General features: G+C 36.1%; 8 protein-coding genes and 2 long non-coding RNA genes across 15 annotated transcripts; 4 read left to right on the plus strand and 6 right to left on the minus strand.

Moving 5' to 3' along the window:
* Nucleotides 1–9,669: 9,669 nt before the first annotated feature.
* Nucleotides 9,670–12,491, minus strand: LOC128547118 (uncharacterized). Its single transcript, XR_008366323.1, has 2 exons — nucleotides 12,192–12,491; nucleotides 9,670–10,112 (listed from the first exon to the last, which is right to left on the minus strand). It is a non-coding gene; the product is annotated as an uncharacterized LOC128547118 (long non-coding RNA).
* A 15,039-nt stretch (nucleotides 12,492–27,530) lies between these two features.
* On the minus strand, nucleotides 27,531–41,949 carry LOC123533662 (uncharacterized). The gene is made up of 4 exons (XM_045315412.2): nucleotides 41,908–41,949; nucleotides 30,500–30,604; nucleotides 29,317–29,999; nucleotides 27,531–28,282 (listed from the first exon to the last, which is right to left on the minus strand). Exons 2-4 carry the CDS (start codon nucleotides 30,585–30,587, stop codon nucleotides 27,911–27,913), a joined length of 1,143 nt encoding a protein of 380 aa, XP_045171347.2. The 5' UTR covers nucleotides 30,588–30,604; nucleotides 41,908–41,949; the 3' UTR covers nucleotides 27,531–27,910.
* On the plus strand, nucleotides 41,820–57,125 carry LOC123533663 (ubiquitin-conjugating enzyme E2 L3-like). Its single transcript, XM_045315413.2, has 4 exons — nucleotides 41,820–41,999; nucleotides 46,746–46,841; nucleotides 49,166–49,352; nucleotides 50,503–57,125. The coding sequence occupies exons 1-4, from the start codon at nucleotides 41,973–41,975 to the stop codon at nucleotides 50,655–50,657; spliced, it is 465 nt and encodes a 154-aa protein (XP_045171348.1). The 5' UTR covers nucleotides 41,820–41,972; the 3' UTR covers nucleotides 50,658–57,125.
* A 5,085-nt stretch (nucleotides 57,126–62,210) lies between these two features.
* On the minus strand, nucleotides 62,211–107,682 carry LOC123533894 (cytochrome c oxidase subunit 6A1, mitochondrial-like). Of its 2 annotated transcripts, none has more exons than XM_045315856.2 (3): nucleotides 107,516–107,682; nucleotides 67,360–67,508; nucleotides 62,211–62,537 (listed from the first exon to the last, which is right to left on the minus strand). In XM_045315856.2, exons 1-3 carry the CDS (start codon nucleotides 107,604–107,606, stop codon nucleotides 62,430–62,432), a joined length of 348 nt encoding a protein of 115 aa, XP_045171791.1. In that variant the 5' UTR covers nucleotides 107,607–107,682; the 3' UTR covers nucleotides 62,211–62,429. The 2 variants fall into 2 exon arrangements, with proteins under 2 accessions (XP_045171791.1, XP_045171790.1); XM_045315855.2 differs by lacking the exons at nucleotides 62,211–62,537; nucleotides 67,360–67,508 and adding exons at nucleotides 80,305–80,623; nucleotides 87,952–88,100 and having other exon boundaries at nucleotides 107,516–107,676.
* A 9,610-nt stretch (nucleotides 107,683–117,292) lies between these two features.
* Nucleotides 117,293–121,171, minus strand: LOC123533232 (uncharacterized protein K02A2.6-like). The gene has a single exon (XM_045314870.2). It carries the CDS (start codon nucleotides 121,169–121,171, stop codon nucleotides 117,293–117,295), a length of 3,879 nt encoding a protein of 1,292 aa, XP_045170805.2.
* Nucleotides 121,172–122,838: 1,667 nt separating this feature from the next.
* On the plus strand, nucleotides 122,839–177,582 carry LOC123535011 (microprocessor complex subunit DGCR8-like). Of its 2 annotated transcripts, XM_053519708.1 has the most exons (17): nucleotides 122,918–122,938; nucleotides 129,188–129,298; nucleotides 130,159–131,796; nucleotides 132,308–132,450; nucleotides 134,436–134,586; nucleotides 140,086–140,151; nucleotides 143,834–143,903; nucleotides 148,456–148,525; nucleotides 150,182–150,251; nucleotides 150,714–150,815; nucleotides 154,998–155,096; nucleotides 155,690–155,790; nucleotides 160,895–160,995; nucleotides 161,558–161,657; nucleotides 164,704–164,841; nucleotides 169,772–169,873; nucleotides 173,745–177,582. In XM_053519708.1, exons 3-17 carry the CDS (start codon nucleotides 130,296–130,298, stop codon nucleotides 173,808–173,810), a joined length of 2,880 nt encoding a protein of 959 aa, XP_053375683.1. In that variant the 5' UTR covers nucleotides 122,918–122,938; nucleotides 129,188–129,298; nucleotides 130,159–130,295; the 3' UTR covers nucleotides 173,811–177,582. The 2 variants fall into 2 exon arrangements, with proteins under 2 accessions (XP_053375684.1, XP_053375683.1); XM_053519709.1 differs by lacking the exon at nucleotides 129,188–129,298 and having other exon boundaries at nucleotides 122,839–122,938.
* A 2,466-nt stretch (nucleotides 177,583–180,048) lies between these two features.
* LOC123535012 (uncharacterized) lies at nucleotides 180,049–192,165 on the minus strand. 3 transcript variants are annotated; one of them, XM_053519710.1, is made up of 2 exons: nucleotides 192,000–192,165; nucleotides 180,049–182,521 (listed from the first exon to the last, which is right to left on the minus strand). In XM_053519710.1, exon 2 carries the CDS (start codon nucleotides 182,475–182,477, stop codon nucleotides 180,870–180,872), a length of 1,608 nt encoding a protein of 535 aa, XP_053375685.1. In that variant the 5' UTR covers nucleotides 182,478–182,521; nucleotides 192,000–192,165; the 3' UTR covers nucleotides 180,049–180,869. The 3 variants fall into 3 exon arrangements, with proteins under 3 accessions (XP_053375685.1, XP_045173458.2, XP_045173459.2); XM_045317523.2 differs by lacking the exon at nucleotides 192,000–192,165 and adding an exon at nucleotides 183,369–184,482; XM_045317524.2 differs by lacking the exon at nucleotides 192,000–192,165 and adding an exon at nucleotides 183,369–184,482 and having other exon boundaries at nucleotides 180,049–183,072.
* Nucleotides 188,162–190,859, plus strand: LOC128547333 (uncharacterized). The gene is made up of 3 exons (XR_008366457.1): nucleotides 188,162–188,304; nucleotides 189,342–189,454; nucleotides 190,008–190,859. It is a non-coding gene; the product is annotated as an uncharacterized LOC128547333 (long non-coding RNA).
* Nucleotides 192,166–203,069: 10,904 nt separating the features above from the next.
* On the plus strand, nucleotides 203,070–213,356 carry LOC123535013 (uncharacterized). The gene is made up of 3 exons (XM_053519711.1): nucleotides 203,070–203,219; nucleotides 207,900–208,411; nucleotides 211,805–213,356. The coding sequence occupies exons 1-3, from the start codon at nucleotides 203,114–203,116 to the stop codon at nucleotides 212,801–212,803; spliced, it is 1,617 nt and encodes a 538-aa protein (XP_053375686.1). The 5' UTR covers nucleotides 203,070–203,113; the 3' UTR covers nucleotides 212,804–213,356.
* An 8,477-nt stretch (nucleotides 213,357–221,833) lies between these two features.
* Nucleotides 221,834–257,030, minus strand: LOC123533991 (uncharacterized). 2 transcript variants are annotated; one of them, XM_053519712.1, is made up of 8 exons: nucleotides 256,769–257,030; nucleotides 244,063–244,243; nucleotides 238,918–238,978; nucleotides 238,645–238,705; nucleotides 236,435–236,512; nucleotides 232,620–232,706; nucleotides 232,209–232,325; nucleotides 221,834–227,623 (listed from the first exon to the last, which is right to left on the minus strand). In XM_053519712.1, the coding sequence occupies exons 2-8, from the start codon at nucleotides 244,178–244,180 to the stop codon at nucleotides 225,197–225,199; spliced, it is 2,949 nt and encodes a 982-aa protein (XP_053375687.1). In that variant the 5' UTR covers nucleotides 244,181–244,243; nucleotides 256,769–257,030; the 3' UTR covers nucleotides 221,834–225,196. The 2 variants fall into 2 exon arrangements, with proteins under 2 accessions (XP_053375687.1, XP_053375688.1); XM_053519713.1 differs by lacking the exons at nucleotides 238,645–238,705; nucleotides 256,769–257,030 and having other exon boundaries at nucleotides 244,063–244,127.
* Between the last annotated feature and the right edge of the window lie 5,707 nt (nucleotides 257,031–262,737).

The following is a 262,737-nucleotide window of genomic DNA, read 5'->3' on the forward strand; positions in this document are numbered from 1 at the left end:
AAGATAAGTATTATTCGCTGAAAATATTTCCAATTATTCTTTTTAAAGTTCTATTGAATCTTTCCCCCCCCTTTCTCGCTTTGCCCTTTATTAAATGTATGATACTATTAATCTTTTTTTTTTCAAAAAAAATTCAAACTTTTTTTTTTTTAAAATTCTTTTCCTCATCCACCCATAATTTGTTGGAATCCCTTCAGTTTGGGGACTTTCGTCCCTGAATTCTACTTTAGAAATTATTTTTTCAAAAGCTTCAGTACGATTCTCCCGTTTTTTATTCTTTAATGGAATAACCCGCATATTTATAAATATATCAATAACGGTTAAAAGTTTTATCCTTTTTATATTTTAAAAGGGTTTGCTATAAAAATAAATAGCTGACCAAGTTCCAATTCATTAACAAACACTCTTCGTTTTTCCCAAATTTCCTTTTAAATTTGGGTTTTTGTATTTTTTTTTGTATTTTTCACTCCAAGTGATTCCGGGGGTATTCTACCCCCCTTTTCCCCTTTTTTTTTTTCGTTTTTTTTTGTCCAACCCCAAATTTGTTTTCGTTTTGATAGCGGTTTTACAAAAATAAAGTTTTGCAATCTTTTTCCAAAAGTTTTTATTTGTGTTTTTAAATTGGAAAGCATTTGCTTTCACATGTACTCTTTTTTACACCCCTGTCATAGCAAAAAACATTTGGGCCATACTACTGTCCCGTTCGTTGAAGGGGGTCAGTTATCTAAAAGGGTTCTGGTCCACAAAAGTTAATCCGGAAGTGTTAAACCCTTTTTTTGGTAATAAAAGGGAACTTTTTTTATGAATATCTAAATTTCCTGCTTTGATAGTACTTTTAACAAATTTTGCTTTCATTTTCCCACAAGACGAACAGGTAGCTTTTATCATTTTTCTCCAATTTTTTGTTATAACATAATGGGGGTTTATATTATCAGTAAATCTTCTTTCTTTCAAACAATATATTTTATTTTGTAAACTCATCTATATCATATGTATTTAAAACTTCTTAGTTGGTTTAAAACCTGTGGATTTTAAATTGTCCGGCATTAGTTGGTTCGGACCGAGGATTAAAGGTCAAATGGGGTTATACGGTCTTCGCACAAACAATTACTTTACTACTTATGCGTTAGTGAAATATATGCTGTATTTCAAATCGTAAGTATAAAATTATAATAAAATATAGAGACGCTACTGGACAAAAGTAATGTGTAGCCTGTTTGTTGTACTGGTGATTGTCGATACGACCATGACAAAATAATCATTGTTGCGCGAAGATGATCTCTGTCAGTTACATGCATGGCTATCCTAATTGTTTCAACTGCAGTTAATTTACCTCTGACTGTAGCATTCACGTAAGCATCATCTACTTTAACTGTGACCATTTTCCCGTCATACGTCATTGCTACGTTCTTCCCAACAGGCAGAATGAGAGATAAAATGACATCATGTTCGGCTGTTCTGATTGGGTTTACGTTAAAAAATTACTAAAACGTGAGCTACAATTCGAGTTAATTATTATATTTAAATGTACTTGACATCACTTTAAAGGTTATGAACTATGTTTAACAATTTCTAAAAGTACTCTATAAAAGCATTATTTTAATTGAAAGGTGCACACTCGTTAACTCTGTAACAAAATTCCAGTAATCCTTGTGATATATAGAGGATATAACATGTCTTTTCATACTGAATTTATTAAACGAGTTGAATAAAATAATAAAATGCGAGGCTCTACCGAGCATTTTATCAATTTTATTCAACGAGTTTAATAAATTCAATACGTAATATTCTTTTTATCAGATGTTAGCCTTTCCTGTCGAGACATCAAAAATTCAACTTTCTTTTACTATATAAGTCACCAAGTGACCAACGTCTCCTATACTATAAACGACGTCGACGTCAAAGCTTTATAATACTAGTTTCTTGCATACCAGACTGGGATTTCTGGTGATTTCACCGGTGTTGGAAAACTCCATCTTACACCGCTTGATAGTTTCTCTTTGTTCCTTATAACATATTTCTCGATTCAAAAAACGTCATTTTACGGAAATAACATAAGGTTTCAATGCAGATGATAAAACAAAACCGGAACTATTACGTTGTTTTCGACTATGTAACGTCATGACGTACTTCCTGTTTACGGACGTCAAGTTCCAGCGCTTTGTTAGTATGCTACTATAAGAAAAAAAGTGCTATAAGAAAATCATTTGTTTGAATTTACTTTTACTGTTATTTGTTGAATATGACATGCAAGAAAAAGATTCAATTACTGGCTGTAGGCGCAGATGGGAATATCTGGCTCTCGGGTAACTGTTAACGTGGTAACTCGGCAGGAGCCTCGTTACCGCTTAAACAATCACCCTCGAGCCAGATATTCCCATCTGCAACTTCAACTAGTGAAAGACTCTTACAGTATTATCATTTTTATTTAATGGCTTTATTACACTCCCGCGACGTCAAACGTGATAAACATCTTTATTGCGTTCGGGACACAAACCCAAATCCCTCGGGATCGCACGCGAAATCCCCGCAGACAAAGAGATGGTCAACTGATATTACATTACACATGTAACATTTAACCAGCTGTACTACATTGTACGTAAATTATGCAAGTTGTGCCACTTACTGTATATGGCTATCGAAACTCAATACTTCTTGGGAAATTTCCTACACCTGCTTCTACTCTGAATATAATTTCTTTGGTCTCTTGATCGAGGACAATTTCTACTGATCCTGACTTGTCGCCTTTACAATTTGATATTAATACCTACAATAAAGTATGTACAACACTAAAACTTAAAATGATTATCTTTTATTTTATAAAGCTAAGCTCTTGTCATGTAAATGAGTGTAAACAAAAACTAATTAGAAAAATACTGAAAGGATTATTTTCCGAAAAAGCGTTCTGAGCAGATATTAAACAATGACCCTGGTTGGAATATTTCGGAAAAAGAGACAACACCCGCTACAAAATTTTCTGTAAGCTCAGGTAACTAGGCACTTTTCAGCTCCATCAAACTATGTAGACACGGAAAAATAAGCATAATAACTTCAGATGGATGTGAGTATAGATTTAATTCGTAAGTGATCAGCGATCTTAAAAGAGGAATATGTAAAGATCAAATTAACCCTTATCATGCTGGATAAAATGAAGAAAAATAACAGTTAGATGAATAACTGAGTTATCCTGTTTTGCATGACACATAGATGTCTTTTCTATTGCATTGAAATAACTTTTTACAAAACTGTGCACACTCATCAGTTTACATTCTATAAAAAGTTGTTCCTTTGAATAAAGAGGGTTTAGTGTAAGTTTCTAAAATATTACCACTTTAATGTTACACACCATAAAAAGATTGACGATCGTCAAGTCTAGTGAAGTAAGATGTATTTAATGTTGACAGGATGTGACAAAATATAAAAGCATATACTCTGTTGAGCTTTTATTAACAAACATCTACTGAATCATATATAACATATAAAGGTAGCTGTAATAGGAGGACAATAGCATATAATAAAAAATTTAAAACACTTGTAGATCTACTTGAAAGTTAACATACCTGCTCACCAGAAACTCCCCAGGATGCTCATTAAATCAAAATTCTATTGATAACTGGGTTCCAAGATCTTTGTTCGCGTACTGGTGCCAGAACCGTCAAATCGACCCGTGCCATTAACCTTTTTCACTATGCCACTTTTACCAATTGAAACCCGGAACCCGGACGAGTCCTCAATCTCTATTCCGTTAAGATTGATCGACAAATCGGGTAGACACACTGAAAGATATGTGTTTAAGGTAACCATAATATTTTAACGTAACTTAACCGGTGTACAAACGCATTTTTGTGTTATTTAACATTTTTCGTTTCTTCCATTTCTGTCGTGAAAAAGTAATTGCAGTATAAGGTCTCCGTTTTATCCATAGAAAAAATACTACTTATTATATCTTTTTCCACATTTCACATTCAGTATAAGTTACCTGATAGAGTTACAATGATCCTTTTAGTAGAAGTCTGCATTTGGTAAACATTAAATTCTTATACCATGTATGATTACAATAAAACGGGTAGAATCTGATTAAAAAAAGCAGAGATTAAACAGTCAAAGATATTTGCAAAAATGGCCAAATATGAATTACTTTAACACCGAGATACTCTAGAAACGAGGGTGATGACCCATTCCCCAGACTACTTGCGGATCAATGTCATGACAGGCGCACGTTTCGTTGTTGAACAGCGTTCCCGTTGGACAGCTAAGAAGTAGTCCAACCCGTTGCGTAATTATCACTTTCATTTCATTTCAGTTTGTGGACGGACCGTCAGGGGAGGTAACTAGAGTCACGGATTGGGACTAGCTAAGAAGTATCCGACCAGCTCCTGGAATGTGCTGTTTGTACATGTGCTTGTCTGAATGTGACTGAAGAGTACATGCTAAATGTAAAAACAATGAAGTATTTGCATAATATTCTAACGGGAAGTTTTTGTTCTAATTGGTTACATGAGTTTGTTGTGTTTTGGTGTTCTAATGAAGCCACTGCTAACATAATTATCTCTCAGGCACGAGTATCGGACCTGGGACAAAAAAAAAATACCAGACTGACAAAACCCCTGGTTTTCATCCTAAATGTGTTCAAAATGAAAAATATATAATGAAATATGAGCCCTCTTCAAAGATACATATATCTACTGAAGGCCAAAATCTCGAGATTCGATCCTGCGGGCAATGTGTTCACTTCCCAGGCCGTTGTGAAATAAATTCTCCAGAAAATGACACAAAATATCTATCACTATTTTACGTTTGTACTTAGTTACAAAATGAGACCGTCGGACCCTAAGTCTCTAGCCATTCCCGTTCATGAAATATCTATCGAAAACGAGTGCATTTCTAGTCATATTTAAAGCTAGAGAGACACCGAATAAGACCATATTTTCAGAAATGGATTTAAGATTCAGAAAGGAAGCATAATCAGTTTATTAGATTGTCCACTATGTTCTATTGTATGAAATCCATGTTCAAAAATATTTCAGGACTTAGGGGCTTAAACTTACATAGGTTAATGATGTCGCCGGACCTTCCACAGCTGCGCTGGTTGGCTTCAAAATATTTTTCCCAGATATTCTAACTGTCGATTTCCCTACGAATACCATCTACTGCTATGATTAGATATATTTTCTACATCTTGTTTACTAATGACTCCCAGAATATCGAATTCTTTTGTATATTGAACACATAATCAAGGCCTTTCAGTGGTTTGTCGCTTATTTTATCACGGTACTGAGTTCAAATGCGCAGGAATTGAACAACGAGGTCGTTAGCATCCTAACAATGAACCATGGTACTACAAGACCTTGACTGTTTTCATCTAAATATTTGGATAAAAGTTATGCCGGGCTTCAGTTTTCCAAGATGTAATGTACCGTACGTCATGCGGCAATTTTGCATCAGAATTTGACGTCAACATGCTCTCTTACCGTTTCGTTCGTCAACCGTTATTTTTTCACAGAATATACAGAGCTTGACCTTCCTCTTTGTGTAACTGGCATCAAAACGGAGCCATGTTAGAGATATCTACTAAATATTTGATGAAAGATACTATGGTGGAATATTTCTGCATACGATAACCAGATAAGTTTCGCGAAAAGGCATCGAGTTTTCACGAAAAACAGAAAACTTTTCGTGAAAATACAAAAGCTTTTCACGAAAAGAACTGGAAAAAATGCGTTAATGCACACTTCTACATAAGAAAACCAGATAAGCTCCGCGAAAATAGACCAAATTTTCATGAAAACCAGTTTTCGCGAATATAAAATGTTTTCGCGGAAATAACATTTTATTTTTAGGAAAACTTCACCGTTTTTCATGAAAGTTTAGTCAATTTTAGCGAAACTAATCTGGTTTTCTTATGCAGAAGTGGGCACTAACAAAATTTTCCACTTAATATTTGCAGTTCTTTTCGTGAAAAGCTTATATGTTTTCGCGAAAAGCTTAAATGATATTGCGAAAACTTTTGTTTTTTCTTGAAAACTCGATACATTTTCGCGAAACTTATCTGGTTATCGTATGCAGAAATATGCCACCATAAGATACCATGTCCATCTACTGGAAAGTCAATAAAATATACCACCTTTTTCTTCTCCTGAAAAATCGATAAAGACAGGACTTTTGTTTACCATTAGATCGATGAAAGATCCTGTGCGTTTCCGATGGGAAGTATATGAAAGATTAGTTTCGTATCTACCTAAAATTATCAGAAGTTCTATTCCTTCATACATACTAAAATGTCAATGTCGTTTTGAACTTCTAAAACCAAATCTAATTTAGAAACCATTGATATACACTAAAATCACTGCAATTTCCTTTTACTAAAAAGTCAATGAAAGATTCAACTCTTATTTACTGCAAATCGAAGAAAGATATCATTTGTATGTATTGAGAAAGTCTCTGAAATATACCATCACTGAAAAATCGACGAAATAAACTTTTCATGTCTGACGGAAAAACTCGATGAATTCATACGTGGGCAGCTTAAATCAGTGGTGTTTTAGTCTCTAATATCAGATAAATGTTAAAACGGAGCCGTTATCATGCAGAATTTGATGACAAAATTGAAGACGAATAAATTTATTATTTGTGAATGTTAAGGACATAAAATTGTCACTGAAATGATAGGTATTGAAACTGGCAATGACTTTTTATGAAATTAACTGTTGATTCTGAAATAAGAAATTCAATGAGTAAAAAAAAATATGTAATTTATATGTTAAAATGTTGTGCACTGCTTCTGAATAGATAGAATTATTTGATACTAGCAACCGCAAAACTGATAATGAACAGCGATTAATTGTAAAAGTCGTATTACGCGTTGCATAATGCTATAAAGAGACACGATTTAGATTAAAGTTTGTGGGTGTGTTAAGCCCGCTTGTCAAAAGTTTCAGTATTATGAACGTAAAAGCAGTCCCTTGAACGTAAAATTGTCATCTTATTAAAATGAACATTAATGATTTATTTAAGCTGCCATACAGGTAAAAATAAGTGTATGTGCCTCCCAAATTATGTCACGTATACATATAACGTATTCGAAAATATTTTTTGGTACTTAAAACACATTTCTGGTACTTAAAACACAATGTGGAATTTAAGATTTTAGACACACCTTATCTCTGAAAAAAACACAGTTCTAGAAATGAATTTGCGGGGTTAAGAGTCACACCGACACAATTAAGGTCATCTGGCGACTTTGCCAGTTTCTGATGGTGGAAGAAGACCCCAAGAAGATTTCCAGGCATTGTTTTAGATACGGGTGAGCACCGCCTTGGTAGAATCATGCATTTTTTAAACTTTTAACATAGGTTCCACAGCTTTTCTTCGTACCGTTTTGCAGTTTTAATGTGAAATAATTGTTTCTATAACGAAACAGTTTGTTTAAATGTTAAATTCTGAAGTCAATGAGTCAATCTCATCCGTCTCATATATACACTGATCGCCTTTCAGGAAGTATCTTTTTGGTAAACACTCCCTTTAACAGTTAATGGCACTGTCCAAATTGAAAGATGGACAAGCAATTTAGCAGGGTAAGGGTTAATATTTTGTATAAGTGTGATGAGACGTAAATAAAATATTTGCTTTGACTTGACTATGAATCAGAGGTTGAGGACGAATGGTTTCAGAAACATTCTTTTTTTATCAAATCGTCACGGAGAACATATGCCTCGCCCGGAAATTGAATTCAGGACATCGCGATCCGTAGATCAGCATTCAGTAAGTCAGTCTGTGGCCAATCATTTTATATCAATGTAATAATAAGCTCTCAAGATGATTATGACAAAACCTTTCTGTTACTCTGAACTAAACAGAAATAAAGGTAAAGCAAACTATTAAAACATTCTCCCCACGTAAGACCGAGTACATTTGAAATAATTTATAAAAGTGTGCTAATTACTGACTCATTAAATAATTCATCAACTTAATAGGTTATTTTATTTCTAGCACGAGACTATTTAAAACATAGCAAAAGAAATAAATTTGGGAGTATTAACATTAAATTAGCCTAACTAATTACCAAAAAAGAGAACAATTTGCTTTATATGAACTTTGCTCGCCGATTATGTCTGAAAGCTCTGACAAGCTGTCCTAAGCAGATCTAAAACTGTCTGATTGCCGCTGTGTTAACAAGATTAATGGATGCAAAATTAATACATTGTACTAAAACTGTAAACGGGCAGTGTTTGAAAATTACTTCTTGAGAAATAAAATTTTAGTTAGTGCTAGTATTTGTTGCCGACGATAACTTTGCGTCACACACAAAAAAGAAGTTTTCCTATTGTATCATCCCAAATTTAAATATCATCCTTAGTTCAAAGGTGCTTCGCACGCACCGTAGCCGCTAAAGGATGCAAACTGCATCCAATGCCAGTGCAAATATACATTGATCTGACCAGAGCGACAAAGCTAGAGAAAGTATGGCAAATATTTCTAAATTTATACAGATCTATCATATCCTCTTGGCGGAGGGATACAAACAGGAATTCCAACATGGTATAAACAAAAGATAACATTGCTTTCTCTTTTAAAACATGTTTGTCAATAATTATGATTCAACTATATATGATGATCCATATGAAATGCTATCTTCTTTAACTGTTTAAAGGTTTAGTAATACTGATGTAATTCACAGATGATTGACCCTTTCTATAAAATTGCCTCCTACATGATAGTTCGTTGTGAATTAGGTTAACATTTTTTCCAATCACATGAAGAAAGTATTATTGATTTATAATTGATTAAAGTTCTATGACCTCATATACAAATTGATTTCTACCAGATTAACATATCAAATTTATAGGGAAATGATCTGGAAGCAACCTAGCTGCAAAATAATTGACTGATTTTGTTCACGAGAGGTTACAAAATGTGCAACAATCCTGACGCCCTATCACATCGACTCAGGTGGAACTCTCAATTACATTTAATCAACATCATGATGGGAATTAGGACCAAAGAACAACTGTTGCCTGTTCCGGGTCAAAGTATGGGGCGTCTTTTGCGGACGTCTCAAGGCTCCCTGAGACCGCTTTTGTGCAGAATCGTTTAAATAATAGCAGACTCGGTTTGATTTAGCGTTTTCGTTATAGGTACTGAAATGTGCCTGGGTGAACGAACTAATAAAATCAAATCTAAGAGAATGATATTTGAATTTCTCTCTAATGGTCATGTGATTTTCATGGTCACGTGGTATTTGTGATTTAGTGCTAGGGGAGATAATCACTGCTGGGTGTTTGCAAAAAGTATGTGTTCCACATCTTCACCAATACCTGACATATGACACAAGATCCGTAGTTCTGACACCAATATTTCATGAGAGATATTCACTCGCACATCAACATCCCGAAAATGAATAAAGATTTGATGACTTAACAGAGCGATAGCCAACAGAAGATGTCAACGTTAACTGTTCAAGATATGATTAGAACATAATTCTTGATAAAGAAATTAATTCATTTACATTTTACTCAAACGGTATCATACGAAATGAACGGGATCTGAAACTGAAAACAAGTTTGCTCTCGAACAGGACCCTTAAAATCGATAATCATTCAGAACTCTGTCTTATATTCTAATCAAGTTCTGGAAGAACGATTTATCATTTAATAATAAAACGAACACACCTGATATATAAATACGATTTATTGTTTTACATATGAATGAAAAATAATGACATCACAATTTCTGTCCATCAGTCGCAAGAACTGATCAAAACAATTCCACAGAGGTAAAGAGTTGAATGCGCAAAAGCAATGTTTTTTCTTAAGGCTTTCATCTCCAGCAGCCTAATATTGTTTTTAAAATGTCTTCAGGAGCCTTAGAAAAATAAATGTCTTCAAATGCTTATTTACAATGCATTACAGCCTAATAAATCTCATCATTTCATGACGGGCAATATTTGCGTCCCTTTGCATTCAAAAGCCCCTGCTGTAAACAATCTCAACATTTGACTGTCCAAGAATTTATGGCATATTAAGGGCTGTGCCCGCTGCATCCATCCCTCCGTTCCCTAGCGCATTGTAGTTACTCTTTCCGGCTCCTTCAACTAAACATCTGTACAGACGGAACTGAAATTAAAGAACTGAAATGTAACTTCTGCTCATAAAGTTAAATATTTGAACAGTAATGAAACAAAATCATTGTGTATTTGACAGTAGTAAAATCTCTCATGACATATTTGACGACTGTAAAACATCTGTATAACGTCGTTATAACGTATTAGACTGTAAAAGGTGTCTGTTTCTTTTCAACTGTAAAAATATGTATTTAACGTAAACAAATGTGACAATTGTCTATAACATATTTAATTGTTAACGTAAATTGTCTTTAAGAATACATATGTATGTCTATACAACGTACTTGTACCACAGTGTCTAAAACATAATCTGATTGTGCAAAATTGACTACAAAACGTATTTAACTGTGTAAAAAATTATATAAACGTGCAAAATGTCTGTAACACATTTAGCTGTGCAAAAACTTTCATAAAGTGTACAGAAGTTTCTATAATATAACTGATTGTGCAAAACTGACATAAGTAAAACTGCTTTAGCTTTCATCCACATTCGTGTTGGTTTCTTTTATATGCTGAAAATTTTATTCTCTACTTTACACGAATATAAATCAAAACTTAAATGGATTCTATACTCGTTACGTATAAGTTAGACAATACATAAAAGTGTGTTACCGGCTGGTATCATCATGCGCGGGGGAATCTCAGGGAACGTAATTTGGGTAGCAAACGAGCCTCGTAGAGGCGAGTTTGCTATCAAATTACGTTCCCTGATATTCTCCCAAGCATGATGATACTCGCCGGTAACACACGCGTATGTATTGTCTAACTGATTTATTGCATGATTAAAAACAGTGAACAGAACACATTTTTTAAATCTCTTAAATTTAAAATATTTAAAGATATTTCCCCTCTTGAGCCTCCCTTAGAAACATTTCATGAGAAACTCCCAACTGCCATATAAAAGCCAGAAGTTGGCGCTGGGCAGGTTATATAAATTATGCATGCTTCAATCAGAGATGCCTTTTTCAAAAATTTTAATAAACTACTGAAAAAAAGTTATAAAAAGTGCATAAATATACACTGAAACATTTTTTATCAATTGGTGCAATTATTTTTTAAAACAAAAAGTTGTGACATAAAGTTTAAAAAAAAAACTTAAACTAACTGCTAAAAATTTGAGTTTGTCGGGAGGCGCTAACGAGGTCATGAACCCTGGAGAAATAGAGAATGTGTGGCGAATTCTATCAACAAACATGATAAGCAGCAATGGAATTAACACCTAGAGCATATTGTAAAGCTTTGCCAGAAACGTAATTTGAATTTTTAAACTGATTAGAATATCATAATCATTTTTGCAGTTATATTTTTATATTACTTAAAAATCAAGTTTTAAATCAAGATGTAGAGAACTAAACTACAGAAATAAAGTAATAAATTATTTCAAATAGCTTGTCATTTTCAATACCATTAATATCACAGCAACACTTGCTAATTTGTGTGTATTGTAACGTTCTATATCCCAGACAGAGAAAACTGTGAGTGATACCTGTGTGCAACGGAATTTAGAGCACGGCTAACCGTGGCGATACCAGAATTTAGAAAACACAAAACTTCAAAGGAAAATGCCGCAGTCATGCAATAAGGAATGTAAACAAACCCCACGTGGCTGATTTTATCAACAAGCTTTTCATGTATCAATGAAATTAACACCTAGAGCATATTGTAAAGCTTTGCCAGAAACGTAATTTGAATTTTTAAACTGAACAGAATATCATAATCATTTTTGCAGTTATGTTTTATGTTATTTAAAAAATCAAGTTTTAAATCAAGATGTAGAGAACTAAACTACAGAAATACAGTAATAAATTATTTCAAATAGCTTATCATTTTCAATACCTTATCACAGCAACACTTGCTAATTTGTGTGTATTGTTCTACATCCCAGACAGAGAAAACTGTGAGCGATACCTGTGTGCAACGGAATTTAGAGCACGGCTAACCGTGGCGATACCAGAATTTAGAAAACACAAAACTTCAAAGGAAAATGCCGCAGTCATGCAATAAAGGTATAAATAAATGATAGCACGCTGTCTGTAGAAATATACTGTATTGAATACGCAAAATTACTTACGTCATCAATGTATCCGACGTAACCACGCCCATTACAACTGCCAATCAACAAACCATTGTAACGCGTTGTAACATGACCTGAAAATAGTACTACTTTATTATAGAGAGGATGCTGTAGGACATATATAGGACTTTTAGGGAAGTTCATAAGTTTTATAGAAACCGAATTATTTATTATCACAAGTTAAAGGATAGCAAAAGTTCCTTCTAGGGCACATCTTAATAAAATTTGCAATGTCTGTTTTAAATATTAGTCATCAGTGTGTGGAACAAAAGAATTGGAAGCAAGGACAAAACTATTCTACTACTGGTTGCTGATTTGAACAAGAGTTTTAATTTTTTGCTACCCTACCCTGGTTTCACAGTATTTTATCTTCTTTCTTCTCCGTTTTTCTTCAATCACGGACGAACTACTGGAGTTATAGTAATGTTTTTACCACCAAAATGTAGCATTTTTAAATACCAACAAAACCATGTATAGGAATATATCATATTGTGAAATTCTGTTGGCGGAAATTCGGCGGATTCTATGGCGGGAGCGCGGATTTTACGATTTTCGGCCGCCGACCACAATTTTGCGAGATGATAATGGACGAAGTTTTCAAGTTACATATATGAATTTATACAGGTAAGACACTTATGCTAATATGCATTATCGAAATTAAAATCAGTAAAATCGGATGAGTACTTTTCGCTCAAGGACGATATGCGGAGAAGTCGCCTGTATGCCACCTTTCGGAAATCGTTGATATTTCCGTCGGCGGTGACACTTTAAATATTCCATTTTTTTATCTCTGGAATTGTCGGTCAAACCCTGAAACATACAAAAGAGTAAAAATAAATATTCCGAAAAACTAAAAGTTTGCGAGAAGAGCGGATGTGCAAAGTCGGAACAGGCTGTTGAGTTTGTCTTGTTTCGTTCCGTTTCGCAAAGTACCAATACCCACACAGGTATTGGTACTTTGCGAAACGGAACGAAACGAGAAAAATTTAATTTATTTACATGAAATATTTCAGGAATTCATGTCTAATAACCGTTTATGTTTGCGTGTACAATAATGGTCAAGCCTGGATCTGCAAGTCATTATTTTCAAGTAATTGGCGACTTCTTAACAAAGCCATATCCGGAAATCACTGGTACCATGGAACCAACTATAGCTATGTACATAACCTATGTACCTTCATAGATACATGTACCATTTAAAGATACATTGACATGCAATAGAGCCGGACATATGAAATACTCACTTATGGTTGTATGCATGTATAATTGCCGAGCCTGGATCTGCAAGTCGCCTTTTTATGTTTAGAGATAATAGGACAGTTTGTATGTTTGTAAAGGAAATACTTTTTGCATATTTCCTTGCACGTAACTGCGTGTTATAAAATCTGATTCTCCTTCAAACTTTTTTTTTTTATTTGTAGTTGTCAGCATCTTTAATTACATAATACATATATATAACCAAATTAGCCTTTCCTCTCTCGTTTCGTTCCGTTTCGCAAAGTACCAATACCCACACAGGTATTGGTACTTTGCGAAACGGAACGAAACAAGAAAACATAAAGAAATGAAATAGAGTTTGTCTTGTTTCGTTCCGTTTCGCAAAGTACCAATACCTACACAGGTATTGGTACTTTGCGAAACGGAACGAAACGAGAAAAATTTGATTTATTTACATGAAATATTTCAGGAATTCATGTCTAATAACCGAATTTTAAGATCTGTGTGCTTAAGTGTGATTTCATGAAATTGAAATTATACTTCAGCAAACATCGTATAATTTATCAATTATAGGAGAATTTTGAATTTTTTTTTCATATTTCCTTGCATGTAACTGCGTGTAATAAGATTTAATAATTTTAATTATAATTTTCTCTTTCGTTTCGTTCCGTTTCGCAAAGTACCAATACCCACACAGGTATTGGTACTTTGCGAAACGGAACGGAACGAGAGAGAAAAAGATCATTATAAATCAATTAAATTTTAACTGAAAGAGAAATTTTAATATATTTTCATGAAATATTTCAGGAATTCATATCTAATAATCGTTTATGCTTGCATGTACAATAATGGTCGAGCTTGGATCTGCAATCATTATTTTTCAGGAATTGGCGACAGCTTAACAACACCATACAGGAAATTACTGGTCTATAAAAACACACTATACCTATGCACAAACCTACGTACCTTTATATATACATACCTCTACAAACAATAGAGCCGGACATATCGAATAATCATTTATGGTTGTATGTATGTATAATTGACGAGCCTTGATCTGCAAGTCGCCTTTTCATGTTTTGAGATTATAGGAGAATTTGGGAATATTTTTTGCATATTTCCTTGCATGTAACTGCGTGTAATAAAATTTAATTATTTTAATTATAATTTTCTCTTTCGTTTCGTTCCGTTTCGCAAAGTACCAATACCCACACAGGTATTGGTACTTTGCGAAACGGAACGAAACGAGAGAAAAAATGATACATTACCAACTTTTAGTAACATCGATCTATTGGAAAATCGATAAATTTGCCTATATAAACAAAGAAGGAAAAATACTTAAACTTAAATAGAAAAAGTTCTATTTGGAAATCAAAAAGTCGATACCCCACAAATTAAAGTTTAATTTATTCGGAATATTATGAATATTTTTTCAAAAAAAATATTTTAATATTTGGTTGGTCCTTTTTGACTTTAAATAGACCCACTTCAGTTCATATAGACTCTGTAGGAAACGTGTAAAAAAAAACTGACTTTTTCAAATATAACAGATAAAATGAGATATTTTCCGCAAAAAATCAAAAATTCGATACCCCTAAAAATGTAGAAAAATTATTCAATTTTCGTTATGTGTAATTTGTTTTAAATTTTATAATGATTTGTTTGGTCCTTTTGCATTTTAGTGAGTACAGTGAACATTTCTTAAAAAATTCCGGCTTCTTCCGCCGTTATCCGTAAGTACTCGGAAACTGTTACGGAAAATATTGTCGTCTGCTAGTCTGACTTTGTCGGTACAAATTGTTATAGCTCAGAGCCTATAAATTGTAGGCAACTTCACATTGACAGAAAAAAATAATAATAATAATAATAATTGTTGAACTCAAATACGCTGAAACCTAGATCCTATGTCGTATAAAATAACGCTATGGAGAATTTAGAGTTCAATTTGCATTAAACATGCAAATGCTTTTAATTTTCTTCGCAAAATATACTTAAAACAACTATTTCCCATGTATTTCCGTGACTATATAAAATATAGTCGGTCAGTAATTAAGTTTCAAAGCATTCTTAAGAAATAAAACGATGATTAATTTATTAATTTTCAGATACCTATATTATTTTTTTTTGTCGAACGATCTAGAGACCTTTTTATTGCCGCGGCGGTCCGGGTCAGATCTCCGACGCAGTCATCGTTTTTTCTACATATGGGATTTTAAAAATAATTTTTAAACAACAAAAACAAAGAAAAATCATTTTGTATTATTCAGAATATGACCAAACTTTAATTTGAAAGATAACCTTCATGAACTGATAATTATGCTTCTTTCCGAACCTCCTTTATATATATTATTTTGTATTCTTAAATTAACGCATGTTTTGGTACATTCTTTAATCATTCGTTTAAAAAAATTGCGATATCTATTATTTGATTTAACTGTAACAAATATCTTGAAATTGCCCTTGACTTTCATTGTGTATTACAATATTGCCTAGGGGTAAACAAGATCCGGTCAGTGTTGTTTCAAGGCGGGTCATAAAAGATAGGTTACCCCACTTACTATAAGTGAAAGGTATTTTTATGGTTTTATGGTTTTTGCATTGTAATATATGTCTTTCACTTTCTTCTGTCTTTATATAGTCTTTTCCCTTTCTTTCATGAAATTTGTTTTTACGATTTTTACCCTTATTTCATGAATCGTATGACAGTAGGAAGAATCAGTACAAATTTAAAATTCACATCGTTAACAGACTGTTGTTCCGTAAATATTTACTGAGTAAAGTGACGTTCATGGTCAGTCTGCAAGGATGTGCAGGTGATCATGATCTACACTGATTGCAAAGGAAGAACCAATCGTGTCCAGCATGGAAAGGGTTAAGCATTTCCTTTTAAAAGTATATGTCTTATTTCTATACTTCTTCTTCTTTAAAGCGACTGACCTCCAGATCGTTTGACAACAAAAATACTTTTTAGATATCTTGAAAAAAAATGCTATATTTATTATGAAGTCTTCAAACTTAATTACTGACAAACTTTATGTTATGGAAATACATGAGAATTTGCTGCTTTTATTACCTTTTATGGTGAAAATCGACTGAAACGTTAATGGTTTAGAATTTTGAAAATATTTTAGAATCAAAAGCTCATATTCTAATGTTCATAATAATAAATATGTGAAAGAAAGCGCGTATAAAGGATGTATATACGATTTCTAAATATTTTAGATAACATATTCATATTCTTGAATATTTGTTTTATTTACAGACAGTTTCTTGTGCGTAAATATTTCTTTTCTGTACATAGATATACGTTAGCATGATGTTTCGTGTATTAAAAAGAAAGTAAAGGTTACATTCTACCAATTCAATTCCTTATTTATTTCATATTAATAACAAAACATTCAGACCTCATCTTCAGCACTTTAGAGCATTTCAATGATATGAAAACCATATATGGTCATTTAGTATAACATGTCTTCTTATCAAAAATAGAAAAATATTGACATGTTATGTTGTATATAAGAAAAATAATCTGTTCTGAGAAACATCACCCTCTAAAAATGCCCCCATGAAAACAGCCGTTTAGCAGTTACGCGTAGGTAGACATTTTTCGCAAAGAATAAAACTTATTCCAAGAAATTTACAATGAAAATGGTCTAGATCTATTCTCAATACTATAAGCAATACATATAAGCCAAAAATTTAACTGTCATCTCCTCATGTCACTCATTATACCAGATTTCATCCATAGCATGGAACTACATTTTGGACTACTTCACATGTAACACTGAGTAGTCACTTCCGGTTTGGTGTAATCCGTCCTAAATCTATGTGTTTTATGTATGAAATGTAACGATTTCTAAATATTTTAAATAACATATTCATATTCTTAAATATTACTTTTATTTGACAATTAATAAAGTATTATATAAATTTTCGACTTGTTCCGATTTTCACTTTAATAATTATCAAAACTTCATTCAATTCAAATATATCGTTTAGCAAACTGCCCGCTTATAAATGCATCAGATAATGTCCAAAACTGCATAAGATGTTAAATATTGATTTTCCCCCGTGTTACTACAACAACAACAATTCGTACGGAAATCAACGAATCCGTCCGGTAGCGAGGATATTGGATTATTGGTTTTATTGATTTTTATGATAGGTAGATCTGTCTCGCTTTATTGGTTTCGAGATGTTACTAATAGTTGGTAATGATTACGGAATGAGAAATTTTAATATATTTTCATGATATATTTCAGGAATTCGTATCTAATAATCGTTTATGCTTGCATGTACAAGAATGGTCGAGCTTTTAACAACACCGTACAGGATATTACTGGTACCCCAAAACACACTATAACTGCACAAACCTACGTACCTTCATAGATACATGTACCTTTATAAGATACTTCGACATGCTATAGAGCCGGACATATCGGCTAATCATTTATGGTTGTATGTATGTATAATTGCCGAGCCTGGATCTGCACGTCGCTTTTTTAGCTCGACTATTCAAAGAATAGTAGAGCTATTGGACTCGCCCGTGCGTCGGCGTCCGTTCCGATTTGGTTAAGTTCTTTTTTCTTGTATATAAGCTGGTATCTCAGTAACCACTTGTGGGAATGGATTTAAACTTCACACACGTATTCACTGTGATAAAATGACTTACACTGCACAGGTTCCATAACTCTATTTTGCTTTTTTACAAAATTATGCCCCTTTTTCGACTTAGAAATTTTTGGTTAAGGTTTGGTATGTAAACTGGTATCTCAGTACCCACTAATGGGAATGGATTGAAACTTCACACACTTGTTCACTGTCATCATCTGACATGCAATAAGCAGGTCCCATAACTCTACTTTGCGTTTTTTCAAAATAATGCCCCTTTTTCACATAGCAGTTTTTGGTTAAGTTTTTGTATGTAAACTGGTATCTCAGTATCCACTAATGGGAATGGATTGAAACTTTACACACTTGTTCACTATCTGTCATGATCTGACATGCACTGTGCAGATCCCATAACTCTACTTTGCATTTTTTTTAAATTATGCCCCTTTTTCGACTTAGCAGTTTTTGCTTAAATTCTTATAATGAAGCTGGTATCTCAATACCCACTGATGGGAATGGATTGAAACTTCACACACATATCCCCTGTCATGAGATGATAAGCACTGTGCAGGTTTCATAACTGTGTTTCCCATTTTTACAATATTATGCCCCTTTTCTGACTTTTGTATTCATTCAATTGGTAAGGCTGTTGAATAGTCGAGCGTTGATGTCCTCCGACAGCTCTTGTTATGCCGGTTTTAGAATTATAGGAGAATTTGTATGTTTGTGAAGTAATGAAGTAGATAAAGACCAAACACGCTGTCAATTTCAAAATTTACTATAGTTTCAACGTTTCAGCCACATGCCTTCTTCAAGGAATAATGATAATAATGTTTGCGAAGGGAATACTTTTTGCATATTTCCTTGCATGTAAGTTCTGCGTGTAATAAAATTTGATTCTCCTATTTTCTTTTAATTTGTAGTTGTCAGCATCTTTAATTATATTATACATTTATGTTTAACCAATTAACATTTTATCTCTGGTTTCGTTCCGTTTCGCAAAGTACCAATACCTGTGTGGGTATTGGTACTTTGCGAAACGGAACGAAACCGGAGAGGAAAGGCTAAGTTTGTTATAGGCATGTATAATTTATGTATTGAAAGATGCTTACAACTACTGTAAAAACTAAAAAGATAAAAGGAGAAACAAATTTTATTACACGCAGTTACATGCAAGACAATATGCAAAAAGTATTTCCTTCACAAACATACAAATTCTCGTATATCAAATCTCAAAACATAAAAAGGCGACTTGCAGATCCAGACTCGGTAATTATACATACATACAAATATGAATAATTATTCGGTATGTCCGGCTATATTGCATGTCCATGTATTTTATGAAGGTATATGTGTAGGTATGTACATAGTGTGTTGCATGAAACCAGTAATTTCAGATTATAGCTTTGTTAAGTCGTCGCCAATTATTTAAAAAACAACGACCTACAAATCCAGGCTCAACCATTATTGTACATGCAAGCAATAAACGATATATAGATATGACTTCCTGAAATATTTCATGTAAATATATCAAAAATTTCTCGTTCCGTTTCGTTTCGCAAAGTACCAATACCTGTGTGGGTATTGGTTTTTTGCGAAACGGAACGAAACGAGATCGGAAAAGCTAATTTGGTTATATATGCATTATGTAATTCAAGATGCTGACAATTAAGAATTAAAACATAAATAGAAGGAGAACCAAATTTCATTACAAGCAGTTACATGCAAGGAAATGTGCAAAAGGTATTCCCTTCACGAACAAATTCTGTAATGTTTACATGTAAAAGGATAATTTGCAGATCAAGGCTGGACAGTTAAACATACATACACACATAAATGATTATCCGATATTTTAGTCTGTTTCACTGATCTGTCTTATCGAATACCAGTCGTTAATATGTAGTATCTGACGCGTGGAAGAGTCTACCGATACTTCTGAAATACTTCATGAAAATGAATTAAAATTTTCTCGCTTCGTTCCGTTTCGCAAAGTACCAATACCTGTGTGGGAATTGGTACTTTGCGAAACGGAACGAAACGAGAGAGGAAATGCTAAGTTTGTTATAGACATGTATAATCTATGTAATTAAAGATGCTGACAACTACTGTAACAAATAAAAAGATAAAAAGAAAATCCAATTTTATTACACGCAGTTACATGCAAGACAATATGCAAAAAATATTTCCTTCAAAAACATAAAAATTCTCGTATAATCTCAAAACATAAAAAGGCGACTTGCAGATCCAGACTCGGCAATTATACATACATACAAATATGAATAATTATTCGGTATGTCCGGCTATATTGCATGTCCATGTATTTTATGAAGGTATATGTGTAGGTATGTACATAGTTACAGTGTGTTGCATGAAACCAGTAATTTCAGATTATAGCTTTGTTAAGTCGTCGCCAATTATTTGAAAAACAACGACCTACAAATCCAGGCTCAACCATTATTGTACATGCAAGCAATAAACGATATATAGATATGAATTCCTGAAATATTTCATGTAAATAAATCAAAAATGTCTCGTTCCGTTTCGTTTCGCAAAGTACCAATACCTGTGTGGGTATTGGTACTTTGTGAAACGGAACGAAACGAGATCGGAAAAGTTTATTTGGTTATATATGCATTATGTAATTCAAGATGCGGACAAGTAAGAATTGAAAAGATAAATAGGAGAACCAAATTTCATTACAAGCAGTTACATGCATGGATCGAATGTACAAAAGGTATTCCCTTCACAAACAAACAAATCCTGTAATTTTTCATAAGTAAAAGGCTAATTTGCAAATCAAGGCCGGACAGTTCAACATACATACACACATAAATGATTATCCTTGGAAGAGTCTACCGATATTTTTGAAATACTTAATGTAAATGAATTAAATTTTTCTCGTTTCGTTTCGTTTCGCAAAGTACCAATACCTGTGTGGGTATTGGTACTTTGCGAAACGGAACGAAACGAGGGAGGAAAGGCTAAGTTTGTTATAGACATGTATATTTTATGTAATTAAAGATGCTGACAACTACTGTTACAAATAAAAAGATAAAGTTTGTTATAACTTATATAATGTATTTTATAAAGATGTTGACAACTACAACTAAAAGATAAAAGGAGAATCAAATTTTATTACACGCAGTTACATGCAAGACAATATGCAAAAAGTATTTCCTTCACAAACATACAAATACTCGTACAATCTCAAAACATAAAAAGGCGACTTGCAGATCCAGACTCGGCAATTATATAAACATACAAACATAAATGATTATTCGGTATGTCCGGCTATATTGCATGCCTATGTACTTCACGAAATTTCATATATATATGTGTGTGTAGGTGTACATAGTTACGTTGTGATGCAGTAATTTCCGATTATTGCTTTGTTAAGTTGTCGCTAATGGGAACCAAATTTCATTACAAGCAGTTACTTGCAAGACAATATGCAAAAAAATATTCTCTTCTCGAACATACAAATTCTCCTGCAATCTTCATACTTAAAAGGATAACCTGCAGATCCAGGATCGACATTTATACATGCATACACAAATAAACGATTATTAGATATGAATTCCTGAAATATTTCATGCAAGTAGATTAAAATTTTCTCGTTTCGTTCCGTTTCGCAAAGTACCAATACCTGTGTGGGTAATGGTACTTTGCGTAACGGAACGAAACAAGACAAAACCTGTTTAATACTTAATGTTTTGCGTTTCAGGAGTTTCATTTGATATTATACATCATTCCACAACTGATGTTTATACAAGGTTCATGTAATTAAATATTATATATTGATTTTTATTATTTAAATTTGATTTCCCCCATATAGTGCCCCTCGTTCCGTTCCGTTTCGTTTCGTTTCGTTTCGCAAAGTACCAATAGCCATGAAGGCTAGATGATGACAGGTTCATCATGACCAGTACATTAAGGGTGTAATGATATATCACAATTCACTGTATCGCGATACCTTAATCTGGCGATACGCATATCGTGTCATAGACTTGTTTCACGATACAGAAAATAATGTAAAAAAAAAATTGTATGAAAACTTTCATAAAATCATTGTTAAGGATAGTAACTAAACAAATGTATCATTTATAACAGTTTCTTTAACTTTAGGTAAAACAAAATTTCAAGTACTTTCCAAGTGTAGGAACTTTGTTTTTTCTTTTTCATGCTCAATGCGTATCGCAATGTAACGTACCATATCATTGCATCTGTATCACGATATGCATTGTATTGTGAGACTAGCGTATCGTTACACCCCTACAGTAGATGACCCCTATAGATTTTGATACCTTGAGAATGCTTGGTAAAATGAAACGATTCATTAAGCGGCTTGGCACCGTCTAATTCATTAAGCGGCTTGGCACCGTCTAAAGGACAAATTTTAAGATATTCTTATGTAAAACTGATCCAGAATCTATAAATATAATAGGTCAAACTTATGAACTGATAGTTTTATTAACCCTTTACAATGCACGTACTCGTCTTTCGTTAAACGGCTTCACATTTGGCTGCATGGCATCAAATTTTGATACGCCGCTCCAAATCACACAACACGGTTTCAGTATGCATTAGACGGTGCCAAGCTTTAATGAATCGTTTCATTTTACACTGCACGAACTCATGTTGCGTTAAACGTCTTCACATTGCACTGCATGGCATCAGGTTTTAATACACCGCTCTTAATTACACAAAGCGGTTTCAATATACATTAGACGGCGTCAAGTTGTAATAAATCATTTCATTTTACACTGCACGTACTCATGTTGTGTTAAATGGCTTCACATTGAGCTGCATGGTGTCATGTTTTGTTGGATGATTTCATATTATTGCATCGCAAAAAGTTTTTCAATGCATCGTTCCATGTTTAGATGGATGGAATGAAGTTTTGTATTAAATGGTTTCAAAATACAATGCATTGAATGCAAAGTTATTGGACGGGATGGAGTTTTAGACTAGACGGCGTTGAAATGCTATGCACTGACTGACTTGTTTATGAATGGATTGTATATTTACTAATTTTGGCGGTAACCGCCGCCCATAGTTAACCCCTATTGATTTTGAGGTCAGTATGTCAAAGATCACAGTTACCCAAAACAGTTTAAAGGTTTAAGAATAATAACTCAAGAACACTAAGTCTTGGGCCTAGGATCATGAAAGTTGATAGAGAGGTTAGTCATGACCAGCAGATGACCCTATTGATATATAATATATTTAGGTCAAAGGTCAAGGTCACAGTGACCCGAGAGAGTTAAACAGTTTCTGGACGATCTTGAGAATGCTTGGGCCTAGGATCGCGAAACCTTAAATCATGATCAGCAGACGACCCCTATAGCCTTTGAGGTCAATACGTCAAAGGTCACATTGACTCAGAACAGTAGAACAGTGTCAAAATCATTTCTCTTCCTTGTGCAATTTATGAATGCATCAAGGGGGGCATTTCATGTTCTACGAGCTCTTGTTCTGCTTACAGATCAGTATGCTATAATGTTGTATTTTCCAGTTTTGCAACATTTAGTTTTTATGCCCTAACACTTATGTTATAATTTTCTTGTTATTTCTTTGGCGTTATAAGCGATTAATCCTGCTATTTTGAAATTACAAAAGTCACCAGTGAAATACTGTCCTCATGCGAAAATGCGCCAAAATGGGAAAAAAACATCAATTTATTAAAGGACGGAAGCATATTTGAGCAGTGCCATGAGAAAACCAACATAGTGGCTTTGAGACCAGCATGGATCCTGACCAGCCTGCACGGATTACAGATCAGTATGCTATAATGTTGTATTTTCCAGTTTTGCAACATTTAGTTTCTCTCTCCATAGTTCAATGTAAGAATGCTTCTTACAGCATGTGGGAAGAGGTCTGGGTTCAAGTCCCAGTGGAGAGTATCTTTCTACAAAAAGTTGTTGACTGGACAAAAAACACACTACCTAAACAAAAAAAGTTCTTAAAAAGAAATGTGAGCCAGATTACCTAAAGCTTGTCACTGAAATAGATTTACAGAAGTTAATAAACAAATTAAATAATTCAATATACCTTTGGATTTTTGACTGCAACTGTGGTGATGTGTAAATACAAATGTAGAGTTAAGAATTTGTTCAACATTTTCACTTTTCAACTGATCAGAAACCACAAGCCAGTATCGCATTAAACTTGGTTTGTTTGTAGAATCCCTATACCATTACTGATTAGAGATTCAGAAGTTCACCAAAAAGTACAGTGTACACTTAATGATTTATTCATTAAATTGGAAATACACTTAGTCTTTATACAGAAATAATGTTGTGCATTACAAATTGCTGTTAATTTACCAGAAAAATACAGCAGTTCTGAAGGTTATGCATAGGCATCTTCCATCATAATTGAACCTGTTCTGTTATTTATGTTTCCCTACCACAAGGGGATACCTTTTGTTTTTGCTCTGTCCACATGTAGTTTCCGATCAATAACTGTAGAACTATTTGACCTAGAACTTTCAAGCTTCATAGGTTGACAGGGTTAATGGTGTAAACAACCCCTATTGTTTTTGGAGTCACTCCGTCAAAGGTCAAGGTCACAGGGGCCTGAACATTGTAAACCACTTTCAATCAACAGCTTGAGAACAACTTGACCCAGAATGTGAAAATTTCATAGGGTGATTGGACATGTAGAGTAGATGATCTCTATTGATTTCGGGGTTCATTCTAAGGTCAAGGTCACAGTGATGATCATGGAAAACCGTTTCCAATCCATAACTTGAGAACCACTAGGTCCAGAATGTTGAAACATCGTGTGATGATTAGACATGTCGAGTAGATGATCCCCATTGCAGCCAACTATCAGTGTCTGTTTGACCCTCACCCATGTCTACTGTTGACATCTTGCCTATTACTACTATGCATTGTGGGGAAAATGCGGATTTCAACAAAAGCATCTTCTAGTTGTTATCGTATCAGAGGTGGTTTTTGAAGAGAATTGCTGATGACACCAGAGTGAGTTCATTAGATGATAGTAAAATTATCTACTGTCTGTAACAGCTGTTTTTACTGTATTGTTTTCGAGTACGGCAAGCTGTCAGTGTTATATTCTGTCAGTGGTATATTCGGAGAAAACTGTTTAGTCAATATTTATTGCTGCATATTTGTTCATACACTGTTCTCCTTTGGAGGAGGTGAAGAAAACAACAACAACAAATCCCTCTAAGTAAATTCAGAAACGTAATCATCAACATAACACTTAAGTTATAATTTTCTTGTTATTTCTTTAGCGTTATAAGCGATTAATCCTGCTATTTTGAAATTACAAAAGTCACCAGTGAAATATTGTCCTCATGCGAAAATGCGCCAAAATGGAAAAAAAGATCAATTTATTAAAGGACGGAAGCATATTTGAGCCGTGACATGAGAAAACCAACATAGTGGCTTTGTGACCAGCATGGATCCAGACCAGCCTGCGCAGTCTGGTCAGGATCCATGCTGTTCGCTAACAGTTTCTCTAATTGCAATAGACTTTGAAAGCGGACAGCATGGATCCTGACCAGACTGCGCAGCCTAGTCTGGATCCATGCTGGTCGCAAAGCCACTATGTTGGTTTTCTCATGGCACGGCTCATTTTTGAAAATGAATAGCCGAGTAATCTGTACTCGCCGTTTTGGGAAAACGGACCAACGATACTCGCTCGAGCCCAAGATAGCACATTTCGCCACCAATCTAGCAGTAGTAACAAAAAAAAATGGAATTCGATTTAATTTCTTTCTTATTCAAATTTCAGCTTGTTTGGTTGGTTTGGTTTAACGTCGCACTGAGCCCAGGTACCCCTCCGTGCATTATTTTATCACGGGAGGGTTCCATGGATAGAACCATCGGCCTTCCGCAAGCCAACTTCAGTCTGTTGCGAAAATTAAGCGAATATAAACATCGACTATATGTTTTGTATCTTATTACACTGATTAGATAAACCTTTTCTTTTTAGATGTGTGTCTTTTCATATTGAATTCTAACGAGTTGAATAAAATAAATTTATTCGACAATTTAAAAATAAAACATGATGGGAAGGCGAAAATGTGAGCATTTGTTCTGAAACTTCGAAACTATTTCCTTTGTTTAGCTATTATTAAAGTCGCTTCGACCAAAGTATTCTATACTTGAAACTTTGTCAACGGCAAGATGTTATTGCCCTAACAAAAACAGAGGATATTACAGAAGTGTATTTTCATTCTGAATTTACTGGACAAGTTGAATAAAATATAGAGAATATTAGGTTACTGTCTTTCTTAACTTAAGTTTATCCACCGAGTTGGAGAAAGGTTTATCCACCCGAGGCTTGCCGAGGGGGATAAATCTTTCGGAGACGAGGTGGATAAACTTAAGTTAAGAAAGACAGTAACTAATATTCTATTTATCCTGCAGTCAATAAAATCTGTGTATAACATATATTTACTTTCAAAATGAAGCCCTCTAGACTCTGACTGTACATAAACTGGGAAGTAAACAGAGTGTTGTAAAGTTGGATTTTTTAAACATAATGTTACATAATACATAGTTCCAGTATTGCATAATATTATCTAACAGTCTAATATTATATCATAAATGTTTGTATTTACAAATAGTATGGTATTTTAAGATTTGAAAGCATAGACATTTAGCTAGTCTGTTAAGGGCATTCAGCTAGTCTATTAAAGACTGCTGATTTATCTATGTAGATCATTCTTCATGCACATTCACACAGTTCAGTATATTCATTTGATACTTCATTATTGCTTATATACTTCATAGTCATCAGTACTTCCAGTTTATCTTTACTGTAACAAACTGCATTTAATATCATTACATATTTTCATTTTGTATTTACATCAGCTATTTTGAGTAAGACCAGTTATGAAAGAACTCTGGGCTATTTTTAGATTAAAGACAAAGAGTTTACATAAGCATTGTCAAGGTCATAGCTGATATGTAAGATAAATGTTGAATGGCTTATCAGAAAAATGCTGACCAATCAGAATGTACTTTACATCCTTCATGGTTGACTGCATTCTGGAAGAGTTTACCTCAGTAGAATTTCAGAGCCATTTCTTCACTCTGTTAGGAATTTTTGGACTGACAACATCTAAAGAACTCTCTTAGGGTTTAGTAATTAATAATTTATTAATTTTGTATTTATTTTTGGCTATTTATTTAACCTAAGAGTTTTACTAAATTTATTGTAACTTTTCTCTAAATTAGTAAGTAATTTTCTTTAATTAAGTAACTTAATTTCTATTGTTTTAACAGCAATTATTTCAGATTTTCATCTTTAAATGCTTAAGTAATTATTGGTAATTAATTTATATTGCTGTTATTTTTAGGCACAGAGTCATATAAGTACAGAGTCACAAAATACATTAGGATACTTTAATAATAACATTTATTTTTAGATTATTATTTACTTTTTGGCAGAACTTAAAACTTTATTCTTTTTATTCAATAAGCTGATTTGTCATCTTTATCGGTATTTTTGGCATTTTTCTAACTTGTATATTTGGATCGCTTTGTAAAATATTAGTTTAGAAAGATAAGTAAAAATTTGGTTGGTTTTCAAATTTATTCAGTATTTGTGTTTTTATTTTCCCTTTCTAAGTAAAGGGTGGTGTCATCCTGACGTGTCAGTTATTCTGATGTAACAATTTACTACTAGTAATCTACTAGACCACTGCTTCCAAGCAAACTATTAAACGAACGTATAAATAGGCTGTTCAAAAAGACAGCGGTTATACTAAAAAAATTTATTCCCCACAACAAGAGTATAAATGAAGCTTTACACAAAAGGAACATCAAATTTACTGGCTAAAATTTAAATCTTTATATATATATATTTATATAGTTTTCCAACGTTAGCGTAAGATATTTTGTTACTCTTTACAGGAATGGTAACGTCAGGCATGGAACACGTGCGATTTTAGGGTTAGATCGATATACATGTAGCAATCTTTCATTGATAGCGAAAATCGCAGTTGCCACCGTTTTCACATCCGGTGCAATATGAGAAGCACAAGGCAAACGATAGATCGGTTCTACGTCGTCCTTTGTATCACCAAGAATAGCTTCGACGTCATCGACAGTTTTTGGTTCTGACATTTCGTTGGCTCTCTCGTTACGAAGCCTGGATCCAGTGCAAGGTCCAGTTTCTTTGGCCATAATATGCTTATAATAATTTTGATGAAAAAAGTAGCAAAGTTCATCCGAACCTCCTTCGTATGGAATGTATTTGATCTTGACTTCACAAGTTTCCTAAAAGCACATGTACACAATGTTATCCAACATCTTATCTTGTACTAACATAGAAGTTAACCAAACCTCCACCAAATGGGGCAATATACGCCCGAAGGGTTATATCAGAGGAGGAGTAAAGCAAAATTCAAAGAAAAAGCATAATTAAAGACTTTTTGGTGGGGCATTATATGAGGGGGAGGGAGAGGAGGGAGAGAAGGTGCTTGGGGACAGGAGACAGGATACTAAAGGGCAAGAAAGTAAATAAAAAGATAATTTTGTTGCTCGGGGGATGGGGCGGGGGCAGGTTGCAGTCTGCATCAACACCTGCCTAGTTTCTAGTCAATACCTTTAATAGTTTTTAAGATATGCTATGGAAATGAATATATTGAGTAGATTTTACCTTGCTGTGACCTTGACCTTTGACCTACGACCCTGGTTCATGCACTCTGCACATCGTCTCATCAACACCTACATAAAACCCTAAGTTTGATGACAATATCTTGAATGGTTAATAAGTTATTGCTCCGGACAAATTTGATCTTTGAGCTCAATTTGTGACTTGACCTTTGACCTACAGACCCGGTTCATGTGCTCTGCGCATCGTCTCATCACCATCTACCTACAAGCCAAGTCTGAAGTCAATACCTTGCACGGCTATTTAGTTATGTTCCAGACATGAAATATGATGGCCAATTTTGACATTTTTGCTCAATTTGTGACCTTGGCCTTTGACCTACAGAGCTGGTTCAGTGTTCTGCACATTGTCTCATTGCCATCTATCTATATCCCAAGTTTAAAGTCAATACCTTTAATGGTTATAAAATTATTCACCGTACACGAATTACTGATGACGGACAGACAGACGCACGCGCCATCACGTAATATGTCCCATTTTCAAAACGGGCGTATATAAAATGAATTATGTTATAAGTAGCATAAGGACTACCAGAGCAACAAAAATCAAACAAGGCTAAGCTCTTTCATCATCATAATAATCATTATCATTATCAGTGTCAGTATTATTATTATTATTATTATAAATTTATTATTACCTGCAATGGATATACTTCCATCGAGCACATATCTGTTCCATTAATAGCTGCAATATTTATACCCTGCCCGTAAGCACATCCATACGGTTTACTTTCCATGGCAGAAGAACATTCTTCAATGGTATTACACGCGAGTAGTGAACGCAGCAGTATTGCCAAGGGAACTCCTGTCCTATTTGCTTTCTTTGGTGATAATGAGTTCAGGCTTATTACCAGAGACTTATTCATGCCAAAACAAAATCCTGTTAAATAGCCCGGGTAACTGAAAGATACAAACTGCTCAATCACGCGCTCTTTCTCGTCTGCTATAGTCACGTGTACAATATATACGCGGGAATACACGTCTTCAGTCCAATCGTCGTTATGCCCGATTATTCTGCATTGTTTTCTGTTTACCAGAACATCCGTGCACCCTTTTCCGTCATGTTCAGTACCAGTTCCCTCTATAAACACTTCATTCATGTGACAAAACTCTATTTCTGATGAAATCTGCAACAGGAAGAGCTCTTCAAACTTCACTTCTGCTCCATCTGCCATGCCCTGAATTTCTGACATAATATTCGGATGGGACTTGCGACCGGTAGACATGTACTGTTCGATTAACTTCCGTCCTTCACTGTTGTTGTAAAACCGTTTATACTGTTTAACATCGTTTGAGGTGTTCATGTAATCTCTTATCCATCCTATAAAAATTGATGCAAATGTAGCAGAAGATTATTTTTAGTACACTTTGGATTTGTGAATAAACATAGAAAAATTAATCATTAAACAAGTAGATTTTCTCCCTATTGCTTTTTAATACTTCAAACGTAAATGTAGGCCTTTCTGTAGAAGTGTACGGCTTTAACCGTCGCAGTCTGTCGCTCACTGTAGCATAACATTGCTATTTATTAAAAGGCAAATGCCTAATACATGTATAAGTTTTCAACCTATACACCCGACATTTTGTAATTGAAACAATAGAGAGGTTGCGATTTCATACTTGCACGAGAGGGTAGGTTACATACGTGTCTGCATGGTTGGGATGTCAGGGCTTCAGAACATTACTATTTAGCACAATACGTTCGACATGTTCAAAGTCTATATCCAAGGTTAAAATTAGTTCAGCCGTAAAAGCAGGAAGTCCATACCCGTCTTCGCTAAAATACCGTAACTAAAATAAATACAAAACGTAAGAACGCACCTTTGAAAGTACTGCCAATAGTAAAGCCCACATCGTAGTGATTCCTGGCTCGAACATATAGTACCGGAAGACTCTCACTTTTTTCCATTTCCGGATAATTCCAGTCTGAAATTTAGATTTATTGAGTCTTTGTCAGGTTATACTATAAGCGATTGTTTAATACACGTTTGTACAAATTTACGATATTTATACACAAACACAATGACATAAACTTTACAGCAATGTATGTGTAATTGAACGCGTTTGTTATATAATTTTCGCGAGTTGAGAGCAAAAGAGGTTTAAGTGCGTATAAATCATGCATTGGGAGAGCAAAAAGGGTCTAAGTGCATATAAATCGCGGGGTAAGAGCAAAAAGGGTCTAAGTGCATATAAATCGCGGGGTAAGAGCAAAAGGGGTCTAAGGGCATATAAATCGCGGGGTAACAGCAAAAAGGGTCTAAGTGCATACAGAAGCAGATGCCTGGAACAGGAAAAAGTGTATACAGATTTTATTAAAAATAAGCAATGAACACGATATATTACTGTACCACCAAATAAATTTTGATTTGATTTGATTTATCCGACAGTAGGCCTACCGTTTCTTCAGGTCTCACAGGACCAGGGGCAAATTCCAAGCGAACTGAAAGAGGCATATATGTATGCTTTGCCAATGTTCAAGGTGTATAATAAAATCAAGGCTGCAAATTACCACCCAGACTCACTATTATAACCTCCATGTTTACAAGGTCGTGCTCATCCACAATCACATCCTTATCAGCAGACGCGTAATGTACAGTTGCACAGATAGTTGAATATGCTAGTCAGCAACAAGATCGTTTCATCAATTTGGGCAACAATATCCGGGGTGTGGAGTAGGCGGGGTGGAATGGGGGATAAACACTATGATCGGCACCGCAATATCAGTATCGATCGACGGTCTTTATAATAATGTTGTCTCCCCTATTATCAATCAATTCCTCATGCCTGACTGACTAACAGCATGGCTTCAGGTAGAAGAGATCCTGTGAGATCCAACTCATCCACATAGCCCATGATCATGATCTTGGGTACAGACAAGATATCAATGGTATATTCCTTTTAAGTCAGGCATGTGTTAGGTCTTTAACAGACTCTTCCACGCTTTTATACAACATATTAACTAGACTATACTACATATTAACTAGACAGATCAGTGTAACAGACTAATGTCTTTAACACCAACGCTTAGGAACGACGCTGTATCACTGTAACAGGACTGACCAACGTACCAACGAGTGTGGGTGCTCTACCTGACTGATCAATATGCCCACTGTATGTTCATTCCCGCTATAGGACCAGATCAAGGAGCCCTTCGGCAAAAGCTTGCCCGTATACATATACACCATATTGTACGCTACGGATCTGGATCTCTTGTCCACATTTATATAGTGGAATATCAGTGCCATTTGATGATCAACTAATGCTTTAAAGGCCTGCAGGGTTGTCACCTATAAGTGATATATATTGTGCTACCTCTTCAAGTTCACCACATTGAGTTTCTTAAATTAAGAAACTATGCACATAAATTACAAATGTCCAATTTGTTGTAACTTTCTTCTTAGATCATTTATTTTGCTGTATTTATTATACTAACATCTTGCAATGGACAAACTCCACGTTGATTGGCAATTAAGACTTAATTGCCAATCAACGTGGAGTTTGTCCAAAGACTTAATTGCCAATCAACGTGGAGTTTGTCCACTTGCAAGATGTTAGTATAATTAATACAGCAAAATAAATGTTCTAAAAAGAAAGTTACAACAAACTGGACATTTGTAATTTATGTGCATGTCTAAAAAATTCTCTTTCCTTCAAATGAAGATCTATAAGGCGTAAAAATTGTTTGTTTCCGGTATCCCGACCTACCCTAATATTTTGGCCCGACCCTAAATGTTTTATGGCCTTGGGGAATATTTTTTTCAACTTTTTAATAGAAAGTCGCAAAACTGCACTTTTTATGCTTTAAAGATGCATGGTCAGTGATGATAGAAATTAACTTGAAAATCTACTGATGCTCTAAAGGCATAACCCCCTTATTTTGTATTCATTGTTTTTTTGGACACAAAAATAACTTCGAAAAAGTTTCACTTAGACCTAATAAAAAATCCAAAAAGAAAAAAATCCGACCTAGCTAGACCTACCTACCCTATTTTTTCGAGCATGTTACCCACGGTGTATACCCATTTCGGATCCCTATCTGTAGAAAATGAGAAAACGGATCCCTCTCTGTTCGCATACTGGACACTCTCTGTGCTAAACAATGAACTCCAACGTCAGTCAGCTCGGAAAATCAAATTTTTCGTCCTAAACACATTTTTGTGCATAACAACATATGGCCCACGGAATGGCGTAGCTATATACCATTGCTTTTTATGCCCCCCCCCCCCCCTTCGAAGAAGGAGGGGTATATTGTTTTGCAGATGTCGGTCGGTCTGTCGGTATGTAGACCAATCCGTTTCCGGATGATAACTCAAGAACGCTTGGGCTTAGGATCATGAAAGTTGTTAGGGAGGTTGGTCATCACCAGCAGATGACCCCTATTGATTTTGAGGTTAGTATGTGAAAGGTCAAGGTCACAGTGACCCTGAACATTTAAACGATTTCCGGATGATAACTCAAGAATGCTTGGGCCTAGGATCATGAAAGTTGATAGGGAGGTTGGTCATCACCAGCAGATGACCCCTATTGATTTTGAGGTGAGTATGCTAAAGGTCAAGGTCACACTGACCCTGAACAGTAAAACGGTTTCCGGATGATAACTCCAGAACGCTGGGGCCTAGGATCATGAATATTTATAGGGAGGTTGGTCATGACAGCAGATGACCACTATTGATTTTGAGGTCAGTATGTCAAAGGTCAAAGTCACAGTGACCAGGAACAGTAAAATGGTTTCCGGGCAATAACTTGAGAACGCTTAGGCTTATTGTCAAGAAAATTGATAGTGAGGTTGGTCATGACCAGTAGATGATTCCTATTGATTTTGAGGTCATTAGGTCAAAGGTCAAAGTCACATTTGCCAGGAACAGTTAAACGGTTTCTGATCTTCTTGTCCAAAACCACAGTTCCTAGGGCTTTGATATTTGGTATGTAGCAAAATCTTGTGGTCCTCTAGCAAAATTGTTAAGATCATTTCGCTGGGGTCGAATATAGCCCCACCCCGGGGGTCACATGGTTTATACAGACTTTTATAGGAAACAACTTTGAAAAACCTCTTGTCCAAAACCACAGGTCCTAGGGCTTTGATATTTTGTATATGACATCACCTAGTGGTCCTCTACTTAGATTGTCCAAATTATTCCCCTAGGGTCAAATATGCCCCCGCCCCGGGGGTCACATGGTTTACATAGACTCATGTAGGGAAAAACTTTGAAAATTTTCTTGTCCAAACCACAAAGATTAGGGCTTTGATATTTGTAATGTACGTAGCATCATCTAGTTGTTATACCCCCTCGAAGAAGGAGGGGTATATTGTTTTGCAGATGTCGGTCGGTCGGAATGTAAACCAATCCGTTTCCGGATGATAACTCAAGAACACTTGGTCCTAGGATCATCATGAAAGTTGATAGGGAGGTTGGTCATCACCAAAAGATGACCCCCATTGGTTTTGAGGTATGTATGTTAAAGGTCAAGGTCACAGTGACCCTGAATATTAAAACGGTTTCCGGATGATAACTCAAGAACACTTGGGCCTAGGATCATGAAAGTTGATAGGGAGGTTGGTCCTGACCAGCAGATGACCCCTATTGATTTTGAGGTCAGTATGTTAAAGGTCAAGGTCATTGTGACCCTGAACAGTTAAACGGTTTCCGGATGATAACTCAAGAACGCTTAGGCATAGGATCTCGAAAGCTGACAGAGAGGTTGTACCTGACCAGCAGATGACCCCTATTGATTTTGAGGTCAGTATGTCAGAGGTCAAGGTCACAGTGACCAGGAACAGTAAAATGGTTTCCGGGCAATAACTCAAGAACGCTTGGGCCTAGTGTCAGAAAAATTGATAGGTAGGTTGGCCATGACCAGCAGATGATCCCTATTGATTTTGAGGTCATTAGGTCAAAGGTCAAGGTCACATTGGCCAGGAACAGTTAAATGGTTTCTGATCTTCTTGTCCAAAACCATAGGGCCTAGGGCTTTGATATTTGGTATGTAGCAAAATCTAGTGGTCCTCTACCAAGATTGTTAAGATTATTTCCCTGGGGTCAAATATGGCCCCACCCCGGGTGTCACATGGTTTATATAGACTTATATAGGAAAAAAACTTTGAAAAACCTCTTGTCCAAAACCACAGGGCCTAGGGCTTTGATATTTTGTATATGACATCATCTAGTGGTCCTCTACTAAGATTGTTCACATGGTTCATATAGACTTACATAGGGAATCTTCATGTCCATAACATACATCATTCAAATTTGGACCACATTATAGTTTTGAGTGGCAAGATGAACCTTGACATGAGTTGACCTTGATCTTGACCTAGTGACCTACTTTAACATTTCTGTAGCTACAGCCTTAAAAGTTGGACCACATGCATAGGTTTGTGTACCGAAAAAAAACTTCGACCTTGTTATTGACCTAGTGACCTACTTTCATATTTTTGAAGGTACAGGCTTCAAATTTGGACCACATGCATAGTTTTTTGTTCCAAAATAAAATTTGATCTTGATTTTGACCTAGTGACCTACTTTCACATTTCTCAAGCTACAGCCTTCAAACTTGAACCACAAGCATAGTTTTGTGTACTGAAATGAACTCTGATCTTGAGATTGACCTAGTGACCTACTTTCACATTTCTGAAGGTACAGGCTTCAGATTTGGACCACTTGCATAGTTTTGTGTTCCAAAATAAAATTTGACCTTGGTTTTGACCTAGTGACCTACTTTCACATTTCTCAAGCTACAGCCTTCAAATTTGAACCACATGCATAATTTTGTGTACCGAAATGAACTTTGATCTTGAGATTGACCTAATGACCTACTTTCACATTTCTGAAGCTACAGGCTTCAAATTTGGACCACATGCATAATTTTGTGTTCTGAATTGAAATTTGGCATTGATTTTTACCTATTGTCTACTTTCACATTTCTCAAGCTACAGCCTCCAAATTTGAAGCACATGTATAGTTCTGTCTACCAAAATGAACTTTGACCTTGAAATTGATCTAGTGACCTACTTTCACATTTCTCAAGCCACAGCTTTCAAATTTGGACCACATACATATTGTTTTGTACCGAAATGAAATTTGACCTTGAGCTAGTCTTGAAATTTGGGACATTCAAAAATGGCTCAGTGGATGGCGCCAAGATCACTCTGTAATCTCTTGTTAGGTTAATAGGTTAAAGGTCAAGGTCAGATTAAACCAGAATGGTAGAACTTTTGTTTACAGTGAGCATATAATTTCTGTCCCTTGTGCAATTACTGAATGCATCAAGGGGGGCATTTCGTGTTCGACGAGCTCTTGTTTATTGTAACATTTGATTTATCAGTTGACAGAAGTCCAAACGAAGATGGAATATAGCCGGAGGTACTGGCTTGGATGAACATCGTTTTATGTTTATGAAACTTATACGACTTTCCTTGAATATAGCAAATATCTAGTTCCTTAGAAGTGAAGCCGTTGATCCTATCTTATTTGTAAATACACAATATGTGGATATTTTCATCATATTTCCTTAAAAACGCTCTACTTTCGATTTCGTTAATGCACGGGATCCCTCTCAGTCGGCTCAATTTTGCCTCACAGGATCCCTCTTGACTCTCTACACACGGCACGGGAACCCTCGATCGGTCACAATTATTTTTCTATCGGCAAAGATGCCTTCTCAATTTAACTTCAATGTCAGAGTTATGAAATGGTGTTCGTATTTAAAAGCAAAACAGTAATTATAGGTAATTACCTATGCACAAGTTTTGCAGCGGAAATAGCTAGTACGTCATTCTTCCGCTAAAGAACGATCGAGTGCATATTTACCGATGCAAAGATGATAACCTTTTTATTACATACGAATACAATGGTAATTGTGTAATGTAACTGCACTATATATTTTTTTTCAATAGTCTGAATAAGATTGACAATACTGAGCTAAATAAAAAAGTAATGCCACGACACACATTTAATTACGCCACGCATCTAATATGAAAGTCCACGTCAATGTATGTACCGATGTTTTCGGTACATACTTGTGTGCCCAGGCAGACGGGGGTTTGTTATGGTACAGATGTGTCTGAACCTTTTCAGACTAGCTATGCATGAATAGCCCCTCTTTGTATCAAATAAAATTGTACAAATTCGCGTTTAAAAGTTATTTGTGTATCACTAAGATATCTACGCAAGAGCATTAGTGCCAGGTGCTTTTTTTTCATTAACTCGAAATTTCGAGTTACTATCTTGCCCTTTTGTTAGAAAAATTTGAACGTCCGTCCGTCAGTCAAAAGCCAAAAATGTAATGGACGACTTTTGACTCTTCAAAGTGGAAGTATATACACATCCATATATTGTACCGAACATGTAGGGACTTGAACATATACTACAATACATCAAAGTATGACCTACTATAGCATCTAAAGCTACTCCAGATTTCAAACTGTATCCAGGATATATACCCTCATTTACATTATAATAATATATTCATGTGTTAGGGGCTCGAACTAGGCCGAAAACCTTCAAGACATGGTCAAAATAGTGAAATATTCTAAGTTTGAATACTTCCCGGTCACCTTCTATGACCTCTCCTCAAAATCAAGGTTTGTCAAGGTATCCAATCTTGGTTAGACTTATAATTACTCTTTCATTTAGGTATGTCTATATTTCATTGACATATGGGCTCAAACTAGGTCGGAAACCTTCCAGACTTGAGCATGGTTTAGGCACCTGAGGTCTTCCTCCAACATAAAAGCTGAGAAGTTGCATGTGTCGTTGCGGCGTTACACCCAACAATCAGTAAATAAAGAAACATTGTTTAAATAGAGATATTTTCTAGGAGCAAACGCTGCCATGGATATGACCCTGTAGGGCTACCCAATGACTACACCAGGTACCTAATCTTGGCCAGGACCTATACATCAACGTAAACAATTGTAGTTAGTGACTCGAAATTTCAAGATAAGTAACTCGAAATTTCGAGACAGTAACTCGAAATTTCGACTTAGTAACTCGAAATCTCAACATAGGTACTCGAAGTTTCGACTTCATAACTCGAAATTTCGAGATAAGTAACTCGAAATTTCGACTTAGTAACTCGAAATTTCGACTTAGTAACTCGAAATTTCAACTTGAATGTTATGTGAAATTGCTGATTTATTTTCAGTTTAAAAGCATATTAAGGGAAGTAAAACACCATGATCTATACCCTTAGAAACAGATATTGTTTTTAATAAGAATACCATCTCAAAATGCTAAAACTGAAGTTGAGGGTGCCGGTGCAGATAGAAAAAGTTGACGAAGAGGGTTCCCGTGCCGGGGGCAGAGTCAAGATGGATCCTGTGAGGCAAAATTGCACCGACTGAGAGGGATTCCGTGCATCAACGAAATCGAGAGTAGTGCGTTTTTAAGGAAACATGCTGAAAATATCCACATAAAGTGTGTTTACAAGTAAGATGGGATCAACGACTTCACATCTAAGGTACCAGATATTTGCTATATTTAGGAAAGTCGTATTTAAGTTTCATAAACATCGCACGATGTTCATCCTAGCCAGTACCCTCTGTCTACATTACATCTTCGTTTGGACTTGTGTGAACTGATAAAACAAATGTAACGATAAAAAAGCATTGGTGTAAAGCTACGTCATTCCGAGGGCCATATGTTTTTATGCACAAAAATGTGTTTAGGACGAAAAATTTGATTTTCCGAGTTGACTGGCGTTGGAGTTCATTGTATAGCACAGAGAGTGTCCTGTGCGCGAACAGAGAGGGGTCCGTTTTATCAATTTCCACAGAGAGGGACCCGATATGGGTATACACCGTGTTACCGGAAACAAAGATTGTTTAGGCCTAATGATTCACCATGTGCCGTGCGAGTTTTCTTGTAAGTGGCTACGAATCTTGGACGTTTCGATCCCAAGACATTTCGACCCAAAGACGTTTCAACCCCAAAATTTAATTTTCTTGGACAATTCGACCCCAAAGACATTTCGACACCAAGACATTTCGACCCCTCAGAAATAGTTGTATGTTTTCATTTTATATTTCTTCCATTTTGCATATTTTAGAAAATATGAATATATAGATCTATATAAATATTCTATTTTTAAATGAATCATACACAAAATACATGTCAGTGAATAAACCGCGCTGACCGTAAAGGACCGGCCGTATGTTTATTATTGAAACTAATTGAATTATTTCTTCATGTTTAATTTGATAATTTAAGAAGAAAATATATTATGAAAAATAAGTTTTTAAAAGAATTATATCATGTTTATATATGAATATAAAAACGTTTACTGCATTTATTGCCAAAGCACAATTAATGTCCTTTGAATATATGCGGCCTAACAAACAAGTGCCTCTGATTAGTCCTGATAGAGTTTGATTGGATTATCTCGCCTATTGATTATATCAATTAATCAGTATATTTGTAAGCACACACAAGTGACATGTGTCAAATATTAAATGTCTAACAAGGTAAGTGCAGTTAAATATGATAAGCTTTTATTTAATTTAAAAGCTAACAAAATTATGGCGATTGTGGTTCATCCACGAGTGCGCAGATTTCCCGTGCGCTCAACAAATCTTCAACTTCGTATAAAAACGTTTTGCGCATTTTATTTTCCTTTTGCAAATTAATTATTTATTTGAGATATGATTGAATTCTATCATAAACCCTAAAAATACGATTTATTAAAGAAATACCTGTGTACATTAGAGAATTTTAGGACATGGAAATTCCGAATGCACAAATTTCCAGTGCGCACGCCGATTTTCAATCATGTACAAGGTTATAACACACTAAATAGTTGTTGTTCTTTATTCTATATAAAATTGACCTATTTCCAATGGCCGCAGCACACATCAGGACCCATTTTAAATGTCTGTAACCTACATTTTCTTGAAGAGTATTTTTAATGCTAAATAAAAATCAAAAGAAAAGTGGGGGTCATTATTGATGCAAGAAAAATAATTTCAGTCAAACACACAAACTGCAAAATCAGCTAAAAAATGAGACCCCAAATTACACTGGTGGCGTATGATCTAAGTTTCCATGAAAATTTTTGCCATGTTGTTATTTCATTATGAAAATGCTACCTACATGTCAAGCATAGGTCTGTCATGTGATTTTAGCAAAAAGTTGCAAAGAAAATAAGGAAAATAGCTCTACAGAGCAAAAAAACTGAGAACCATTTGTATCCGACACTTTTTTCGCGCCATTTTTCTATTTAGTGTCTGTATGCCACAAGACGTAACGCGCAAAAGTATTTATTTTTCCTTTTGAAAAATAATAATTTATGATATATATGTTTGAATTCAGTCATAAATCACTTCAAAAATACCATTTGTTGAAGAAATACGGGTGTATTTCGGTTATGGCAATTTCCCGCGTGATCGCCGAATTTCAATCTCTTATAAAATCGTTTTGCGTTAAAGAATTTTACTTATCATTCTGAAACTTATTATTTGTATTATACACGAATGATTTCTGCAATAAACCTTACAAAAATACCATTTATTAATAAAATAAGGGCGCATTTCGGTAATGGAAATTTCCCGCGCAGTCGCCGAATTTCAGTCTCGTATAAAGTTATTTTGCGTGAACGTATTTTATTTTCCTTTTGTATTTTATTCATTTATGATATACATGATTGAATTATTTAAAAAAAAAAAACTTCAAAAATACCTTTAACTTACAAAATACAGATGTATACCGGTTATGGAAAATGTATTCCGGTGTATCCTGGTTTTTTAGGTGGATTCCGGTTTAATGTGTGACCGAAATCGCTTGAAGTTGTTAAAATAATACTTTTAAAATCATACTTTAAATCACGTGTATTTGCTAAAATATTAAATATAGAAAAAAAGTAATACGGCTGCCACATTTTCCTTACAGATATGAAATATGATAATATTTTTGTCCCCCGTTTTTAACAGAACAGTACATTTTGCAGTAACGGGGATTTCGTGTTTGATATTTTACAACTGGAAGGAATGTCGTTCATAGAAAAGAGCAGTTTGTAAATAACAAAAATCATAGTCTGTATTCTGTAAAGCAAATACTTTATGTGTGCGTCAAAATCGCTTACGAAAATAACATTAAATGCGAAAATAAGCAATATATTGTTTAATTTCCTATTGTTCTCTTTACATTTTCGCCCAAATTAAAGATAATGTTTACGCATGTTTATAAATATCCGATGTCACCACAATCGCTTAATTGATTGTTAATTGCAATGGCACTGCAGATAAATATACACGTGCTGTATAGCAACAAACAATAAATCAAGGTGTGATAATCCAATCAAAAGATCGCGTTTTTCTGATTATGATTTTAAATATCAATAGAACGAAGATGGTGTCATCTTAAACTTCTTTGAGTTAAATTATAATTATTTATATTTGGTCGAATCCCATAGAAATGAGATGCATATATCTTTCACAAAAAAAAAAAAAAAAAAGAGGTATTAAAGATGTGACTTTATTAAAGTTATTTTCATAATTAAAATCAGCTAAATCGGCCCATGATTTAAAAATCTTTTTTTTTTATTATAGCCGTGTACTAAAATAGTCTTTAGGATGATTTGAAAATATAAATAAACACCAAGTATGAAAATATGTTATATGAAGGTTATTTTAAGAAGATAATCAGAACGATTTGTTCATAAATTATTTACGTAATAAACGCGGCTGATTCATTAATAAATGGTTTTTTTTATAAATGATGATTATTTCATTATTGTGAGATAAAAATCACTCATTTTTCATATGAAGGCATGTAGTAATATAGTCTTTAAGAAATTAAAAAAAAAAAGAATTTTAGAAAATAAAGAAATTTAGACAAATTTGGCTCATTTTCGTAAAAAAGACCGTAACCGTATTTTAACATTTTAATTGGTAATTAAGCGTTACTACATTTTGAAATTGCTCAATTATCTACAGATTAAAGCTTAATTATAATAATGACGGCATTCTTAGATGTTTTCAGGCATATCATTGAATGGGGTCGAAATGTCCAAGGAGTTGGGGTTGAAATGTCTTGGGGTCGAATTGTCTCTTGGGGTTGAAATGTCTTGAGGTCGAAATGTCTTGCTAGCGTGGCGACATGGCACGTAAAGATAGCTCGGCATAATTTTCTGCTTAATAAATATTCTATGAAGAAAGAATTATGACAAACTGAATATATCTAGATCTAGTAATTTGGAATTATAACAAAGGTCCTGGTAGTAGATATATTTACCGTATCTATAGTATAGCAGTACTCTCCCTTATTTTGGTGGCGTTTGGTCACGTGACAACTTCAAGATGGCAGCGACCAGAAGACTAGGGAAGGTTGTGGAAATTGTTGAATTATTGAATATTTTCATATATTGACTATATTTGGTGGTCGTATTTATTAAATTGAAGTAAATAGTATTCAAATAATTGCCAAAATGATATTTATATAAAGAACTTGCGTTACCGCGTTTCATTCTAATTAAATGTGTTACTGGTTTACTGGGCCTGCTAATTTTTATATCCCAATGATTTCGTGGCAACTACATAATTAAGGAAGTGTCTAGCCTGCGTTCTAACCGATCAGTTACCGGCTGGCTTTCCTAATTTCCTGATAAATAAGTAATGGTTTTATCAAATAGCTATAGCGTTTCTCCACTAATAAATGTCAATAATTAATGGTTTAATTACTTATTGAAAGTGTTTCCTTCAGCTGAACTATGTAGTTCGCTCTTGTAGAAATACTTGTTGATTTACACTCCGTTAGCGTAAAAATCCAAAGCGGTTTTTGATTAACGCAGTAAAGAGTTTTCAGTTGAAAGACCTGAAAAAAATACTCTTTGGATTTTTAAGGCGACCCGAACATATACTGACTAAAGGTTATCTAGAGTTTCTTTGGACACCTCTTTGGACACTTTCCTTGAAAAACTCTGGATTTTTAAGCCGACCTTTACACTCACACCAATGTGTGGTATCCCAGAATGCCCTTCTCCCCACTATCTACATGTACATCGGCTATTTTGGTGGATATTCAGGGCTTTTCATCAGGAAATTGGGAAGAGGCCTTGGCCTTTCTATTTGGGAAATTTATGCACAATAATTGTCCATTTTGGGAAAAATAATCAACCGGAAGTAAACACTGAAAAACAAATAAAATTTATCTCCCCTGAAACACAGACTAAAATCCAGGCCATGGAACATGCTGGATTTAACTGGTAATGCGTCACACATGGTTCTGTGTGCTGTTAGGCAATAGTGAGACAAAAAATTGATACCAGACAAACGCTTCCTCTGGTAATACTGAAATATAAACAAAACGTTAACCATCTATTGCATGATTTTGGTAAATCTTGCCTTTCATTTTGGGAAATATCTCTGTCACAGTTGGGAAAAAATAGTATATTTTTGGATTGGGAAGAGGCCTTTTATAGGCCTCTGTTATATAAGGATGAAAAGCCCTGATATTGTAGGTTACTGAACATCTGTCACAGGTCAGTGAACCACAGTCAATACAGAGCTATAAAAATAAATAGATCAGTAACTAAAAGGCACATAGAGCAAATCTTGCCAACTTCACGTGGCAACTGAATATAATCTCGTTTTACAGGTATATGAGAAAGACATTTTTACAGAAGGATCAATTTGTATCATGAACACTTCCGACCAATTTTTATTAATGATATGGTGTTTTTATGCCCGAAGGGAGCATAATTTTGACCGTCTGTCTGTGTCGTCGCGGGCTGTCAGTCTGTCAGGTCCGTCGCAAATTCGTGTCGTCCATATCTTTGTCATCGATGGATGGATTTTTAAATAACTTGACATGAATGTGTACCACAGTAAGACGACGTGCAGTGCGCAAGACCCAGGTCCGTAGTATTAGTATTTTCTACATGGGGAAGGAATGAATTTATGATTGGAACTGTGAGAAATCAACAGTTGGGCCCAGTTCGGTTTATAACGCGCTGGCCATATTGCCAGTGTAATACTTTTATAAGTACCTGTTGATTTGATCAAGATAGATCAATTTGGCAAACGCTTCAATAAATTAAAGCACCTACACTTGTAAGCTTGTACGAGATTATCTCTTGTTGCCATTCTGTGTATTTTATACTTCTTTGGTTTTATATAGTTTTAACTCTTATTTACAATTATACTTATCTGTAAACAAAATATTACGTGAATACATAGAGCAGATGTGGGTATTTCCGAACAGTTAAGCAATAATGTTGAATGTTCGTAAATGCCCGCTTATATTGCCATTTTAAAACAATTTGTTTAAAAAGTGATTCCAGTTGATTTAATGTGTATAATTAACTGTATAAGTATATCTATATATAGATATGTTGTCGGTATAGTGTAAGAATAGTTTTCATCGTCTCAAATAGATTACTGTCAGATTTTTCAGTCGATAAAACGAATGAGATTGTGTTTGTAAACAAATTGTTGATACTCTATTTTTAGAAGTCGCAGAACTCCATGTTATTTTGTAAAAGTGATGTTTATTAAACAGCCTAAACTTTTTTGATGAATAGCAAGCTTATAAAACAAGCAGTTAACTTATTAATTTTGACTATTATTTCGAAATGAAATGGAATAATTATAAACGTTTAACTACTGTTTTTCTATAAGTTTTGAGCATCACACTGCTGCTATTGAAATTAAATGTCATTTAAAACAGATATTAATCTTTAAAAAATACATGAATGCTAAATATGACACTTTTAAATATTTCAAAACTGTTTTCATTTTGAAAATCCAGTGAAAAAGTTGTTAAATTTAAAAATTCTGATCCCATAAGAAAATTGGTTTGCCTGCCATCAGATGAACACATTTTAAATAATGAGTGACAACACGGCGATCTCGCTATTACTGATTTTGGCAAGCTTTTGTTTTATCGGCTGAATACATGTGCACATCGCCTTTTTCGAGACGATTAAAGGTAAATCTTTAGTATGTATTCACACAAAATTTCGTTTGCAGATAAGAATTGATATATTTAGTAAATGACAGGTATCAATACTTTCGTATTCATTATGTCTCCCACCACACAGTGGTGTGGGAGACATATTGATTTACTCCAGTCTGTGTGTCTGTCTGTCTGTCACAAAGCTTGTCCGCACTCTAAGACGAATATTTCTCATCCGATCTTCACCAAACTTAAATAAAATGTGTTTGACCATAAGACTGCGGCCAAGTTCGATAAATTGCCAAATCGCAAAGGTCTTCGATTATGGCCCTTGACATATTAATGATCATACTCATAAAATGTGAGTTATTCTTCAGCTGAAGCACAAAATCATTATTTGTTTAATCAAATCGAACTTTCTTATCGATCTTCCATAACTGACTAAAATGTTTGCCAATAAGACCTTGGCCAGTTCGATAATGCCAAATCGCTGGTCTTTTAATTTTGCCCTTGACAATAATAATGAATCACTTAGACTCTAAATATTGCTGAAGTATTTTCCAAACATGCAACAAAAACCACATCTTGTTACACTCAAGTCATAACATTCTCAATGCATCTCACCAAAATGAACAAAATGTGTTTGCCATAAGTTTGCAAGTTAATAATAGCCAAATCAACTCGCACTTGGGAATTATGTGCTTGAATTACCAAAATCATCTTTTACACCTGTCTGCACTCTTAGTCGAATATTTCTATTGGTCTTACCAGACTTGAACAAAATTTTGACAGAATCCCTCCGGTCGATACTACAAATTATTGGCATGATTTCAGAATTATGGCCCATGAATTATGAAATCGACATTACTCTCAAAGGTATATTTGCTGTGCTAAACAGTAATAAAAATACTGACTTAGTGTAAGATGATTAGGCAGTTGTGGGAGACATGTGCTTTTCTCAAAAGCAGCTCTAGTTAGGAAATCTATTACCGGACGCCAACGGACGGCTAGAAAATCCCATGGAGATTTTCTAGCCATCTAGTAATCCTTACAAACGCTTTCAGTTTTAAATGAAAAATAGAAAAAATATTCTATGTTTTCTTACTTTCTTTAGTTTATAAACTCATATTGATTCATGGATCATGTTAATATAGATTTTTTTAACTTCTTTTACTTTAAATGTTAAGAAAGGATCGATGTAAAGGGATTCTCAAATGATTCGCAATTGATGCTATGTTATTGATGATTTTAGTCATTGATAATTTTTATGCAAAGCTCTAAGTCAATCGTGAAAAATTGAGCTTGCTGTCTTACGAACAGCGCTTGTTAAGTTTAAATTACATGTTGCAAATTCCATGGACAGTAATGTGTCTTTTCATATATATTTTCGCATAATTGTTCATTATTTTTCTGTTGTGAAAAATACAGATTTAGATATATCTTAATTAAATGGCATAAGTAACTGAATGTGACTGAACAATTTTGATTTCAGAAATATAAAGAACCATTAAAAATGATTTGCAAATTTTTGGCACTTTAGACTGAAAGATTCAGCCCATTCCATTCAAAAGTATGTTTTCCCATTTAGACGAAATTACCTCATTTACAGAACAAAACTCTTAGTACAAGTTACTATTTGTTCATTACAATTTGTGTAGAAATTATTTTAAAACCAATGTGACAAAATATGATTTAATTAAGTTTCAGCAATACACAACACCCATTACTTATCATTTACTGTTGACAAAAACTACCCCTGTTATACATATCTTCCTAGCTTTCATAAAAAACATTGCAACATTTAATCAACCATCACTGGCATTGAAATATTTCTACTGCTTGGTTTGATTTCGTGAATAAAGAGAAACTCAAATCTGTATTGCTTATCAACACAGACCGTAAGAGGTTGAATCGATACATACTCTCGCGTAAATGAAGTCTCATATATTTATATAAAATAAATGAGATGTCAGAATGAAAACATCAAGCCTCTGAGATTTTCGTCTGATTTACCCGTCACGTCAATGTGCTCAGTATTTAACGCCCGTGTCAATTCTAGCATCTGAACTAACCTTAACATACATAAACCACTCAGAGGCCTTGATTATTTGTTAATTAATATATAACATATATATGAAATTACCCATTTACGCAAATTGCTATTGCTTTGTTTTCAGGAACTGGCTGACTTGAAGAAATCTCCTATAAAAACTTTCAAGATTCTAGAAGTGGATGAATCCAATATACTGCAATGGCAGGCACTAGTTGTACCTGTAAGATTCTTGTTATTTGAGAAATGTCAATTCCTTGCCTGGTTTTGCCTGAATTATTAGCTCACCTGTGCCTTTGTGATATCTGTACTAGTTTTTAAGATAAAGTGCAAAATGTAACTTGAATGCAAAACTTTAACCAGAAGCTTTAAAGTTATATTTTCCACCAAGGCCTTCAGAAAGTGTTTATAAGTGTACCTCACCATTTGTCTAATTTAATGAACTTGTAAACATGCCTGATTTTATAATGAATTGGTATTGTAAATTTGCCTGAATGCATCATTGGTTTGTAAGTTTTTATGCCCCCGGCATCTACTGATGCGGGAGGCATATAGTGATTGTCCTGTCCGTCCGTTCGTTCTTCCATCCGTACGAGGTTAACCAAATGTGACCGTTTCGTCTAGCATCAATACCCCTTACTAGAATGACTTGATACTAATGCAGATGTAACCTGTGACCATTCCTCATCTTCAGACATCACCTGACCTCAGTTTGACCTCATTTTGGACTTAGGTTGCTTTATAAGGGCATCTCTTGGTTAACCAAATGGGACAGTTTCGTCTAGCATCAATACCGCTTACAAGAATGAATTGATACTAATACAGAAGTAACCTGTGACAATTCCTCATCTTCAAACATCACCTGACCTCAGTTTGACCTTGACCTCATTTTGGACTTAGGTTGCTTTATATGGGCCATCTCTAGGTTAACCAAATGGGACCGTTTCGTCTAGCATCAGTACGTCAATACCGCTTACAAGAATGAATTGGTACTAATACAGATGTAACCTGTAACCATTCCTCATCTTCAAACATCACCTGACCTCAGTTTGACCTTGACCTCGTTTTGGACTTAGGTTGCTTTGTATCGACAAGGATGCCACCTGGAGCATCAAGCGTTTATTGAACACAGCTCCTTGTTTTTAGCTTACCTGAGCCAAAGGCTGAGCTTTTGTGACTGCTCAGTGTCCGTCGTGTGTCGTCAACATTTTCTAAAAAAATCTTCTTGAAAACCACTAAGCAGAATTACACCAAACTTCACAGGAATGATCCTTAGGTAGCCGCCTTTCAAATTTGTTCAAAGAATTGAATTCCATGCAGAACTCTGGTTGCCATGGCAACCGAAAGGAAAAACTTTAAAAATCTTCTTGTCCAAAACCACAGGGCCTAGGGCTTTGATATCTGGTGTGTAGCATCATCTAGTGGTCCTCTACCAAAATTGTTCAAATTATCCCCCTAGGGTCAAATATGGCCCCGCCCTGGGGGTCACATGGTTTATATAGACTTATATAGGGAAAACTTTGAAAATCTTCTTGTACAAAACCACATGGCCTAGCTTTGATATTTGGCATGTATCATCATCTAGTGGTCCTCTACCAAGACTGTTCAAATTATCCCCTTAGGGTCAAATATGGCCCGCCCCGGGGGTCCCAAGGTTTACATAGACTTGTATAGGAAAAAAAGTTTAAAAATCTTCTTGTCTGAAACCACAACACTTAGACCTTTGATATTTGGTTTGTAGCATTGTCTTATGGTCCTCAACCAAAATTGTTCAAATTGTACCCCTTGGGTGAAAAGAAGCCCTGCCCTGGTCCGGGGTCCTAAGTTTTATATAGACTTATATAGGAAAAAGCTTTAAAAATCTTCTTGTCTGAAACCATATGACCTAGGCTTTTGATATTTGGTATGATGCATTGTCTAGTAGTCCTCTACCAAAATTGTTCAATTATTATGCCCTGGGGTTAAAAGAGGCCCCACCCGCCGCTTAGCTCATAGTGACGTTGTCTATGGATCGCGGATCTGATTTGATCCTCGGCGTGTATGTTCCGTGATATTTATAACGAATTGCTGAATCATATCCCCACTCTGATTAATGTGGGAAGTGCATTACTTGGAGAACAGTTGTACTGGTACAGACCAGAACACTGGTTAGGTTATGCCCGTTACATGACTGAAATATGTTGAAACACGCGTTAATCAACAAAAAGAGCCCCACCTGGGGTCATTAGTTATTATGTGACTTATATTACTTAAAAATATCATCTGATCTATTTCCAAGACTGTTAATTATAATTACCATGACCAAGTAATACGATTCATTGACTGTGACCTTGACTACTTCTTGTTTTAATATCAGCTCTTGAAATTTGATGACATGCACAGTTTTGACACAATCGTTAACTGAATTTCTGTCCATGAATGACCTACTGATTCTAATTTATCATAAGTTTGACATTGAAACATGTAGCTGAAACCAGGTGAGCGTCCCGGTCACATGACCTTCTTGTTTATGATGATTAATTGGTAAATTTGCTGATCTTTTTACAGGAAGGCGAACCATATAAACAGGGAGCTTTTAGAATAAAAATAGACTTTCCAGCGGAATATCCGTTCAAGCCGCCTAAGATCACATTTATGACAAAGATTTATCATCCTAATATAGATGAAAAGGGACAAGTATGTTTGCCTATCATTAGTGCGGAGAACTGGAAGCCTGCCACAAAAACAGATCAAGGTGCGTGCCTCTTTGATTCAAAGAAAATATTCTGGTCTCCCCAAGTGCTTCCCTTTAAGGCAGATATTAGGGTATCCCCATCTCCCATTTAAAAGAAAACATGGGGTACTAAGTATATTGTTCAGTGTTTTGCTCAGTGTCTTTGTCCATTTATTTGCTATTTGATAGGTAATTTGATTTATATTTTGCAACTAGAAATGCTTTGGCCTACAGTGACTAAACTTCATATGAGGATTTCCTGTGCTGAGTAGACAGCTATTGTTCTGGGAGTCAGTAAATGAAACGTTAAGGTCACAATGACCTTGGGACAGAAAACTGGTTTCCATACAATAATTGGAGAACACTTGGGCATATAGTGGCCAAACTTTATAGGTTCAGTAGATAACACCTATTGTTTTGAAATCAGTAAATCAGAGTTCAAGGTCAAACCTACCTCAAAGCGAAAAACAATTTCTGATCAAAAAGGGAAGAATGCATTGGCCTAGGACTCACAAATTTGTCTTTGTAATAGAAAACACAGCAATTTTGATGCCATAGGGTCTTAGTCAAGGTCACAGTTACTAAAAATGGACTTTTTCTTTTTGCTAGGATCATCAAATTTGTGGTTTCTACTTTATAAACAAGTAGTTCAACTTGCTGACTTCGAATCACTTGCCATGGCTTCACTGTTGTTTGTATGAAACCTTATTAAGGGTATAGAATTCTTTCCTGTAATATCCAGCTTTTTTAACCTTTAGCATGCTAGATAAATTGTCGTCTGCTGGAAATGTCGTCTGCTAAAGCTGTAAAGTCACTCAGTTGCTCAAATTGGAAGAAATTGTCAGATAGCAAACAGCTTGGAACCTGACAACCCGATTTAATGGGTACTGATTGGTCAGCTGTGCAAAGGTGTAAATTCGCCATGCACAGGCTAAGGTGTTAAGAAAGGTTAGTGGTTAAAACCATATGTTCGCTGCTGCCGGAAGTAGTGCCCAATAGGGCACCTTGTGTCTTTCCTCAAATATTGAAACGGAAATAAACAGCATAATATGACCGAAAAACACTAATATTTGCTGGACTGAAGTCAAAATTTTTGAAAAAAAAACTGAAAATTTATTTTTGATTACCGAATATAGCGTTGATGTGACAAAGAGTGATCTTTTTTTTACAGTTCTACAGTCCTTAGTGGCCTTAGTGCAAGATCCTGAGCCAGAACATCCTCTAAGAGCAGATCTAGCAGAAGAGTATTCTAAAGATCGTAAAAAGTTCAACAAAAACGCCCAGGAATTTACAAAGAAACATGGCGAAAAACGCCCCTCAGACTAAACACACTGTGATGTTTTCTTTTTTTTATAGAAAGCCAATTTTTTTCTTTGTTTCACATGATCTTTGTGTCATATAGGCATACAAATGACACCGAAGGGGTTGTTTGAAAAGTAATGGTAGCCATTTGAATACATGAAAATTCGCTTATCAAAAGCTAGCCTTATAAGTATATCTTTCTTTTATAGGGTAGTCAAAGCCCTAGTATAGAAGTGGTTAAATAAGACAAAGATATTATTATCAGGGGTCACTGCATTTGCCATCTGAGGCATTCGTTGCAATTTCATCAAAGTGGCTCAAACTTCCTTCATGCGTTTCTTAAAAATTTATTTGTATATGATGGCCAGCAGTTTTGGTCAAGTTTACTGGACTGTTTTTTTCATCGGGCAAATTCTTGCGGTCCTGTGTACTTTTTCTTTGCATTGTGGATTAAAAAAAAACAACACTTCTTCTCAATGTGTACAGAGAACAAACTTTTAGCATATTTGTGAAATATTTCTACAATAGAACTGGATAAAAAAATTAATACTTGACCATTACTTTTTGAGGAATTCATTGTATTGAGTGGTATGAAAAGTTTGTAATCACAAATTGTTGCAATATGTCTTAATCAGCTGTTTGATCCAGTAAATCTTTAACAAGTTTTTTTTTTCTGTTGTGATTCTTTTTTTGCTAAATCCAGATGCAATATATACAGTCACCCCTGCCTTAGCAGTCACCTGCATTAAGGGGCCAGTCAGCTAAATTCCGGCATTGACATTTTGTTCCAATTTCCACCTGTCTTAAGCAGTTACCTCCCTTATGCAGCCACATTGTGTCCCTCCTTTGACTGCTTAATACAGGTTTGACTGTATAAATATTATTCTATAGGTCTATACAAGTAGTTTGAAATTTGAAGATCTCTTTACTAATGTCAATTTTCTGGCAAAAAAATATTTTTCTCAATTCTGGCCCAAGAAGGATTTTGAAAATTGAAAATAATGTATATATAAAAAATTGTGATAAGTTCAGAATTTTGAAAAATCTAAAAAGTTCATATTACCACCTTCAGAGTTCTGAACCCTTATCTTGCTAAACACTATTAATTATGCCTTTGCGACCAGTGTAGATCATGATCTGTCTGCACATTCATGTAGTCTGATCATGATCTGCACTGTTTACCATTCAGCCAGTATGTTTTTGGTATGCACCCCTTTTAACAGTTAATGGTACAGTCTGAATTGTAAGGTGGACAAGTTCATTAAAGAAATTTAGCAGGATAAGGGTTAAGAATGGTCATGTCTTGCATTTAAAAAGCAGTCAAGAAAAAAACCTTGTTACTGAAAAGATGGATTAAACAGACTCTGTCACTTAGTGCAAAAGGGTTATGTAGCAATTTGCTGTTAGATATAGCGCTGATTGATTTTCTTCTGACCACATGTTTGATCCATATTTTTCATAACTGCATTTTTCTTTGTTTGTTCCATAATTGAATAAGAACCATTGAATGATTATGCCACCCTATGCCACCACATTTTAAACAGTGGTGGTGTTAATTTTAAAAAATCTGCAGATGCGTTTTGTTGGAAATTTTTTTTTTTTAGCATTTAAGATGTTGTTTTACTTTAAGACTTGTAAAAATATAATCCACAGTGGTTTTATATATAATTTAGATGAATTGGAAAATGGAAAACTACTGTTATGAAAAATGTGAATGAAACAATAGTCTCATTACATAATTTTTACTCATTAAAGGATGATGTAATCACACTAAATTTTGTTTTAATGTATTGTTGAATGAATGGCTGAACAAGAATTCAGGGTGTCTGAAATATTGATATAGGTGTACATGTTTCAGGGGCATGTCACAGGATGCATACAGTGTATCGATATTTTTGAAATTTGATATTCTTTGAAATATTAGAATTATAAATGGAAATGTAGGCTTAACCCTTTTCATGCTGGACACGACTGATTCTGTCTTTGCGGCCAGTGAAGATCATGATCAGCCTGCACATCCATGCACTCCTTTTCTGTCTTCAACACCCTTTATCGTATAAAAATCTGTCAAGTAACAAGAAAAATATAGGCAAGATTCTACCTGAATCGGGACATTTTCTCAATGTGTACGATATCCAAAAGTCACATAGGTTGGTCTACCTGTTGTAGTAATTTCGAAAAATATAAATTCAAAATTAATCTGGTGGCATGCCCCTTTAAATATACATTTCCATAAGTATTTCCTTTATCTAGTTGTATATTCTAATATTATGCTGTTGATTTTTTATATAGATTATGTATGACAAATGTATACATGTATTCTGTAGGTGGGTGATCTTGTTCCGTGTAAGGAACTATTTTGGATCTTGTTATTTCATAATTTGGTGGTCTGAAGCCATTGACATTTATCATAGCAATTATTATCCCACCAAATCATCTTTCTGTAGAAAATCAACATAATTATATATCTAGTGTTGGGCTAAAAATGGTAAAGACTGGACTGTAAAGAAAAATTTCAACAGACATCCTTGAGCATTTTTATTGGAAATGGTAAAATAATGTCGATCAAAACATGATGTTAGAATAGAGTTAACTCCCTATGGTTTCAGACCACCCAGTTTGTAAGTGTATTTCATCACAGTGCATTAGACTTTATATAACCTTAAATGGAAGTGGATTACTTTTTTCTTTGTTACCCTTTTTAGCTCGACTATTCATAGAATAGTGAGCTATTGCACTCGCCCATGCGTCGGCGTCGGCGTCCGCGTCCGCGTCCCGATTTTGGTTAAGGTTTTGTATGTAAGCTGGTATCTCAGTAACCACTTGTGGGAATGGATTGAAACTTCACACACTTATTGACTGTGACAAACTGACTTACATTGCACAGGTTCCATAACTCTATTTTGCTTTTTTACAAAATTATGCCCCTTTTTCGACTTAGAAATTTTTGGTTAAGGTTTTGTATGTAAGCTGGTAACTCAGTAACCACTTGTGGGAATGGATTGAAACTTCACACACTTATTCACTGTGATGAACTGATCTACATTGCACAGGTTCCATAACTCTATTTTGCTTTTTTACAAAATTAAGCCCCTTTTTCGACTTAGAAATTTTTGGTTAAGGTTTTGTATGTAAGCTGGTATCTCAGTAGTTACTAATGGGAATGGATTGAAACTTCACATACTTGTTCACTATCATGATTTGACTTGCACTAAGCAAGTCCCATAACTCTACTCTCTTTTTTTTTCAAAATTATGCCCCTTTTTCGACTTAGCAGTTTTTGGTTAAATATTTGTATGTAATCTGATATCTCAGTATCCACTAATTGGAATGGATTGAAACTTCACACACTTGTTCACTGTCATGATCTAACATGCACTGTGAAGGTCCCATAACTCTACTTGGCATTTTTACAAAATTATGCCCCTTTGACTTAGCACTTTTTTGTTAAGTTTTTGTATGTAAGCTGGTATCTCACTATCCACAAATTGGAAAGGATTGAAACTTCACACACTTGTTCACTGTCATGATATGACATGCTGTACAGAGGTTCAATACCTCTACTTTGCATTTTACAAAATTATGCCCCTTTTTCAACTTGTATTCATTCAATTGACAAGGCTGTTGAATAGTCGAGCGTTGCTGTCCTCCGACAGCTCTTGTTTTTTTTTGGAGTAGAAACTATATTACCAGAAGTACTAAAATTCTTCTGTTTATGTTTTCAGAGCTTTGATTTCGATAAAAAAAAAAATCATGCAGTATGTTCAGTGAGCGTTAGTTTATGTGTGCAGTGGTATTTATTGTATGTTATTTAGTGATAAAGACGATCAAAATGGTAACTGATAGATGTTCTCTTAGCAGAAAGAAAGTAAAGTGTTCCACAGAACAAATTTCTTTAAAAAACATTGTATGTATGCAAGTAATTTTAAATATTGAAACAAAAATTTGGCTGTTTAGTAAATATTACATTTTGCTGAACATTGTCTTTCAAAGTTGAAATTCCTTTTAGATATTGTTACAGAGGTTTCGTTATATTCTTACGGAGGTTCCTTTTTAAAAAATTGTAATAGAGGAGCTATAATACTATCATTAGCTCGACTATTCGAAGAATAGGGGAGCTATCCTACTCGCCCTGGCGTGAGCGTTAGTGTCACACAAATGTTAAAGTTTGCGTACCACCCCAAATATTTTCTAAGTCCATTGAGATATTGCTTTCATATTTTGCATACTTGTTTACCATCATGACCCCAGTCTGTAAAAAGGAGGAGGCAACTCTATCAAGCATTTTGACTGAATTATGGCCCCTTCTCGACAGAATAAATGTTAAAGTTTGCGTACCACCCCAAATATTTTATAAGTCCATTGAGATATTGCTTTTATATTTTGCATACTTATTTACTATCATGACCCCAGTCTGTAAAAAGGAGGAGGCAACTCTATCAAGCATTTTGACTGAATTATGCCCTTTTTTGACTTAGAATAAATGTTAAAGTTTGCGTACCACCCCAAATATTTTCAAAGACAATTGAGATATTGCTTTCATATTTTGCATACTTGTTTACCATCATGACCCCAGTCTGTAAAAAGGAGGAGGCAACTCTATCAAGCATTTTGACTGAATTATGGCCCCTTTTCGACTTAGAATAAATGTTAAAGTTTGCGTACCACCCCAAATATTTTCAAAGTCCATTGAGATATTGCTTTCATATTTTGCATACTTGTTTACCATCATGACCTCAGTCTGTAAAAAGGAGGAGGCAACTCTATCAAGCATTTTGACTGAATTATGGCCCCTTTTCAACTTAGAATAAATGTTAAAGTTTGCGTACCACCCCGAATATTTTCTAAGTCCATTGAGATATTGCTTTTATATTTTGCATACTTATTTAACATCATGACCCCAGTCTGTAAAAAGGAGGAGGCAACTCTATCAAGCATTTTGACTGAATTATGGCCCCTTTACGACTTAGAATATGCTTATTGTAATGTTAAAGTTTTACTTATAGCTTATATTATACTATCAAGCACTGAGATAAGTCGAGCGAGCTGTCAACTGACAGCTCTTGTGTTATTTTGTTCTTGTTTTTTTTGGTCAAAAATGCAATAAACATTCAAACTTTGATGTAGTTTTAACATTAATGAAAAACTGTCTGGTTAGTTTTGCAACTTAGTCTATGATAGTGTTACTTAAGCAGTTAGATGTGGTTAAATGATTATTTTAAGTTTCATTTGTGGAAGATCAATAAGGTTCTATATACTGTTGTGATAAATATGTATGTATCGTTTATAGAAATTTATGCAGTAACTCTTTCTAGCAGCTTTTTTACTTAAAAACAAGTGTTCATTACTGCGTTCAAAGTTTAAAGTTCTTTGCACCAAATGAATGATATAAAGTATGTGTTTGAAACTGAGAAACATGAAAAAAGGGAAAATCTGTTGTCATCAAATATAAAAAAAAAGTCAGTAGAAAGTTTCGACAAATTATCAAATAAAGGCAGCATGTCTAATATCCATTCTACATTAAGGCAGATTTTTGTCCCAGGTCACTAGTTATAAAGCTAAGTTTGAAGACCAGTCCAGGCAATGACGACCAGTCTAGGCATTGGCGACCAGTCCAGGCATTCTGGCATCTGATTGGTTGTTTCAGAGTATAGACATGAAATTGTCCAATCAGGTGCGTGGTCACATTAACAAAAGATAATCAGCTATGGAAATATTTTGTTCGGTAGTATAGCATTTAGTCAAATGTGTAACTGATATTTTTTGTCAAATTTTGTAGAAAGAATTAAAGATTTACTTGTCATACTGGAGATTAATGTTTGTTCACATTATTTTTCTTTGTGTAGTAGACATACTGTTTATATTTCAGTGTATTTATGTATGAATAAAGTGTATGTATGTTAAGGTAACATAATTATGTTTGTTTTTCACTGTTTTGTGTATGAATAAAAGAGTTTGAATCTTAGGTCATATTGGAACTGTCTTCTCACCGTAATATACGCTCATGAAAAATATTAAAATTGGAGTTTGCAACATATTCCATAAATATTCTTGTTATTGTGGTGTCAATCGTTGGAATAAAGTTGAAGATGGGCATTTATTTGTAATTTGCCAGTCTCTTTTACAAAATAAATGAAATGGAGTTGGACATGACTGAGGAAATTGCTCATAACTTGACCATTCATTTCTAATGTCAGAAATTTGGATAAAAATTACTTATTTCGGTCATGGTTACTAGCAGAAACTGTCAGAATTTCTATAAAGGTTGAGACATTTTCATCAATTGATAACAAGTGATTGTACTCAGTAAAGTAAATAGGCGGGAAATTCCGTTTTGTGATGTTGAACTCGAGGATTTTTGACAGGGTTTTTAGATGCACATTATAAGGAAATCGGAATGCAAGATCTGTTGAATTTGAAACATGTAGTCTGTTGGATCTGTATTGAATGTCTCTGTAATGAAAAAATAAAATTGATCTGAAAGTTGCAAAATTTCTTATTTTTAGCTCACCCAAAGCGCAGGTTGCTAGGGGTGACTGCTGTATTTATGAACTCCACTGAACTGTATTAACCTTTAAGCCTGCCGGCAGCAAGTGTTTCTGCTTTTACGACCAGTGCAGACCAAGATCCGCCTGCACGGATATGCAGGCTGATCATGGTCTGCACTGTTCGCTGTTCAGTCAGTAAATTTTCAGTCAATACCCCTTCAAATAATAAATGGTACTGCCTATATTGAATGATGGACCAGTCCATTTTAGAAAGTTAGCAGGGTAAAGGTTATGTATGTTTATTCACATTCCGTAAACAACTCTGACATCTCACAGCCCGCTGGCTTAGCTTGTAAAAGAAAGCACAGATAGATATCGATAGCATGGTCATGAGTTTGATCCCTGAGTAAGGTGTATGTTTCTCTATGATAGTTTTATAGTATAGACTGTGATAGGAGTTGTTATCCCCTTCATCTCTGAATTGTGTGGAGAAGTTGGTAGTTACTTACGGAGAACAAGTAAATACTTGTTCAGAATCCAGGAACTCTGGTTAATCTGCCTACCATTACATAACTGAAATACTATTGGAAAACCTCGCTTAACCCAACACAAAAATACAAGAGGGTCATTGACCCTAAAGCGCTCACCTGTGTACAAGGTTTCAAGTGTGTTTAAGTACAAAGTTAGGTTTCTTCTACATGTATGTTAGCCTATATTATATACATGTCACACACTTTTGAACCTAGGGCAATAATTTGAACAATTATGGTACACATTTCAAATCTGATATCACACTGCAAATATCGAGGTTCTAGCTATTATTGATTCAGAGAAGAAAAGTGACCACAACCCCTGGCAGCCATGTTTTTAGGCAAATCGGAAAAAAATGAACTATCTTGGTAGTGGGTCACACAAGAACCATTTGTGCAAAATTATTTTAAAATCGGACCAGCAGTTTCACACAAAGATTTTTAAAATTTCCACTATTCATATAGGGAAAAGTGACCACGCCCTCTTGCGGCCATGTTTTTTGAAGAATCAAAATAATTTATACAATCTTGGTAGAGGGTCACACAAGGACCATTTGTGTAAAATTATTTTAAAATCGGGCCAGCAGTTTCACAGAAGTTTCAACTATATATACATATAGGGAAAAGTGACCACGCCCTTTGGCAGCCATATTTTGACGAATCAGAAAAATTTGAACAATCTTTGTAGAGGGTCACACAAGGACCATTTGTGTAAAATTATTCCAAAATCGGACAAGTAGTTTCATACAAGAAGATTTTTAAAGTTTCCACTATGACCACGCCCTCTGGCGGCCATGTTTTTTGACGAATCAGTATAATTTGAACAATCTTGGTAGAGGACCATTTGTGTAAAATTATTCTAAAATCGGGCCAGCAGTTTCACACAAGATTTTTAAAGTTTCCACTATATACATATAGGTAGAAGTAACCACGCCCTCTGGCGGCCATGTTTTTTTACGAATCGGTATAATTTGAACAATCTTGGTAGAGGATAGCATAAGGACCATTTGTGTGAAATTATTTCAAAATCGGACCATCGGTTTAGGAGAAGATGTCGTTTGAAGTTTTTTTTCTATTTTTAGCTCTGGTAGCCCCTATGTGCAACCAAGCGGAACCGTTCGAACAACTTTGGTAGAGGACCACCCAAGGAACATCATGGTCAAGTTTCATCAAAATCCATTCAGTGGTTTTGGAGGAGATGTCATTTAAACACAAATGTTGAGGATAGACGACTTGACGCACGGACGACGGACACAGCGTGATCACAATACCTCGCTAAAAACATACAATGTCATATCTTTGATGGAAGTTTGTAACTTAGCAAAGATTTTTCTTGTTTGGTCCACTTTATAAGTTGTTCAAACAGTTCCACTCAAGATTCCATACTTGAGGAGCCAGAGCTCCTCAATAATTTGGTTATATTCTTTTGTTGATCTGGCATAGAGATTTAATATTCAAATTTGTCAGAAACATGACTGCTAGTGGGCATTGTCTCTTTAAGTAAATAGTAGGAAAAGTCTTCCTTGTTTGAGACGCGCTGCGGCCACGTTTATTTCAATGCAGAAACATGACGTCAACGTCGAGTGTATTATGACATCATTTCAACACAAACACGACGTTTCCCGTGTTTTGATCAGCAAAATAAGCGGACAAAACTCAAGAGGAAGGTACACAATATGGTGTGGATGGGCATTGTGTATATAAGGTTGCTATGTATACTATAACTACAGTGAAACACCGCTCGCTCAAGCATCGATGACTCGAGCACCCGGGCTCGCTCGAGCAATTCATGTGGTCCCGGCCGATTTCCTTCTATTTTCTATGTGAAATTACCATGGCTGAGTCGAGCATCGATAACTCGATCGCTCGAGCATGACACCTGGTCCCTGTGTGTTAGTTTACTCTTTGTTGCTTTTGGCAAACTCGAGCAGAGGTGTCAAAAATTTTCACACCTTCGGCGGTCAGAATGTATCGGTTAATTTAAAATTTTCGCACGTCGTGAGAATTGCGTGGTCTATTCCCCGACTATCTTAAATGTTTGTTTGTCGGTATACATGATCTAATAATGAGATTAATTATTGATGAAAGGTTGAAGAAAAGTTTTTTTTTCGATCAAATATTGATCAATTGCTGTTTGTTTGAAATTAAAGCAAGTATGTTATTACTTATTACATCTTTTCTGCGGGATCGAAAAGATAATTATGAGATCTTAATATTTTAATCAGCAGTTGATTGCATGTAAATAAAGGAAATAATGCACTTGTTGATAAATTGCAAAAATAAAATAAAAAATCTTAGTTGTTTCTTCACAAGTGCCATTTACAAATTGCATATTGAAACGTCTATCATAGATAACGTTTGTAGTATGTTTTTATGAAAATGTCACGAGTGTGCTATTATTACGCATCACCGTTTCCTATGCGAATGGTCCCGATGACAATTGGTAAAACAAACTTCAATTTTCTTCGTATGTTGGTCAATGTTTGGGTCGCTCGAAACCATGGATAACTCGAGCATTTTGCTCATCCCCTTCCGACCTCGAGCGAGCGGTGTTTCACTGTATTCAGTGCATCAATAGAGAAGAGTTTGAAATAATATTAACAAGACTTTTGTCTGTAATCGAGTCTTGGAACTATCCAAACACACCTCGAATGATGGGCATTTTTGACCTTTTAGCTCAATTTGTGACCTTTGACCTTCTGAGCCAGTTCAAATGCTCTGCACATCGTCTTATTGCCCTATCTGCCAAGTTTAAAGTCAATACCTTTAATGATTAAAAAGATGTGCTCCGGACATGAATTATGATGGACAGACGCACGCGCCGCGCCATCATTAATACGTCCCTCCCATTTTTCCAAAACGGACGTATATAAAAATGGGAAAACCTAGGTTATGGTTCCTTGTCACTGCACTTCCTCTCAATGAGCTGTATCACTGTATAAGTTACAACTTGGTACCTTCAATACTTTTTGAGTTATCCTCCGGACAAGAAGTGTGACGGACGGACAAGGTGGCGACTGTATGCTCCCTCCTTTGCAGAGAGCAGAAAAATTAGGAGAAAATCTTACAAGGATGCTACAGACCAGGTTTGATTATTTCAAACAAGAGTGCCAGAATGTCACATACGCCCGTCATAACAAAGGGAAGTTAATCTAAGTTCACATAAAAATCCTTACCAGGTAGAGATAGGTCAATATACATCTAAAATTGGATGTAACATGCATGTTGTACAACAGAAAAGTAGACAGTAAATTCTCGATTTTTCCCTATGGCCAGCAATGAAAAAGTTACAATATAAGCTTTTTATAGTAACAAAAAAATGGAAGTAATTCTAAAACTAGAGCTGCTTGCTTTTGAGAAAAGTGCAGGTCTCCCACAACTGCCTAATCATCTAGATTGGCATTCTCCATTATGTATCCGAGTCAACCATGCACCAAGACCTGTATCACTGGCATCAGTATTTTTGGTAATTCAAGGGCCATAATTCCGAAGTGTCTGGGCCGATTTGGCTAGTTATCGGACCTGGCCAATGACTTATTGTCAAACATATTTTGTTCAAGTTTGGTGAAAATCGGATGAGAACTGTTCGACTTACGAGCGTGGACAAGATTTGTGACAGACAGACACACAGACAGGAGTAAATCAATATGTCTCCCAACACAGTGGTGTGGGAGACATAACTAGGGGCCTGGTTCTTGCGCATGACACTCAGTTTCATGGTGGAGAACATTTGAGCCAAGATATATCAAAATCCCTCCATGAATGACGAAGATATGCTCCGGACATAGTTTGTGGATGCCGAACACCCTCCCGCCCGCCAGGGACGTTCCCGTAATCTTGTCTTTCAGACGGGTGTATAACAAGAGCCGTCACAGGAGACAACGCGCTCGACTATTTTGATGCTGGATAGTGAAACTGGGCACATCTGAGGAAGCTGGATCTGTCACTGTAGTGTTTAATGGCTCCAATGTGGATGAAGATATTGGACAATAGCTCAAGTCTGTGTCAAAAGTATTAAGTAATAAGAGAGATAAAGTGTATCAATACATTAAGTATAATTCTAAGCAAAAAGGGGCATAATTCATGAATATTGGTGCAAGAGTGATGCACCTTGTGTCACATGATGTGGGTGATGATATAGAACAACTATTTTAAGTTTGAAACAAATCCATCAGGTAATTACAGAGATAAAAGAAAGTGCAAAAAAACTTTAACCAAGGTGTGGACGCGGATAGAATGGTCCCAGATCAATAGCAGTCATCTACTCTGTAAGCCCTATCGCCCTATTAAGTTTGAAGGTTCTATGTAAAATGGTTTTCTAGTTATTGATCGGAAATGAAGTGTGATGGACGAACAGACAGGGCAAAAACAATATGTCTCCATTGGGGGGAGACATTATAAAATTCTTTGAACAACTTTGGTACAAGACAGCCAAGTTTAATCAAGTTAAACCAAATGGTTTCAGAGACGTCATCTGAAGAAAAGTGTGGACGGACAGACGGTATCACAATAGTTTACACAGAGTATTTTGTGTTCATGTTAACAACAGAATATATCTCTGACATTTACATGATTATATTTTATTATTCAGTTTAATAACACAAAACTGAATGCTTTCATCATCTAAGATTGTGATACAGCAGATATTTCAAAATTTATGTTTACTTTTACTGAACTTCTTTTCAAACTGTTAAAATTTCATCAAGAAAATGTCTTTGCTTTCATAAAAAAAATTGTATCATCACATTTTCAACTAATGTCTATGTTATTTCAATCAATTAGTGTTCTCCGTGGATGTATTCTTTTTCGTAACCGTCTCCGTTTCTTGGAGCATTGAAGTAGGGATTATGCAGCAAGCTATGGTCACCATCTCTCCATGGGAAAGGCTGAAAAAGATAAACAGCGAGAACTAACAATGACTTATTTTTGTTGTCCCAAAAATATTGTATCCGAGTACAGCAAGCTTTTCTAGAAATATAAGATAGTCAGCATTGCCTGGTTAAGTTTTATGTTTAGGTCAGCTTTTCTCCTAAACTATCAAAGCTATTGCTTTCAAACTTGCAACATTTGTTCATCATCATTAGCTGACTCTATACAGCAAGAAATATAATCCTGCTTTTTGCAAGAATTATGGCCCCTTTTGGACTTAGAAAATCAGATTTTTTGGTTAAGTTTTGTGTTTAGGTCAGCTTTTTTCCTTAACTATCAAAGCTATTGCTTTAAAACTTGCAATACTTGTTCACCATCAAAAGCTGACTTTTTTACAGCAAGAAACATAACTCCAGCTTGCTTTTTGCAAGAATTATAGCCCCTTTTAGACTTAGAAAATCAGATTTTTTGGTTAAGTTTTGTGTTTAGGTCAGCTTTTTTCCTTAACTATCAAAGCTATTGCTTTAAACCTTGCAAAACTTGCTCATCATCAAAAGCTGACACTGTACTGCAAGAAACATAACTCCATTCTGCTTTTGCAAGAATTAAATGTGGGTACAATAAAATCATTTTATTTATTTTGTATTTGGTGATTATGGCCAAAACCGCTATTTCATGGGGATATGAATTCAAGGATTTCAACTTTTGAGCATAAAATGAAAGGGAGTTTTACTTGTTAGTTCACTAAGTATTTAATTTTGTGCATTGACTACACCACACAATGCATGCAAATTAGTCCCTGATGAATATTAACTAAATTTTTATAATGAACTTGTCCATCTTTCAATTGGACAGTACCATTTTAACTGTTACAAGGGGTGATTACCAAAAAGAAACTGACTGAATGGGGAACAGTGCAGATCTTGATCAAACTGCACAGATGTGCAGCTGATCATGATCTACACTGGTCGAAAAGGTAGAATCAATCATGTCCAGCATGATATTGGGCAAATGATTTTACAGAATATAAAAGTAACAAGAGCTGTCACAGTGACAAATGTCATCCCCCCTCCCACCCGAGCATGTATTCCAAGTAACTTTAAAATCCCTTCATCAATGGTAGAGTTACGGACCAGACAAGAAACAGATCATGTTAACCTTTAACATCTAAGTGTGACCTTGACTTTAGAACTAGGGGTCCGGATCTTGTGAATGAGACATTGTCTCATTATAGTTAACATTTACGCAAAGCTATTTTTTAAAATCCCTTGATGAATGGCAGAGTTATAAACCAGGCATGAAACAGACCGTTAACCATTGACCTCTGAGACCTTGACCTTGGAGCGAAGGGTCTGGCTTTTGCGCATGACACATCGTCTCATTATGGTAAAAATTTATGCCAAGTTATTTCAAAATCCCTTCATGGATGGCAGAAATGGACAGGACATGAAACAGACCATGTTAACCATTGACCTTTAAATGTGATCTTGACCTTGGAGCTAGGGCTCTGGGCCTTGCGCATATCACATCGTCTCATTATAGGGAACATTTATGCCAAGTTATTTCAAATTTCCTTCATGGATGGACCAGACACAAAACAGACCCAGTTTTAACCTTTGACGTCTAAGTGTGACCATGACCTTGGAGCTAGTGGTCAGAGTCTTGCGCATGACACGTCATCTCATTATGTTGAACATTTATGATCAGTTATTTCAAAATCCCTTTATGGATGGCATAATTACATTCAATGTCTTGAATGCGGCTCAAACCCACATCGTTGAGGGGAAAGTGATTCGGAGTCAGAAACCTTACCACAGAGGCCCCGTGTTTGGGCTTTGGAGGAAAAATATATTAAATACCTAGACTTGTGTTCTCATGACTGTTCAAAATTAAGTAAGCTGAAACTAGTAGTTGCTTTTGTAGAAAAGCGCATGTCTCCTCCAGCGCATAGTAATAGGAAAGAAGTCAATAGGGTACAGCAGCGAAAGTCAAAGAGACTCTGATGGTTGGCTGCAGATTGGGAACATCTACTTGGCATGTGCAATCTTAAGTTTAACATTCTTGGCCTAGTGCTTATCAAGTTATAGATTGGAAACGGTTTTCTATGTTGTGGTCCGTGACCTTGACCTTTGACTTAGTGACCCAAAATTCAATAGGGGTCATCTACTCTGCAAGTTCAACATCCTATGAAGTTCCAACATTCTAGATCAAGTGGTTCTCAAGTCACTGATCAGAAAGCGTTATTAATGTTTAGGCCTGTGACCTTGACCTTTACACAAGTGACCCCGCAAAAAGATAAGGATCATCTACCCTGTAAGTCCTATCATCCTATGACGTTTGAAAGTTCTAGTGGTTCTCAATTTATTTATCGGAAACCGTTTTCAATGTTTGAGTCCCTGTGACCTTGGACCCAAAAGTTGAAATAAGGGTCATCTACTCTACATGTCCAATCATCTTATGAAGTTTCAACATTCCGGGCCTAATGGTTCTCAAGTTATTGATCAGAAACTGTTTCCCATGTTCAATCCCCAGTGACCTTGACCTTTGATCTATTAGCCCCAAAAATTATCTGGGTCATCTACTCTGTAAGCCCTACCATCCTATGAAGTTTGAAGGTCTAGGTCAAATGGTTCTCCAGTTATTTCAAAAATGAAGTGTGATAGAAGGATGGCACCTGTGACCTTGACCTTTGATCAAGTGACCCCAGAATCAACAGGGGTCATCTACTCTGCATGGCCAATCATCCTATGACGTTTCAACATTCTGGGTATTAAAGTTGTTCTCAAGTAATTGATCGGAAATTTATTTATTTATTTGGGTTTTACGGCGCACCAACACAGTATAGGTTATATGGCCCCAAACAGGACTACAAATTTTGGTTTTACATCTCATTTACATTGAAATAAAAACATGAGTTATGTAATCAAAATTTGCATACCTGCTGGAATCACAGTTACAGCAAAACAAAGTGTTAAGACCCTATTAGTTGGCTCTTATGATCATGCAAGGGTAAGGCAGTGGTTCCAATTCTTTTCATACATAGATCGTCCCAGAACCACATGGGACTTGATCGGAAATGGTTTTCCATGTTCAGGCCCCCGTGACCTTGACCTTTAAAATCCCAAAATCAACAAGAGCTAGTAGAACACGAAATGCCCCCTTGATGCATTCAGTAATTGCACAAGGAACAGAATTTATTTGCTAACTGTAAACAAAGATTTTACTGTTCTGGTTCAATGTGACCTTGACCTTTGACCTACTGACCTCAAAATCAAAAGGGGTCATCTGCTGGTCATGATCAACCTCCCTATTAAGTTTTGGGATCCTATGCCCAAGCGTTCTCAAGTTATCGTCCGGAAAGGGCTTAACTGTACCATGTCAATGTGACCTTGACCTTTGGTCTACTGACCTAAAAATCTATAGGGGTCATCTACTTGTCATGACCAATCTCCCTATCAAGTGTTGTGATCCTAGGCCCAAACGTTCTCAAGTAATCGTCTGGAAACGGTTTAACTGTTCCGGGCCACTGTAACCTTGATATTTGTCCTAATGACTTCAAAATCAATAGGGGTCATGTAATGACCAAGCTCCCTATCAACTTTCATGATCCTAGGCCCAAGCATTCTCGAGTTGTCATCCAGAACAGCTTAACTGTTCCGGATCACTGTGACCTTGATCTTTGACCTATTTACCTCAAAATCAATAGGGGTCATCAGCTGGTCATGACCAACCTCCCTAATAACTTTCACGACCTTAAACCCAAGCGTTCTTGAGTTATCACCCGGAAACCATTTAACTGTTCCGGGTCACTATGACATTGACCTTTGACATACAGATCTCAAAATCAATAGGGGTCATCAGCTGGTGATGACCGACCTCCCTATTAACTTTCTTGATCCTAGGCCCAAGCGTTCTTATCATCTGGAAACTGTTTAACTGTTCAGGGTCACTGTAACCTTGACCTTTGACATACTGAACTCAAAATCAATAGGATCATCTGCTGGTGAAGACCAACCTCCCTATCAACTTTCATGATCCTAAACCCAGGTGTTCTTGAGTTATCGTCCGGAAACCGTTTTACTATTCAGGGTCACTGTGACCTTGACCTTGACATACTGATCTCAAAATCAATACAGATCATCTGCTTGTGATGACCAACCTCCCTATCAACTTTCATGATCCCAGGTCCAAGCATTCTTTTGTTATCATCCGGATACGGATTGGTCTACATTCTTACCGATCAAATGACATCTGCAAAACAATATACCTCTCCTTCTTCGAAGTTTCAACATTCTGGGTCAAGTGGTTCTCAAGTAATTGATTGGGAAAGGTTTTCTATGTTCAGACCCCTGTGACCTTCACCTTTAACAGAGTGACCCCCAAAATCAGTAAAAATCATCTACCCTGCATGACCAATCATCCTATGAAGTTTCAACATTCTGGGTCGAGTTGTTCTCAAGTTACTATTGGAAATGGTTTTCCATGTTCAGGCCCCTGTGACCTTGAGCTTTAACAGAGTGACCCCAAAATCAATAGGGGTCATCTACCCTGCATGTCCAGTCATCCTATGAAGCTTCAACATTCTGGGTCAAGTGGTACTCAAGTTATTTATCGGAAATGGTTTTCAATGATCAGGCTCCTGTGACCTTGACCTTTGAGGAGTGACCCCAAAAAACAATAGGGGTTGTCTACTCCAACAGCCCTGCCACCCTATGAAGTTTGAAGGTTCTAGGTCAAATGGTTCTCCAGATATTGATCGGAAATGAAGTGTGACAGACGGACAGAAGAACAGACAAGGCAAAAACAATATGTCTCCCCTAGTATTTTTTTGCTAATAACCTTGGTTCTGATGCGAACATGATCATATGGTTTGTATTCTGGAGGGGTGTGGTCTTCTGGTTCCAGTAGGAAAGCATTTACGTAGCCGATTATTACACTTGGCCCTCCTATGAATATAGAGGCAAACATCCATCGTTTCGTTGAAGCAACTGAAATAGAGGAATTAATGACATCAAACAATAATATAATATTATTCTTAAACTACAAAATACCTGTCACTGGCATGAAGAAGTTATGCCGTAATATACTGTGAAAATCACTTTTATTTGTGGAGCAGTAATTTCCAAAGATTTAAGGCTTCGTCAATCCATGAACAAGAGTGGCAGACTGTCACATAATACGCCCATCATCGAATTTGGCCAAATTCAAAGGCCATAATCCAAGAGTGCCTGGGGCGATTTGGCTGGTTATCAAACTTGGCCAAGATATTTTTCCCACAAACATTGTAAGCAAGTTTGATGAAAATCGGATGAAAACTGTTTGACTTAGAAAGGCTAAATTTGCAGATTTTGAGTAATTCAAGGGCAATAACTAACAAGTGCCTAAAGCGAGTTTGCTGGTTATTTAACTTGGCCGAGATATTATGCCCACATACATTGTCACTAAGTTAAGTGAAGACTGGATGAGAAGTGTTTGACTTAGAGAGCAGACATGCTTTTGGACGCCGCCTGCCCGCCCGCCAAGAGTGTTCACATAATACGCCCCACTCTTCCAGAGACGGGCATATAAAAATAAATAATAGTAACTGAAAACAATAAAAAAAATTTTTTTTCAATCCACAAAATCTGCAAATTTATCTTTTTATGAAATTGTTGTTTTGAAGATCATGAAAATGTATGCATGCAAAACAAAGTTAAAAAATTTACATGGATGCCCCAACATACTGCGAAATTTCATATCAAAGTTCTTCACCCATGCAACTTTAAAACAATTCCTTCAAAGAGTGTGAGGAGTTGAACACATAAAATTTCTTCTCCATACACTGTATAGTGAAATTAACAAATGGCCATAATACTGATCAAAATGGTAACAGCCCAGTTTTTTTTTTGGTCATATTCAGGAAAGGTTGTATTTCTGAGCAACTTTGAATCCATTCGTTAACATGAGCTGTCCGTAAGACAGTGCGCTCCACTATTCGACAATTTGACAGTAAAATGAAAATATGTCTTAATAAGAGACCTATACATTAGAAGGAAGATACACCAAGGGGCATAATTCTGTCAAGAACACAAAATAGAGTTATTGGGATTGTTACAACCCATGCAGATGCCCATGCATAAAAATTTTAACCAAGGTGTGGACGCGGTAAGACATCTCCATACTTCGTAAACAATGACGCAGTTTCTGACAAGATTTTTTTTTAAAAGTTCAAATCAAGTACATTTAGGGAAAAGTGATGTCTTCTGTGAAATTCTTTTAAAATCTGGCATATGGTTTCTGAGAAGACTTTAAAGTTTTTTCGTTTTTTCGTGGCAACCAGATTTTTGTCTGAAACTGCTTTAGCAGACAAGAGGGCCAAGATGGGCCTAGGTTGCTCCCCTATGAAACAAAGCATAACACAACATAACAGTGTAAACTAAACATGTTTTACCTAGTGATTTCATGGAAAAACAAGAGCTCGTCGAACACGAAATGCCCCCCTTGATGCATTCAGTAATTGCACAAGGAACAGAAATTATATGCTCACTGTAAACAAAAGTTCTACCATTCTGGTTTAATCTGACCTTGACCTATTAACCTAACAAGAGATTACAGAGTGATCCTGGCGCCATCCACTGAGCCATTTTTGAATGTTCCAAATTTCAAGACTAGCTCAAGGTCAAAATCGAGGTCAAATTTCATTTTGGTACAAAACAATGTGTATGTGGTCCAAATTTGAAAGCTGTGGCTTGAGAAATGTGAAAGCAGGTCACTAGATCAATTTCAAGGTCAAAGTTCATTTCGGTAGGCAGAATTATGCATTTGCTTCAAATTTGGAGGCTGTAGCTTGAGAAATGTGAAAGTAGGTAATAGGTAAAAATCAATGTCAAATTTCAATTCAGAACAAAACAATGTGTATGTGGTCCAAATTTGAAAGCTGTGGCTTGAGAAATGTGAAAGCAGGTCACTAGATCAATATCAAGGTCAAAGTTCATTTCGGTAGGCAGAACTATGCATTTGCTTCAAATTTGGAGGCTGTAGCTTGAGAAATGTGAAAGAAGGTAATAGGTAAAAATCATTTTGGTACAAAACAATGTGTATGTGGTCCAAATTTGAAAGCTGTGGCTTGAGAAATGTGAAAGCAGGTCACTAGATCAATATCAAGGTCAAAGTTCATTTCGGTAGGCAGAATTATGCATTTGCTTCAAATTTGGAGGCTGTAGCTTGAGAAATGAGGAGGTAGGTAATAGGTAAAAATCATTGTCAAATTTCAATTCAGAACACAAAAATACGCATGCGGTCCAAATTTGAAGCCTGTAGCTTCAGAAATGTGAAAGTAGGTCACTAGGTCAATCTCAAGATCAAAGTTCATTTTGGTACACAAAACTATGCTTGTGGTTCAAATTTGAAGGCTGTAGCTTGAGAAATGTGAAAGTAGGTCACTAGGTCAAAATCAAGGTCAAATTTTATTTTGGGAGAAAAAACTATGCATGTGGTCCAAATTTGAAGCAGGGGTCACGCTGTCGACCGCCACTTGAGCCATTTGCGACAAAAAAATTAAATGTGACTCCGAAATTTTCTAATTGGCGAAAATGGCCTGAAGCTATGTTTGTCTGCAAAACTACGAATATTGCCATAGCATGCAGCTTTACGAACCAAAAGGTGTGAAAAATCGATCTGTGTAGACACAACATCCGTTATTGAAAGGGAGGGAGCCAATTTGCAAATTTTTTATTTGATCAGGCAGTTAACTGGCGATAATTAGATTATTGAATAACAAACTGGATAATTATAATCAACATTTTGTGCACTTGATACGATTTTATGAGCAGCCGGTCGTTAGACAAATTTTCTATGATTGCCGAGGGTTAGTTTGGGCAAAAACAAAAAAAAAATGCTTTAGACAAGCAGAAATTGTAAGTATTGAATAGCTATGATGATAGAAAAGCAATAAAACATAGGTATTTTATTAAATATTTAATTCTAACTTACGTTTTCTGAATTTGTCACCCGTTTTCGCGACCATGATTTTCGGATATTTCTGACAAGATTTTTTAGCGCAATCTTTATAAAAAGCCAATAAAAAGTCTACATTTAAGAAAAATATGACAACTGTTGCAAAAGGAGCTCTTATTTTGAAGTATTTTTCGAGAATACAACATGCAAAGGCATCGAACCCCACCCACTTATAGGCAATGTGCAAAATAAGACACTGTTTTTTTAAACATTTTTTTTCTTTTTCGACATCTTTATTTTCAATGTTATTTTCAGAATTTTTTATTAAATGGCAAAATGATGCTAATAAAAATGCTAATTTTAGAAATTAACACAAATTTATTTTCTAAATAGCTTTTTAAAGGGTTGCTAAGAAATATCATGTAATAATTACATTAATTTCTTGAGTAGTACGAGTACTTTGGTACATATAATGTAGTCCTACAAGAACGTCAATGCTATGCTTTCGCCGTTGTTGGCCTCATAATTTTATCTTCGGAAAAAGCAGTGGCTCAGAGAAAAAATTCCCAGTGTGACCCCTGTTGAAGCCTGTACCTTCAAAAATGTGAAATTAGGTCACTAGGTCAATAACAAGTTCAAAGATTTTTTCGGTACACAAACCTATGCATGTGGTCCAAATTTGAAGGCTGTAGCTACAGAAATGTGAAAGTAGGTCACTAGGTCAAGATTAAGGTCAACTCATGTCAAGGTTCATCTTGCCATTCAAAACTATACATGTGGTCCAAATTTGAATGATGTAAGTCATGGACATGAAGATTCTAAGTTTTTCCCTATATAAGTCTATATGAACCATATAACCCCTGGGGCGGAGCCATATTTGACCCTAGAGGGATAATTTGAACAAACTTGGTAGAGAACCACTAAATAATGCTACATTACAAAATATCAAAGCCTTTCTGGTCTGGACAAGAAGATTTTCAAAGTTTTTCCCTATATAAGTTTATGTAAACCATGTGACCCCCAGGGTGGGGCCATATTTGACCCCAAGGAAATAATCTGAACAATCTTAGTAGAAGACCACTAGATTTTGCTACATACCAAATATCAAAGCCCTAGGCCCTATGATTTTGGACAAGAAGATCAGAAACCGTTTAACTGTTCCTGGCCAATGTGACCTTGACCTTTGACCTAATGACCTCAAAATCAATAGGGATCATCTGCTGGTCATGGCCAACCTAACTATCAATTTTCCTGACACTAGACCCAAGTGCTCTTGAGGTATTGCCTGGAAACCATTTTACTGTTCCTGGTCGCTGTGACCTTGACCTTTGACATACTGACCTCAAATTCAATAGGGGTCATCTGCTGGTCATGACCAACCTCCCTATCAACTTTCATGACCCTAGGCCTAAGCGTTCTAGAATAATCATCCGTTTACTGTTCAGGGTCACTGTGACCTTGAACTTTGACATACTGACCTCAAAATCAATAGGGGTCATCTGTTGGTCATTACCAACCTCCCTATCAACTTTCATGATCCTAGGCCCAAGTGTTCTTGAGTTATCATCCGGAAACCGTTTTACTATTCAGGGTCACTGTGACCTTGACCTTCGACATACAGACCTCAAAATCAATAGGGGTCATCTGCTGGTGATGACCAACCTCCATATCAACTTTCATGATCCTAGGCCCAAGCGTTCTTGAGTTATCATCCGGAAACGGACTGGACTACATTCCGACCGACCGACCTACCGACAGACAGATATCTGCAAAACAATATACCCCTCCTTCATCGAAGGGGGGCATAAAAATATTCTCACCAATTATCATTAAAATTGGAGCAAAATTCTTGTGTTTAACCCTTACCCTGCTGCAGGCGAATTTAACAGCCTTTGCAAACAGCTTGGAACCAGATCAGACGCCGATTAAATCGGCGTCTGATCAGGTTCCAAGCTGTTTGCTACTCTGACAATATTTCTTCCAATTTTGGAGCAAATTGAATGAACTTTACAATTTTAGCAGACGACATTTCCAGCAGACGACAATTTATCTAGCATGCTAAAGGTTAAGTAGTTTCTTTGATTTGACCTAGTTTTTGACCCCAGATGTTCGAACTTGACCTAGATTTCATCAAGGCTATCATTCTGACCAAATTTCATGATCAATTGAAAAATAAAGCCTCTATCGCATACACAAGGTTTTTCTTTAATTTGACCTAGTGACCTAGTTTTTGACCCCAGACTACCCATATTGGAACCTAGATTTCATCAAGGCAACCATTCTGACCAGATTTTATGAAAATCAAGTGTAAAATGCAGCCCCTATTGCATACACAAGGTTTTACCTTGTTTTGACCTAGTGACCTAGTTTTTAAACCCAGATGACCCATATTCGAACTTGACCTAAATTTCATCAAGGCTATCATTCTGACAAAATTTCATAGAGATCAGTTGAAAAAAAAATTAGCCTCTATCGCATACACAAGGTTTTTCATTGATTTAACCTAGTGAACTACCTTTTGACCCAGATGACCCATATTCGAACTTGACCTAGATTTCAATAAGGCAATCATTCTGACCAAATTTCCTGAAGATCAATTGAAAAATACAGCCTCTATTGCATACAGAAGGGTTTTCTTTGATTTGACCTAGCGACCTACTTTTTGACCCAAGGTGACCCATAATCGAACTTAACGTAGATTTCATCAAGGCAATCATTTTGACCAAATTTCATGAAGATCAGTTGAAAAGTACAGCCTCTATCGCGTACACAAGGTTTTTCTTTGATTTAACCTAGTGACCTACTGTTTGACCCATATTCAAACTTGACCTAGATTTCATCAAGACAATCATTCTGACTTAATTTCAGGAAGATCAATTGAACAAGAGCTCGTCGAACACGAAATGCCCCCCCCCCCCCTCTTGATGCATTCAGTAACTGCACAAGGAACAGAAAATATGCTCACTGTAAACAATAGTTCTTCCATTCTGGTTAAATCTGACCTTGACCTTTAACCTATTAACCTAACAAGAGATTACAGATTGATCTTGGCGCCATCCACTGAGCCATTTTTGAATGTTCCAAATTTCAAGACTAGCTCAAGGTCAAAATCAAGGTCAAATTTCATTTAGGTATAAAACAATGTGTATGTGGTCCAAAATTGAAAGCGGTGGCTTGAGAAATGTGAAAGCAGGTCACTAGATCAATTTCAAGGTAAAGTTCATTTCGGTAGACAGAACTTCAAAATCAAGGTCAAATTTTATTTTGGAACAAAAAACTATGCATGTGGTTCAAATTTGAAGCCTGTACCTTCAAAAATGTGAAAATAGGTCACTAGGTCAATAACAAGGTCAAAGTTTTTTTAGTACACAAACCTATGCATGTGATCCAAATTTGAAGGCTGTAGGTACAGAAATGTGAAAGTAGGTCACTAGGTCAAGATCAAGGTCAACTCATGTCAAGGTTCATCTTGCCACACAAAACTATACATGTGGTCCAAATTTGAATGATGTAAGTTATGGACATGAAGATTCTAAGTTTTTCCCTGTATAAGTCTATATGAACCATATGACCTCTGGGGCGGGGTTATATTTGACCCGAGAGGGATAACTTGAACAAACTTGGTAGAGAACCACTAAATGATGCTACATTACAAATTACCAAAGCCATAGTCTTTGTGGTTTGGACAAGAAGATTTTCAAAGTTTTTCCCTATATAAGTATATGTAAACCATGTGACCCCCAGGGCGGAACCATATTTGACCCTAGGGGAATAATTTGAATAATCTTAGTAGAGGACCACTAGATGATGTCATATACAAAATATCAAAGGCCTAGGCCCTGTGGTTTTGGACAAGAGGTTTTTCAAAGTTTTTTCCTATATAAGTCTATATAAACCATGTGACTCTAGGTGTGGGGCCATATTTGACCCCAGGGAAATATTCTGAACAATCTTAGTAGAGGACCACTAGATTTTGCTACATACCAAATATCAAAGCCCTAGGCCCTATGGTTTTGGACAAGAAGATCAGAAACCATTTAACTGTTCCTGGCCAATGTAACCTTGACCTTTGACCTAATGACCTCAAAATCAATAGGGGTCATCTGCTGGTCATGGCCAACCTAACTATCAATTTTCCTGACACTAGGCCCAAGCGTTCTTGAGTTATTGCCTGGAAACCATTTTACTGTTCCTGGTCACTGTGACCTTGACCTTTGACATACTGACCTCAAAATAAATAGGGGTCATCTGTTGGTCATTACCAACCTCCCTATCAACTTTCATGATCCTAGGCCCAAGTGTTAATGAGTTATCATCCGGAAACCGTTTTACTGTTCAGGGTCACTGTGACCTTGACCTTTAACATACTGACCTCAAAATCAATTGGGGTCATCTGCTGGTCATTACCAACCTCCCTATCAACTTTCATGATCCTAGGCCCAAGCGTTCTTGAGTTATCATCCGGATACCGTTTTACTGTTCAGGATCACTGTGACCTTGACCTTTAACATACTGACCTCAAAATCAATAAGGGTCATCTGCTGGTCATTACCAACCTCCCTATCAACTTTCATGATCCTAGGTCCAAGTGTTCTTGAGTTATTATCCGGAAACTGTTTTACTATTCAGGGTCACTGTGACCTTGACCTTTAACATACTGACCTCAAAATCAATAGGGGTCATCTGCTGGTGATGACCAACCTCCCTATCAACTTTCATGATCCTAGACCCAAGCGTTCTTGAGTTATCATCCGGAAACGGATTGGTCTACATTCCGACCGACTGACCGACCGACAGACCGACATCTGCAAAACAATATACCCCTCCTTTTACAAAGGGGGGCATAAAAATATAGCCTCTATCGCATACACAATGTTTTTCTTTGGTTTGACCTAATTTTTGATCCCAGGTGACCCATATTCTAACTTGACCTAGATTCAATGCAATCATTCTGACTAATTTCATGATGATCAATTGAAAAAAAACAGCCTCTATCGCATACACATGGTTTCTCTTTGATTTGACCTAGTGACCTAGTTTTTGACCCAAGATGACTCATTTTCAAATTCGGCCTAGATTTCATTAATGTTATCATTTTGACTTAATTTCAGGGAGATCAACTGAAAAATATAGCCTCTATCGCAAACACAATGTTTTTCTTTGATTTGTTTTAGTGACCTAATTTTTGATCCCAGGTGACCCATATTCTAACTTGACCTAGATTTCATCAATGCAATCATTCTGACTAAATTTCATGAAGATCAATTGAAAAAAAAACGGCCTCTATCGCATACAGATGGTTTTTCTTTGATTTGACCTAGTGACCTAGTTTTTGACCCAAGATGACCCATTTTCAAATTCGGCCTAAATTTCATTAATGTTATCATTTTGACTTAATTTCGGGAAGATCATCTGAAAAATACAGCCTCTATCGCATACACAAGGTTTTTCTTTGATTTGACCTAGTGACCTAAGTTTTGATCCCAGGTGACCCATATTCGAACTTGACCTAGATTTCATCAATGCAATCATTCTGACCAAATTTCATGAAGATCAATTGAAAAAAAAAAACAGCCTCTATCGCATACACATGGTTTTACTTTGATTTGACATAGTGACCTAGTTTTTGACCCATTTTCAAATTCGGCCTAGATTTTATTAATGTTATCATTTTGACTTAATTTCAGGAAGATCAACTGAAAAATACAGCCTCTATCGCATATACAAGCTTTTCCTTTGATTTAACTAAATGACATACTTTTTGATCCCAGATGACCCATATTCGAATCTGACGCAGTTTTCATCAAGGCAATCATTCTGACCAAAATGCATGAAGATTAATTGAAAAATACAGCCTCTATCGCATACAAAATGCTTTTCTTTGATTTGACCTAGTGACCTAGTTTTCGACCCCAGATGATTCATTTTCGAACTCGGCCTAGATTTTATCAAGGTAATCATTCTGACCAAATTTCATAGAGATCAGTTGAAAAAAATAGCCTCTATCGCATACACAAGGTTTTTCTTTGATTTGACGTAGTGACCTAGTTTTCGACCCCAGATGACCCATTTTCGAACTCGGCCTAGATTTTATCAAGGTAATCATTCTGACCAAATTTCATAGAGATCAGTTGAAAAAAATAGCCTCTATCGCATACACAAGGTTTTTCTTTGATTTAACCTAGTGACCTTATTTTTGACCCAGATGACCCATATTCGAACTTGACCTAGATTTCAATAAGGCAATCATTCTGACCAAATTTCCTGAAGATCAATTGAAAAATACAGCCTCTATTGCATACAGAAGGGTTTTCTTTGACCTGACCTACTTTTTACCCAAGATGACCCATAATCGAACTTCACGTAGATTTCATCAAGGCAATCATGTTGACCAAATTTCATGAAGATCAATTGAAAAATACAGCCTCTATCGCATACACAAGGTATTTCTTTGATTTGACCTAGTGACCTACTGTTTGACCAAAGTTGACCCATATTCAAATTTGACCTAGATTTCATCAAGACAATCATTCTGACTTAATTTCAGGAAGATCATTTGAAAAATATAACCTCTATCGCATACACAATGTCTTTCTTTGATTTGACCTAGTGACCTAATTTTTGATCCCAGGTGACCCATATTCGAACTTGACCAAGATTTCATCAATGCAATCATTCTGACTAAATTTCATGAAGATCAATTGAGAAAAAAACAGCCTCTATCGCATACACATGGTTTTTCTTTGATTTGACCTAGTGACCTAGTTTTTGACCCAAGATGACCCATTTTCAAATTCGGCCTAGATTTCATTAATGTTCTCATTTTGACTTAATTTCAGGAAGATCAATTGAAAAATACAGCCTCTATCACATATACAAGCTTTTCCTTTGATTTGACCTAGTGACTTACTTTTTGATCCAAGATGACCCATATTCGAACTTTACCTAGATTTCAATAAGGCAATCATTCTGACAAAATTTCATGAAGATTAATTGAACAAGAGCTCGCCGAACACGAAATGCTCCCCTTGATGCATTCAGTAATTGCACAAGGAACAGAAATTATATGCTCACTGTAAATAAAAGTTCTACCATTCTGGTTTAATCTGACCTTGACCTTTAACCTATTAACCTACAAGAGATTACAGAGTGATCTTGGCACCATCCACTGAGCCATTTTCGAATGTTCCAAATTTCAAGACTAGCTCAAGGTCAAAATCAATGTCAAATTTCATTTCGGTACAAAACAATGTGTATGTGGTCCAAATTTGAAAGTTGTGGCTTGATAATTTGAAAGCAGGCCACTAGATCAATTTCAGGGTCAAAGTTCATTTCGGTAGACAGAACTATGCATGTGCTTCAAATTTGAAGGCTGTAGCTTGAGAAATGTAAAAGTAGGTAATAGGTAAAACTCATTGTCAAATTTCAATTTAGAACACAAAAATACGCAAGCGGTCCAAATTTGAAGCCTGTAGCTTCAGAAATGTGAAAGTAGGTCACTATGTCAATCTCAAGATCAAAGTTCATTTCGGTACACAAAACTATGCATGTGGTCCAAATTTGAAGCCTGTACCTTCAAAAATGTGAAAGGAGGTCATTAGGTCAATAACAAGGTCGACGTTTTTTTCGGAACACAAACCTATGCATGTGGTCCAAATTTGAAGGCTGTAGCTACAGAAATGTGAAAGTAGGTCACTAGGTCAAGATCAAGGTCATGTCAAGGTTCATCTTGCCACACAAAACTATACATGTGGTCCAAATTTGAATGATGTAAGTTACGGTCATGAAGGTTCTAAGTTTTTCCTATATAAGTCTATATTAACCATATGACCCCTGGGGCGGGGCCATATTTGACCCTAGAGGGATCATTTGAACAAATTTGGTAGAGAACCACTAAATGATGCTACATTACAAAATATCAAAGCCATAGTCTTTGTGGTTTGGACAAGAAGATTTTCAAAGTTTTTCCCTATATAAGTCTATGTAAACCATGTGACCCCAAGGGCGGAGCCATATTTGACCCTAGGGGAATAATTTGAACAAACTTAGTAGAGGACCACTAGATGATGTCATACACAAAATATCAAAGCCCTAGGCCTTGTGGTTTTGGACAAGAGGTTTTTCACCTTTGACATATTGACCTCAAAATCAATAGGGGTCATCTGCTGGTCATGATCAACCTCCCTATCAACTTTCGTGACCGTAGGCCTAAGCATTCTTGAGTTATCATCCGGAAACCGTTTTACTGTTCAGGGTCACTGTGACCTTGACCTTTAACATACTGACCTCAAAATCAATAGGGGTCATCTGCGGGTGATTACCAACCTCCCTATCAACTTTCATGATCCTAGGCCCAAGTGTTCTTGAGTTATCATCCGGAAACCGTTTTACTATTCAGGGTCACTGTGACCTTGACCTTTGACATACAAACCTCAAAATCAATAGGGGTCATCTGCTGGTGATGACCAACCTCCCTATTAACTTTCATGATCCTAGGTCCAAGCGTTCTTGAGTTATCATACGGAAACGGATTGGTCTACATTCCGACCGACCGACTGACATCTGCAAAACAATATACCCCTCCTTCTTCGAAGGAGGGCATAAAAATACAGCCTCTATCGCATACACAATGTGTTTCTTTGATTTGACCTAGTGACCTAGTTTTTGACCCAAGATGACCCATCTTCGAACTCGGCCTAGATTTCAATAAGGCAATCATTCTGACTAAATTTCATGAAGATCAATTGAAAAATACAGCCTCTATTGCATAAACAAGGTTTTTCTTTGATTTGACCTAGTTTTTGACCCCAGATGAACCATTTTCGAACTCGGCCTAGATTTCATCAAGGTAATCATTCTGACCAAATTTCATGAAGATCAGTTGAAAAATACAACCTCTATCTCATACACAAGCTAAATGTTGACAGGCGACAGACAGACGCCGGACATCGAGCGATCAGAAGGTCACCCTAGCATTGCTCAATGCTCAGGTGAGCTAAAAAGCACAGGTCTCCTCCAAAGCATAGTAATAGGCAAGAGGTCATTAGGGGACAGGAGTGAAAGTCAAAGAGACACTGATGGTTGGCTTAGTGACTTAAATGCAACAGGGATCATTTACTTGGCCTGTCCTATCATTCCATGAAGTTTCAACCTTCTCAGTCAAGTGGTTTTCAAGTTATGGATCGGAAACAGCTCCTGTGACCTTGACCTCTGATAGAATGGTCCCAAGATCAATAGGAGTCATCTACTCTGCATGTCCAATCATCCTATGAAGTTTCAACGTTCTAGGTCAAGTGGTTCTCAAGTTATGGATCGGAAACAGCTCCTGTGACCTTGACCTCTAAAAGAATGGTCCCAAGATCAATAGCAGTAATCTACTCTGCATGTCCAATCATCCCATAAAGTTTCAACATTCTGGGTAAAGTGGTTCTCTAGTTATTGATTGTAAACGGTTTATCATGTCAGGTCCCTGTGACCTTGCCCTTCGATTGAGCGACCCCAAAAAACAGTAGAGGTCACCTTTCTGTAAGCCCTATCATCCTATTAAGTTTGAAGGTTCTATGTCAAATGGTTTTCTAGTTATTGACCGGAAATGCAGTGTGGCGGACGGACAGACAGGGCAAAAACAACAATGTCTCCACCAGTGGGAGGAGACATTATAAAATTCTTTGAAGAACTTTGGTACAAGATATCCTAGCCAACTTTCATCCAGTTGAACCAAATGTTTCAGAGACATCGTTTGAAGAAAAGTGTGGACAGACAGACGGTATCAAAATGGCTAACACATGAGTATTTTGTGCTCATGTGAGCTATCAGATAAAATATCATGTTAGCAACAGAAAATATCACTGACATTTACATATATTTTATTATTCAATGTATTAACACAAAACTGAATGCTTTCATCATCTAAGATTGTGACACAGCAGATATTTCAAAATTTAAGTTTACTTTAACTGAACTTATTCTTTCCAAACTGTTAAAGTTTCATCCAGAAAATGTTGCTTTCATTAAAAAAATTGTATCATCACATTTTCAACTAATGTCTATGTTATTTCAATCAGTGTTCCCCGTGGATGTATTCTTTTTCGTAACCGTCTCCGTTTCTTGGAGCATTTAGGTAGGGATTATGCAGCAAGCTATGGTCACCATCTCTCCATGGGAAAGGCTGAAAAAGATAAACAGAGAGACTTACAATGACTTATTTTTGTTGTCCCAAAGATATTGTATTTCTAAATATGTGTTCCTCCGAGAATAGCAAGCTTTTCTAGAAATATAAGATAATACTAGAGATGCTTTTGAGAAAAGCGCATGTCTCCCACAACTGCCCCTATGAAAATGTTAGTTTCTATAGATGTTTTAGATGAGTGGATCCAATTAGATGGTCTGGATGAGTTGATCCAATCAGTAATTCAAGGGCCATAAATCAAAAGTGCCTGGGCAGAATTGGCTAGTTATCAAACTTGGGTAAGGTCTTATGGTCAAACACATTTTGTTCAAGTTTGGTGAAGATCGGATGAGAAATGTTCGACTTAGAGAGCGGACAAGAGTAAACAGACGGATTTTTTTCGGTAATTCAAGGGCCGTAACTCTAAAATGCCTGGACCGATTTGGCTAGTTATCGAACTTGGCCGAGGTCTCATGGACAAACACATTTTGTTTAAGTTTGGTGAAGATCGGATGAGAAATGTTCGACTTAGAGTGTGGACAAGAGTAAAAAGGCAGATTTTTCGATAATTCAAGGGCCGTAACTCCAAAATGCCTGGACCGATTTGGCTAGTTATCGAACTTGGCCGAGGTCTTATGGTCAAACACATTTTGTTCAAGTTTGGTGAAGATCGGATGAGAAATGTTTGATTAAGAGTGCGGACATGAGTAAAAAGGCCAATTTTTCGATAATTCAAGGGCCGTTACTCCAAAATGCCTGGACCGATTTAGCTAGTTATCGAACTTGGCCGAGGTCTCATGGTCAAACACATTTTGTTTAAGTTTGGTGAAGATTGGATGAGAAATATTCGAATTAGAGTGCTAACAAGAGTAAAAAGACCGATTTTTGGTAATTCAAGGGCCATAACTCAAGACGCCTGGACCGATTTGGCTAGTTATCAAACCTGGCTGAGGTCTTATGGTCAAACACATTTTGTTCAAGTTTGGTGAAAATCTGATGAGAAATGTTCCACTTATCTGGACAAGCTTTGTTTCAGACACACACACAGACTGAGTAAATCAATATGTCTCCCACACCACTGTGTGGTGGGAGACATAATAAACTTGTTAGCTCATCTGATTTTTTTTGAAAACAAGAGCTGTCACTAATGGTGACAAATGCCCCCGCAGCGCCTTGACCTTTGATCTGGTGACCTTGACCTTTGACCTGGTGACCCCAAAGTCAGTAGGGGTCGTGTACTCAATAAGTACTGTCAGCATACATGTTTGAAGGTCCTAGGTGCAGTGGTTCGTGAGTAAAGTGCCTTCATGCAAAAAGTGAACGTTTGACCTGGTGACCTTGACCTTTGACCTACTGACTGGTCATGTACTAAATAAGTACTATCAGCATGTGAAGTTTGAAGGTCCTGGGTGCAGTGATTCGCCAGTAAAGTGCCTTCATGCAAAAAGTTAACGCTTGACCTGGTGACCTTGACCTTTGACCTGGTGACCCAAAGTCAGTAGGAGTAGTGTACTCATAAGTAATATCAGCATGTGAAGTTTGAAGGTCCTGGGTGCAGTCATTCGCGAGTAAAGTGCCTTCATGCAAAAAATTAACATTTGACCTGGTGACCTTGACCTTTGACCTACTGACTGGTTGTGTACTAAATAAGTACTATCAGCATGTGAAGTTTGAAGGTCCTGGGTGCAGTGGTTCCCGAGTAAAGTGCCTTCATGCAAAAAGTTAACGCTTGACCTGGTGACCTTGACCTTTGACCTGGTGACCCCAAAGTCAGTAGGGGTCACGTACTCATAAGTAATATCAGCATGTGAAGTTTGAAGGTCCTGGGTGCAGTCATTCGTGAGTAAAGTGCCTTCATGCAAAAAATTAACGTTTGACCTTGTTACCTTGACCTTTGACCTACTGACTGGTCATGTACTAAATAAGTACTATCAGCATGTGAAGTTTGAAGGTCCAGGGTGCAGTGGTTCGCGAGTAAAGTGCCTTCATGCAAAAAGTTAACGCTTGACCTGGTGACCTTGACCTTTGACCTGGTGACCCCAAAGTCAGTAGGGGTCACATACTCAATAAGTACTATCAGCCTGTGAAGTTTGAAGGTCCTTGGTGCAGTGGTTCGCGAGTAAAGTGCCTTCATGCAAAAAGTTAACGTTGTGACGAACGAACGAACAAACAAACAAACTAACGGACAGTTTAAAACTAATATGCCTCCCTTTCGGGGCATAAAAAAAGGATGAGTTATTGTCATCACTTGATCGGCATCGGCGTCAGCATTGCCTGGTTAAGTTTTATGTTTAGGTCAGCTTTTCTCCTAAACTATCAAAGCTATTGCTTTCAAACTTGCAACATTTGTTCTTCATCATTAGCTGACTCTATACAGCAAGAAATATAACTTCATCCTGCTTTTTGCAAGCTTTATGGCCCCTTTTGGACTTAGAAGGTATCAGATTTCTTGGTTAAGTTTTATGTTTAGGTCAACTTTTCTCCTAAACTATTAAAGCTATTGCTTTGAAACTTGCAACACTTGTTCACCATCAAAAGCCAACTTTGTACAGCAAGAAACATAACTCCATCTTCCTTTCTGCAAAAATTATAGCCCCTTTTGGACTTAGAAAATCAGATTTTTGGTTAAGTTTTATGTTTAGGTCAGCTTTTCTCCTAAACTATCAAAGCTATTGCTTTAAAACTTGCAACATCTGTTCCTCATCATTAGTTGACTCTATACAGCAAGAAATATAACTTCATCCTGCTTTTTGCAAGAATTATGGCCCCTTTTGGACTTAGAAAATCAGATATTTTTGGTTAAGTTTTGTGTTTAGGTCAGCTTTTTTCCTAAGCTATCAAAGCTATTGCTTTACAGTGATTTTTTTTTTGCACCGATTTGACTCCGAAATTCGGCGTCTTCCCAACTGACAAAAATGGTCAAATTCCCCAAAAAATGCTTAAAAATTCCCAAAAACGAGATGATTTTTCCCAATAAGATTGATTTCTTGTGAAAGTTGAACTAAAACGATGCAAATAATCATAAAAATTCTGACTCTAATTATGGTTTATTCGCAGAATTTTGTTGCCAACTCGAAGCGCGTTGTTTACATAAAGCAGGTCACGGCATAGTACGGCATTTAGTATGACTTTCATCACAGTCGCTAACTGTTTTTTCATGCGTCAAAATGAGTCGGAAAAAAATTGTTAGAAACTTACGTAAATTATCGAAAAATGTCGCATAATTCCAAGTATTATAATAAGAAAATTAAACTTAAACACGCCATCGGTACTCCGGACATTCGAACATCTTTTGGTAAAGTTAAAGAGAAATTAAATTCAAATCAAACGTCAGAAAATCAAAGTGATCTGTCCAAGAAATCTGAGTCCCCACAAAATGACCCTCAGAAATCAACAGAAGCTATCTGAGCCATCAGATCCTGTGACATTAGAAAATAACCTGTCTGTCCTGTCTGTTCAACCTCAGTGTACCTCAGTGTACATTTGAATGAAATAAATTTACCTTAAAATAAAACTTTTCAAAATTATTTCTTTATTAAGGTTTGTTAATTCTTCCCAATTTTGAAGTTTATCGCGCTAAAAATTCCTAACTGAAAAGGCATGGGCTGTTGCCAAAAAAAGTAAAAAAATCACTGCTTTAAAACTTGCAACACTTGCTCATCATTAAAAGCTGACACTGTACTGCAAGAAATATAACTCCATCCTGCTTTTTGTAAGAATTATGGCCCCTTTTGAACTTAGAAAATATCAGATTTTTTGGTTAAGTTTTGTGTGTAAGTCAACTTTTCTCCTTTACAGTCAAAGCTATTGCTTTAAAACTTGGAGCATTTAGGTGCTAACACTGCACAGCAAGTACCATAACTCTGCACAGTTTTTGCAAGAATTATGGCCCCTTTTGGACTTAGAAAATCATGGGTAGGTCAATATTTCTATTATACAGAGACAAAAAAAAATCAGATGAGCGTCTGCACCCACAAGACGGTGCTCTTGTTTTTGTGTGAAGCACCTAAACCTTTAGCTTGCGGGCAGCAGGTGGTTTTGCCTTTGCAACCATTGCAGACCAAGATCAGTCTGCATATCCTTTCGCTATTCATCCACTAATTTTTCAGTGAACACCCCTTTAAATAATAAGTGGTACTATTCAAATTGAATTATGGACCACTCCATTCTAGAAATTTAGAAGGGAAAACGGTTAATAAATGTGGGTACAATAAAATCATTTTATTTATTTTGTATTTGGTGATTATGGCCAAAACAGCTATTTCATGGGGATATGAATTCAAGGATTTCACTTTTGAGCATAAAATGAAAGGGAGTTTTACTTGTTAGTTCACTAATTATTTAAGTTTGTGCATTGACTAAACCACAAAATGCACGCAAATTAGTCCCTGATGAATATTAACCCTTACCCTGCTAAATTTTTATAATGAACTGTTAAAAGGGGTGATTACCAAAAAGATACTGACTGAATGGGGAACATTGCAGATCTTGATCAAACTGCACACACTGGTCGAAAAGGTAGAATCAATCATGTTCAGCATGTAATTGGCAAATGATTTTACAGAATATAAAAGTAACAAGAGCTGTCACAGTGACAAATATCCCCCCCAACGCACACCCTTGACCTTGGAGCGAAGGGTCTGGGTTTTGCGCATGACACAACGTCTTATTATGGTAAACATTTATGCCAAATTATTTCAAAATCCTTCACGGATGGCAGAAACGGACAGGACATGAAACAGACCAAGTTAACCATTGACCTCTAAATGTGATCTTGACCTTGGAGCTAGGGGTCTGGGTCTTATGCAAAACACATCGTCTCATTATAGGGAACATTTATTCCAAGTTATTTCAAATTTCCTTCATGGATGGACCAGACACAAAACAGACCCAGTTTTAACCTTTGACATCTAAGTGTGACCTTGACCTTGGAGCTAGTGGTCAGAGTCTTGCGCATGACACGTCATCTCATTATGTTGAACATTTATGATCAGTTATTTCAAAATCCCTTTATGGATGGCATAGTTATGGACCAGACACAAAACAGACCCAGTTTTAACCTTTGACGTCTAAGTGTGACCTTGACCTTAGAGCTAGTGGTCAGAGTCTTGCGCATGACATGTCATCTCATTATGTTGAACATTTATGCAAAGTTATTTCAAAATCCGTTTATGGATGGCATAGTTACATTCAATGTCTTGAATGCAGCTCAAACCCATATCGTTGAGGGGCAAGTGATTCGAAGTCAGAAACCTTACCACGTGTTTGGGCTTTGGAGGAAAAATATATTAAATAACTAGACTTGTGTTCTCATGACTGTACAAAATTAAATAAAGCTGAAACTAGTAGTTGCTTTTGTAGAAAGCCCTAACCCAGCACATAGTAATAGGAAAGAAGTCAGTAGGGGACAGGAGTGAAAGTCAAAGAGACACTGATGGTTGGCTGCTATGTTCTGGCCCATGACCTTGACCTTTGACTAAGTGACCCAAAATTCAATAGAACATTCAACATTCTAGATCAAGTGGTTCTCAAGTCACTGATTGGGAAGTGTTTTTAATGTTAAGGCCTGTGACCTTGACCTTTACAGAAATGACCCCCAAAAAGATAAGGATCATCCACTCTGTAAGTCCTATCATCCCATGACGTTTGAAAGTTCTTGAAAGGTCTCAATTTATTTATCGGAAACCGTTTTCAATGTTTGGGTCCCTGTGACCTTGGACCCAAAAGACAATAAGGGTTATCTACTCTACATGCCCAATCATCCTATGAAATTTCAACATTCTGGGTCAAATGATTCTCAAGTTATTGATCAGAAACTGTTTTCCATGTTCAGGCCCCTGTGACCTTGACCTTTGATCTATTAGCCCTAAAAATTATCTGGGTCATCTACTCTGTAAGCCCTACCATCCTAAGAAGTTTGAAGGTCTAGGTCAAATGGTTCTCGTTATTTCAAAAATGAAGTGTGATGGATGGCCCCTGTGACCTTGACCTTTGATCAAGTGACCCAAAAATCAACAGGGGTCATCTACTCTGCATGGCCAATCATCCTATGAAGTTTCAACATTCTGGGTATTAAAGTTGTAAAACACGAAATGCACCCCTTGATGCATTCAGTAATTGCACAAGGAACAGAAATTATTTGCTCTCTGTACACAAAGTTTCTACTGTTCTGGTTCAATGTGACCTTGACCTTTGACCTACTGACCTCAAAATCAGGAGGGGTCATCTGCTTGTCATGATCAACCTCCCTATTTAGTTTTGTGATCCTATGCCCAAGCGTTCTCAAGTTATCGTATGGAAACGGTTTAACTGTTCCAGGTCAATGTGACCTTGACCTTTGGTCCACTGAACTAAAAATCTATAGGGGTCATCTACTGGCAATGACCACTCTCCCTATCAAGTGTTGTGATCCTAGGCCCAAGCATTCTCAAGTAATCGTCTGGAAACGGTTTAACTGTTCCGGGTCACTGTAACCTTGACCTTTGTCCTAATGACTTCAAAATCGTTAGGGGTCATCTGCTGGTCATGACTAACCTCCCTATCAATTTTCATGATCCTAGGTCCAAGCTTTCTTGAGTTATCCTCCTGAAACTGTTTAACTGTTCCAGGTCACTGTGACCTTAACCTTTGACATACTGATCTCAAAATCAATAGGGGTCATCTGCTTGTGATGATCAACCTCCCTATCAACTGTCATAATCCTAGGTCCAAGCATTCTTGAGTTATTGGTCTATGAAGGGGGGCATAATAAGGGTCATCTACTCTGCATATACAATCATCCTATGAAATTTCAACATTCTGGGTCAAGTGGTTCTCAAGTAATTGATTGGGAAAGGTTTTCAATGTTCAGACCCCTGTGACCTTGACCTTTAACAGAGTGACCCCAAAATTAGCAAGGGTCATCTTCTCTGCATGACCAATCATCCTATTAAGTTTCAACATTCTGGGTCAAGTTGTTCTCAAGTTATTATCGGAAATGGTTTTCCATGTTCACGCCCCTGTGACCTTGACCTTTGACAGAGCGACCCCAAAATCAATAGGGGTCATCTACCCTGCATGTTCAATTATCCTATGAAGTTTCAACATTCTGGGTCAAGTGGTACTCAAGTTATTGATCGAAAATTGTTTTCAATGATCAGACCCCTGTGACCTTGATCTCTGAAGGAGTGGCCCCGAAAAACAATAGGGGTCGTCTACTCCAACAGCCCTGCCACCCTATGAAGTTTGAAGGTTCTAGGTCAAATGGTTCTCCAAATATTGATGGGAAATGAAGTGTGATGGGCGGACAGGACAAAAACAATATGTCTTTTTTTTGCTAATATATATACCTTGGTCCTGATGCGAACATGATCATATGGTTTGTATTCTGGAGGGGTGTGGTCTTCTGGTTCCAGTAGGAAAGAATTTACGTAGCCGATTACTACACTTGGCCCTCCTATAAATATAGAGGCATACATCCATCGTTTCGTTGAAGCAACTGAAATAGAGGAATTACTGACATCAAACAATTATTCTAAAATTACAAAATACCTGTCACTGGCATGAAGAAGTTATGCCGTAATATACTGTGAAAATCATTTTTATTTGTGGAGTAGTAATTTCCAAAGATTTAAGGCTTCGTCAATCCATGAACAAGAGTGGCAGACTGTCAAAAAATACGCCCGTCATCGAGTCTGGCCTAATTCAAGGGCCATAATCCAAAAGTGCCTGGGGCGATTTGGGCAGTTATCAAACTTGGCCGAGATATTTTGCCCACAAACATTGTCAGCAAGTTTGGTTAAGATCGGATGGAAACTCTTTGACTTAGAGGGCGGACAAGTCTAAATTTGCAGATTTTGAGTAATTCAAGGGCAGTAACTCAAGAGTGCCTAAAGCGATTTTGTTGGTTATTTAAATTGGCCGAGATATTATGCCCACAAATATTCTCACTAAAATAAGTGAAGATCGGATGAAAACTGTTTGACTTAGAGAGCGGACATGCTTTTGGATGCCGCTCACCCGCCCGCCAAGGGTGTTCAAATAATACGCCCCACTCTTCCAGAAATGGGTGTATAAAAATAAATCACAGTAACAGAAACATAAGAAATTATTTTTTTCAATTCACAAAATCTGCAAATTTATCTTTTTCATTAAGATATGGTCACAAATGTGGCCTCTAAAGTGTTAACTAGCTATTCCTTTGATTTGACCCTGTGACCTAGTTTTTGACCAGACATGACCAAGATTCGAACTTGACCTAAAGATCATCAAGTTTAACAGTCTGACTAAGTTTCATGAAGATACAGTCATAAATGTGGCCTCTAGAGTGTTAACAAGCTTTTCCTTTGATTTGACATAGTGACCTAGTTTTTGACCCCACCTGACCCAGATTTAAACTTGAACTAAACATCATCAAGATTAACATTCTGCCCAAGGTTCATTAAGATATGGTCATAAATGTGGCCTCTAAAGTGTTAACTAGCTTTTCCTTTGATTTGACAAGGTGACCTAGTTTTTGACCCGACATGACCCAGATTCAAACTTGTCCTAAAGATCATCAAGTTTAACATTCTGACTAAGTTTCATGAAGATAAATATGGCCTCTAGTGTTAACAAACTTTTCCTTTTTGATTTGACCTGGTGACCTAGTTTCTGATCCCACCTAACCAAGATTTGAACCTGAGCTCATCAAGATTAACATTTTGACCAAGTTTCATTAAGATATGGTCATAAATGTGGCCTCTACAGTGTAAACTAGCTTTTCCTTTGATTTGACCGGGTGACCTAGTTTTTGATCCTACATGACCCAGATTCAAACTGGACCTTAAGATAATCAATATTAACATTCTGACTAAGTTTCATGAAGATACAGTCATAAATGCGGCCTCTACGGTGTTAACAAGCTTTTCCTTTGATTAGCATTCTGACCAAGTTTCATTAAGATTGGGCCAAAAATGTGACCTCTAGTGTTAACAAGCTTTTCCGTTGACACCCATACACATTTAACCCTTTGTCATGAATTTGCAGAATATATTTTAAATAAAGTATTTGTTTTCTCAGAAACTATATTCGAAGTGATTGCAAAGTATTTGCATCAGACTTTTGCAAACAGTCTGCAAAATGTATCACACTGATTGTGTGTGTCAGTGTTTGCGTTTATTTACCCTCGCCACCGGGTATTCCCATATGGGCGAGCATATATATATATCACACTGAAGCAAAGGGTTTGCAAATAAACACTTAGATAAATTACAGACTGCAAAGGTTTTGCAAACAAATACTTTATTAAATTAGCAGACAGCAAAAGCATCTGCAAACAAACATTTAGCTCATTTAGTTAGCAAAGGTATTGCAAATAAACACTTTGTACACAAATCAAAAAGCAAAGCATTTGCAAATAGTTAACATAGATGAAGCTTTCCTGGTAGACTCTAGGTACAGGAAGTAATTAACCATCTGTTTTCTGATTGGTCTATATTCAAATGGCAGGAATTTTGAAAACGTTGTGAGGAAATGTTTACACATCAGTTAGTAGAAATATTTTGGTGACGCAAACTTGTGTTAAACGGATCATTATATTCTAATTATTTTTTCTGGATATAAACTTTGTTGAATAAGGATAATGCAATACCAAGTTATTAAGCAATAAGACTTCCAAGAACCAGAGAATATTGCAGCATGTGGAAAGGTAATTGATGTTAATCAATGATAGTTATTATAAAACACTTTTTACAGAAGCAATTCTTGAAACTTACATTATTACATGATTTTAGTTATTGTTACTGAATGATCACTGCAATGATTGACTTTTAATAGTTATTTAAACTGCAAATGGTTTTGTGACTTTACATGTTTTTCAGATATTATACAAAGTCCTTTTCTTTGAACCTCAGAAATTCATTTTTGCTATTTGTAACGTATTTGCAAATACTTTGCATATTATTTGCATATAAGTTGCAAATACTTTGCTATCACTTTGTGATGTGTTTGCCAAAGTTTCAGCTGCGAATTGTAAATTGTTTGCGAAGTATTTGCATTCTGTGTGCGTAGTGTATATTTGCAAAAGCTTTGCAGAATAGTTGCACGTTTCGTTCCATTTCTACTCGTCTGTGGAATATATTCAGCAATCATGTGCTGCAACTGTTCTGCAAAGGTTATGGCAAATAATTGGCAAAGATAAAAAGTATAATTCTACAAAGGCCCTGTTTTTGCATGGGATTTGACCTGGTGACCTACTTTTTGACCCCAGATGACCCAATATATAACTCGTCCAAGATTTTATTGAGGGTAACACTCTGACAAGTTTCATTAAGATCGGGCCAAAATTGTGACCTCTAGAGTGTTAACAAGCTTTTCCTTTGATTTGACCTGGTGGCCTAGTTTTTGACCCCAGATGACCCAATATCGAACTCGTCCAAGATTTTATTGAGGGTAACATTCTGACCAAGTTTCATTAAGACTGGGCCAAAAATGTGACCTCTAGAGTGTTAACAGTCAAATTGTTGACAACAGACTGACGGACAGACGAAGGACACAGGGCGATCACAAAAGCTCACCTTTGAGCACTTTGTGTATTGACATGGATACCCCAACATGCTGCGCAATTCATATATCAAGGTTCTTCACCCATGATATTTTAAAACCATTCCTTCAAAGAGTGTGAGGAGTTTAACACATAAAATTTCTTCTCCATACCCTGTATAGTGAAATTAACAAATGGCCATAATACTGATCAAAATGGTAACAGCCTACAGTTTTTTGGTCATATTCAGATAAGGTTATATTTCTGAGCAACTTTAAATCCATTCCTTAAAAAAGTGTATTTCAGGGGTTGAACACTACAAATTTCTTTACTATGGCCTATTTGTGAAATTAAGAAAGGGCAATAATTCTAGAAAACAAAATGGCCGAGATGGCCCTAGGTCGCTCACAAGAGTAAGACGCCATAACAGTGTAAACATGTTTGGCCTACTGTAGTGACCATGTTTTTGACATCACATGACCCAGTTTTAACTTCATCCACGTTTTCAAGGAGATAAACATTCTGACCAAGTTTCAGGAAGATTGGAGCAAAAATGTCGCCTCTAAGAACTACACGTGTAAACAAGATTTTTCTTCGATTTGGCCTAGTGACCTAGTTTTTAACCCATCCGGAACAAATTTTTAACCTGTTCAAAGTTTCGTAAAGATTGGAGCAAAAAAGTGGCCTCTAGAGTATAAACAAGCTTTTCCTTTGATTTTACCAAATGACCTAGTTTTTCACCCTTCATGAACTAGATTTGAAATCATATAAGATTTCATGATACAAAACATTCTGACCAAGTTTTATGAACATTAAATCTAAAATGTGGTTCCTAGAGTGTAAACAAGCGTTTTCTTTGATTTGACCTGGTGACCTAGTTTTTGACCCTACATGACCCAGATAAAAACTCATCCGGGAGTTCATGGAGCTGAACATTCTCAAAATTTCTGACTAAGTTTCATGCACATCAGGTGAAAAATGCAGCCCCTATTGCATACACATTGCGACAATGTTTTTCTTTGATTTGACGGGTGACCTAGTTTTTTGAACCAAGATGACCCATATTCAAACTTTACCTAGATTTAATCAGGACAAACATTCTGATCAATTCTCATGAGTTTCAAACTTAAAATGTGGTTTCTTAGAGTGTTAACAAGAATTAAGATTTTCCTTTGATCTGGCCTAGAGACCTAGTTTTTGACCCCACATGACCAAGATTCGAACTGGCCTAAAGATCATCAAAATAAACATTTTGACCAAATTTCATGAAGACAGGGTCATAAATGTGGCCTCTAGAGTGGTAAAAAACTTTCCCTTTAATTTGACTGGTCAACCTAGTTTTTGACCTATCATGACCCAGATATGAACTTGGCCTATAGGTCATCAAGATGAGCATTCTGACCAAGATTCAGGAAGATGGGGCCATAAATGTGGCCTCTAGAGTGTTAACAGGTTTTAACTTTGATTTGACCATGCGACCTAGTTTGTGACCCCACATGACCTTGATTCAAATACGCCTGAAGATCATCAAGATAAACATTCTGACCAAGTCTCATGAAGATAGGGTCATAAATGTGGCCTCTAGTCCTTTGATCTGGCCTACAGACCAAGTACTTGACCACACATGACCCAGTTTCAAAATTGACCTGGAGATCATCAAGACAAACATTCTGAGCAAGCTTCATAAAGATTGGGTTGTAACTGTGGTCTCTAGAGTGTACCGGTATACAAGGCAAATGTTGAAAAACGTGGCACAACAGCAGACACCAGACAACAAGAGATCACAGAGTGATCTTGGTGCCCACCACTGAGTCATTTTTGAATGTTCCAAATTTCAAGACTACATGTAGCTCAAAATCCTAAAAGCAGAAGTAGGTAACTATTAAAGTCAGAATCCAGGTCATCACAGTCCTTGGATCCAGTGACCTCTAATACCAATTGGTAATTCTGGCTACATACAAGGTACTTACATACCAAATATCAAAGAGATTGGTCAATATATGAATGTGCTATGAGCAAAGCACAAATATGTCACTAGGTCAAAATCAAGGTCAAAGTTCATTTCGGTACAGAAACCTGTGCATGTGGTCCAAATTTGAAATCTGTAGCTTGAGAAATGTGGAAGTAGGTCACTATATCAATTTCAAGGTCAAAGTTCATTTCGGTACACAAAACTATATGCATATGCTTCAAATTTGAAGGCTGAAGCTTGAGAAATGTGAAAGTAGGTACTAGGTAAAAATCAAGGTCAAATTTTAATTCACAACACAAAACTATGCATGTGGTCCAAATTTCAAGCCTGTACCTTGTGAAATGTGAAAGTAGGTCATTAGGTCATTCTCAAGGTCAAAGTTCATTTCGGAACATAAAACTGTGCATGTGGTCCAAATTTGAAGGCTGTAGCATGAGAAATGTAGGTCACTAGGTAAAAAGCAAGGTAAAATTTTATTTCGGAACATAAAACTATGCATGTAGTCCAAACTTGAAGCCTGTACCTTCAAAAATGTGAATGTAGGCCACTAGGTAATGTCAAGATCAATGTTTATTTTGGTACACAAACCTACATGTATGCATGTGGTCAAATTTGAAGGCTGTAGCTACAGAAATATGAAAGTAGGTCACTAGGTCAAGATCAAGGTCAACTCATGTCAAGGTTCATCTAGCCACTCAAAACTATATATGTGGTCCAAACTCGAATGTTGTAGGTTAAAAACAAAAAAGTATGTCACTAGATCAAAATAAGTGACCTTGACCCTAAACAAGAGCGATGACACCATTCGTCACCTAGCAACGCAACAAAGTCGTAACTTATATTAAATTTATAATTAGTTACGACTTTGTTGCGTTGAGGTGATGCATTAATGAGTTATATGCATTTTTTTTCTTTTTACAGAAACAGAGAATGCACATATATAATTACTTATATTATAACTAATAATTAAACCCATACCCTAAACAAGAGAGATGACACCATTAATGAGTTACTGTATATGCAATTATTATTTTTTTCTTATAATGGGAACAAAGAACGCACATATAATTACTTATATTATAACTAACTAGAGATGCTTTTGAGAAAAGCCCATGTCTCCCATAACTGCCTAATCATCTAAATAATAAGTCAGTCTTTATATACTGTTTACTGAATCCACATGTGCATGCGCTTTCTTGACACCAATAAGACCGCTATACTACTAGTAGTATGGGGTCGGTTTGGAGGTAAAACTACACAAGAAATCTGTGTGGTTTTGGTAATTCAAGGGCCATAATTCCGAAGTGCCTAGGCCGATTTGGCTCGTTATCGAACCTGGCCAAGCACTTATTGGCAGACATATTTTGTTGAAGTTTGGTGAAGATCGGATGAGAAATGTTCGACTTAGAGTGTGGACAAGCTTTGTGACAGATAGACAGACAGACAGACAGACTGGAGTAAATCAATATGTGTCCCACACCACTGTGTGGTGGGAGACATAATAATTAAACCCAGAAATTTGAGTACTAAACAAATTAATCAATCTACTAGGGTAGTCTATTCCCTACTGAGGTGTACGGCAATAGGAAAATAATGAACAACTTGAATCATTATCTCATTAGTTGTCTGCAGACTTTATGACCCTTCTAGAGGTAAGGCCATAAAAAACCAATTAACTACTTAGAGGGCCACTGGATATAAAATTATATTAGAAATAAACAAGAGCTGTCAGTGGACAGTGCTCTCGACTATTCTCAGTGCTTGATAGTATAATATAAGCTATGAGTAAACTATAACATTACAATAAGCATATTCTAAGTGGAAAAGGGGCCATAATTCAGTCAAAATGCTTGATAGAGTTCCCTCCTCCTTTTTACAGACTAGGGTCATGATGGTAAACAAGTATGCAAAATATGAAAGCAATATCTCAATGGACTTTGAAAATATTTGGGGTGGTACGCAAACTTTAACATTTATTCTAAGTCGAAAAGGGGCCATAATTCAGTCAAAATGCTTGATAGAGTTCCCTCCTCCTTTCTACAGACAGGGGTCATGATGGTAAACAAGTATGCAAAATATGAAAGCAATATCTCAATGGACTTTGAAAATATTTGGGGTGGTACGCAATCAAGGTCCTTCATCTATGAAAATTAATGTGCTCCTTACATCCTGTAGAAATAGTACCTAAGTTTTTCTAATCATAGGTTTGGAGATAAAAAGCTTTGAAATGAAGGCAAGTGACCATATATTTCTCAAAAATAGATATATATACAATATTTTAACCAGAAGTGTAGAGTTATGAGCATTTAATATTTCCATGTAAAAGTAAATTTTGTGATCAAGGAAATGTAACTCTTCTTGAACATGGAGAGCAGAAACATCAAAGGGACATAATAGTATTACAGTGAATATCTTTTAATTGGGTGCATTTGATTTAACATTCATTTGTGATCAGGATTGCTAAATTATGATCTGTGATACTGTGTGCTAAAAATTTAGAACATCTGTAACAGTCTGTAAACAGCAAAAATATGCTGTAGCAGAATGCAACTATTTTTAAAGCTCTAACCGGGACTCGAACATAGGACCTCTCATACCTAATGCAGACACTCTACCACTTCCCTATGACAGCAGTAGCTAATAGCTACGCAATTTAGGGGCACCTATTACATTATGTGAACTGGAACAATTTTGTGAACAATAACATCATAATCCGTGAACTCCGGATTATTGGAGTATTCGCTTTGTTACCTAACAGCAATTTCCTTTTAAAGAGAAAATATAATCTAATGCTGCCAACGTTTAAATAGGTCAAAACTGCCCAAATTTCTTTGTGTTGTTCAGAGTATGAACTTACTAACTGGTAGTACCAGTGAAATATAACTTACACTGAATCTTTTATATTTGCCCTTTTAGCAGCTGGTGAACGGCAAAGACGGTGAGCTTTGTCCAAATATAAGCAATTAGTTTACCAGTTTTGAGAAGATTTCAACTGATAGGAAATTACAGTTACAAACTAAACACCTTTCTGCAACACATGGAGTCATTAGCATTCTATGTCAATCAGTATTACGACTAAGATCGACTGCTAATTCACGCATTCCAAAGATTCATAGACAGAGTCCATTGTTTACCTTTTTAATCGAAACCGGTGCACTTGTAAAAACCACTTTATTTTGAAAAATCAGAGTATGCGAGGGCTATGGTACGGTTTTTACATCCTGAGTTAGCTATATATCAACATAACAAATGACTTCCTTATAAATGTCTGATATATGTATACTGAAAAAAAGGAATACATCAAACAAGAATTATCAAGTCAGTAGTTGTAGTTTTATATTTCCCCTCCATATCTGTTTTTTATTTATGAGCAAGTAACTGAACACAGTGACTGTCTTAATTATATTAAAAAGGTGTGCAACCCGGAAACTGCACCCTGCCCCTTTTTAGCAGCACCCTGACCTTTTTAGAGGTCTAGAAAAGTGCATATATAGGCACGAAACTTAAAGTACTATGCTGAATGTTCTCCTTAAATTCCTTGATTTCTTCTTAAAATCTGTGGAGAAGTAGTCACTTCTCCCTAAAATTTTGACCTAGGAACATCCCTTTTTACTGCAGTTATGGTTCTTTGATAGTTTTGCTTTAGAGAAAATAGAGAATAATTTTGCGTGTCCAACTTGTCACACAATATTGAAAGGATATGCTTGAAATTTTGAAAGGTCCCCAAGGAGTTCGTAATAAGCAGAGTCTACTGTACATATTTTCAGCTCATTTCAATTTCATTGTCTTTAAATTTTACGTATGCCACAGCCTTTGATTTACTTTTACTTTCTTTGCTAAATGATTTCTTTTTCCGTGTTAACTTTGTTAATTTCAGTTTAAATACCTAATACTCCTTTCTGGCTTTGAAAACACACCATTAATTCAGCAGCTGTCATTAAAGCCAAAAAAGTGTCCCAACCCTAACAGTACTGACTGTAAAGCTGAAAGTGACTTACTAAAGGCTATATTCTTAAATAAATTAATTGAAATGCACTGTTTTGACAAGTTACAGTTAGGATTACACTTTCCTTATTTTTGTCATTCCATGCACTTGACTTTTCCTTTCCTGAAATTTTCAGCTTATATGATACGAAAAAGTAGAAGGACTTGTACAAGAACATTGAGGTGAAATTTTATATGAAAAAGCTTGAATAATTTGTTGTAAATGATGTCTCTAAAACACTTTATTATTAATCCTGTTACAGTAAAGAAGTTAAAAAAAGCATGTTAGGGTTGGGACAAAAAAGCGTTAGGGTTGGGACAAAATTAAGGATGTCCTCGTAGTGGGTTTAGTAGAATCACAGCCATAACTGAAATATTAGTGCAAACAATAAGCTTTAAGGAACATGATGAGAAAAGACAGGTATGCAAGACTCATTAAAACAACATTCTCCATGCAAAGGAACAAGCTAACTGTTAAACCGTAAGGGTTGGGACAAAAAGCAAGCATAAAAGGATGCTTAATGTGCGATGACATGCAAATGTATGTAAAAACTGAAATGTTTGTATTAAAGTATATTGTATTAGCTATCAAAGTTCAAACAGAACATTTTATTTTCTAATATGTTAACTTACTTTGTTTTAACATATAAATATATGAGAAAGGTATAAATTAAGGTGTTTGGCTTCATTTTGGGTACTTTTCAAAACATGTTCAAAAAATTTTTTGAAACTAAATCTGAATATTTCAGTAGTTAACATTTATAGGTTTATGGTCAGCACATTGTATAAACATGGTAAATGTGTAAAACAGTTGATACAAAATATTTTCTAAATAAAATATTAAAACAAACAAAATTATGTCACACGAAAATAGCTATTTTTGGAGAAATTCTGTAACTTCAAATGTTCATAAATTTTTAACCGATTAACCAATTTGCCTGAAATTTGAAACATAGATGGTTTAAGACTGCCTTATCACAAAGGTCAACTGTTAATCTATATTTGAGCAAAGATTGTTCTTTCATAGGGGTGGGCGATATACCGCGGTAGACCGGTTATTGCGATGTTTTTTCCGACGATACGATATTGCGATATGATTTTCGAATACCGGTTATTTTATAACATTAAGTAACACTAGTTAACGTAAACCAAGAAGATTCACAAAAAAAAAATTGTTTTCTTGCCAGCACGATTCAACTTTGTTTTCATTTTTCTCCTTTCATTTCCGGTGCAGGTAGCAGACTGGTTTACAGGTATTTTACGGACCCAATTCCACATAATAAAACCAATAAGAAAATTTAGATAAATATAGTTTTGTATTTGTCAGCGACTCATTAGTAATTTTTCTATCAACTAGAATTTATTGTTCATACAGCAGCTATACCACTTTCCTCGTTTATAATCGGTGAATTGAGCAACCTGTGTTATATGATTGTATCCGTAAACCGAATGTAGTGCCGCACAATAAACTAAATAATATTTTGACGCAGTCTACTTTCGCTTTTGAATATCCGGTAATCTAGTCAAAACTTTTATTTTTTTGTTTACTGGTATTTTTATTTATTGAGAAGGTCGAGCAAACACTCGTGTTGTTGATACTAGTCATTTTACTCATTTTTAATTGAATAAATTTGAAAAAAAAAACAGTATGATTCGTCATGTTTTTGTTCATTAAATAACTGGTACAATATATCGCAGTATATTGCAATATCCACATACAATATTGCAATATATCGCAATACCAATTTTCGTGGCAATACCCACCCCTATTCTTTCATACCAACTTTTATTTTTTGCTTCACTAAAATGTACCCTTATTTGCTTTAGGCCTTATGTTGATTGCCAAATTTATACAGGGATCGAATTTAGCAGTCGCTAACTCGCAAATTCGAGTAAGAATAAAAAAATGCGAGTAGAATATCATGGCACTCGAACATTTTCGCGATCACTTTTGAAAATCGGGGAATTCGCTCAAACTGTCCTTTTCTCTTTAAAAACTCCTTTGGGGCAGTTAATTTACTGATAATCATGTGACTGCTTCTAGACGCTTGTCGCTTTATACAAAAGTAATTATTGGATATATAAGTAAACGTCAAAGCAATATTTGTTTTCATTTTGGTCTATAATTTGCAAAGTTCTGTGAAAATGGAGAGGAAAATAACGTGTTTCTTGGTGCAAAAAGGCCTGCGGAGACCGAAAATTCTAACAACACTACCAGTATGGGCAGTGACTTCAATGTCCAGCCAAATGTCCAAAGAATCATTGAGTACTTTGGTTCATATCATACTTTCAAAACCAGAAAGTCCCAAGCCTGTCCGGACCGTGAACTTTTATATGAAACCAAACAACAACAAAACAAACTTAATAAATTTAGCACGTAAACAGCTTTTAAATAATTGCTAGCGGAACCCATCATTTTGCTAGTGGAAAAAAATGGCACTAGCAAAAGTGGGAAAAAAAAGTTAAATTCGATCCCTGTTATATTAAAAATTGTATTAAGGCATACCTTGTAGCATTGCATATTCTGCACGCTGTGTCGATAATTGTTCCCTTGGAAAGCCTGGAACTATTTTTGGTTGTTAGGATGGTCTTAAGAACTGACAAGATTTCTCGAACTTAGTATACTTTTTGACAACGGTGGCAGCAGCCCAAAAACACTATTATCATTATAAACAAATGATCTTATAGAAAGTATTTCACGACAAACATTATTATCGTCGCGGGTCCTGTTTTGACGATGACCTATTTCCACGCCATCTTTGTTTTCCTTCCCAATCGCACAAGCAACATCGATAACATCACTTACTATATACACACTACTACAGTACACACGTATTTCTATCGCTTCTGAAAATTATGTGGAAAGTGAGGGATGCAAAGGTAAGAATTATCATACAGGGCACTCGTTTGGCCATTTTTGGGGCCGAATATGGGTACCATTCCCCTCCTAAAATAATCTGTTTTTTTTCCCCTTTCTCAGAAGAAAATTCCCCTGATGATAGGTTGTTTGACACAAATAGATTTGATTCTTTCTTTTAATATTATATAGTGCCTCTAAGGAAGATTACTGTTGCAATATAGTCACATCAGTTAGGAATAACTGAAAACAGTATTAATAAGTGTGAAAAATAGTTACATATACATGGCTTAAACTACCTTTTCGTCTTAAAATGTCAAAAAAATTCCCCTTCCTGAGGGTATGGGTACCTGTCCCCAAAAGTTGTCTAGTGCCCTGTCATATTTGATTATTATCCATTAGATTTTTACCTGTTTTAGCTAATGCAAAAAATTCTTAAAACTTCTAAAGCTATTTTCTTTGCAAAAATGAGCGTGGGAAAATCCATGACTTCCGTCTGCTACGCTCACTGTTTTGTTTATTTGGTCATGTGACAGTCATGTGATCAGCTAGTCTATTTTTGTATTTTTTTTTCACCATTGAGTATATGGTACGCATTATATCTGTTTAGTGCGTTGTATGTGAAATACTGTTAACTGAAATTTAATTGGATGTTTATGCCTGGTAGTTGCATGGTTAATGGTTGGGGATGAATTAGTTTAACTATCATTCTTTTATTTCAGGTTCCACAGAGGAAGTACAGATGTTATTCTCCAACCTCTAAGGTAACAGCCTTGGAGAAGGTCAGGCAGACAGGTGCTCCTATCAAAACCACAGCTAGGGAGTTTGGCATACCTGAGGCCTCTCTCAGACACATGCTCAGTGGCAGAGTTGATCCTGAAGCTACACATTCTGGACCACCACCAATGTTTTCCCAAGAGGAAGAGTGCCATTTTGTGGACCATCTGAAATTCATGTCAGAGTGTGGATATGGCTATAGCAGAGCAGAAGTTGTGGACATGGCAAGTGAATATGCTATATGCCTGGGCAAACGCGACAGTTAGCATCCGCTTTCCTTGAAGTGGTTCTGTTGGTTTATGTCACGTTGGCCAGAACTCAAAAGTATTGAAACCACGTGGTCTGGAAATTCAGAGGAATAAGGCAACCGCTGAAGACTGTGTGACAAAGTATTATAATATAGAACTTGGATCAATCTTGGACAAGTACAGCTATAAGAACCGACCTGAACGGATTTACAATGTCGATGAGAAGGGGTTGTCTACTTCCCACACCCCACCAGCAGTGGTTACAGGTCTTAATTTCAAACCTCAAGCTGTCACCTCTGCTTCTAGTATGATTGTGACTGTGACAGGCTGCGGTAATGCCCTGGGCTATAGTGTGCCACCTTTCTTCATATTTCCTGGTGCAAGGATGAGGCCGGATCTGTTGGACGGTGGAAGTGCAGGGACTGATGGGACTGTCACAGAATCTGGCTGGAGTAACAGCACAGTATTTAGAAGGTACACTGAACATCATTTGATGAAAATTAAAATACTTACCTGAACATTCTGTTGAAGACCCTGTTCTTGTACTCTATGATGGATACAAGTCTCACATTAATTTGAACCTGAATGACTGGGCCAAGACACAAAATTTGATACTGTTTATCCTCCCTGCACACACAAGTCGTGTTTTGCAGCCACTTGATGTTGGGTGTTTTGGACCATTTGAAAGAGTGTACAGTGCTGTGTATCACAAGTTCATGCGTGATCACTGTGGGTAGAGCATTACACGATACAATGTCTGTTCACTTGGATGCTCTGCTTATTCAAAGGCTCTGTTGGCTAGTAATTTACAGGCTTCATTCCGCAAAACTGGTATCTACCCTTACAACCCCAATGCTGTTGATCTATCCAACTTCAAGCCGTCTGAGGCCTTACAGCAGGAAACAACTCCAGAGATCTCAGACAGCCAGCATACTACATCAAAAGACCCTTCACAGTTTTTTTGTTCTAAGGCTGCTAAGATCACTTCAAAGAAACCTCCCACTAAGAAACGGCAGTATCTTAGTTCTGTTGTTAGTGGTAAGGCCATCACAGAAGAACCAATGATAGAACAGATTAAGGAGCACGAGAAAGCCAAAGCCAAGAAGCCCAAGTAACAAAAGTCAGAAAAGTAAATCTGAACCTCAGCCTGGACCATCTGGTACTGCAAGGCCAGTAACAACATCTGCTGACAGTGATGTCTCACTAGATGAGGAATCTGACACCAATCTGTGCTGTGTGTGTAACTTGTTTACCCCACAGGAGATCCGCCAGAGTACTTCACTTATATTTGTTAAGTGGTACAGTGCACAAAGTGTGGTCATTAGGTGCATTTAAGGTTCCCAGTGAGAGTTGTTAGAAGGGGGGATGAATTTTTATGTAAACACTGTACTACAGAAGAGTAAATGAACAGTAAATCAAGTTAACATAGTTAATCTACGTGTTTGTATAATTATGTTTTGGCTATGAGGTAAACAGAAATAAAATTTCGAAAACCCATTTATTTATGTGTTTACAAATTGCAGAGGCAGGTTGCAGATACTGGTGGATAAAGTAAGTATCCTTGTTCCAACACTGTGTTATAAAGATATAATTAGGCAGCCAATCAGAGGCGTCGTTTCAGGTCACTCTCCTGGGGGTTTTTTTGGCCGTTTTTATAGCCGTTATTCGGCTATATTTCCCAATGGCAAAAAGTATGTATTTTTCCCTAAGTGAGTGCAAAAATTCCCAATCTACATTCTGAAAAAAATTTCATCAAAATTGCACAAACATTGACCAAATTATGGACAATTTTGTAATGGCAGTATGTTAAAGAGGTTGTACAATGTGAAACAAGTGTATGAGAAAGTGCTTAAACACATCTTTACTATATCCTATGGGACTAAACATTTCCCAATTTGGAACATTTATGCGTCAAAATTCCCGATTTTGGGGGTATAGGCTATGTTCCCAAATTAGCTAGAAAAAACCCTGCTCTCAACAAATATGGCTGCTCTCATGCATGGTTGGATATGACAGCTCAATGAAAAATAAAAAGAAAATTTGGCTCGGTTGTACCATCTTTCTTTAGTTCAAGGTTTGTTAAATCTGAATAAGACATTTATTAATTGAAATTAGGTATTAGCATTGTAAGGTGACAAATAATTCCTTAAGGGCGTGGAAACTGGTCACTCGAGGATATCCTTCTGCGAATGTGTCACTTTATGTACCAGCACTTTATGTACCGCTTCGGACACCTTATGTACCACATATATATTATATAGTGGATGATCATTTTTGTTTTGATTTGATGAAAATGTTTTATTTTATGTTACTTGAACTGTTTTTTTACTAAATTCAAATGTTAATTGTCAGAATTAATAAGGTAAAATTATATGCACATAGAAATGTTAACAACATTCTAATTTCTATGGACTTAAGCTGATTAAATCAAAGTTGTTTTCATTATCACATACTGACAGCGCTACACAATGAGATATAATTACTATATATATATATATATATATAAGGTGGTACACTAAGTGTCAAAGTGGTACATAAAGTGACTGGTATATTTATAGGAAGTGTCTAGGGGTACGGATCCGTACCTCTAGAATCTGATTCTAGAGGTATGGATCCGTACCTCTAGACAAGCCTGTTAGGGGTTTTCTAGGGGTACGGACCTCCCTTTTCTAGAGATTTATAGTTATTTACATCTTAAATTTTGTTGAAAATGAAATAACAAATAAGTCTTTACCAGTCTTCACTTAAAACTTGGATCTAATTGGTTTACAGATACCAGCGTTCACCCGATTGTTTAACTTTTCTTTCAAAACCTAAATAACCGAGGAACTCCAAATGAATACACACAGTTCCTATCGATTAGATTGTTGTCAAATAAACTGTTGATAAAAGCTAGATTAATGAATGAATCTATTCCTTAAATGAATTCTATTTGAAATTCAGCAAAAATAAATAAATAAATTTGGCATGATAATATGCACCAATTTATGTTGTTATTTAACAAGGTATAATGACAATCGGCACGGAACTGATTGCTTAGTAATCAATTAAGCGAAAAGAAACTGTTTGTGAAAATGTCCCATGTATCTCGTCACGGCTACCAAATGTGTGAAAAACATACACTAAGGGTTAATTATCAATTTAAAATATTTTTCCCAACATAATTTATTTAACATTATTTTGTTTAATCTTTATATTTTTTCTGCCAGTTCGAATCCTCGTGATTTATTTGGTGTTCCTCGGTTATTTACGTTCCGAAAGAAAATGTAACAAATCGGATGAGCGTTGTTATCTGTAAACCATTTAGATCCAAGTTTAAGGTGAATTCTGATGAAATGTTATTTGTTCTTCCATTTAAAACAAAATTTGAAATGTAAATGACCCTTAATCTCTAGAAAAACGGAGGTCCGTACCCCTAGAATCAGATTCTAGAGGTACGGATCCGTACCCATTGACACTTCCATATTTATAAGGTGTCGCACCCTCCTTCTGCTGTCTGTTTCACACGGCTACTAAACGCTAGCGCCACCACCAAATTGTGGTGATAAGGAAAAGAGCTATCAACATTTCCGTGGTGCAGCTATCGCCCGTTTCTACTTGTAAACACGTGAGTAAAATTTATATTTTATCTTATATTTTTATTGATAGAACCTTTTTTCGAAAATCGGAGAATGTAGTTCCGTGTAATAACACTTTTACTACAGGTTGGCTGTAATTTCATTAAAATAATATGCAAATTGTGGTGTCAGGAGCTTTTCTTCCGAATCTGACAGTGGCACATTTTCATATCGGCCAGTATTCGAACACCATTCCGATAAATAGACACACTGTAAGAACATATCTGCGCATGCAAATGGTGTAGAAATGATAAATAATTATATACGCACACACCATGAATAATAGAATTAGAGTTAGAAGAAATATACCAGGATTTTTGAAAGTGGTGGCGCTATAACTCTAGTGGTGGCGCTATACAGTAGTGGTGGCGCTGTTACGGCATTCAATAATACGAACTGCTGACGCATCCGGACCAGAACAAACACTAATATTCTCTAATTGATAATTTTCTTGCAAGGAATTATGTCATTAATGAAAGAAAAACACGATCATAGTTTATTTACCTTTATGAAACATTCTCTATCCAAGAAAAAAAAGAACAAAATACTCAGACCCTTGGGACTCTTGTAGTAGAAGTAAATATTTTCCTTTGTTTAAAGTGTTAATGTAGAATTATTTCTAACCTTTAAATATTGTACTTAAATACAAACAGAAGTAAATTCAGGTCAAGAAAAATAGTAGCAAAAAAAAACAAAGACAAATATCAAACAGGGAACGCCACGTACCAAAATCGCAGCCTCCCCAAAACGAAACCTACAGCACGCAGACGTGCACACCACAAACACACACACACCCATACACGCGCACACACACAAAGCCAACACATGAGGACAAAACAAACAAACAAAGGAACACAGTGGGGCACCGCCTTGGAACGGTCAGTGGCAAAAACACCACTGGGGAGCTTAAACCGGTTTATGGTGCGCACCCAACCTCACTCTTACCCCCACCATGTTCCAAAGATACGGGACAGTGTAAATAAAAGTAATCCCCTCCAGGTGAATCTCTAACACACGTAATGGAAACAAAAAGGCATGGCATGTAAAACACAAAAATGCTCGTGTATAAATATATAAAAAGCAAACCTTTAGAACCAAAAACGTATGTACTCAATGCCTTTTCAGAAGACAGAGCAACAAGCAATACCTTTATTTCAAACAAAGATTTGTGTCCAGGAAATAAGTTGAAGTTAGTCAGTCAGGGGTGTAACTGATTTAAGTTATGTAACCTATTTCAGTTATTTTTTCAAGCATTTTATAAATAATACCAAGCATTTTATAACCAGTATTAGTTATAAAATATAAGATAACTCAGGCAAGTTATTCAAAAAAAGTCTTTTTGCTGTTCTCACAAAGTGACCTATACAGTGAAATAATTAGCAATCTGTGGTTAATCAAATTCTCTTTTAGTCTGATCATGACCTGATAAGCATAATGGGATGATAAGAGATTTACAGCTTTAAACCTTTTGCGTAAAACTTTATCAGCCTTGCGTAAAAAATTTTACTGCATAGATATAAAGATAAGAGTTGAAGGATTCAGGAAATAATCACATTAGTCACATTCAAAATGAGGAATTGGCCCAGGAGGGCTTTGTAATATTTTATGATAACTGAAACAAGTTATGAAAATATAAGCAATAACTCAAATGGGTTATAAACTGCGATAACTTGAAACAGTTACACCCCTGACTGTTAGTGTAGAATTTATTTTTTATATTAAGATTCTGAAAGTTACTTCCCTTTGTTTTTATACGTCGTTTGCATGTCATTGTAAACAAAAGACCTTACTTTCACAATTCTCTCAGAAAAGTGAGTACAGTACATTTTCAATTCCAATAGATTAAATATGATTAATCAGTAGAGCTTAGATGTACAATCTGAATCCATATACATGTAGATTATTTTGCGATCATGTAGAGGTTACTACATGTAGTTTGTTGAGTAACGTAATTTGGGTATAGTGTGGGATAGGTTGATAAAATCGATTATTGTAAAACTTTCCGTGGCTTGCAGACAAACATTTTCATATATCAAAATTAGATATATAAAAGCCACTAATCATATACAACAGCGCCACCACTACTGTATAGCGCCACCACTTTCTAAAATAGTCGTGTTTTAACTTTTTACTGTGTTTTTCGTAATTCTTTGTGTATGGGAATAAGTGCAATTCATTTCTACACCATTTGCATGCGCAGGTATGTTCTTACAGTGTGTCAATTCATTGGAATGGTGTTCGAATACTGGCCGATATGAAAATATGCCATTGTCAGATTCGGGAGAAATGCTCCTGACACCACAATTTGCATATTATTTTAATGAAATTACAGCCAACCTGTAGTAAAAGTGTTATTACACGGAACTACATTCTCCGATTTTCGAAAAAAGGTTCTATCAATAAAAATATAAGATAAAATATAAATTTTACTCACGTGTTTACAAGTAGAAACGGGCGATAGCTGCACCACGGAAATGTTGATAGCTCTTTTCCTTATCACCACAATTTGGTGGTGGCGCTAGCGTTTAGTAGCCGTGTTTCATACACAGATGAAACGAGATCTCGTTCAGTTCCAACATGATGTTGGCAAGATTTGCTCTATATGCCTTTCAAGTTGCTGATCTATTTATTTTTATAGCTCTTTGCTTTGCAAGAGTTATCTTTCCTGTGGTTATTGGCAATATTGCTAGTCAAAACAGATGATCGAACGATAAAAAGTAATACCATGATGGCTCAATGCCACTGGGTAAAAAAAATGGCATTGTTTTCCTAAAAAAAAAATTAATGTTGTAATATATTTAAGAATATACGGCTCATTTAATACCAATACCGTACCCTTGGCACGTACAATGTTTGTACCCCACCCACTAAATCATAGTGAAGGTCACACAAACATGACATTTCTTTAAAGAATTTCAGTAGTTAGAGACTCATACCTTCTTCTTCTACAGTGGCGGACATATTTCTTCGTAATGGCAGAGCTGCGTTTCTCCGAAGAATTGGTCTCAATGCACGCTGAAGTAACATTTTTTTGCTGTACGAGACAATTCGGCAATTTCGGTTTTCCCTTGCACTAGTTACTTCCCTTGTCTCTGAGTCTAAAATCCGTATTGTACCAGTCCATAAATTTAATTTCTTAGGATCACCACTCACTGTCTTGGGGTGAAAAGACCGTCCCCTCAACTAACTCTACAATAATAAGAAAGAAAAAAAAAACACCAGCAACTTTAAATTATGTCATTTAATGTCAAAAAATAAGAGCTAGTAGTCTAGCTATTAGGCCTAAAAAAAATTCTTTGTTTCCGGTAACATGCTGAAAAAAATTAGGGTAGGTAGGTCGGATTTTTTTTTTGGAATTTTTTTTTTTGTTTAAGGGGGACTTTTCGGAAATTATTTTTTTGTCAAAAAATGATTACAAATAAGGGGGTTATGCCTTTAGAGCATCAGTAAGTTGATTTCTAGCATCACTGGCTATGTTTAAAGCATAAAAAGTGCAGTTTTGCATCTTTTTGTTAAAAAGTTGAAATCAATATTCTCCAAGGCCATAAAAACATTTAGGGTCGGGCCAAAAATTTAGGGTAGGTCGGGATACCGGAAACAAACAATTTTTTTACGCCTTAGTGAACTCTTTGAAAATACAGATATTATATTATTATTTTATTTTCCAAATGATCTTTTAAATGAGACCAATAAAAAGTTCAGTAGGGAAAGGAGTAGATATCTTTAACTTTGCTTCCTGCACAGATCCAACGTGGATCCGGTGGAGTCAGAATACCCTGCAGAAGTCGCTTGAAATTTGCCACAAACACTCTAAACCATTCCTGATATGTAGTATCTACGTGCCTACTACAGGTAATAAAGACAGTACCAGTAAATTTAATGAAACTGTTGATGAAATCAGGACCCGATGAAATGTATGAAATTGTACAGAAATATCAAACAACCCATGATACATTTTTGTGGGGTGGGTAACGGGAGGGGACGACATCGATAAATGAGATACAAGACACAAGAAACTTTATTTAACGTCGGATATGAATTTAACAATTAACACTAGCTTAAAGCTATTTCCCGACAAACAAATGATATAGTAATAACAAAATAAAATGAAAAAACAAAACAGCTGTAAAAAAGCACAGTCATAAAAGAGCAAGGGAAGTAACTCTGTAACAGTACATATACATTACTGCATTACTGACTTTGCTACTCCTAAATGAAAACTTTAAGCAAACTGAAAGGATCAATTTCATTAAAGATATGATGAACGAATCTAATCTCACGTATGACTGTGTCGAGACAACCTTCATTTATCATTGAAGTGACTGTAGTGGAACTGACTAACATCGACTTTTATATGTTTCAGATCACTATCCTATCAGTACAACTTTTGTAATCTTCATAGAAAAGAAAAGTGATGGCAAGTCCGTGATGTCTGATGTGAACATTTATTCCATAGTTAAATGGTATATGGTAGACAAGGATTTATATAGAGCAATGGTTAATACTGGTATTGCACGATAAAATACTTGCTGTGATAAAATTGAACTAAATACTGAAGAACTGTCAAATTCTCAATGAAGCTGCCGTAAAAAGTGCGCAAAAAAGATCTTTTTCTGCAAAATAAAAACTTAAAGTACTGCATCGGCTATATAAGAAGTATGGAAGGCTAATAAAGATTTGAAAATGAATGGACAAACTAACGATTCATAACATCCTCTTATCATAAAAGTAAGAGACCACAAACTTACTGGGAATGAGGCAATTGAGTATACATGGGAATAAGGTAACATCTATACGTTCTGATTGGTCAGTCATGTAAACAAATCCAAGAAGTGATTATTGTTTTCAAAATTGAGATTTTGTACTGCATTTACAGTATATTTTATTATACATTCTAGCATAAAACTGCTGTTATTGTCACTTTTCGGGGGTGTTTTAACAGGAGAGAAAACGTGTGTTAACAGAGAGATTCTCGCGCTCACGTGCTGTTATAACACCTTTTTACATATGCGCGTTCCGTGGCAAAGCGTAAACGTCATTCGGCCCCAAAACGGATAAATTAAAACAAAATGACGTCAACGTAAAAAACAACTCAGACATTCCCGCGCATTTCATGGAAATTTAATGACGTTGAGGTAGGATGTATTCATTTATTAGTATTTTTTCCGCGTTTTATGCTAGAATAGCGTTAGCGCATGTTCATTTCGTGTTATAACATCTGCAGAATCCCTCGGGATACGTTGGTACCCTCGCCCTACGGGCTCGGGCACCAACCAATCCCTCGGGATTCTGCAGACGTTATAACACGAAAAAAACATGCGTTATCCCTACATTTTGCCAAAATTTGCTACAGTTTCTGTATATTGAAAAAAAGTTTTATCAAACGAATTTCTCCCGCCAGTATCACAGTTCGTATATTTTTCGTCCAATATTTTGGTAGAACTAAAATAATTCTTGAAAAAAACATGTAATTAAATTTATGATTTATGTAAGGCCGTACACGACATAATTAATGTTATAATGTAAGTCTATGGGAAAACAATTGGTGATCTCAAACCTATACAGAAAAGGACAGTAAAAAGAAATCGAGATACAAAATAAGAACTGAAATAGCTTTACGTCAAAAAGTGGATCAACAATAAAATCTGAAAAGTAAAACATATAACCCCAAGTTATTTCACAAACTGATCAGAAAAAAAAGAGAAAAAAAAAAGAAAGAAAAAAAAACGGTAGCAGGATTATCACCGACTTAAATGTATGTGGGAAAAATCATTCTGGAAAAGATATTGTATTAGGTTTTCAAAATCATTTCGAAACATTAGCAGCTATAAAAGATGACCCAGAGTATGACCCTTATACCTTCATGAAACAATTGCGTAAGAATATATGCAAATTAAGCAGCTAGTAAAAGACAAGAATATACCAACTGTTTCTAGAGTAATTGAAAAGATATACATGGGGGAGAAAGTTTACTTCACTTTTTAGAAACAGTCATAAAAGTACAATATTTATTGTGGGCGATTTGCCAGACATTCTCAAACCTGGGCGGCTTGCTACTATATTTGAAAATAAAGGTACTAGAAACGATTCTCAGTGTTATGTAAAACCATTGAGAGTTTATTGAAACAAAGAATGCAACCAAACATTGAAAATATCCAAAGCCATCTACAAATAGGGTTTACTTCGGGTACTTCTCCTTTGAACGCTGCACTGATTCTGGAGAAATGTTACCGTGAATGTAAGATCGATGAGAATGTTATGTAGTCAATTGTGTGTTGACACAGTGAATTACAATCTTATGAGCCGGCTATACAACACTGGCATAGAAGATCGTCACTGGACACTCATTGATAGAATGCACACCAATGCAAAAACATCTGTGAAATGGAAGGACACTACATCCGACCCATTTAGGATACAACAAGGTATACGACAAGGAGGCATAATGAGTGCAGATCTCTATAAAATCTATATCGATTTTCTGTTATATATACTGAACAGCAAAAGAAACTATCCAGTTTTATAACTGGGGTATTTTTTATTTAAAAACTTTAATTTATAAATCACTTGTGTTTTTCATATCACATTACACTTGAAGAACATCACGTGTAAAATTTTGAAAAAATCAATCAACCGTGAAGTCAGTAGTCCCACAATAGTCGTTTTGCACGAAATTCAAGTGCGCATGTAATTAACAATTTTCTTTGTGAAATTCTATTGTCATTGGAAATATTGATAATTGGCTAACTCGAAAAACAGCATAAAGTTTAAAAAATATTGTTGGTTGCACCGCATGATTTAATCAAATTTAGCGCGAGCACTCAATTGGGATGTTACAATGCAACTGGCGCGCAGAAGATATAGCCTTTCAAACGGCTATTGTGGGACTACTGACTGTACGGTTAATTGATTTTTAAAAACATTATTACGTGAATATCTTCAAGTGTAATTTTGGTATGAAGAAACAATTCAAATTTGATTTTTTTTTATTTCAAAATATACCAGTTATACATCTGGATAGTTTCTTTTGCTGTTCAGTATAGAATTGAAGATTACAATACGGGTAGGAAAATCGGTAATATAAGATGTCCAACTACTGCATGCGCAGAGGATGTTATTACCAACTGTGTTAAATAAGACGAAGCACAACTCCGTATCAATACAGCACTTGATTTCAGGAAAAGCAAAGATATAAACTACAAAGATAAGAATGTTATTATTGACTCAAACAAGCAAAAATATAACTATCTAATGAACAATATCAATATACAAACAGTATCAATGCACCTGGGAGTAGGAAGATATATGAATTCAACAATGACAAAATCATAGAAAACAATGTGTAAAAAGCGCACAGAACTTCATATCAGCAGGACTACGTGGCGAAACCGGTTTAGATCCAAAAACATCACTACATATTACAATAAATATTTACGTCATTTCAGTGCTCATATACGGTCTTGAAGCAATCTTACCTACACAAATGTACATCAGTAAGCTGGAAATATACCAGAAACAACTACTGAAGCAAGTATTATCATTACCACAAACAACAGTTGATCCTGCACCCTACATATTATCTGAGTTTCTACCTGTAGAAGGGCACATTCGCTGTAAAGTCTTTTTTTATGAAATGTATACATGGTATTGGAGATATAAATGAAGCCTTAGATTCTCCTATATCAAAATATGCATGGAAAAGACTGATAAGTAACAAAATATCAGAAAAAATACGTTTCGAGTATAACTTAATATATGAGTAATAAATACACTCCAGGAATACCACATCCAATGATATATTCTAGCAACTTCTGTGAGAGAAAATACAAGAATACCAGTGAAAATGAAAATTATATTCTACAAACCACAAGAGTTGAATTCAGTCAAAACGATATTGATCCCGAAAATAAAATTTGAAACTCTGAACCACTTCTTATTGAAGGGTAGATTAACGAAAGGTATCAGGAATGGCATACTGTCTGATATTATATCTGTTATGTTTTTGTGACCTGCTCTTCAAGAAAATAAAACATTGACTTTAGAACTTTATATACAAAGTTTTAACTGTTCAAGTTTCATGGATATTATTCAGAAACATTGATTATTATTGTCGTCTGCAGATGTCTCTAAATTGCTTTTGTGTACTTTTAGCATGTGTAAATGTTGAGTTCTGCTCAACCCGGGGCTAGAGGGCGTGGACGGTAGCATGCATTTCCACTACCGTCCATGAACAGGCTCAATCAAACCGAGCCTGCAACATTTTCGTTTTTGTTGTGTTGATCGACCTGTGGAGTTTCCACTTTTTCTATTTTCTCATCTACACATTGCATGTTGCGTGACATAAGTTACTTGCAAATGTACGTAGACGAAATGAATAAGCATTGGCACGGTTCTCAGTACTGGTGCTGTTAGCATAATCCTCTAGCTGTTTTTTTTTTTCGATAAAAGTGTTAGTGCAATTAATTGAATATAAGCTATTGTGGTTTGATAACTGTAGAAATGACGGCTTGACTGTACAGTAATTGTTGTGAAGGAATTTTTTTGTGTAAATACAAAACTACAAGAGTTACTACTCAAAATACTGGAGATTGGCCGCCAGGAGGCTTTAAAGATCAACAGAACAGAACAGTGGCAAGGCACCCTAAAATTAAAAGGTTATCTTTTTTGTAAAGGCCAGTCAGCGACCCATTTATTATGCTTGTGTTCATCATAATTGAGAATCAAAAATCTGTCAAGTACATAAACTAACTATAAACAAGTTACGCAAGCAGGAACCTACTTTCCTTTAACAAGAGGGTCATGATGACCCTGGATTGCTCACCTGAGTAATATGAGCTACATGTTACAAAAACCAAAATGATGCTAAAATATTAAGAAAGTAGGTCAGTGGGTCACATTTATGGTCACTGAAAGTCAGTTTTAAGATCGTAGTGCAAAATTGTACAGGTCATCCAAGTTTCAAGGCTGTATCTTAAAAAACAAGAAAGTAGGTCACTAGGTCAAGGTCATAGTTAGGTGACCCTTATTACTTCAGGTCATCAGGTAATAAGCTCACCTGAGCACAAAGTGCTCGGGGTGAGTTATTGTGATCGCTCACCATCCGGCGTCCATCTACATTTTCCTTTAAACAACATCTCGTCCTAAGCCACAAGGCCAATTTTGATGAAACTTCGAAACTTCACAGGGATTTTCCTTGGATGATCTTCTTTAAAAATTATTCAAAGAATTGAATTCCATAAAGAACTCTGGTTGCAATGGCAACCGAAAGGAAAAGCTTTAAAAATCGTCTTGTCCAAAACCACAGTTCATAGAGCTTTTATATTTGGTATGTAGCATTATCTAGTGGTCCTCTACCAAGATTGTTCCAATTATTCCCCTAGGGTCATATATGGCCCCACCCTGGGGGTCACATGGTTTACATAGACTTATATAGGTAAAATTTTGAAAATCTTCTTGTCTAAAACCACAGGTCCTAGGGCTTTGATATTTGGTGTGTAGCATCATCTAGTGGTCCTCTACTAAGATTGTACAAATTATCATCTAGGGTCAAATATGGCCCCACCCTGGGGGGTCTTATGGTTTACATAGACTTATATAGGGAAAACTTTGAAAATCTTCTTGTCCAAACCACAAGGCCCAGGGCTTTGATATTTGGTATGTGAAATCATCTAGTGGTCCTCTACCAAGACTGTTCAAGTTATGCCCCTGAATTGAAATGAGGCCCCGCCCTGGGGGTCCCAAATTTTACATAGACTTGCATAGGAAAAAAGCTTTAAAAATTTTCGTGTCTTAAACCACAAGACCCAGGCCTTTGATATTTGGTATGTTGCATTGCCTTATGGTCCTCTACCAAGATTGTTCAAATTATTACCCTGAGGTGAATAGAGGCCCCACCCCGGGGGTCCTAATTTTTATATAGACTTATATAGGAATTTTGTTTAACAATCTTCTTGTCTGAAAGTTCAAGACCTAGGCCTTTGATACTTGGTATGTAGCATGGTCTAGTGGTTCTCTAACAAGAATGTTCAAATTATGCCCTGGCTTGAAAAGAGGCCCTGGCCCGGGGGTCACTTGTGATATGAGTTATATAGGAAAATACTTAAACAAAATTCTGATCATATTCCTAGACTGTTTTATTATAATTACTTGATGACCCCAAGTAATTAGGTGTCACTTGACTTTGACCTTGACCTACAGGCCTACTTTGTGAGAAAAAAAAAAGATGTGAAAAAAACATATGAAGTGTCTAATTTGGGGCTGGGACAACCCGGACCAAACAGTCCGGATCATATTCGGTAACACCAATTCAAAAAAGTACAGAATGAGGTAAGTGTATACCTGGGAATAAGGTAATATTTGTCCGTTCTGATTGATTAATGATTAGTCATGTAAACAAATCCAAGAAGTGATTTCTTTTGAAAAAATAAATGAAATTGTTTATAGCATTTACAGTATTTCATTATACATTTTGACAAAATTTGCTACATTTTATGTGTATTAGAAGAAAGTTTTATCAAAAGAACATCTCCCAGCATGCAAACGATGTAAAGAAGGGTGGCAGGGGAGTCATCTCAATCACACGAAAATTACTTAATAAAGTATCACTGTTCTATGGTGGCATATTTCTGCCAGTAGATAGCTAGATAGCTATTGCGATAAAAATGTAAAATTTCTAGGAAATGTGTGTGTATTTCTGGAAAAAAAATCCGCAATAAATAACATTTTGTGAAAAAAATGCGTTTATGCTCGAAACTGCCACGAGATGCTTTGTAGCTACCATGATAATATTCTAAACTTTCCAGGAAAGTTGTGCAATTTTCTGAAAATATTATCGCAATAATTTTTTTTTCAGATATTTTTATTGTTTTCTGAAAACCTTTAAGCATAAGATTCCGTTCCTGCAACGTCATAGCTAGATAGCTATAAATAAAACATTATGATATCAATAAGTTATTGGCGTTCGCATGCAGTCTACAGCATGATGGTGGTAAGTTCAATGTTCTAACACGATCCGATTCATTTTCCTATTAAACAAAGAAGGCTGGAGACAGTGATTTATTAAACAACAATTCACTGTTCTGACGTCACAACTATTACGTCATAGCGTCAAGCGGCGTAACGGCGCGCTGGAAAAGAACCCAGTTGAAAACGGGCAAATATCTAATGCATGCCGACAAGGTGTACTTTAAAGTCCTTGATAACGTGTTAGAATCGAAATAATATATCTCATTTAGTGATTTGCTCTTGAATAAATCACTGTTTGTCGTTCAGATGCGTAGCATTATATCACTCGGGCTACGCCCTCGTGATATAATTCCTTCGCATCTGAACTCCAAACAGTGATTTATTCAGCGACAAATCACCGATGAGATATATTATTTCTTAATTAAATTACAGGGGTTCAACAGTGTTCCATCGATTCAGTAGGGTGCTATTTATAAATATCATAATGGCAGCTCTGGGCACTAAATGCAAAAAAGACATCCAGATAATATGGTCAAAATAATTATTTCCAGGAAACTTTTCACAAAAGTTTGAAAATCAGTATTTGTTTTTCTAGCTAATAAATGGCAGTTATGGGCACTTACGCAAGAAGTATCGAGATAATAATTGTAATGTTCTGATTATATATATGAACATTTCGGACCCTTAAAGGGATTTGTATTCTAAATGACTGACCCAAGACGGGATTGTTTAACACTACGTTTATTCACTACAGCTAATACAAGATAACTGATTTAACAGTATAACACAAACATGTATACGTTCTTAGAACCGGCACGCTATACGCTAGTGCGGTGCAGGAGGGAGGAGCTACATTTCATGAATGAGTGACCATTACATCCCTCCTATCTTCAGATTTAAAATCTTATAATAATCGTATTTTCTAAGAACAAAATATAATGTGAAGCTTATAACACAAACAAAAGAAAGGCATCAAACTTTAAAAAAAATAAATATCAACAGTATCCGATCAATTCCCTATTTACTCATTTGTCATGCATAATGATGTATTCCTTCTCATGAGGTTAGAGTCGTTTTCCCAGAACGAAATAAATGTCAGTGTCAAATCATTAAGCTCCATATATTCAGATTTACGATTCATTTATAAGTTCGTAGTTGTTCTTGAGAATGTCATTATTACCTGAATACAAGAAATAATGTCTGTAAAATTAAGGGATTATCATCTAATGTTCATCATGACACCAGAATAGTCTGTGAAAACACCATGAAATTTTGTTTTAAATGCTTGTAAAGTTAATGTCCATTTTGTCCGACGCTCATTAATCTTTCCCCGTGATAGCGTTCGCTGATATTTTATTATCCACAGCTGTGCAAATTAAAGAGCTAGTTTGTGGAACTAGATATTTAGATTATAAACAAGAAAAAAAAACACTAGACATTAAATGACCACCAGCAGTGGTTATGCTCATTTGTTTCGCAATAGAATATGTACTTTGCAGGTTTTATTATGACCTGGCTATAACACTTCGCAGTATAATTGCACTTTTTGCACTTTACAGGTGTTATTATGACCTGGCTATTTAAAACACGCCACAAATAGAATCGCACTTTTTTTTTTGTACTTCCAAGTTTTATTATGATCTGAACATTAGAACACTTCCAACTAAATTAATCCATAAGTGTAAGAATTTTTTCTTTTGCAATTGAGACACATTTTTTTAGGCAATTTATACACACTGTATTTACTATTATTCGTCTATAAACCTTCTAGGGGGTCTTCGTTTCCTTCCTGATTTTCGCAGTGAGGTACCGTCGGCGTCGGAAGAGGATTTATGCTGGTCGCTGTCGTTAAATGAGTTTACAGGTTTGAAATGGGATATGTCACGGGTAATTGTACGATCATTGTGTTGAACTGTGACCATAGAACCTTTTCTCGAGATTACCTTACCGACTGAAGAGCTGAATGGTGTGTCAAGTTTATTCCTTATATTTTGTTTCACAAGTACCTTGTCTCCAGGTTTTATTGTTGAATACTTCGTTTTCCGTCGGATGTCGGCATAACGTTTATTTTTCATCTTTGCTTTAGTGTCTCTTTCTCTGACATACTTATCCTTTCTGAAAACTGAAAACTGGGGAAGTTTTGTTTTCATTTTTCTGTTAAACATGAGTTCATACGGAGAAAGCCCAGTGCTTGGATGTGGGGTACTCCTATAGTTCATGAGCAAACTACTGATTTCAGTTTTAAAGTTCTTTCCTGATGCTGATGCGGTTTTCATGGTTTTAACTAAAGGCTTCATAAATGCTTCTGCTGTACCGTTTGCCATCGGATGGAGTGGTGTTATTTTTCTATGTTTAAAACCAAAACGATCTGCAAAGTCCGAGAAGATTTGACTGTTGAATGGAGATCCATTGTCAGTTTTCACGACACTTGGGATAGAAAACAAACTGAATAATTTCTCAAGATGTGGAATAACTGTTTGCGCAGAAAGGCTATGGAGTTTTTCTACAACAGGATATCTGCTATAGTCACATATGACTACCATGAAATATTCGCCTGACGGGAAAGGTCCACAAAAATCCACGGATACTTCGTCCCAAGGTTGTTTTGGTAACGGACTGGGTTTTATAGGCTCTTGTGTTGTTGAGGGAGAAGCGGACATGCACGGTATGCAGTTTTTACACATTTCATCTACACGTGTATCCATGTATGGAAACCAACATGTTTCTCTCAAAAGTGCTTTGCAGCGAACACGACCCTGATGACCTTCGTGTGCTAGCTTAACGACCTTTTGTTGCAGCGAATCAAGAATGCACAGTCGCGTGCCGCGCAATAAAACATTTCCTTCATCGAGTGACACGACAGTTAGCTCTTCGCTCACAGTTTGATAACTCCTGAAGCTGTCATCTTGGTAACATAATTGTTTCGACCAACTGTTATTCGGTAACGCGTCCATTACGCACTTAATAACACAATCTTTCTGAGTGGCAGTTGCGATGTCAGACATAGTTAATGAACTTGGCACTGACGTGTGAGCAATAAACCTGACGTAATCTTCAGCAAAGCTTTCAATTGGCTGCTCTTTTACTGGATGTCTGGAGCAGTAGTCTGAGATCATTTGGCTTCCGGCGCGATATTTCACTTTGAAATTGTAAGTTGTCAATTTTAACCTCCATCTTTCAAGGCGCGCTGACTGAATTTGCTTGGTGTTATTGAATATTGATTCTAAACAACGATGATCACTGATTAATGTAAACTCTTTTCCAAACAAATAAAGGTGGAAATGCTGGCAACCAAAAACACAAGCCAATGCCTCACGCTCTGTTTGGCTGTAGCGTTGCTCTACGGGTGTAAGTGACCTACTTCCATATGACACGATTCGATTTTCTTGAACCAAGATCGCAGAAACACCAACAGGACTTCCATCAACCCACAGTTCTGTTTGTTTTGACGGGTCAAAGTATGCCATGACCTTGTCACTGACTAATGCATTTTTCAGTTGATGAAACGCGTTTTCCTGCTGTGTTGTCCATTCAAATGGCTGATTTTGCTGTGTTAAGCGTCTGAGGGGTTCTGCGATTGTAGAGTAGTTTTCAATAAATCTTGACACGTAATTTGTCATTCCAAGGAAAGATCGAACCTCGCCCTGATTTTTCGGCTTTTCAACGTTCTTGATAGCAGTGATTTTCTCAGGATCTGGTGATATTCCCGATTCAGAAAAGACATATCCGAAGAATTTTATTTTGCTTTTTCCAAATTCACATTTTTCTTTGTTGAGTGTCAGATTTCTATCTTGTAGCCGTTGCAGAAGTGCTTCTAAGTTCGAGTCATGATCTGTTTGCGTTTTCCCATGAATGATTATGTCATCTGAAATGTTCAGCACACCATTTAATCCATTTATCACTTGCCGTATTTCATTTTGGAAAATTTCTGGGGCTACACTTACACCGAAATTTAGCCGTTTGTACCTCCAAAGTCCAACATGGCTTGCGAACACGGTCATGTTTCTTGATTCCTCGGAAAGTTCGAGCTGATGGAACCCTTTGTAAAGGTCCACCTTTGAAAACACGGTGGAGCCATTTAGTTCCATTATTATGTCATCCACTGTAGGCACGACATGTCTTTCACGCTTTAATGCTAGATTCGCTTTTCTCATATCTACACAAATTCTGACATCATTCGGAGACTTGGGTTTCGGAGCAACGACCAAGTTCGAGACCCAGGGTGCACCTGTGGCTTTTTCAATTACATCAAGTTTTTCAAGTTTCTCGAGCTCTTGTGCAACTTTATCACGGACGTGAAACGGAATGCGTCTAGCTGGCTGGGCAGTAGGTATTACACTTTCGTCTATATGGAATTTGATTTGCTTATCCTTTAATTTTCCTAGCACATTGAACACTGGTTTGTATTTGTCATATAAGTCTGAATACTTCTCATTTTTACTAGATATAGTCTGTATGACTGGTACAATTTCAAGCTCCACGGCGGTTTCATAACTTATCAAATTTTCCGATGCACCGTTCACGACATGAAAATCCGTTGTTGCGAATTTAGGACCCGATTCTATGACACATACGTATTTCCCTTTTATAGACAATGGTTTGTTTTGACCGAATGCATATGCTTTTGTTTTTGTTTTCTGGATTTTCGGCTTCGGTCTCATTTTGTCGATTAAAGACTCGTCGAGAATATTCAAGCTACTTCCTGTGTCAACAAGAAAAGTCACATCAACACCATTTACTTTTAAGTTTACTTTTGGCACTTTTTTGTTTGAAATTTTCTTTACAACACTAAGTCCAAAAGCCACATCCGTTTCAGAACAAGATTCGTCTTCACTGTTGGTTTCATAGCCATTGTTATTTTCGGATATTTCGTGTAGTTGTCCTTTTGAATTCAGCCGTTTACGACATACCCCAATGAAATGGTTTCTTTTATGGCAGTAATTGCATTTTGCGCCAAGGGCTGGGCATTTTCGCGCATGTGGATAAGTTCCTCCGCAGTTTCTACACTTCTGTATTTCTTTCTGATAAGCAGGATTTTCAGACTTTCGTCGCTGGGAAGGATGTTTCTTAATTTTGTTTACCGGAAGACTGTCATGTCTGTCCATTGCGTGTGCTTGTTTTTCCGCCATTTCCATACTTCTTGCTAAAATTAGGATGTCTTTCAATTCCTTTTCTTCTTCTAAGCACTTAATTCTTAATTTCTTTGATACGCATCCTTGTATTATCTGACTTTTAATTTCACCATCCTTATCACTGTATTCACAATGTTCCGCTTTCTGACGTAATTTCGTTACATACATATCTATTGTTTCGCCTTGATTTTGCTTCAGATTTCTAAACTCAAATCTTTCGAATTCTTTATTCTTTTTTGGCATGAAGTAGTCATGAAGCGCAGATTTTGTTTCTGTATAATTGTCGTCGGTAGTTCCAAGGTGGAGCGTCTCGTATATTTCAAATACTTCATCTCCGGAGTAGTGTAATAACAATGCCTTTTTTCTTTTATTTTTGTCTATGTTCATTCCCACAAATAAATTCTCTAATTTCGCGACATATTTGTTCCATCTTACACCTGCAGACTGTTCATCACTGTAAACTTCAAATTTCGGAAATTCCGGAATGCTAGCCATAGTTCAATTGTTCATAAATATCCACTGTTTTATTGCACTGATTAAATTGATAAATTGTATTCCATAATTCTTCGAAAAGCACGCTTTATCCTCGTCGCCAATGTAATGTTCTGATTATATATATGAACATTTCGGACCCTTAAAGGGATTTGTATTCTAAATGACTGACCCAAGACGGGATTGTTTAACACTACGTTTATTCACTACAGCTAATACAAGATAACTGATTTAACAGTATAATACAAACATGTATACGTTCTTAGAACCGGCACGCTATACGCTAGTGCGGTGCAGGAGGGAGGAGCTACATTTCATGAATGAGTGACCATTACAATAATGTAAATTATCTCAATAATATTTACAGTCGACTATTGAGATAATCTTTTCAGAAAACTTCTCTTTATAACGATAATTCTTTTAATTATCGCGATCTCGTGGCAGAAATATGTCACCATACTATTCATATGTTTTTCGTCCGATATTTTTTGTGGAACTATACTGGTTCGAGTCGTAAATTCGGCCAGGTCTTAAATATTCGGCCACCCACTTTAAAGCTTTTTTTCGAGCCAGATGCTTGAGAACGCATCTGTGTCATCACAAGCACTTGTGTTAGCAACAAAGTCGGCAAAAAACAACAAGTTGAGGTGAGTAGAAAAAAGTTGTCCTTCCCTAAAGTTGTGTACTCTAAATAGCAAATATTTTGTCTCGCGGATCGCGTGACGTCATCGCACGCGCTTGTTTATGCTGAGGCCCGGCAAGGGTTAATTCAAATCTAAACTTTATAACACGAAAAGAATATGCGCTAATTAGCATAAAACGCATTTAAAACAAAGTAAATGAATATATAGTCCCTCAACGTCATTGAATTTCCACGTCTACGTTGTTTTTTTTACGTTGGCGTCATTTCCTTTTGAATTATCCGTTTCGGGGCCGTAATACATTTATGCTTTGCCAAGGAACGCGCATGTATAAAAAAAGTGTTATAACAGCACTTGAGCGCGAGAATCTCGTTACTCTCCTGTTAAAACACCCCTGAAAAGTGACAAGAACAGCAGTTAAATGCCAGAATTTGTGATAAACAGTGACGTAAAAATTAAACTACGTCATGCTGATGTGAGAAGGATGACAGGCGCTTTTTAAATCTCTGATAGCAAATATTTCCCACGAGGTATGCTATTGCAAATTGATTTCAGTTTGTTGAAAAAAGAACGATTTGGGCTGTAGCATCGATTTATTTCCAAGACAATGTTGAAAATATAACCAACTTTATGTTTAAAAAGTGGCCGAATATTTACAACCTCTAGAAGGTAAAATATGGAGGCCAAACCTGTCCGTTAGTTTAAGCGCGGGTTTATTGTTTACAATACTGTAAACAGCCGTTAATGATAACAATCAATGTTGCTTGTATTTAAGCGCATATGGTAGGAATTTTGTACAAATCAATTGTATAAAGAAAGAAATATTAATGAAAAACGCAGAAAGTGGCCGAATTTACGACTCGAACAAGTAATCATATATAGTTCTTGAAAAACACATTATATTTTCATTTATGGAAGGCCATACACGCATACTTGTAATGGAAGTTCCTTATGGGAAAACAATTGGTGGTCTCTAACCATCACGATGGAATTAAATTGTACGGTATGATACGGTTTATTTCGTTTATGGATTTGTGTGGCAAGTTCAGTTCGCTGGCTAGGAAAAATGAAAACCCACATTAAACCTTATTTTAATAATCATGATTTCCCATTGGGCTTAAACATAAAGGTATCCAATCCTGTGAACTGTCCTTATTATCGCTTATGCTGTACACGTTGATTCCTGTTCATATTTCTTATAATATTTGGCGTTGGCCTATCGTCAACCAATCCTTGCCACAGATCTCGACACTGGGGGTGACTGGGATTCAGGACCTCCCGCCCACCGCACTCTCCGATGCCCCTGGTTAAGTTTAGCGAATATTTTTTAGCATTTTAACATGCATTGGGCATAGGTGACAATCATAAAACGCATTTTATAACAATTTAGAACTGTGTATTTTAAAATTGAATTTTTACCATCAAAATTTAATTATCAACAGGTCTACTGTTTGGCGACCCAGATTCGGACAATTTTTCAACCTTTTCAGCTGTCGTATTTTCATTTTTAATGAAAGATCCATGAAATGCTACCTGAATCGAGTTCATTTCTTCGGTGTCACAAAACGCGAATTTGTTTATATCTAAAAATAAACTGAACACGTCACTGAGGCCCGAAAGAGGGTATGTAAATCTAAGGTTTTTAGCGTGTTGCAGGACCCAGAAATCGGACAGTAGGAAAATGCTAATCATCATCATTTCTATCTCGCAGAATCACCTCAGTGTTTTTTGGCTTGAAACTGCGAGTTTTCTCCCTTTGATTGATGTTTTTGACGTGACCCTTCTTATTAAACTCATCTTTTACATTTTTGTGAAATAGCTTAAGAAATAAATAATGGCCATTATCTTCTGGAAAATTTTATTTAGGCCTGGCACTATCTACCTATTTTGATCATTTTAAAACATGCAATTTTCTCGTCTGCATTTAGCAGATTGTAGACGAGTACCTCTTGAATAATGTTGGGGCCTGAAAACAAGTATGCGCACTGGAAGCACATGCAACTTCCCCAAGGGAGAGCTGTCACAAAATTTTGTGAACAAATGTATAAATATTCCAATTTTGTAAGTTTTACTTACCGATTTTCAATTGTTGCAGTGGATGTTGCACATAAAGCAAACGTCTGTGTACTTGGCAACAAATGATAAAAAAGAACGCTGAAATAAGCGTTTACGCGACTGTCCGATTTTCTGGGTCGTCCGAAATTCTGGGTCGCCAACCAGTAGGAAAGTGGTATATTTACAGATTATCTGTAAATTTACAGATACTCATTACTCTATAAATTTACAGATTTTTCAGTCTATAAATTTACAGATCAAGTATTTGAAAACTGCTAAAATTATATTTAGACACAAAATCGCTGCTTAAAATTAATTGATGTACTTATGGTATGCATAAATAAAGGTCAATTGTAATTTTCAGTCATTTCTGTTGATTTTGATTTTTCAGAAAATGCCAAAAACTCAGTCAACAAAAATGGCTGAAACTCACAAATGACCTTAATTTATGCATACTGTGAATAAACCAATTAATTCCAAGCTGCGCGGTTATGAGAATAAATGTAATTTAATCAGTTTTTATACATACAATCTGTAAATTTACAGATCGAAAAATCTGTAAATTTATAGATTATCTGTAAATTTAAAGATAATCTGTAAATATACCACTTTCCTAGACCTGATCAATGCTCTTAAAATAAGAACTTAAAGAAGACATGCAGCAGTGAAAATGATACTAGAAAACAATAGTCAATTTCACTTTTAAATTAGCACCTAGATATATAATTCCATGGTATCAATTGATGATTCTGTAACCATTAAGTCAAATGACACCTGTCCTAACAACTGATTTGCGGGTTTGATGAGAATTCAGTTATTATCATAAATCAATCAATCTCACTTGTATCATATATAACACAATTCCCTGCGAATTAATCCCTGCTTTGCACTGCGCATATAGTACCAGACTTGGATTTTTAATATAGGAAGTGATGATCCGGTATAATAAAGTTGTAAGCAGGGCTCCAGATAAGATGCATATTAGTGTAAATCACGCTTTGAAATAATGCATATACGCATGTCTGATAATTTTTAAGCGTATAAAAACATATATTTAATTACAGAAACGCACGCAATGACTTTTTACTAGCGTTAACAAAATCTGAATCGTCTGGATGCTTTATGTAACAGAGCACGGTCGGCATTAATTCTCCCACATTGAACGTACACACGCATTGAATGGTACTCTAAAAACCAAGGTTAACTATATCATACAACCAACGCGTGTGTAAATCAAAAGATTGGAATTAATATTGATGGCACGGTAGTGTATTTTAAAGCGGTGCCAATTTAAAATACCAACATTCGGTGCAGAGTGAACAACAAAAATGTCTCTTTCTAAGAATGTGAAAGTGAACAAACACTCTGTGCATTCTTTAAATCAACAAAAATGATCCTTAAAACATACCTGAAGGTATATTGAATATTCTATTGGATTCGGTAGCGAGTGTGAAGCCAAAGCAAGCCATTGAAGGGAGAAAAAAGAAGCAAAAACTTGAATGCTGAATTGAAACTGAACTGCAAACAAATTCATGGGTTTGTTACACCCAATAAATAAGTTATAAAACTGATCTGGTTTTTTTCTTCAAATTTTCAGGAGTAAAGTTACTCCTGGTCAGTTTCAGATTTTACTATTTTACTCATTCACAAAAATTATGATGAGTGAATACTCATAGGCCAAAAAAATTATCTGGAGCCCTTTATAAGTGTATTAATTTTTGTACCCGGTTTATGGATATGATACACTCAGTACAAATTGGGGTTTCAAGCGGCAAGCAAGTGTTCCCAGCATCGGTTTCCACTGTTAAAAGTCTTCTTGATGGTAAAAATTGCATTTTTAAAACATGCTGAATTTGTTACAAAATGCGTTTTATGACCGTCACCTATGCTCAGCACATTAAAATGCTAAAAAATATATATGCTAAACTTAACCAGGGACGAGGAGAGTCGGGCGGGTGGGGGTATTGGCCCCAATGGCAATGCATCATTCATGTCATTGGTTGGGCTAGTTCAAGTAATTGGGTGCTTCAGGACAGTGTGATAACTTTTGACTGCCCCTGTCCCGTCATGCATACATCACAGACACGGGTCCAATGTATATTTTTTTGTTTGATATAAAAATATGTTTTTATCACAAAATTATACTTTATATATGTTAGTCAAATGAAAAAAAAATCGGTGACAAAAAATCCGGTCAGAGTATCATATATATGGAAAAGGTGAACTATGCGAGCGTAACGGTATGGAAAGCTACTCGGCAAACTTATAGAACAACTCAAAATTGGAGTTTAAACACTTGCAGCCGTTACCTGCATGATTGCACCTTCGAAACATTTAAAGCCTTCCATAAATACTAAACTGACCACATAAATTGCTTTGAAATACACAGTACAAGTCCCTAGGAGCGAAATATTTCAAATATCCCCGGCGATTTCAGCTGCCAAACGAAGTGATAAAAACCAGGAACACGTCCGCTATCCGGAATGAAATCACCGGGGATAACTGAAATATTTCACTCGTAGATACTTGTACTGTGTTTTTCAAAGCAATTTATAGGGTCAGTTTAGTATTTATGGAAGGCTTTAAATGTTTCGAAGGTGCAGTCATGCAGGTAACGGCTGCAAGTGTATAAACTCCGATTTTGAAATGTTCTACAAGTTTGCCGAGTAGCTTCCCATAGCGTTATGCTCGCGTAGTTCACCTTTTCAATGTATATGATACTGTGACCGGATTTTTTTGTCATAAATTTTTTTTTATGCCCCCAAAGGGAGGCATATAGTTTTTGAACTGTCTGTCAGTCTGTCTGCAATTTTCGTGTCCGGTCCATATTTTTGTCATCGATGGATGGATTTTCAAATAACTTGGCATGAATGTGTACCACAGTAAGACGACGTGTCGCGCGCAAGACCCAGGTCCGTAGCTCATAGGTCAAGGTCACACTTAGACATTAAAGGATAGTGCATTGATGGGCGTGTCCGGTCCATATCTTTGTCATCGATGGATGGATTTTCAAATAACTTGGCATGAATGTGTACCACAGTAAGACGACGTGTCGCGCGCAAGACCCAGGTCCGTAGCTCAAAGGTCAAGGTCACACTTAGACGTTAAAGGATAGTGCATTGATGGGTGTGTCCGACCCATATCTTTGTCATCGATGGATGGATTTTCAAATAACTTGGCATGAATGTGTACCGCAGTAAGATGACGTGTCATGCGCAAGACCCAGGTCCGTAGCTCAAAGGTCAAGGTCACACTTAGACGTTAAAGGATAGTGCATTGATGGGCGTGTCCGGTCCATATCTTTGTCATCGCTGGATGGATTTTCAAATAACTTGGCATGAATGTGTACCACAGTAAGACGACGTGTCACATGCAAGACCCAGGTCCGTAGCTCAAAGGTCAAGGTCACACTTAGACGTTAAAGGTCATTTTTCATGATAGTGCATTGATGGGCATGTCAGGTCCATATCTTTGTCATTCATGCATGGATTTTAAAATAACTATGCATGAATGTGTGACACAGTAAGACGACGTGTCGCGTGCAAGACCCAGCTCCGTAGGTCAAAGGTCCTAAACTCTAACATTGGCCATAACTATTCATTCAAAGTGCAATCGGGGGCATGTCATCCTATGGAGACAGCTCTTGTTTCATTTGACTAACATATAAAAGGTTAATTGTGTGAAATAAGGGATTTTTTATATTAAACAAAAAAAAAACAAAAAAAAAAATAAACACTGGACCCGTGCCTGTGCTCATGTCCAAACTTATATTCTGTATATTTCTGTCAGAAAATCCCCAATGAAATCCATTGGAAACGTTTTCTGATTCAGGCCTTTTTCATCATTTTGGGAATGCCACCAACACCAGTGGAATTGGGAAAGAATTGGGAAAAAGCCCACAAATATTTTTTAATTGGGAAAATTTGCAAGTTATCAAAATCTGTGTAAAGATATTTTTTGTGTAAAATATTAATGGTTTGTATTTCAGTATTAAATTGTTCAACAGTATGACTTGTTTTAATTGATAACCAAAATATACATACAAATTACTTAATTATTAGCAAAACTAATAGTCTATTTCAAAACTGCAAAAACCCTAAAAAAAAAAAAAAGGTAACGCTCACTTGGGAATTTAAATTTAGAATTTGGGAAAAAAACTACATACTTTATTTGCTTTGGGATTACCTCCTTTTACCGGCAGTAGATTTATAGGAGGAAAAGCCCTGGTATTTGTAATGATTTCATGTCTTATTTTTATAATGAATTTATGTTGACATCAAAAAATCAAATTTCCTCACTTATATTTTTTGAATGTGTATTTTGTGTTTTGTTTCTGCAACTCACATGTAGTGTCATCAGCAGTCCGCTGTGTATTGAAACTGGTGTCTTTGTAGATGTATATCATCTTGCACTGTTCACATCATATATTCAAAATTATGAGTTAAATTCAACCCTTTTGAAGTTTCTACTTAGATATTAATATATTAATGTTTAATTTATTTGAATTTCCAAACAGTAAAATGCTGATACGGGTATGTTTTAGAGGGATGACAGCTATAAAATATCAGATAATAAAATAAGTCATCCTGATAAGCCAAATGAGTAAGACTGTGATCAGTCAGGGGTGTAACTGTTTCAAGTTATCGCAGTTTATAACCCATTTGAGTTATTGCCTATATTTTCATAACTTGTTTCAGTTATCAGAAAATATAACAAAGCCCTCTTGTGCCAATTCTTCATTTTGAATGTGAGTAATGCAATTATTTCCTGAATCCTTGAACTCATCTTTCCACCTATGCAGTAAATTATTTTACCCAAGGCTGATAATGTTTTACGCAAAAGGTTTAAAGCTTTAAAACTCTTAGCATCCCATTATGCTTATCAGGTCACGATCAGACTAAAAGAGAATTTGATTAACCACAGATTGCTACTTATTTCACTGTATAGGTCACTTTGTGAGAACAGCAAAAAGACTTTTTTTTGAATAACTTACCCGAGTTAACTTATACTTTATAACTAATACAGGTTATAAAATGCTTGAAAAAGTAACTGAAATAGGTTACATAATTTAAAACAGTTACACCCCTGACTGATGATTGGGCATAATCCTGGCAAAGATTGAAATTGGCATTATGAGGTCTTAAGAAAGTGATATCCCCAAATTATATGTTTTAAAAGGATGTATAATTTCGAAGATGCCATGTATTTAAATTGGCATATTTGTCGGTGATCACTTGATGTTTTTACAGGCCTGCGCTAAAGTGTAACTAAATTTTTGTTTTAAGTTCTATAGACATATATGTGTTTAAGCATTATTATATAGGACTGTAGAAGATAAAAAATGATTTAGTTAGTTACTAGCACCTAGCCTATGGACATTTTTGTAAACTACACAAACTTCTAAACTGTGCAAAGTATAGGAGGTGGGATTAGGGTAGGTAATCTTAATTTGACTTCTTGAGGAATTTGTAGTTTATTGAATTACTGCTATGTAGTAATTTTGATGCCTTGTCAAATTCATGAAAACTTGGTTATAATATATATCTTGTCATTCCATCCTGCAAATTGACCAAATCTGTAAGAAGATCTATTACAAGCAACCAATCAAAATGAATGCAGACTCTGTTAGAACGAGTCTGTTTGCTGGAGGTAATGAAATTTGCTACACCTGTCAAGCCCCTAGCACTGATCGAAGCAGAATTGAAATCTATTGTAGTAAAATTGAATGAACTCACTCATGATCTTACATTTTAAAAAGGTTTATTTTGGTTGTGCAATCATCCTAGAAAATACCATGTCAAGTGCTTGGCGAATATGAATAAGTATTAATAATCTGATGTAAGACGTCGACATGTTGACTACCTTTTAATCAATTTTAATAACATTTTATTAAATTTCTGTCTTGTCATCCAAAATGACAATTTATCCAAAAAGTAAATTTTGAGAACCCAGGTGATGCCTTGATATACTTTATATTGTATACATGTCCATAAGTTCATTTTTTCTGTGCCATAACACTCATACTGTTTTTGTTACACTTCATGTTCATTTTATCACCAGTTGATCATTTTGTAATTCTTCAGAGTTCATGTTTAAGTGTTTTGAATTAACTGAACTTTTTTTCCCACAATTAGGTTCAAGTCTGCCATGATGCTGAAATGTACGCTACATTGCTGAAATGTACGTTACAATTCATTGTTACTTGCACTAGCCTGAAAGTGTAACATAACTTGAGATTACGCTTTCTTGCGTAGTCTTTTGACAATGGATGAAAATCTACTTTCTGTTTTCCAGGCGTCGCATTCTTTTGGAACGGAAGTTTTGAACATTTATTCCTAGTCTCTGTTTTATCAGTTAAAACATTTGACATTTTATCATTCATCAAATCTGGCTCAGGTTATTGTGGATTCACCTGGCTTGCTCTTAAGACCATGGAAAATGACACTAGTGAGCTATTCAACACAGAAGCTCTCAGCTTTGACAGTACCCTGGATAGTTTAATGGATGTGGATTATGTGGTAGATGAGAAAGCATTGCCATTCAATCCACCATCATTTAATCCTCCATCTGAAGTCCTCATGTCTGCCCAGAATAGTTTTAGGGCTGACATAGGGCATAATGATGGAGGTAGTATGGAGACTGCTGACACTGGAAAGACTTCAGAACTTGTGCTAGAAAAAGAAGTATCGGAACCTGTATTGGAAAAAGAAGTATCTGAACCTGTGTTGGAAAAGGAAGTGCTGGAAGCTGTATCAGAAAAGGAAGAAGGCGAAAACAGAACTGATTCTAGTGAAAAGTCAAAGGAGTGCATAGCAATTAAAGGAAATGCTATTGATACAGTAAATAAAGAATTAGGTATTGAAGAATTAGAGAAGGGAAATGATCAAACAGTCCAGATTAATATTGAGATTAAAGAAAGGGTAGCAAATGTTTTACGAGAGCCTAGTCCTAACTTTGATCAAATTAAAGCAAAACGGAAAAAGAATCTTGCAAAAAAGAAACCAACAACCAAAGATAATGCCACCAAAAAGGAAAAGGCTGTTGCTAAAGGTGCTAAAGGTAGTAATGCAACTAAATGTCCCATTAAACATGCAACAACTTCAGCTGAATCTAATATAGTATTGAACAATATTGAAGAAAATGTCAAAGAGCCTCCTCTTAAGAAAATGCGAATTTCTTCAGAAGGACGAAATGAAAATGAAATAACCAAAACAGAGCAAAAGGGTAAAAGTGTTAATGATTCCAATGGATTTGGAAAAGTCACTTCAAATGAAACTGAAGATACTACTCCAGATACAAATAAGATCAGACAAGTAAGTATATCAGAACATGAAACTCTTGAATCTAAACAGGAAACAGTGAATTTTGATGTTGTTTCTGAGGTTGGGAAAAGGGTCGAAAGTGAATCAGATAAAAATGCAGACTTCAGTAAGGAAAAAGAACCTTTTAAAGGCAGTGCACCAGAAGACGTAAAAAAGATTAGTAATGAACCAGAACTGCATAATGAAACAGAGAAACAAAGCATATTAGCCCAGCCAAACGAACAAAAACTAGGTGATCAAACAGCAGATAATGTAACAGAAGAAACTGTTGACAAAACTGAGGAAGTTTTATCAATCAAAGATAAAATGGAATCTGAGAATGAAACAGAAGATGACAGAGAAACTGATTATGTCAACCCTGATCAAGAAGATATCAGAGAAAGTGACATGGACAATGGAAATGAGGATGATGAAGAAGAAGAAATTGAAGATGAAAAGGCAGAATATGAAGGAGATGATGATGATGAGTTTGATGATGAGGATGATGTAGATGATGATGAAATTCATAACTGGTTGGAAGAAGGTCTTACTAAAGAAGAAATAAGGGAGAAAACTCAAGAAGGATTGAAAGATGGGGAGTTTATCAGCAATGAAAAGTATATCCTGCAAGGTAATATTTTTGTTCAATTTAAATTAGAATTAAGGTCTTGTGGTGAGATATTATGGTTTAGTGTTATCACAGATCTAGCCCAGTCTGTTCACCTTTAATCTCACAATATTCAATAGCTATATTATAAATTGTTTTTCACTGAAATCTGGGGTCTGTGGGTCAAAAGGCCAAGGTCACTGACACCTTGAAACTGAGAAAGGTTTCCGCTTGAATCTGTAGCTGTCAAGCTTCATGGGGCGATTAGCTGTGACGGCTATATTGCTTTTGGGGTTAGCAGGCCAAAGGTCAAAATTACAGTAACCTTCAGACTGGAAATGATTTCATATAAAAAAAATTAGAACACTTTGGCCTTGGACTGTTTAACTTTTTTGTTCAGTAGATGATCCAAACTACAAATTTTGTAGATTTCAAATACATGTAGCTTTGAAGCTGGGTATTTTGCCTGCTTTCCAATTGATAATACCATTAGAAAATGTTGTAGTAATGTCTTTAATTCCTAAAATATATGTAGAGAAGGGAGTGAACCCATTTGAGATGTTACCTGCTGGATGGATAGCGCTCTCACATAATTGTGGCATGCCCGTGTATCTACACAAGGAGTCTAGAGTGTGCACGTTCTCTCGTCCGTACTACATCGGGTCTGGAAGTTCAAGGGTAAGACAGTTTGTTCATCATTGAGTTGGCTGTTTATTTCATAAAAATACAAGATTGTTTACTGCAGAGTAAATGGAACACTTCACTTTTCTGATTTTCTGAAATTGGAGGATTTTATGGGTTACATTGTAAAAGACATGCATTTACACAGAATCAAGAAAATGGATAAACTTTCAACCGCAAAATATAATTGTTTTAGTTTTGTTCCAGTAAGTATGTCTTTCACATGTAGTTGGGGAGATATTGTGATTTTAGTGCTGTCCATCCGTCAGTCAGTCAGTCTGTCACAAAGTTTAATCGTGCAGCTTCTTCCACACCACCTGACAAATTTACACCTAAGTTCACAAGAGTGATCATGTGCATATCATCGGCATTTTCTGGTTTGGTGATTTTCAGCAGAGTTACAGCTCTTGATTTGTAAAATTTTATCATGTTTTAGCCACTTCTCTTGTACTGCTTGGTAGATTTCCACCAAATGTTTCAGGCGTGATCAGTACCAAGCCTCATTACATGCATATTTTTGGCATGTTTAGAGTAGATTTATGGCACTTGATTTGTCGTATTATACTTTGTCTGCGCAATTGCTCTAATACCACCAGGAAGAATTCACCAAACTTCATAAAAGTGATCATTGCCAAGCCTAGTTGTGCATGTGGTCGGCATGTCCCTGTTTGGTGATTTCAGCAGAGTTATGGCCTATTGTTTGTCAAATTTTATGATGTTTTGGCCACTTCTTTTATTTCGTACATTTCCATTAAACCTTATAGGAGTAATCATTGCCGGGCCTTATTGTGCATATCATTGGCATGTTCCTCTTAATGATTTTCAGCATAGTTATGGCCCTTGACTTGTCACATTCTATCATGTCTCTGCTATTTCTCCTATTCTGCTGGTTGGAATATCACCAAGATTGATAAGTGCCAAGTCTAGTGCTGTGTATCTTAGAATGTTATGGTTCAGTAGTTCTCACTGAAGTTATTAGAATTAACATGCTTAAAGGCACTGATCGTACAACAACAATTTTTTTTTTAGTTATTTAGGAAATTAATGCTATATTTCTTAAGAGAGCACAATCAAGTAAGAAATCTGGAATGTGGGCAGTGACCGGGGGTGGGGGAGGGTGAGGTTTACAACTTCACAAGTTGATATTTATGGAAGGTTTGAAAAAATTAAAAAAAAATAACAATGAAAAATGTTCTTTTCTGGGGATGGGGTGGGGAGGGCAGGGGGTTGGTGGGGGGGGGGGGCAAGGGGAATGTGGTGGCCAGGTGAGGGGATAAAAAACTTCACATGTTGATAATGAATATTGATGGAAAATGGAAAAAAAATTGTTGAGTGGGGAGGGGGGAAGGGCGGGTGGAGGGGTGCATAATCGGCATGTTGAGGGTGACTGGGTGTTGTAGCGAGGTGGGGGAAGGCATATTGATAAATATTCATGGAAGGTTTACGGTTAAAATAGAAACCCAAACAATGGACAACGCCAAAACTATATCCCTCCGCCTTTGGCAAGGGATAACAACTAATTCTCATGAAAATTGAAAAGCAGTTGTAACTCTTTACTCAAGGTATACTGCCTTAATAAATATCCACATTTAACCATCTGTCTTTACATATTCTTCTGTGGCGGTATTGTTAAAGACAGTGGAAATTTTTTTATTGCTGCATTGGCCCAAGTTTCGATTTATGACGCGGGCATCTTCTTTTTCTTGATTTTGGCATTTTTAAGATAGTTTAGAGACAAAAACTCAAGTTATATGTTCATAATATGACCAAACTTCAGTTTTTAAGAAAAATCATTTTTAGCCAAAATCTGGAGGTCAGTGCCTTTAATTTGTGGCATTTTACAATGTGTGCTGTTAAGTGATGGGAGACCTTTAATTAAAAACAAGCTCTAGTGTTATACTTAATTTTCATGGATTTGATGAACAGTATATGTCTGAAATTAGTGAAATAACTGGAAATGTTCTAAATGGGAAATTTTTCAGAGCCATGAGGTACCAATCAGCTCCATTCCTTGTTTGCAATATCGCCGTGAATTAGAAAAGGAGAAAATGCAAGAACAGGAGACGGCTGAAAATACAACAAATAAGGAAAATGAAGAGGCTGATGCTGATGAAAATCCAGCAGTGTCTTTAGGTATGCCAGTGGCGATGATTTTATATGGGTAAACCCATTCCAGGTGGGCGGTCTCCACAAAACTGTCAGAACTGTTATCTGAGCAGTTCTTATTCAAATTGCTCTGAACTTGATCAGAATGTTTATGGTATAAGTGTATTAGTCAGCTAGAAGAAGCAGAACTCAGAGCTAAATCTAAATCATTTTTAGCTTGACTATTCGACGAATAAAGAGAACTGTCCTACTCACCACTGCATCGGCATCACACCTTGGTTACGTATTTTGTACGAGTTCACATTTTGATAAAACCTTTTGAAATATAGTTTTGAAACTTTCATCACTTGTGTACCATCGTCATGCCCAGTATTAGGTAAGAGTATATAACTCCATCAAGGATTTTGTCTGAATTATGACCCCTTTTTACTTGCAAATCTTTGTTAAGTTTTCATTCCAGTACAATTCCATATTTTGTGTAAACTGTGACATAGGGCTTTGAAACTTTTTGTCATTTGTTTATTATAATAGTGTCTATCTTTAGGCAAGAGTACATAGCTCTCTCCGTTAATTTGGCTGAATTATGGCCCTTTTTATGCCCCCGAAGGGAGGCATATAGTTTTTGAACCGTCTGTCGGTCTGTCCGCAATTTTTGTGTCCGGTCCATATCTTTGTCATCGATGGATGGATTTTCAAATAACTTGGCATGAATGTGTACCACAGTAAGACGACGTGTCGCGTGCAAGACCCAGGTCCGTAGCTCAAAGGTCAAGGTCACACTTAGACATTAAAGGATAGTGCATTGATGGGCGTGTCCGGTCCATATCTTTGTCATCGATGGATGGATTTTCAAATAACTTGGCATGAATGTGAACCACATTAAGACGACGTGTCGCGCGCAAGACCCAGGTCCGTAGCTCAAAGGTCAAGGTCACACTTAGACATTAAAGGATAGTGCATTGATGGGCGTGTCCGGTCCATATCTTTGTCATCAATGGATGGATTTTCAAATAACTTGGCATGAATGTGTACCACAGTAAGACGACATGTCGCGTGCAAGACCCAGGTCCGTAGCTCACAGGTCAAGGTCACACTTAGACATTAAAGGATAGTGCATTGATGGGCGTGTCCGGTCCATATCTTTGTCATCGATGGATGGATTTTCAAATAACTTGGCATGAATGTGAACCACATTAAGACGACGTGTCGCGCGCAAGACCCAGGTCCGTAGCTCAAAGGTCAAGGTCACACTTAGACATTAAAGGATAGTGCATTGATGGGCGTGTCCGGTCCATATCTTTGTCATCGATGGATGGATTTTCAAATAACTTGGCATGAATGTGTACCACAGTAAGACGACATGTCGCGCGCAAGACCCAGGTCCGTAGCTCACAGGTCAAGGTCACACTTAGACATTAAAGGATAGTGCATTGATGGGCGTGTCCGGTCCATATCTTTGTCATCGATGGATGGATTTTCAAATAACTTGGCATGAATGTGTACCACAGTAAGACGACGTGTCGCGCGCAAAACCCAGGTCCATAGCTCAAAGGTTAAGGTCACACTTGGACATTAAAGGATAGTGCATTGATGGGCGTGTCCGGTCCATATCTTTGTCATTGATGAATGGATTTTCAAATAACTTGGCATAAATGTGTACCACAGTAAGACGACATGTTGCGCACAAGACCCAGGTCCGTAGCTCAAAGGTCAAGGTCACACTTAGACGTTAAAGGATAGTGCATTGATGGGCGTGTCTGGCCCATATCTTTGTCATCGATGGATGGATTTTCAAATAACTTAGCATGAATATGTACCACAGTAAGACGACGTGTCGTGCGCAAGACCCAGGTTCGTGGCTCAAAGGCCAAGGTCACACTTAGACGTTAAAGGATAGTGCATTGATGGGCGTGTCCGGTCCATATCTTTGTCATCGATGGATGGATTTTCAAATAACTTGGCATGAATGTGAACCACAGTAAGACGACGTGTTGCACCCAAGACCCAGGTCCGTAGCTCAAAGGTCAAGGTCACACTTAGATGTTAAAGGTCATTTTTCATGATAGTGCATTGATGGGCATGTCCGGTCCATATCTTTGTCATTCATGCATGGATTTTAAAATAACTATGCATGAATGTGTGACACAGTAAGACGACGTGTCGCGCACAAGACCCAGCTCCGTAGGTCAAAGGTCCTAAACTCTAACATCGGCCATAACTATTCATTCAAAGTGCCATCGGGAGCATGTGTCATCCTATGGAGACAGCTCTTGTTGGAGTTGGAAATTGGTTCAGTTTTCATACAAGTCCATGTTTTGTCAAAACTATTTGACTGACTTTGAAACTTTGAACACCTGTTCATCGTGATGGTCTCCATCTGCTTTCAAGGGTATGTAACTATATCAAAGATATTTTGCTGAATTTTGGCCCTTTTTGGACTCTGAAATCAGTTGAGTTTTTCATACCAGTCCATATTTTGTCTAAACTGTTTGACATATGGCTTTGAAACTTTGACCACTTGCTTACCATCATAATCACCATATGTAGGCAACACTACATAACTAGGACAAGGATTTTGGCGCAGTTATGGCCCTTTTTATATGCCCGAAGGGACGTACTATGTTATGGTACTGGTGTCCATCTGTCCGTCCGTCCTTTAGCAATTTCATGTCCGCTCTGTAACTCTTGAACCCCTTGAAGGATTTTAAAGAAACTTGACACAAATGTTCACCACACCAAGACGACGTGCAGAGCTCATGTTTTGGATGTCTCATTTCAAGGTCAAGGTAACATTTAGGGGTCAAAGGTCATATGAGTGTGTTTCGTGTCCGCTCTATAACTCTGAAACACTTGAAGGATTTCAAAGAAACTTGCCACAAATGTTCACCACACTGAGACGACGTGCAGAGCGCTTGTTTCGGATGACTAGCTTCAAGGCCAAGGTCACACTTAGGAGTGAAAGGTCATATATGACTTTGCTGTGTTGCCGCTCTGTAACTCTTGAACTGCTTGAGGATTTCAAAGAAACTTGGCACAAATGTTCACCACACTGAGGCGACGTGCAGAGTGCATGTTTTGGATGACTCACTTCAAGGTCAAGGTCACACTTAGGGGTCAAATGTCATATATGACTTTGCTTTGTGTATGTTGCTATGCATTGCAGTGCTCTTGTTTTTATTTGGCAGATCGCTTTTTGTTCTCTTACAATAATTTTTTTTTTAATTACTTCCCTTTTTGGTTACTATAAAAAGCTTATTTTAAAACTTTTTTATTATTGGCAATAGGGAAAAACCGAGACCACTTTTCTGTGGTACAACATGGATGGTACATCCAATTTTTAGAAGTATTTTGACATAACTTTACCTGGTAAGAATTTTTTTGTGGACTTAGAAATTATTTTTTTGGAATTTCTTCTTTTTGTTGTGACTGTCCTTTGGGTTTCAACTGTCAAGTTCTTTAAATTCTGCTCCCATCCTCTGATGTAACCCTTTGGGCGTATATTGCCCCGCTTGGTGGCGCTCTTGTTTGTTATAACATTAGTTAAGTTTCGCATACCATTCCATATTTTGTCTAAAAAGTTTGATATATGGCTTTACATTTACATAATATCATTACACATTGCCATATAGTGCAAGACTTATCCAGTTCCACAAATACAGGTACATTGTTTGTCTTTGCTTTTTTTTCCATCTTCTGTCTCAAAATCTCTGGTAATATTTTGAACCCATAATTACATCAATTCTTCGAATAGTGGAGCGCATTGTCAACAGACAGCTCTTGCTAATTACCAACCAGTTTGAATTGGTATGAGCAGTAGCAACCTGTGATTTAGTCAGTATCAAAAAGATTTGGATGTCTGCTCAATTAGTAACTGGACTGCTGTAAAATCGTATAATTGCGTAGGCTTAAAATTTCATGGTTTGGCAAAATGACGAAATTATGGAAACGAGGGTTCATGGTGAGCTATTAGTATAAGGTGATCTTAAGTAAGGTGCATGGTCCGTCATCTGGTGTCTGTTGTCAACATTTTTAATTAAGCATCTTCTCATTTGAAACTACTGGTCAGAAAAACCTTTAAACACCTTCTTCTCATAAGGGGCCGCTAAAGCTTAAAGTAGACATACATTTAAATGACTTATTTTTATGAACTGGTTGATTGATCCTCGTCAGTCTTGGTCTGTAGCATCATTATTAGGTCCGCTCTCAGGTTCTTCAAATGGGTGCACTTGGCTCCTCTTAGAGGCTGTTAGAGCTAAATATAGAAATTCCTTTAAAAGACTTCTTTAAACTTGGTCTGTAGCATTATTGTAAGGCCCTGTCTCAATTTTGTTCTGATGGGGGAATTTAAGCCTTTTGTAGTGGCCACGAGAGCTAAAAATAGAAATATCTTCAATCAATTTCATACAGGGCTCCAGATAAGATGCGTATTAGCGTAAATTACGCTTTGAAATAATGCATATACGCATGTCTGCTAATTTTTTAGCGTATAAAAACGTACATGAAATTACAGAAATGCATGCAGTGACTTTGTACTAGCGTAAACAAAATCTGAATCATCTGGATGCTTTACATAACAGAGCACGATCGGCATTCATTCTGCCACATTGAAAGTACACAGACATTGAATGGTACTCTATAAACCTAGGTTAAACTATATTATTCACTCAATGCGTGCGTAAATCAAATTGATGGTAAGGTAGTGTATTTTAAAGCGGTGTCGATTTAAAATATCAACTTCCGGTGTAGAGTAAACAACAACATGACTCTTTCTAAGAATGTATGAAGTGAACAAATGTGCTACGCATTCTTTAAACCAACAAAAAAATTATTCCCAAAACATGGTTAAAGGTATATTGAATAATCTATTGGATTTGGCAGTGAGTGTGAAGCCAAAGCTAGTCAATTGAGAAAAAGAAGCAAAAACTTGAATGTTGAATTGAAACTGAACTGCAAACAAAGTCATGGGTGTTACACCCAATAGATATGTTATAAAACTGATTTCTATTTTTTTTTCTAATTTACAAATTTTCAGGAGTAAAATTACTCCTAAGCAATTTCAGATTTTACCATTTTACTCTTTCGCAAGAATTATGATGAGTAAATACTCTTAGGCCAAAAAAATTATCTGGAGCCCTGTTCATATAAACCACATGATGGATCTTCATCAAACTTGGTTTGTAGCATCATTGTTAGGTGTTCAGAGGAAGGTACTTGGGCTAAAAATGGTAATACCTTTACACGACCTCCTTTTGAACTTCTTGATGTATCTTCTTCAAACTTAGTCTGCATTGTAAGGCCGGCCCTCTCTTAAATTTGTTCTTATAGGGGCACTTAGCCTCTTTTAACAAAAACCTTGTTCAAATTGGGGGCATTTGACCTGTTGTATGTTTTTGTATGCTGAACACAGATATTGCCATTCATGATTCAGTGTGTATTATGTGTATTCAAGGTCAAATATTCAAGGTCATATGAGCGACTTTTGGCCCTCTTGTTAAACATATCTATTTATATTGATTTATATTGCAGGAAAAGAGATTCTACCAAAACCAGTTATAAAGAGCGCAGATGTTACAGACAAAACCTTCAACATAGGTAAAATCTTGTAAAAATGTCCAACAGTATTTAACATAGGTAAAAGCTCGTAAAAATGTCCAACAGTATTTAACATCTATATAGGTAAAAGCTCGTAAAAATGTCCAACAGTATTTAACATAGGTAAAAGCTCGTAAAAATGTCCAACAGTATTTAACATCTATATAGGTAAAAGCTCGTAAAAATGTCCAACAGTATTTAACATAGGTAAAAGCTCGTAAAAATGTCCAACAGTATTTAACATAGGTAAAAGCTCGTAAAAATGTCCAACAGTATTTAACATCTATATAGGTAAAAGCTCGTAAAAATGTCCAACAGTATTTAACATAGGTAAAAGCTCGTGATATTGTCCCAACAGTACAGTCGAGACTGTTTTAAGAGACCGACTTTGGGAAGCAGCGAAAAAGGTCACATATGACAGGGAGTCTCTTAAAACAGTCTCACTTAACAGGATGACGCTGGTTTCATATATTTTTCCAATTAAAGTACATGAATATCGGATACTTATATACTGGCCTCTTTTAAGGTAGGAGTGGAAAATGATTAAATACTATTTCTTTTATTGCATATTGATAAAATATAAATTTCAAATAATTTGCATCATTCGTATAATGTTGATAAAACAAATTTAAGCTAAGGATCTGGCAAGAAAATAAAGGAGAGCAGTAAAATAAAAATGTTCCATTGTGTACTAATTGTTCATTGACATTTATTCGATTATTGACGGCATCTTTAATCTGTGTTTACTTCGTCGTTTCCTGTTAAATACTGCCATATTTTTGTTTCACCAGGAATAAAGTTAAATTATGCACTGACTCCGAATTCTTCAGTGACTTTATACGCTGGTTTTCCCTAATCGAGCAATTCAAATGCCTTAACACGCTGTTCTAATGTCAAAACAGTTCTTTTTTATGTTTTTCATCAGCCATTTTTTGTAAACAAATAAGTTCTCGTCTCAAACAACTTCACGCGAGATAAAGAACGGTAACTCTATCGTGTAAAATCTTGCGAGGGAGCGTCTCAAAGTCGCTGAAAACGGTCTAAATATCGATTCGGGAGCCTGATTTCACAGTCGCTTGTCGCGTAAGGCAGGGGGTTGCTTAATTCAGACTCTTTTAATAGTAAATTGCGTCCGGAGCATAAAATATGGTCGCATATGACAGGGAGTCGCTAAATTCAGGGTGTCGTTAAGGCAGTCTCGACTGTATTTGGTGAGTGTGAGAAGCATGGGAAATAAAGCTAAAAGTGCGTTGTTTTAAAGCATACAGAAAAAGCAGGAATATTATCAAATTGCAACTTAATACACTTAAAAGGTGAGGAAAATAAAGCTAAAACTATAATTATAGTTTTTTCATGCAAAGGAAAAGTGAGGAAATTATAACTAAAAGACAATTGTTTTAAAGCTGGTATCATTCAGACTTACTAATTTATTTTTTTTGGTCAAAATTAAGAAAATTCTTCCATTAGTAAGTTAACTGACCAGTCGCTACCCAGGGATCATCCTAGGTCAAAATTTTAGGGAGAAGTGACTTCTCATCCGCAGAATTTAGGGAGAAATCAAGGAATTTAAGGATAAGAATCGGCATAGTATTCAGTTTCCAGCCTATAATTATATATTTCCACTTTCTGTGGGTTTTGCTATAACTTATAAACAGTAATTATTTAAGGAAATTGATTATTGCATTATTATTTTCATGAATTTATAAATAAAGTATTAACTTAGCTATGAAAAAGTCGCCTTAAAATTTTTATCCGAAATTTACATGTCTGAAACTCATAAGTTTATCAGCTGCACCATCGAAACGCCGTGAAAATTTTCATTCATGTTTCGATTCTCGTGCTTTAATAATGCCCGATTCTTGCATCAAATTGTTCAGATTTATACATTTAATTGATATATTTATTAATCTTTTTGAAAATAGTACCAAACTCGTAGTTATTGGCGATCTTTTTACAATAATTTTGTACGGCAGTTCAGACGTCCGCGGAATCGTATTTTTTTTATCCACAAGCCCCGGACAATTAATTTATAGAAATTGGCCGTATTTGAAAATATTTTTTTAAGTAAGTTTTAATAAAATCAATAAATAATATACTATTGATGCATAAGATCATGCACTTGCTAAGTTTATCGGCTTTTTACATGCCGACTGAAAATTTTCAAAATGGCGGCGGCTTACAGTATTATTGATTAACACTGTGGGATATTAACGATACGATTGGCTGAAGTTTGACAGGTGAGTAGGTGGGGTTGACTATGGATTTATTGGTAATTTAATCTATAATATGCATCAAGTTTTACAACTTTAAGTAAACAGATTACAACACTCAGAGAAACTTGGCGATTCGGATTTCGCCCGGAGGCGATAATTAGGTGAAATGGCCGACTTTACAGCGATGATATCATTCAAATCGCCTTGTAGGATGATCCCTGGCTACCTGTGAATCAATCTAATAGGTGATACATTCAGATGTCAAATTTTTTACATGCATACACGGCAGTCAGTGCCATTTCTGATAAACAAGCTTATTGTCAAGATTAAAAGTATTTGACTTTATATTCTTGTAGAAGAAAGCACTACATTTTATTGGTTAATTGGTTAAAGTGAGGCCTGTATAGCTGAGTGAGAGTTGTGCAGTTTATTCCTGTCCCTGAAGCCTAGAGAGAAATGTAGACTTTTGTCTTTCTAGCGCACCTGAGCATCTGTCTTTCTTAAACATATTTTGTATTAGGTTAAGATCAGTACTGTAGCTGCCCCATGTGGTTCTGGGACGATCTGTGTATGAAAGAATTGGAACCACTGCCTTACCCTTGCGTGATTGTAAGAGGCGACTAATAGAGTCTTAACACTTGGTTTTGCTGTAACTGTGATTCCAGCAGGTGTACAAATTTTGATTCCATACCTAATGTTTTTATTTCGATGTAAATGAGATGTGAAATCAAAATTTGTAGTCCTGTTTGGCGCCATATAACCTATACTGTGTTGGTGCACTGTAAAACCCAAATAAATAAATAAATAAACAGTACTGTAGCCGCCATATATTCCCTAATTAATGCCCTCCCGTTGATTTTTCACAAAAAGTAGTTTTTGGTTAATTTAGGTCATAACCAGCAATATGGATAAGAAGATGGATTTAAAGTCAATATTTACTAAAAACTTGTTAAAAACCTAATAATTGCCCCCCCCCCCCCCACCCCACCACACACACACACACTTCGAAAATGAAACATCCTATGGGCATTAATAAGGTAATAAATGTATAGCTTACCACTGTACGAATTTTTAGTAAATGACTGTTATAGTTTTATTTGAAGTCAAATACATTTTAAGAGGATTTTCAACAAAAATAAAATAAACTAAAATATTTTACTGAAAGATATGCACAGTATTATATTCAAACAGTACATCTAGCTTATCATTTTCGGTTATAAAATGTGAAACTTGGATGCCCGTCTGCAGGCAAAAAGCACAGAAAGCATTAGAAAAATATTAAATTTTATAACTGTACCTTAGTTTTAAGGCTTTCAGAAGAAGTTTGAAAGTTAAATGTTGAAATTTCTTATATCTCTTTAGTGTGTTTCTAAGACATGAAGGGTACGTGCATTCCTCTTGTATATTATCTATGTTTTTATCATTTATTGACAAATAATGAGAAGTTTTATCACATTCTGTTGTTTCAGCTCCTAAAGAATTGAATAAATACTGCCGTGGATTGTTCAGCTTTAGAGTTGTTACTGTGAAAAAATTCAAGTAAGTTAAGATCAAAAATCAAAATACAGTCAAACCTTTCTGTAAAGAGCACCTGTAATGGTTTTTGTTGACAGGTGGTCTTTTAACACAGGTGAATTTATACTATTTATAATGAAATGGGAAATGAATAATTGAGCCGCGCCATGAGAAAACCAACATAGTGGGTTTGCGACCAGCATGGATCCAGACCAGCCTGCGCATCCACGCAGTCTGGTCAGGATCCATGCTGTTCGCTAACAGTTTCTCTAATTGCTATAGGCTCTGAAAGTGAACAGCATGGATCCTGACAGACTGCGCGGATGCAAAGCCACTGTGTTGGTTTTCTCATGGCACGGCTCATATAGTGACCTTTATAAAGAGGTTTTATAGTAGTGGCAGTTAGCTTGCTGGTGGTGAGTGATTCTGTCTCTGCAACCAGTGCAGACCAATACCAGCCTGCACCGCCCTGCAGGCTGATCATGGTCTGCACTCTTTGCTATTAAGCCAGTAAATGTTTAGTAAGCGCCCCTTGGAATAAAAAGTGGTACTGCCCAAATTGAGTGATGGACTAGTCGATTATAAAAATTTCGTAGGATAAAGGTTAATTGGAGATTTGCCTGTACATCAGAAATGAAATTACTGTTTTATCAACCTTTTCTTTAACAAGGTTTTTCCTTGATTTCTCTTTATGCCGTATCCCACTTAATTTCTGTAATGAACTTATCCATCTTTTTATTTGGACTGTACCATTAATGGCAATCAGTGCAGGTCATGATCAGACTGCACAGATGTGCGGGCTGATCATGATCTACACTGGTTGCAAAGGCAGAATCAGTTGTGTCCAGCATGATAATGGTATAAATATAGGATAGTACTATCTGTGCTATACATCATTCTATTAATGAACTCTGAGGATGTTTTTAGAATTCTTTTAAGCTCCCCTGTCACATAGTGACAAGGTGAGCTTTTGTGATCACGCAGTGTCCGTCGTCCGTGCCTGCGTCTGTGCGTCCGTGCGTAAACTTTTGCTTGTGACCACTCTAGAGGTCACATTTTTTGTGGGATCTTTATGAAAGTTGGTCAGAATGTTCATCTTGATGATATCTAGGTCAAGTTCGAAACTGGGTCACTTGCCATCAAAAACTAGGTCAGTAGGTCTAAAAATAGAAAAACCTTGTGACATCTCTAGAGGCCATATATTTCACAAGATCTTCATGAAAATTGGTCAGAATGTTCACCTTGATGATATCTAGGTCAGGTTCGAAACTGGGTCACGTGCCATCAAAAACTAGGTCAGTAGGTCTAAAAATAGAAAAACCTTGTGACCTCTCTAGAAGCCATATATTTCACAAGATCTTCATGAAAATTAGTCAGAATGTTCACCTTGATGATATCTAGGTCAAGTTCGAAACTGGGTCACGTGCCATCAAAAACTAGGTCAGTAGGTCAAATAATAGAAAAACCTTGTGACCTCTCTAAAGGCCATATTTTTCATGGGATCTGTATGAAAGTTGGTCTGAATGTTCATCTTGATGATATCTAGGTAAAGTTTGAAACTGGGTCACGTGCGGTCAAAAACTAGGTCAGTAGGTCTAAAAATAGAAAAACCTTGTGACCTCTCTAGAGGCCATATATTTCATGAGATCTTCATGAAAATTGGTCAAAATGTTCACCTCGATGATATCTAGGTCAAGTTCGAAAGTGGGTCACATGCCTTCAAAAACTAGGTCAATAGGTCAAATAATAGAAAAACCTTGTGACCTCTCTAGAGGCCATATTTTTCATGGGATCTGTATGAAAGTTGGTCTGAATGTTCATCTTGATGATATCTAGGTCAGTTTCGAAACTGGGCCATGTGCGGTCAAAAACTAGGTCAGTAGGTCTAAAAATAGAAAAACTTTGTGACCTTTCTAGAGGCCATACTTGTGAATGGATCTCCATTAAAATTGGTCAGAATGTTCATCTTGATGATATCTAGGTCAAGTTCGAAAGTGGGTCACGTGCCTTCAAAAAGTAGGTCAGTAGGTCAAATAATGAAAAAACGTGACCTCTCTAGAGGCCATATTTTTCGTGGGATCTGTATGAAAGTTGGTCTGAATGTATATCTTGATGATATATAGGTCAAGTTTGAAACTGGGTCAACTGCAATCAAAAACTAGGTCAGTAGGTCTTGAAATAGAAAAACCTTGTGACCTCTCTAGAGGCCATACCCTTGAATGGATCTTCATGAAAATTGGTCAGATTGTTTACCTTGATGATATCTAGGTCAAGTTTGAAACTGGGTCACGTGCCTTAAAAAACTAGGTCAGTAGGTCAGATAATAGAAAAACCTTGTGACCTTTCTAGAGGCCATACTTTTCATGGGATCTGTATGAAAGTTGGTCTGAATGTTCATCTTGATGACATGTAGGTCAAGTTTGAAACTGGGTCAACTGCGGTCAAAAACTAGGTCAGTAGGTCTAAAATTATTAAAATCTTTTGACCTCTCTAGAGGCCATATTTTTCAATGGATCCTCATGAAAATTGATCTGAATGTTCACCTTGATGATATCTAGGTCAGTTTCGAAACTGGGTCACGTGCGGTAAAAAACTAGGCCAGTAGGTATAAAAATAGGAAAACCTTGTGACCTCTCTAGAGGCCATATTTTTCATGAGATCTTCATGAAAATTAGTGAGAATGTTCACCTTGATGATATCTAGATGAAGTTTAAAACAGGGTCACGTACCTTCGAAAACTAGGTCAATAGGTCAAATAATAGAAAAACCTTGTGACCTCTCTAGAGACCATATTTTTCAATGGATCTTCATGAAAATTGATCAGAATTTTTATCTTGATAATATCTAAATCAGTTTCAAAACTGGGTCACATGAGCTCAAAAACTAGGTCACTATGTCAAATAATAGAAAAAACGACGTCATACTCAAAACTGGGTCATGTGGGAAGAGGTGAGCGATTCAGGACCATCCTCTTGTTAATTCTCGAATATCTTGATTAGTTTGGAATTATCAAATCAGAAACATGGGTGATATGGGTATTTTCCTTATACGCCCGTCTCGTAGATGGGACGTATTATAGGAACGCCTTGGTGAGAGGGCAGGTGGCGTCCGCCAACTTTGTCGGGAGCATTTCTTCTTCATGCATGGAGGGATTTTGATGTAATTTGGCACAGTTGTTCTCCATCATGAGACAGAGTGTTATGCGCAAAAACTAGATCCCTAGGTCTAAGGTCAAAGTCACACTTAAGGGTCAAAGGTCAGACACAGGAATAATAACATTGTCCGATGCATTTCTTCTTCATGCATGGGGGGATTTTGATGTACTTGGCAAAAATGCTCACCATCATGAGACGGAGTGTCATGCTTTTTGTCACGCTTAACAACCAGGTCCGTAGGTCTAAGGTTAAGGGCACACTTAGAGGCCAAAGATACTGGGAGCCACTAGAGCTGAAGAAAGAAATACCATATTATGACTTCTTATGAACAGCTGGATGGATCTCCATCAGACTTGATCTGTAACATCATATTAAGGTCCTCTTCCAGATATTTCAAATGAGGGCTCTTTTCCCCTTTTTGGGGTCCTTAGTCTAAGAACTAAAAATAGAAATACCTTTTAAAGACTTCTCTTGAAATGCTTGATGGATCTTCATCAAACTTGGTCTTTAACATCATTCTAAGGTCCTCTGTCAGACTTGTATTGATGTGGGCAGTCAGCCCCCTTTTAGGTGCCATTAGAGCTAGATATAGAAAGACTTTAAACACTTTGTCATGAACTGCTGCATCTTGATCAAACTAGGTCTCAAACATCATTATAAAGTCCTCTGTCAATTTTATTCAAATAGTGCCACTCGGCCCCTTTTAGGGGCTGCTAGAGGTAAAAATATTACCGGTAACTTTATAAAGAGACCTTCCAAAATACCCTCAGTCTGCTCCAGTTGTGTACGTTATTTTTTTCCACACAATTTGAAAACCTCGGAATCATATAGTATTTGAACTGTTTGTCATCAACTTGTACTGCCTGTGGAATTTTTGTCTCCTGGCGCATATTATGTTCCTCTCTCAAAGTTGCACACACATTAGCCTGTTAAAGCTCTGAAATTCAGTTGTGCAATCTTGGGCCATCATGGCCCTCCTGTTGAGAAGCATACAACTGTAGCAAAAACTTACCTTAATTTAGTGTACTGGTGCTGATGATCAGCAGTTTTATCATGCTGGGCACGTTTGATTCTGCCTTTGCGACCAGTGTAGATCTTGATCAGCCTACACATCTGTGCAGTCTGATCAAGATCTGCACTGTTTGCAATTCAGACAGTTTCATTTTGGTAAGCACCCCTTTAAACAGTTAATGGTACTGTCCAAACTGAAAGATGGATAAGTTCATTTTAGAAAGGTAAGGATTAATCTGATTGTGTGAATTTTCTATATGAATTTTCGGCATACCCTAGCAGGGACAGAAAGCCATATGATCCTTTGAAATACTTAACTGTTGAAGAGTGCCGAAATGAGAAAATTTATCACATTAAAATTGTTGATTGTAAGTAGGTGTCCTAAAGGATATATATTTCTTATAATAAAGGACGTGGAGAGAAAAGAGGGCTCATATGGTAGAAGAGAAAAAGAGAAAGGCAGCAGAGGTACCAAGACTGGTAAGACAATTAATATATATTCCTTATCTAAATAAAAAAAAACCTAACTTGATTAATTATAAAGCTATATTGGTCAAATTCATATTATCCAACCAGGTAAGAGAGTTGTAAGAAAAAAGAATGATGCCAGCTTTTCAATAAATGATTGCTCTGGTATACGCCAGTCAAGTGAGAGGCAAGGAAATCAATTTGGTTTCAAATTTAGTATGATTATTTAATGTGCCTTGTTCAAAATAAGATCGTGATATTTACCACAAATTTCCAAAAAGGTGATCTAAAGTCGTATCACAAAAATATATGATTTGCCATTTCACATAATTTGTGAGACAGGCCAAGAATGGCCGGGCAGTATTGAAAAGTGAAACCAGTTACCTAGCTTGTTGCCTTTGGCAAAACAACATTCAGCAAAGCTGAAAAGAATTGGCCTAGAAATTTCAGGAATAGTGTCGTAACTGAACTGTTGAAAAATGGCATTGAACCAAAAACAAACAAAAATGAGAAGTTGTCAGTTACTTAGGAACTGTCTCAGTTTCAAATAATGATCGTTTTTGTCAAGCCTGCTTGCGGAAGCGAAGACATAGTTGTCCAAATGGCTGTTCAGTGTATGTGCGTCTGTGCGTGCATCCGTCAAGATTTGTTTGTCCGGACCATAACTTTGACGTGCATGGAGCAATCTCGTTTATATTTGGCATGAATGTTAACCTCAGTGAGACTGAGTGTCATGCGCAAACCGCATGTTCCTATCTCAAAGGTCAAGGTCACACTTGGAGGTCAAAGGTTAAATTCAATAATGACTTTGTCTGGAGCATTTCTTCATGCATGGAGGGTTTTTGATGTAACTTGGCACAAATGTTCACAACCATGTGACGGAGTGTCATGCGCAAGAACCAGGACCCTAGATCTAAGGTCAAGGTCACACTTGGAGGTCAAAGGTCAGATACAAGATTGAAGAATGACTTTGTCCGGAGCATTTCTTTTTCATGTGTGGAGGGATTTTGATGTAACTTGGCACAATTGTTTACCATCATGAGACGGAGTGCCATGTGCAAGAACCTAGAATTACTTCCCTTTGTTGTTACTATAAATAGCTTATATTGTAACTTTTTATGCCCCCGAAGGGAGGCATATTAGTTTTCAACTGTCCGTCCGTTCGTTCGTCATAACGTTAACTTTTTTGCATGAAGGCACTTTACTCGCGAACCACTGCACCCAGGACCTTCAAACTTCACATGCTGATAGTACTTATTGAGTACACGACCCCTACTGACTTTGGGGTCACCAGGTCAAAGGTCAAGGCGCTGCGGGGGGCATTTGTAACCATTAGTGACAGCTCTTGTTTATCACTGGTCGTAGGGAAAAATCAAGACCACTTTTCTGTAGTACAATATGCATGTTACATCCAATTTTGAGGTGTATTTTGACCTATCTCTACTTGTAAGGATTTTTGTATGGACTTAGATATTTTTAAAGATTTACTTCCCTTTGTTGTTACTATAAATGACTTATATTGTAACTTTTGCAGTCATATTTCATTTGGCATAAATGTTTGCCTCAATGAGACAGGGTGTCATGTGCAACTCCTAGTCCTTTGGACAGCTGGCAGGCTCGACATGTTGCCTGTGGGCATCTAGTTTAAAATTAATACTTTTTTTATAGGCCCCAGAAACAAAGTTGCTCACTTGTCCTATTCCAGCAGAATTCACCAGCAAGAAATCCAGAAAGAAAGGTAAGTGTAGAAAAATATTGGGAAGCAAGAGGTAAATTGGCTGAAATTTGTGCAGCCTGCTTAACTCAATAAGGGGAGCACATGGTTGTCCTGTATAATTTAATGGAAGACATGTTTGAAAACATTTCTCCTCTGCCTCTTATTCATGTGGAGAAGTTAGCAGATACTTGCAGAAAACAGATACAGATATCAGGATTGTTAGGTTAAATGCCCACTGTTACTTAACAGGAATACTGTTGAAAAAAAAGGCACGAAACCCAAGAACAAAAAATTTTACCAGGAAGATGCATGATATTGTTACTGTAATAAAATAAATTGAGGGCTGAGGGGGAATCTGCTGTAAGTGTATATGAATAAAGAACAAGATACCATAGTTTTGCAAAATCCTAAAATCCCACTACAGAAGACATGAGTTCTGTTGTGTTCATTATTTGCATTAAAAAAATCTTCTTTTTTTTTTAGAATTTGTATTGAATCCTGAAGGCAAAACTGCAGTGAGCATTTTACATGAATATACACAGAATGTACTAAGGGTCCAGCCTACATATGAATTCAAGGAAATGTGTAAGTAAATATTCTACATTTATATGTGATGGCAAGTACATCTGTCCGTTAAAACCATTAAATGTATTGACTTTAAACTTGGCATATAGGTAGATGGCGATGAGACAATGTACAGAGCACTTGAACCAGCTCTGTAGATGAAAGGTCAAGGTAAAAATATTAGCTAAAAGGTCAAAGCTGTCAGTCATATTTTGTGTCCAGAGCATAACCAAGGCTTAGACACTAACCATTTTGGGCCACTGGTCCAAAGAGCATTTTCCACTAAATTTTTAAATGAAACAGTTAATGGTCCTCAAAATATTTCACTGGTCCTTGTTGCTTTTCATTGGCCTCTGACCAGCGGACCAGTGTTAGTGTCGAGCCCTGATAACTACATAACCATGCAAGGTATTGACTTCAAACTTGGTATATAGGTAGGTGGCAATGGGACGATACGCAGAGCACATGAACTGGGTCTATAGGCCAAAGGTCAAGGCCACAAATTGAACACGAAGGTCAAATTTGTCTGTTTTATTTAGTGTCCGGAGCATAACTTATTGACCATTCAAGGTATTTACTTCAAACCTGACATTAGGTAGGTAGTGATGAGATGATGTACATTGTGCATAACAGCCTGCCCGCTTAGCTCAATAGGTAAGAGCGTTGGTCTACGGATCTCGGGGTCGCGAGTTCGATCCTCGGGCGGGGCGTACGTTCTCCGTGACTATTTGATAAACAACATTGTGTCTGATATCATTAGTCCTCCACCTCTGATTCATGTGGGGAAGTTGGCAGTTACTTGCGGAGAACAGGTTTGTACTGGTACAGAATCCAGGAACACTGGTTAGGTTAACTGCCCGCCGTTACATGACTGAAATACTGTTGAAAAACGGCGTTAAACCCAAAACAAACAAACATTGTGCATAAATCAGGGTGGTAAGTCAAAGGTCAAGGTCAAATCTGCCCATCATGTTTCTTGTCCAGAGCATAACTTCAAAAATATTAAAGGTATTGACTTGAAACTTGGAATATAGGCAGGTGGTGATTAGATGATGTGCAGATTGCAACAATCTACATTATAACCCACATCCCCTTGGTGGAGCTCTTGTTTCGAACATGATATGTAAGTAAGACAAGATGAGACAAAGAAATGCATAAGCTGGATCAGTAGGTCAAAGGTTAAGGTTAACAATTTGAGAACAAATCTGACATCATATTTCATGTGTGGCTATGTACATAACCTAAAAAGTGTTTGAGGTACTGACTTAAAACTTTGGATGTAGGTAGATGGGGATGAGACAATGTAGAAACCAAACATCAAGTCAGTAGGTCAAAGGTTAAGGTCACAGATTGAGTTCCAAAGTCAAATCTGTCAGTTATATTTTGTACCCAGAGTATAACTTAAAAACTATTGACTTGAAACTTGGAATACCTATAGGTAGGTTGTGATGAGACACTGTGCAGAGTGCTAAACCAAAATATTGACTTGAAATTTGGAATACCTATAGGTAGGTTGTGATGAGACACTGTGCAGAGTGCTAAACCAAAATATTGACTTGAAACTTGGAATACCTATAGGTAGGTTGTGATGAGACACTGTGCAGAGTGCTAAACCAAAATATTGACTTGAAACTTGGAATACCTATAGGTAGGTTGTGATGAGACACTGTGCAGAGTGCTAAACCAAAATATTGACTTGAAACTTGGAATACCTATAGGTAGGTTGTGATGAGACACTGTGCAGAGTGCTAAACCAAAATATTGACTTGAAACTTGGAATACCTATAGGTAGGTTGTGATGAGACACTGTGCAGAGTGCTAAACCAAAATATTGACTTGAAACTTGGAATACCTATAGGTAGGTTGTGATGAGACACTGTGCAGAGTGCTAAACCAACACTACTCCTGCCATATTATGTACCGGTACTCAACTTCTTCTACAGTTTCCATCCAGTTGAAATTAAACTTGGTACATATCATAAACATTAAGTGAACACACACACATTATTTGGATTTTCATTTATTTTTATATGCCCGAAGGGACGTATTGTGTAATGAACAGGTGTCTGTCTGTCCATATGTCCATCCAACCGTCCGTCCGTCCATTAGCAATTTCGTGTACGCTCTGTAACTCTTTAGTCCCTTGAAGGATTTTTAAGAAACTTTGCACAAATATTCACCACATCGAGACAACGTGCAGAGCACATGTTTCAGATGGCTTGCTTCAAGGTCAACGTCACAAGGGTCAAATGTCATACCTTCGGGCGTATTTTGCTCCACATTGCAGTGCTCTTGTTTTTAGCTCACCCATCAGAAAGTGACAAGGTGAGCTTTTGTGATCATGCGGTGTCCGTCTTGCGTCCGTGCGTGCGTCCGTCCGTAAACTTTTTGCTTGTGACCACTCTAGAGGTCACATTTTTCATGGGATCTTTATGAAAGTTGGTCAGAATGTTCATCTTGATGATATCTAGGTCAAGTTCGAAACTGGGTCACGTGCCATCAAAAACTAGGTCAGTAGGTCTAAAAATAGAAAAACCTTGTGATCTCTCTAGAGGCCATATATTTCACAAGATCTTCATGAAAATTGGTCGGAATGTTCACCTTGATGATATCTAGGTCAAGACCGAATCTGGGTCATGTGCCATCAAAAACTAGGTCAGTAGATCTAAAATTAGAAAAACCTTGTGACCTCTCTAGAAGCCATATATTTCATAAGATCTTCATGAAAGTTGGTCAGAACGTCCACCTTGATGATATCTAGGCCAAGTTCGAATATGGGTCACGTGCCTTCAAAAACTAGGTCAGTAGGTCAAATAATAGAAAAACCTTGTGACCTCTCTAAAGGCCATATTTTCCATGGGATCTGTATGAAAGTTGGTCTGAATGTTCATCTTGATGATATCTAGATAAAGTTCGAAACTGGGTCACGTGTGGTAAAAAACTAGGTCAGTAGGTCTAAAAATAGAAAAACCTTGTGACCTCTCTAAAGGCCATATATTTCATGAGATCTTCATGAAAATTGGTCAGAATGTTCACCTTGATGATATCTAGGTCAAGTTTGAAAGTGGGTCACGTGCCTTCAAAAACTAGGTCAGTAGGTCAAATAATAGAAAAACCTTGTGACCTCTCTAGAGGCCATATTTTGCATGGGATCTGTATGAAAGTTGGTCTGAATGTTCATCTTTATGATATCTAGGACAAGTTTGAAAGTGGGTCATGTGCCTTCAAAAAGTAGGTCAGTAGGTCAAATAATGAAAAAACGTTATGACCTCTCGAGAGGCCATATTTTTCATGGGATCTGTATGAAAGTTGGTCTGAATGTTTTTCTTGATGATATATAGGTCAAGTTTGAAACTGGGTCGCGTGCCTTAAAAAACTAGGTCAGTAGGTCAAATAATAAAAAACCTTGTGACCTCTCTAGAGGCCATATTTTTCATGGGATCTGTATGAAAATTGGTCTGAATGTTCATCTTGATGCTATCTAGGTCAAGTTTGAAACTGGGTCAACTGCGGTCAAAAACTAGGTCAGTAGGTCTAAAATAATTAAAATCTTTTGACCTCTCTAGAGGCCATATTTTTCAATGGATCTTCATGAAAATTGATCTGAATGTTCACCTTGATGATATCTAGGTCAGTTTCGAAACTGGGTCACGTGTGATCAAAAACTAGGTCAGTAGGTATAAAAAAAGAAAAACCTTGTGACCTCTCTAGAGGCCATATTTTTCATGAGATCTTCATGAAAATTAGTGTGAATGTTCACCTTGATGATATCTAGATCAAGTTCAAAACAGGGTCACGTACCTTCGAAAACTAGGTCCATAAGTCAAATAATAGAAAAACCTTGTGACCTCTCTAGAGACCATATTTTTCAATGGATCTTCATGAAAATTGGTCAGAATTTTTATCTTGATAATATCTAGGTCAAGTTCAAAACTGGGTCACATGAGCTCAAAAACTAGGTCACTATGTCAGATAATAGAAAAAACGACGTCATACTCAAAACTGGGTCATGTGGGAAGAGGTAAGCGATTCAGGACCATCATGGTCCTCTTGTTTTCTGGAGTTATGACCTTTTCTTTTACATTATTTTTCTGTGAAGCATTTTCTAAAGGCATGTGTCATATAGTGTTGACATCATTCTTGTTGTTCTCTTAAAATTTTCCATTCAGTAGAATTAAGAGTAGAATTATTTTTCTATTACAGCTAATGCAGATTTACCTTTCCAAGCCACAGTTCTTCTAAATGGTATGAAGTATGGCAGCGGGACTGCTACTGGTAAAAGACAGGCCAAAAATGAAGGAGGTATGTTTTACTGTCAGACTTTTAAGTAAGCAGCTGGAGGAGCGACACAGTTTGGCTGCTTACGACAAGTTTGTATTAGACCAAATAGTCACTTTTGGAATTTAGATCTGCTGCAGACTGGCTGCTTAGGAAAGTGCTTGTTATATTAGTTTATACTAATTTGTTTTAGCTCGATTGTGATGAAAGCTTCAAGCTTATTTGAACCACTCTTGAGTCCGCTTTGGAAAAACCAGTACTGGTGTATATGAGAAGTCAGGGTCGTGATCCAGTGGGGCTCGAAACCACAACCCCTGGATTGAGTGGCCGACACCTTATCAACTAGACCACCGCTCCTCTTGTTGTAATATAAGTGTTATAAATAGTTCAACAAGTTTCAGTAGCTTGTCATACATGTATATTTGGAGTAATCTACCGCATACACCTATTGCAGTAATTGTATCAGTATCCATATAAATTCAAAATATCTTAACCTCTGTAATGTGTGACTGTCTAAACTTTTATAGGAGAAGTAATACAAATAAGAAATTCATGTCATCTAAATAGATAACTTAAGCTTATGTCATGTGGTTTTAGCATAAAACTCTTCATTTCAGCCAAAGCCACTTTAGAGATACTTGTGCCAGAGTTAGCCGAGTTGTGGAATGAAAAGAACCCTGCAAATAAGCAAAAAAATGAATTGAACTCGGACCTTAAGGTAAGTTTGATGTAAAAAAAATAGAAAAAAGGGAAACTCCTGGTCGCTCAACACGACAAAAATGAAAATGTTGCAGGCTCAATTTGATTGAGCAAGTTCATGGACAGTAGTGGAAGTGCATGCTACCGTCCACGCCCTCTAGCCCCGGTATGAGCAGAACTCAACATTTACACAGCTACAAGTACAAAAAACAATTAATAGACATCCACAGATGTGTTTTATTACGGCGGTGCACATGGAACCTTTAATGATACACTGGTGTGTAATTCTGTGAAAAATGGCGTATGGTCCCCAGTTAAAATAATGGGTTTGCCCTAAACGAGAAAACAATGGGCAGAACTAAACAACTAGAATTTAGAAAGGGGATCTGAGGCTATGGAGCCTGCATATCACAGGAACTGCCAAAAGACAAAATTAAGAATTTTCTTGTTTGATATTCAATAATTTCCTTACAAATGACTCTTGGGTTACATTCTACCAGGATTGTTCAAATTATTCTACTTTGTCAAAATTCATTGCCACTAGAGGGTTTGGGCCCTTTTTAGCTCACCTGTCACAAAGTGAAAAGGTGAGCTTTTGTGATCGCGCCGTTGTCCCCTCCGGTCCGTCCCCTGCGTAAAGTGCGTCCGTGCGTCCGTAAACTTTTGCTGTGACCACTCTAGAGGTCACATTTTTCATGGGATCTTTATGAAAGTTGGTCAGAATGTTCATCTTGATGAATCTAGGTCAAGTTCGAAACTGGGTCACCCTGCCATCAAAACAGGTCCGTAGGTCCCAAAATAAAAAACCTTTGACCTCTCTAAGCCATATATTTCAAAGATCTTCATGAAATTTGGCAGAATGTTCACCTTGATGATTATCAGTCAAGTTCGAAACTGGGTCACGTGGGTACAAAAACAGGTCAGTAGTCTAAAAATAGAAAAACCTTGTGACCTCTCTAGAGCCATTTTTCATGAGATCTTCATGAATATTGTCAGAATGTTTAAAATCTTTATAACTAGGTCAAGTTAAATGGTCACTGGTCAAAAACTAGGTCATTAGGTCTAAAATAGAAAAACCTTGTGACCTCTCAGAGCCATATTTTCAATGATCTTTATGAAAATTGTCAGAATGTTCCATCTTATATATTAGTGAAGTTCGAAACTGGGTCCACGTGGTTAAAAACTAGGTCAGTAACTTTAAAAATAGAAAAACCTTGTGAACCTCTCAGGGCCAAATTTTTCATGAATCTTATGAATATTTGGTCAGAATGTTCACCCTTGAGATATCTAGGTCAGGTTCGAAACTGGGTAGTGGGGTCAAAACTAGGTCAGTAGATCTAAAAATAGAAAACCTTGTGACCATCTAGAGGCCATATTTCTCAATGGAATTTTAAAAATTGTGAGAATGTTTACCTTGATGATTATCTAGGGCAAGTTTGAAACTGGGGGCACGTGCGGTCAAAAACTAGGTCAGTAGGTCTAAAAATAGGAAAAACCCTTTTGACCTCTCTAGAGGCCATATGTTTCAATGGATCTTCATGAAATTGGTCAGAATGTTTACCTTGAAGATATCTAGGTCAAGTTCGAAACTGGGTCACGTGGGTTTTAAAAACCCAGGTCAGTAGATTCAAAAATAGAAAACCTTGTGACCTCTCTAGAGGCATATTTTTCATGAGATCTTTCTGAATATTGGTCAGAAATGTTCATCTTGATGATTTCTAAGTCAGATTCGAAACTGGGTTTTTTCCCGGGGGGCAAAACTAGGGCAGTAGGTCTAAAAATAGAAAAAACCTTGTGACCTCTCTAGTGGCCATATTTCTCAATGGTTTTTCATGAAATTGGGGGAGAATGTTCATCTTGATGATATCTAGGTGAAGTTCGAAACGGGTCACGTGGGTTAAAAAAAATAGGTCAGTAGAAACTAAAAAAGAGAAAAACCTTGTGACCTCTCTAGAGGTCATATTTTTCATGGGATCTTCATGAAAATTGGTCAGAATGTTCACCTTGATGATATCTAGGTCAAGTTTGAAACTGGGTCATTTGTGGTCAAAAACTAGGTCAGTAGGTCTGAAAATAGAAAAACTTTGTGACCTGTCTAGAGGCCATATTTTTCATGGGATCTTTATGAAAATTGGTCAGAATGTTCACCTTGATGATTTCTAGGTCAAGTTCGAAACTGGGTCACGTGGGGTCAAAAACTAGGGCAGTAGATCTAAAAAAATAGAAAAACATTGTGACCTCTTAGAGGCCATATTTTTTCAAGAGATCTTCATGAAAAATTTGGGCAGAAGTTCATCTTGATGATATCTAGGTCAAGTTCGAAACTTGGTCTCGTTTTGGGCAAAACTAGGTCATAGGTCTAAAAATAAAAAAACCTTGTGATGTCTCTAGAGGCCATATTTTTGAATGGATCTTCATGAAAACTGGTGAGAATGTTCAGCTTGATGATATCTAGGTAAAGTTCGTAACTGGGTCATGTGCGGTCAAAAACTAGGTCAGTAGGTCGAAAAATAGAAAAACCTTTTTGACCTCTCTAGAGGCCATATTTTCATGTGATCTTCATGAAAATGGTGAGAATGTTCACCTTGATGTATCTAGGTCAAGTTTAAAAGTGGGTCACGTGCCTTCAAAAACTAGGTCATTAGGTCAAATAATAGAAAAACCTTATGACCTCTCTAGAGGCCATATTTTTCAATGGATCTTCATGAAAATTGGTCAGAATTTTTTATCTTGATGATATCTAGGTCACATGTGCTCAAAAACTAGGTCACTATGTCAAATAATAGAAATAACGACGTCATACTCAGTTGAACACTGGGTCATTTGGGGATAGGTGAGCGATTCAGGACCATCATGGTCCTCTTGTTTCTCTTTGTATAGAGTGGAAACTTAAAAAAAATTCCTTGGATGAGCCTTTACGAAGATTGTACAGAAATATTCATCAGAAATACATGCACACCAGAGCTAAAAGTAGAAATACCTTCAGACAACATCTCCTGGACAGCTAGTCAAAGTCAAAATAGTTTCAAATGTGAAAAAAATTCAAAGAAACTTTATGTTCTTTGGGTGATCCTTTACAAAGAGTGTTCAAATTGATGAACTTTGTCTGAAAAATCACGGCCGTCTGAGGGTGTCAAATACATGCAGTGGAAACTTTACATATATTCTTGTCAAAAACTGCCTCCTGGGTTATGAAATAATTTTACACAAATGTTTCTTAGGTGAGCCTTTACCAAGATTGTTTCAATTTTTCTGATTCTAAAAAAAGGAAAATTCATGGCCACCAGTCTAGCTAAAACAGTAATCTTGCAATGCAACCTCATACAAAACCTCCAGGTAGATTTTAGAATAATTTTACAGCCATTATTTTCAAGGGTATCATGATTTAAAAAACATGGCTGCCCAGAGGACATGGTCTTGTAAGAAACTGCTAGCCTGATTATGAAATAATTTTACAGAAATGTTTCTTGGGTTACCCTTTATGAAGATTGTGCAGATTTATTCCCTTCAGACATGGCCACCAGGGTGTGTGTCACTTTTCCCCTCTCCTGCCCATTCTTATTATATGCCTGTTTGAAAAACGGGACGTATTATGGGAACGCCCCTGGCGGGCGGGCGGGCAGTGTCCACAGACTTTGTCCGGAGCATATCTTCTTCATGCATGGAGGGATTTTGATGAAACTTGGCACAGTTGTTCACCATCATGAGACGGAGTGTCATGCGCAAGAACCAGGTCCCTAGGTCTAAGGTCAAGGTCACACTTTGAGGTCAAATTCAAGAATGACTTTGTCCGGAGCATATCTTCTTCATGCATGGAGGGATTTTGATGAAACTTGGCACAATTGTTCACCATCATGAGACGGAGTGTCGTGCGCAAGAACCAGGTCCCTAGGTCTAAGATCAAGGTCACACTTAGAGGTCAAAGGATACAAGAATGAAAACTTTGTCCGGAGCATTTCTTCTTCATGCATGGAGGGATTTTGATATAACTTGGCACAAATGTTCACCACCACGAGATTGAGTGTCTTGCGCAAGAACCAGGTCCCTAGGTCTAAGGTCAAGGTCACACTTAGAGGCCAAAGGTCAGATACAAGAATGACTTTGTCCGAAGCATTTCTTGTTAATGCATGGAGGGATTTTGATGTAACTTGGCACAATTGTACACCATCATGAGAGGAAGTGTCATGTGCAGGTCCCTTCTTTAGAATTACTTCCCTTTGTTGTTACTGTAAATAGCTTGTATTGTAACTTTTTCATTACTGGTCGTAGGGAAAAATCGAGACCACTTTTCTGTAGTACAACATGCATGTTACACCCGATTCTGAAGTGTATTTTGACCTATCTCTACCTTGATTTTTGTGTGGACTTAAAAATTTTTTGGGGGGATTTTTTTTTGTTTTTGTTTTTTTTTTTTTAAGATTAACTTCCCTTAGTTGTTACTATAAATAACTTATATTGTATTTTTTTTATAAGACCGTAGGGAAAAACCAAGACCACTTTTCTGTGGTACAACATATATGCTACTTTCAAAATTTTAGGTGTATTTAAAGGTATCTCTACCTGGTAAGGAGTTTTTATGTGGATTTAGAAAAGCAAAAGAATTACAATAATTACTACCACAAAAGTAAAATTCCATTTGCAAATATAGGTGCTAGTGTAAAGAAATTTGCTGTGACGGGCATATATTGTGACATTCTGGCACTCTTGTATTTAAAATATTCTTGTCAGGAAACACTGGCACTTATTCAAAATAATTTCACAGACATTTTCCTTGCATAACCATCTACCATACTGTTTTGGCAAGCGATGTATTTCAGGTGAGCAGTCTATGGCCATCATGGCCATCATGGCCCTCTTGTCTCTATATATGTTCAGCGGAAAACTTTGAATATCTTCTGAATCTCAAGCCAGTTTTGGAGCTGATTATGTTTCTGTTATATCTATTTGAGCTGTTGAATCCTGGAGAGTGATATAGGGACATCGTGGCCCTCTTGTTGTTTTATGTATTGCAGATTTAAATAAAACTTTATCTTACGTTATTAGACTAGTATTTAAAAACTACTGCCATATATTAGAATTTTCTTGTTAATTCACATTTATAAAGAATCTCTTTTATATTTTAGTTTTTTGAAACAGTTGCCATAGAAGATCCTCGTGTTCCAGAGTTGTGCGTTAAATCATCCCTTCCTCAGCCATACCAGGTGCTACACACGTGTTTACAGAGGTTTGATATACAAGAATATTTTTTGTTTTAGCTCGATTGACCCAAAGGTTTAGTATCAGATTTTAGTATATATGGGTGTTCCATTATCATTCTTTATCATTTTACTTGAAGATTTTCTCCTTGTCAGAATTCCATGAAACTTGATCTGTAACATCCTGGCATAGTGTTCTTTATTTACGGTTACGGTATAATCAATGCATATGAGACCATATTGAATTAATTATGTACTTTGGTAACAAATTGTAGTGCCTGTTATGAAATGGAAAAAACAACAACAGTTAACTGAACACTTTCGTGTGAGTTAATTTTAGTGCTTTTACTCAAAAAAAGTTTGAGTAGTCTCAGAATATACATGTACTTTCAACTATTGGACAATTTTACCTAGTTTGACTTGCTTTGAAGTTAAAACATTCCACACGGGATAATGTTATTTCTTACATTTTACAAGAGATGATTTGATATGTGTACATTTTTTGATGGGTACAACTTGAGGGTTACAGCAAAAAACTAAGTGCTAGTTTACCTGTCTGCACTTGCACCATTTTTGCTCTCACCATTTCAGAAACTACGGACTTGGTGATACCTCATTTAAAGTAGATAAGAAAATGATATCCAATCAAAAGACGGAGTTTACGTTAACTGTCGGGAAACGTACCTGCACGGTAAGTATTCAACATGTAAACAGATTCATTTGTAGTTTTATTTAATTGTTTAAAGTCAGTATTTAATTTGTAAAAAGTTTTCTGGAGTGTTTTATTTTGGTTTGGCTGATGCAGTGTTTTTTAGCCCACCATCATCAGATGGTGGGCTATTAAAATCACTCTGCGTCCGTGGTCCGTCCGTCCGTCATTCCGTCCGTCCGTTAACAATTTCTCGTTATCGCATCTCCTCAGAAACTACTGGGGGGATTTTGACCAAACTTGTCAGAATGATGTATTGGTACCCTAGTTGTGTCCCCCTGAAAATCAGACTGGTTCAACAATTTATGAGTGAGTTATGGCCCTTTGTTTATTTCTATATTTTACATAGATTTATATAGGGAAAAACTTTGAAAACCTTCTTATCCAAAACCACAGAGCCTAGGGCTTTGATATTTGGTTTGAAGCATCATCTAGTGGTCCTCTACCAAGATGATTCAAATTATTTCTATGGGGTCAAATATGGCCCCGCCCTGGGGGTCACATAGTTTATAATGACTTATATAGGGAAAAACTTTGAATAACCCCTTGTCCAAAACCACAGGGCCTAGGGCTTTGATATTTTGTATGTGACATCATCTAGTGGTCTTCAACTAAGATTATTCATATTATACCCCTAGGGACAAATATGGCCCCGCCCTGGGGGTCATATGGTTAACATAGACTTATATAAGGAAAAACTTTGAAAATCTTCTTGTCCAAACCACAAAGCCTAAGGCTTTGATACTTGTAATGTAGCATCATCTAGTGGTTCTCTACCAAGTTTGTTCAAATTATCGCCCTAGGGTCAAAAATGGCCCCGCCCCAGGGGTCACATGGTTCATATAGACTTATATAGGGAAAAGCTTTTAAATGTTCTTGTCAATAACTACAACATTCAAATTTGGACCACATGTATATTTTTGAGTGGCAAGATGAACCTTGACAGGAGTTGGCCTTGATTTTGACCTAGTGACCTACTTTCACATTTCTGTAGCTACAGCCTTCAAATTTGGACCACATGTATATTTTTGAGTGGCAAGATGAACCTTGACATGAGTTGACCTTGATTTTGACCTAGTGACCTACTTTCACATTTCTCAAGCTACAGCCTTCAAATTTGGACCACATGCATAGTTTTGTGCACTGGAAAAAACTTTGACCTTGATTTTGACCTAGTGACCTACTTTCACATTTTTAAAGGTACAGGCTTCAAATTTGGACCATATGCATAGTTCCGTGTTTCAAAATGAAATTTGACATTGATTTTGACCTAGTGACCTACTTTCACATTTCTCAAGCTACAGCCTTCAAATTTGGACCACATGCATAGTTTTGTGTACCGAAAAAAACCTTGACCTTCACATTGACCTAGTGACCTACTTTCACATTTTTAAGGTACAGGCTTCAAATTTGGACCACATGCATAGTTTTGTATTCCGAGATAAAATTTGACCTTGATTTTGACCTAGTGACCTACTTTTACATTTCTCAAGCTATAGCCTTCAAATTTGGACCACGTGCATAGTTTTGTATACCGAAATGAACTTTGACCTTTACATTGACCTAGTGACCTACTTTCACATTTCTCAAGCTACAGCCTTCAAATTTGGACCACATGCATAGTTTTGTGTACCGAAATAAACCTTGACCTTCACATTGACCTAGTGACCTACTTTCACATTTTTAAGGTACAGGCTTCAAATTTGGACCACATGCATAGTTTTGTATTCCGAAATAAAATTTGACCTTGATTTTGACCTAGTGACCTACTTTTACATTTCTCAAGCTATAGCCTTCAAATTTGGACCACATGCATAGTTTTGTATACCGAAATGAACTTTGACCTTTACATTGACCTAGTGACCTACTTTCATATTTTTAAGGTACAGGCTACAAATTTGGACCACATGCATAGTTTTGTATTCCGAAATAGAATTTGACCTTGATTTTGACCTAGTGACCTACTTTTACATTTCTCAAGCTACAGCCTTCAAATTTGGACCACTTGCATAGTTTTGTGTACCGAAATGAACTTTGACCTTAAGATTGACCTAGTGACCTACTTTCACATTTCTGTAGCTACAGGCTTCAAATTTAGACCACATGCATAGGATTGTGTACCGAAACAAATTTTGACCTTGACATTGACCTAGTGACCTACTTTCACAATTCTCAAGCTACAGCTTTCGAATTTGGACCACATGCACAGTGTTGTGTACGGAAATGAAATTTGACCTTGAGGTAGTCAGTAAGTCTTGAAATTTGGAACATTCAAAAATGGCACATTGGTGGGCGCCAAGATCACTCTGTGATCTCTTGTTGAAAGATCCTTTGAAACTATGGAGTTTTTGAATAAAGCGTCTGCTATAGTTGGGGACTCTCTGTCCAGAAGTATTAAGTTTGACCAACCTTCCATAAAGAGTTGCCATTCTTCCTCTTCAGCTTAAGGAGCATCTCAACGTCCAAGCCCCGATCTTGTTTATAAAAATTCTGAACAGATAAATAAATTAAAACCTGAAAGATCCAGTAAATAAAGTAGTTGTCTATTGTTGTGAGTGTGTAATATGCCAAGGTGATTCAAATATGTGTAGCTTTTAGACATGCATCTTCTAAAGTTTGCTTTGCTGCCATCCATCCCATGCCATGATGTATGGATATACAGTTCATTTTTAACAGAAGACTGTAAAATATCGCTAGCTTTGATAACGTCCCACACCCAAATGAAGTTTAAAGGGCATATATAACAGTCATAGGCATGCAGTTTATTGCAAAAAATGTAAGCTGGAAACAATATGTGATGCAACCCTCTTTCACAATGTTTAAAAGACAGTTAAATTTCTTAGACATGGCCATGAAGTGTTAGTTCAAGGAAAACTTCCCCTCTGGCAAAAAAATCGAACAACTGTAAAAATAAACTAAGTAGTCCATATACAGATGTTCCTGCTTGATAAGTGCTGAATATTAATCATTGAATTTCTTTCAGGTATAAGATTTTGTAGATAACAGAATGATATAACTATATTAATAGGTTGTGTGTAAGAACAAACGTGAGGCAAAACAAAAAGCGTCTCAGAGCATGTTACAACAGTTACACCCCCTCCTGAAGAATTGGGCAGCAATACTTCGTTTATACAGCAAAAATACAGAAGTTGGCTTTGATGAAAGGGTAAGATAATAAGTAATTGAGCATTTTTAGTTGTCTATTAGAAAAACATTTAGAGCAATTGCACTCATGCCCTTCATTGATGTAGGCGTCCTTATTTTGTTACAGTTTTGTACGAAAACTGGTATGTAAAATAACTGTCAGTGGGAATGGATTAAAACTTCACACTTGTCCACTGCGAGTGATCATCTGACATGCAATATACAGGTTTCATAACTCCTGTTTCTATGCTCCCTGAAGCAAAAGCATAGGCCTGGGATGATTTTTGTGCCCCCATGAGTGGTGGGGGCATATAGATTTGGTCTTGTCCATGCGTCTGTCCATCCGAAGTTCGTGACATGCCTAGCTCAAAAAGTATTTGATATAAATTGATGAAACCTTGCATGAGTCTTTATCATGATACGAACTTGCGCACCTCCTATTTTTCATCTGGCTCTGCCCCCTATTTTTTGGGTTATGGCCCCTGAAATAGTCAAAAATGCTCATTTTCACCTTGTGACACGCCTAGCTCAAAAAGTATTTGATATAGATTCATGAAACCTTGTTTGAGTCTTAATCATGATACGAACTTGCGCACCTCCTATTTTTCATCTGGCTCTGCCCCCTATTTTTAGAGTTATGGCCCCTGAAATAGGCAAAAATGCACATTTTCACCTTGTGACGCGCCTAGCTCAAAAAGTATTTCATATAAGTTGATTAAACCTTGTATGAGTCTTTATCATGATATGAAATTGTGCCCCTCCTATTTTTTGTCTGGCTCCGCCCCCTATTTACAGAGTTATGGCCCCTGAAATAGTCGAAAACGCACATTTTCACCTTGTGACATGTCTAGCTCAGAAAGTATTTCATATAAATTGATTAAACCTTGTATGAGTCTTTGTCATGATATGAACGTGTGCACCTCCTATTTTTTGTCTGGCTCCGTCCCTGTTTTCAGAGTTTTGGCCCTTAAAATAGTCAAAAATGCACATTTTCACCTTTTGACGCACCTAGCTCAAAAGTGTTTAATATAAATGGTTGAAAACTTGCATAAGTCTTTATCATGATATAAACTTGCACACCTCCTACTTTTTGGCCGGCTCCTCCCCCTATTTTTAGCTCACCTGTCACAAAGTGACAAGGTGAGCTTTTGTGATCGCGCAGCGTCCGTCGTCCGTCCGTGCGTGCGTGCGTGCGTAAACTTTTGCTTGTGACCACTCTAGAGGTCACACTTTTCATGGGATTGTTATGAAAATTAGTCAGAATGTTCCCCTTGATGATATCTAGGTCAAGTTCGAAATTTGGTCACGTGCGGTCAAAAACTAGGTCAGTAGGTCTAAAAATAGAAAAACCTTGTGACCTCTCTAGAGGCCATATATTTCATAAGATCTTCATGAAAATTGGTCAGAATGTTCACCTTGATGATATCTAGGTCAAGTTTGAAACTGGGTCACGTGGCCTCAAAAACTAGGTCAGTAGGTCAAATAATAGAGAAACCTTGTGACCTCTCTAGGGGGCATATTTTTCAAGGGATCTGTATGAAAGTAGGTCTGAATGTTCATCTTGATGATATCTAGGTCAAGTTCGGAACTGGGTCACGTGCGGTCAAAAACTAGGTCAGTAGGTCTAAAAATAGAAAAACTTTATGACCTCTCTAGAAGCCATATATTTCATGAGATCTTCATGAAATTTGGTCAGAATGTTCATCTTGATGATATCTAGGTCAAGTTCGAAAGTGGGTCACGTGCCATCAAAAACTAGGTCAATAGGTCAAATAATGAAAAAACGTTGTGACCTCTCTAGAGGTCATATTTTTTATGGGATTTGTATGAAAGTTGGTCTGAGTGTTTATCTTGATGATATATAGGTCAAGTTTGAAACTGGGTCAATTGCGATTAAAAACTAGGTCAGTAGGTCTTAAAATAGAAAAACCTTGTGACCTCTCTAGAGGCCATACCCTTGAATGGATCTTCATGAAAATTGGTCAGAATGTTTACCTTGATGATATCTTGGTCAATTTTGAAACTGGGTCACGTGCCGTCAAAAACTAGATCAGTAGGTCAAATAATAAAAAAACCTTGTGACCTCTCTAGAGGCCATACTTTTCATGGGATCTGTATGAAAGTTGGTCTGAATGTTCATCTTGATGATATCTAGGTCAGGTTTGAAACTGGGTCAACTGCGATCAAAAACTAGGTCAGTAGGTCTAAGATTAGAAAAATCTTTTGACCTATTAGAGGCCGTATTTTTCAATGGATCTTCATGAAAATTGATCTGAGTGTTCAACTTGATGATATCTAGGTCAGTTTCGAAACTGGGTCATGTGGGGTCAAAAACTAGGCCAGTAGGTATAAAAATAGAAAAACCTGGTGACCTCTCTAGAGGCCATATTTTTCATGAGATCTTCATGAAAATTAGTGAGAATGTTCACTTTGATGATATCTAGGTAAAGTTCAAAACAGGGTCACTTACCTTCGAAAACTAGGTCAATAGGTCAAATAAAAGAAAAACCTTGTGACCTTTCTAGAGACCATATTTTTGAATAGATCTTCATGAAAATTGGTCAGAATTTTTATCTTGATAATATCTAGGACAAGTTCAAAACTGGGTCACATGAGCTCAAAAACTAGGTCACTATGTCAAATAATAGAAAAAACGACGTCATACTCAAAACTGGGTCATGTGGGAACAGGTGAGCGATTCAGGACCATCATGGTCCTCTTTTTAAAGTTATGGCCCCTAAAATGGTAAAAAATGCACATTTTCACCTAATTATGTGCCTAGCTCAAAAAGTATTTAATGTAAATTCATGAAACCTTGCTTGAGTCTTTATCATGATGTGACCTTTCACACTTGGCATTCTTCTTGAGAATCTTTGCGCTTATTACAGAATTATGGCCCTTGAAATAGCCAAAATAGTGGATTTTTTGTTTGTGATGCTCATAGCTCAAAAATATATGGCCTAGAATAATGAATCCTTTTCATAAAATGTTTGTTTAGGCTAAACCCCTTTAACACTGCCAACATTTGAATTATTGCCCCCTTATTTGAGACAAATGTACCAATGGGGGGCACACCCTGTGTCCTACAGACACATTCTATTTCACTGAATTATTGCCATTTGAGTATTTAACATTATTAAACTATACATCCATCCTAGTCAGGAGTATTCCTCAGCAGCCAATGGAGCAAATTCAGCGAAAATTCATAGGATGTTTCTGTCTCAAGATGAGGTGTGCGCATTGTCTTCATGTTCTTGTGAGATGATTTTTCAATGAGATATTGCCCTTTGATTATTCGGCATTAGTGAACTATTTGTGCCCAGTCAGTGAATTCCACTTTTGTTCTTTTGATATACAATAATCATAATTCTGGGAGCATTCATTGGTTTTACCGATATTTCTTGTCTGTGTCTGTTTTGACATTGTGGCACTCTCTTACATATAAGCTGGGATTTCTGTAATCTTGAAACTGTATGAAACACATGCCTTCAAAGATCTATGAATAGTAAGTTTGACCCCTGGGTGAGATGTATGTTCTCCGTGACGATTTAATAAAAGACATTGTGTCTAAAATCATTTGTCCTCCACCTCTGATTCAGGTTGAATTAACAGTTGATTAACGGAGGAGAAACTGTTTTGTACTGGTACAGAATTCTGGGGCCTCTTACTTAGGTCACTGACCTGAAATCACTTGCCTGTCACTGATCAGTCAGGGGTATTACTGTTTTAAGTTATGTAACCTATTTCAGTTACTTTTTCAAGCATTTTATAATCTGTATTAGTTATAAAATATAGTTAACCCAGGTAAGTTATCCAAAAAAAGTCTTTTTGCTGTTCTCACAAAGTGACCTTTAAAGTGAAATTAGTAACAAACTATGGTTAATCAAATTCTCTTTTAGTCTGAGAATGACCTGATAAGCATAATGGGATATTAACAGTTTTATAGCTTTAAAACGTTTGCGTAAAACTTTATCAGCCTTGCGAAAAAAAATTTACTGCTTAGCTGGAAAGATAAAAGGTCAAGGATTCAGGAAATAATTGCATTAGTCTTGTTTAAAATGAGGAATTGGCACAGGAGGGCTTTGTAATATTTTATGATAACTGAAACAAGTTATGAAAGTTTAAGCAATAACTCAAATGGGTTATAAACTGCGATAACTTGAAACAGTTACACCCCTGACTGCTGATATGTGTTCAAATCTCTCTTGCGGTTTAGAATTCTTCATGTGAGGAAGCCATCCAGCTGGCTTATGGAAGGTTGGTGGTTCTACCCAGGTGCCCGTCTGTGATGAAATTATGCCTTGAGAGGCACCTGGGGTCTTCTTCCGCCAGCTAAAGTTTGAAAGTCGCCATATGACCTATAATTGTCTCATTGTGAAGTTAAATCTAACGGAAAAAAGACAAAAAGGAACACTGTTTAATATGTTAACTGCCTGTCCATAGATAACTGAAATGCTATTGAAAAATGACACTAAATTCAAAACACTAAATTCAAAACAAACAAGAAGTAGGTTCAGAAGATAAAAGATTGATAAAACTAACAGGTCATGCCATTTAGGTGCTAAAAAGATACTGAAAAGACATAAACTTCAAATCTAATATGCTTTTCTCTGTTAAAACACTCCTACGCTAGAATGACATCATGTTAACATGCAGTGACGTCAAAGTTTTTGTTGCGACAAAGAAAGAGCGCTTCTATATTTTATCTATTGTTTTAGATTAAGGGTATATAGAATCGAAATAATTTAAAGCAAAACCATGTTTTAACACTATTTATACACTCAGGCGGTGATACGTCATACAAATAATTTCACTAATCTTGGGCTGCGCCCTCGTGATGTTATTATGCCCGATGAATAACCGCCCACCATGCATAAATAGTGTTAAAACACTCTTTTGCTATAAATTATTTTTTAAACAAATGATAACTAGGATGTTTATTCTTATTGTAGAAGGATGAGTTTCCTGAGCAAAACTTTCAACTGGAGAAGAAGAAAAATTTTGAAATCCTCGGAGCATTAAAAAATGCAATGAGGAAGGTCAGAGAACAAAGGGTATGTTTATTTTGTCTTGTTTAATCTGTACCTAAATTTCTAAAATGGACTGGTCTATCATTCAATTTCGGCAATCCCATTTATTTTTCGAAGGGGTGTTCACTGAAAATTTACTGACTGAATAGCAAACAGTTCAGACCATGATCAGCCTGCACAGATGTGCAGGCTGATCTTTGCCAGCACTGGTCGCAAAGGCAGAATCACTGCTGCTAGCAGGCTAAAGGTTAATCTAAATTCAGATTTATTTTGTGATGGATCATTTTTAGCTCACCTGAGCCAAAGGCTCAGGGTGAGCTATTCTGATCACTCACTGTCTGGCGTCCGTTGTCCGTAAACTTTTACTTTAAATGACATCTCCTCATAAACTGCTAGGCCAATTTCATCCAAACTTCACAGGGATGTTCCTTGGATGAAGCTCTACAAAAATTATTCAAAGAATTGAATTCCATGCAAAACTCTGGTTGCCATGGCAACCGAAAGGAAAAACTTTAAAAATCTTCTCAAAAACCAGAAGCCCTAGAGCTTAGATATTTGGTTAGAAGCATTGCCTAGTGGACCTGTACCAAGTTTGTTCAAATCATGACCCGGGGGTCAAAATTGACCCCGCCCCAGGGGTCACTTGATTTTACATAGGAAAATCTTAAAAAATCTTCTCAAAAACCAGAAGCCCTAGAGCTTAGATATTTGACATGTAGCATTGCCTAGTGGACCTCTACTAAAATTGTTCAAATCATGACCCCGGGGGTCAAAATTTACCCAGCCCAGGGGTCACTTGATTTTACATAGATTTCTATAGGAAAATCTTAAATTTTCAAAAACAATAAACCAGAAGGCCTAGAGCTAAGATATTTCACATGTAGCATTGCCTAGTGGAACTCTACAAAATTTGTTCAAATCATGACCCCGCCTCAGGGGTCACTTGATTTTACATAGGAAAATCTTCAAAAAATTTCTAAAAATAAACCAGAAGGCCTAGATCTTAGATATTTGACTTGTAGCATTGCCTAGTAGACTTCTACAAAATTTGTTCAAATCATGACTCCTGGGGTCAAATTGACCCCGCCCCATGGGATTACTTGATTGTACATAGAAAAATCTTCAAAATTTTCTAAAAATAAACCAGAAGGCCTAGAGCTTAAATATTTGACATGTAATATTGCCTAGTAGACTTCTACAAACTTTGTTCAAATCATGACCCCTGGGGTAGAATTGGCCCCGCCCCAGGGGTTACTTGATTGTACATCGGAAAATCTTCCAAAAAATTTCTAAAAATCATCAGTTTGACATTTGAAACATGTAGCTCATATTACTTAGGTGAGCGATCCAGGGTCATCATGACCCTCTTTTTGCTTATTTCACATTTTTGTTCAAGTTGGGGAAAATAAGTTATCTTGAAATGTCTGGCTTTGATGTAGTTAAGCGTGCTTGATAAACTGAAAGTAATGGCATAACGCGTAACATCTGTATAAGGTGCAATGAAATCATTGTATGAAGTAATGGCAATCTGAGACTAATTATATTAAAACAGTAACATTTATGACTTTATTTAAAAATAAAGTATGATATACAAAATTTTGACATGTTAAATAATTCCAACTAATGCCTAAAAATTGGCTGGAAATTTGCATATCTATCTGTTCATTGATAAATATCTCAAAAGCAAGCACATGGACATACTTTTTTTATTTCGCCTTATTATAGGCTGTGCGGTTATTTACAACTGAGAAGTTTCGTTTAAATCTACATTGTAAAAAAATTCTGTATGTGAAAACGTCGTCAAAATTATGATTTTCTGATTGACTGCCATTATGAAAACTTCATTGAGGTGCAAGTTTATTCAAATTAGTCTAGCAAAAACATCAGGCTTACGACCTTATCTTTTATATTTGCCAAATTTTCTAAATATATTCTAAAATTATGAAAAACCAATGTTTAATGAAAATCTACTCAAATGTTCAGAACTACTTTAATTACTTTTACTGACAACATTTATGCCATAAGCAAAAATTAAACCGGAAAGCCTTTCATTATCACACTAGTTTGAATTTCACGTCTTGTTAGTCTTGCAAAAATATCTTATTATTAAAGAAATTGAAAGGGGAATTCCACAATGGGGTAAGAAAAATGAAAATTTCTCAAAATTTTATGAAAATAAAGATAAAGTTGGTTCGAACTTCTTCGGAATTAATATATAGAAGCAAATCTATATTTTGATTGCTTTGGTTTAAACAAAATTTATTCAACATATTAATTGCAGTTATTACAATGTTACATATATCAACATAAAGGATTGAGTAGGAAGCTAATAGCCTTTTTAGAAACTCTCTTCCCTTTTTTCAGCTCTCAGGGAAAGGCTCATGTTGAGCTTTTGACCGCTCAATGTCCGTCGTGTGTCGTCCGTCGTGTATTGTCCATCCGTCAACATTTCCTAAAAAAATCTTCTTCTTGAAAACCTCTCGGCAGAATAACACCAAACTTCACAGCAATGATCCTTGGGTGGTCTCCTTTCAAAATTTTTCAAAGAATTGAATTCCATGCAGGACTCATGGCAACCAAAAGGAAAAACTTTAAAAATCTTCTTATCCAAAACCACAGGGCCTAGGGCTTTGATATCTGGTATGTAGCATCATCTGGTGGTCTTCTACCAAGATTTTTCAAATTATCCCCATACTGCCATAGGGTCAAATATGGCCCCGCCCTGGGGGTCGCATGGTTTATATAGGGAAAACTTTGAAAGTCTTCTTGTACAAAACCACATGGCCTAGGGCTTTGATATTTGGTATGTAGCATCATCTAGTGGTCCTCTACCAAGATTATTCAAATTATCCCCCTAGGATCAAATATGGCCCCGCCCCAGGGGTCCCAAGTTTAACATTGACTTATATAGGAAAAAAACGTAAAAAATCTTCTTGTCTGAAACCACAAGACATAGGCCTTTGATATTTGGTTTGTAGCATTGTCTTATGGTCCTCTACCAAAATTTTTCAAATTGTACCCCTGGGGTTAAAAGAGGCCCAGCCCTGGGGGTCCCAAGTTTTACATAGACTTATATAGGAAAAATCTTTAAATTTTTCTTGTCTGAAACCTCAATACCTAGGCTTTTGATATTTGGTATGATGCATTGCCTAGTAGTCCTCTACCAAAATTGTTCAAATTATGCCCCTGGGGTTAAAAGAGGCCCAGCCCTGGGGTCACTTAGTTATTATATGAGTTATACAGGAAAAAATACTTAAGAAATTATCTGATCCTATTTCCAAGACTGTTTAATTCTAATTACCTGATGACTCCAAGTAATATGATGTCACTCGACTGTGACCTTGACCTGCTGACCTACTTTCTTGTTTTTTAAGAAACAGCCTTGAAATTTGGATGACATACACAGTTTTGCACACCGATCGTAAAACTGACTTTCATTGACCATGAATGTGACCTGACTTTCTTGTTATTTTAGCATCAGTTTGACATTTGAAACATGTAGCTCATATGACTCAGGTGAGCGATCCAGGGTCATCATGACCCTCTTGTTGTTTTTTTTATTGCTTTGTGATATCTTCTCATTACGAACAGAATAATATGCCAGAAATATGTTGTTTTTTTTCATGTGTACAATTCCAGTGAAATTAAATTCTCTTTAGATGTTACAAAACAATTAACTACTGTAGATTTTTGTATATGCATATTTTAATCCAATTGTTGTGTTATAACAGAGTGTATAATGTAGTACAATATTGTTTTATATTACTGACAGATATCAGATCATTATGTTATACTGCAGTTGAGAAAATTAGGTGCCTTCCGGTAGGGGACTTTGTATTGCATGGCAATACTTCATTCACTTGTTTTAATGTTGCATTTCTTTATATATTTGCAGAAAAACTTTTCTGATGGTAGCTCAACATCTGTTCCAGCGCAGCCACCAGCAACTTTAGATTTATGATGAAGGCCATATATCTAGTCACCAAAACATATCTTCATTCCACACATATGTTGCTGTTGATGATGGCTGGTCCATGGCAAAGTAGATATGAAAACTGCTTGTGTTTAGAAGTCACTGTTCCATATTTGTTCTCCTATATGTTGTATAACTTGAATTTAAAGAGACCAGCAAAAGAATGCAGAAATATGTGCTCCCTATCCTCTTAACCACTGGACAGATTTTCACAAAAAAAAAACAATAATATTTGTTAATTTTATCAAGACAATTTGCAGTGTGTACAGCATAGGTCATAAGGTCACAGCTGGAAGGTCATGATCACTACATTTTAATTTGCCTGCATCAGTGTGGTGCCTGGAGGTATTAATTGCCGTTAGTGATAGCTCTAGTATTAACTTTACCAGCAATTATACCAAATTGTGAGCTTTGAATGCATTTCCAACCCATGTTTTTCAACATTCATACATGAAAGTGCCATGGAAAAGTCACAGTCATTTGCAACATAAATGTAAAATCTCAGTCTATATGTATTATTATGGTCAAACCATGGTGTGAAAGGATACTATATTTAAGTGTAAATGTGTTTTTGTAGAATTGAGTGTGTATGCATGGGAATATAGGACTTGAAATGATTGTATATTTATTAATATAATGTAATATACTTAATCCATGTTAAACTCGACATGTGTTAAGGGCTGAAAGAAATACTAGATGTACATGAAATTACATTAACATTGTAAGAGTTGTGGTCTTATTAGAAGTGCAGGACAGACGTTATCCCTTTTGGGCATTTATTCTGGATTTTTATGCTCCCTTAGGCACTCACACCTTCCGAGAGTTTGTCTGGGCTAAACAAGTCATGTTTCAGCTGCTAAAGCTTTTGTTCAATTCAAGGAATTCCCGTTAAACTTTACATGAAAGTTAATTATAACAAGAAGGTGCTATGAGGAAGAGTCAGATCAGGTCAAGGTCACATGCAGGGAACTTATTACAAATTTAGAGACCTCACTTATTATTGCAATGCTTATTTGTTCATAATATCATTTTAAAATGATATTGTCTGCATATCAAAGGTTTTGCATGTAAGCAGATTTCTCTAAAACTGCCAGGCCTATCACTTTCTAACTTAAACATTTATTTGGCATCATAAGTTGACCTCACAGGTCAAAGTTGACCTCACAGGTCAACTCACATAACACCAGCATTTATTTTGTCAGAATAAAGTCAGTTTTTTTAACTTAGAACTTTTGGTTAAAGTTTTACACATGTAAGCATGTTTCTCGGGAATAATGTTTTTAGATTGTCACCTCAGATGACAAATTTCGTAACTCTGACTTACATTTAAGCAAAAAGTATGACCCTTTTTCAACACAGGAAATTTTGATAAGGTTTGACTTACATTTTATATACTTGTCTAAGTCCAGTTATTGTTATAAATATTCTTGTATAATTCACAACTTTGTCATACAGTGTCAGTATTCTCCTTTGTGAATTTATTCAATTTTTTTACAACAGCCAACTTATAATGTTGTAAAACTGTCCCATTTTACAGTAAGTATTTGTACGATAAATTGTGTCAGAGGCCTACATTATTATTTTATGTGAGGAAGTTATTGGTTAAGTTAAAAAAAGCTTATTTAAGTGTTGTTTACAGTGGTATTGTTTACATTGGTGTTGATAACAGCGGTGTTGTTTACAGTTTACATTTGCCATTCCTTTAAGGGCATAACTTTCCTTTATTACCAATACAGCTATAGTAATAGTTTAAAGATTCCGCTAATTATGTTGTCTGTAAATGTATTGTTTATATAGTTTATTATTTTAAAGGTTTTCAAAGAAAAGTATTTTAATCATGTTACATACAAGTCACACTTTATTAACTATGACCTTAAGACAGATAAAATTTCTATTTTGTCAGAAGGCTGATAAAATGAAAATAGAATCTTGATTCTTGAGATGATCTGTCACTGGGAAGTTTGATATAGATAAAGCTTTTGTATTAAGTTTTGTATTAAGTATTAGTTTAGATATACTTTGTTTTTGGAAAAAAAAATCTATAAAACTATATTGGATGCTGTTTGTACTTTCATAAGAAATATAAAAAAACTTCAAAAATTTGGAATACCGATCTGCAGAGCCTTTTTGCCTAATTTTAAATGGGTCTTTGTCCAGATATTTTGAATATTGTTGATGAAAGAAATGTCTCTCTATACTTTACATTCTTTTGTTTATTGTGTGTTGTCTGTTTTAGGTAGTGGACATGTGATGGCAGTTCGTTCTTTCTGTACGATCATGTATTCCTCTTATAGTGTTCCAGCATTCAGCAAAGGATAGTATAGCTCATACTAGCCCCTGAAAATGGCCTTGTGTTAATACTGGAGAATGGTGAAATATGTAATTGTAGTTTCATTGCCTAAAAGTCATTTTCCAACAGTATTAAAGGTATGCAATGGCAGTCACATAAGATAACTAGTTTTCCGAGATTAGATGCTAGTATCGATTTGTTCTCCACAAGTATCTGTCAACTGCTCCACATTACTCTGGAGGTTGAGATCGTATGACTTCAGAAAACTGTCTGTCAAATTGTCACAGAGAACATAAGCCTCTCTCCAAAATTTGATTTGCAACCCCTGATTCTTGTGCTTTTCCTGCGGAGCTAATCACAGGGAACCTACCATTTCTAGTCTGTTGTAAAAATGATGGTTCTGCATATTGTTGCCTTTGAATTGGGAAATATGTATTTGAGACAGAAGAAAACATAGAATGGGTCTACTTTTTATGGACTTGCATAAATAGTGAAATGTGAAATTGTCAGGTTTGAAGTTTTACTTCAGTCAATGCTGAAGTGGGGTCTTGAATTAAGGATGGTATGGTTATAGTATTAAGGTAGTGTTCAGATTGGGTTCAAATAATTATTTCTTCAAAATTATTAAAATGAGGCATTCTTTGAAATGTTTACATTTGCGTAGGGTTTGTTGTTAGTGCAAAGGATTATTATTGATTGATTTATTTATTAAATGAAATATAATTTAAGTGTCAGCATCAAAGAGAAGTCATATGAGCCACGCCAAGAGAAAACCAACATAGTGGCTTTGCGACCAGCATGGACCCAGACAAGCCTGAGCATCTGCGCAGTCTGGTCAGGATCCATACTGTCCGCTTTCAAAGCCTATTGCAATTAGAGCAACTGTTAGCGAACAGCATGGATCCTGACCAGACTGCGCGGATACGCATGCTGGTCGCAAACCCACTATGTTGATTTTCTCATGGTGCAGCTCATATATGTTACCACTTATGAGATTATATCATTTGCATCTTTGTAACAGAATTTCAGTTTGTATTACCGGTACTTTTGGCCGTTCCTTTTGTAAAAACATTATGCAAAAATGGTAGAACCAGTTGTAATACTTATCATCATTACTAACTTTGATTTGCTCTTTAAAATTTCCACACATTTGTATATATAACTTAACGCCTCTGTATGAATTGAATGTGATTATTTTCAGTTATAAAACACCAGAAGACTGTTTTGGTCAAATTTGTGATTTTCAAAAGTTGGTTTATATTTACCATTCACCAAACAGAATAAAGAATACTTTCAACTCTTATTTATTCTTTGCAGGTGAAATGTCACATTAATTTACCATGTGAAATCCATGCAAAAGCTATTAACAGAATGATGTGGTTTATCAAATATGGTTTATCAGATATGTATTAAGACAAGAGGTATTAGTAACTGATATTTTATAATTACATAAAATGGATTTTCAATGAACTGTTTGTTGTGATATTTTTACAGTAAAACCTGCTTTAGCGGTCACCTCTATCAAGCAGCCAACCTGTCTTGTGCGGCCAGCTGAATGGAACTTGGTATTCGCCATCAGCATGAAGTGTGCATGTGCATATTTTAAAAAGATATTCATGTACGATTTTTATACGCCCGTCTCTGAAAGAGTGGGGCGTATTATGTGAATACCCGTGGCGGCATCACAATTATGTCTGCTCTCAAAGTCCCAACAGTTTTCTTCCGATCTTCACCGAACTTCCTGACAATGTTTGTGGGCATAATATCTCGTCAAAAGTCGATAACCAGCCAAATCGACCCAGGCACTCTTGGATTTCGGGGCTTGAATTACTGGAAATCTGTGAATTTAGCCTTGTCCGCCCACTCGAGTCGAACAGTTTTCATCCGAACTTCACCAAATTTGCTGACAATGTTTGTGGGCATAATATCTGTTATGATGGATCTAGCATGAAAACATAGACACAGGTAAGTAAATCTTAGTTTTCGTATTTTTCTTGTATTAATGTAAAGGAAATTTCGATTCCCGATTGAACAACGATTACAGGCATACCCAATTTTCCATACAATTTTGTCTGCCCGCTTAGCTCGGTAGGGAGAGCGTTGGTCTACGGATCGCGGGGTTGCGAGTTCGATCCCCGGGCGGGGCGTATGTACTCCGTGACGATTTGATAAAAGACATTGTGTCTGAAATTATTCGTTTCCACCTCTTGATAATTCATGTGAGGAAGTTGGCAGTTACTTGCGGAGAACAGGTTTTGAGAACAAAATCCAGGAACACTGGTTAGGTTAACTGCCCGCCGTTACATGACTGAAATACTGTTGAAAAACGGCGTTAAACCCAAAACAAACGAACCATACAATTTTAATGTATGTTCTCTAATCTTAACAGGTAACTGGTTCAACTGAGAAACCATACTTTAAAGTAAATTCAGTTTGTTCACCACGAGGTTCAAAATGCACGGGAGTCTCGTGATAGTAAATGCCTTTCATTTCACATGTTTGAAGTGTAAACAAATACCGAATGGTTAAAATTTCTTCGTTTTATTTCTCAGTCACGGAAAAAATCGGACAGGTTTTGATACTGAAATAATTGTGGAACATACATACATTTGCAAGTTGCAAGTCGATTGCTTTGTACAGGTGGCATTTCTTCTTTTTCAGCATTTCACTCGGGTGAACTTTGACATTGTTTACAAAGGGAAATCAATTTTGTGTCATTTGAATTGCGATGATTGGCTGAAATGTATAATTCCCGTTTATTTTGGGGATTTTTTGTTTTATTTATATATTTATTCAGCACACCTTGGGATATTTCGAGTTTTTGAAAATGATTGACACTGATTGAAACTGCATTATCTTCTAAAGTTCCGATCTTTCACTAGTGAAATTATTCTCGTTTTCACGTATTGTTTCCATCACATGTTTACATTACGCCAGAAGGGAAATCCAATATGGCGTCGATCACCGACGTCACTACTTTCACTAATAGGTTGCCAGCCTGGATGCTGAAAAGGCTTTCTTCTTGTAAAGCGTAAAAACTATGTTTACGCATTGCGTTTATTCTTTAAATATAAAGGATCGGTAATAGATCAAGAAGATCGGAGAGTGCAAAACTATACTAAATTGATACCCCATGCATTGAATAATGTGAAATATATATTCCAGTAAGAAAATCTGAGGTAAAAATGGAATGTTAACTTGTCAATCAAAATAAGTAGCCGAATGCGCTCTTTCTATCCCGACTCCTCACCTCAACTCCAACCTTCAATCCATCAGTGAGTCTATTAGTGACACTTTTCAATTACAAGATTTATATGACATAGATAAATACAGAGAGAGCAATATGCATGCGCCTGCCCGTCCGTCCGTCTAATTTTTGTTTTTTGCCCACATTGGGGAAAATACAATATGTTTGCCTCGGTGAGATGAATACTTTTGAGCATGACCCTTGCCCAACACTCTCAGCCAAGTGTGACATTGACTTTTTAGATCTTATGTTTGCTCGCGAATCCGTCTCACTGAGGCATGCATAAAGCATTTTCCAAATACAAGGCAAAATTGTAATCTGGACAATAACTATCCGGACGCACGCGCGCATGCGTATTGCTCTTTATCTATATGTCATGAAAAAGTTTTCTTTTAAAAATTACATATCGTTTCACTGATGGACTCGAGTGTTCGATTGAAGTTTGGGGTGGGGTTCATGGGGATGGAGTGAGAGTGAGCAATAAACTCAAGTAACAGTTCGTTTTGGACTGACAAATACATCATAACTGTTCATAACTATTACCAACTTTTATCTCCAATTTGATTGATACAATCATGTCAGCCCGGAAGGCGAAAAGACGACGTTTGGCGGGGCAACATTCGGCAGGGCGACGTTTGGCAGGGCGATATTCGGCGGGGCGCCATAACGCCATTTGTCGTTCTATCGCTGCGACAGAAAGAAATAACGAGATGACACATATAGCCACCATATAATTTCCTATTTTACTGCTTAATTCTTGCTTATATAAATGTATAAATTGTAAATATTTTACTTGCTTGTATGTAACAAAACGAACAAGATTATAGCAAAGAGATAATGAATATATTTGAAGAAGAAAAACAAACAAACAAAAAACGAAAAAAAAAAAAACAACTTAAAATCTCAACAAACAAAGACGTCCTGTTTCATCTTTCACTGCAAGCCATTTCCCACACATTAGGTTATAAAATATCAAATGATGCGAACAAAAAAAAACCAAAAGCAAATTTTATCATATCAACAGCACTATATATTCTATCTAAAATTTTGACAAAGAATGGAGTTAAGCATACATTAAGTCAACACTGAGAACATTCTTACGAGAATTTCATCATTCAATCATGTTCTAGAACTTGGATAGACTGCAGATAGGAACAATCGAACACTTTAAACTTCGACTTTTTTTCAAAACAAACGTTTGATCTTTCAGAACACTCCCTGGAACTGAGGCGACGTTTGTAAGTAAAATACATCAAAATTTTAAATCACGTCTTCTCAAAATATGAAATGGTGGATCATCGCTCAATTCAGAAGACGATTTGTCCTTTCCGAAATAAGTTCTTTGTACTGTTATAATGTCATGAGCCATCCAAACCGAAAACTGAAATTTTATTTGATGTCGATGTTGTTTGCTTTAGAGGCGTTCCAGACAGTTTTTTTTTGCTGAGACACTGGCCTTTGAAATAATGGAAAAATCATTTGACTGTTTTACAGATACGAATTTACGTGTTCACAAAATTAAACATGACTCATCAGAATTGTCATCGTCGTCACCTGACTTTTCACTTTCATCGTCAGTATCAACGGATTCGTCTTCTACAGCTGCATCGTCTTCATTGCTTGTTGAATCATCATCTTTTGCATTTTTCTTCTTTTTACTTCTCCGCCTTTTCAGTTTGTTTCTTATTCGTTTAGAGATTCCTTTTGATTTTTGAGGAATCCTTGATACATTTTTCTTCTCCTCTTTATTTTGCATAAAATCTTTCTTTTCGTTTGTTTGTCCAGCCTTTGAGCCAGAAGTTTCATTTGCAAATTTTGTAATTTTGTTCACTGTTTTGTTTTCATCGTTAATCGTCTTCGCTTTATTAGCATGAGCATAGTGTTCTCTCTCTTCTTCCTCCAGGCGTTCCTTGGTTTTAATCTCGATTCGTGCCTTATCAGTATCTTCGGTGTTGTTTTCTTCTATTCCCCCTGATTCCGTGTCCGTTGTACTGTTTTGACGTTTGATCGTTGGCATTTCCATTTCTTCATCCACCGATCTTTTGTCATCGGTGTTGTTTTCTTCTATTCTCCCTGATTCCATGACCTTTGTACCGTTTTGACATTTGATCGTTGGCATTTCCATTTCTTCATCCGCCGATCTTTTGTCATTGATGTTGTTTTCTTCTATTTCCCCTGATTCCAAATCCTTTGTACCGTTTTGACGTTTGGTCGTTGCCATTTCCATTTTTTCATCCACCGATCTTTTGTCATCTTTGCACAGTGAACGAGATCGGGAACAACATGTATAACAAACAAAAGTTAGCATTATCTCCCTTATATCTTTCAGCAATACTGCTGCAAGAATAAACAACCAATAGAACGCTATGTCTAGAACTCGATCGCCAATTAAAGACACTAGACCGAAGCAGATAGTGATAATTATCTGAAACGCCACGGTTGTTATACGTTGGTCGTGTATCCATTTAGTGTCATCAGACCTATTAGAACATCCGATAGCTGCGTACAAAGAACATAACGTAGCTAAACAAATGCACACCAATGGCGCATATATGCAGACTATCTTAAACGCTTCATTTTCGACATTTATGTGGCATGTTGCTGCATGCGAGGAGTTCGCGTGTAGCTGCGATACATATTCCCCATCCAACACAAAAAATGTGAAACACAGAGAAAATATCCACACTATTATGCAAGCTATTATCCATGAAATGAACTGTATTTTTCTTCGCAAAACTGACGGTGTACATGTGGCGAGCAAAGTGTGAATGCTTATAAAAACCAGATACCAGTTCCTTGCTAATTCACTCGCCAGAAACAACTTGACGATTAAACACGTTTCGTCTTTTGAGAAAGTTTCTACGTTGTTAACATGCTCCGGAAAAGCCAGTGCAACCATTAACAACTGACATAAAATGTTTGCAAAAATGACTGAAGATAACGTCAACGGTCTTGCCCAGTTCTTTGGTAATAAGGGCCTGCGCAATGGTCCATATATACGATAAAAAATCTGGCCAAAAATGAGCACTAGTATTAAAATGAGGTCAATGGTAACACTAATCACGTTAACAATCATGACCGGATGTGAGAGAAATATAGCGCCATCTTGCGGATCCATGTCTGTTCCGGTTTATCACGTGATATATTGTGTCTGAATATTACCTGAGAATAAAAATCGTGTAAGTATGAAAAAAAGAATGATATATTTTTGAAAACATTCATCTAAAACAAAACAATTACACTCACATGTATAAATATTTTGTTTCCTGTAAGATTTGGCTACTTCCATTTGTTTTCAAGACCATAATATCGTATGTATTAAAGAGTGGGGATAATCACAAGTTTGAGGGGAAAACGATAATGATAGAAAAAAGAACTTTCATAACTATAATTGCTATGTTTCTGTTAGCATGGCTGTTTTGGTACAAAATATGAGCCGCACGCACCATGAAAAAACCAGCATAGTGCATTTGCGACCAGCATCAGCCGGCGAGTCAATATAATCTTTATCAGTTATCATCTGTGTTAGTTTAGACCAATGGAAATGACTATAAATGAGGATTTTATAATAAATAGCAATTATTCATGCTCTTTGATTATAACAGGTGAAATATGCTTATCAGATGTTTGACGTCGTGTGCAGTATTGTTGTATAGTAACATTTTGATGTCGTTTCAGTCATGGTTAGGGGACGTTGGCGGAAATGACTTTGTCTATAATAGATAAAGAGAGAAAGAAGAAATTAAAAAAACTCAGCAGGAAAACTAACGTAGGAAAAAGATATATATATGTGTCTTTCCACATTACATTTATTAATTCCTTGTATAAAAATGATAATATATTCTACAGAGTCTCGCATTTTATTATTTTATTCAGGTTGTTTAATAGATCAATATGAAAAGACATTCATGTAATATCTTTTGTATAATAAATACTTTTAACTTTGTTACAGCGATTTTGAAATTACTTATATTTCTATAACTGCTGACTAATTTTTCAAATTACTTACGTGAATATTGATAAAATCCAATACAGATTCCAGTTGAAGGGTAGGCAAATATTAAATCAACTAAACGCTGTCTGACAGCTTTAACTTTCAGAATAAATTAGGCCAAATTGTTTTTAATATTTGTTGCTTGTTCCTGGCATGGTTCTCGTATAAAATCGTATTGAATTGAGCCATCTAGTGACGTCATCGAACAAAAAAGTCCACAAATGACTCTCCCAAAGACTTAAGAACAATGGTTAACTTGTAACAGCCTATGATCGGATAGCCACGGCTACGCATGTTCTGTACGGAAGACACGGAAATACACGATGTTCTACGACTGGAAAAAAGGTCCTCAGAAAAGTCTCTGAACTATTGTTTTTTTTTTGGATGAGAATGCTTAAATTTTCATTACTTTTTTTGTACAAAATATAGCATTATGAGATTGTTGTGAAATTGTAAAAGTGAAAAGGAAACACACAAACTTGGTATGGCCATGTTTCTTTTTTGCGCTGACATATTCATGTACCTTTATGATAATTATAAAAGCGGTATATATAATTGCTAGAGCATTCCACAACTGATATAAATCGTGGGAACGGAATTTCAATGCTTGAAATACATGAAAGTGCCAATAATCAAAGTAGTTTCTTCCTAAATAATGAACATCAAAGCAGCTCTAAATGTTGTGAGTGAATGAGTTGGGTTTTACGGCGAATCGACACAAAATGGTCATATGATAAATTCCTATCTGCTTTAAAAAAGATAAAATATTTCCGACTGAAACTTTTTCAAATAACTCTTTCAAAGATTGAACGTCATAGTCGATTAAAATATGTTTAATAGTTAGCGGTGTTTGACATGGTACACGCTCTGAATGTAGGACCGACAGCTAGGTACCACTGCTCCTAATGGTTGCAAGTTCGATCTGCGGACAAAATCTAGCTTTGTGGCTTTAGGGGAGACAATACATCTAATGCATGTTGCATTCCATACCTGAGTTTGGTGCTGATGTTCTTTGTTGTATCCAGCCCGCCCGCTTAGCTCAGTAGGTAAGAGCGTTGGTTCACGGACCGCAGGGTCGCGAGTTCGATCCTCGGGCGGGGCGTATGTTCTCCGTGACTATTTGATAAACGACATTGTGTCTGAAATCATTAGTCCTCCACCTCTGATAATTCATGTGGGGAAGTTGGCAGTTACTTGCGGAGAACAGGTTTGTACTGGTACAGAATCCAGGAACACTGGTTAGGTTAACTGCCCGCCGTTACATGACTGAAATACTGTTGAAAAACGGCGTTAAACCCAAAACAAACAAACAAACTTTGTTGTATCCAAACATGATGAAGCTAGAGCTGGCGTGGATAAGTACGAAGTACAGTATGGCTTTTGGACACTATGACTTGGCGCGGATACGGACCATGTACAGCATGAGTTTCAGATACAGTGACTTGGTGTGGATACCGACAATGTACAGCATGACTTTTGGACACAATGACTTGGCGCGGATAAGTACGATGTACAGCATGACTTTTGGACACAATGACTTGGCGCGGATACGGACGATGTACAGCATGAGTTTCAAATACAGTGACTTTGTGTGAATACCGACAATGTTCAGCATGACTTTTGGACACAATGGCTTGGCGCGGATACGTACGATGTACAACATGGCTCTAGGACACTATGACTTAGCGCGGATACGGACGATGTACAGCATGGCTTTTGGACACTATAACTTGGCGCGGATACGGACGATGTACACCATGACTTTAGGACCCTATGACTTAGCGCGGATACGGACGATGTACAGCATGACTTTTGGACACTATAATTTGGCGCGGATACGGATGATGTACAGCTTAACTTTTAGACACAATAACTTGGCGCTTTAACGGACGATGTACAGCAGAACTTTATGACACAATGACTTGGCGCGGATAAGTACGATGTACAGCATGACTTTTGGACACACAGACTTGGCGCGTATACGGACCATGTACAGCATGAGTTTCAGATACAATGACTTGGTGGGGATACCGACAATGTTCAGCCTGACTTTTGGACACAATGGCTTGGCGCGGATACGGACGATGTACAGCATGACTTTTGGACTCAGTGACTGGGCGCGGATACGGAAAATGCACAGCATGATTTTCGGACACACTGACTTGGCACGGATTCGGGCGATGTATAGCATGAATTTCGGATACAATGACTTGATACGGATACGGACAATGTAAAGCCTGACTTTTGGACACAATGACTTGGTGGGGAAACAGGCAATGTACAGCATGACTTTTGGACACGATGACTTGGTGCGGATACGGAATATGTACAGCATGACTTTTGAATACAATGACTTGGTGCGGAAACGGACGATGCACAGCATGATTTTCGGACACAATGACTTGGCACGGATACGGGCGATGTATAGCATGTATTTCGGATACAATGACTTGACACGGATACGGAAGATGTACAGCATGACTTTTGGACTTAATGACTTGGCGCGGAAACGAACGATGTGCAGCATGACCTTTGGCCACACTGACTTGGCGCGGATACGGAAGACGTACAGCATGACCTTGGAAGACGTACAGCATGAGCTTTAGACACAATGACTTAGTGGGGATACGGGCATTGTACAGCATGACTTTCGGACACAACGACTTGATGGGGGTACGGGCAATGTACAGCATGACTTTCGGACACAATGACTTGGTGGGGATACGGCAATGTGCAGCATGACCTTTGGCCACAATGACTTGGCGCGGATACGGAAGACGTACAGCATGACCTTGGAAGACGTACAGCATGACTTTTGGGCACAATGTCTTGGCGCGGATACGGACGATGTGCAGCATGACTTTCGGACACAACGACTTGGCACGGATACAGAAGACGTACAGCATGACTTTTGGACACAATGTCTTGGCGCGGATACGGACGATGTGCAGCATGAGCTTTGGACACAATGACTTGGCGCGGATACGGAAGACGTACAGCATGACCTTGGAAGACGTACAGCATGAGCTTTGGACACAATCACTTGACGCGGATACGGAAGACATGCAGCATGACCATTGGACACAATGACTTGGCGCGGATACGGAAGACGTGCAGCATGACCATTGGACACAATGACTTAGCGCGAACACGTAAGACGTACAGCATGACCTTTGGACACAATGACTTGGCGCGGATACGGAAGACGTAAAGCATGAGCTTTGGACACAATGACTTGGCGCGGATACGAAAGACGTACAGCATGACCTTTGGACACAATGACTTGGCGCGGATACGGACGACGTACAGCATGAGCTTTGGACACAATAACTTGGCGCGGATACGGACGAAGTACAGCATGACTTTTGGACACAATGGCTTGGCGCGGATACGAACGATGTACAGCATGACTATGGACTATATTCCTAGGTCTGACTAGTAAACACTGATTTCATTTTTTATAGCGTTGAAGAAAGAGCCAATGATACTTTCGAGTGAATACAAAACGAAAACAAAGCGGATGAGTTGATTTTATTCTTTCTGTAACATTAGGGAACAACCATAGTTTGATATACGGGCAATGTAGTTCTATTCTACCTTACATATATGTGTCGCGCCATGAGATTTTTGGCCCAAATGCGGCGTTACGTCATTCGAGAAAAACCCGATTAAAGTTACGTCACAAAAATGAGTGGAGTTCAACACGTTTTCGCGTCAATTAATGCATTTTATCAATTAACACTATAATTATTATTGGGACGATAAATGAATGAAGAGACAAACGTCATTTACGTCAAATGTAACGCAAGAATGTTTGCAGATGACACCATAATATACCTTACCATCAACTCCATTTCAGATAGTATATCTCTGCAACAAGACCTGATTAGCTTAGAAACCTGGGAGAAGACATGGTCCATGGAGTTCAACCCGGACAAGTGTGAAGTCCTTAGAATTTTTAGAAAGAAAAATCCTGTAGTCTACCCCTACAAACTTCACAACATAGAGTTAAAAACTTGTGAGGCAGCTAAATACTTAGGCATAACCATTTCCAAAGATCTAAACTGGTCCAAACACATTGACAGTATCACTTCCAAAGCAACTTCCACTCTTCGCTTCATACAACGAAATGTCAAAACTGATAATAAAAAGGTCAAAATTGCTGCCTATAACACCTATGTCCGCCCTCAACTTGAATACTGTTCAAGCGTCTGGCATCCTTGGCAAAAAACCCTCACTAGCAAAGTCGAAAATGTCCAAAGGTCAGCTGCTAGGTACGTCATGTATGACTACAGTTACACCAGTAGTGTTACACAAATGCTGAAAACCTTAGAATGGAATACACTCCAATATAGAAGGTTACACAATTCATTAGTAATGTTTTATAAAATAAGGACCCAGACAGTTGCAGTCGACCAATCTCATCTTATTCCAACTAGAAACCTAAATTACTTAATCCCCATGTCTCACACTCAGTACTTTTCTAACTCCTACTTCCCTAGGACCATCCGACTCTGGAACTCCCTACCAACTCATGTTAAATCTAGCCCCAGTCTCAGTATCTTTAGAGACAGGCTGGCGGTGGTCAGTATGTAATTCTGTTGCCTCTGTCCCATTTTAACTGTAGCATACTGTCTTTTTTAGCTTTTATTCTTTTAACATTGTAACATATCAGTTCTTTAACAACTGTTTCTCTGACAGCGCCGCCCAGTGATAGTCGGAAATCGACGGTTGGGTGAAAGATGTAGATGTAGATGTAGATGTACCAAGCAGGTATTGTAACATTTCCGTGTTTTGACATTTCGTTTCATTATCAAATAATTGACAATTTATCGCCCTTTGTATCAACACGCCATTTGTAAACATGAAAGGTCGTGTGAAAGGAAACTTTTAAACAGTAATGTGACGATTGATTTAAAAGGGATAATGAATGTCATTGAGCGACTTACAGGTAAGTAGTAATATTTACACAATATGTAGAGTTTTAAAATATTAATTAAATCCATATTGACCGTTTTGTCCGTCGAAAATATCCCGGAATTGTCATCTGGGCTTTATTATTCTAGCTAAAAATATTCAGCTCAGACTCAGTCAGAGATGTTTATATGCTGTTACGGACCTCTGATGGTAATCGGAAATAATCAGAAAATTAAAACAGCGTCAGTTAATTATGTCAGCCAGAACACCCGCAGTTTTTTCAAAAAAGGAAATCACCCCCTCCCGGAAACATTTTACCCCCCTTCTCCATTCCACAACTGGGTTACCTCAAATCACCCCCCTTCCCATCATCTTCCTCCAAATACCTCCCTTCTCTTTCCCACCCATTGTCATATGAAATACACCTTTCCTCAGCTTGAGAACTGCTTCCACATTACATTTATAAACTAAATACACCTCCTCTCCCCCCTCCTCTGTTTCTTTTAACTGTAAATTACCCCCCTCCTATATCCTCCAAATAAGGGGGCGGGTGGGGGGGGGGCATTCAGGAAGCTTACTTTTTTCCACAACAGTTTTCACTCTTATTTCTGATCAGTGTATCAGTATGAAAGACCAGTATGTCAAAAGTCACAGCCTTATCCATATTTATGTAGTGACTTACAGGAACAGTTGTCAGTTTAAATAAATTATTTCTTATTCATGTCAAACTCACTTCAATTAAAAAAGTATAAAGAATAGCTGTTTGTTTTTATTTGTTATAAAACAGACGCTCAATAGCTTTTCATGTAAGTTTGCATTCAGTTCACTTGACCATGATTGTTGGATTCCTCACCACTAAATAATGTTCTTTACAAGTTACAAATAACTTCTACACATTAAATGAATATATTTTAAACTTTAAAGACATTTTGTTAAGAAAGTCATGCTTTTGATTGAAACATATTACACGCATAGTATAAATCTTTGTGTTCTGTGTCCTGAGGTAACTAGCTAGGCCATCTTTATCTCACATTTCAGCTTTTTTTTTATGTATTTTTTTTTATTTTACAGATCAACTATTGATGAACTACTGAGAAACATCTGGCATATTGCTATGACCTTAAACAAACAAAAAAAGGAATTCTCAAGGCATGCTACATACCACGTGTTGGAAGAGTTTGTGGGTTTGTAATTTTCTGTATTTTTGCAGTTTTTCTATTGTAAGAAAGATAAATACATCTTAAGAATATATACAAAAAATAAATTCCTCTTAAAATGAGTACAAGTAAGTTAATAAATCTTAAAATATCATACACATAAATGACCTGATTGTATTACTAGCATTTTGAAAGAAATCATTACTAGTCTAATAGATTCATTCAACAAACATATCCAGCATAAAAAGAGGAGAGTGAGGAAATATGCAAATGATATGAAATGATTGAATATCATCATACATGTATTTTCCTAAGAAACTGTTGCAGTATTTGAGTATTCATTTAGTTAGACTGAATGAATTAATTCTTTTAAGTGTATGTCTACTAGTATGTCACAAGATTAGCTAGTTTTTTGTATTCTTGAAAATTATGAGATTGATGGATGGATGGGTACTTATTAGTCATGCTTTTATGAAGATTACACAAAAAGACACTTTTATTTTTAAAAAATGCTTCACAGTATTCTATTCTGTAACTTTCTACTTAAAGGTACTAATACTAATGTATTTTTGTTTTGCAGAATGGCTGAAGGAAGAAAGAATTTCCAGCCAGAAAAATAAAATTCTTTATGAATTTGTGAATGGAAATGAAACCCGAGGAACTAATATATTTGCTTACCATCCAGTTGAAAGTATGCCAATGGAATAAAGTGCAACTGTCACAGAAGTGCACAAAATATGGTCATGTTTTCTGCAAAAGTTCACCAAGCTGATTCAAACTACAAATGGGAGTCAAGAAAAAAGTAAAACTAACTGAACTGTCACAATTCAACTGTGAGAAATGTTTGGTAAAAGTATGTTTTGTTGTCAGAACAGCAGTGAAGTGGTTAGAGTAAAAGTGTCTTCATTGTTTAAGCAATACAGAATTTTTTTTAAAAAACGTACTCCATGCATAATATATCTTGAGTGCTCTTTTTTATTTAAATAATCATACAGTTTCAAGAAATTTGACAATAAATGCTATCTTTAATTTTACAAGAAAATAGTGCATTGTTGCCATGGTATTAAACATTAATCTGACTATAAATTATTGTAAAACATCTTTCATGTTTATATGTTCTATTTGTTAAAAAAATTAATGTAAGGTCATATTCTTTTCTAAGTAATAACTGCATCAACAAAACATTATGTTATCATATGAATCTGCCTTAAACTAGCAAGAGTTGTGTCGTGTGTATCAGAAAATTATGTATATCCCAAACAGTGTCACATCAGTTTACATGAAATGAGGTTTTCTTACTTTTGAATATGAAATTAGACAGCTTTCAATGTAAATAGTATTTTGAAAAACACTTTAACATATTCAATTATTTCAAAAACTTGATAGAAATGGTACTTTTGGTAAGAAAATACATCATGGTTGCTATGGTAACGAGTCACTGATCAGTTGACATCTGTACTACTACTTTAAGCAAAATCAGTTTATAATATTTCTAATAATTATATCTTTTTGCCTGATTTTCTGTCTAACAGTTACAAAGAAATATGTCAATGAGTCAAGTGTTCTAACAACAAGGTTAATTGGTCATAGTTTTGTCATGTTATCTAACCCGTAATCCAGTAAATCTATTTTTGTACAAAAGAAAGCCATATTAAGATTTTTGCAAAGTAACTGTTATCTTTAAACTCTGTCTGTACACTGGAAAATGTTGACGGTATATTAACTTCACTTTCTTGATATAAATTTTGGCTGGATTTATCAAGGCACTATTCAAATTGGATTTAACAAATGTGTTGCCATGGAAACGATTTTAAGGGGAAAATAATATGTGCTTATATGAAAAAAAGAAACAGAAAGAAATAAATCTAATGAACTGTATGTTGTGATGGATATTTCATTATGTATTTTTTTTTCAAATTATTTTAAGAAGGAGTCTGAATTAAGATATTCTGCCTCTATTTTGATACAGTTAGACGAAAATATGGTGTCCGAAAAGCGGTAATTTCTCCATAACAACGGCCGATTTCTGTTGTCAAATAGCAGATTTTTAATTGGAATATGACAATCTGTCAGATTACCTGAAAACCCCATTTTCGACCAAAATCTCATTTGGGCCAAAAATCTCATGGCCTGACACATATGAAGATAGATTAACAAAATCAACTCATCCTGTTTGTTTGCGTGCGTTTTTTACTCATAAGCGCCACATCGGAAGTATCATTGACTCTTTCTTCGGCTCGCTCCAAAATGAGATGGAGCCGTGTATACACAAATCATTTTCAAATTGAAATGTATTCTTGTTTGCATAACATTTGAGTGTAGGTGTAGCATTTGTGGTCATTTGCCATTCTTTTACAAATTGGTCCCTTTTTCTTCTTTGTATTGACGGAAAATAGCTTATATCCATATTAAAATTGTCAAGCAAATTGCCAAAACTTAACTGATTAAGTTTATCCTTGATACATCTTGCCCAGCAGACGCCAGTTCTATAAATTTGACATTGTAAAAAAAATCATTTCGTTTTATTTTGATCCAGTAGTAATATGTGGTAAAGTTCAATATTTCCTTTTACCTATTATTCTGCCTGCTCATCTGTTCTGTCATTCCGACTTTTACCAAATTGTGTTTCTTCCCTACTATAAAAGTTAAGGTAGTATGCGCACTTTGTCGAGATTTTAAAAAAGTCGTCGGATTCCATTCAAGTTTAGACTAAATAAACGTGATACAACTGCCGTTGATTTTATGTACGTTTTGTTTTATTCTGACGTCGGTACCATAGCAACATAATGACGTCAAAGCGCCATCTGTCGGCTCTAACTGAAATCGGGGTGTTTCTGTGTTTTCTCGTTGTATCTTTTTAATTAGTGCATCAAAATTTAAAATTCACTACACTGTAATCACGAAGAAAATATCTTTGAAAACATTACTATACATTTGTCGTTAATTCTCCGAGTATGTTTAAATCAGTAAAAATGCAACGTCAAAACGTTATAAACGTACCTGTTTTTAACGCACTGTTGCATCTTTGACTGCGTATAACGAAAAAACACCGCGGTAATCTTTTTTTAAAATTCGCTGTGTATTCCTCTATCATTTCTGCACTAAATGGACTAATAAAAAACATACCTTTTCGATTTAGATTTTGCATAATTCAACTCAATTTAAAACGCGGCGCATTGTGCGTGTGACGTTATTGTTGACGGTTTGTCCTGATCTCCGTGTCTTACCCGTTTGATGAGCCCATAAAATAAGGCTGTTAAATACGGGAAAAGTACACACACTTTAAAGTGCACACAAAGGAATTCCTGAGAGGGTGATATGCAAAATGTTCACAGCGAGATATATGAATATCGACCGAGGCGCCATAATGAAGGCCGGATTCACACATGCACAAACACCTGAAAAGGTCATTTAATCCTAAAGTATCTATAAACGCTTCGTATGAAAATGTATCATCTCAGTCTTTTTATCAATGCGAAAGTATAGATATCTCAATGGGAATATGAAAAAATAATATCACATGCATAGAAAACCAAAATAGCGTAGTTGCGCATGTGATATGAAATTATACATCATATCACATGCGCATAAATTGAAAATAACGACTTTGCGCAGGAGTAACTGTTATAAAATCACTGGTGGGTATGATATATCGTTCAAGTTAAACCTGAACAACTGATACGTATTAGACCTTCCTGGTTAAACTAATGGAAGTATAATGGAAAATTTGCATTGGATATTTATGTGAGATATAATAAATATGTAAATATTGCTCTTACGAGAGGGTCATATGAAAATCGTCGATGAAATAACAAACAAAAAAAAAAAAAAAAAAAAAAGAAAGAAACGCACAAGTATATTCAATGATTTTCAAGGAAATTTGATTTTTTCCCCCTTTATTTCTCATAAAAGTTAAATAAAAGCTTGATATTCTTGTTGAGAGGGGTGAACGATTTTCATTTCACACTCTCTTGAATGCAATATTTTATTATACCGACAGAAATCGTCATAAAATAATTATGAGACGAACAAAACCCATAGGGTTTAGAGTAATAACTGGGTGAATAAATGTGCTTCCGTGATTCATTCGAAAGAAGTCTCTAATAGATTAATCAGAGAAGAATTCTTTAAGACTATGTGACTTTCATTCTTATCTTTTCCTACTTACCTTGTTCAAACTATGATGTATGTATTAAATTTGTACATGTATTACTGTGAATGAAATGTGTTTAAACTAACAAATTGATCCTGATTTTCCCATTTTTCTTGCATTTTCGCGTCAACCGGGGGCAAAATGCGCATCCATGCATGTTTTCGAGTTGTTTGCTTGAAAATGAAAGCAGTGTATTTATTTTACGGTTCGCTTTCTGAACTGCGGCAATATGAGGGTACCATGATTTCAGTTGACTAGCATTTCACTGCAAACTATTCAACACCCCTTTTTCTTTTCGTTTTCTTGTATGGATATCTTGTAGAAAAAATAGATCTACGACGGGGTGAAAATGTAGAAATTGTATTAAAATTGTTTTGAAGTAGCTGAATTTTATATGAAACAAAGAAAAAATTCTTTTATTGTTATATACCCTTTGGGCATGTTCTGTCATCAGCCAGCGCTCCATGCAAGTGACCGCTGAGATTCAGATTACTTTCATCAGTGAGCCGTAGCGCATAAAATTCGCGCATGTGATATTTCAATGATACCCTCAAAATTGATATCACTGCGCATCGTTATACGCATATTTGAATAAATATCAACCTGTCATACGAAACTTATCCGTCTAAGCTGGTTATCCTTGAATCCTAGATACCGGACGATTTTTTTTTTTTTTTTTTTTTTGAAAAATGTTTCCTGTGCCTTGTATCATCATTTTTTTCAGTAAATCAGTTACTAACTAGCATTTTATTTTTACAAAGGACGCCTAATTTAGAGGCGTTCTACTGTTCTTGCACTGTTCTACCCTCTACAACGATGACAAATAGAAATAGCTGGTATTATTGGAATAAAGTTCTTTTTTCACTTCTAAAGTATGTTTGTTACCTTCACAGTTTTGACAATGATCTGTTGTCTTCCTCAGATAGATCATATTACGGAAACTGACGGACAAGGCCGAAGATAGCCGACATTCGTAATATGATACATCTGAGGTAGACAACAGACCGTTGTCGAAATTGTCATGGCAACAAACATATTTTAGTAGTGAATTTTTTTTTTATTCCAATGGATTAAAACTACTAAATTAACAGCTTCAAGAATAGCTGGTTGTAGTAGATAATTGCTGTTTTTGTTGTTGTTGTTTTTTTTTAAATATTATAACGACAATTAAATGTCCGTAAATTGAAGTGTATGTGTGTTGTTTTCATTGGTTTATACCCAACACAATTGAACAGTTTTCAGAAGTATTCATTTTGAACGTTTGTTTTAGTGTTTGGATATCGAAATTTTAAGAAATTAAACTGATATTAATCACTGCAAAGTGACATGATAAATATATATTTATATCAGTTAAGTTGGTCCGCAGTTCGCAGTTCGCGATTCGAATTGCGAACTGCAAACTGCAGACCAACTTAACTAAAATTAAATATTTGACGTTACACAAACAATGCATCGCGTTTCATATCGAGCTGAATGCTGAAAAATCTAAATCGAGAAGGTATGTTTTTTATTAATCCATTTAGTACAGAAATGAAAGAGGAATTCACAGCAAATTTCTTAAAAAAAAAAAATACCGCGCCGTTTTTTCGTTATACGCAGTCAAAGCAACAGTGCGTTAAAAACAGGTACGTTTATAACGTTTTGACGTTGCATTTTTACTGATTTACACACACTCGGAGAATTAACGACAAATATATAGTTAACAAATAATCAAGGCCTTCGAGTAGTTTATCGTCTGATTTACTACGGTTCAGAGTTCAGATGCGTAGGAATTGAACCACGAGGGCGTTAGCCCGAGTGGTTAAATACTGAAGCATCTAAACAATGAACCGTCGTAAATTAGACGATAAATCACAAGAAGGCATTGACTGTTTTCATTCTGACATGCTCATTGGTATGTTTTAATAGCGAGCGTAGCTCGCGAGCAATTGCGCGAAGCGCAATTGCGAGCGCGTAGCTCGCCTTACGGCAATGTGTAGGCGAATATAACAAAGGTGTGCCGAATGGGGCAAAGTGATGTAGCTGAAAAATTTTCCTCTCGTCTGGGCGCCGCCATTTTGGGTGCCGCCATTTTGTTCTACTTCCGTCAAAGTCGGGAAAATTGTTTGTTTTTTTTTTAAATTTTATATTTGAGTTACAATCTCTATGTTCATTAGGTGTCTTTATTTTTTAAAAAGTTATGTTATGGAAATAATTTCAATTTTGCTTTTATTTTACAAAGTGCGTGTCCCTAGACGACAGGTGCTCACAGGAAATGCTTTGTTGGCAGTGAATACAGAACTTCATTTGATTGCTGAATATTATCCATCACTCAAAAATAATGCAAGAAAGATTTCCAGTTGGTAGAAAAAAATATGATTTTCTTTTAAAAGATCAAGCATTGGCCAGAAAATGGGATAGAATATCATAAAAAAGCATAAAGCAATAAGAACGCCACAAACAGGTAATGACGTCACCGTGACACCGGCTTTCCATAAATTTTGCAACGTATGATATTCGCTGTTACAGGTATAATGACACTAAATTTTTGTTTCTTTTCAAGTGAATAGGTTCTCGGAATTGTTTTAAGCAGTGAATAGTTTCTTTGCCGTTTAAGCTACGCTCGCTCAGAGGCTTTGCCTTTTTCATATTAAATATTCGATGTAACTCATTGCAGACTTGGAGCGGTCTTCTGCGCATGCCCGAAAGTGATTATCAATTGTAGCGCACGGCAAAAATATGCAAATTTTTGCATGTCCGCATGCATTTAGTGTACAATATGCATAAAATACTGACTAAAGGTTAGGGTTAGTATCACCATAGTTACAAAATATATACATTTATGATATTTTCGTTCAAATTTAGTTAATCCGGTATGTACCGGAGTCTGTAAATTATACCGGCGCTCCAAGTCTGCATTGAGTCACAGTCTTAAATATTATGCTGGACTTCATTTACGCGAGGAGTAATGTATCGGACGTCAGGCGGCAATATGACGTCATGATTGACGTCATTATGCTCTCTTACCGGTCCACGCGTCAACCGTTGTTTATCGCAGGATATACAGAGCTTGATTTTCTTCTTTGTTTAACTGGAAATGAAATCGAGCCATATTAGAATAATGTTTTCAAAGATATTTTCTTCGTGATTACAGTGTAGTTTGAATTTTAAATTTTGATGCACTAATTAAAAAGATACAACGAGAAAACACAGAAACACCCCGATTTTAGTAAGAGCCGGCAGATGGCGCTTTGACGTCATTATGTTGCTATGTTACCGACGTCAAAATAAAACAAAAACTATATTTACGTAACGGCAGTTGTGTGACAGGTATTTAATCCAGATTTGAGTAGAATCTGACGATTCTAGAATCGTCCGGGACATTTGGAATTGACGGACATTATTGGAATTTTAAAAAAAGGAGCAGAACAATTCTAGAACGGTCCATAATCTCATACTGCGCAGTACATATACATATATTTTTTCAAGTTGTTCTAAACCCTCTTCTCTAATGATTTGTACTTATGCTAGTTAAGATACTGGCTGACGATAGTGGTATGAAAATTGAACGCTATTTACGTTAGTTCATTTTGACTAAATCCTTGCTCCGTTATAAATATGAAGCTTAGATCTTAGTTCGACATGATACCATTTATTAATTGAGCCGCACCATGAGAAAATCAACATAGTGCATTTGCGACCAGCATTGATCCAGACCAGCCCGCGCATCTGCGCAGGCCGCGCAGGCTGGTCAGGATCCATGTTGTTCGCTTTAATAGCCTTTTGCAATTAGAGAAACCGTTAGCGAACAGAATGGATCCTGACCAGACTGCGTGGATACTCAGGCTGGTGTCGCAAATGCACTATGTCAGTTTTCTCATGGTGCGGCTCAATTACCGGTAGATTACTTGTGTGTTTTCTCTCATGGAAATTCGAAAAAAAAAACAACAACAAAAAACATAGATCTAATCCATTTTATATCTCAAACGACCCTGTTATTCTTGCACTCTAAGATTATAACGTTTACCACAAAATCATGGTGATTGATTTTCCCCATGTATTTGCCACACCAACGCGAAAATTCAGCATGGCAGAAATAAATCACCACCCCCCACCGTCACCCACCCCTCCACCCCACCCCGAAAAAGTCCACAAAGGAAACCAACATCCGTCTGTTGTCTTCGTCTTTAAAAAGATTTGGTATAAAAAAAAAACTTTATTTGCTACAGTTAGTAAATTGTAATTTATAAATAATACAGAAAAAAAGAAATAATAGAGATAATACATGTATAAGATTCCTGTTTTAGTGATACAAAATCAAAAGCAAGACTGGTCCGCCTTTGTAAAATTGACCAGACAGAAATACTTGTCACTAATTCACTTTTATAACTAATAATATGTAGAATGGAAAGGTCGAGAGTTGAATCTACGTGCGATGTTTTACTCGATTATTTGGCAGACAAAAATTAACATGTTCGGCCTCCACATCTAATTTTCTGATACATTGTTACTTACAACTGACTTTGCGTGGATACTAGCCTGGCTCCCTGGCTGCATGGTTATTTTTTTTTATATAAATACTGCAAGCAAAATAAGAAAATCTTTAGCCTCTAAAATAGCACATTTTATCTGATGGCTGAACCATACCAGGGGCAATAAAAAAGTCAATGAAGAAACAATCTGCTGGAGTTACTTCCCTCTTTATGAATAAACATATATATGTAGAACAAACATAGGGACGGGAGCCAGTCTACGCGGATACGTACGGATAATCCAGGTACATCGGTATGATTAAGGTAGCAAGTTCCAATATTAACAAGGCTATTAAAATATATCAAATATTGATGCCTGTTAAGCCCATATAACTTTGGTATCATTTAAAAGTGTATTTTCTGAAAAAGAAAATGTATATTACAGGATAAATATATTTTTTTTACTCTATAATTTTCGATGATATTTCAACAGAAATCCAGTTAATACAGTATAAGATTTATAATTTCGTAATCAAAAAGAAAAGAAAAAACGAAAAAAAAAAAACAACAACAACAACAAAACATGAGAAGTGCTTCGTGCATATTGTTGTTTATGGTCATCTAATTTTTCAGCAGACACAACTCTTTCAGATGATAAGAAATAAAGGTGTGGGGTCACCGGGCATCGAAATATTATCAATTTTAACTGACCGCCGTTATTTAACTTAAATTCGGCGTAATAACAAAAAAAAAAAAAAATTAGAAACTCTCACAACACAACATATATGAGCCGCGCCATGAGAAAACCAACATAGTGGGATTGCGACCACTGAGCATGGATCCAGACCAGCTTGGTCAGGATCCATGCTGTTCGCTAACAATTTCTCTAATTGTAATAATATTGAAAGTGAACAGCGTCGCAAATGCTGGTCGCAAAGCCACTATGTTGGTTTTCTCATGACGCGGCTCATATCATAAGTAGTATTCAAATGTCAGAAACCTGACATTTACTCCAAAAGTTATTACATTAATTATTTCCTATAATGAGCTGCTTTATCCAATTTATAGTAATTTTGATAATATCGTTTAAATGTCAATAATAAATGTCAAAGATAAACATTCAGTAGGTTTATTCGATGAGAAAAAACTCAAATGGATATTTGCAGTGAAATATATACATATAAAAATATGAATATGTAAATTTTGCTCTATGAGGGATTTCAAGCCTTATTCTATAGCTTTTCGCCAGTGTTAATGGACTCCTAATTCCTTACAAATATCAATCTTTTATTCGCAAGTAACTGACAACTGCCCAACATGAATATAAGCGAATATGGAGAATGTACAATGTGGGTGATAAAAATCCTGTGACACGCGCACTCGTGCACATGACTTCTCAACCGGTCTAATATAATAGGCGGTGTAATAGGTGTATGATATATTAACAAACACAGTGAGATAAAAGTGTATTTCCATCAAGACAATTTTGGTTTCACCTGTAGAGCAGTCGCAAAACTGCAAAAAGAAAAACAAGTTGCTTTTGACCACAATCTTGGAATGCCAGTGCTATATTTAGACATTCGAAAAATATCGTTCTTTAGCGGAAGAATATTGCGCTCCTAATGTCGCGCAATACTCGTGCATATTTCCCGATACAAAACTAGTAACCTATAATTATTGATAGCTATATTTATTACGTCAAGTACAATTTATTCTGATTAAGCTTAAATGTGAGATTGCCTATTCTTGCATACCAGACGGGGATTTCCGGTATATTTACCGGTGCTGGAAAAATCCATCTTACACCCCGGGGTGTAAAATGACTCTCGTGCTGTAAATGACGTATTACGAACTACATATATGTAGAAGATTTATGTAGTAATACATATTTTATTTAAAAAAAACGGAATAAAAATTCAATACCTTGACAGTTCCTATTGGTTCCTGATAGTATATTTCTCGATTCGAATCACGTATATCAAAAATTCATAACGTTACGCTGCAACTGATAAAACAAAACCGGAACTAAACATTGTTATTTGTTCTGAAACGTCTTTCCTGTTTACAGATGTTGGTTTCCCGCGCTTTGTTTAAATACACTGCCATATGAAATAGTTCTAAAAAGAATGCCGTTCGATTGGTTTTGTTTTCATTATTATTTCTTGAAATCGTTATGCAAGAAAAAGATTCTGTCACTGGTTATAGGTGCAGATGGAAATATCCGGCTCTCGGATAACTGTTTAGGCGGTAACTCGGCAAGGAGCCTCGTTACCGCCTAAACAGTTACCCTCGAGGCCGGATATTCCCATCTGCACCTACAACCAGTGAAAGAATCTTATACTATATAACGTCAAACCTGTCTGTAAAGACAAACCTTTAAATAAATAAAAAAAAAAATAAAATAAAAAAAAAAAACGAGTTGGCAGTTAGTCTTTCAATGCAGGTAAATATATTATTTGTAATTAATTAGACTGAAAAAGTAAAAAAGTGGCCTTTGTACGCAGGTTTTCTAATATTGACTTTTATTCGGTGTTTTTTTTTTTTTTGTTTTTTTTTTAACACAGGGCTGATTGTATTTATTTTATATATTAACATTGTTGTTTTATAAACCAATAGTTAACTACTTACCGCTAACCGTTATAAATTCATAAGCTACTTTCTGATTTAATGTGCAGATTTTACTCCCAAGTTATAACGTTTTTATAACTGAGTAACATGTAATACTCCAGCAGAGTGTTACTTCCCCTTATCGGTACAGTGGCAATATTTCTGCGCCCAGGCTGATTACATTATATTTTTGTTGGGTCACTTGTTTAGGGAAGACCCGGCCAAGGAGTCACAAATAATTGCAGACTCGGTTTGATTGAAGTAGTGAAAAGGGGCAACACCCGGGCTTAAGCGGAATGCTATTCAGTTAAATTGAATATACTCCAAGATACTAAGGGACTAGAAAATATAACAGAATAGAGTGAAATACTGGAGAATCAGAGGTAGATTAAACACAAGTTTATCCATTGAAATGTCTCATTGAATTGATAGCAATCACATAAATACATATAAACAGTCTTAAAATCAAAATACTAGTATGTTAACAGTTTCTTAATATTTCAAAAATGGAATGGCCAGGTATTGTATGGATTCATTTCCTCGGAATAAATTTCATGAAGGTCCAGTAAGAGAAACAAAACAAATAATACAATAATTAAGACGCGCCATGAGAAAACCAACACGTTTGCGACCAGCTTGTATCCAGACCAGCCTGCGCATCCGCGCAGTCTGGTCAGGGTCCATGCTGTACGCTTTCAAAGCCTATTACAATTATAGAAACCGTTATCGAACAGCCTAGATCCTGACCAGACTGCGCGGATGCGCAGGCTGGTCTGGATCCATGCTGGTCGCAAATGCACTATGTTGGTTTTCCCATGGCGCGGCTCATATGAAAATAAAACAATAGCCGGAAAATGAATGGACTTCTGTTAATTCATTAGATAAAATAATTATTTCCGGACAAGAAGTGAATCTATTTAACTTCCTCATGGATGCGAAAACTGTCTGTACGATTGCTTGCCTTTGATACAACCTTACATGAATCACCATTTTGTATATATAATCTTTAAAACTGAGCATAAGTGCATTAAAATTTCAATGTTCTGACCGATGAAAACATAGACATTTTTAGCGGGCGTACGTAACGTCTTGACCTTAGACTGGCTCCCTGGCTGCATTGTCACGTTATTTTTTTTTCTATTTTTAATTATAGATAATGCAAACAATTTATAAGTAAATCTTAAACCTCTTCAATTGCACATTTTCATCTGATGGCTAAACCATATGTTTCCATGTTCGGAGTTAAGGGCAATAAAATGTTTATATAGAAACAACCCGCTTGAGTTACTTCCACTATCAATGGAGAAAACTATGACAGAACAAACAAAAGGAGGGGAGTCGGGCTACAACTCTAATTTACTCACTGAGGTAGTATGCACACTGTAATTACTCAAAGTAGTGAACGGCGGCACTTTCATACCTCCTACTAGAGAGCTAAATTAACAAAAATCCATAATTTTGAGTCAATTCTTCTCTGTCTGTATGTTGCTCAGGTAAGTAAGTAAATTCTTTATTTATAGAGGGTACTAGTAACCCAATTAGCTAAGCTATTCTTGCCTACCTAGCGGGGAAAGTATACATTTATCCGAGCACGCGCCGGGGATAGATATTCCTGTCTTTCCCTAGGGAAAAACCTTGTCTAAAATATCGTGTACTAAGGTGACGTCACATAGTACTGGTACCATTGTGACGTCATAAACTTTATAAATAATGTCAGAAAATACTCAAACCTATTTGTCTCCACGATCTATTTTGAACATAATAGGCAAGAAAAATGATCTAACATGCCTGCCTGTGTAAGACAGCTGTTTTCCCTACCCTCGGGACAGCATGGATAAAAAACCTCGCTAACGCTCGGTTTTCCATTCCACACTGTCCCTCGGGTAGAGAAAACCCCGTCTTACACAGGCAGGCATGTAAGATCCTTATAATCTTCAATAGGGCCCTCTTAGGACTAGAATGATCATAGTAACAAATATTTAACAGAAATCAAAGAAATTATATATGCATAAAACAAAAAACATGCAAATGTAGTTAGCATTAAACTCCATCTTTTATACAGTTAAATTTAAAACATGGCAATGAAGAAGAGCTTTTGATTTCTGTTTGCAAACAATTCCATAACAACTGGCCCTGAATATAGAAGATTACCTTTAAATATTTCGCAGTTTGTATTTGGTATATAAAAAAATAAGTTTGTATTAGAACAGGACGAGTTTTCTGTCTAGATAATTCGCTTGCTTAAAAAACGTTTCTTTTTTTTACTTCTTTACGACATATGTTCAACTTATCAACTTATTTATGACACCATTTTCCGAAAGCGTGAACCTCTTACGATTTATTACAATAAACAGAAATGATACCGAGAATTACCAGTACCGCAGCGAATGTAAATACGCGTTACAGATAGAAAACAGTGATTGTGAATTCAGCGCAAAATCCCACCTATGTATAATCAGGCAGTGTAAACAAGTAATGGCATGGCGGAAGAAAACATTAGCATTATTTACTTGTATAATTCTTTCAAGTTTACTTTTTCTACAAGGATATATAAACCTTCTTGTGAAGTTACCAACGCGTGGTAAGTTTTTTTTGTGTTTTTGACGCGTTTTATTGATATGAATTAACATTAATTTAGCCTAACAATTACTGTCGAAAATGTCAGTTAGCTAATTGTTTTTGTCTGTATCATGGTTTCTGATGCGTGTACACTATACTGACATTCATGTTACTGTATTCACATGTTGAACAGATTCTATTATCCGATGGGTTTTTTCCCCAATTATTAGATCCGCATGTATAATTATAGATGTATATAATTTCTTCTGGTACCTAGCTAATTAGCTAAAGCACTCTTTTCTTTTTTGGTTTCTTCATATATACTATTATCATGATTATCGTATAGAAAGTTTTTAGTCAAATATTTATTTTCGAAATCTAAGACATTTTAAAAGAGTAAAAAAAATTGAAATGAAAACAATCAATAAAATTCGGATTAAAGATATTTTCATTGTTTGATCTTCGTCTGAAATTTGTTTTGGCATCAAAGAAATAGGTCAGGTGTGTACAGTATGCAAGAAGCTGTATATTAGATAGTTTCCTAGGAAACGCTTCCATATTAAATTAAAACACTTACAGTCTAAGATAAAATGATATTTAAACTGGACACATTAGAATTTTTTATTTAACCATATTTTATTGCTTATATATATATATATATATATATATATATATATATATATATATATATATATATATATATATATATATATATATATATATATATGCAAGTTTAGATACATAAAATTACAACAAAAGCAAATTAGAATTTAATACTAGAAAGTTGTATTTTTTTGCCGTTTTGCAAATTAGATATGATTTTTTTTTCAAACTACACTAGAAACTAAAGAAAATAACTAAAGACAAGACTAGCCAGTAAACTAAAAATATATAGATATTTCTACATAATTTCTTATTTCGTAGAGACAAAAGCCAGTCTATTCTAGAGATTTTCTTTGATGAGTGATGTTAAATGGACATAGGATATAGACTGGCTCAGTTTACTACATTAAGTTATAAATTGTAAAACTAGGAGCTAGTCTTCTATCAGACTAAAGACAAATTATTCAAACTAACTGAAAATATGAAATGTAATTTGAAATTATTGAAAATGCCCAGTCGATAGTGTCGGATTATGTGTAATAAATTATACAGAATAAAGAGTTTGGCTACAAATATATGTTCAAGAAACATGGTCGACTGCCAGGGATTTTATATTTACATTTTTTTTGTTCTTTATCCTTAAGCCTTCTTGCTGCAGGTAGTTTTGTCTTTGTGACCAGTGCAGACCAATATCAGCCGTGCAGGCTGATCATGGTCTGCACTGTTCGCTATTCAGTCAGTAAATTTTCAGTGAACACCCCTCTGAATAGGAAGTGGTACTGCCGAAAGTGAATGATAGACCAGTCCATTTCAGAAATTTAGCAGGGTAAAGGTTAGGCAACGTCATGGTTAAAGTACTATCGTTATAAGCTCTCGTTACATCGTTGCATTCTGTCTATTACTTTGCCTTTCACACAGTATGCGTCCAAAACATACATTTTTGAAAAGTATCGGGAAAAATATTTTCCATTGGGCCACGAAAGCCACAGTGGTTTTAGCCTTCTAGTAGCGCCTAATTATATTACACTGAGTAGGCCTATATAGTCTATAAAGATTTGTATATAAGATAACAAATACATGCAGCTCTATTTTCCGGAAAATTGATTACTTGAGTCCCAGAAAACTAGAAGTCTATTATAGACTGAAAGTTAGCGAGAGAAGGCTCCGTCTCGTCTAACTTGCTTGTTATAAAAAATAAATAAAAATATTTGTCTATTTAAAGTTACTTATGGCAGTTCTTAATGGCTGCACGTTCGGGTTAAAAGTTTTTTTGTACTTTGTAGAGTTTAAAAATAGTTTTTCAGACTTTACGCACAATAATAACCATGGAACTTTCAATCTGATGTTTGAATGGGTAGTACGTTTTTACTGGAGTGAATTAAAAAACAAAACAAAACAAAACAAAATAAAATGTCACGGGGTGAGAAAAATGTGCAGCCAGACCGAGACTCGAACCCGGGGCCTCGGAATACCGTTCTGCCGACTGAGCCACCTGACCGCCATCACATTTTCTACCCGTTTTAATATTTAATATAAGTCCTATACTGTGACATACTCCCAAGCTATGTGGAATTCGTCGGTCAGAGAACAAGGTGAACACGAGCTCGGAGTATATACAGTCGCGGCCCCACGTTGGGCGCCAAATGTCAGGGTGAGAAAAATGTGCAGCCAGACCGGGACTCGAACCCGGGGCCTCGGAATACCGTTCGGAAAGTACCGTTTAAAGTCAAACGGACGTGTGTAAAAATTAATGTACAAGTAAATAGGCAAAACAGAAATGTATATATGAACTTAAGTTGGTTAATCAGATTTTGGTCAGGCGTCGGCTTTGTTCAGAACTTTAATATCTGATCGTTTACACTATATGTGCTCTAGTTAACAAGGTCTCTATGGCTGAGTGGTTAGTGTCGCTGCCTTCGAATCACTTTTCCCACATGGTTGTAGGTTTCAGCTCGATCGCGAGATGTCGATTTCTTTCACGTGAAGTCGTCATCCAGCTAACTTCCGGAGGGTTGGTGGCTCGTCCAAGCTTCGTGATCTTGCCTGAACCCATGTCCGGATAGACACCTGGGTTTTGATATGTTCCTGTATGACCTGAACAAGTTAATGTGATATAAAACCCAAGAAAATTTACCGAAATTATTTATTAAATGATGTGTCTTTGTTAGACAAACAGGTCATGATAAATAATACGTTAAGATGATAGTTTTGTTTATCTCATAAAAGTCATTTTAACGGTCACATTTTCGACATTTTGCCAGATATGTGCATTTTAAAACAAAATAAAGTTTCTACTTTTGTTTCAGTCGTTATAATATATCAATACTAAGTTTTATTCCGGTATTATAAAACATAAAATATGCTGCGATTTCGATAAAATATACTGAAATTTCAATGAAATATAAGTTGTGATTTTAACAAAATGCACTGCGGTTTCGATAAAATTTACTGCGACTTTAATCAATGTTTTTATCATAGATCTAATCGGACACGCACGCACCTGCACGGAACTGTTAATATCAGAAATAATTGTACGCGCCAATTTTGTATCATAGATAAATATCACATCTTTTATCTACCATAAGATTTTATTATCTTCATTAGTTAAAAGGTGACCATTTGATGACCTCGTATTTTTGTTAAGGTTGTCGATCTAGGCTAAAAACAGGATAAAGCGTAGCAAAAGTTCCTTTTAGGGGGCACATCTAAAATATATGAGCCGTGCCATGGGAAAACCAACATAGTGGGTTTGCGACCAGCATGGATCCAGACCAGCCTGTGCATCCGCGCAGTCTGGTCAGGATCCATGCTGTTCGCTAACAGTTTCTCCAAGTCCAATAGGCTTTAAAAGCGAACAGCATGGAGCCTGACCAGACTGCGCGGATGCGCAGGCTGGTCTGGATCCATGCTGGTCACAAACCCACTATGTTGGTTTTCCCATGGCACGGCTCATATAACGATCATCTTGTAAAATTTTGGTTGCAATGTCTGTGTTTTAAATATTGGTCATCAGTGTTTCTTTGAATGTTGCTTTCTATCAAAAGTTTTGCCCAAAATTAAAGCTAAATAATTAAAGTATGGCTAATAATGTAACATTTAACCAAATAGATTCTACTTTTTGCGATTTTTTTAAACTTCACCTTATTTTTGGCTGGCATTTGCCTAAATTGGCGTGAGATTTACAATAGGATAAGTGTATGTAATTTCAATTATATATTAAAGTAGATCAGGGTTGGTTTTGATAATTTCCCGACTGATATATAATAATGATATGCTATGATTGAAATAAAAGTTTTCAAGATAGCACTTTATATTATCTAGAAAATATAAATTAATACCAAAAGAACCAAAATATCAAATTTTACAAGTTTTTAACAGTTTTTTTTTCTCTTGTTTGTCTTGGAAACTAATGTTCTTCATGCTCACAGAGTATGAAAAAGCTGTTAACGGTAGAAAAAAATTGTTCCTTAAATCGGCCAGATAATTATATTTGTCTAAACATTTTATTTAGCTGGTACCCACGTTGTAGATGAGAGACACCAAATTAACAGGGAAGTGATGAGTAGTGTTCAGCAGAAACAAAGAGTTTGCTTCCAAAATTTTAGCTGGTTAAAAAGTTTAGCCTGAAATGATATTGAAGGTTCCACTCCCAAAAATAAAGCTGCATAAAAACACGATGATATAAGCTAGAATCCAACAAAATAACTAAATGTCAGATATAGTTCGAAGTAAAGTACTTAGTTAATCAAACAGATTATTTTCACAGCGGGGCGTTGTATACCATGTTATACGGTGTTCTGTTAGGGCCATCACTATTTCACCGCTTCGACCAGTCAATTGATAAGGGCGATATTGCTGTATTGAAGTTGAAAAGTTCACTTCTTTCAATTCAGAGTTTCAAAGTTATATATTAAGATGCAGGGGTTTTCACTATGTTTTACTATAATCATTTCAATGAACGTAAATGTACAATATACAATATAGTACATGCACTTGTTATCTTTAGCTTTGTGGCACGTCCTTTTGTTTTTTCTTGAGGTATTAATTAACGGTGCACGTCGAACACAGGTTTATTCTAACAGATTTCTTTTACTTTCAGATTACCGACACAAACGTCCGCATGATCCGACTTCCGGTACTGTCAGATCCGGTGTTGCTGGGGAAGTCAAGAGCAATGGTGTTGGCGAGGTCAAGATTAACTTAAAACCTGGCTTCTACAAAATCATCAAAACCAAACCACTGGACAACGCAAGTATTTTCGGAAATGGCAGAAAGATATATCAATATAGCAAGAATTATAATGACATTGTTATACCTAGACCAGATAAAAGGCAAAGGTTTTCTAGTGATTTATTAGATAAAAACGCTCCAATAATCTCTGACGGCCGTCACGGCAATATTGATTGGACGGAACAGGCTGACGACACAGTTGCGAAGGAGCATGCGCAAAGAATTCAGAATCTCCAAAACGCTTGTCATGATGCGGCAATGTACAGAAGGCGCGAACAACGAAAGGGTAACCTTAGTGAGTTCTTTTATTCAAGAGCTCATAAATTTGCATACTGCAAAGTACCAAAATCCGGCAGTACATTCTGGATGAATGTTTTCATGGTAAGTGTTTATAATGATGAAATTTTTGTAAATCAACTAACTACATTAGATACACACTGCGACTGAATAAGTAGACAGAACTTGACAACATTTAAGGGTTGTAGCAATTAATCAGAGAAGAATTATTTGACCTCCTAACTTTAAGTAGTTTCAGTCCTGGCTGATGCCTAATTTAATTTGATAACATAACTGAGCCGCGCCATGAGAAAACCAACATAGTGACTTTGCGACCAGCATGGATCCAGACCAGCCTGCGCATCCGTGCAGTCTGGTCAGGATCCTTGCTGTTCGCTTTTAAAGCCTATTGGCGTTGGAGAAACTGTTAGCGAACAGCATGGATCCTGACCAGACTGCGCGGATGCGCAGGCTGGTCTGGATCCATGCTGGTCGCAAACCCACTATGTTGGTTTTCTCATGGCATGGCTCAATTATGTTAAGGTATTTCTTCACGTTCGGATCAATATTTTTCTACAATGTAGAATTTGGTTAAACTCTGATATTTCTAAACCAGAATATACTTAAAAAAATAGCAAATGATAGGGTCCTGCGCTTGATTTTTGTTCCTAGACTGATTTGAAAAGATTGGATCTCATACAAGTTTTCATAATGGAAATCTATGGAAAAATCACAATTTTATTACATTTTTGCGAATAGACTTATTTACTTCAATGTTGATTTAAATGAAACTTCTAATTAACAGTCGTAAATAAACATATGATCTATGATATGGTGAAATGAAATGTATGTTTTTGAGATATTTACCTATGATTAAAGAGATCACTACATATAAAGCTGATTTCAAGACATTAATATTATGACTTTTTAATGTATCAAACATTTTAAAATCATATTTGATCTTTTAAGATATAGTAGCACTGCCGTTTTTAGCTCACCTGGCCCCAATTTCACGAACAAACTTAAGTAATTGCTTAGCCAAGTCTGTTATTTCATATGCTTGTTTTTGTCTTTTATGCGTTTTCAATGTTGACTTTTTCATCCATAACAGAACCATATATGTCTATTTCATTGATCAAAACACAATAATTCTGTATTTTACAGAAAACGAAGTATAGAAATAAGAATATACTTGAGCAAATACTTAAGTTCGTTATACCGTGCTTAAAGAGAAATATCATATTTGCGTGGAAAAAATAGGTACTGCAGACAAATATTACTAACCATAGTGTATTTTAGCTATAAGTACATTGTTATAGAAAAAATAAACTTTAAATAACAATTACTTAAGTAATAACACGATTTTGAAATAACAGACTTAACTAAGTAATTACTTAAGTTTTTTCGTGAAATTGGGGCCTGAAATTTACTCAGGATGAGCTATTAGTATAGGTGGATAGTCCGGCGTCTGGCGTCAACATTTTTACTTAAACATTTTCTTCTCTTAAACTACTAGCCAGAATCACACCAAACTTGGTCAGTAGCATACTGGCATGGAGCTCTGTCAAGTTTGTCCAAATGGTTCACCTTGGCCCCTTTAAGGGGCCGCCAGAGCAAAAAAATAGAAAAAAAAAACAACCTTTAATGAACTACTTTACATGAACCGCGTGATGGCTCTTCATCAAACTTGGTCTGTAACATTATTATAAAGTCTTCTGCCAATTTTTTGAAAGTTGGGACACTTGGCCCCTTTTAAGGGCCGCTAGAGCTAAAATTAGAAATGCCTTTAAACGACATCTTCTCATGAATTGCATGATGGATTTTCATGAAACTTAGTCTGTAGCATCGTTATAAGGTCCTCTCCCAAATTTGTTCAGATTGGTGCAGGGACCGCTAGAGCTAAAGTAAGAAATACCTGTAAATGACTTCTTCTCATGATCTGTTGAATGGATCTTCATCAAACTTGCTTTGTAGCATCATTATAAAGTCCTCTCCAAAATTTGTTTAAATGGGGACAGAAGGCCTCTTGTAGGGGCCGCTAGGTCGAAAAATTAAAATAGCTCTTAACGATTTCTTTTTATGAACCGCTCGATGGATCTTCATTAAACTTGGACTGTAGCATCATTTTAAAGTCTAGCCACTGGTAAAGCCCCAAGGTTTAGTTTTCAATGTTAGTGAGCACAAAAAAACAACAACAACAACAACAAACAAACAAACACTAACAAAAACAAGAGCTGTCTAATGACAGCGCGCTCGACTATTCAAAGAATTGTCAATAAAATATGGATTTTGTGATAGTACTGTTACAACTGTGTCACAGTAAGGGTCTTTAATTTACTTATTGGCAGAAATTTGTATGCAGTATTTACACATTACGTACAAAGGGGGCATAGTTCTGTTTAAATACAAGTCCAAGATATGCGACCTTATACACTGACCCTTAACATAGCTTTGTAGTCTCAGTCCAATAGTCTTAGTACTTAGAAAGATTTTCGTTGAACAAAACCTCAACCTGAACTTAGTAGACAAAGGGGTATAAGTCTGCTAAAATACAATTCAGAGTTATTGGACTTGGCCCAGTGACCCCAAGACATGTGTGAAGGTTCAATACTATAGCCCCCAAGTATGTACAAAGGCAGAAAATTGTACCCCGTATTAACACGTGACTTTTCTGAGTATAAAAAGGCACATAATTTTGTTAAAATAAAAGTTAGGCTTCTAGGACCTGGACCTGTGACTATACTTACTGATCCTAAAGACATGTGTTAAGTTTGAATCCAATGTATCAAGCCATTGCAGAGAAAGTTATCATTATGAATAATTTTAACCAATTTTTTAAGTTTAAAAGGGGCATAACTCTGAAAATATTGCCGACAGAGTAATGTCCCCTGTCATACATGTGCACATTGTCACTATATGCAAGTATTCCAAGTCTCAGTTGAATATCTTAGATAGTGTTCAAGATATTTGACTTTATCAAAAACTTTCACCAAATGTTTTAAGTTAAAAAGGGGCATAATTCTGAAAATATTGCTGACAGAGTAATGTCCCTTGTCATACATGTCCACACTGTCACTATATGCAAGCATTCCAAGTCTCAGTTGAATATCTTTGATAGTGTTCAAGATATATTTATCTTTATCAAAAACTTTAACCAACGTCGACGCCGATGCCGGGGTGAGTAGTATAGCTCTCCATATTCTTCGAATAGTCGAGCTAATAAAAACACAAACAAACAAAACCACAAACAAAAATAAAACAAAACAAATGTGCATCATTCAAATAAACTATTAGCATCGCATTGAAAAATATGCACTACTTCTTTTGTGGTGCAGTCTTTCCGCTGCAAAACACGGGCATCTGTAATAACCCTTAGCGGTACTCTCAACATCAAAATAAACAAACCTCAATACCACGAAGACAGAATTCTGCGTCAGTTTTATTTGTAAAGTCAGCATAAGGGAAGTACATGATAATCACCGTATTATTTTTTTTCAGATTCTCAGCAGGGGAGAGAACTATTCCAAGCTGGTTTCGCGAATGTCACGGGCGGAAATACACGAACGCACACGATTATTCATTACAGACCCAGGGCGAATCCTGCACAACAATATTCCAACTATTATGTCTTCCAGAAATCCATTTTCTAGACTTTTCTCTGCCTATGTTGATAAAGTGTTTATTCCACTGTTTTGGCAGCAATTTACATATATGAACAACGTTACTGTATTGCCGTCGTATTATATAAATGATACGATAGACATATTAAAATCTTCTAACGTGCCTTTAAGCAGTCGACTAGCTAAATATAAAGATAGCTTACGAGAAAAGGGAATGCTAATACAGAAAAATGTAACTCAAAAAATAACACCAGTATGCGCAAATAATGCAAGTTTTGAGGACTTTTTAAGATTTATTATATCTGAAATAAAATCCAACCGGGCGTTGGAGCCCCACTGGGCTCCAATTTCGCACCTGTGCCATCCATGCAAATTCAACACATTTAAAATCATTAAACAAGAAACATTTTCAAAGGATGTAGAACATACGTTAAAAAGCGTGGGAGTAAATCTTGCACGTTTTGAATGGTTGGAAAATTCTTTAAATGAAAATAGGGCAGAGAACTCTATTCCAGGGATTATAGCTGTGATAAGGAATAAATTTAAGCAGAGATCGGTGAGTAACTGCATCAACCAAACTGGAATCCTAATAAGACTGTGGAAATCTTTACAAATTCAGGGATTTATAAATAAAGGAATTGACTTCCCCCAAAAATTACTCCATTTAGATTGGAACAAATATAGTCATAAAGTAACGGAAGTAGTGTTAGACGCCATTTCGCAAAAACCGATGACGTCAGCAGATCGGTTGGAGCAGCGTGACTATTTTTTGAAGCAGGCTTACAGCGAATTGCCGTCGGACGTTATTTCAGATATTCAAGACATTTATTACTTAGATTTTATACTATTTGACTATTCAGTGAACCCTCCTAAATGATTTTCCGTTTTAGGAAAATATTCTATACTATTTGATTATTCAGTGAACCCTCGTAAATGATTTTCCGTTTTAGGAAAAGATTTTATACTATTTGACTATTCAATGGTGAACCCTCCTAAACGATTTTTCGTTTTAAGAAAACATTTGATACTATTTGACTATTCAGTGAACCCTCCTAAATGATTTTCCGTTTTTAGGAAAATCAGATTTGTTGTAACTTTCCGTACTTGAAAATCCAAGAACCGCTTTCATTTCTTTTGTTTGTTCCTATGAGAAAGATCCATTTCCAAAATAGTTATTTTTTCGTAATTTTGCTGTCAGAGTAGTTGTGAATATGTACCAGATGAAAAAAGACAAAGCAGACTATAAGACTCTCTCACTGGTTGAAGGTGCAGATGGGAATATCAGGCCTCGAGGATAAATGTTTAAGGCGGTAACGAGGTCAAAACAGTTACCCTCGAGCCGGATTTTCCCACCTGCACATACCACCAGTGATTGAATCTTTTTCTTGCATGCCATATTCAACAAATAATAAATGGTAAAACTAAATTCAAACAAATGACTTTCTTATAGCACTTTTTCTTACACTAGCGTAGTAACAAAGTACGTCATGAAGATACAAAGACAAACGCAACGTAATAGTTCCGGTTTTGTTTTATCATCTGCAGCGAAACGTTATTTTTTTCCGTAAAATATGTTTTTTTGAAAACCGAGAAATATATTGTAAGGAACAAAGAGGAACTATCAAGGTGTTTGATTTTTTATCCAGTTTTACCTAACATTATTATAATTACTAAACGAACCTACTACACAGATGTAGTTCGTTATACGTCATTTAGAGCATGAAAGTCATCTTACACCCTGGGGTGTAATAAGATGGAGTTTTCCAGCACCGGTGAAATCACAAGAAATTTGTCTGGTATGCCAACGCCCGGTTTTGCATGCCACAATGTTCCTCGGGTAGGGAAAAACCCGTCTAACACAGACAGGCATGTAATATCCTAGTAGTAATAAATGAAATACCTTGATAGTGTTTCTTTGTTCCTTATAACATATTTCTCGATTTAAAAAACATGTTACGAAAAAAACAACAAAATAAAACATAACGTTTCACTGCAGATGATAAAACAAAACCGGAACTATTACGTTGTTTTCGTCTTTGTGACGTCATGACGTACTTCCTATTTACGGACATAAAGTTCCCGCCCTTTGTTAATACGCTATAATAAGAAACAAGAGGGCCATGATGGCCCTATATCGCTCACCAGAGTTCATCTGTCCTACTGACCTAGTTTTTGACCCCACATGACCCAGTTTCGAATTTGACCTACAGATAATTCTGACCAAGTTTCATAAAGATTGGGTCACAACTGCGATCTCTAGAGTGTTCACAAGCTTTTCCTTTGATTTGACCAGGTGACCTAGTTTTTGACCCTACATGACCCAGTTTCAAACTTGACCTAGAAATCATCAAGACAAAAATTCTGATCAAGTTTCATAAAGACTGAGTCACAACTGTTGCCTTTAGAGTGTTCACACACTTTTCCTTTGATTTGACCATGTGAGCTAGTTGTTGACCCCACATGACCAAGATTCAAACTTGACCTAGAGATCATCAAGACAAACATTCTGACTAAGTTTCATACAGAATGAGTCACAACAGTGGCCTCCGGATTGTTCACAAGCTTTTCCTTTGATCTGGCCTACTGATCTAGTTTTTGACCACGAATGAACCGGTTTAGATTGACCTAGACATCATCAAGACAAACATTTTGACCAAGTTTTAGAAATATTGAGTCACAACTGTGGCCTATAGAGTGTTCACAAGCTTTTACTTTGATCTAGCCTACTGACCTAGTTTTTGAACTCCACATGACCCAGTTTCAGCACTGACCTAGAGATCATCAAGGCAAACATTCTGACAAAGTTTCATAAATGTTGGGTCACAACTTTGGCCTCTAGTGTTCACAAGCTTTTCCTTTGATCTGGCATACTGACCTAGTTATTGACCCCACTTGACCCAGGTTCGGACTTTCCCTAGAGATCATCAAGAAAAACATTCTGACAAAGTTTCATGAAGATTGAGTCACAACTGTGACCTCTTGAGTGTTCACAAACTTTTCCTTTGATCTGGCCTACTGACCTAGTTTTTGACTCCACATGACCCAGTTTCGAACTTGACCTAGAAATCATCTAGATAAACATTTGGCCAAGTTTCATAAAGATTGAGTCACAACTGTAGCTATAAACAGTAAGTTGTGTGACAATACTCGATCCCATTTTCCAGAGTTTAGAACAGTCAAATTAAAACACAAGGAAATGTATAGTCTTTGTCCCATTTGTATTTCTTTTTCAACAAGCGCGTCCAGATTCTTGAAAATAGAATTGAAATATCTTCTTTTGGTTATGCATTTATCAAATAAGCTTTGTTTTTTTCGGCGTATCAAAGGAACCATATTCGTATCTGATGTCAGTAGTTACATATTTCATATTGACGTCTCCGATCCAAAAAAAACCACCAAAAAAACAAACAAAAAAAAAACAACAACAAAAAAAACAACTGGCATTTGTTACTTTTATCATGATAATGTTTAAGTAGCTTCCCTTTGGCATCTTCATGTTTTTTGTGGAATAATCTTGGCAACCGAGGCGTTCAACACTGTCTAAATTCAGGGTTTGAGGCATGCGCCATTAAAATAGACGGGGAAAAGTTAAATTTGTTTCTCACTTTTCTTCTATTTTCGACAATGTCTGAAACGCTATTTCACCTCCGTCAGCTCGCTTCAACAGTAGTTTGTTGACCTACTCCGTCCGTCGACAATATCTGTAGAGCAACAGACATTATTTTACATTTCAATAATATTCAGTTTAACCTTCACGTGACCAGGAAATTCTGGATCAGGTATATAAACGCCCGTCTCGCCAGATTCCAGTCTTTTCGATTTTGAGTCCACTGAACGAGGTAGAGTCATTGATACTTTAAACAAAAATTTTAGTTTAAAAAACTTCTTAAGACTTATATTCTCTTTCCAAACAATAAGAGATTAATTTAAGATGTTGCTGTTACAAATTTGCAATTTTTTACAGATCGATAATGAGTTTAAGTCAGGTTTTATATACGACCACGTGGAAGCACATGGTGAGCACATGTGAACTATTATAAATTAATAACCTTGTCTGTCAAACTTTAGATGATCACATATAGATCTAGATCTAATTGAGATTTAAAAAGAAATGTTATCAATTATTTATAAATATCTTATTGCATGCATGTATATAATACATCTAGATCTTGATCTAGAAATAAATAATAGAATTTAATTTGTTGACGTCATGACCGCGTGCAGTTGTAAAGCGTGTTTACAAGCTTAAAATTTGTAAACAAATTGATGGGTCGTGTAAATGTCAGAGCAACCGGGTTTCAAACTCTACCTGTTTGAATGTTCTCAAACTTAGAGCTGAAAAAAGCTGAAACTGTTTTATTTGAGTAAACGCCTTTAAAATTACGCAAAACATATTCAATGGCATTTAACTTATATAATTAATTTCGCATTCATTCTTAATCATTTTTACAAGAAACACTCTCATCTCACAACTTTCTTTTATTTTATGCTTGAGATAAAATCCGAAGATGATTGAACGCAAGCAACTAGTCCTACAAGTTCAGAGACAGCAGAGGTCTGGTCAAGCCGCCTGGCGGAGATGAAAGGGTCCAGGAACAAGATGAGACGCCAACCGATTTTACAGTTAGAGCTACATCGTATTCACTAGGTGAAAACATTTTTAGTAATTCTGGCTGTATGCTTGTCACACACGTCCATAAATAAATAAATAAATGAATAAATAAATAATGGACCAACTAGTCTAAAGTAATTGTAGATTTGCAAGTCTTGTTTAAAAAAGTATCAGGGTTGGACTTTGATGTTTTAAGTGAATCCATGTTTTGATCGGCGAATTGATCACTTTTCCATCTGATAATAGCTTTACCAAAATATTGCTGGAAAGACGTACGCTTTCTTTATTTTCATTTGCATTTATATTCAGAAACTATTCAAAGCCTTAATACAGTCGTTTCCTTTTTAACAAAGTGTTTTGCAACGAAAGACTATGCAGGTACCGCGACCCATAAATGTTTAAGGAGTCTTGGTGATCACCTAGCCCAGAGGAGGTAGATCTACCTAGAGTTACGGATTGGGGCTAGGTGATCACCAAGACTGGACCTCGATTACGACAAGTAGGCCTAACGAATATCTAAAATTGTCGTAATCGAGGTCCAGTCTTTCAGACATGATTGCAAGCATTATGGTGAATTAATGGCAGAAAGAAAAATATTTCTGAATTGTTTTGTCTTGTTAAAAACACGACATAGAATCTATATCGTATGCACTCCGTACTTGAAGAAAGTCACCCACTGACCTACATCATCGATTTGTTTTCCATATTTGGTGACGGCACAGCTTTATTACGTCACTATTGGGTATTCATTTTCATTCATAGTCAGGTATGGGTATCGGATGAGCACAACGTCTCGAGTTAATTCTAAAAGTTTAAGTGAAATATTATTTCGTATATTTACTGCGATCTAAAGTTAAATAGCAAAATTTGAAAACAAAGCAGATATTGGGAGAGATCTATTCATATATATTCTCACGTGCTCGTTTCTTCAAGAACAATCGGAATAAAATTTGATGATCAGATCATGAGCTAGATTTAGTACGGCTTCACACTTTGCTAAATTGTTGTAAGCCTAACACGTTCATGCATATAGATCTATTTGATAGCTGTTTTTCTATAATTTTATTTTTTCTGCAGAACATGTCAAATCACGTTTCTGTTCACGGGATAAATGTTTAATCTACAGCAAGTGATAATATTTATTTTGTTTTTGATACCGTGTAGCTTTTTATTCATGTTCATATTTTAATCACTAATGATTTCGCCTGTGTTCGGACGTGGATGATTTGGACTTAATATCAGACTGAAATTAATTGTAAGTGATAATTATGTCGCGAGCTTGATTACTGATCACTTTGCTTTATAGATCTACTGTCCGGTTTACTTTCATAAAAGTCTAAGAAACAACCAACATTCATTTGCTAGTTATCAAGGCTATAGAACTTTAGAACTTGGCCAGAACACCCAATAAAGCACTCGTGTTAAAAGAAAGAATACACTTTTACCACCGAAAGGGGACGATGCAAAATTTTTGTTGACGGGTTTTGTTCAGGATTTAAACTCCACTGTTGCGGCCGAATACCAGTAATGACTGAAAATTCGTTTTCTGTGCCACAACATAAATCTGTATATCTGTATTTCCAGTCAAGTTGTTTGAGGGAAAATGTCTAGGTAGACTTATAGGACATTTCCTCCCCTCCCCCTCCCACCCCCATCTCAGATTTACGTATAAATCCAGTAGGCTTGGTTACAAAACATTCTGGTGGTGTAAAGACTTGTTACAGGTTTTTCACATCCTATTTGATAGCGGTGTGTACGAATTCACTATGTCCAGAATATAACAATGTCCATTATTCTCATATTCATAATGCAGTTAAATATGGTCCACAGACTAGGTCTTGGCCTAAAGCAGGGTTGGTCGGGTGAATTTGAACTGAATATCAAACCCGACGGAGGTTACTAGTTACAAATGATAAGATAAAATAAAATAAGTTAGAAATAAATAAATAATAAATAAATTAAAATCGCCTGTGCATAAATACCTTCATTTAATTTCGAGTTTTTGATTATGTATGTTGAGATCTCTGGGTTCCCGAACCATGCCATAATCCTTGCGCGAAGATCTTCAATCCAAAATTGATACCCTGATAGCAGCATCTTTGTCGGATTATACAAAAAAGAGTTACAGCCATTAATTAGATAACTGTTAAACTCCACTGCATTTGCGAATATCTTGGGTCTCGAACATCATTTCCCACCTAAAACTGTTAATTTAATTTACGTTAACAAAATCGATGGATTGCCAGAATACACAAAACATGTCGTGATCAAAGATTTGCTGGTTGGTTTGCATAAGACGCATCAGAACTGGGTTTGTAGACAACCCATCACAGGCTCAATCCTCAGCAAGCTCATTTACATCCTTAGGACGTATGCATGCCTATCATAATACGAGGTTATGTTGTTAAACATGTTTCTCCCTTTCAGCTCTGCTTCGTATTAGTGAGTTCGCATTACCAAATTAAACTCCAGAAAGTATGTGCTACGTCATCAAGATATTGTTATGGGAAGCAACATGCGTAGACATAATTTCCTATCATCGAAAACAGGCAAAAGGGGCTGCGGTACTCAATTAAAATCGATCCCCAAAATACCCAATATAATGATCATAGAACCACAAACTTGGACTACAGAAATAAAGCATCCGTCCCACCTTTCTGTCAATTTCTTTTTTATGGAAGTTCAATTCAGTTCCGTGTAAATCTGGATTCCCCATTCCAGAAATCAATTATCGTCAAATGCCTACATCACATTCCTCAAATAATCGAGCCATCTATAAATTACTACTAGTTTTCCGGTTCATGAAACATTTTCCCGCATTTTCGCACTATTCATACAAAGCTGAAATGTACATGTGTGCTATCCGAGCTTTACTGAAGGGTATGCCATTTGAATTATGTTTTATAATACGGCTAACTGAGCTTTACTGAAGGTTATGCCATATAGAAAAAACAAAAAAAAACAAAAAAAAAAAACAGAAAAACAAAATTATATGTTTTATAATACGGCTAACTGAGCTATACTGAAGGTTATGCCATATAGAAAAAAGTTATATGTTTTATAATACGGCTAACTGAGCTTTACAGAAGGTTATGCCATATAGAAAAAAAAAAGTTATATGTTTTATAATACGGCTAACTGAGCTTTACTGAAGGTTATGCCATATAGAAAAAAGTTATATGTTTTATAATACGGCTAACTGAGCTTAACTGAAGGTTATGCCATATAGAAAAAAGTTATATGTTTTATAATACGGCTAACTGAGCTTTACTGAAGGTTATGCCATATAGAAAAAAAGTTATATGTTTTATAATACGGCTAACTGAGCTTTACTGAAGGTTATGCCATTTATAAGTTGTCTTATAATGTGATTATCAATATAATAAATAAACAAAATATTTTTGGGCTATCTTACTAATTTATATATATCCAGCCACCCAAAAGCCCAAAACTGCATTTGACGCCCCCATTTTAATTAAATTCAAAATCCAAATAAAAAATAAAGTGATATTTACAATTTTGGCTAAAGGGCTGCTGAGCTTAAAGTGGAGGCAGGCAGTTCGTGTTTATTAAAAAGGGGTGTCACTTTCAAAATTATAAAGTGATGTTATCAGTTGCCATATGCTGTAAGGTGAATGCCAGCAACACCTTTTGGCTTTTAAATACGTAGGTCCCCTAGAATAGTATACATGCTGTTTTAACTCTGTTGTCAGGTTAAATAGCCTTGAAACATCTTTATATGTTCATTTTGATTAACAGAATAGTTTCCTCTTAAGTTCTGCACTCGAATTAACTGTCCACGATGTAATAAGCATTAATGATTTGCCCCCCCCCCCTTTGCGCTGCAAACCAAATATGGGTCTAGATAATTTCGTTAAGCGTCAAAGCGATGGATATTTGTTGCTTATATGATACCGTCTTTTATTCCGACATTAGAAGTTTTGATTATTCACCGTGAGGGAAATGACCTTAGGTCCAAAAATTACAACGCCAAAATTAACATGGATGATTAAAGATATGCTATTTCAGTGGTTAGGGATGGTTTGTTTGGTCTAAGATTCTACCGAGAAGTCTTTGCGTTATATTCCACACTATGCTGCAGCAAACAAAATGCGAGCAAAAGTTAATAGTTTTCTGGGAACTTACTTCATAAAAAACGGGGCTTATATGAAATTTCCCGATATGAATCAAGATTTTGTATATTTTTCATCAGACGATAGCCATTTTTTTTCCTGGGATATGACATATGGCTGACGCTATCTCGGGTGGTGTTTATATGTTCCAACTGAATAGTGAACAAATTTTCCCAACACAGATGAGACATGATACGGCTTAACCCTGTCCACGGAATTTATAATTGTTTACTGATTAATAAAAAGGCTACATTAACGTGGACTACAATGTTTTTAACCGGAAACTGGAAATATCCAAACTTCTTTTAAGTTGTTGTCGTTGTGGTTGTTATTTTTATTTATTTATTTTATTTTATTTTTATTTTTTTTTATTATTTTTCGATAACTTTCAATCAGTAGTATAGTTTTTATTTACGTATGTTGCATAAAATTGTCATGACTTTTTGAAGGCGTTTTATGATATTCCGCTTTTGGCGGAAGGTTCGTTCGTTCACTCTCTCTCACCTTTTTTGGCGTTTTTAATATCATAAAACTCTTGCGATCGTGGACGGCGCAAGAAACAACGTCGATTCATATTGAATAATTTCAATTCAAGTTTTTACTCAACTGCATTTATTAAGCTATATATTTACTAGTAATCTTAATCCAGTCATGACAATTTTGTGCCAATTTTTAATTAAATAAAATATATTAAACATTTGTATTTAGTCATTTTTTGCTGGGTAATATTCAGTTTAACCGAATTAAGGTTAAACTCTTTACTCGGCAAAAATGACTCCCCTTGTACACCATACCTTCACGTGACCAGGGAATTCTGGGTCAGGTATATAAACGCCCGTCTCGCCAGATTCCAGTCTTTTCGATTCTGAGTCCACTGAACGAGGTAGAGTCATTGATACTTTAAACAAAAATTTTAGTTTAAAAACTTCCCTCCCAACCCTGCCCGTTTTTCTCGTGTTTGTTTTATATTTGCAGGATATCACCCATCGTCGTGACTGGAGAGAGCTGAAACATTTGGGTTTACAACCAGATGCTGTTTTAAACATTTGTCGCCGGTGTCGGGACAAAGTTGTGTTTCAGCGTTTTTAATATCATAAAACTCTTGCGATCGTGGACGGGGCAAGAAACAACGTCGATTCATATTGAATAATTTCAATTCAAGTTTTTACTCAACTGCATTTATTAAGCTATATATTTACTAGTAATCTTAATCCAGTCATGACAATTTTGTGCCAATCTTTAATTAAATAAAATATATTAAACATTTGTATTTAGTCATTTTTTGCTGGGTAATAATTATTGAGCACCACCGCGGAATCTTGTTTCCCATTTAGAGGAGCGTGAAAAAAACTTTCAACATCTGTAAGGGTATATGTTTCTATTTTTAAATTTGGATTTGGAAGCGTGACTATTGTAGTGAGAAAATCTGAATTTTTCAAAGTAGTTCTTAGAAAATCTCACGAATATTTCAATTATATCACGGCGGACAGTTAAGCAAAACAGGGTTCCTTGATTCTGAACCTGTACTAACCCGTTTCCCTCAAGTAACTGCAAACTAACTTCTACACGTGAATTAGAGTTAGAGAACAAATAATCTAAGGCAAATATCTTATAAGATAATCGCCATGAAGAACAAATACCTCTCCCGAAGCTCGAACTCACGACCAAACGATCCATAGAACTGCGCTTTCTTAATTAAGCTGAACTCTTATACATACATGACCTTCACTTTAAGACATTGAATCAACATCGTGTAATTATTGGGAACATGTTTCCAAGTACTCAAAATGTGCCAGGCTTTAAAGATTTTAAAAGGATAAAGACAGCTTGACTGACATTTAATACATACGAGCGACCTAGACCTTCAGCAGACGTGCGTGCTGTGCCTCAGTATGTTAAACATGTGTGCAAGGTCATCAAAACATTTTTAAGTGAGTAGAAGTATCGAGCGGAAGTTATTTTATTACGTTTTAGGAATGCCGCCATTTGAACGCAACTAAAACGTGCATAAAAGGTATAAAAGTTTGTGTCGCAAGAATCTCAAGAGGTATTTGACCTGGTGTCATGGAAATATAGGAATGTTGTTCAGCATATGAAGTTGTGCACTTTGGATTTTATTCTGAATTTAACCCTTCCACAACACGCAAAAATATTGTTTTACTCTCAGTTTCTTTTATATTGCGTTTTATTAATTCTTGCATTTTTAAAAAGTAAAAAGTAACATTTTCATCGTTAAGTGACAGGAAGAGGGGGCAACAATGTTCTTTGGACACATTATCTAGCATATGATGAGAAAACAATGCACGCTTTATATGAATGATAGTTCTCTTCCCAAACAAAACCCAAGGTACCCAACTCCATACGCTGAATTATAATCCTGTAATGTTTAATGACTCTACGTCAAATACTTTGTGAGATAACACATATACAGATGGACGGACATCAGAAGGGACAGGCGTACGAACAAAGGCAAATGTAAGTGTCACCGGGCACAAAAATGACAAAATTAATTGTATACTCAAACGCAAAAGAAAGTGTGCACTCAGGTTTTCGTCAACTGAAGTATATTATGTTGTCCGAAGTAGATTATTATGTCTGAAAGTATGTCATGTTTGCTACCAAAATTTAGTGCAGTTTATGGCCAATTTGATGTATTTCGATTATTTTCAAACTTTTGACATTTATGTTTTTTTTGGCTATTCAAAGCAAACAGGGATCAAAACGGAAGGTGTAAATCTCACCTTGTCAGATAATTTGTTTGTTTGTTTTGGGTTTAACGCCGTTTTTCAACAATTTTTAAGCTGCCCGTTCCTCAAACATTTTTTTGTTTAAATATCGTGTGTGACTTTCTCTGCTATTTATTCAAGCATTGATATGGCAACGCTTAGGCCTAACGTAACAGTAGAATTTTATTCCATTCTTGAGTAGCGGTTGTCACCCGAGGTCTGCTGGATCTATGGCATACAGCAACTCGACCAGTTTGCTGAAATTGCTGGCGCAAAAGAATTACATTACTTTGGCACCGAAACGTTCTGCTGACGTAAATAACGTTGTCATCCCGTAGAAGCGTTGTTAATGCTTCAATTCGTTGAGTTGAGTTGAGTTTCACTAAGTCGTGGCATTCTATTACAGCACAGATTTGAAATCTAATGTGTTTTCCCTTTCACCAAAGATATAAGAAAACTGACAAAACACATTTTTGTAGACATGTACATTTCCTATGGGCACCACGTGTCAATCATGCAAAAGTCCACTATCGCTAGTTATCTTGACTCCACCCAGTTTTTATTGTAACATTGAAAGAAGATCAATAGTACCTGCTCCGAGCAAAGTATGTTACAAATTGTAGACGGAAACCTCTTTTAGAACTGAGAATATTCAAATTTAAAAAGTGCACACTTTCTTTTGCGTTTGAGTATACATGTATTATATTATGTTTGTAATAAAATAATTAATCCATTCTGATATGACACTGAGGCTAGGCAAAATGTTTTTCCAGATTACTTAAGTAAAACGTATGTTCTTAAAGTCCACTCCAATGTCATTGTAGGACTGAGCCAAGTCAACAGAATTACGATAAATTTTCTTTAATAATCCATTTTTCACATTTAGTTTTCTCTCATAGACATATAAACTTTATATATTCCTTCAAGGAAAAACCCAAAGGTGCCATTTTTGAAACAGCCCTGGTATCTTCAACTTTTCAATCAATCAAATAAAATTTGGTTGTCATACAGGCAGGCATCTAAGTTATGCAATCAAGTAGAATTTTCTTATCATTGAAATTTAATCTAATCTTATTTCGAAGTTTGTCCTAATGTATGCTCGCTTGTAGACATAACTCCAGTTTATGAATGATGTCTTGTATTGAATTTATCCAAACCAACACTAATTGACAAGTGTATTTATGTTGTTTAAGTGATTGGGCGCTCGTTTGAATAACTTCATGCATTTCTCAGTTTGTCCCAATCAAAACTAACTTATCAGTGTATCTATAATGATGTTCCAATGAATGAGCTCGTTAGAACCTCTTAATATAGTTCATCTATAACGTTTCTCAGTTTGTCCCAAATCAACACTAACTGATCAGTTTATCTATAATGATGTTCCATGGAATGAGCTGGTTTGAACATCTTAATACACTTATTAGTTTGTCCCAATCATCACTAATTGATCAGTTTATCTATAACGATGGTCCGTGGAATGAGCTCGTTTTAAGCTTTTAAATCCCAATCAAGACTAACAGATCAGTTTATGTTTAATGATGTTCCATGAATCATCTCTTCTGACACTCTTAATGTAGTTCATCTAAACCTTTCCCAGTTTGTTCCAATCAACACTTGCTGAAATGAACAGAACATAACTCAGTTTGTCCCAATCAACACTAACTGGTTAGTTTATCTAAAATGATGTTCCAAGGAATGCGCTCATTTGAACACCTTAATTTAGTTCATTTCTATCGTTTTTCAGTACTACTTGATCAGTTTATTGATGTTGTACCAATGAAAGAGCTCGTTTGAACCCTTCAATGTAGTTCATCTAAAACGTTTCTCAGTTTGTCCCAATCAACCTGCACATGTGGACATCGTTGCAGTGTTTCAACTAGTACCTTTAGCGCTGCATTACTTTCATCTTCGTTCCACCAGTTTCGGAGCATGAAATATATCCTCATGACAGTACTATGTGGATGGTCTTCAATAATATGATCTATCTGAACTTGCGTCAGCCCAAGTTCGAGTCCTAGCAACTGCCAATTTTTTCCAATACATGGGGATAAGCTGCTGAGTAATTTGTCTGTCAACTGATAGTCTGGAATAACTGTTATCTTTTTGTTGTCTTGAAACCACTCTTCCTTTGCCATTTCTATGTCGATATCATGGGTAATCAGGTCTGGACATGGAACTACCTTTCCTCTCCTCATATCATCCATGGAAAGTAGGTTTTCACTTCCATTTGCACCATGACTGTCATGATTGCATCGGAAGTTAATTACGTATGGGCTGTTGTTGGTCTCCTCTGTACTCCGTAGCTTCTGAAATTCATGTTCTGTAACAGAGTCCAAAAATCGTCGGAAACTGTCAGCTTGTTCACTGTTAACATCTTTTGTGTGACATAGACTAACAACTGTCATCTCAATGCTGTCATGTCTAATTTCTATTATTCCAGCGTGGTCCATGTTCAGTCTGATTATACACATATCTGTATATAGTAATGTTTTCTTAGCAGCTTTTGCTACTGGCCACTTTCCTATTGCAGCTGATACTAAACGATGGTAGACTGTAGGTACTATTGGCGAGGAATTGAAAAATAACACATAGCGAAGATTTGTCAATTTCTTTCCATTAAGAAATTCTATCTTTTCTGTTTTCGATGAATGATCACTCAACAGACTTGGGACCACAAACCAACCTAGTCCTGTCGATAGTTCGGCGTTTTCATCGAAAACCTTAGCTTCTGATATAATGTGATGTTTCACAAGGAATGAAAGAAGGATTTCTTTGTTTTCCATAAACATGTCGAACTCGTTTTCAAGTTTTCCCCACTGGCGGTCAATCAGCTGTTTCTCAAGTCTTCCCTCTGACAGTAACATCTTCCAAAGTGGACGGATTTCAGGATCATTTGTGCAAAACCTTTCGCTTGTGATTATGCACTTGAATGCATCTATGAGATATTGAGGATCAAGCACAACATATTCTGATATTGGTTCTTCATCAAAATACACAAGTGTACCTTTGGCATGATGATAACGCAGGAATAGTTTGATCTGTTCCATATCACCTAAAGGAAACTCGTTTTCTGAATCGATCGCCAAGACGAACCCAACTGAAATAAGTTTGAGGTGTTTTCTTTCCAGCAGTGACTTTTCCAGTTGAATCCACTTCAGTGGTATTTCATTTGTTTGTGACAGTTCATCTCCAATGCTAATGATCGTTTCACGAAGTGAATTTAGTGAAGGATCTTTAGAATCAGTATTGTCAACTGCGAAGTCATCGGAATGAATATGGTTAGACAAATTCGTTCCATCAAATATTTGTCTTATGTTTTCAAAGTACTTTTTGATATATCTTTCTTTTTCGTGTTTCTTTCCCCTGAGCTTATCTTTGTGAGTTCCAACAAGAATAACCTTTGGCAAAGACCCATCTGCTGACCCAACAAACGAGTGGATTGAACTCATCCAGAACTGTATAAAGTACTTCATGTCTCTATTTTCTGACTCATTTGGATACTGTTCATCAGAAATACATTGGTTCAGATCTAAAGTCAAGTCAAACACCAACAGATAAATTGCCCTCTTGCTGTGAAATATTGTATGAGTTGCATAGAAAATATACTGCCCACCAAAGTCCCAAATATCAAACACAGTCTCCTCCGTATCAGGATTTAGCCGAAATTGCTTAAGATCTTTCATAAACACCATTTTTTGTTCAGGAGATAAAACCGATCTTTTGCTCAAAACCTCTTCATTTATTTCTTTTTTATTTTCACTCTTTGTCTTTTCATTTAAATGTTTTGGCAAATCTTCTGTTTCTTCACGAATCGATGGGTCTTTGTGAACGACTTTTGTTTCGTCTTGCACAGAATCTGATTCTGCCAATGGTCTTTCTGACAAAGACCGTTTTGGCTGTTCTTCAGCTTTTACCTCACTACGTCTAGCAACACAAACTAAGCGCTGTACCACGCTTGATTTATCAATGTTGTCTGCTTTCTTGTAGAGAAATTTTCCATTTTGGGTTCTCTTGCATTTGTAATGTTCTACAACTATTCCATCTGTACTCTTAATCCCGGTGATCTTTTGTTCCAACAACCTTCTCATTAGTGTCGTTTTACCTTGTCTGAAGTTTCCAACAATGTTAACACGAATTGACTTATCTTTTTCTCTTCCTGTTAACAAAGCTTTTTCGTATAGAAGTAATGCATATGGATCTTGTGAAATTTCTTCAGGAACTGCATCCTATAATAACATGTTGAAAGAAATAAATATTGTAAGGTATGGTTAAAGCTACATGCAATTACGTCTAATATTTAGAGTGTTACGTAAGTGGAATTTAACAACTGATGACATATATTTGGCTAGTATTTAAAAGAAAATTTTCATTATATCATAATTATATTTAAATGCGACAGTATGCATTTTTTCAAAGAATTTTGAGGGCCAGCCAAAACTCCTTTCCAAACTTGTATTTGTTGTTCCAATGCCAGGAAAAGTAGCTATGGCATGAAATAACTGATTTATTTATTAAATACTATATAGCTAGCAATGCCCAATAGCTAAATTTAAACTACAAAACAGGTGGCCATTGAAGACCTTGTATCGCTCACCTGACCTAGTTTTTACCCAGGATAACCTAATATTCAATACCAAATTCTGGTCAGGTTTCATATAGGTTAAGTAAAAGATGTTCTAGAGTGTAAATATACTGTTTTTTCTATGAGTTCATGACTTTATCTAGTGACATATTTTACCCAAGATGACCTAGTTTCAAACTTGACCTAGAATTCATAAAGAAAAACATTCATACTAGATAGAAAATGACCTCTGGATTTTTTTCTTATTTTGGTTCTGGACAAGAAGATTTTTAAAGATTTTTCCTATATAAGTCAATGCAAAACAAGGGACACCCGGGCGTGGCATATATTGACCCCAGGGTCATGATTTGAACAATGCCACATATTAAATATCTAAGCTTTGGAACTTATGGTTTAAGACAAGTTGTTTAAAAGTTTTTTCCCTGTACAAGTCTATTTAAACGATGTGCACCCCCCACTGGGGCGGGGCCACTTTTAACCCCAGGGAGATAATTTGAACAATCTTTGTAAAGGAATACTATAATACGCTACATACCGAATATCAAAGCCCTAGGCTATGTGGTTTTGTGCAAGAAGATTTTCAAAGTTTCCCCTATAGAAGTCTATATAAACCATGTGACTCCACTCCCAGGGTGGAGCCATATTTGACCCGAGGGAGATAATTTGAACAAACTTGGTAGAGGATCATTAGATGATGCTACATACTAAATATTAAAGATCTAGGCCCTGTCGTTTTGGACAGGAAGACTTTCAAAGGTTTTCATTGCATAAGTCTATATAAACTATGTGACCCCGGGGAGGGGCTATTTTTTTTACCCTAGGGGATAATTTAAATAAATTTGGTACAGGACCATTAGATGATGCTACACACTAAATATCAAAGCCCTAGGACCTGTGGTTTTCGGCAAGAATATTTTTAAAGTTTTTCCATTCGGTTGCCATGGCAACCAGATTTCTGTACGGAATTCCCGAATTCAATTCTTTGAACAGTTGTTAAAGGAGACCATCCAAGGAACATCACTGTGAAGTTTCATCACGACTGGCCTAGTGGTTTAGTAGAAGATGTTGTTTAAAAGAAAATGCTGAAGGACAACGTACACCGGACGACCCCGGACAATCATTGACCACAGTAGCTCACACTTGAGCACTTCAAGCTCAGGTAAGCTAACAAGAGCTGTCTGTTGAAAGGGCGCTCGACTACTCGAAGAATTTATGGAAGTATGGAGTAAAAATATTTGACCTGTATGTACCTGTGTTTGTGGATTTAGATAAAGTCTTGCACTTTATGGCAATGTGTGATCGTGATGTTAAGAAAGTGTTCAAAGTTTCAAAGCCATACATCAAACAGTTTAGAGACAAAATATGGAATGGTATGTGAAACTAAACTAATTTCTATGTCAAGGAAAGGCCATAACTGAGCTAAAGTCCTTGTTCTAGTTATGTTGTCTTGCCTACATATGTAGACTTTAATGGTAAACAAGTGGTCAAAGTTTCAAAGCCATATGACAATTAGGCTGTGCAAAATATGGACTGGTATGAAAAATTTAACTGATTTCCAAGTCCATAAAGAGCCATAATTCAGCCAAAATAGTTGATAGAGTTATGTACATTTGCCTACAGATGGAGATCATGACGATAAACAAGTGTTCAAAGTTTCAAAGCCGCATGTCAAATAGTTTTGAAAAAAACGTGGACTTGTACGAAAACTGAATCAATTTCCAATTCCAAAAAGGCCATAATTCAGCCAAAATACTTGACAGAGTTATGTATTTTGCCTACATTCGGAAATCATGTTGATAAAAAAGTGTTCTAAGTTTCAAAGCCATATTATGTCCAATAGTTTTGAGAAAAACGTGGACTTGTACTAAAAATATACCAATTTCCGAGTCCAAAAAGGGCCATAATTCAGCTAAAATAGTTGATAGAGTTATGTATTATTGCCTACAGATAAAGACTGTTATATTATACAAGTGATAAAAGTTTCAAAGCCATTATTTGTCAAACAGTATACACAAAATATGAACAGGTACAAAATTTAACCAACATTTGCAAGCTAAAAGGGGCCATAATTCAGCAAAAATCCTTGATGGAGTTATGTACTTTTGCCTAAAACTGGACATGGTGATGGAATACAAGTGTTAAAAATTTCAAAGCTTTATCTCAAAAGGTTTTCTAAAAATGTGGACTGGTACAAAACCTTAACCAAGTTTTGGAGCCGACGCCGAGGTGAGTAGGATAGCTCTATTTATTCTTCGAATAGTCGAGCTTAAAAGTGATTTCACATGCAACTGACTAAACGCTTGTTTACAGCAGCCCGTTTTTTTTCTGCATATCCTGCCTTTGCATGGAACAGTTTGTCGGAGAGAGCATCGTGTGGAATTGCAAGCAAGAGCTCGTAGAACATGAAATGCCCCACTTGATGCATTCAGTAACTGCACAAGGAACAGAAATTATTTGGTCACTGTGCACTTGACGTTTAGGCCCAAGCGTTCTTGAGTTATCGTCCTGAAACCATTTGACTGTTCCGAGAAACTGTGACCTCTGACCTACTGACCTCATAATCAATCGGTGTTATCTGCTGGTCATGATCAACCTCTCTATCAACTTTTATGATTTTGGAAATCGTTTAACTGTTCCGGGTCACTGTGACCTTGACCTTTGACATACTGATCTCAAAATCAATAGAGGTCATTTGCTGATCATGACCAACCTCCCTATCAACTTTCATGATCCTAGGCCTAAGCATTCTTGAGTTATCATCCGGAAACCGTTTTACTGTTCCGGGTCACTGTTACTTTGACCTTTGACCTACAGACCTTGATATTAATGGGGGTCATCTGCTGGCCATGACCAACCTCCCTATCAACTTTCATGATCCTCGCTTTCTTGAGTTATCATCTGGAAACTGTTTAACAGTTCCAGGTCATTGTGACCTTGACCTTTGACCTACTAACATCAAAACCAATACGGGACATTTGCTTGCCAAGACCAATCTCTCTATCAACATTCGTGATCCTAGGCCCAAACGCTCTTGAGTTATCATCCGAAAACTGTTTTACTGTTCCGGGTCACTGTGACCTTGATCTTTGACCTACTAGAATTTATAAATATTAATCAGTTTTCTTTGAAATACGGTCACTTGTATACACCCACCCTCCAAAATCTCATTTTCGCCGAAAAATTCTGCTTCAGGATAAAAATATTACAGAAAATTTCAATATACAAAACGAGACATAGAAATATATCCTTTTTTACATATTAAATGTACTGAATTCCATGATATTTTGTTAAGTATTGGGTATTTTATTAAGGTTTGAATCAATGTGGGGAATAAGAAAATCCAATGTTCGCCATTTTCGGGATTACGCCGTCTAACCTTGGATGCAATTATCTTTCCAACAAAATGATGTAAAGTTGTGAAGATACCTGCTGTATATTGCCAAAAGATTGTGTTGAAGAGCCATAAAAATAACTTTCATTTCTTTTACCTCTTATGGCACTCACATACATGTTTATTTTATACAACTTCCAAAGGTGCATGAGCTGGACCTCGGGACAATACCAATTATGCTTTAGAAGACGTACAATGCACCAGCACATACTTTTAAATAGGTAGGATGCTGACACATATGAATGCAACATTTAAGTGAGACCTTTCCCTTTTAAATTTTCGAAAAATGGTGGGTAGGTGAATATTATATCCACGTAAAATATTATAATTGCACAAAATATTAAATTTATTCCTTCGTACAATAGTCTCAGGAAAGACTCCTTCAAATATAAGTATGCATAAACTAGTTGACTCAGACCGGAAGTGGTCTAGGCTGGATATATATTGACCCGCCCTCGTATATATATATTTAAAATACATGTTAAGACAAATAATTGACAATTATAATTGCAATCGTATGTTTCTTTGAGTGGAAGAGGTTTGTAGCACAGTATTTAACATATTTCTTGCCCAAGGATCGAACTGACGGCAGCACGATCTATAGATCTGCTCTGAGACTCTCTCTCTCCCTACTAGGCTAAATGGGCATTCTTTGCATTAATAAAAGTAAAAAAAAACAAAGAATACAAACACTACAAAATCCTTTTTTAACTGATCTCATAAACTAATAGAAGGCAATAATTAAGGAGTGGATGATCATTTTATACGTTCTTAATATCGACAGATGTATTTCTGCTGTATGTACGAATCTTGAATTATTTTAAGTGACAGTTTTTACCTTTTTTCCATACCGCCTTGCTATTGCACCTCTGAGTAACATATTAAATGCTTCCTGTACATTAGCGTTTGTTTTGGCACTGACTTCGAAGAAGTTAACCCCAAGATTAGAAGCAAGCTAAATAATTAAAAAAATAACTGTTCTAAACAAAACATATAATGATAAAAATGCATGGATAATCGGAAAAAATGAACCAACAAGAACCAACGGTTACAGTGCGTTAATAAGTGTAACCTAAAGTGTACATAAACCACATTACTGGAAGTTTCAAAGCGTACTGTAAATTTAATATATCGCTGGACTTCTTTGAAAATAGTAGAGTTTTCTTCACAGGATAAATAATCAATACCAAAGAGGTTTTTTTTACTATTGGCAGTACTTAGCAAGCATGTTAGTAGTTTTAATACGTACCTCATTGCCTCTCAATGTGCTTACTTCTCTTTCTTCTTGTAAGTCACATTTGTTTCCCACGAGAATCGTCTCACAACTTTCTCTTTCCTGTTATAAAATTGTATATAACTGCTATACAGTGCTTGATACTTGGCATTAAAATAAGTGCGTAACATTTCTCTGAAAATGTTATTGTTTGGTTCTGAAACTAGCCTAGTCTTTAAAAATTGAAAAGCTCTAAGATACATGTACAATTTCATAAGAATTATCACAGTTATATTTAACATGTTCAATTTAACTTTTAGGATGTACGGTATATAAAACCTTTATCGAAACCATTTTTTTCGTGACAATTCACCGATTAGTCCTTAAAACTAACGTACAATAACTCTCTTTTCAGCAGTGTTGTAATTACTTTGTATTTACAGAAAAAAAGCCACATGAACGTCATCAATTTAGGTTGGTTCTTTTCTGGTTTGTTGTTAATATTTCAATCAAATCTATAAGATCTTTGGAAACATCTAAAGAAAAATAATAGCAGACGCTGCTAGCTGAGACTGTATATGGGAGGCACTGAAATGTGCAAAACCTTTCACGCCCCTACCTTTCATATAACAAGAACTGTCCATATGACAGCCAATGCTCGGCTATTCGAATTGGTGTCCCAGTAGGCATATTACTCTAAATGTTAAAAATATCTACAGAGTTTCAATCCAGGATCTGTATTAGTTTTGGAGACAGTAACTTGCATGCAAAACTTTAACCAGGATTTTCTAAGGCCAAAAGAGGGCATAATTTAGCCAAAATACATGTCAGAGTTATGGGATTTGGCCCAGTGAGATTGGTAATTGACCTAAAAAAGAAAGAAAAAGAGCTGTCGGAGGGCAGCAACAGCAAACTTGTCAACTGAATGAACATCTAAGTCAAATAACTGGCATAATTTTGTAACAAGAGGACCATGATGGTCCTTAATCGCTCACCTCTTCCAACATGACCCAGTTTTTAGTATGACGTCGTTTTTTCTATTATTTGAAATAGTGACCTAGTTTTTGAGCTCATGTGACCCAGTTTTAAACTTGACCTAGATACTATCAAGATAAAAATTCTGACCAATTTTCATGAAGATCCATTGAAAAATATGGTCTCTAGAGAGGTCACAAGGTTTTTCTATTATTTGACCTATTGACTTAGTTTTCGAAGGTACGTGACCCTGTTTTGAACTTTATCTAGATATCATCAATGTGAACATTCTCACTAATTTTCATGAAGATCTCATGAAAAATATGGCCTCTAGAGAGGTCACAAGGTTTTTCTATTTTTATACCTACTAGCCTAGTTTTTGACTGCACGTGACCCAGTTTCGAAACTGACCTAGATATCATCAAGGTGAACATTCAGACCAATTTTCATGAAGATCCATTGAAAAATATGGCCTCTAGAGAGGTCAAGAGATTTTGATAATTTTAGACCTACTGACCTAGTTTTTGACCGGCACGTGACCCAGTTTCAAACTTGACCTAGATATCATCAAAGTGAACATTCTGACCAATTTTTATGGAGATCCATTCACAAGTATGGCCTCTAGAGAGGTCACAAGGTTTTTCTATTTTTAGACCTACTGACCTAGTTTTTGACCGCACATGACCCTGTTTCGAACTTGACTTAGATATCATCAAGATGAACATTCAGACCAACTTTCATATAGATCCCATTAAAAATATGGCCTTTAGAGAGGTCACAAGGTTTTTCTATTATTGGACCTACTGACCTAGTTTTTGGCGCACGTGACCCACTTTCGAACTTGATCTAGATTTCACCAAGATGAACATTCAGACCAGCTTTCATACAGATCCCATGAAAAATATGGCCTCTAGAGAGGTCAAAAGGTTTTTCTATTATTTGACCTACTGACCTAGTTTTTGATGGCATGTGACCCACTTTCGAACTTGACCTAGATATCATCAAGATGAACATTCTGACCAATTTTCATGAAGATCTCATGAAATATATGGCCTCTAGAGAGGTCACAAGGTTTTTCTATTTTTAGACCTACTGACCTAGTTTTTGATCGCACGTAACCAAGTTTCAAACTTGACCTAGATATCATTAAGATGAACATTCAGACCAATTTCCATACAGATCCCATGAAAATTTTGGCTTTTAGAGAGGTCACAAGGTTTTTCTATTATTTTACCTACTGACCTAGTTTTTGATGGCACGTGACCCAGTTTCGAACCTGCACTAGATATCTTTAAGGTGAACGTTCTGACCAATTTTCATGAAGATCTTGTGAAATATATGGCCTCTAGAGAGGTCACAAGGTTTTTTTATTTTTAGACCTACCGACCTAGTTTTTGATGGCACGTAACCCAGTTTCGAACTTGACCTAGATATCGTCAAGATGAACATTCTGACCAATTTTCATAAAGATCCCATGAAAAATGTGACCTCTAGAGTGGTCACAAGCAAAAGTTTAGGGACGCACGGACGGACGGACGACGGACGACGGACACTGCGCGATCACAAAAGCTCACCTTGTCACTTTGTGACAGGTGAGCTAAAAATGCAAGACCGGGTTATGGAACCTGTACAATGCATATCAGCTCATGACAGTGGACAAGTGTGTGAAGTTTCAAGGCATTCTCATTAGTAGGTACTGAGATACCAGCTTACATACAAAAACCTAACCAAAGACTACTAAGTATAAAAAGTGGCATAATTTTATAAAAATGCAAACTAGAGTTATGGAACCTGTGCACAGCATGTCAGGTCATCACAGTGTACAAGTGTGTGAAGTTCCAATCCAAACCAAAAGTTTCTTAGTAAAAAAGGGGCATAATTTAAAAAAAGCAAAATAGAGTTATGGAACCTGTGCAGTGTAAGTCAATTTATCACAGTGAAAAAGTGTTTGAAGTTTCAATCCATTCCCACAAGTGGTTACTGAGATACCAGCTTACATGTACAAACAAAAACTTAATCAAATCGTGACACGGACGCGGAGGCCGATGCGGACGCGGACGCATTGGTGAGTCCAATAGCTCTACCTATTATTTGAATAGTCAAGCTAAAAAGTTTCAAAGCTATATATGCCTTTAAATAATAGTTATATATACTTGAATGCAAAACTTTAACCAAGATTTTCTAAGTCGAAAAGGGGGCATAATTTTGCCGAAATGCATGTCAAAGTTACGGGACTTAATGCTATCACCTAGTTATATAACCCCAAAGACGCATATGAAGTTTCAATTAAATATCTGAATTAGTTCTGGAGACAGTTACTTGTATGTAAAACTTTAACCAGAACCTTCTTAGTCCAAAAAGGGGTATAATTTGGCCAAAATACATGTCAGAGTTATGGGACTTGACCAAGTGAGGTTGGTAATTGACCTAGAAAAAGAAAAAAATAAGTTTCAAAGCTATATGCCTTTAAATGATATATGTACTTGCACGCAAAACTTAAACCAGGATTTTCTAAGTCCAAAGGAGGGCATAATTTGGCTAAAATGCATGTCAGAGTAAGACTTGATGCTGTCACCTACTTCTATAACCCCAAAGACACATGTGCCGTTTCAAATTAATATCTGCATTGGTTTTGTACAAAACTACCAGGATTTTCTTAGTCGAAATAATTTGGCCAAAATACATGTCAGTGAGATTGGTAAATGACCTAGAAAAAGATAAAAAATAAGCATCAACGCTATATGCCTTTAAATGATAGTCATATGTACTTGCATGCAAAACTTTAACCTAGGTGTGACGCCGACGCCAAGTTGAGTAGAATAGCTCAGACTATTCTTCAAATAGTCGAACTGAATAATTAATATAAATATACACACCTTTTCAAGCTCTGTAATCCTTTTCTTTGTATTAACAAAAGTACTTTCTTGCGTTATGTCATACACAAACACAATACCCTAAAACATAAATGTTTTTACTACATCAACATAAATTCCTGTACTGTGTAAAATTCTTTGCCAATATTAGTACTTCTCATTTTCTTACGATATTTTCTTATGTTAGACAAGAATAGTCAAGTCATTATTCTGAAAGTATATTATTTACCTCTAACCACACAGTGAATAGAAAAACAAAGAGGACCATGATGGTCCTGAATCGCTCAACTGTCTCCACATGACCCAGTTTTGAACTGAGTATGACGTCGTTTTTTCTATTATTTGACATAGTGACCTAGTTTTTGAGCTCATGTGATCCAGTTTTGAACTTGACCTAGATATCATCAAGATAAAAATTCTGACCAATTTTCATGAAGATCCATTGTAAAATATGGCCTCTAGAGAGGTCACAAGGCTTTTCTATTATCTGACCTAATGACCTAGTTTTTGAAGGCACGTGACCCAGTTTTAAAACTGACCTAGGTATCATCAAGGTGAACATTCTCACCAACTTTCATGAAGAGGTCATGAAAAATATGGCCTCTAGAGAGGTCACAAGGTTTTTCTATTTTCATACCTACTGACCTAGTTTTTGAACGCACGTGACCCAGTTTCAAATTTTACCTAGATATCATCAAGGTGAACATTCAGACTAATTTTCATGAAGATCCATTGAAAAGTATGGCCACTAAAGAGGTCAAAATGTTTTTCTATTTTTAGCCATACTGACCTAGTTTTTGTCCGCAGTTGACCCAGTTTCGAACTTGACCTAGATATCATCAAGATGACGTTCAGACCAACTTTCATACAGATCCCATGAAAAATATGGCCTCTAGAGAAGTCACAAGGTTTTTTATTATTTGACCTACTGACCTAGTTTTTACGGCAGTTGATCCAGTTTCAAACTTGACCTAGATATCATCAAGGTGAACATTCTTACCAATTTTCATGAAGATCCATTGAAAGGTATGGCCTCTACAGAGGTCACAAGGTTTTTCTATTTTTAGACCTACTGACCTAATTTTTGACCGGAGTTAATCCAGTTTCAAACTTGATCTAGATATCATCAAGATGAACATTCAGGCCAACATTCATACAGATCCCATGAAAAATATGGCCTCTAGAGAGGTCACAAGGTTTTTATATTATTTGATCTTCTGACCTAGTTTTTGAGGCACGTGACCCAGTTTCAAACCTGACGTAGATATCAACAAGATGAACATTCTGACCAATTTTCATGAAGATCCATTTTTTTGGACCGCACGTGACCCAGTTTTGAACTTGATCTAGATAATGTCAAGGTGAACATTCTGACCAACATTCATAAAGATCTCATGAAAAATGTGACCTCTAGAGTGGTCACAAGCAAAAGTTTACGGACGCACGGACGGACGCACACACGGACGACGGACGCTGCGCGATCACAAAAGCTCACCTTGTCACTTTGTGACAGATGTGCTAAAAACAGATTTATAAAACATATGTGTCTCCTTTAATTGATATAATTATGTTCAGAGTAAATTTATCATTAAGAATGTCATGATATTGTATGACACGAAGCCACTGAAACTGCTTGATAAGATAACATATAAGGTCAAAGATTTATTAGAATTTGTTTGTTTATTTATTAATTTATTTATTTATTTGAGTGTAGACAATTTAAATCATATGGTGACTTTTCTTTATAATTTTTAGTGATGGAGTAAGATCCCAGGTGCCCCTCCAGGCATTGTTTCTGGCAGGGGCTGGCACCTGCGTACAACCACTTAAAGTAAAAAATAATGGCTAACTCTAGAAAAATCATTGGACATAAAACTTTCGACAATATAAGCAAGTCCGCTTTGATGTCGAAGGTACTACAGAGCAACCTCTGTAGAGCAACACCATTTGGGAGATACAAATATTGACTGTTATGTAGAGGTTGTTGTTCTGGAGAGGTAAATTTGATAGTATATTTCAGCCTTGGGAAATGTTGATGATGTTGTTATAGTGAGGTTTTTGCCTAACAGAGGACCGTTCTGGAGAGGTTGTACTGTAATTTTAACCGTTAACAGCATGCGAACCTACTTTTTGTATATGGTTTTATTCCCCTTCCTTGACAAAATTAGTTTTTAAGCAAGAATAATTAAAAAGGTGCTTGAACTATCACGTACATCAGCTCCACTTACAGACTGGTTCCCAATTTTGGAAAATCTTTCTTGGCCAGTATTGTCCCTGCAAATACATGAATAAAACATCCACTTTCTCTATAGAGTGCACCAGATAAAATATATCCATGATATCAGAATGTTCGACAGGAGAATTTTCGTTCGTTTCTAAACCTATTGAAATTACAACTTGAGAAGGTATTGTCCCTACACTCAACGTGCATCAAGACAATCTTTAAGACATGACTGAGTACTAGTAACTTTTTAAGATCAACTTACCAAATAACTACTTTAAACTCTACCTCATCTTGTACAAAACGACAGACGCCGAAATCCGAGCCTGAAAATTAGGTACAAAACGTCAATTAAAACATTGAAACCAAAAGAAAAAGTATCTTAATGGAAGATGTTGTGATGACGATACTGATAGGGAACTTCGTGCTAATTAGCTCTTAATTCCGACAATGGATGGACTTGCCTGACAACTGTTTCCTGACCAGCTTCGTTGTGCCCTTAATGGTGCACCTGATGGGTGATCTGGCGTCTTCAAAGTCACGTTTTGGGTAACGTCATATATATTTACAGACTTCTGTTTTTACAATGTCACGTGATATTACTGTTATTAACATATGCTAGAAATTCACATACATTTCAACTGGCTTGTAATACAGTCAATCAATTGTAAGCCTATGCAGGTCACAAGTAGTATAAATATAAATAGTTCTAATCTATCTTCCATTCCTCGTGCCTTTTTTTCATCGCATGTTCTTGCTTCTACCGCGTGTTGTTAGCACTGTAATGATATCTGCATATAAATGGCGATGTAAGAATTTTATGTCTCGAAAAGAGACATTGAAAGAAGCGAAAAGGAGTAAATGATCGTTATTTTCTAATATAAAGCTTTAGCTCCTTTGTCTTTTTCTTTTAAATTATTATCATTATTATACCAGATTTATATAGCGCCCTTTTCATGTTAAAGACTTTCAAAGGCGCTTTACATATAGCAAACACAGCCACACAGGGCGCGAAATTCATCCTCTACTAGTACAGACACAGAGCGATCTGACCAGAGGGACAGAGTGAGATAAAGCCGCCCCCACCAAGAACAGATCTATATAGAGAGAAATCCTTTTTTAGATACAGACTTGTCCGGCTAATTTACATATAGCAAACACAGCCACACAGAGCGCGAAATTCATCCTCTACTAGTACAGACACAGAGCGATCTGACCAGAGGGACAGAGTGAGATAAAGCCGCCCGCCACCAAGAACAGATAGAGAGAAATCCTTTTCAGATACAGACTTGTCCGGCTAACTTAGCCTAGCTCTGCGAATAGACTGGTTCTTTAATGTGCCCGGTGTAAAGCACCGATACACGCGAAGCTGTCTTTCCTGGGAATTACCATCAGTACAAGCCTTTAAGTTAGGTGGGAGACACTCAAAAGCATCTCAGAAATTTCCAGTGCCTGGGCCGAGATTCGAACCCGGACCTCTGGATTGACAGTCAAGCGTGTTACCACTAGACCACCGGCCCACCATTTTATTTTCTATAGCAGCGATATAGCTTTTTATTGGAATGTCTTAGAAAATCTATATGTTTACTAGAAAATGTCAAAATAACTTTACATAGGATTTTATATGAAATAAAGAACAGCCGGATTTAGTGGTGTTCACCCTTTACATGAACATGACAGGCTGTCAAGAGTGAGATTTGGCTCCAATAAACCACCCTAGTGGCGGTTTTGCCACTGACCCCGTCATCCGTACTTTTTTTCCTTTTTCAATATGTGCTTTTATCATTCAAGTAATCATTGTACAAAATTCCATCTGGACTGGACTTTTCATGGTGCACTTACATGCTTGTTTTTTCTCCGTTTTTGTCTATTTAATATGTCCCTACTGATATTCAACGTCATTTAAGGTAGTTCTGCACGTTTGGATCAAAATTTTTTCTACAATGTAGAATTTAAATAAACTCTGATTTTTCAAAACTTTAGAGTATACCTAAAAATTCAGCAAATAAAAAAGATACGGTCGTGTGCTTGATTTTTGCTATACTGATTTGAGAAGTTTGGGCTTCATTCAATATTTCATAATGGGAGTCTATGGGAAAATCATTACTTTCATAACATTTACGCGAATAGAAATTTTTCTACAATGTAGATTTTGATGAAACTTTTTACAGCTGTAAATAAACACATGAGCTATAATTTGGTGAAAAAAGATGTATAGGTCCGTGTACTTCTTTTAGAGATATTTGACCACGGATTCGTTGATTTCCGTAATAATTGTTGTTGTTGTAGAAACACGGGGGAAAAATCGATAATTAACATCTTTGGTCATTATCTGATGCATTTACAGGCGGGCGGTTTGCTAAACGATGTACTTGAATTGAATGAAGTTTTGGTAATTATTAAAGTGGAAATCAGATCAGATTCTAGGATATCCTTGCTAGAATTTAAGCAATTATAATATTTTTTGTTTCAAAATGAAGTTGATTAAGCTTTGTATTATAAATACGGAAGTCGAAAAATTATATAATACTTTATAAATTGTCAAATAAAAGTAATATTTAAGAATATGAATATGTTATCTAAAATATTTAGAAATCGTTACATTTTATACATCGAACACATAGATTTACTTTCTTTTTAATACATGAAACATCATGCTAACGTATATCTATGTACAGAAAAGAAATATTTACGCACAAGAAACTGTCTGTAAATAAAATAAATATTCAAGAATATGAATATGTTATCTAAACATCGTATATACTTCCTCTATACAAAGAAGTATAAAATACAATTTATTTTTATAGCTCTTTGCTCTATACGCGCTTTCTTTCACATATGAACATTAGAATTGGAGCTTTTGATTCTAAAATATTTTCAAAATTCTAAACCACTAACGTTTTTTCGACTTTCATCGCAAAGGTAGTAAAAGCAGCAAATTCTCATGTATTTCTATAACATAAAGTTTGTCAGTAATTAAGTTTTGAAGCCTTCATAAGAAATATAGCATTTTTTTTTCAAGACATCTAGAAAGTATTTTATTGTCGAACGATCTGGAAGCCGGTCGCTTTAAAGAAAAAGAAATATAGAAATAAAACTAAATACTTAACCCTTACCATGCTGAACACGATTGGTTCTTCCTTTGAAATCAGTGTAGACCATGATCAGCATGCACATCCGTGCAGACTGATCATGATCTGCACTGTCTGCCATTCAGCCAGTAACTTTTTGGTATGCACCCTTTTCATGATTAATAGTAATGTCCAAATTGAAAGATAGACAAGTTCATTATTGTAATTTAGCATGGTAAGGATTTAGTTTCTTATTTCGTGCCTAAATAGAATATCATATTTGCGTGACATGAATAAGTACTGCTGACAAATGCTACTACCGTAGTATACTTGAACTATAAATATATTGTTACAGGAAAAAAAAATAACAATAACTTCATCAATATCTCAATTTTAGAATAGCAGACTTAACTAATTAATAACTTAAGATTTTTCGTGAAATTTGGGCCAGGTTCTTTACTCAGTAAATATTTGCGGAACAACCCTATTAACGATGTGAATTCTAAATTTGTACTGATTCTTCCTACTGTCATACGATTTATGAAATAAGGGTAAAAATCGTAAAAACAAATTTCATGAAAGAAAGGGAAAAGACTATATAAAGACAGAAGAAAGTGAAAAACATATATTACAACGCAAAAACCATAAAACAATAAAAATACCTCTCACTTATAATAAGTGGGGTAACATATCTTTTATGACCCGCCTTGAAACAACACTGACCGGATATTGTTTACCCTAAGCAATATTGTAATACACAATAAAAGTCAAAGGGTAATTTTAAGATATTTGTTACAATTAAATCAAATAATAGATATCGCAATTTTTTAAAAACGAATGATTAAAGAATGTACCAAAAATATGCATTAATTTAAGAATACAGAATAATATATACAAAGAATTCGGAAAGAAGCAGAATTATCAGTTCATCAAGGCTATCTTTCAAATTAAAGTTTGGTCATATTATGAATAATACAAAATGACTTTTTCTTTCTTTTTTTTTTTTTTTTTTTTTTTTAAAATTATTAAAAAATCCCATATGAAGAAAAAAAGATGACCGCGTCGGAGATCGAACCCGGACCGCCACGGCAATAAAAAAAGTCTCCAGATCGTTCGGCAAAAAATAATATAGGTATCTAGAAATTAATAAATTAATCATCGTTATATTTCTTAAGAATGCTTTGAAACTCAATTACTGACAGACTATATTTTACGGAAACACATGAGAATTAGTTGCTTTAAGTATATTTTGCGATGAAAATTAAAAGCATTTGTATATTTATAACTGCGAATTAAAGACTAAATCCTCCATAGTGTTATTTTAAACGACAGCGGATCTAGGTTTCGGCGTTTCTGAGTTCAACAATTAATTTGTTTTAAATTCTCCAATTACAATCTTCTTTTTTTTGTCAATGTGAAGTTGCCTACAATCTATAACAATTTGTACCGCCAAAGTCAGACTAGCAGACGACAATATTTTCCGTAACAGCTTCCGAGTACTTATGGATAACGGCGGAAAATGCCGGAATTTTTTAAGAAATGTTCACTGTACACACTAAAATGCAAAAAGGACCAAACAAACCATTATAAAATTTAAAACAAATTAAACGTAACGAAAATTTAATAATTTTTCTACATTTTTAGGGGTATCGAATTTTTGATTTTTTGCGGAAAATATCTCATTTTATCTGTTATATTTGAAAAAGTCAGTTTTTTTTATCCGTTTCCTACAGAGTCTATATGAACTGAGGTGGGTCTATTTAAAGTCAAAAAGGACCAACCAAATATTAAAATATTTTTTTAAAAAAACATTCATAATATCCGGAATAAATTAAACTTTAATTTGTGGGGTATCGAATTTTTGATTTCCAAATAGAACTTTTTCTATTGAAGTTTAAGTGATTTTTTCCTTCTTTGTTTATATAGGCAAATTTATCGATTTTCCAATAGATCGATGTAACTAAAAGTTGGTAATGAAATGATTTTCATTTCCGTACACCGAATCAAGGCATTATTTCACGTTTTCCGGATAAATGACGTTTCGCCATCACTTCCGGTTTATCAAACGTGCAGAACTACCTTAATACTTAGATAAATGGTTTATCTTTTCAACGCACGCCTGTTCCGTGCCCCGATTATTATAAAATATAGGTCAAACTCCATGTAATAAAGCTACGCCGAAAAAAAATCAGTTATTCCAGCCTCTTGTTATTTCTACTACTCGGATACTAATTACCAGATTAGCAAACAACAAAATCTTACACATGACGATTTCAAATGAATATTACTGAAAAAAAAAAGCATTACAGTGATTGAATAATGTATTTTTAAGTGCTTACCAATAGTGGCGGAAGGCCAGTTATCGAACTCCCTTTTAAGGAACCTATTGAACAGCTGTGTTTTACCAGAAACACCTGTTCCTACGATAACAATTTTTAGATTTCGATTCCGATCCATTGATATTGTTCACCCTGAAGAGTCTGTTTCCTGACTCTTTCTGTGATTCCAAACTTTTCAATCCTGAAAATAAATGAAATAAATAAAACGGACTCATGGCTCATTTGTGTGCATGTAGAAAAATGAAAACTGACTAGCAAAGGCGACTTAAGCCTTACGATGCTGGACACGATTGATTCTGCCTTTGCGACCAGTGTAGATCATCCGTGCAGCGAGTCTGATCATAATCTGCACTGTTCGTATTCTGTCAGTATCTTTTTGATAAGCACCCCTATTAATAGTTTATGGTACTGTCCAAATTGAAAGATGGCCGAGTTCATTATAGAAATTTAGCAGGGTAAGGATTAATTCAAACAATAAACGACTTACTTGTGTACGTAACATACCCTAATTATCATTCGCTGCAACAAACAGTGAAGCTATAACATGATTTAAATTCATACAGCAAAGCCGGTGTAAAGTGACAGTTTTGTTGCTGTAAAGAATCATTCTGTTATAAGCACTCTCGTGCATTTCAATTTTAATACTATTTTTCATTTTTACTTGATTTTTTACTGCCAGCGCAAAAATCCTTCATTGCAAATGTTTAATATCCCTGCATGTCCCCCCCCCCCCACCCCCACCCCCTTCCCAAAAGATACTTTATTTTCATTCGGAGAAATACAGTTACCCTCTCCCCACCCCTTGCGTACCAGTTGCCGTATACTTCTCACGTTTATAAAAATTTAACGTCCCACTCAAAGCAATTATTCAATAATTAGGGTTATTGCTCAAAAATAACCAGGTTTATTTTAGCGACGGTTAGTCGTTTTGATTAGATATTAATCGTACAGAAGTTAAATAAATGAATAAGTAAATAAATAAATGAAATATAATTTACTATAAGAATAGCACTCCAGCTTTAGCGAATACGGCGGAAAATGACGATGATTACCGAATTTGTCGTCATTATCAATAATGACGTCATAAGCACCCTCTTTTCACGAGGAAGCCAATGCCTGACTAGCAAAATTCTGACAAAAAACTTTATCCGATTTAATCGCTGAAATGAAGGAGAAACTTGCTAAGAGAAGAACGGCAGATGATAAACAAGTGCCTAGTACTTCTCAGAGCAAACGATCGAAGACGGGCGAGCCGGTCCGACAGAAAATTCTGAAGTTTTGCTGAACATGTCAGATTGTTGGTTACACAAGATTCGGTGCATACAGGTAATGTTGATTGCAACGTTATAGATTGTGATTCTTTGCTAAATAAACTCAGATAGTTTTAGTAATAGAATGTCAGGGTGTGGTGGTGATAGTCTGCCTTCTGTGGCAACAGATGCCTATTCTGCTTTATTGACCGGCCAAGCGGGTATCGAACCTATGAAATCGCCCTCAGACGACATGCCTATACATAGACCAATACTGTAAAGCATCAAACTCGCCAAATATGGCGGGTGGAATATATAAAGCTGTATTGAGCTGTAGGTCATGCTTTAAATTTCAATTGCTGCACTGTAAGTATTCTGGGAAAGGAAGTGATTAATGAATTAAATAGGTCTAATAGATCTAGATAAAATTTAATCGTGACAGTGAGGCGATGATTCGTACCCTTAATATTCCGATATCCAAATGCCTTTAGTAATTAGTATAGAATCTAGTTTAATAATAATTTATTGTATTTGTTATCAAGGCATACAAACAACAATATGAACATGATAATCATAAGGAGGATAATTAATTATTTATACAAATGGATTGGGCCAAAAGTTATGTCAACAATTTTGCAATTAATCACTTTCATTTCAGTCTGATTAGCCACGTCTGAAAAAAAGCGTTATCGTACATTAGTGATTCACATTAAAATAAACTGTAAGTTCCATATATTGATCTATAGGAAACGAAATAGATATTATAATTTGCTGTAGGTGGTACATTTATCTCGTGAACAGAAACTTTCTTCAGCATGTTCTGCATCAAACCTATAGAAAAACAGTTAGCATCTATTAAAATTATGAATGAACCTATTGCATAGAGCTTTTAGCACAATGTAAAGTCACGTTCGTTTTATCTCAGATGCTCACGAAAGAAAAAACACACAAGAATAGATATGAATATATCTCCTCAAATATTTTTGCTTTCAAATGTTGTAATTTGATGTTAGAACCTTGTAAAAATATAACTTATAGCGCTAATAGACTTAGAGCTATATAGTTGGCCAATGAATATACGTTACTTATTCGCTGTTATTCAGTACTGGTACATGACGGCGAAAGAAATGCGCTGTGGCGTAATAAAGCTGTGACATCACCAATGGAGAAAAGCAAATCGATAATAAAGGTCAGAGGGTGACTTTCTTCAGGTAGTGCGAAGTGCTCATAACATGACATATAGCGTATAACACACACAAAAAAAGCATAAGAATAAAATTAATGTTCTATTTGGAAATATTTTTCTTTTCGCCCTTAACTCTTCATTGTGCTGGTACATCTTATCTGAAAGACCAAAGTACCTCAATTAGATTCTACGCCTATTTTAAATAGTTTGACTCTAAATAAGTGACAGCTCATCTCTGTGAAAAATTTTTCAGCTTTGAACTTTGAACTATGATTAGATACAGATCATCAGTTCATTAAGCAAGTTATTTTATTATGGTCGACCGCCAGCACCTGCAGCAACACACAAACACCACTTAAGGAACGCCAGTAGTTAAATACACGTATTAGTAAAACATTCTTAGCTCGAAAGCAGATCCGTACCTTGCATCGTACGTGCTTATAATCTCTATAGCACATCTTCAACGTATAGTAATAGGTATTATAAAGAATTGCACCTGTAATTGAATTTCTTTTCAACTGAGGGCGCAGCACTCGATGTATTTCCATAATTAGAAATTTGGGTGATCAGTGTCGCGCATCCCGCACCAGCTTATCCTTATCGCATATTTTTCGAAATATATTTTAATAAACTCGACATTGTACGTATGGATTATTTTTCAAATTAAAATCAATATCCTTCACTGGAATTATTGCAAGGCCACTTCCGATTATATAATAATAACAATAAGATGAAAGACGAACCAGTTCCTACACAACATTTTGCAGTAATTTGAAGGAGCTACAATTTTTAAAAAATGAAATACCTGACTTTTATGTGGCTGGTGGTTTTTGTCCAATAATAAATGTCATCTAAGCTTTTGGACCAAATAATGGTCTTATTGTGAAGATGTTGTCATTTTGGCATGACATAAAACATAAAGAAATCAATTAAGTGGATCAAAGATTAACATTTATTCCGTTTTAATAGGACATACTTGACACAATAACCGATACTTAGTATTTAAAATATCTACACGGTAACCATATTTAAGGTTTGAAGCAATGATATTTAGGTTAATCGTGCATCAATTTCGGATCGATAGCTATTTGATTTGAATTTTCGGGTGAATAATTTTAAAATTTATCGTAGTGGCAAAAATGAAAAACGGATAAGCGGGCAGGCGCATGTGTGATAATTTAATTCGTTAATTTTATAGACTGAATATTATATGCGTTTACGGATTGATTTCTCCATGGGTAGTTCATAGTTGTTTTTAAATGTACTGTAAGAGATTTCAGTCTCAGTAGAAGTCAGTGCCTTGGTTGATTTACCGTGTATGTACACAACCGCAGTTTGTCCGTAAAGGTAGGAACGTTCAAGTTTGTCCGTTAGTAATTATGTACCAAAACGCCATTCTGTCCGCAAAAGGAGTACCGCCGGTCTGTCTATTCAGTGCCAGGGTTTATATAAGTAGTAAATTAAATGAAGTCAAACGCAAGCTTGTCCGTGTAAGTTATAAGGTATACAAATGTCTGTTGGTATGTGTAAGTGGTGCGGTATACAAATGCCAGTAGATCTATGTCCGTGTAAGTAATCAGGGCGTGTCCGTCCCCGTGTATAGAATCAGTTTTGTCCGTATAAGTGCAAAATTGTCCGTGTAAATAATAATGTACACAAATGTCTGTTGGTATGTGCAAGTTGTGCGGTATACAAATGCCAGCATGTCCGTGTCAGTAATCAAGGTGTGTCCGTGTCCGTGTTTATACTAGCATCATTTTGTCCGTTTAAGTGCATATGTCTGTTGCTATGTGCAAGTTGTGCGATATACAAATGCCAGCATGTCCGTGTCCGTAATCAGGATGTGTCCGTGTCCGTGTTTATACTACCATCAGTTTGTCTGTTTGTGTGCAAACTTGTCCGTGTAAGTAATAATGTATACAATATCTTTTGGTATGTGTAAGTTGGGCGGAAAAACAAATGCCAGCTTGTCCGTGTCAGTAAATCAGGGCGTGTCCGTGTTTATACTAGCATCAGTTTGTCTGTTTAAGTGCAAACTTGTCCGTGTAAGTAATAATGTATACAAATGTCTGTTGGTATGTGTAAGTTGTGCGGTATACAAAATGCCAGCATGTCCGTGTCAGTAATCAGGGCGTGTCCGTGTCCGTGTTTATATTATCATCAGTTGGTCCGTTAAAGTGCAAGCTTGTCCGTGTAAGAAATAATGTATACAAATGTCAGTTGGTATGTGTAAGTTGTGCGGTATACAAATGCCAGTATGTCTGTGTCAGTAATCAGGGCGTGTCCGTGCCTGTGTATATACTAGCATCAGTTTGTCCATTTAAATGCAAACTTGTCCGTGTAAGTAATAATGTGTCCGAGAAAGTTACTGTTCCGGGCGTGTCCATGTATATATCCTCGGCGTGTCAGGGCATATATCAGTTGTGTATAAAAGTGTACATGTCAGTTGTGTATGAAGTTATGTATATCCGTGTGTTGGTTTACGCGGTAAGGTTTTTGTAAACTCGTGTGTAGGAAAACTAGGTTTACGGTGTAATTGTTATGTTAACCCGTGTGTTGGTTTTCGGTGTAAAGTTGTGTAAAGTTATGTAAACCTGTGTGGTGGTTTACGGTGTAAAGTTACGTAAACCCGTGTTGTGGTATATGATGTGAAGTTGTGCTAAGTTATGTAAACTCGTGTGTTGGTTTACTTGTGTTTCTGCCGGTCAGTTTAAGTGCGTGAACAAGGTTTTGCCTATGGAAGTGTTCCTAATTCCTAGTTTGACGGTTATGCTGGGCAATGTTACTCTAAACATTCAATTCGAAACTGTCAGGTTACACATGCTCCTACAACAGGCCTCCTTGATACCACAATGGTCCTCTCCTTGTGTATCGTTTCACGTGTCCATTGATAAACTTCGCCGTACAAATGGAATAGGGCATAAGGAAATAGTTCAGAACAGTCGTAACAGGATTCTCAAAATTGACATTTCTTATAAGCGATAGAATTATAATCATTATTTCGCGCAGATGTATCCATTCGTCTAACTCCGGCCTTGATTTTTTCACTTGATAAACTTTGCGTCGCACTTCGACTCGACGAGAGAACTTAGGCTAGAATTTGGCGGAAATTTTCTCGAGAAAATTTTGTGGCGGAAATTCTAGCTTTAGAGTTACATGTATTTTCCAGCTATTCGAAATTCATTAAAACTGATAATCTTAGTAAATCTTTTACCATTAAACGTGTTAAAGTGAAAAGTATTTTAAGCCTCCCCTGTTTACTGCGTACAACAAAATTTAAAAATACGATCTTACAGGGCCTCGAGGTTCGCTCGTGCATATTTTGGTGTCTCTCGAGTAATCCTTGTTGTTTGGCTAATGTTTTGGGGGGCCCTGCAGCCGGTTGGTGCATACTAGTGTAGCAAGTTGTGCATGTGTAGCACGTTAGTGCGTGGTGTAACACATTAGTGTGTGGTGTAGCACGTTAGTGCGTGGTGTAGCACGTAAGTGCATGGTGTAGCACGTTAGTGCATGGTGTAGCACGTCAGTGCATGTGTAGCACGTTAGTGCGTGGTGTAGCACGTCAGTGCATGTGTAGCACGTTAGCGCATGGTGTAGCGCGTCCGTACATGGTGTAGCACGGTAGTGCATGGTGTAACAAATCTAGCGTGTTGTGTAACACTTTAATAACTTACCATATTAGTCCACTGGGTCAAGCAAATCAGGGGGTGGCTTAAAATTTTTTATTCTTCGTTTGTCACATAACACCTTAAGCTTGAGTTTCCGCTACGCGCCAGTCAGATGTGCTTAGTGTGTTTCTATCGCGACTTCAGAATTACTTAGCGGCCACATATCTCCACAACGACAGCAGGACAAATTATAGGAAGCTTTACGCAATACAGGGACAGACGTTTAATTTGAAAACAGTGTTCTAAGGACTTGATCTATCTGTCGCCAATATGGTCCCGCGATGGATCTGATCTATCTGTCGCCTATATGGTACCGCGGAGGATCTGATCTATCTGTCACCTATTTGGTACCGCAGAAGATCTATCTATTGAAATAAGCATATTGACACTGACTGTTTAAATAAGTAACAATTCATAGTGCTAGTTGTAATAAATTTATCACTGTGTGGGCATTTGCCGATATGAATAATGATGATGATAATAAATAATAATAATAATAATATAATAATAACAATGATGTCTTTAATTGAAGTAAAGTTGTTGTGTTTTTAATTATTGTTGGGAGACCTAATCTTCCGTTGGGTATGAGATTCCCCCAAATGTACATGAATGGTCACCATAAACAACTATTACGCAAAGCAGACCAAGCTGTTCAGGAATCGAACCAAGTGTGTTGGATTATGGTAACCGGAGTCTTAAAATAATTAGGGTTATTGCTCAAAAATAACCAGGTTTATTTTAGCGACGGTTATTCGTTTTGATTAGATATTAATCGTACAGAAGTTAAATAAATGAATAAGTAAATAAATAAATGAAATATAATTTACTATAAGAATAGCACTCCAGCTTTAGCGAATACGGCGGAAACTGCCGATGATTACCGAATTTGTCGTCATTATCAATAATGACGTCATAAGCACCCTCTTTTCACGAGGAAGCCAATGCCTGACTAGCAAAATTCCCACTCACCACACCCTTATTATTACATTTGTATCTTTAACGCTATTTTGTTGTTTGTGAATATCGAAAACCTCATTTATATATTGTTATGTTGGCTAATTTTGAGTATTTACTAGAGTACTGCGGGAGATTTTATCTGCATTTCAGTGCCAAGATGAATTCAAGCGGTCTAAATATTTCACGGCTCCCAGGGCAGAGGAATCAAGCTCCTGAGAATAAGCATTACACAAGTCAAGGGCTTAAAATTAATGGATGACAAGAGTATCAACAAACGTAGTGGAACGTTCTATCTGTACACCACGGATCTGCGAGGAGTGAACAAAGTTCTCTATTCTATTTACACAGTCGCTAAGTGAAGGGTTCAAGCCCAGCGGAAATTCTAGCTTTAGAGTTGCATGTATTTTCCAGCTATTCGAAATTCATTAAAACTGATAATCTTAGTAAATCTTTTACCATTAAACGTGTTAAAGTGAACGTATTTTAAGCCTCCCCTGTTACTGCGTACAACAAAATTTAAAAATACGATCTTACAGGGCCTCGAGGTTCGCTCGTGCATATTTTGGTGTCTCTCGAGTAATCCTTGTTGTTTGGCTAATGTTTTGGGGGGCCCTGCAGCCGGTTGGTGCATACTAGTGTAGCAAGTTGTGCATGTGTAGCACGTTAGTGCGTGGTGTAACACATTAGTGTGTGGTGTAGCCGTTAGTGCGGTGTGTAGCACGTAAGTGCATGGTGTAGCACGTTAGTGCATGGTGTAGCACGTCAGTGCATGTGTAGCACGTTAGTGCGTGGTGTAGCACGTCAGTGCATGTGTAGCACGTTAGCGCATGGTGTAGCGCGTCCGTACATGGTGTAGCACGGTAGTGCATGGTGTAACAAATCTAGCGTGTTGTGTAACACTTTAATAACTTACCATATTAGTCCACTGGGTCAAGCAAATCAGGGGATGGCTTAAAATAGTTTTTATTCTTCGTTTGTCACATAACACCTTAAGCTTGAGTTTCCGCTACTCGCCAGTCAGATGTGCTTAGTGTGTTTCTATCGCGACTTCAGAATTACTTAGCGGCCACATATCTCCACAACGACAGCAGGACAAATTATAGGAAGCTTTACGCAATACAGGGACAGACGTTTAATTTGAAAACAGGGTTCTAAGGACTTGATCTATCTGTCGCCAATATGGTCCCGCGATGGATCTGATCTATCTGTCGCCTATATGGTACCGCGGAGGATCTGATCTATCTGTCACCTATTTGGTACCGCAGAAGATCTATCTATTGAAATAAGCATATTGACACTGACTGTTTAAATAAGTAACAATTCATAGTGCTAGTTGTAATAAATTTATCACTGTGTGGGCATTTGCCCGATATGAATAATGATGATGATAATAATAATAATAATAATAACATGATGTCTTTAATTGAAGTAAAGTTGTTGTGTTTTTAATTATTGTTGGGAGACCTAATCTTCCGTTTGGGTATGAGATTCCCCCAAATGTACATGAATGGTCACCATAAACAACTATTACGCAAAGCAGACCAAGCTGTTCAGGAATCGAACCAAGTGTGTTGGATTATGGTAACCGGAGTCTTAAAATAATTCTGTTGTCCGATTCCATTACAGTTCAGCTTGCATTAAGAGCTTCAAACATAATTAGTTCTTTAAGGACGCTCGCTACAGTTTCGTAATTTTTTTTCTCAATAATAGATTTTGATGAAATGTTTTGTATTAAAAGATCATGTTATGACGTATTGAAAAATGAAATAAAAATACTAGGTCACCAGCTTTGTTTCAATTTTATTTGCCCCTGGATATGGTGCTATTTTTAACATTTTTCAAAATTTCTATAATCCTAAAAATTATTTCAGTAAAGTACAATAATCAGCATAAATTTGATATCTAAGCATTTTTATAATGGAAAACAATATATTTATTTGAAACATGCTCAGAGAAATAAAAAGAAAAAGATTTTGTAAAGAAAGGAATACTTGTTCAGCAGACCCAAGGGCTATTTTTTCATATTTTTGTCAGTTTTAAGTTGGTACGTCTGCTATTTTATCGAGTTTCACATAATAGAATTTAATCAAACTCTGCACATACCTTTGGTTATGTCTACCTAATCTAAAACAAAAAGAAAATTGATAGGTCACCATATTAAGATTTCGCTCAAATCAAATTACAACGAGGTGGGGTGTGGCGGGCATTTATACAAGGAAGGTTGTTACGAAATACTCTTTCAGTGTTTGAGCAAATGACTTAGAGATATATCAAATTATCAAACAGCAGATTTCTTAATAAGCGGATTTTAAGGTGTTTCTGAAGCATTTTGATGTCATAGAACGATGAAAGTTTCCGCCTTTCTCCGAACAAAACCTATAGTTAATGAATACGGATGTACGGTATGGGTACGGTACGGGATTAGAAACAGCTGTGACTCAATCAAGTGCAGAGTTGGAGCGCTGGTATAAATTACAGACTCCAGTATATGTCGGATTGAAGCAATCTGAACTAAAAGTACTTTAAATGTATATATTTTGTAACCATGGTGATACTTACCCTAACGTCTAGTCAGTATATTATACATATTATACATTAAATGCATGCGAACATACAATAATTTGCGAATTTTTGCCGTACGCGACATTAGATAATCACTTCCGGGCATGCGCAGAAGACTGCTCCAACCCTGCAATGAGCTACATCGATAAGAAACACAACCAAATTGGCACGGTGTTGGGGTAAATATCGACCCGTCCGGAAAAACTGTAGCGAGCGCCTTTAACAACACTGAAATGAACTAAAAACGTTGTCTCTTAACGCAAATAGTATCTTAGCATACACGGGCTCTCGGGCCAGCTTGACTGTAAATACGAGAAATGTTAATTAAGTCGTGAGAACTAGATCATATATCTTAGCCAAGAGTTAATAACTCAGTCCATTGAATTAATATCTCAATGTAATTACTGATTATACTATGTAGTCGTGGGAACCAGACAGTCCTTCGTTATGTTTTTGGACTGTTATATGTGTATGAAAGATAAATCAATTGTGTTTTTGAACATAAAATTTACTGATCAAGTTTTATTGGGTGTTAAAAGTCATGTCCTATATTTTGACACATAACATTTTTTTCAGTTTTTGTAGCAAAAGTGACTGCAGCTAATTGCATATTTTGTCCTATATGTAATTTATTTATTTTAATATGACGTATTTATCTATTACAAAGGAAGATTTCCCTAATTTCTTGAGAGACTTTATACAGCCATTCAGTTAAAAATGAAAATGAAATTTTAGCCCCATTAAAATACATGGTACTTTCAATTTGGAAAACAATGTATAATTTACAGCGTCCATACTTTCCTATCTAAAAAATCATAGGCCTACAGTATTTAGGACACCTTCTTTGCAACACAATAAGCTAGGTTTAAAAAGCGTTTTCAAACGTTTAAAATTTTTTTTGAGAGGGGTGGGGGTGGAGTCACATCTTTTGGAAATACTAATACACTGACAATTTTTGACAGTGACGTCATTTTGTCAACAAACTATAAATAATCACGGTATATCCCAAACGGATGTATACTTAAAATAGATAGAAATAGGTCCTTATCATAATAGAAACTCTAAGTAAGGTTTGGTCCAGGGGTTGTGTTGGCTACTTGTCACGCAGGCGATGTAAGTTCGAAACCAGAGGTAGGTGATGTATATTATATATATATTTTTTTCTTTTGTAGCAAAAACATATATTGTTTGAAAGATCAGTTACATTTGCTTTCTTTGATTTGGAAAATAAATTGTTTTTAAATGGTTTTTTTTTTTTAATTATCAATCATTTATTTTATTATGAAGTAGATCTATACCAGATGTTAATGCAGCATATGCCTGTCTCACCGTCAGTCCATTGTGTTTTAGAATAAATATTGCTTTCTCATTATTCTCCGAAGGCTGGTTACAGTTAAAAACGTGTTCATGGCCTTTTTAACTATTTTATTTGGAGTGAAATGGCAAACGTTTTCTATACAATTTACTATGTACGCATAATTCGTTAAGCACTAGAAAATCCAGATAACTATATATAGCTGAATAAGAAAATAGTGTGCGGGAAAAAAGTTTTGCCGACCGGTTTCGAACTCGGTACCTTTCGGTTACTAAGACAGCGCCGTTATCCTCTGGGCTACGTATCCATGCAGGCTACAGGTAAAGAAACAATGATAATCCAGTTCAATATAAGGTACTAGCATTTAGGAATGACCTGTCGCTTTTATTAATAGATTTGAAAGGTTACTGGAATAAACCACTTCAGTAAAGGGGTACCCTACCTTTAAATAACTGCCTCTTCGACAATTAAGACGCCGTGGTGCAGTGGTAAGCGTGACGCCTCTAGAATCTAACTTTTGTGAGTTCGAATTCCAACGGAGATCAATATATATATATTTTTTACATTTAATTTTTTGTTTGTTTCATTTTATATTTTGGTAACATACATTTAAAACGATAATAATGTTAAAGATGTATTTGAATTGCATTACTTGTATCATTTTGCTATTTTCGCATATAACACAGGTTTTTCAAATATCTTTATGATTGTGAATTATTCAACATGGTTGACATAGCTCTTGACGATTTAGTCATTCAACTAGCTGATGACACTTATTAGGAGGAAACCGACGCCGCCAGCGAGTGTGAGGATGCTCCATTGGGCGCGTGTGTTTGAAATGTATTGAATGTATTGAAATTGTATGAATGAAATTAAAAATGAAATTGAAATGATGAAATAAAATGAAATAAAATGAAATAAAAAAAAACATGAAAAATAAAATAAAACAAATTCAATCATAAAAAAGTCGTCTTGTGTGGGTTTCGAACCCACAACCTCTTAATCGCAAAAGTTAAATCACTAGCAAGATTCCTCAATTCTACCAACTAAACTATCAATGCACGGTATTTGAAATATATTTATAGTTTTAAATAAGTAAAATATCTTTCAACCCCTTATTTAATAAATGGAACAGTCTGGAAAATCCAAATCTAAAAATAAAAGCGACAGGTCACTCCTAATTGCTAATAAACATTGGAAAGTAAACACAATATGACGTCACTGTCAGGTATCCCTGGTCGGATAGTACTACTCTCGCACGGTATTTGTAACAATAATATGTTAAATGTTACTATTAAGAAAAAAGGAATCGGGTAGTGAAACCATTATCCGTGACAAGATAGTTGTACTACTTTTGTACTACTATTGACTATAAAGAAAACCCTGATTTACCATGAAGTAAACCTGAATTACCAATAAAGACATAATCGACTTTTCCGATAATGTTCTCTTTTTATACAGTTCGTTTTCGTAAACATGATGTTTGTAAACATTAAAGATTGCGTTTTGTAACCTAAACTCGGGGTTCCATATTTTAGTGTGAAAAACGTGAGCTCAAGCTAAAACAAAACATAATCAAAAAGTAGAAAGGACATTTTGTAAGCAGAGAAACATGTAAACACGTATGACCTAGTAATCGAACTGTTTTAACAGAAGAAAAAAAAAACCGATCGAGAGATATGACCGCCATTCATCGTCAGCCACCATTCTTAAATGTTTTCAAAACTCTTAAAACGTATCTATATAATGTAAAAAATCGTCTATATACCTGTACTACATTTATATCTGTCCCGTTTCGCATATATCCGTGTTTACATTAATGTTTATAAGGCCGTGGTATTCCCACAGTCATGCACCAATGCATTAAGCTGATCTTATGCTATCGATTAATTTGCTACTGTTTAAATAGTTTCTACCCATTAATAAGTTGAAAGTCAAAAGTAAACAAATCCTATTTTTTCCATTTTTATTGCGCAAATTCGTTTGTCTACGTTAACGGCGCTTTCGATACTGAAAGCGCTTAAGTAGGGGTTTATTATGCGGACAAGAGCGGATATGCGTCATTTTAAGTATCGTTGTGGAGAATCACATGATCAAAATAGTCTCTAAACCAAAATAATTTTATGAATAATATGAGATAAAATTGAAGCAACTTTTGCTGTAAATCTAAAATATAGCCTATCATATGGCAACATAGATGTATCCTAAAACTACATAGATTTCAATCACAATCACTTCCTGATTATCTAGAACACTTCAAGAAACTTAGACTTCTTATTTTCCTTAGTGTTTGTAATTACAGGATATCTATCATTATTGTCAACTACATAATAATTTAACAATTTTCATTAGTCATATGTTAGGCTATGTTTAAATTTTATATATTATCCTGGTAGGAAATTTATTCATGTTTTTATCAAAATATAACTTTTGTTTAGAGATTATTTTGATCATGTGATTCCCTACAGTGAGTATTCAACCCACTTTTTTCTTTTCATTTTTTGACGTTAATTTATGTTAGAATTGTCATGAAAAGTAGGTGTAAGAAAAAAAGTAATGTTCTAAAAAGGCACTTAGATGCGACCTGAAGTTGTCGTTTTTATATGAAACAAAGGAGAATTGAATTACTGACCTTCAACCTATACATATAAGAGCTGAAATAAGACTTTTTCTCAGAACACGTAACAATTAGTCTTGATAGTCACAAATATATTGTATATGCTATAGATGGCGTTTCCAATGCAAAATAATCATGAAAGTTATAAAGTTTGATTTTGGCCATATTTAGAATAGATGCACCTATTTCTATAGAGGTGTCTTGGATAAAAAGGCCATTTTTTGTCTCTAGAATGTCGGAAAATGTACAAAATGCACCCGTCTGGGTCTTATTCACGACGGAATGAATCAAATTTCAGAATCCAAGTAAAAATATAATACAAACAATAGAAACTTAGCAAAATTTACAGTAAAATGACCTTAGGGCCTAAATATATATTAAATTCATCAAATTAATGCGATAAATGCTATCTATGCGGGCGAAAGAATTCACTCAAGTTGAATAGAGAATAGATTAAACGGCTTAAAAGAAATATATTTCAAGAATCACGAACTTGACGAACTAAGGCGTCATTTTGCGAAGGCAAAGGTCAAAGAAGCCAAGATGGAAACTGTCAGAAAGGCCATAGCCAATGATGCATTGTGTTGGAAATTTGATAACGCCGATAGAAACGAAAACAACGTGTTGCCGATATACAGGTTTGGCAGTGACATAAATTAACTCAATTAAATTTCGACAATTATTTCTAATTGGCATTGCAGAAAAACCTACGTCAATATGGACTCAATAGGCTTCCGTAAAAACCTGTTATTTCCTAATTCGCTCAAACGTAAATAAATTATTTACCCCATCAAAGTAAATCGAGGGAAGAAAGGAGAACAAATACATAAATTCACATTTAGGATTTGTTTACTGTATTGTCATGTATCGACATTGTTAATATATTTTCTAGCTTTAACACCAAAACATCATGCATGTACTCTAATACCTTTTTTATTTCGAACTGATCGAGGGCTGAGCGCGAAACTATTACAACTGTATATAAATAAAGAACAAGATACAATAGTTTCGCGCTCAGCCCGCGATTAATATTTATAGTGTAAAGCAAAAACGGCAAAACCATCTTTATAACTCAACTTCAATCATATAAAACCAGTTTTCTTTAATTCCTACACTGAAAACATAAATACATTTATTTAATCAATTATTTATCAATGCAGATAAATGGAAAGGTCATATATAATATATGTATAGAATCCTATCATATTAAAAGATGCATTAGTGAAGCTCAATACCCGGAAATCCCGAAAATAAGCCGGTTTCGATAATAAGCCGGTCTCGAAAATAAGCCACCATTTCACTACAGGCAAAAAGGGCTCATGAATAAGCCGTACTCAAAAAGAAGCAGTTCACCTTTTTGTATCTAAGTTCCTTTCCACCAAGCTTTTGTTTTCAGTCCTTCTTGTCTAATTTCAAGAAATTCTTGATGTAACTGAGATTCCCTGTCTGGAAATAAAGCTCTCCGTCCCGAACCGGTACTTTTAGAACTTTTGGCGAGTTTTTTAATGTCTTTCAGCCAACGTCTAACATTAGTTTCTTCTATGTTAAAATGTCGGGCTGTGTCTATTACTTTATTTTTAACATTTCCAACTGACAACGTTTTGTAATGAGACACAACTTTCAGTTTAAATTCCCTCGTAAAGCTCCTACGATTTTGTTTTGGCGTTTCCATTTTTTACAACTTGTAAAACACCATTGTACATGTAATTATACCGCTATATAAGAAAGCCTAGAAAACTGTTAAGAGTGCGGGAGGTCGTGGTTTCGATCCCCGGCCGCGTCATACCAAAGACGTAAAAAATGGTACTAGTAGCTTCCTCGCTTGGCGCTCAGCATTAAGAGGATAGTGCTAAGACTGGTCAGCCCAGTGTCAGTATAATGTAACTGGGTGGGGTATCATGCCACGTGTCTACGGCGTGATATTCCAGTGAGGCAGCACTATAAAGTTGGGCATTGTGCTCACTGCTACAAGTAGACACCGTCGTTTATATGACTGAAAAATTGTTGAAAAAGACGTTAAACCCGAACACACACACCCACACACACACACCCACACACATAAAACTGTTAAATTGATAACACAATGCGGTGTTTGTCACGTTTTGTGTAAGTTATTCCTACCCGTTCACGGTTTGGCAATTGAAACATAGGTGTATTTGTTTGTTAGGCCAGACAAAACTTTTTCTGTGGGTAATTATGTCAGAAGTATAAGTATTTACCGACATTGATGTTTTTACTAAAAATCAAATACCGGTATGAAAAAAAAAATGGCACTCGAAAATACGCCGGTTTTTAAATCGTTACCGGATATATGTACTCGAAAGTTCGCCGGACTCAAAAATAAGCCGGTCTCGAAAATAAGCCACCAAATCCTTTCAAAAATTTAAAATAAGCCGCGGCTTATTTTCGGGATTTCAGGGTCACGGTATTTTTATACTCTAGTAGCAACGGTTACCTGATTATTTAGAATGTAGTAGTAATGAACAAGTGAATGAAGTATTGCCATGCAATACAAAGTCCCCTACTGGAAGGCACCTAATTTTTTCTACTGCAGTATAACATGATGAACTGATATCTGTCAATGATGTATAAACAATATTGTACTACATATACAATATGTTATAACATTATAACAACACACTTGGATTAAAATCTGCATATATAAAAACCCAGTTGTTTTCATATTGAATTTTTTGGGCTGATTATAAAAATGTTATCATGTAAGTTATTTATAGTAACAACAAAGGGAAATTAATCTTTAAAAAAAAAAAAAAAAAAAAAATAATATATAATAAAGTCCACAAGAAACTCTTTACCAGTAGAGATAGGTCAAAATACACCTAAAAATGATTGTAACATGCATGCTGTACCACAGAAAAGTGGTCTCGATTTTTCTCTACCGCCAGTATAAAAAAGTTACAATAAATCTATTTTATAGTAACAACAAAGGGATGTAATTCTAAAACAAGGGTGCCTCATGGTGTTGAACATTTGTCCAAGTTACATCAAAATCCCTCCATGCATGAAGAAGAAATGTTCCGTACAAAGTCATTCTTGAATTTGACCTTTGACCTCTAAATATGACCTTGACCTTAGAGCTAGGGACCTGTTCTTGCGCATGACATGTTGTCTCATCCGGGGTAATATTTGGCCAACTGATATCTAAATCCTGCTTTGCATGACAAAAGTTATAGACCGACAGGAAAAAAATCCTCTTGACCTTTGATCTCAAAGTGTGACCTTGACCTTTAAAGCTAGGGTACTGGGTTTGCGCATGACCACGTCGTCTCATCATGGGAAACATTTGTGCCAAGTAATATTAAAATCCCTTCATGATGGCAGAGTTATGGACGGGACAGGAAAAAACTCTGTTGACCTTTGACCCCCAATTGTGACCTTGACCTTTGAGCTAGGGGTCCGGGATTTGCGCATGACACGTCGTCTCATCATGGGGAACACTTGTGCTAAGTGATATTAAATCCCTTAATGAATGTCAGAGTTATGGGACCGGACACGAAACAGACCCTGTTCATGCTATGTTAACATTTGACTGCTAAGTGTGACCTTGACCTTTGAGCTAGGGGTCTGAAAGTTGTGCATGACAAATCGTCTTATTATGAGGTACATTTGTGCCAAGTAATATAAATCCCTTCATAGATGGGAGAGTTATGGACCGGACAGGAAAAAAGCCTTGTTGACCTTTGACCTCCAATTGTGACCTTGACCTTTAAGCTAGGGGTCCAGGTTTTGCGCATGACACGTCGTTTCCTCATGGGAACATTTGTGCCAAGTAATATTAAAATCTCTTCACGGATGGAGAGTTATGGACCGGACAGGAAAAAAGCCCTGTTGACCTTTGACCTCCAATTGTGACCTTGACCTTTGAGCTAGGGTCCGGGATTTGTGCATGACACATCATCTCATCATGGGAACATTTGTGCCAAGTAATACTAAAATTCCTTCAAAGATGAGAGAGTTGTGGACCGGACAGGAAAAAAGCCCTGTTGACCTTTGACCTCCTATTGTGACCTTGACCTTTGAGCTAGGGGTCCGGGTTTTGCGCATGACACGTCGTCTCATCATGGGGAACATTTGTGCCAAGTAATATTAAAATCCCTTCATGGATGACAGAGTTATGGACCGGACACGAAATTGCGGACGGACGGAATGACGGAATGACAGAATGACGGAATGACGGAAAGACGGAATGACGGAAAGACGGAATGACGGAATGACGGAAAAGAGCATTCCTATAGTCCCCAAAACTGGTTTTCAACCAGTAGGGGACTAATAAAATAATGTTGTGCATATAAGTCCCATGTAATTCTCTTACAAAAGGTTATTTATAGTGGTCTGATCGTGGTATTTTACTATATACTGTATAAGGATGACACTGAAAAAAAAAAAACAACAACAACAACAAAACTATTCGCAGTTACCCAATAAAGACATGCTGGGAATAATATGAGCCGCGCCATGAGAAAACCAACATAGTGCGTTTGCGACTAGCATGGATCCAGACCAGCCTGCGCATCCGCGCTGTCTGGTCAGGATCCATGCTATTCGCTTTCAAAGCCCATTTCAGTTTGAGAAACCATTAGCGAACAACATGGATCTTGACCAGACTGCGCGGAGGCGCAGGCTGGTCTGGATCCATGCTGGTCGCAAACGCACTATGTTGGTTTTCTCATGGTGCGGCTCAATTACTATCATCACCCTTTAAATTTTGTTGTTATGTGCTGTCAACTATTAACAAATTAACTGGTATAATTAAGTCTTCTAATTTTTTCATATTAATCTGGTTACTTTGGTGCCTTTTTTGCCATTTTTACATATTAAAACCAGGCACCTCCTTTTGGTAAAATTGTGGCTATGATGTTATATGACGTTATTACAATTAAGAATATTTGAGATCTGTTGGCAAATTAAAGCAGAAACGGGGCCAATAACTATTTTGTATTTTGCCATGCTTTACACAAACTATGATTGCTAATAAACGTTCATGACTTTTTCAGTTGCTGTCAGATCTCCAGTTGTCACTGGCTCGCTTTCCAAGTATAAAATTACAAGGAATCTCTTTTTTTTCCCATGAAAAATCAGTAGATCTCAGAATTCAGAAT

The sequence above is a fragment of the Mercenaria mercenaria genome, chromosome 12, assembly GCF_021730395.1.
Source record: "Mercenaria mercenaria strain notata chromosome 12, MADL_Memer_1, whole genome shotgun sequence".
Taxonomy (NCBI): Eukaryota; Metazoa; Mollusca; class Bivalvia; order Venerida; family Veneridae; genus Mercenaria; species Mercenaria mercenaria.

Coding starts and splice junctions, on each gene's coding strand:
- LOC123535011 (XM_053519709.1), top strand. CDS start 130,296: ATGGAAAATGACACTAGTGAGCTATTCAACACAGAAGCTCTCAGCTTT. Junction 134,587..140,085: donor AAATCCAGCAGTGTCTTTAG/GTATGCCAGTGG, acceptor TTTATATTGCAG/GAAAAGAGATTCTACCAAAA. Junction 160,996..161,557: donor CTACACACGTGTTTACAGAG/GTTTGATATACA, acceptor TCACCATTTCAG/AAACTACGGACTTGGTGATA.
- LOC123535013 (XM_053519711.1), top strand. CDS start 203,114: ATGGCATGGCGGAAGAAAACATTAGCATTATTTACTTGTATAATTCTT. Junction 203,220..207,899: donor TGTGAAGTTACCAACGCGTG/GTAAGTTTTTTT, acceptor TTTTACTTTCAG/ATTACCGACACAAACGTCCG. Junction 208,412..211,804: donor TCTGGATGAATGTTTTCATG/GTAAGTGTTTAT, acceptor ATTTTTTTTCAG/ATTCTCAGCAGGGGAGAGAA.
- LOC123533991 (XM_053519712.1), bottom strand. CDS start 244,180: ATGGATCGGAATCGAAATCTAAAAATTGTTATCGTAGGAACAGGTGTT. Junction 238,979..244,062: donor CTGGCCTTCCGCCACTATTG/GTAAGCACTTAA, acceptor CCTAATTTTCAG/GCTCGGATTTCGGCGTCTGT. Junction 232,326..232,619: donor GCACATTGAGAGGCAATGAG/GTACGTATTAAA, acceptor TTAATTATTTAG/CTTGCTTCTAATCTTGGGGT.
- LOC123533662 (XM_045315412.2), bottom strand. CDS start 30,587: ATGGAAAAAAGTGAGAGTCTTCCGGTACTATATGTTCGAGCCAGGAAT. Junction 30,000..30,499: donor TATTGGCAGTACTTTCAAAG/GTGCGTTCTTAC, acceptor CAATTTTTATAG/GATGGATAAGAGATTACATG. Junction 28,283..29,316: donor TGGAAGTATATCCATTGCAG/GTAATAATAAAT, acceptor ATGTGCTTTTAG/GAAACTTGTGAAGTCAAGAT.
- LOC123533663 (XM_045315413.2), top strand. CDS start 41,973: ATGGCAGCGACCAGAAGACTAGGGAAG. Junction 46,842..49,165: donor GGCAGGCACTAGTTGTACCT/GTAAGATTCTTG, acceptor ATCTTTTTACAG/GAAGGCGAACCATATAAACA. Junction 49,353..50,502: donor TGCCACAAAAACAGATCAAG/GTGCGTGCCTCT, acceptor TTTTTTTTACAG/TTCTACAGTCCTTAGTGGCC.
- LOC123533894 (XM_045315856.2), bottom strand. CDS start 107,606: ATGTTACTTCAGCGTGCATTGAGACCAATTCTTCGGAGAAACGCAGCT. Junction 67,509..107,515: donor CGCCACTGTAGAAGAAGAAG/GTATGAGTCTCT, acceptor CCTCTATTTCAG/TTGCTTCAACGAAACGATGG. Junction 62,538..67,359: donor ATGTTCGCATCAGAACCAAG/GTTATTAGCAAA, acceptor TATCTTTTTCAG/CCTTTCCCATGGAGAGATGG.
- LOC123533232 (XM_045314870.2), bottom strand. CDS start 121,171: ATGGCTAGCATTCCGGAATTTCCGAAATTTGAAGTTTACAGTGATGAA.
- LOC123535012 (XM_053519710.1), bottom strand. CDS start 182,477: ATGGATCCGCAAGATGGCGCTATATTTCTCTCACATCCGGTCATGATT.